The 207,683-nt window shown below is 41.3% G+C and overlaps 2 protein-coding genes and 1 long non-coding RNA gene across 4 annotated transcripts; 1 reads left to right on the forward strand and 2 right to left on the reverse strand.

Moving 5' to 3' along the window:
* Positions 1-50,990: 50,990 nt before the first annotated feature.
* Positions 50,991-76,201, reverse strand: TNFSF15 (TNF superfamily member 15). 2 transcript variants are annotated; one of them, XM_074362087.1, is made up of 5 exons: positions 72,676-76,201; positions 60,242-60,284; positions 59,235-59,282; positions 56,654-56,901; positions 50,991-51,477 (listed from the first exon to the last, which is right to left on the reverse strand). In XM_074362087.1, exons 1-5 carry the CDS (start codon positions 72,955-72,957, stop codon positions 51,424-51,426), a joined length of 675 nt encoding a protein of 224 aa, XP_074218188.1. In that variant the 5' UTR covers positions 72,958-76,201; the 3' UTR covers positions 50,991-51,423. The 2 variants fall into 2 exon arrangements, with proteins under 2 accessions (XP_074218188.1, XP_010955499.1); XM_010957197.3 differs by lacking the exon at positions 50,991-51,477 and having other exon boundaries at positions 51,644-56,901; positions 72,676-76,197.
* Positions 72,323-146,513, forward strand: LOC141577484 (uncharacterized). Its single transcript, XR_012506526.1, has 3 exons — positions 72,323-72,723; positions 121,783-121,899; positions 146,378-146,513. It is a non-coding gene; the product is annotated as an uncharacterized LOC141577484 (long non-coding RNA).
* Positions 142,872-170,983, reverse strand: TNFSF8 (TNF superfamily member 8). The gene is made up of 4 exons (XM_010957196.3): positions 170,289-170,983; positions 160,681-160,723; positions 148,311-148,382; positions 142,872-146,838 (listed from the first exon to the last, which is right to left on the reverse strand). The coding sequence occupies exons 1-4, from the start codon at positions 170,481-170,483 to the stop codon at positions 146,444-146,446; spliced, it is 705 nt and encodes a 234-aa protein (XP_010955498.1). The 5' UTR covers positions 170,484-170,983; the 3' UTR covers positions 142,872-146,443.
* Positions 170,984-207,683: the final 36,700 nt, after the last annotated feature.

The raw sequence follows: 207,683 nt of genomic DNA on the forward strand, positions 1-207,683 counted from the left end.
TGTGGGGAACCAGGGACTCTTGCACACCACTGGTGGGGCTGTAGACTGATGCAGTGATTTTGGAGAGCAATCGGGCAAAATTTAGTCAAGATAATGTGTCCATACCGACAGACTCAGGAGTCTCACTGATAAGGACCCCAGGTCCTCTATGCAGGTCAGTAAGGGAACACATTCAGATATGTTCATTACAGCATTGCTTTTGGTAGCAGGATGATTGGGAGGTCCTTAGGATACACCCCTGGGGGAAAAGAAAAGTAAAATATGGTGTAGGCATATGATAAAATACTATGCATCAGTCTGAATCCACAAACTGGACATACATACAGCAACGTGTATAGATTTTAAAAAATTGTAAGAATTAAATGAAATAAAGTAGAACCGTGTCTGGCACACAGCTTTGAATGATGTCTTTGCACGTGACATTTACATAAAATTAAAACACACGTGCACACAGATTTTACCAGTTCATGTACACCTGTGTTTTAAATCTATCTAAATTCATTCTAAGTTTTGCTCTGTTCAACTCAGTACTGTGATATTGTGTCCTAGGCACTATGCTTTTTATTACCCTCCTCCTCATGCCCTGGTAGGTAATCATTTTAAGGAGTTTGACATATATCACATGTGTCGGGGTAATAAAAAAGTAATTTAAAAAGACAGGAGAGAGTCTGCGTAGACTGCTATAATAAAGTTCCACAGAACAGACAGGGTGGATTAAACAACCAGATTTTATTTTCTTACAGCTCTGGAGCTGGAAGTCCAAGATCAAGGTGTTGGCAAGTTTATTTCTCCTGAGACCTGTCTCCTCGGCTTGCAGGCGGCTGCCTAGCACCGTGTCTTCACATGGCCTTTTCTTTGTGTCCATGTCTCTGCCTCTTCTTACAAGGACACCAGTCCTATTGGTTAGGGCCCCACTTTATGACCTCACTTAACATTAATTACCTTCTTACAGACCCTGTTTCCAAATACAGTGACATTGGAGGTTTGGGCTTCAACATCTGAATTTGGTGGGAGGGGTGGCACACAGTTCAGACTATAATGAGTCTATTGGTCTTCAAGGGGACTTGAGGAGGCCTCTGGGGTGCTCATTTACTGACCCGGGTGCTGATTATGCAGGTATGTTTAGTTGGTGAAAATTCATTGACTGGCACTTACGATTTCTATACTTTTGGATAGGTATGGTACTGTTCAAAAAAGGTTTTTTTTAGAAAAGGGTTGGATTTTAGCAACTGCTTTTATTACTTTTACTGATAGATTTAAATGGATTTTCTACTTTGACCTTTTACTGCAGTATTGTATTAGTCTGCTAGGGCTGCCATAACAAAATACCACAGATTGGCTGTCTTAAACAACAGAAATCTATTTTCGCACAATTCTGGAAGCCAGAAGTCCAAGATCAAGTTGTCTGTAGGGTTGGTTTCTTCTGAGGTCTCTCTTTTTGGCTTGTAGATGGCCATCTTCTCCTTATGTCTTCACAACCTCTTCCCTTTGTACCTGTGTCCAAGTTTCCTCTTCTTATAAAGACACCAGTCCTGTTGGGTTAGAGCCCACCCTAGTGACTCGTTTTAACTTAATTATCTCTTTAAAGGCACTATCTCTAAACATAGTCACACTCTGAGATACTGGGAGTCAGGACTAGAACATACAAATTACAGGGGGGCCCCGTTCAGTCCATAACAAGTATAGTGCATTAAGGGATTGTCTGATGGAATATCCTTGTAATACTTGAGTGTGAGGTATTTTGCACATTGCTGAATTCAAATTGACAACATTTTATATAAGATTTAAAAACTTGGAGAAAACTCACTCTGGAGTGAGATGTAATTGGGTAGGTGGGGGAAATGCACCCCCCTCCCTATTCTCTAAAAGCACAAAGCCTTCGGGAGGCAACTTCTTCCATTGCTGCTCCTTAGCTGGCTGCGATAGGCTCCCTTGATCTTCAGGGAGAGTCTCAAACCTCTGACCTTTGTATTACCTCCCATCCCTTCTATTTTGCCTTGAATGGGCGAGTTTGAAAAATACCCGATTCTTCTTTGAGCCCCGGGGGCATTCTCTCCTTGCATTGAAAGCCTGACAGTACCCTGGGGATCTTGGAGACTAGCATCCCCTCCTGCATTGTAGACACAGGGAAACAGACCAGACAGGGGAAGGGATCTGTCCAGTCCGTCGCTGGGGAGCAGAGGCAGGTCTGGGCGGGTGGCTCTTGCTTGCAGGTGGAGAATCTTGGCAGTGTATGTTCAAGGCCCAGTGTGACGCCAGGACTCCCCTGGCGGGGGTTCCATCTTCCCTGTTTTATATCCCCCCTGCTCTTTTCCTGTGGACCTTCCAGCTGTGTCCCCCAAATTCATATGTTGAAGCCCTGACCTCCAATGTGACTGTATTTGGAGACAGGGCCTTTAGGGAAGAAATTAAAGTTAAATGATGTCATAGGGCGGGGCTGTCATCCAGTAGGCTTAGTGCCCTTGTAAGAAGAGATACTGGAGAGCTAGTCCTCTTTAACCACCATGTGGGGACATAGCTGGAAGGTGGCTGTCTGCAAACCAGGAAGAGTCCTCAGCAGAACCCAACCATGCTGGCACCCTGATCTCAGACTTCCAGCGTCTAGAACCATGAGAAAATAAATTTCTGTTTTTTAAGCCACCCAGTCTATGGTTTTTTGTTAGGGCAGCCTGCGCGAAGACGCCTCCCATGCCTTCATGGGTCTGCCCTTCTGCTCATCTCTGACTGCTTCATCTGTCTAATCCTTTAGCTCCTCTTCTTCCTGAGATCCAAAATGTTGGCTTTTTCGGAGGTTTTGCCCTTTATTCCCTCCCCTCCCCTTCTTTTCCTCCTGTTCCCTTTCTTCTTCTTCTTCTTGCTTTTTTCTCTTCTATTCTCTGACTCTCTTATCTGCACTTCTAGCCTCTTTGTAGGTGACATCTCCATTCATTATTTCTCTCCTGACCCCTGCCTACCATCTCCTGCCACCTCCTGGACTTTTCTGCTTAGATCTCCTGCTGTCAGGGATTCGCATCCTCTTCTCTCTCACTGTCCAGAAAGTTCATGCCCCTTCCTGAGTTCCCTGTTAACATCCTTAGCACCACCCCCCAACCCCCAAGGGAATCTCACAGCCTTGGAATAAATTTCCAAGTCACCCTGGTCTTCCACTCCCTCTCTCTGGACCAGAGAAGAGTGGGTGTGGGTTGCAGCCTTAGAGAGTGTTTAGCAAACTCAGTTGAATAGTCAAAAAGTACAGCTCCTCTTGCCACAGAATTTGAATACCCGGCAGGAGTAGCCTCTGTGAGTCATGGAGGATGAAACCACACAGCCCCCACCTCTTATGTTTTTCTTGGAATCGGGTGTGTGGGTGTGAGCGCCCTCTCATGAAGACCTTTGAAGCTTTGCGTCCTGAAAGGGAGCTAACAGCTCACCTGTACAGAGCGCTCTGCAGGTGACAAAGCGCTGTCATGTACCTTGATTCATTACCCCCTTATGGCAACCTGTGAGGTTGAGATAGACATTCCCAGGCAAGAGCTGAAGAGACTGAGTGCCAGAGAGTGGCTTGCCCAAGGTCATCTCTGGTAGGTGGCCCAGCTGCCACTCAAAAGCCGGTCTTCCCACTCACAGATAGAGGAAAGAGCATGCACTGGGCACTTCTCGCTGTCAGGCCCTTGGCAGTTGTTACGTCCGTATGTGAGGGGAGTTAAGGCTCCCCTAAGTGGGATGATTTACTCATGGTCTCCACCTGTCATGAGGGTCTGAACCCACATGGCTCTGACTCCTAAGTCAGTGGAATTCCAAATTCAATGGATGTGCAAATCATTAGGTACATGGCCTCCCAAATCTTGTCTTCTCATTTCCCAATGGGCACTGATGGCTTGTCATCCTGTTGCAGGATGGAGAGAGTCATCATTTCCGTCATCACCTTCACCTTGGGTACCACTTACCGAGTGCTTCCTATCTGCTAGGCACTGCACTAGATGAATTATATAACTGATGCTCTGGGCTGAATTGTGCCCCCCCTGCAACCACCATTCATGTGTTGAAGTCCTAACTCCTAGTATCTCTGATTATGGCTGTATTTGAAGATAGGGTCTTTAAAGAGAGAATTAATTTAGAATGAGGTCATGAGCCCTAATTCAATATGACTGGTATCTTTTTAAGATGAGGACATTATGACATAGACACACACGGAAGGAAGACCGTGTGGAGACACAGGGAGAAGATGACCACGTGCAATCCAAGGAGAGAGGCCTTAGAAGAAACCAACCTACCAGAACTTGACCTTGGACTTGTGGCCTCCGGAACCATAAGGAAATACATCTCTCTGGTTTAAGCCACTCAGCTGGGGGTACTTTGTTATGGCAGACCTAGCAAACTTAGTAAGTTCTCACAGGCATTACGGGAAAAGCGGAGCCTGGAGAAGGCAGGCGTGAGATGGGAAAGGGTCTCATGAGGTTGCCTGCAGGACTGACAACCAGATTGGTGCCCACAAAGTGGCAGTTATCCTCCATAGTGGGGCCGGTGGTCCTCAGCTCTGTGAGTTTGGGCACCCGAGTCAGCGCACTGAGAATGAAAGCCACTCAGCTGTCCTTGACTGGCTCAGCCTCTGTACCAGGCACATACTCGGTGCTGCACACACACCATCTTGCTTCCTCCCCAAGACAGCCCGTGGGGTGAGCATGGGATCTCTTCACTTCACAAATGGGGACGTGGAGGCTCATGAAGAAGGTTCCCTGACTTGCCCAGGAGAACACAGCTCATAGGGACCAGAGGTAGAATGTGCACCTAGTTTTGCCCAGTTCCAGAACTCAGAGTGACAGCAACTGACTCAGAAAGAATGGTGGATATACATACACCTGATGCCCAGAAGTCCATCCCAATGAGAATGCACCCCCACGTGGTCTGGACTGCTCTGGCTGCCTGGAGGGGCATTCTGGTCACCGTAGCCATGCTAGTCAGGGTTGCTTGGTAATGCCGGAGTTGGAGCAAGGAGAGGGAGAAAGCATGCCTGTGTTTCTCATTTTCTTGAGCCAGTTAGGCATGGTGGCTCAGAGAGCACACCCCCGGGATCCAGCCTGTATAGATTCAAGTCTCATCTCCATCACTCACCGGTGGGGTGACCTAGAATGACTTGTGTAACTTCTTGATGCCTCGGTCTCCTCCAGGAAGCACAGACGGTTGTGCTCACGGAGTCCCCTCCTGGGGCTTTGGGGAGGATCAGTGGTTCCATGTGTCTGAAGTTTCCACAGGCTCCCGTTCCCGGCAGGGTGAGAAGGGGGCTCACATCCATTGAGAGGCCCCCTGTGCCAGACACCTTCTGTGTGGGCTTGATGGCTCTGCCAACATGCCCCTCTTGTCCTTCCCTTCTGTGGACACCATACCTGACCGATCCTGGTTTGTTTACCATCTTGCGCTAAACAGAACCCAATCCACTGACTGCAGATCATCCTCCCTGGGGTTCTGGAAACCAGGCTCTTTATGCACACATTCTCCTCATCCACACAGACGCCTCATCTCCTCCTTTGTGAGTGGATTTTGGTAACTTGAATATTCTATCCCTTTCTCTTGCTTCTAGGTGTTTGTACGTGCATTTCCCTTCACTTGGAAACTTCTCTCGCCTCTTTGACCAACTCATACTCATCCTCTGGATGTCAGCTTAAATACCACCTCCACTGAGAAGCCCACCCTGATTTCATCGTGGTTTCTGGGCTCCCACGGATCCTACTGTAGAAATGACTGCAGCATTGCAATTGCTCCTTTCCTATAGTGGTCTCTCCTTGTGCCCCCCAACCCCACCCCATTGTACTGTGAGTTCACTGAGAGCAGGAGTGGGCCCTCTTGTTCACTGTTGCATCCACCATTAGTGTCTGACACACAGTATGTACTTCACACATTTTTATCGACTGACTAAACTTCAAGGTGATGTTATATGTGAGGACAAAGTGATAAAAGTAACACTGCTGGCCCCGGTTATCCCTCCTCCATTTTGCAAGGAGCACCCTTGGTTGACATTGCTCCTTGGAGTGTGGAGAGGACAAGGAGGAAGGCGGAATGCCCCAGGGCCAGGCTGCTTTGTTGAGGGGCCAGAGGAGAGAAACTGTGACTCTCAAGTTCTGGGATTTGAGCAGAGTGAGAATGAGTGGGAAGGAGGGCAGAAATCTGAGCAAGTTCACAAAGGCGAGAACTCTGTGGGAGGGAGAAACAGCAGAGGAGTTTAAGGAATGTGTGTGTGAGAGAGGAGCCATCTCTCCTCAGTGTCCTTAAAGGGCCTTCATGAAGTGTGTTCCCTAGACCAGGACCAGCAGCCCTGTCACCCAGGAATTGTCAGAAATGCAGATTCTCTGGCTCCGCCCTGGACCTATTAAATCAGAAACCCTGTGGGTGGACCCAGCAATCTGCGCTTTAACAAGCCCTCCAGGGGATTCTGACTCACGTTAAAGTTTGGGAACCAGCTGCAGTAAGACTGTCCGTATCTTTTTGTTGCCCTGCGGAGCTGCTCTCGTGCTTCATCTTGGGGAGAGCCCCCCGGGAAGAGGGGCCAAGTGCTGGTCCCACAGACTTGCAAGCTCTTGGTGTGCATTTGCTTTCCTCTAACCCTGAGGTCCTGCCAACAGCCTCTGCTTGACTGAGAAACTGAGGTGCAGAGAGGTAAGGAGCTTGCTCAAGAGACATCCCGGGACTGAACATGTCAGGCTTCGGGATTGGGATCTGATTTCTATCATCACTTTGTGCTTTTCTAAAGCACTTTGTCACTCTGGGTCCAGATTTTTTTGTCTGTAAAGTGGGAACATGGGTGTCTTCAGCCAGCAGTGGGGTAACGAGTGTGGAAGGAAAGTGTGAAGAGCCTCACATGGAAGACGCTGTAACAGTAGACATGCACGGACCTGTTGCTTACAAGGGACGTGGCTTCACTAAGATGACACTGCTAGTAATTTAGGAATTGCTGACTCCAAGAGGCACTGTTCAAGACTGCGAGAGAGAGAGACAGAGAGAGAGAGAGAGAGAGAGAGAGAGAGAGAGAGAGAATGCCACGTAGCCTTTTTGCTCATTAGTGCATTTCGAGGAAGCCTTTGTCCGTGTCTAATTTCTGTACATTTACTCGGGACTGGAGTGAAAGTCAGCAGTCCGTGTCCTGGATGATGTTGCTGCAGACCTATGGTTCAGAAACTTGGCTGCCCATTAGAACCCCTGGGCAATTTTAAAAAATATCAATGTTCCTGGGTACACCCATACCAACGACTTGAGAGTCTCTGTGGTTGGGGCCTGGGCTGCTGGTGAAGCCTCCTCAAGAAGTGACTTCCAATGGGTATGCTAAAGCATTAAACACAAAACTCAGAAAAGATGGTCACAAGGGAAGAGGGGAGGGGAGCTTCCATTTGTTGAGCGCCTATGATTCTATGATCACCTCTGCCTCTGACCTCGGCTGGGAAAGGCTCTTGGCTTTCACGGATCCGTGTGGTTAGACCAATAATACAATTTTGACCCGGATAACCCAGCATAATCTTCCCATGTCAAGATCCTTAACTTTAGCACATCTGCAAAGTCCCTTTGGCCACATAAGGTGACATACACAGGGTCTAGGGATTAAGGCAGAACATCTTTGAGGGGCCATTATTCTGCAGACCTCAGGTGCTAAGCACAGTAAGGGTTCAGTGAAGTTAGCTGTGTTAATCTCATTTAGTTCGAGCAATGACTTGGAGAGACAGGCAGTGTTATCTTGCCTCGTTTCTGTCACTTCCTTGCTGTGTGATCTTGGGGTGATTACTAAACATCTCTGAACCTCAGTCCCCTCCTCTGTATAATGGGGGATAATAGTACCTGTCTTATAGTGTTGTTGTAGTAGTTAGGTGAATTATTTCTAAGCAAAGTGCTTAGAACCTTGTCTGATACAGAGTAAGCCTCCAATAGGCATTACCTAAAATAATAACAACATTGTCATCTCCATCGTACGTGGCACAGAAAGCAGGCCATTCAGGGTTTCAGGGTCTGTTGCAGATGCAGTTTTGTGACCCCAAGCTCTGTGCTTTCTTCTGGAGAGGTGAAGGGTTCCATGTGGTTCTCTGGGGAAGAACAAAGGCCAAGCGAGGGTGAACTTTCCAAGAACCAGATTTCAACTCAATGACAGAACTTTCTATCAGGAGAAGTGTCTGGCAAAGGTGAGCCTTCTTCCCTGGGAGCCTCTCCCAGCACAGTTCCCTCCTCCAACTCTAGAGTCTGTGAGTCTGGCGGAGGAGCAGGGTTGGGGGCCCAGGAAGGGACAGAGAGGGTCTTCAGGAATGCATCTTGCCGAGTTCCAGACTGTCTCCTGCAGGAGCGGAGCTGAGGGAGTACGGGGCGCTCCCTGTGTAGTGGGTGGCGAGGTCGTCTGTTTCTCCTCTCTACTCTCATCCTCCCTCTCTCAGGAAACCATGGCCCCGTGGATGGGTTGCTGGCAGAGGCATGGAGCTCACCAACATTGAAGCAGAATCATAGAGGTGGCAGCCTCTGCTAGACCACCAGGTCTTCAACTTCCATTTTACAGATGAAGAAACTGAGGTCCAGAGAGGTGCTGGGATTTGCCTGAGGTCATAATGCAAGTGGGAAGAGAGCTGGGACTAGAACCTGGATTTCATGGCTCCCGGGAGCAGCTTCCCGATCCCCCTCCCTCCCTGTACAAGCATGTTGCCTGCGAGTCACTGTGCCAGACATTCCATCCCCAGCAAGGAAAAGACTCCCCTCCCTACTCTGCCTTCGTCCTGTTGGACTTCCTCTCCTGCAGTCCCTCCTGGATAGCCTCTTGTGTGTCACCCCAATGTGCTGAACTCTGTCAGCCTCCAAACCTTTGTCCCTGCTGTTCCCTCTGCCTGGAGCCCTTTCTCCCTGCTCTGTGCATGGCTGGCTCCCTTTACATCTTGGCTCCCAGGGAAGCCATTTCCAGCCCCTTGCTGCACCCATGCTGGCTCCCTCGTCTTTCTTTTGTGGCCTCATTTTGTTTCCTTATTCCCACATCACGATCTGCTTGCACTGATCTTCTTGCTCATTGTCCTGCCCCTCTAGGTGCTAAGCCCCCCAAGGGTAGGGCCTCTGTCATTGCTTCCACCAGTGTCTGCATGGACCCTGAGCTCAAAATACATCCAGTAACCAACGAATGAAAAAGTCAGCCTTCCAATGGGCAAAAAAGTTATTAACAAGTCACCCATCAAATGAGAAAAGCATTATGCATTGTGGTCACTGCAAGGAGGTCACACAATGTGGGAGCCTGCCTGACCTCTGCCGAGTCCCCAGTGAGGCACTCATGACTCTGCAGGGTAGTAACAGGGGGTCCTCTAAGAAGCGTCTCTGATCCCCAGACCAAAGCAGGCCTCCCTGTCCTGCGGCCTGATAGCTTCCTGAACACTTTCTCTGCGTCACTTACTGCAATGATATGCACTTGTGCAGTTAGCTCGATTTTTATTGTGATAAAACACACATCGTATAAAATTGACCATTAGTGACATTTAGTACTTTCACAATATTGCTCAACCATCACCACTGTCTGGTTCCAAAGATTTTCATCATCTCAAAAGGAGACTCCACACACTTGAAGCAGTCACTCCCCATTCTCCCCACCCTCAGCCCCTGGCAACCACTAATCTGTTTTCTATATCCACGGATTTACCTATTCTGGATATTTAATTATCCATGGAATGAAATTAGTGTTAAAATTCTTTTCCTATGTGGTAACCTCTGCCAGGGTAGGAGTTGTGTCTGTCTGTCTGGCTTACCTTCACCAGGCCTCTGGCACAGACAGACAGCTGTGGTGTGACAAGAGAATGTTTTCTCTATCGTAGTCCATGAGCTCATGGAGGCAGGCTCTGTGTCTCGTAGGACCAGAGGCTTGAGAGTGCTTGGGTTCAGTTCCTCTAGCTGCCTCTACTAGATTAAGTGTTACCCAAAGTCAGTTACATAATACCTTGAAGCATTAATTTCCTCATCAATAAAATGGGGATAATGGCACCGCGTGCCTCCTTTGGTTACATGAGGACTCATGACATGCTGCCTGCATGAATGTGCCTGGCTCAGGGCAGATTCTCATGAACATTTGCCATTATTACCGTTTTCCCTGTGTTTTTCAATCCCAGGCTCTGGGCTGGGTAATGGGCAGGATCCAAACTCTATAAATGCATTTCAGTTGGAATGATGCCTAAAAGGGTTTCAAAATTAGGTGGGTGGGCCTTCAGATAAAAATTGCAGAGATTTCAGTTGGGATGACAATAAAGAAGAGACCCTTTGCACCAACTTTTGCTAAGTTATTCTGCGATGATGAACAGCACCAACATCTCAGAGGTTTGCAAGAATAAAAGCTTTGTTCACTTCGTAGGTCTTTGTGGGCAAGTTGCTTTCTTCTTTTGGGGTCCAGGCTGTGCAAGCAGCCCTCATCTGGGACATGCTGTTCCTGTGGCAGAGGGAAGAGGCAGGGGATGGCTCTCAAAGCTCCTGCTCCTGTGTCACATCATTACCACTCACATCCTGAGGCCATACCAGTCACACAGCCAAGCCTGATGTCTGGGTGGGGAAGAGGCAGGGACTGTACCACCTGCTCCAGGGATGCCACAGAGCATTGAGTGGGATGGGTAACCCTCTTCCAGAAAGGGCAGCCAATAACTGGGAATTATAATACACTGACCACCCTCTGGCCTGAGAGCTTTAGTTATTCAGGGGACATGGTCTGATGCATCCCTTGCTCACTCTGATTCTCCACTCACAGTAGCATAACCCTAGATCTGGGGCGGGGGGGACGTCAATAAGAATAGGCACAGTGAGTGGTCCGTGAGTCTTTTGCTCCGCAGATTCGGCCCAAAGACTGAAACCTTTGAAACTTCCTTCATGGCAGTGCTATTAATGGTAGCAGAACACTGGGACCAGCCTAAATATCCAGCAAGAGGGGAATGGCAAAAGCATGGTGGTTTGTTCATGCAATGGCATCTACACCACCGTTAAAATAAATGAACCACAGCTAAATATTACATCGGAAGACTCTCCAAAACATAACCATGGGTGAAAAAGACAGACATAGGATGAGACCAATATGAAATGCGCAGAATTTTGGAAACAATTAGGCAGTTCCTCAAAATGTTACATATCTAGTTACCATCTGACCCAGCAATTCCATTCCTAGGTATCTGCCCAAGAGAACTGAAAACAGTTGTTCACACAAAAAGTTGCATATGAATATTCATAGCAGCATTATTCATAATAGCCAAAAAGTAGAAGCCAGCTAAATGCCCATCAGTAGATGAATGGATGACCAAAGTGGTACATCCACAAAATGGAATATTATTTGGCCATGAAAAGAATGAAGTAAAGTACTGATACATGGAACAACATGGAAGACATCATGCTAAGTGGGAGAAGTCAGACTCAAAGTAGCATATATTGTTTGATTCCATTTATAGGAAATGTCCAGAGTAGGCCAATCTGTAGAGATATAAACAAGGTTAGTGGTTGCTAGGAGCTTCAGAGAGAAGGGAATGATCACTTAAAGGGCACAGGATTCCTTCCAGGGTAATGAAAGTGTTCTGGAATTGGAGAGTGGTGATGATTGCATAACATTGTAAGTGTGCTAAATGACACTGAGTTTTATACTTTAAAATGATTAATACGGTAACCTGTATTATGAGTGCTGTATCACCATAAGAATAAAATATACATAACAGCATATGTGTAGTGTGAATAAAAAACATGGAACTGCATGAAACTGTATATACCAATATCAGGATGCTGGATATCTTGGGGAAGCAGGAAGAGGGGTGGAAGGCAAGGAGTTTCAACTGAATCTGTAACATTTTGTTGCCTTAAAATGCCTTGAAATCTATATGGCATAATGTCAAACTTTATTAAATCTGGGTTAGTGTGTGAGTATTTATTGCATGGTTCTCTGCACTTTTCTGAATGTTTGGAATATATCATAATCAAAAGAGAACTTGCCCAGTAGCTTCGAGAACTATTTCTGGGTGGCTGTAAGTGTGAGCATGTCTTCTACCTCACTGCACTCTGAGAGCAGGTGACTCAGGGAACAGGGAACATTAGATTTCATTGTATTTTTGCCTGGCTGCATCCCATTATTTTAGATTCTATTGAAATTAATGGTGCAGGGACTTTATTTTTTTTCCATCTAGGCCTGGAACTTTGACTCTGATCAATGAATCCCATCTTCTGGAGGCAGAGTGATGGGCGGGGGAGGTTTTCATCTCAGATAATTGCTTTTTTCCCCTTTGTTTGCTAGAAGACACAGTTTTCCTTTCAGGCCCAAGCCATTCAAAGATAAGGCAGTAAACTTGTTTTCTCAGTTTGCGATTTTTCAAATGAGTTATTTCATCATTATTATAAGCAATTCTCCAATCTATGGAACCTCTCAGAGATGATGAAGTGGGAGAGGGAAGAAGCTTGGGTGCTAATTATAGATGTTACCGATTGCGTCGCTGAACAGACAAATTCAGAGGGTATCTTTGGGGACACGGCAGGCGATGGTTGGGGGTTGTTTTTCCGCAGAAAGATTTAATACCTCTCTGGGTCCCGTTCGTTTTCTCTGTAAAGTAAAGTGATCGTCCTTGTTATTTCAGAAGCAGTTATGCAATAAAGTTAACTGCAATTTAGGCAAAGTTTAGCTAAACTCAGATATCCAGCACAAAGCATAATGTCATTGGGGTTGCTGTTGTTCAGACCTTTCCTGAAGGTCCCATCAAGGTCATGTTGTCCAACAAAGTTACTGTACAGTTGAGGAAACTGAGACCCAGTTTGGCAACAAGTCTTGCCCAAGATCCCAAAGTCTGTTTTTCTATCTGAAGGTCAAATTTCTATTTTGAGGTTTATGCACAAATCTACCTCACTTGCCAATCTTGACCTCGAATATCTATTTTGTATTTCTAAAAATTAAACTTTTCCTTCCAAGGACATAGATTCCTTACTAAAAGGATTTTTATTTTTTGATGGGATGATTGTGCTGTGAAAAGAACTCTGTATATTGGAGTCAGAAAACCTGGTTGAGATCCTGTGTGATTTTGGCCCAGTCATCTCTCTTGTATGAATGTCAGTTTCTACTCCTACAATTTGGGCCAAAGATCCCCAAATCCAAGGGTGGTTGTGACATGGCTGATGTTCCCTGTACTTAAGAAACTTGAAATCAAAGAAAAGGACCCACCTGGGAGGAACTGGGCATCAGTGTAAGTTAAGATGGCAACACAGAGTCAGTCTTCACATCCTGGCACATCACCTGTGAAAGCTGGTTCTCTGAGACACTGTGTGCTAAGCACTGCACTCATCACGGTTTGTGGACTTCCGTATTTAATCCTCATACAACTCTTTAATGTAGATGCCGTCATTATCCCTTCTACTGATGGAAAACTAAGGCACAGATAGGGTAAGCAGCTTGCTAAAGATCACACAGCTTCTGAAGAAGAGCGAAAATTCGCCCCTGGGCCCACTGGCTCCAGGGCTCCTGTGTGTAACCATAGGGCTGTTGCTCCTCTCTGCTTCTACGTCCAAGGAGGCGTTTGCAGATCAGTTAGATGTCTTCAGCAGATGAGTCCCAGCACCTTTTTGTCTCAATCCTGGGAATCTTTGGAGCATCTTCATGGATTATCAAGGAACACTGGGGACAGATGCAGCAGAAAGTGGTACCCAGATGGTGTCAGCCAAGCCCCAAAGTTCCCATCTATGACAGGGATAACCTTGTTGCTCAATTTCTGGCTATCAGGCTGATTTCTAACAAAGGAGCTTGTGCTGTTACCGTACCATTTTATGGAATGCAGCTTGGAATATATTTTGAAATCAGGAAGTGTGATGCCTTCAGCTTTGTTCTTCTTTCTCAAGATTGCCTTGGCTATTCAGTCTTTTTTTTGGTCACATATGAATTTTAGAATTGCTTTGTTTCTATTTCTGTATAAAAATGTCATTGGGGTTTTGGTGGGGATAGTATTGAATTTATAGACTGTTTTGGATAGAGTGGACAGTTTATGTCTGACAAGGGGTTAATATCCAGACTATATAAGGAGCTCCTATGACTCAATAGCAAAAAACAAAAAACAAAAAAAATCCCAGAAATACACACAATTTAAAAATGGACAAAGGACTTGAATAGATATTTCTCCAAAGACATACAAATGACATACGTGTATACGAAAATGTGCTCAACTTCACTAGCCACTAAGGAAATGCAAATCAATACCACAGTGAGATACCACCTCACACCTTAGGATGGCTCCTATCGAAAACACAAAGGATAAGTGTTGGTGAGAATGAGGAAAGTTAGAACTCCGTACACTGTTGATGGGAATGTAAACTGGTACAACCATTACGGGAAACAGTACAGAAGTTCCTCAAAAAATTAAAATTGAACTATCATATGATCTACCAACCCCACTTCTGGGTACACGTCCAAAGGAATTGAAATCAGGATCTCAAAGAGACATCTGCACTCTCATGCTCATTGCATTATTCACAATGACCAAGAAATGGAAACAACTTAAATGTTCATCGACAAACTGATGGATAAAAAATTTGATATATACATACAGTGGAATATAATTCAACCTGAAAAAAGAAAGAAATTCTGCCATATGTGTTAACATGGATGGAGGACTATGTGCTAAGTGAAATAAGCCAGTCATAGAAGGACATGTACTGTATGATTCCACTTAAATGAGGTATCTAAATAGTCAAACTCATTGAAGTAGAGAGTAGAAGGGTGGTTGCCAGGGGCCTGGGGAAAGGAATAAATGAGGTGTTCAATGGGTATCTAGTTCAGTTATGCAAGATGAATAAATGTTAGAGGTCTGCTGTCCAGCGCTGTACCCACAGTTAACAATACTATATTGTACACCTAAAATTTTGTTAAGAGGGAAAGTCTCATGCAAAGTGTTCTTACTGCAATAAGGAAAATAAGAGAGCTTGTGGAATTTCACTTTCTCAAGATAAGGAGAGGCTGCAGAGAAACACATGGGAGACCATGTATTTTGGAAGGATGTTTGCAAAACTGACTCAGGATAGATGCTCTTGGTTTTTTTACTAAATTCCATTGTGACTGGTGTCTTTGTAAGAGGAGATTAGGACACAGACACACATGGAGGAAGACTATGTTAAAGACGTGGTGAAGACAGTTAACTAACTACAAGCCAAGGAGAGAGGCCTTCTGAAGAAACGATTCTGCCAACACGTTCATTCTGGACTTCTAGCTTCCAGAACTGTGAGAAAATAAATTTATGTGGTTTAAGCCACCAGTCTGTGATACTTCTCTAGTACTTTATTCATTTATTAATGGCTGCTTAGGCAAACTAATTCAGTGACTTTTCTTTGACCTGCTTATAGCAGAGGAGAGGACATTGGACTCTTTAGGAACTCCATACATTTTTTTTTCTACCCAGTCTTGGCCTATGGAAAAATACTCGTCTTTGACAACCCTGGCATGGTTAACTCAAATACGCCTTCCGAGTGATGATAACGTCATCCCTCGTATCCAGGGCTATTACTGTCTCCACCCGCTGTCACCTGACCTTTGAAGAATGGATACAGAATCGCCTCTGTGGATTGCTTTCTTCCTGTCATTAAGTTTACTGCCTTCTCTGAGGTCCTTCGTGGACATCTTTTTTAATAAGTAACTGAATTGTACAATCTACTCACAGAATAGACGTAAGAAAAAAAAATTCCTAAGACATTAACAGTGCCCAATCAGGAGCAAGGAAGTCAGATTTCTAGTCCAACATTGAATAGTGTAGGGTTTAAAAGTGTTATTATGTAATAGTATTATATATAGTATTTTATATAGGCGTGTGTGTATCTATAAGTCTAGACATACATATAATAAATTATGAGAAACCTATTTAAATGGTTGAACCTACCACCCAGCAGGGAACTTTTCCAAAACTACTGAATTGATCCATGTGTTGCTTCCTAATCCTATTTCTCCTCCCCTCTCTGCAGTAATCACTATTATGAAATTTAAAAAATAATTTCTTTTTTTTTTTAAAATATGGCTTCACTTCTTCTCTCTGTATCCCTAAACATCATCTAATTTAGGGTTGCTTGACTTTGAATTTTTTAAAAGTGGTATCCTGCTTATCTGCAGTGTTCCATGAGTTAGTTCTTTTCATTCAATGTTATGCTTTGAGGAATTCATCCATGTTGCTTATAGCTATAATTTTATTTTTTCTGTTATATAGTATTTTATCATATAAATACTCCATACATTTATTCATTCTTTGCTGGTAGACATTTGAATTCTTTACAGGTTTCTGTTACAAACAATGTTGTTTTGAACATTTTTGTGCATGTCTCATTGTATATTGCAAGAATTTCTCTCAGGTATGTACATATGATGCTTTTACAACTAAAAAAATTCAAAGAATGTGCAAAAATGTAAAGTACTCTTGAAAATAATTCAACTCTATTTGATTAAAATTAAACAAATGGATTTTTTTGTTTGTTTGAAACAATCCAGATATCTTATCTATGGAACCCCAGGCTTAGGACATTCAGAGGGCTGATATTGTATTGTATTAGTAGCATTTCTTATAATTATCTCATTTCCCTAAATAAAGGTAGTTCAGAATATTTAACTCAATAGCTTACGTCACTGATGTATTTGAGGTTCTCTAATCTTCCTTTTATTTTTATCTCTATATCCTGGTTCCCTGTATGGATGGTATCATGAGGACATATCATATGTAATGAGGATTTATTGCCTCTATGTATGGAGGAAACTGAGACTCAGCAAAATTAAGCAGTTTGCTTAAAATCACACAACTGGGAATCAGTCTAAAACCCGTGCACATCTCACTACATGAATCTGTGGGTCACAGGTGTGTGTCCCCTCCTCTGATGTCCACCATCACCTCTTGCTGCTGGGGTTGGCATAGAAGGAAAATAAGTCTCTGCATTTGGCAGGCTGATTGTCTACTAATTGCTACCATGTCTTGTATGCCTACTGTGGGCCCACCAGGTACTGCTAGGTACTCGTAGATGGGTTCAAACTAATCCTCATAACAACAGTATAATGTTGATATTACTATCCTCATTTTCCAAGATGAGGAGAATGAGGCCCAGGGCAAATACAGTAGTCTCCCCTTTATCCATGGTTTCACTTTTGACAGTTTCAGTTACCCATGATCAACCATGGTCCAAAAATGTTAAATGGAAAATTCCAGAAGTAAATAATTCATAAGTTTTAAACTACACGTGCCTCTGAACAGTGTGATAAAAACTTGAGCTGTCCGCCTGAAACTGGGAGGTGAATCCGCCCAGGAGGTGAATCATCCCTTTGTCCAGCTGTGTCCCACCCACTAGTCACTTAGTAGCCCTCTTAGTTATCAGATCAGTTGTCACGGTATCACATTGCTTGTGCTCAAGTAACCCTATTTTATTTAATAATGGCCCCAAAGTGCATGAGTAGTGATGTTAGCAGTTAGGATATAAGGATATACCAAAGAGAAACCATTCTTCCTGTATGTGAAAAGGTGAAAGTTCTCAACTTAATAAGGAAAGATAAAAAATTGTATAAAGAGGTTGCTAAGATCTATGAGAAGAAAGAATCTTCTGTCCGTGAAATTGTGAAGAAGGAAAAATAAATTTGTGCTGAATTTGCTGTTGCACCTAAAATTGCAAAAGTGACGACCACAGTGCATGATAAATGCTTAATTAGTATGGAAGAGGCTTTAAATTTGTGGATGGAAGACATGAACAGAAAATAGGGTTTGCTACTACTATCTGCTGTTTCAGGCATCCACTGGGGGGTCTTGGAACGTATCAGCTGCAGATAAGGGGGGACTACTGTAAATATCCAAGGACAAGCAGGTAGCAAAGATGTCAGAATTGGGTCTCAAAATCCAGGTCTGTCTTACTCCAAAGCCTTTACTCTTTCTAAACATATATTGCCTTCAGAGGGAGGAAACACCAAATGCGCTCCCAATGTGTTGTTACTTCCTGTCTGATTCTGATTATGTGCGTGCACCTGTGTTGTTAGAAGGAAGCAGAATGAAGACAAAATTGCTTAGAATGAGCATGATAATTCAATTTAGACGTGCCTCTGTGAGGACACTGGGCTCAAACCCAAACAGAACCTTTTGTGATTTTGACTTTCAGTCCTGGATTGATGTCCCACTCCCTACAGGGAGTTAGCTGAAGGATGGTAAGGAAGTTGGTCTGCATTTGCACTGATAATCTTCAGAGTGGGTTTGGATTCAACAGTATGGACTCTGATGCGGGGTGGATTTGGCTTCAAATTCTGACTCTTTCCCTTATGAACTGTTGGATCTTGGGTGAGCTACGTAATATCTGTGAGCTTCTGTTTTTCCATCTGTAAAATGGGGATAATTAATAGTGCCTTCTTTATCGAGTTCTGGTGGGGGTTGGGTTACTCCCTGCAAACCTCTTAGAATAGTGTTACTGTAAACACTCAATACCAGATATTGTTATTGCTGAGTAATGATAATAAAGAAATAGAGGATTGAATCAGGCTAAGCTTCAGGGTCCTGTCAAGAAATGGTAGGAATACCCGGGTTATTCCATTGTGGGTGATTAAAATTCTGCACATTTGTGATATTTGTGGTCTGGGAAGAAGTTCACTAGATCCTCTTAGTAACCCTGCAAGGCCAGCAGAACCTGCTAGATGGCCCCCAGCTCCCCATGAAAAAACTGGGGCGGGAGGTAACTCACCCAGGGTCCCACCTATCCTTTCTGGGGGCAGAACTCAGGTGGTTATTTGAGCCCTACCGGGGGTGACGTCTTCCCTGTGGCCTGTGCAGGTTCCAAAGGGATATAGAGGCTGAAAAAAAAAAACTTCTAAGAACTGCCTTAAATGGGACATTTCTTTGTTGCAAAGACCCAATGCCACCCACTTCTTTTAGCATTTATTACGATGGCTAATTGGGCACCATTAGGATGTGGGGTCTTATAGAAGTCAGGCTCAGATTGGCAGTTGTGTTGATGTAAAGGTGATTTGCTTTCAATTCCTCTGGACTGTTCTGTCTTCATAGACAACCACCTGTGGGAGAGATTGGTGTCTGGAAAAAAGGGTTTCTCTAGTTCATGGAAAAATCAGACATTCTGTTGTTCTTTTCTCTTAGAATTATCCAGTCATGCTTGAGACTGTTTTCTTACTAAGTTTCTAAGAAGTTGCCTTCGGTATAGCTTGGTTTGTTTGTACTGAAATCAAAACATCAACGTGGTAGGTTTTAAAAAGAAATAGAAAAAAATTTCACTATGTAACTGGGTGGGGAAATTACCCAATCTTGGGCAGAGTTCAGCTAAGCGTTATTTGATGGCAGCATGGCTGAGCTGTGCCTAGGGTTCAGAACATGTGGACACTAGGCATGGAGGGTTTCTGTATTTCATGTCAGAAAGAAGGACCTCTGCTCTGGTTGGGCATTAGGGACTGGGGTCTGGCCCTGGCTGTGACATTTTTTCTTGGTATGACCTCAGGCAAGTCCCTTTTCCTCTTGGACTTTTTATCATTGTCCCACCTTTAAATGAGGATATTCGACTAAATGTTCTAAAAGATCCCTTTCACTTCTGGAATTTTAGGATTCTGTTAATGTAGCGTTGCAGCCCATTTGAAAATCATATCCTTTCCATTTAAATCCACCAGAGGGAGATGTGACCCACGTTTTGGCCCTGCCCCTGGTGTGAGAGTCCTGATCACTGTGCCAAGTGCCCTGGAAGAGGAAAGGCGTGACCCAGTCCTTGCCTTTCATGGGAGGCAGATGGAAAAAGGCACTATTTAAGTTGGGTCTGCAGTTGACCAGGGGTCTTCAGATCTATTGTCCTTTTGATCTCATATCAGTTCCCTGGGCCAGAGGCTACCTTCCCATTTCGCAGGCCTGGGAACCAAGGCTCAAGGTATTCAAAGGACCCACCTTGGGCTATGTGGGTTTCCAGTGGTGGACTCAGGACCTTATCTCCTCATCCCCACTCATTCCTCTGGCCATTTTCCACCTGGCTTCGACAGGCTGCCTCTGTTTCTAAGGGGCTTCTGTTGAGCTAAGAAGACAATTTATATACAAGTTGATTAGGGCATAATTTGAATCTGTATCTGATTGAGTCCAGAGTAGGAGCTGAGCTGCTTGGGTGAACTAAAATTTTTTCCCAGTAAAGCTTTTCTTTTGGGATTTAGACTACATGATCTGTAAAATGTGGTGGCCAACAGGGACTAAAATGGTCCAGGTTCTAAGTTGCAGGCAGCAGAATCCACTCTGGCTCATTTAAGTGGCAAAGGAATTTTTGAAAGGGTTTTTAGGAAAGTCTCAGACTCTCCAGAAGGGCTGGAGAATGAGAATCTGAAATCTGTGTAGCCATCAATCTCACTGTGGGGGCTTTTCTGGGAAAAAACCACTGCCACAGCTACATGGCACTTGGGATATTTGGGACTGGTACCACTATCAGAACTGCCATTGATTGAACCCCTTCCATGTTCTCAGGTAAGGGCATAAACCTTATCTCAGATGATCCTGCAGGACCAGTATCCTTATCCCTCATTGACTGATACTTGATCAGTTAAACCCATGCCTCTCTGACTTCAAAGTCTGGGTTCCAACAGAACAAGAGGATACTGACATCAGACTGGAGCTGGGATCTGAGGGTCCTCGGGCTCACAGAACAATTTCAGGAGAGGAGGGACTTTTCTGGTGTTTCTTTACTGCCTTTGTAACACTTTTGTCTTCTAGTAACGTGGAAGGGAAGGAACTTAAGAGCATGTTAAATTCTTGTTTTCCATTTATTTTATCCTCTTGTGCCTCTGGTCCCTCTGACAAATAGCAATAGCCCTGAAGGAAGGGAGTACTTCCCAGCTGACATTTTATGGGCATTACTTGGATCTGACTCTCTTCAAATAAAAAGTTGTTGGACTTGGAAAAGAGCGTGACAAAGACTCACCCAATCCTGTTAGTTTAACTGGGGAACTGAGGCCCAGAGCAGGAAATGACCTGCTCAAAGTCACATAGTAAGATTGTGGCTTTCACACATCCAGCAGCTATTTAATGAGTGCCTACTATGTGTCAGGCGCTGAACACAGTATTAAACAGACAGCTTTCCTGTTGCCATGGAGCTTTATGTAAACAGATACCCCAGAGGTAGTAGTCTTGCCTCTGGTTCTCTAACCTTAACTAAATCTGGAGCAAAAATACCTTTAGCTCTCTTTCTTAATTTTTAAAAATAATAATTTAAAAAGAATCCCATTAGGAAATGCCACGGGAGAAAAGTTTAACTTTATTAGTTAACAAAAGCTGCAAATAAGCATTCTTTGTCCCTTCTATCAGATTGCAGTTTTTAAGAAAAAAAGACTACCCAATGATGGTGAAGGTATGTGAAATTCTTGTCGTCTCATATACTATTGATATGAGTGTAAAATTAACCTTTGTGAAGAAAAAAAGTTGCAGTATGTATCAAAACATTCTTGACCCTGAATTTACTTTTTAGACTATCTCCTAGAAAAACAGCTATGCATGTATCTAAAGGTACATCTTATAAGGAGCACAGTGTGGTTTATAATAAATAGTAAAGTCTGAAAAAACCCTAAATGTTCAGTAATTGATTGATCATATGAAGTATGCTATAGCCACTCTACCCTCAGAATTATATTTGTCCTTGTATAACAGAAAACTCCAAATAATGGTGACTTGGACACATGTGAATGCATTTTTCTCTCCTAAAAGAAACCTGAAAGTAGGGAGTTTAGGGTTGGTAGGGAGTCATCTGGAACCCAGGTTCCTTCTGTCCTTCAGTATTGCTGTTCTTAGTGCATGGTCAAAAGTGGCTGCTGGAGCTCCAGCCATTGTGTTCACACCTCATATGGAAGGGAGGAAAGGCAAAAGTGAGCATGTCATTAGCTAGCACTTGGTCATTTGGCTAATATAGCTGCAAAGAGACTTGGAAGGGTGAGTTTTCAGCTGAGCACATTGCCAGCAGTTCTGGTATCAGGAATTAAAAGGAAGAAAGAAAGAATGTAAATTGGGTAAGCCCTAAGGTCTTCAAACATTTTTGCTCACATATCCCTTAAAAGAATTTTGAAAAATTATAAACCACCTTGTACATTTTTAGATTATACATTTAGATAAACAAAGAATGTTTATTTGTACATTTTGTTAACTGATAAAAGTTAAGCCTTTTCCCTATGGCATTTCCTAATGGCATTCTTTTTTAATTATTATTTTTAAAAATTAAGAGAAAGAGTTAAAAGTATTTTTGCTTCAGATTAAGTTAAGATTGGAGAACTGAAGGCAAATTTTTAGATTAAAATTTTTTTATCATAGATGTATATGGATGTGAAGGATAAAATTTACAACCTATTGTAAATATTGATATTAAAAAAAAACCCTCTTGTATCATCTTTGAAGATACCTCCAATGGAACATAAATATCTTTGTGATATTATAGCCACCATCCTCCATCTGAAAAATGAAGAAATAAGCTGTTTAGCTGGAAGTTTTCTATCATTCCTTTTTCCTTAGTTTCCTTTACAGATTTTTTTCTAATATGTATTTTTCTGCTTGAACATTTTTATTGATCACTTTATCATACCTCTCAGTCATAACAATATATAAAGTAATGGAGAATTTAATTTTAATTTTATGTGGCTATAAGACTCTAAAGTATTAAAATTTTTCTTTGAATTATTATTACAATTATTAATACTATATGATTTATTTAAATAGTATAACCATAGCAGACATTCTGGCAAATATGAAACAAAAATCTATCTCTTAATGAGGGAGATGGGGCTTTTAAAAAACTAATTTATGTATCTCTGTGTGATTGTTAGTTACAGAAAGTATAGGCATAACCACTAATTATATTTCTATTTCATCTTCATAAATTCTAGCATTGAAAAACCTTGTTCCATAAATAAATAAATGGAAATGAAAGGAGTTATTTTAGAGCAATGTCACCCAATTCTCTAACTCTTGAGTTGCATGTCAAAAATCACTCAGTGGTCTACCATCAGATGTTTTTTTTGATCATCTGTCAGCTGACAACTTACTCCTTCAATTTTGTTGAAAACAAAAATTGGAGACCACCTGACTTGCGAAGGGATTTGTTATTCAATTATTAGCTTCATTGATTATCTTCAACATTGACACCAACATTTTGAATGTTGAATTTGTTCCTTTTGACAACGTATATCATCATCGCCATCACCACCACCATCATCATCATCATCATCATATTCAGGATGGATGAAGAGTGTGTCTTTCTATTGTACAGAGGGGAAAAAGCAACTTTGAAAGGGAAAGTGGGAACCCAAAAGATGAACCTAAAGCCTTACCTTGACCAAAGATATATTCTCCGGCAAGTAGTTTTAGGAAAGTATCCAAATGGGCAAAGATCATCTACTCATTGATTTCCTTGAGACGATTCCTGCCCAGGTACCACGGTGAGGAAACTAGCAGTTTTTGCCTTATCTATACCAGATTGTACGTATTGTACATTGTACTATGTATAATGCATCGTATTCCAGCAGGTGCCGTGCTATGGAAAGACAAGTTACAAGACATATTGTTAATTTAGAAAATGGCTACAAATCAATATAAGCAGTATGAGCCTGTTTTCATTATGTATGTGTCTGGAAGATTCTCTAAGTGAAGGAATTAGATGCAATTTAAATTTTTCCTGTAATTCAAATGTCTTAGGCTTCAAAAACATCTTTTCTTCCCTCCCTCTCTCCCTCCCTCCTTTCCTTGCTCCCTTTCTTCCTTCCTTCTTGGTTTACATACTGTAATTTTAAATTATTTTTATATGTTTTAAATTTATTTATATATATTTAATATATATTTAAATTCAGATTTTAAGTGTACCATTCAAGCAATTTTGATGAATACAGGTCAAGATGCCAAACATTTCCATCAACACAGAAAATTTCCTCATGTCTCTTCCTAGTCAATTCTTGCCTTATTGGTAATCCCCAAATAACCACTGATTTCACATCTATTGCTGTAGGTTATTTTTGCCTATTCTAGAATGCCCTGTAAATGGAATCATACAGTATGTACTTTTTTGTGTGTTTGGCTTCTTTCCTCAGTACAATATCCTTAAGATAAAACTGTGTTGTAACATGCATTACTAATCTGTTCCTTTTAATTGTTGAATAGTATTCCATTGCATGAATATACCACTGTTTATTTCTCCTCCTGTTTATAGACATAAATTCAATTAAAAAATGAAGTATTTGTTTTAGAGTAGTTTAAGATTTACAGAAAAGTTGCAAGGATTGTACAGTTTCCCTGATTGTTAATATCTTAACTTTAGTATGGTACATTTGTTAAAACTAATGAAGCTATATTGAAATATTAAGTAAAATCTATAATGTATTTAAATTCCTCAGTTTTCCTCTAAGGTCTTTTTGTTGTTGTTATTCAAAGACCCATTCAGGGTACCACATTACATTCTGTGGTTTTGGTTTTTTTGTTTTTGGTTCTTTCTGTTTTTGTTTTGTTTTTTAAGGCTCCTCTGGGCTGTGACAGTTTCTCAGACTTTCCTTGGTTTTGATGATCTGGTTAGTTTTGAGGTCAGGTATTTTATAGATTGTCCTTCCACTGGGGTTGGTCTGATGTTTTCTTATAATTAGGCTGAAGTTACAGGTTTTGGGAGGAAGACTACAGAGCTGAAGTGCTCTTCTCATTATATCACGTCAGTGTAACTTACCGCTGATGATGTTAAACTTGATCACTTGGTTGAGATAATGCTTGTCAGATTTCTCTCTTATACTCTTATAAAGTTAACCATTCCCCCCACCGCACCCTGCTCTTGGAAGGAAGTCACTTTGCTTAGCCCACACTCAAAAGTTATGGAGCTATGCTCCGCTTCCTTAAGGGCAAAATATCTACATAAATTACTTGGGATTTCTTGTCCTGGGAGATTTGTCTGTCCTCCTGCATTTGTTTACTTACTCACTCATTTATTTACATCAGTATGGACTCATAAATATTAGTTTATACTTTGGGGTGAATCCAGTACTACCTTAATCGATTTCGTTGCTCAAATTGTTCCTACTTTTTTTGCCAGCTCCTATGTCTCCTGGGCATGTCTCCATTCTTTTGTTTCTTGACCACTTTCAAGCTTTCTGACAAGACGGTCCAGGCTCATCCTCTCTATCTTCTACCATTGGAGAATCAACCATCTCTTCAAGGAGTCCTGTTTTTCAAAAAAATTTATTAATTTTTATTTATTTTATTTTTAAAATTGGATAATGTTGTTACATACCTATCTGGGTGCTGGGTCATGATTCTTTTTTATACATAACTTTGTGACTCACAGCTCAGCTCTGAGAGGCTATTCTTGATCACCCAATTTAAGATAGCACCCCATCCCCAACCAATTGCTCTCTATGACATAATCTTTAAAATATTTTTATAGGACTTATCATGACTTAATATACTTAGTATCACGCTTGTGTGTGCACTTGAAACCAAGCTATACATTGTGTTCTGCAACTTGCTTCCCCCAATTCTACAATATATTGTAGATATCTTTTCAGATCAATATATATGATTCTATCTTATTTAGAAAAAATAACTATTTGGTATCCTTTTTTATTCTGTCTCTCTGCACACACATGCAGTAATTTTTACAATGATGAAACAAAAGAGAATTTCAAATTTTCTGCTATTACAAATGTTGCTAGAAAGGATGTGTATGTACACCTTTGTGAATTCTTGAGTGTTTAACAGCAGTTAATATTTTTAAAAAGAATTTAATAAAGGCTTTTGTGTGTTTTAAATCAAATTTGATCTCAAGCAAATTTATAAGACAAATGTTACGATCATTCTCGCCTTATAGATGAGAAAGGCTAATGTAGGCCAGACTGCTTGTTCAATATGACACACTTGATGGGTGGCAGAGTCTGGATCTGAGTTTCAGATATGCCTGACTCCAGAACCAAAGGCTTAAATATGATGCAATTCTTATATAAAAAATTCCCAGTATATAACCAAACTACCTTTCCAGAAGCTCTAGCCAGTCTTTTCAGTCTATAATTCTGCTCCATATCTAGCAGAAATAAGAATTCCTGCATTTGGATACCAACTACTATATATAAACTAGATAAACAGCAAGTCCTACTGTATAGCACAGGGAAGTGTATTCAATACCTTGTAAGCACCTATAATGAAAAAGAATATGAAAAGGAATATATATATGTGTGTGTATATATATATTTATATATATATATATAAAACCGAATCACTATGTTGTATATCAGAAATTTACACAACATTGTAAACCAACTATACTTCAATTAAAAAAAAGAAAAAAAAAAGAATTCCTGCTTTTGCTAAGACTTAGATGGTTAATCCTCTAATAACAATGTTTCCCAAAGGGACATATATTCTTTACTCTGATATCCAGGACTGTTCTGTTATATAATGGCCATATTAGCTTATCAAGTACTTCCGATCTTTGCTTTCTGGGTATATGGTAGAACTGTACTTCCTCCAACTTTGAGTTCAAATGTGATAATATTACTTTCTTTGATTAAAAAAATATGACCAAAAGCGATACGTATGTCAAACTCCTGGGTATCCACTGGACATGTAACACAACTTTGGTTGTGTTAAGCCATTGAAATCTGGATTCTGTTTGTAACCTAACTTACCCTGATGGTTACAGCTCAGTATACATTTTCAGTTTTCCCTCCTGTGATTTTTCAGCATGGGACCTTTACTCCATTCATATTCCTTAAACATACTTTATATCCTCCTTTCTCAGACTCTTTTCATGGCTACCCTTTTTCTTTTTAAATCTTCCTTATTTGCTACAGCCATAATGAAGTTATACCTCCTCCAGGAAACCTCTCCAGACCATCTAAACCCATAGGCAAAATGTGTAGTACAGTGGCTTTGGTAAACCTAAATTTAAGGTAAACCTGAGTCTGAATCTGTTCTCAGCCATGAACCAGTTGGTTGACTTTGTGCAGGTAATTTGATGTCTTTGAAGTCTGTTGTGTTCATCGATAAGTGTTAGCGTCAGTGATGGATAAACCCCTAAACTTTGGTAGCTTATCACAACAGAATCTTATTTCTCACTCACTTGAAGTCCAATGAGGGGGCCACTCGACTCCCTGCAGTGATTCCAGGAATCAGACCAGAAGAGTCTCTGTCATTTCAACATGTGACTTCCAGGATTTTTCTGAGTGTGACATCGAGAAGAAGGAAAATGAAGGACCACAGGTGTTTTTATGAGTTTCTCAGTATTGGTCAGGACTCACACCCATGGCTGTACCTTCAAGAGAGTTTGGGAAATGCAGTCTATGTGTATGAACAAGAGGAAGAGAAATGAGTTTCTTCAGGTTTTGCCAGTCTTTGCTACGTTGAGTTGCATCTCCCACTCTATGAAAAATATCGAAAATATTTTCTATTTCATGGCTTGTTGTAAGGATTGAATGAGATGCCATATGGAAAGCAGTAATATAGTATCTGGCACATAGCAGGTGCTCAAAAATGTTGGTTTCCCCATCTTTCGAATTTATGACTTTAATTTGTGTCCTATACATAAAACAGCCCTGGCTGATAATGAGTCATCTTCACCCTTGAGCTTTCCATTGGACCAGGCATGATGAGTAGGATATGGTATGCGTTTGATACAAATCTGTTGATTGATTGTTTGCATTTCCTGAGAGGGAGAGAAGGTTGAGGACCGCACTCTCCAAAAGTCCAGAGGTTGCAGATGTCAGATAGCATGGGTTGAATTAAGCCCACTTCCAAGCGCAGAGAAGTGGTTTAATGATTGTGGTGGCATGTTGCTTCCTTTTGGTGCGATTGCTTGAAGAAGCGAGGTGGGTGGGTGTTGCTGTGATGCCAAGACCACAGTGGCCAAGGAACCATGGGTGTGTGAGGTGAGACTAGGGAGTAGGTGGGGACAATTCTCCCACAAGAGGAAATGCTACCTCTTGCCTGATGTTACCTCCCTATGTACAAGGACCATTTTAACCGTGGGTGAAGGTCTGGCAAATTGTGTGGTGGAGATAAAGAAAGTCCAGGCCCCACCCCTGTCTCGTGGGGAAATTTGAGATGGACAGAAATGACTATGGGTGATCTCTTTTGGATTTTCTTCTTTTGTTCCCCTAAACAGGAAGTGTGAGCTTCCAGGGTGAGGTTAACAATGATCAGCCCCAAGTTGTTCTTGGGAATGTGGCCTGTTGGGGCTCCCTTGTTCCCAGGGGCCCCTGCAGTCCAGAGGAGGTCTGTCCCAGCTCCGCTTGTTCCTGAAATTACGACATTTTGCCTCACAGACTGTTAGTGTCTCCATTCATGAGATGAGAAGAGCGTTATCTTACAGGATTGTTGTGAGTGATATATAAATAATGTACAATATTAAATACACCACATTCCTATTCCCTGAGCCAAACCTGTTTTACCCCTGGGTTCATCTGGCTCTGAGGGTAGCACTACTATGCATCAGTTGCTCCAGCCAGAACCCGGGTGTCATACTTGCACTTTCTTCTCCTTCAGCCACTACGTTCTATCAACTGTCAAGCGCTGCTGACTATGCCTTCTTCATATCTGTGGTCTTCATTCATCTCTCCATCTCTCTGACAATACTTTAATTTAGTCCAGGTCACTAGCCTCCCAATAGATCTTCCTGATTCCGGTCTTGCTCCTGGCCAATTCTTTCTTCTGCATGCAGCCAGAATAATCTTTCCAAACTGGAAATCATATCAAGTTCTTCCCCTGTTTCAAGCCCATTTATGGCTCCTCAGGACATTCTAGAGAAAGTCCACAATCACTGACATGGCCTTCAGTGCATCTCACTCCTGGCTCCATCTACCTCTTCAGTTTCATCTTTCTCCCCTTCTCACCTCAATCTCCCCCTCTCCCCACCCAGTACTTTTCTCTCAGTCCGATGAAATCCCTTTCAGTTTCCCGAACACACCACTGCCTTGTGCCTCCAAGCCTTTGGCTGGGCTCTCTCCTCTACTTTAAACTCTCTTTGCCAGACTAACTCTTATTCAGCCTGGGAGGACTAGCTCAGTGGTCCCTTCTGCTGGGAAACTTGCCTGTGATGCTCCCTTCACTCTTTCCTTTCCTGCAGTCATCTGGTTCCTTGTTGTCTCCCACACTAGGGCATAAGCTCTTTGAGGTCATGGCCAGCTGGATATCTAAGGCACAAAAGGTCTTTAACTGATAATTGTTAGATTGAATTGAAGTGAATATAACAACATATAGTCTCTTTTCTGAAAGAGTCCTCCATCAAGACAAGGGCAACAATCACTGGTGTTAACGACCATACGCTAATACTACGCGAGATACTTGTTTTTCTTTTCTGAGTGAAACAGATTGGTCTGAAACAGAACATTTTCTTATCACGGGAGGTTACCAGGTAACATTAGGTTTGTAGTAGAGATAGCACCCTGTTGAGTTATTAGATTCCTCCAAATCTCATTTAAAGAAGGTCTAGTTTCTGGGGAAGGACTTCCTGTGTGCCTCCAGGTGCCAGAGCAGAGCAAGTTTCATGGCTGATATCAGTGAGAAGTGAAGGAATGGGGCATAAGAATCAGGGGAGGTATTGGCAGGGGAATAGTGATTTCATATACTCTTGGCTCTTCTTCCTCTTCCCCTGTCCATGGGGGGCCATTTGACTTGTCCCTCTCCTTCCTAAAACACCGGGAAAGCCCAACACCTGTTCCCTCACCCTCCTCACAAAGTTGGGAGGGCTGACTATTTCACTTGTGAAATCTTCTAAACATCTGACCTGTAGAGAATGTAAGGCTGATGGTGTTGGTTGTGGAGAAGGGGGTACTTGAGAGCTGGTGGATCTGAGAGAGGAAGTATGGGTGAGCTGTGTTCCCACTGAAATGATGGGAGATTTTCCCTTGAGTGGAATGAATCCCATGAAGGTACCTGGGACTTATACCTTCTTGCTGATTCCTCTAAGTGGATCACTGATGGGGGAAGAGGCCTCTGCAGTCAGGGGTTGTAGATTGGATTATCCAGGGATGGGAAGGTTGAAAGGAGAGGAAGATGTCAAGCCTCAGCTGGAACTCCCAGCCAGCAGACTGGGTAGAGGGCAGCCTGCAGAGAGCCCTCCAAATAACCACAAAGTTCCCCTATAAAAGAACCTGTGTTTGAACACTGGCCCCCTAGAGAGAAACAGCTGGTGCTACCAGAAGCAGACTGAGAAGCAGGGACTCACCTTCACCTCTGAAGATCCCTGTGGGTTTACTCACAAAAGGGAACAGGAGTTATGAGCAATGAAGAAGAGGACAGCCACTCCACCGCACCCCTCCACCAATAGTTGGGCGAGAACAAACATCAGCTTCTTTCTCCCTCCTTCCCACCCCAACAACAGAGGAAGAAAGGCAGGGAGGAAGGAAGATCAGAGCATGCACCATACCCGACTCATTCTGCCCCCAGCTACTGTAACCACAAACACAATCTGGGCTGGGGCACAAGGGAAGAGAACTTTTATGAGATAGGTTAAAAAATAGACGGACCAATCTATAAAAATAGAAACTAGCCTGCTCTTAATATTTAAGGCAACTGAGAAGTAGTAGAACTGGACTGAACCATATTTAAAGAAGCTTATTATCAAGCAGGAAGGGAAAGTGGACAGAGTATCAAAATACTAAGAATTTGAAAAATAAAATCTTTCACAGTGTTTGAACCAACAAATTGAGAGTCTCTTAATCCTCCCAACAGCCCTGCAGAATAGTTATTATCTTCATTTCCAGAGGAAGAAATTGAAAGTCATTTAAGTGACTTCATCCAGGTAAAAGGTGAATAATCATAATATAGTGTGATAGCAACATAGACTTGAGAACACCATTTTCCATTGGGGTGTTTGTTTTTCTTTTTGATTTGTAGAATAATTTAAATACTGGCTTTATTAGTAAGTTTCATATTTTGGGGTTGATTTTTTTAAAAATCCCACTTTTTGATGTATAGAAATTTAAAATATTCATCTAGTCAAAATGTCTTTTAATTTACGGCTTCTATTATAGTTCTTGGGAAGGTGTCCACCTTCACATGCAGGACTATTTTATCCCTGTTCTCTTCTAGTATATTTGCTGTTTTATATTTTATCCCTACCTGATTTCGTATTTGTTAGTTTTGGTAGGTTTGTAAACTTGGAAGTTAAACTTAGCAGAATTACTAGTAGGGTCATAATGAAAGCCTTGCTTTTTTTCCTTTTTTTTTCTTTTTTCTTTCTTTTCTTTTTTTTTAAGCCAAGTTTGTGAACTTGAGTGCATATAATTTTGATTTTTTTGTGCTTTCTCTCTCCCCTTTCTTACTTCAAATTCTCTTCTCAACTTACTTCCATCAGGCTATGGTCCTGTGAAAGATTAAAGATGGCCACAAATTCTCTGCTTACCTCCTATTAAAAGGTGAAGTCTATTTCCCGTCCCCTTGATTCTGGGTTTAATTTAGAATTTAGAAGCTCAGTGTAGAAGCAGTGCTTCATGACTTCTGAAGCTAGCCGATCAGAATCCCTGCAGCTTCTGCCTGGGTGGGTCTTGGACTGTCCCTCTTGAGGACACCAGGGCAGGAAGCATATTGGAAGAAGGGAATCTCCCAGAAGCACTGTCTTGCCTAACACCATCCGTGACTCTCATAACTCTTGCAACAACTCAGGAGGGCCACATTCAGCTCTACCTGCCACTTCCATCTTATCCACCATTGCTGCTTTATGTCACTCTCTCTCCCCACTAAACTCATCTTCTTTCCTAAATATCCATTTCTTCTCCCTGTTATTGTATTTCCCCATTGCTCCCACAACCGAAATGCCTGTTCTTTTGTCTCAACATACCTGCAGTATCCACCTTCAGCCCCACCTCAACAGATTGACACACCTTTATTGAGCTCTTACCAGGTCAGGCCTGTTTAGTCATTGATGTCAGACAGTCCTCACAGTGGCAGGCACCACACCTTACGTGCATTTGACAGATGGCCCTGAACTTGGTCTCCAGACAGGTAAAGAGAGTCAAGGGAAGCGACCCTGGGGAGGGGAGGCTCTTGGAGTTTCTGCCACATCACTTCATCAGAGCAGCTCTGCTTTATCTGTTTTTGTATGGTGGAATCCTACCCTAACCTGGGTGAGGCTTTAAAGTCAACCTGTGAAAACCCTTTCAGAAGGCACGGCTCTGGAGAGTGACTCTCATTATACCCTACACAGACCAGCTTCATTTCTAGTGGGGCTGCTCTCCCTTTAGTTGAGCAACCTTGTCCTCCGCTTAACTGGGTATGTTCTACGGACACTGTATATCTATACCTTTAAGTGATGGAGGCACCTTCAGCTCACACTCTTAAAAGAAGCATGTGCTGATACACACCCCCCACCCCCCCACCCCACCCAGGGGTCTGGCAGCATCACACCTGCTCACCTGATGGAAAGACCAGCAGAGTCCCATATGATCATACTTGCTGATTTTGGGTTCACAGGTGGTAAACATGGTAGCTTGGGATCTTGCCCACTGACTGCCTTGTTTTCAAAGCATATTAACATTTCATTTAAATATAGGGCTCTGCTATTAACGTGTTGAAACCACAGCTCTACACATTGTTTTCTGAACTTCTGGAAATTGCTGAATTTGCATTATGCAGTATGCGTATGTAAATATGTCTTGGAGAGGATCTGAGGCCCACAGTGTAATTATTGCTATCAAGTTCTAGGATCAGGGAGTTCATCACCTTGCACTATAAATACAATCATGACAAATGTGGGTACGTAGGATTAAATCAAGCTGTTTTGGCTGTTGAGGAGCTTTTTCCTTTTTATTCTAACTTCTCAGAATGTAAGGCTATTAAATCAGCACGGTCAAAAGAAAAAAGGTTATCAGTTGAATAAATTGAAAGCAGCTTCCCTAAGCATTGTGTGAACTGAGTATTTAGGGTTTCCAATCCCTTGTTAAAATACCCCAGTGAATTTCAGGAGGGAAATTTTCCTGAAATTTACAACATATCAACAGAAAGGACCTATGGGCTTGACTATGCATTTCAGGAGGCTGATGCATTCAGTTCATTCATTCACCCAATATTTGTTGAGTGTTTCCCTGTGCCAGGCAGTGTTCTATATGAATTGGGCTATAACCATTAACAACATAGGCAGGGCCTCAGCTCTAAAGGCACTTACATTCTAGTGGGAGTGGAGAGAGACGGACAGTAAAAACAAACATGAATTTGGATAGTGGTACATACTATGGAGGAGCAACAGAGAGGGTGGTGAGAGCTCAGGCTTGCTAGGATTGGGGAAGGCCTCTCCAAGAAGGTGACATTTGAGCTGGACTAACTGAGGGGATGGATTGAGCCACAAAAAATTCTGGGAAGAGCATGACAAGCAGGACAGCCAGTACAAAGTCCCTGGGAATCCCTGGAGGACAGCAATTGGAATACTGGTTAAAGGCGGGTGGGATCCCCTTATGCAGGGCCTGGTAGACCAGTCAGCAAACCCCCACAGTGGCTATTTGATTTTAATTGCGATGCGAAGCCACTGGAAGATTTTAAGCAAGAGAATGGGATGATTTATTTTTTTACTTGCTGTGTCAATTTATTTCCCTGCAGAAGGATTAGATCAGAGATTCTGAATCACATCACATACAAGGATTTAAAGTACTACTTATCGAGGCCCAATCTCAGGGATTCTGATTTATCAGACTTTTGAAAATTGGAATGTTAAGCCCTTCCTGGTGTTTCTACTGCGTAGCCTCTCCATATGATCGCCTTTTGCTGAAAGTGTTTAAAAGTAGGGAAATTAAGATCATACATTATTAATGATATATTTTCCTGCTTGGACAGAAATGAAGCTTACAATTGAATACATGCAACAGAATGGTTAAATTCAGAAATGATGTCAGAAACTTAAAACCACCACCATTCTTTTGTTGAACACCTACTGTATCTCACATACTGGGCGAGTGCTTTGTGCACCTTATCACATTTATACTGTGTAAGAAGCATGTGAGGGAGCAGATAAAGTCCCAGGTCCTATGGCCAGAAAGTGTTTGGCTGAGCCTCCAGGTGAGAAGAGAATTGTTGCAGAAGTAGGCCATCAGACAGGACTGGATGGTTCCTTGCTCTCGTACACAGAGGGACCCATCATTTTCCCATTAGACACAATGTCAAAATATAAAGCAAGTCAATGGGAGGTGTCTGTGCTGAGGCAGTGGCAGGGCATCCCACATCCAGTAAGTGCAGTGTCCTCTTTTGCTCCACAGAGGCCAAGAAAGTGCTCTGGGGCCACTCAGGGGCCCATGGAACTCAGTTTGAGAACCAGTGTGTAGTCTAAGTCTTTAATTGTGCAGAAAGGAGGCTAAGACTTAGGCAGGGGAATGGGACTTGCCGAGGTTCGAATAGTGAATTCATGACCCAGAGAAAACTGGAACCTGGATTTTTTATTCCTATAGACCAGGACTTTTTGTGATGCTCTTCACTTCCTGGCAGTGCTATTCACTTCATTCATCCATCTACTCATTTATTAAATGCATTTTAGGCCCTAGGCATCAAAAAGAGATTTGATTACTTAAGATTTAACCCAAAGGGATGTCTTCAGACAATGCCACTTAGTATCTCTGGCTCTTGAGGCTTGAGATCTTGTTTTTCAGTCCAAACACTTCAGAACAAAATTTGCCAGTAAGTGTCCTTGCACCATTAGCTCTGCATTTCCTGTAAACCTCTGTGAATAACAAGATGCACACTCCATCAACGTGCAGTACTTTCCTGCTGTGTGATAGACACCGAGATATAGAAATGAAGCAAGCCAAGCACGTGCCCTCACAGAGCCCACAGTCCAGGGAGAGAGGCCAGTGCAGATGACACAGCAGAGTGGGCAAGTGCTACAGGTGAGCGAAGCCCTGCCAGGAAGCATAGAGGGAGGAGCTAACCCAACTGGCACATGTTGGGTCGGAGAAGACTTTCTGGAAGACGGGACATTTCGAGTCTCAAACAAAGAGTAGGACTGAGTCAGAGAAGATTTCGAGAGGGGAGAGTGCTGAAGATGGGAAAAGGCTTTCCATACCTTGGGAACATTCCATGCAAAAGCACCAAGTTGATCAAGGAGCTTTTGAGGAGCTTTAAGTAGCTCGGAGTGGCCGGATGATCTGGGCACAGAGTACAAAGGGCATTTTGGGAAGAAACACTGTGTACTTCATTCTAACTCTTAGTTCTGTTCTGTCAGAACTGATATGACTGAGGACAGTGATCCGTAGATCCAGCTTTCCAATTAGTTTTACTCCTCCACTTGATTGGCAACCCCCAATGGCATCCTTTGAAACCCCAAAGCAAAGCCAAAAGCAACAAGACTAATCAGGTGGGGATTTTCTGCTCCCTCTCCAAACGTAGAGGACGGTGAGGTCACTGGTGTGTGGAACTGGTTCCCTGTGAGGAAGAGCAAGAGGATCCTCAGTCTCCATGTGTGTCTGTGTGTGTGCATATACACGGGTGTAAATGTGTGTGAGAATATGTGTGTATGTGTGTGTGTGAGCATGGAGGACTGAATGTGTGTGTGTGTGTGTGTGTGTGTGTGTGTGTGTGTGTTGTCTGTCTGCAGTTGGAATGGGACTGGAGGAGGGCTGGGAGCCAACACAGTGGAACAATAAAATATACCTTTTCTGAGGTCTCACTTGGTTACAGAAGCTAAGGGGTTAATACTGATTTCACAAAACAGTAGCTTTGTCTGGAGAAGCACCTGGCCATTTATCTCATTCTCTCCAGGATTCTTGTTTCAGTCTTGTAAGAACATTTAAATCAGTTTGCTTTGATGGTCTTGGGTCTGCGTGGCAGACAACACAAGATAAAAATGTGCTCACGTTACCAGGAAAGAAAAAGAAACATGCAGGCTTGCTCACACTAGTTGACTCAAGCCATTTATGAGCCGATATCCCCCTAGAGAATTTTGGCTTTCCTTCTTGAATATTTTGCACAAATGGGAAAAGGGCATGATAATGTTAGATATTGTTCAGCCCAAGGAAATATATACTTCTGAGTTAAAGATAATTGTAGTAGACAGTGGTCACGGAGAACCTAAAAGGATGCTAAGCAGTTTATCCATGGGGACTCATTTAATGCTCACAACAATCTAATGAGGGGTCATAATTACCTTCGTCCTCATCTTGCTAAATGCAGCTGAGGCTCTGAGCCACTGCACATGGTCATGCAGCTCTTGGAACTTCGAGCCCCTAAGTCGCTTGCCTGCACTTACTCAGCAGGTAAGGAGTAGAGTGGAGAGCAGGACCCTAGTGGGTTGACTCCAGACCTTCTACTTCTAACTACGGTGAACATGACCAACCAGGGTTGATTCCTTGTTGAACTTTTTGTAAGATTTACAATCGCAATGGGGCTTCATTGGGAAAGATGCTCACTTCTCTGCTTTTTAATGGACTAGAATGGAAACTTTTCTTTACAGAAGAACTCTCAAGGACTTGCATTTTCTAGACTTTGGTTTTGAAGTGGGCTGTGAAATCAAGCACTTAGAATGGTTCTGAAATTCAGCTGCTGCTGTGTTCGTGGACTGGTTGGAGCCCATTAAAACATTAAAAGCAGACAGAGCAATGTGCAAAATCAGAGCTAAGTAATTCAAGTGGACTATGAGACAGTTTGCAAAGAGAGAGCGATGGGAGAGGAGGTACTGGTATGCTTGGGCTAGATCACACAGGACCATGCCTTGGAGGAGATGGAACTTATCATGAGGGCAATGGAGAGTGACACTGGAATATTTCTATTTCAGACCAGTTACTATTTGCAGTTTGGGGGACTCACTTGAGAGGTCAGACTATAGACTGGGAATCTGGTTAGGAGGCTGTTGCGGTGGTAGAGCCTTAACTGCTATGGAGAAATGAGGCCGCAGTTGAAACATGTGGAACAGAGAAATGACAAGGAAGGATTCCACTTGTGTCCTGAAGAAATTTGCAGACAAGAGTGTGAAGCTCTTTTGGACAATGTCAAGGTCTTTGTTTTTTTTTTTTTTTTAAGTCGAAGTGTAATTCACCTACAGTGAAATGCACAGATCTTAAATGTGCAGTTTCATGAGTTTTGATAAATACATACAGCTATGTTACCCACATCCTTATCAAGATATAGAACATTTTACCATTCCAGAAAGTTCCCAAATAGCCCTTCTCAGTCAGTCCATGGCTCTCCCCTGCCCAGAGGAAACCATTGTTCTGACTGTATCACTGTAGATTAGTTTGGCCTATTTTACAATCTCATATAAATGGAATCAAACCGTATGTACTCTCTTGTGTCTTGCTTTTTCACTCAACACAGTGTTTTGAGATTCATACATTTGGCTGCATGCTGACTAGTATCCTAGTATGTGAATATATTGCAGTTTATTTATCCATTCTCTTGCTGGGTTGTTTCCAGTTTTTGGCTATAATAAGTCTCCTCAATACATTCCTTTTGGGGACATATATTTTAATTGCTGTTGAAAAATACCCAGGAGTGAGTGGGTTATAGGTACGTATATAAGGTAACTGTATAAGGCACTGCAAACAGGTCTCCAATGTGATTGGATCATTTCCTGCTCTCTCCAGTGATATGTGAGGGTTATAATTGTTCCATATCTTGGACAAAACTTGGTAATGTCACTGTTTTTAATTTTAACCATTGTAGGGAGTATGCTGTGGTTTCTCATTGTGGTTTTATTTGTATTATCCTAATGACTAATAATATTAAGCTCTTTTTCACGTGATTGGCCACTCATATATCACCCTTGGTGACATATATGTTCAAATTTTAGACTATTTTCATATTGGTCTGTCTGATTTTTTTTATTGAATTGTAGGAGTTCTTTATATATTCTGAAATCCAACTTATTGTTTTCTCTTTATGATTAATGTTTCCTGTGTCCTATCTAAAAGATTTTGCCTGCCCCGAGGTTGAGAAGACATGTTAATTTACTTTCAGTTTTTATACTTAGGTCTGTGACTCATTTCAAATAATTTTTTGGTGCATCGTGTGAGTTATTATTTTTCATATCTGCATCTAGTTGTTCCTGCACTATTTGAAGAAATAACTTTCCTTTCCCCTCTGAATTACTTGGCCGTTTACAAAAAATAAATGGAAGATATAAATGTAGAATTTTTGAGCTCTATTCCACTGATCTATCTTTGTATCATTGTCTTGATTACCATAGCTTTATCATAAGTCTTGAAATCAGATAGGATAAATCCTCCAACTATTTTCTTTCACAGGATTGCATTGAATATTTTAAGTCTTTTGTAATTCCTTGTGCATCAGACTCAATCTATCAACTTTTATAAAAAAGCCTATGAGATTTTAATTTGGATTATACTGGATTTATCAATCAATTATAGAGAGAAACAACATCTTAACAATACTGAGTTTTATGATTCAAGGAGTGGTAAATTTCTCTACTTTTCAAGGTCCTCAAGTTTTCTAAACATTGTTTACCAGTTTTCAGTGTAGAGCAGAAGTGGGCCAGTTTTTTTTTTGTTTTTGGTAAAGGACCAGATACTAGATATTTTAGACTCTGTGGCCCAAAAGGCAAAATCAGATATTATTTTGGCTCTCCTATAACAAGGAAAAAACCCAAATTTCCACAGTTTTTTATTGACAAAATTATAAATATTGAGTGAATTTTTTTTTTTTTTTTTTTGGTAATACAGGCCTACTAATGAGAAGGATGGAATTCTTTTTTCAAGGGCTGTTTTGCCTCACTGAAGTTCAAAATTAGTATTCTTTATCATCAAATTCAGTTGCAAATGTTCATCTGTGAATGCTGATCTATAATGAGATTTTATGTATTTTATTCCTGAAAAACATTTTTATCACACAAGTGGTACTGGGAATACTGACACCAAACTGTGAGCAGATGACTAAGACTGAACATGTTCACCATTCACCACTTGGAAGGCATTTAAAAAATCTGTTAGATTCTTCTCTTGATATTTTCCTTTTAGCATGTCATTACAATGCAGATTAACCACTTTCAATTGGAATTGAGGAGAAATTGCCTCACCTGCCCAGTTCAATGGATTTTTAAAATGGACCTTTTATTTGTACTTGTACTGAGGTTTGAAAAACACTGCTGGAAATGTAATTTAAGCTAAAAAAATATGTATACCAGAAATTTGTGTGAGAATAGAAATTCTCTTCTTGTTTTAAGCTTTGACAGCTTGGGTTGTGTACCAAGCATCTTGACATTATTTGTAACTCAAATGATGTTGGTTGTAGTCAAATGACTGTCACAGTACATATTCCACAAATTCATGTTGTGTTGTCTTGTCATTTTAAGTTGAATTCATTAAGACACATGATTGAGTCTGCAGCCAAAGCTAATTTCTAGTCATTCAAATGTTGGATAATAGTAGTTTGGGAAAGTTTTTCTCATTCAGAAAAATTTCACTCTCATCCCTGAGCTTAAAAAAGTAACTGCAATAAATGTTTACCACTGCTAAGCCATCAAACTGCTATGTGGTAGGCAAGTCAAGATGTTCACTCATATTTTTGACAAAAATTTGTGGAACTGACATGGAATTTCTTTCACATGAGAGTGAATGAAGTTCAACATTCACACTAGTGGTTTAATAACACGTGAGAGATTTAATTATTTTCAGCGAAGTATCTACTGATGAATAACATAATGAATAAACCATTGGCCTCAAACACCTCACATTTTCACAAGCTTTGTAAATTTGTACAACTAAGAGTTTTTCTTCTCCACACACATTTTTTACCACCATCAGTTGTAACACATCTTAGCAGACCCCACTTCAGGTTGTACTGAACTAGTGTTTTCTCAACCTCTTTGAAAGTATTCTTACCTGTAGTTGTTCCACAAAGACTATTCATAGAGGCTGATTCTTCAGTCATTTCAAATTTGGCAGTGATTTTTTGAACAAACAATAATTGAGCAATGTTGGTAATGTGTCAACTCATCAATAGCCGAGGAAAAGAACTTAAACCATCTGCCTTGTTTTTTTTAATTGACTTTTGATGTTGCTCCCAATGTCTTCAACTATTTAAGCAACTCTTCTTGCCAAAAGGTTAATGGTCTCAAAAAAGTTCATTTCCTCTGGGCATGTTTCTTTAGCTGCTGCGAACATGGTTTAATTAACTCACCATTGGTGAATGATTTTCCTTGCTTGGCTAACAAATGAGCTGCTTGGAAACTTACTGTGATTGAGGCTTCATTTCCATTTCTTATTTTTGTGAAGAAATTGTGCTGTGAGGAGATTTGTTATTTTAAATTTTCTAATTTTTCTGACTGTTGCTGGCTCACAAATTTAGACACTGTGACAAATGCTTACTCTGATAATGTTGACATATATTGTATTCTTTTCACACAGTTATAGTGCCATTGCATAAGAAACACACTGTATTGCCATTTATTTGACCAAAAAAAAAAAAAAATCCACACTCCACTGTGCCTTAAAGCGAGACTTTCTTTTCAACATTACAGATTTGCATTGGTAATATTTTAAAAGTTGCATTATAGATATAAGCATGAGACTCAAAATGCTGTCAAGTTATAACTGTGTCACTGTAATTTGAGGTTTACCACCCATAAGTGAGAGGTGATGGGAGTGGCAGACATTGGTTCTGTTGGTCAACTTGGCCATTATTGTCCAGAAGCGCCACAGATGCTGCCTAAGCAAAGGAGCATCGCTGTTTTAGGCAGTGTTTTTATGGACACTGAAATTTGAATTTCATATAAGTTCCTGCATGTTATGAAATATTGTTCTTCTGTTGATTCATTTTCAACCAATGCAACATTAAAAAATCTAAAAGCCATTCTCTATCATGAGCTATACAAAAATCGATGGCAAGCTAGATTTGGCCTGCTTGTCATAGCTTTAAATAGCCAATTGTCTTTTAAAACATTAACAAATAAGGTAAAAGTTCTTTTATATTCCCTCTTACATTTGACTTTTCTGGTCTTTTCATTCCTTTGTGTAGATCTTTGTTTCCTGTGGTATCATTTCCCTCAAACCTGAAGAAATTCCTGTAACATTTCTTTCAGTGCAGATCTGCTACTGATAAATTCTGAGTTTTTGTATATTTTAAATGGTTTATTTTGCATTCATTATGCCCTTTTAAGTATCTTTATGTTCATAAAGACAAAAAACAAAGCAGTAACCAACTGATGACAATATTAATAACATTTTAAAGAAATTAGAAGCAATTTGTAGTTTTCTTATGTAATTATTTGTTTATAGTCTGTCTTGCCCTTCAGAATAGCCAATACTCTTAATTTCCCATTAGCATTCACACTGCTTATTAGATACAGTTCTAATTTCCCTTTTTTAGTTCCAACACGATGCTTGTACATTTGTTCATGTGATAATACACATCTCAAGCAGTATATAAATAGATGTATGTGAGTAGTATGTGTGTGCATATTTTGGTCCTCTATCCAAAAGTCTACAAGTGTCAAGAAAATATGCAGTTCTTATTTATTTATTTATTTATTTATTTATTTATTTATTTATTTATTTATTTATTTAATTGAAGTACAGTCAGTTACAATGTGTTGATCTCTGGTGTACAGCACAATATCCCAGTCATGCATATGCATGCATATATTCATTTACATATTTTTTTCCATTAGAGGTTATTACAAGATATTGAACATAGTTCCTTGTGCTATACAGAAGAAACTTTAAAAAAAAATCTATTTTTATATATAGTGGCTAACATTTGTAAATCTCAAACTCCCAAATTTATTCCTTCCCACCCCCTTTCCGTGGTAACCATAATATTGTTTACTAGGTCTGCAAGTCTGTTTCTGCTGTTTTGTAGATGAATTCATAGTGTCCTTTTTTTTTTTTTTAGATTCCACATATAAGTGATATCATGTGGTATTTTTCTTTCTCTTTCTGGCTTACTTCATTTAGAATGACATTCTCTAGGTCCATCCATGTTGCTGCAATTGTCATTGTTTTATTATTTTTTATGGCTGAGTAACATTCCACTGCGTAAATATACCACGACTTCTTTATCCAGTCACATGACAGTGGACATTTCGGTTGCTTCCATGTTTTGCCTATTGTATATTGTGCTGCTGTGAACATTGGGGTGCATTTATCTTTTCACATTGGAGTTCCCTCTGGATATATATCCAGAAGTGGTATTGCTGGATCATATGGTAAGTCTAGCTTTAATTTTTTTGAGGAATCTCCACACTGCATCTGGAGTTCTTCTCTTCCAGATCTCCTTCTGTGTTACCTTCTTAGTTGTCTCCATCTTTACCACGTCTTTGCTGAAGCTAAGGTTTGCTTTGATTCCAAAACATAATGTTCCTCTGCTCTCAATTTAATTCTTTTTTAAAATATCACCAAACTAGAGTTTTTCAGTTAGAAGAAAATTTGAATGCTAAGTTACCAAAATAAAATTCACATATGCTTAAAATTCAACATACAGGGAACTTCCCATTAAGGAGGAGAAAGTGCAGACATATTCTGACTTTAAACACTTTTTTTGGTGATGGAGTTTAAGCTGCAATATTGTTATATGTTTCATAGATTTAGTATATCTCAGGAATAGTATTAACATCCTTTGTAGAATGTTTATACTTTCATATTTCAACTTCAACTTAAAATTTTAAGTCTTACAGACTCACTATAATTAAAAACTATGAACTACTCAATGCAAATATTTAAAGATGTATAATATCTATTTTTTTTCCTTTTAGTAAGCTATTTTCCTGTTGAATATTCTTTTACTCGATATATTTTCACTACCTACCCACTATAATCAAGGCACTGTGCTAGGTGGTGGGATTCAACAGTGAAAAGGCAGATATTCTGCCTTACAAACACCTAAAAATAAACTATGCAAGATGCTATGAAGGAAACAAACAAGAGGGAGGGCTATGTGTAGACTGATTTGGGAAAGCTTCACTAGGGAGGTAATCAATGAATTGAATGACTTTGAATAACTACTGATACAAACATGGATGAAAGGGGTGGTTTCAACGGGCCATCTGGGACAACAGTAGATTCATTTCAGGTTGCCCATGGCAATCTGGGATCTAGTTTCCCTTTATTCAGCCTTAGAAGAGCTCCCGTAGGGGGCTGCTGAGCAGAAGGCATTGCAAATTGCTGCAGCTGAACTGCATTAACTGCTGGAATGCTAGTGCATTAGTCCCCTGAAAGAACTGCTGCTGGGACTTGTGGTTGAAAAGGCCTGTGGTAGCTCCTGAAGAGCCCAGTGGTACCTGAATACCAAGGTTGCCAACTGTAAAAAATCCAGGCCAACTTGTTCCAGGTATCCAGATTCCAAGTTTTAGGATTTAAAAATTCTTCAACTAGGGGCTTATTACCTGTAGAATTAAGAAAAGGCCCCAATCCATCTAGAGGATCAGTATGGGAGCCTAGATGCTCAACTACTTCAGTTGGTGAGCCTTGATGACTTCTAGGAGTACACTTAAAGTCTTTGCAGTCAACATCCATTCCACTTGATAAATTTTTAAAATTTATTTTAGAATCATAATCATCGTCTCCTTGTTTAAGATCTCTGTCTCCAACTCCATCACTCTTTTCATGGCTTCTGTTGCCCGTACATAGCATGTGTACCATCCAAATCATGTTTTTAAAAGATTCTCCACCACTATCCTATTACAATGTCAGCTTCTTGAGAGCAAAGACCGTGCTTATGTTGTTAATGGTTATAGTCTAATGCGTATAGAACACTGTCGAGGTAAGTGCTCAACAAATACTGAGTGAATGAATGAACTGAATGCATTGGGCTCCTAAAATGACATCAAGCCCATAGGTCCTTTCTGTTGATATGTTGTCAATCACAGGAAAATTCCCCTAGTGAAATTCTCTGGGTATTTTGAAAAGGGGATCCTAGTTACTCAGTTCATACAATGCTTTCTGATTACGGAGGCAGTATCACATTTACCGCATTGTTTTCGTGAAAACCCTGTCCAGATTTTCTCTGTACCATAAGCTCTAACATTGAAATGATGGGAAGTTTGCCATGCAGTCTTTCTTCATTCATTGTTCCCCAGCAAATGTACCTTTTTTGTCTCCTTTGTTCAGGTTCCCAAAGAAATTTTTCCATAGAAAATGTTTTCAAAAAATTTTGGTAGTCAAAAGCCATTTCTGGGTGAACAACTAGAAGAAATTGCCCTTCCAATGGTGAGTCAGTAAAGTCATCATCATCTTTCACATTCTCTGAGATTTTAATAGAAAGGCTTGAGAGTCATTATTCATTTTATACACAGACAACTGCAATTCTCTCCTGTCTCCCATGCTGCAATCTAACCTCTATTTTGGCTTCATTTTTGAAGGAGAGTTTAACTGAATACGAAATTAAGTGTTGATATATTTTTCCCCACATGAAGGAACATAAAGATACTATTCTGTTGTCTTGTTTCTGTTGAGAAATTAGATGTCATTCCTGTCACTATTTCCCTAAATGTAATGTGTATTTTTCTCTGACTGCTTTAAGATTTTTCTCTTCTCCATTTGTTTGAATATGATGAACCTTTGTTTGGTGTTCTTTCTTTTTTTAAAAATTAAATTTAAAAATTAAAAAATCTTTAAAAAAGCCACCTTTTGGTGGCTTTACATTTCTTGGGTCCATAGGTGGTTGTTTATCATCAAATTTGGAATGTTTTTGCTATTATTTCTTCATGTATATTTTCTGCTTCAATTTATTTTCTTCTTTCTTTCTGGGACTCTAGCTAAACATATATTTGGTTTTTACCTCAGGTAACTGGGGTTCTGTTAATATTTTCAGTATTTTTTTTCTCCTTATATCTTAATTTGGATGATTTCTATTGACCTGTCTTTGAGTTCACCAATAATTTTTTTTCTGCAATGTACATTAAGCTATTAAACCTAGCTAACAAATTTTAAAGTTTCTGATATAGTGCTTTTTAGTGGTAGAATTTTCTTTTGATTGTTTTTATAGTTTCCAGTTGTTTACTGAGAGTCCCTAGGTGTTCACTTGTTATGTCCATCTTTTCATTTAAAACCGTGACCATATTTATGATATCTATTTAAAAGTCTTTGTCCCCTAATTCCAACAGCTCTGCCATCTCTGGTTGTGTTTCAGTGATTTTTTTTTTCCTTCTTAGTTGTGTATCACATTTTTCCTGACTTTTCATGTGTAGTAATTTTTATTATATGTTGGATATTGTGGATGCTATGTTGTTGTTGATTTTTGTTGTCTTCCTTTGAAAAGAGTTGAGTTGTTTTTCTTTTTCCGGTAAGTCTTGATCCTATCAAGGTTTGTTCTAAGGGCTTGTTAGAACGAGACTGATGTTTACTAATATTTATCTTACTCCTAAATGTAGTCTTTCAACTGAATGCCTAGGCTTACAGTCATTTGTCCCTACTCTGGTCGGTCAGAATACTATTTTAGCCCAATAGTGTGTGACTTCTGTGATCTCATTCAGCTCTTAAGCTCCCTATAACTGTTTTCTGTCATGCTTATGCATTCTCACAATTTAATATTCAAACAAAGGGACGTGCATAAAGATTTCTGTAGCTTCTCTGCATACCATCCTTCTTTCCTGTATCCTTCCCCACAAATTCTATCTGCCTCAGCAGTCCCAAAACCTGTGATCTGTTTCTTCTACCTTGTAAGGCTGCTACTTTCTCTTTGGGCTCCAGTTTCCTGGATCACTGTTTGGAAATTGCACAGGCAGAAAACTGAGATGAATGTGTTACCCTTCTCTCAAGATTACAGCCCTGTGTTGTCTGTTGTCCAGAGCTCAAAAGCAGTTGCCTCATATGCTTTGACCCATTTTATGGCTGTTACAACAGAAATTTAAGTCCTTTAGTCATTAATGTGCATGGCCCAATGTCTTCTTCATCTTTGTTTTCTCAGAGCTTAGAGTAGTGCTTAGAACTAGGTAATGATGTTGGTGAAATGAGTTGACAATAATTTTGTTATGTGACCTGGCTAAGGGCGTGTTGTAGAGCAATACATGGATCCCATATCTCTTGGTCTTGGCTTTTCTATGCTGTACTGTAAAGGGCTTCATTTCCTTCTCTCTGTGGTTCTCAATTGAGGCCCAGAGTTCAACCAACATACCTTTGTGGAAAGAAAGCTTAAGTTCTCCACGAATGACTTTTTCTTCCCTCTTTTATGAAATTGACACCCACACTTATGATGAAACCACATTTAACCTTTCAGGGTTCACTTTGGGGGACTATGGGGGAAGCACAGGGAAATGTCCAGTGTTTTTCAGTACTCTCTTCTTAGCTTCCTTCTTCATTTAACAAAGCCATGGAACATTGCTTAAAGCATCTGTCTGATGCAATCAGGGGCTACTTTTCTGTCTTCCTGAATAATCCTAATGATTAGCCTGGTCCTTCTGGAGCAACTACTGATTAGCTTACACCCTTTCCAGTTGATGCTGAGCTAGTAATTTCTATTTAAGCCATTTCCTGGGGTGACTGCCAGGGAAGTTGGAGTAGAAGATTGCATCAGGTCAGAAATGTAAACCATGGAAGGAAGAAGGCCTCTGAAAACTGAGTTCTATTGCTTATGAAATGTGCAGCAATGGTCAATTTTCTTTAACTCTCTAAGCCTCAGTTTCTTCATGTGTAAAATGGAGATATTAATACCTGTCTTCTAGGTAAGGTTGAATGAGTTAACAAGGGGAAAGCACCTAGCGTCATGCCTGCCTGACTCAGGGGAGGTTCTCAATAATAGTAAATTTCTGTTCCCTCCCCTTCCCTCCCCTCTCCTCCACCCTCCCCTTTCCTTCCTTCTTTCCTCTTTCGAGCGCTTGGTGGAAGATGGTGGTGCCTCTGAATGCTAGTGCCTGTGGATATATGGACCAGGAGAATATCCCAGAGGACTCCAGGTGTTTTCACCAGGAGCTTCTTGGCCAAAAACATTTTTGCTGCATTTTGCTGCATAGCTAGCTGCTTGTAAGGCAATTTTGCTGTGAAAGATAAAATACCTGGTTGCCAGTTTGGTTTGATGATTTGGTTTCAAATGGTTAGAATGAACTAATGTTTCTCCCAGGTAGGGAAGTTATTGGTGGCATTATCAAGCTGACAGGGGGTGAGGATTTGCCCCAAGTTAGTTTCTTATTCTGAAACACACTTCATTGGAGGTGAAAGAGGCACAGAGTTGAACCCACCTTTTCCATAGAACGTCTATCAACGGACATGTGACAATATGCCAGGAACAAGTGGCAGCGAAGAGGTTTTCACAGTGCGATACAAAGCTCAGTTGCAAATATGCATCCTAGTATTTGGAAACCTCTCTTAATGAAGGAAGAAACTTTCAGCAAAAAAAGAAAAGTATGATGCTGAACAAGGAAACAAATCAACAAGTCGAAAAATGTATAATACTGTGAATGAAGACAGTGTGGAAGACAAGTGCCTGGGGACAATCCCCAAAATAAAATCAGTTCTTTGTGGAGTGTTGCCACAAATCTACACACATTGCCAGTGTATTCAAATATTTTGTATTCTACAATAAAGTCTTTAATTTTGTTATTCATTTTTCATGTTTCATCATGTCCCTCTTTTTTGTCGTTATTTTATATTTTATGGCAAAATTGCCTTACAACCAATGAGTTACTTGGCAAAGATGACTATGGCAATGATGCTTATTTGGTGAAAATACCAGACAGGGTGCCGGAGACATGAGAAGGTCCTAGTGCAGCGGGTCTTACGCCTCTGTTCCTGCTTGCATCGTATCCACAAGCACTTAGAGGGATTTAATTTTGCTGGGTAGACTCCCAGAGTAGGGCAGTTCTGACCCTTTTGCCCAGGGACTGCACCCTCTAGGGAGGGACTGTGGGGCTGGGAATGCTGTATTGAGGCTGACCAGACATGGCCCCCTTTATTCCTATGAAACCTTGGGTCTGATGGTTTCCTCTCTAGCCTCAGTTTATTTCTCTGTAAAATGGTTATTGTCATCCAGACCCTATTCTCCTCCCTATGGAACTCTTGGGAGAAGGAATGCATGTCAGTAATTTTTCTCATGATGTCAGATTGTGTTTCCTACTGTGAAGGCGATAACCAGAGAGAGTTCCCTAGCACAGGAAGCAAAGCCCAGTTGGATGTCATTCCTAAAAAATAGCAGAGAGTGCCAAGAAATGTTCTGGGTGCAGAAGAAATGTTTCCCATCCAAGAGCGTGGAGTGGAGTTCTAACGGTTGGTGGGGTGGTTGTTATCAGCCATGCCAGAAAAGTCCAAGGTGCAACTCACTTGCTTTTGGCTCAGGGACAGCTGGCAGCTGGCCAGTGCTCAGTCAACTTGTTCTTTGCCCCTGAAGGTCCTAGTAATTAGCAATGGGTGAGTCACACTTGCTATAAGTCAGTAATTGTGTTGTGAAGTCACTAGTCCAAATATTAACTATATCAAGAACACTGAATCATCTATGTGGGTCCCCCTTATTCTCTATTTTTGCACCCTGTTTGTTTCCTTTAGCTGGCTAATCAAAATGTGTTATATTTTTGATTCCTTTATTGTACCCTCCTCCCCCATTCACAATTTCTACTCAATAGCATTGGAATCTTGGTGAGCTCAGTTGCCATGTTGGCTTTGCTCACGCCCCCCAGTAGGAGCTGAACACATTGAGGGTGCTTTTTAAATATCAGTTGAGTGAATGAATAGCCAAATATCCAGTTCATCACTTACCCTACCCATTTCATTGTGATTTTATAATTGTCATGATTTGGTTTTGCTTCCTTAAATGTGGAAGCAAAGAAATACAGAGAACAGAATTTCCAACTCATTTTCTGATGAAGTGACAAGTGCCATCTATTGAGCCCGAAGCAGAGGCCATGCACCTTCATGGGCATTATCTTGTTTTGTCTTCACAAGGGCACCGTGAGGCACACACTGCCGTCATTCTTGTTTTGCTGATGAGGAAAGTCAGGCTCAGCTAGACTAACTCAGGACCTGTCTAAGGTCTCACAGCTGGAGCATGGTGGGGCTGAGAACGTAACAGATCTGTCCTGCTTTAGGGCCTTGCTCTTTGCTTCAAACGCCAGCGCTTCGAAAATTCTGGTTCTCGACGCTGGCTGCACATTGGAATTACCTGGGAGTTAAAAAAATTACGGTTGCCTGTCTTCTATTATTGGAGATTCTGCTTTAATTAGTCTGGGATACGGCCTGGTTTTTTTTTTTAAACTCTAACTATCCCCTACTCCTGCCAATGTATAGTCAAAATTGAGAACCATTGCTCTTGAAAAGCATGAGATAAATGTAGAGCCAGTCAGAACGCTTTGCTCAGGGGCAGCTCATTTTGGCTGTGTGGCTTTGAGAAAGTCACGGTGATTCTCTGAGCCTCAGATTCCTCATCTGCAAACTAGCCATAAAGATAATAGTACCTACTCTTCAGGATTCTGTGATGCTAAAAGAAAACTGTGTTTGCAACATGCTTAGCGGAGTGCTTGGCCCAGGGTAGGTACTAAGATCTTTTGGTGGCTGACAAAACAAAATGGAAAATCAAGACAAAGGCAAAATGGGCCTCCAGAGGTCACCCTAGATGGGTGGTGATATTGGTAAGGATCCTAGGGCCAGCGAAGAAAGAAATCAGGGATCCTGTGCTTGGGAGCTGGAGCTGGTGAGAGGTCTGAGTGTGGCCAGAGTTAGGGCATCCCAGCTGGGATACGGTTCGGCTAACAAGACAGTGGTGGTGCCAGTGTTCTTATTCTAGGTGCCAGGACAAGGGGGACGTGGCATTCAGGAAGGGACAATGTCCTTAGAGCCCTCCTCTGGTTCGAGTGGTTGTTCAATCAATGGTTATTGCATGGAATGGAAGATCTGGTCATCTTTGGAGGATTTGGAGATTCATTCCTGGGGATGCCAATCTCTGTGGAAGCAGATGTGTTTTACGGATCTGAGGCTTGGAACTCAGCCTCTGATTGAGGATTAAATGAGATGACGCAGGTGAAGTGCTCAGCACTCTAAGTGCCCAGTAAACGTCAGCGATTGTTATTTACTGCTGATGATAAACTTTGAGAGTTGGCTACCTTTATCCTGCCCAGGAGTTCGAATCTTGGCTTAGCTGAATAATTTTGGGTGAGTAAACTTAATCTTTTATGCTGCATTTCCCTCATCTGTAAAATGGGGTAGTAGTGCAATGTCATCACATTGGAAAATAAGACGCACTGTTTGAAGAGTTGAAATCAATGCCTGACACAAGGTAAGAACACAGGAAATGTCTGCTCTGAGCACTGGTGTTGAACTCCAACATCAGCCTGTGAGGGGCCATCCCTGGTTATGTGGAATGGTGAATGGGCTGCCAAGCCCAGGGGGACGTCAGAGGCATAGGGGGAGTGGAGGGGCATGAAGAGTGCTGTCAGGATGGAGCAGCATCCACTGACCCTAGAGTTTGCTTCTCAGTTCCAGCGATCTTTCCATTTCCTGCGCCGAAGGGGTGAAAACTCCCCATGTGTGAGGTGGAGAGCTTCGTAGCATAAGGTACACGGGGAATTCTGCTTTCTCTTGGAGAAACTCTCTTCTCCCCCTATGCACACTGGAAAAAGGGAAGCTCATTTGAAAGTCAAGCAATACAAGCATAAAATTATTAAGACTTGTATCTAAGCTTCAGATGGAAGGGGCTTTGGCTCATTTTATCTACCTCTACTCATGGTCCTCACAGGAGGACTTTGAGATTCATAGAAATGAAGTGGTTGGCCCAAGGCCTCAGAATTTGCCAGCTGGCAGACCTGAGCCTGGAACAAAGGTCTGTTGACTCTGATCCACTGTGTTTTCTACAATCCCACCCTGAAGCATTATCATCATCATCATCATCATCATTATTATTATCATTATTATTTTGTTGTGGATGTGTGGATGAGTGGAAGTGATGTTAACAGGGATGGTAGTCAAAATATCTAATACTTGGTTAGTTTTATCTCCTTGCTCTGAAGTTCCTAGGGATGAAGAGTCCTTTTGAGAATTGATTGAAAAAGTTGTGCTTGGTGAACTGGATTAGGTGAACAGTATTTTTCATCTGAAGAACTGGCATTATGATTTTTGTAGACATTTGGCTGTGAATAAATTCTGGGCAAATAATTTATTTTTCTCCAGAAGTATAAAGCATGTTTCATTTTTACCACTCCTGGGAGTGGGTACAGGCTAAATGTGAGGACTGTATTTCAGAAGGACATCACGACATGCTTAGGTTTCCCACTGGGAGGGAAAGTTTTGAGACTGAGGCTTTGGAGGAGAGCCTTATCTTCTTCTCTCTTAATCCATGACTCATTTTACTTACAACTCTTGGCTGAAAACAAATGAAACTTCAATGTGGCCATTTTTGACCCACAGAAATGGCAATTTATTGTGGTCCCACCCTAATACTGGCTGAGCATCAATGGTGACTCCAGCTACTGCTCTAGAAAGTGGAAAGAGATGGATGAGTTGAACCCTTTTGATTCTTGCCAGTTGCTGTTTTCATGAGAGGCAGCATGTGCAGTGTCCGAGAGACCTGGGTTCAAATCTGGTTCCATCGAGTACTAACATGGCTCTCTCTGGCCTTTCTTTCTCTTTCTTAGGGTTGTTTGGTGTGAGTTCAAGCCATTTAACCACAGAATCTCCAACTTCATAAAAGGAACTCAGTTGACTCCCTCCTTTTCTTCTTTTCCCTTGTGTGACCAGAGTGGCACAACCTGTGGGGTTGCACAGTCAACTTGTTATAAGATTTATTATAACCTGTGAAAATCAGTCACCATTTTGCATTCGAACACATGGAGAACTAGATGCATTTTAAAATCCCAAGAAGTTATCCTTAGACCTTAATCTAGAAAGAAAGATAAATTAACAAAAGAATTGATCTATTTATTAAAATTCTGTGGCTTTCAATGCCAGTTTATTAAGTTACATCTGTTAAATACATTAACACATACAACATTTCATTCACAGTGATTAGAATTCATACAGTAGTGCTGGAAGACAGGGGATGCATATCAGTTAAGTACATATCCAACAACATACAATATGCAGCTTATCTTGAGTTTGTGATGTTTTAACATAAAACATAAAATCAGTAAAAGCACATGGGGCTTATCACTAAAATCACATAAAAGCTTACATTTTTTTAATCTGTTCACCCCTGAAACAAAAGAGGGGAAAGTTACATATTTGAATGACTTTACAAATAAGTCATCTGATTAAGCTCAGCTACTTTATTTACTCAACGTTGTGTGTCTCCTTCCTCCTGAATGCATGTTACTTAAGAGTGGGACTTACATCATATTCTCTCTTGCCTTGGCTCTCCAGCACCAGGTAAGTGCAGTCCTATGACAGGTGCTCAAAAAATCACTGAGTCATGGATGAAATGGAAAGATTTCCAGGCTGGGTGTCAGGAGATGTGAATTCTTGTCTCACACAGCTACTAGCTGCTGTCTGGGATTGGGCCATTTATGTCAGCTTTCTGAGCCGGGGTTCCTTCATCCTTAAAATGATGTAACTTGGAATAGACAAGCTCTGTAGGCCCATCAGCTCTAGAATTCCATGACAATCCCCCTTGGTCAAGGTCTCAGAGTCACTTGTGTTGGACACTCTTAACAAGTGGAAAACAGCAGCCACTTCTAGGCTAGAAGCCCTGAACGCTTGATGAGGCCTACCAGGTTCTTAACGATCAAATAGATCACGTGGAAGTCAGTTAAAAAATGGCCACATAATCATTCAGTCTTTCCTCTTACATCAATCTAGGAACGGCTTCTACAAAAGCCTTGGGATTAGCCCTTTGTCTGACTGTCTCCAGGGCCTGAGAAATCACTATCTGGGGAGTTATATTTTTGGATAGAAAGTTCTTTGGGACATCGAGCCAGAAATGGTGACTCTGTAACCGCAACTCATTAGCCCTAGCTCTTTCTCTAGGGAGACATAGAAGAAATCTCCTCCCCCTTTCTATATCACCCTATAGATAGTTGACATTTCTCACGTCTTCCTCCCATTTTTCCTCTAGTTATTAAAATAAATGCTATTTGCTAAGAGCAGATGGTAACTGAGTGAGCCTAGGACTCTGATTCAGGAAGCTAGTGTCCTAGCTCTAGATCTGCCATTAACTCAATGTGTGGTCCTGAACAAGTAACTTCTGTCTGGGCTGGTATGGTACTTTTTTCTTAAAATAAGGTGATGGGAGGGATGAGGGAGTGGTGCAAATGAGTCACAGAGCTTGGGAAGTTGTAAATATGGTTCTCACAGTGGTGCAGGTCATATATGTGACTACTCTGACCCTCACTCTATCACTGTTGGAGCAAAAAGATTGAGGGGTTCACAGTCTACTGAATTCTTCCCAGGCCCAGTTGCCAATATGATGCAGTAGCTCTTAACATCCAGGATAGTGGTGCATCCTTTAAAAATTTTCTTCTACAAATGGTTGAACACTTCCAGGACTCTGGGCCTTAGGGGAGCAAGAAATCTTGAGGAAAGTGACTTTTCTATGTGTTTTGTTAGGTGCAGCCTATAAACAGATCTGTCCTGAAGATTTAATCCCCAGTGTCACAATCATGAAAACATGATTGGAAAAGGACTTGGGAAAACACCTTGCAAGAGAATTTTGGCAACAGGCGTGCCTTGTGAACAGTGAGCTAGTTGAACTTTTATAATCCAGAGGGTTGTTGACAAGCACAGAGGTGGAATTTCCTCTGGAGTGACGTGGCTTAGATTGAAATGGAGCCAAGGGCTCTGGCCTGCCTTGCTACTGAACTGAACTGGACACTTTTCAGGGTGTGAAAGTGTACCTTTTCACATCCTACTGTACCTTAGTCAAAAAAATTTAGGAATTTTGTTCTGCCAAATAGATCTAAACCATGCTAGGATCAAAATACTAGTGATTCCATGCATTTTGATCATGGTTCCTGTATTTGCTGAGAAATAGGCTTTTCAGAGCATCTGGGTTATCCATAAAGTTCTAATATTTTCAAGGGTGTTGATGGCCAAACTTGAGTCCAAGAGATAATAAGCCTTTCTCTATATGTGGCTTAAAAATGTATTCTACCATAGAAAACAGTATCTTTATTTTGTCCCTTTTTATTTATGGAGAACTGTCCTTGAGTAGCTACTTAAAAAAATCACTTAAACACAAGTCATTTTGTTAATGATCATCCTTCATCAGATAGCACCCATTTTCGTAATGAGAAAATACCCATGTGCCTAAAGTCAGCTAATTAATTAGCTAATACAACCAAAATAAATTAAAGAATCTGCAGATAATGGAGGTGCTTAAGCAGTTGGAATGAGCACGTCTGAGACTAAAATAATTGATCTTTGTGTTTCCAGGGTGAGTGGGTACTCAGTAAATGTTTGTGGAATTGATTTGAATTCAGCCTTTTCAGGGATATTGAACCAGTAAAATATTTTCCCCCTAAATTAGCATTGTAAGCATGCTCCTTCTTTCCTTCCAAATCTTTGAATGCACCCCATCTACTCCTTTTAAGGGATCATCACATGCTCTGAAAAAACATTCTCCCACCTCATTTTTACAACTACTGCACTAAACTTTGCCACGGAGATAGATAATGCCTAAGAAACAGAGGTTCTGACTTGGGTCCTACTAGGAATGTTTGGCAGGTCCTATCTGGGCAGTAAAAAGAATATTAGAGAGAGTTTAACACTTTCAGCAATGAAAACTTGAGTATAATATGTTCTTCAATAAACAAGCTTATAACAGGAGCAAAATAAATACGTGGCAGGGGTTTTTCCAAAGCCTCAAGTATTTTAGGATAGTAGGAAACCCCTGTTTCTTGGATAAACTTCCAAATCCACCAGATTCCCTATGGGACAGAGGAAAGGTTTGAAGCCCTTGGTAAAGGGTTCCTTTCCGTGGAAGGGAAGGTGAGCAGACCACTCCAGACTCCTCTGTACAAATCCTTTCCCATATCCCAGGTTGCCTGGGGCTCTTATGCATTTGCACAGAGAGTGTTTTATTTTCTTAAGAGGGTGTTGTCTCTAATCATGGAGCCAGATTGGCAACATTGATAAGACATTCCTGATTTACTAACAAATATTATTCTAAGAGATGGCTGGGGAAACATTCTCTTATCAAGCTGGTTTTGTACTTACTGAGAAACCTTTCCTTTCTCCTTTAAGCAAAGGGTAATTCCTCTGTCCAAGATGCCCTTTCCCAGAGGCCATCTGCTGCCCTCCCACCTTCTTTCAGGACTCATTCAGGCTTCACTTCCCTTGTGAAGACACTTCTGAACCAGGTGGAGGTGACCACACCCTTGTGTGTGCTCACGCTGAGCCCTGTGCCGACTGGTTTGAGAAGCTGAAGGCTTTAGGACCTTAACCTCCCAACTGAGAAATTAGAAATTAGTTTTTATTTAATTATAACTCAACAAACATTGATCAAGTGTTGCTACACCAATCACCATGTTCAGGAACCACAACATGCACCTTTCTGCCCCTGTAGTCTCCTGGCAACAAGAGTAAGAGCGATTTCATTGCCAAATTTGCCTTCAGACCCATCTGTGAAGTCTCTCATAATAGGGAGCATTTATAATAGCGGCCAAGGTGCTGGAAGTCACTCCCCATGTCACACCGACATGCTCTTAGACTTTACAGAAATGCTCGAAGTTAACATGTTCCATACCCATGGGAAACAAATTGATAGATTCCTGCTTTACAGACAAGTCAACAGAGGCTAAGAGAGCAGTAATGCCCCTCCCACCCTTGACATATTAGTGCAGGAAAATCATACAGATTAGAGGATGTGAACTCATTGAAGCGCAGGAGGGTTCTCAATGTCCAGCCTCATCTCAAGCAAAGATGCCTTGGCTGGGCCAATTAGCCAAATCCTTATTTAAATCTCTTTGAATATTTTAGAGAAAAATATCCATTTAGCAATCTGCATGTACTGTTTGATCAGAGTTATCGAGTGGTATTCATATAAATTTGGGTAGAGTGCAGAGTCTGTCTTGTTCTTCATCGTGTCTTCTGGGTTAAGGTAGCAGACATAAAAGGTTCTCAAGAACACCGTGCTGAGTTGATGCTAGTGTTGAATTTTTTATTTGCATGTGGAACTCATACCTGCTTGTTTTGATGCATGTGTACATAATAAAGAGAAAGGTAGTTCTTCTCACTTGACATAGATGGCGTGAAAACCAATTTCTTTTCTTGAGAATGTTCATAAGAAACATCAGCTCTCTTTTCATTTTTCTAGGCAATGCACTGAAATATGTGTTCGGGGAAACTGATGAAGGATTTCGCCTCTGAAGGATTTACAGTTTTCTAGGGCTTGGGATTTTGTTTAAGGGTCCTGAACTGAAGCAAATGCTTCATAATACAATTGTACAGTACCTGGGCCCTCTGGTGACAAACGCATACTAGGAAGGCATGGAAAGGTCCCAAGTGGATCATCCATTCATTTGGTGATCAGTGTTTTAATGTTTAGACACTCACCACTCTTTTAAGCAGCCATGATAATATGTCTGCCTTCTTCTGCCTTTTTTTCCAATTAGTATTCTCATCAGTAAGGCACATAAAGTGTGAACGTTGGGGCCCTAAATTTCATAGCTAATCCACTGTCTCTGTGGATGCTCCAAAAAACTTCCTGGTTATAATTACATCTGAATGAGGAAAATTAGGAACTAAGAGGCAGAGGACCTTCATACAATGACATCTGCCTTGCCCCTATAGCAAGAAAGCTCCAAAGAAGGTTTTATCTTCTTTTGTGTAATCCACCAAAGAGATGTCACTGACATTCACTGTCAGCTTGTCCCCTTCATGCAGGGAGAACATGGCCCCTAGATAGATGGGTTGGAACCAGTTGCTGCCTATTTCACACACTGACTTGGTCCCCATTAGGAGCTGGGTTGGCTCGGGGTAGCTGTCTGTTACCTTGGTGATGACCACGATGATGGAGTCTGGCTTGCTGAGTCGTCTCCGTTGACTGATTTCGCCACACTCGGATGTGGTCCCTCGGAATGTGATCTGAGAGTAAACAAAGTAGTCTCCTGACTCTGGGATCACCAGGAACTTGTTGGTATAGTTCATCCGGTTCTTGGTGAAGGCCAAGCCAAGTTCATGTTCCCAGTGCAGAGCTGGGAATTGATTTTTCAAGGGCTGTGTGGGAGTTTGTCTCACAACTGCAAAGACAAGAGGGAAGTTTCATTTGCTTGTGTCAGAACTTGTGGACTTTGCTAAAAAGAGTCTTACATCATTCTCAAAGAGTAAAATGCTTGGATAAAAACCAACAGCTAACAAGATCCTTGAGAAGGAATGAGTAGAGGATACGTGAGTGGACATACACATCTGTTCAGAGATAACATCTTAGGCAGGTGACTTGAAGAAAATCACTTTGCCTCTCTAAGCCTGAGTTTTCTTGTTTGACAAGTTTGAATTTTACCTAAGCCCTGTGATCCTGGAAAACAGTGAAGGTTAAACAAAACAAAACAAAACAAAACAAAACAAAACAAAAACCTCCTTACTCTTTTGTGTTTTGGAAAACAGCTTACTGCAAAGAACCACTCTTCCCTAAAGACTTAGATAAGATTTAGATAAGACTGGTGGGTGCCCCTACCTCCTTGTTTATTTGTGTCAAGACTAGACACTAGACCCTCTAAATTCCCATTCTTTTCTTCATAAATAATTAATTGAACTATCTTATCCCCACTGAGCCATTGAGCAAAATGCTTATTCACCAAACTTTGGTCAAGCTTCTCTCCTTCCTCCAGGCCTCTGAATTTTGGCTCATCCTCAACCTAACCCTCAACCCTGAGCCACCCTCCTGAAAATAGGCTGGCCTCAGGGTAAGACATTCTCTGATCCTATCATGCCAAACTTTTATCCCACTTCCCCACACCTGGTTCTTTTTAGCTTTGTATATGCCTGTCTGTAAAGGCAAGACTCTTTTAGTCTAACTCTTGAGACACTTGCAGACTTTATGGTCAGAAGTTCTCCCAATTGCAATAGTCCCTTCCTCCACTAACTCCTCATGTTGCCATAATCCTATTGTATAAAGCATTTCTTTACTAAATGAGAATGTGTTTTTTATTTGATGTATCTTTCCTTGAAAACAAACAAACAAACAAGAACAAGAGCAACAACAAAATGTGAAAGGACATAATAATACCTGTGGAAAGGCTTAAACGAGATGGTGTGTATTAGGAATAGCCTCTAAACTACGTTCACTTTTATTAGCCTTTTTATTTCAGAAATGCTTGCTGCAGAGAAAGGACATTTGGAGACAGAGTCAGATGTTCCCTGTCACTCCCCAATTCCACTCCATTTGGCTGTGGTTCAAAGCCACATGAAACACAGGCAGTAATTAATAAAAAAGGGCATCAAATATCTAGAACATTTTGCAAATGCTTCTCCCACATCAACAGGGCCAAAATATAATCCAAAATATAACTGACTTGTGGAGCGAAAGGGACCAGGGCTCTGGGCCATATAGGTCCATTTCCAATCCTGACTCTACAACATGTAGGTTCCTTCTCTCCGAGTCTCAATTTCCTGCCTGTGACCTGGAGATAAAGCTCCCTCATAGTCTTGTTCCGAAAATCAAATGAATGGAAGAGACATGGACATTTTTACCATGATGGCTGGATACAGTGTTACTCAACACATATTTATTTTCTTTCCCCAAATAAACTAACATCTTTCATATTGACAGACTGAAAAATAAGCCTGTTTCATCTTAGATATATTTAAATGTTCTTACGTTTGCATTATTTGTAAGTATATACTATATAGAACACATGAATGAATGCTCTTACAAGGTATGTCTAGTGTAGAGAAACAATTGATTCAAACCGTTGATTTCAAACAAGATAACCTGTGGGTTGCAAATTTTCTTACAGGTCAGAAGAATATGCTTGCTTTTTAACTCTCTAGTTTTTTCAGTAGGTTTTTAACACATATTTCTGCACTGTCTTGCTCTTTTCTCTGGAGTCTTAGAGGTATAGGCAGCTTCAGATGTGAGGTGCCAGGAATTTTGACACTAGACTTGGGAATCTGGCCAAATGGTGATATTAAGAGATTACTCTTAATCTCTTTACATCAATGCAAAATTTTTAGAAATATCTACCTGAATGTAAATGTCCAATAACTGCATCTTGAATAGGGCACAGATGGACTCAATAAATTGGCAACTTAGGGGAGTTTTCATCTTTGACTATGTTCAGAATTACGTGAATCTTCGAGTCTGAGAAAAGCCATTTCTGAATGACTGAGTGTGCTAATGAAAGGGAGAGAAACAGTAGAGAAAGGAAAAAAGCTAATAGAATCTGAAAGAAAAATGCCTAGGAGACATGGAACTTTGGACCCTTCAGTGGAGGAAGACATCTGAAAGCTCTTGACTGAGAGGAGGATGTTACCAAGAGATGTGGTTTCTAGTTTGAAGCTACAAGAATGAGTTCTGGCAAAAACTCAGGCCCATGGCCCATGGTCTCCTGGAAAACACATCAGGAAGAATTACCTGTCAGATGTGCCCTTGGCTTATCTCCACCAGCTCTAGGAGGTGCATCTGTAAGGAAAGGAGAAAATGCTTTGTATGAGTTAGAAGGTGACTGGAGTAAAGACAACATTTTGAGAGTTACACGGTGCCTGCAACTGGAGAGAAACATTCCTCTCCTCCAGCTTGTCCAGGTCCACTCTTTGCAGGTTCCCCACCCCACCCCCCACCCTGGGGCAGGGCAGCCTCAGGAGAAATAATCTTGAACACAAATGAATCTTTGGGCAGTTATCCAATCTGTCTGAGACTCTTTTCTTATCTCTAAGGTAGACACATCAAATCCTACCATGAACGATAAGTGCTCAGAATAATTCCTGGCATATGATCAGTGTTCAGCAAAGCTTGTCTTGCCTTTCCTTTGCTTCTGTTGCTTCTGTGGGAGCTAATTGGCCTTTTGCCTTCTTCACGGTTCCTTTAACCATATCCACCAAGCCATCTGGATGTCCTAACAGGGCAGTTCTTGAGTGGGAACTACTCTGTAGCTATATGACCTTGGCAAATCTCTTTCCCTCTCTGGGCCTCTGTTTCCCTACCAGTTCTCCAGAAGGCCTCCAAATTTCCTTTTGGTTCTTGGAGATGATTATATAGGACAAGTGTCTTCTAACTGCAGTGATAAAGTTGATGGTATTGATAATAGAAAGGAAACATCATAGCATACTTTTGACCTACTAGGTATTGTTCTAATACCTTTGTAGGAATTAACTTAATCCACACTAACCCTGGGAAGTAGGTACTATTATAGCCATTTTTATAGGTGAGTAAACTGAGAGAGAGAAAGATGAAATTATTTGTACAAAGGCTGTCAACTCCACAGGCCATGCACTTGGCCTTGGCAGCATTTTGCCTTCCTAGTGACTGGGGAGGTGCCTCACTTCTCTGGGTTTACACCACTCTGAACCTCTTATATACCAGAACAGTGAGAAATGTTCTTGTTCCTCATAAGAAAAGGCATAAAATATAAACACACTTACAGACTCGCTGATGTGAAGGTCCAACCTCCTGTCCTTTTGGAGTCTATTGGGAAGGAAAGATATGATTCAGATCATCTTGGTCCTTTTGACCCCACACCCACACTGCTGCCCATAATATAGGCATGATTAAGATGCTGCTACCCAGCCTGGGTGCTCAGAGATAAGGGAAATGGAATGAGAATATTTGGTTGGTGGGAATCTTTCACCCGAGCTCTCTCCTTTCCTCCTCCAGTACCTCCATGATCTTTCTCTATCTTATGCTCGTCTCTGAAGTGTGACTTCAAAGTTCTGTCCTTAGCGCTTTCTTCCCTATTCCATTCTAGGGCACGCCAACATCTTGTCATCGCTTCTATTATTTGAACAAATAATAACATTTGTTTTATTTTCTTTTCTTCACCACAATTTAAAAATTGGAGCTATTGTAAAAAATGATACAGAAAAAGAAATGATGACTACGTTATCTTTCTCATCAGCCTCCACAATTCTGCCTTGTTTCCATGCAATAGATGAAGACTTTTTCACCTGTGCAATTCTAGTTTGTGAGCCATTTCGGATGCCATGTGGGTTGTTAGAGTAGCTGCTTTGGGGGCAGACAGACCTGAACTTGAATCCTGATTTCACTATTAACAATATGATTTTCAGCAAGACAATTTCTCTCTGGGCTTTGGTGTCTTCATTTGTAAAATGAGAATAATAACATCCCTAGCCATAGATAACTCCCAGATTTGCATGGAACTCAGAAGCAAAACTTAACTCTTAGTTTAGGAATAAAATCACCATCTTGCATTTTTCCAGTGTTTCCCCAAAACCTTCTCTGATATGATTTTGGCTCAACCCAGAGTCTTCTGATTTGGTTATTGTATCTACATGGTCTCCACGAACAGTGACCCTCATGTCATCATGAACACTTGATCAGTTTTACATCTTAAAATTCGTGTGTGTGTGTGTGTGTGTGTGTACGTGTGAATGACTTGTGTGTCTGTGTGAGTATGAGAGAAGACAGTGTCACCGGTGGGAGAGAGTGTGAGTCACTGTGTTTTTGCATCTGTGTATCTGTGTCTGTTGTGTGGTGTTGTGTGCGTGGATTCTCTACACACGCATGTGTAGCTGTGTCATTGTTGAGTCTGGGTCTGTGAGCAGTGATAACAGAGATCTTGCTAGGGCAAAGACCACCAGGCTCTTTTTACTTCCAAGCCATGTTACCTAACCTCTACTGGAAGCCCTTTGAAGGCAGAGATCTTGTCTTTGAATGACTAACTGACTTTATTGTATCTCCAGCTCCCTTTTCTCCACTTCCTAATTCATTAATGGCACTGCTACTGCTTCTGCTCAGTTACCAAACCTGAAAGTTGTGTCTTTCTTCTTCCAAAAACCCAACCTGTCATTCCTACTTTGTAATTTTTCTCACACATGCCTCCACTCCAGGCCTTAGCACACTGCTCTTCTGAATTCTTCCAGTGGCCTCTTAACAGGTCTTCCTGCATCTGGTTTCTCCTATTCTTGAATCTGTCTCTTAGTCTGCCTTCAAAGGGCTTTTCCTAAAGCATCACTTTATTGAGACACAACTCTGTTCGTAAACCTTCAGTGGCTCCCCGTGGCCTTTAAGACACAGCCCCAAATACTTATCGTGGCAATTATCACCCCAGGCTTGTGACCCACTATTTGTTCCTCTCCAAGTTCTCTGTGTTCCAGCCATAAGAGGCAACCAGTGAATATTTCAGGGGAGCTGAAAAAGGCAGTAAGTGTTGCTACTGTTTATTGGATGAGTAGTGACACTGCTGTCCTAAGCCCGTCACATGCATTATCTCATTTAGCCTCACAGGGACTCCCCAAGTTTATATCCTCATGTTGAAAATGGGGCTTAGATACCTTAAGAAACTTGCCCAATGTCTTACACCTGTAAAGTAGAGGAGTAGGATTTTAACCCAGGCCAATTGACTCCAGAATACTAAGCCCTCAGCCTTAGCTCCTTCCACCTTCTGGGCAAGCTTCTCATCTGCTGAGGTCGATGGATACCTGCCAGCACACAGTTCCATGCACTGTGACAGTGGGGAAAACAGAGAGTCCAGAAAACAGGAACCTGGCCCAGAAGTGGGGGAATCAGGGAGAATTACCCCTGAACTGAGTCTTACAAGTTCCCACAAGTATTAGCCAGCTGATAAGAGATAATGACCATTCCAGACAAGGTCAAAAGCTTGTGCAAGAGTAAGGAGGCCCAACGGAGCATGGGAGCAGTTGGGAAACTGCAAGGATTTCTGCTGCCAAATGAGTACATTATAAACTTTTAGCATAGGCTCGTGAGTAAAATGGCTTTGAAAACCTAAACCCAATCAACCTGACTACTTGTCCAGCATCAGTAACTCTGATGGGTTTGGGAGGTGGGGAGGCGGCCTGGAAATGAGCTTATCCTGTGGCCTGTCTCCTTACTCACTGCTGACAGAGCTGATAAAGGACTTGGTCATTTGGCAAGGCACAGAACGGAAGGGGAGTTCCCAAGGAGAATGGGGAGAGCTTGGCTGCTGCTGCTTGTGTAGGAAATGATGCCTGCCACACTTGGCCATGTTCTACTTCATTTAGTACTCTGCTGAGAAATCTTCTTGACCATCCTGATTCTTTTTGTCTAAGCAGACACTCAGCTAAGAGATTGGAGCATTTCTTTTGGCTCCAAGTTCCATTGTCATTAGCAAGTATTTGGGATGTGAACACACTTCCCTTTGCTCTGCTGGATCTGTATAACTTGGGCACATACTTTATTTTCATATATGGATGGGCATGTACGGGCTTTAGTGGCCCAGAACATCACTAAATATCTGGAGGCTGTGATAGTGCCGGTTGGCAGGTTTGAAGAACACAACATTCCAAGAGTCCCCAAGAAGAACATCAGCTGGGACTCTCTTTCCAAGAACAACATCTAAAGACTTCCATTGCAGTTTCTCTTAGTAATGACTCTGTCTATCATGGGAGGAAGATTATTGTGACAGGAAGCAGGAATGAATGAAGAGGAGATTTGAGAGGATGAAATAGTGGGTTAATTGGGGAAAGTTTTATGCATGTGAGCTGGCTCGATGGCTGCTTATTAAATAATGTCAGGCCAATAATTGGCTTACTGTCTTCCAACCCTGACTCATCTCCATCACTTCTGGTCTTTCTGGGGCACCAAGGAGATAAAGGCTCCCAAGGAATGCTAGTCACTGCACTATTAGCTTCCAAGTCTTTATAGGCATGGCGTCCAAGAGTACTCCAGAGGAATGTGATTTATTCCCTTTTAAATGCCCGCTCAGTCCACTGTGGAACCGGGACCCAATTTTATTTCTCCTTCTGAGCATTTGTCACTTCCTCAAGTGTCATTATTTATTTGTGGGCTTATGCTTTTCTCTCTCTAGTAGAATTCAAGATGCATGCAAGCAAGAGCCTGGTCTGCCTGTCTTGCTCACCACTGCATTCCTAGTGTCTTGTACAGTGCCTGGCATGCCTGCTGGATTATCCAATCTGCAAAATATGCTGATCCTCAGGCATCAGAAAGGCAGGCAAAAGAGAGCAGAGGATGGAGTAAGACTCAAATTCACGGACCTTAGCCAGAGTTTTGCAATTCAAAAAATTGGGAAGGAGACCTTTTCATTGTAGAATACATGCAAAGTTTTGAGGTTTTGTTTAAATTTAAACCATTTAATTATGTAGAGGTGGGTGGCCATAATCTTTTAGTATTGGGGCCTCTCAAGGTTTTCATTGGGCTTTGCTTGGAGCATAGTCACGGCTCTAGAAATGTTTGTTGAAAGTTGTGAAAGTTGGCCAGGATTAGAGCCAGAAAAATTACCCTGGTACTTATTAGCCCAAGCAAAGTAAGCTGGTGCTTTTCACCCCTTAGTTCTTACAGGTCAGGGAATTTTCACTCTCATTTGATTTTCTTTCTTTTTTCCTTCTTGTTTTTTTTTTTTTTTTTTTTTTTGGTAGGAGGTGGGCATGTTGAATGGTAATCCCCAGCTCAAACTAACTGTGACCTATTACTATAGGCATCTGGGGAATACTCTAATATTTTGAACAGGGAAGAAGAAGGATGGAAGGGAGGAGGAGACGGCTGTCTAGTTGAGTACACACTGGTGCCAGGTCCTACTGCTGTCTGTGTGCGCTCCTTGCCTAATACTCCAGCCACTCTCAGAAGAGGCGATCACTTTTTATAGTTTTTGTATGCCAAAGGCAAAGAGCATATGGAAGGTCTGGGATCTGAACCTTTAGAGCAAGTACAGACTGGCACATATCAGGAGCCTCATAAACATTAGCTGAATACATAATGGATGAGCCTGAAGCGGTCTGGTCTTTGAGAGTCCCTTATTGGCATTTTCCCCAGAAAAATCCCTTGAGTGTATTTTAACTAATGACCCATTTAGCCTTTCTCCCATGTTCTGTGCTCACTCTCTAGTACATTTATAAACAGGAAGAGTTATCTATTTCTTGCCGTCATGAACGCTGCAATTGCAAAGGCATAAATGCTTTATGGCCCATAACATCCTCCCAGCGCTTCCAGGAGAAACACACAGACGTTTACCTCCTTGTCTTTTCCTCTGGCAGCTCCCTGTTTGTACTTGCACAAGGATAAGTCCAACCTGGAAGCTGTTTGATTTCAAAGCCATTTCACTTCACCCTCCTCCAAGGCGCACTGGACAGGGCTTTACATGCAGCACTCAGAGTGGTGCCAGGGGAAAGAATGTGGTGTTTGCAGCCTGGCAAATACGGAAATCCCAGCTCTATTATTTCCTAGCAGCCACCTAACCTCAGTAAGACTCAAGTTTCCTCATCTATAAAAACAAAAGATCATTCTTCCCTCCCAGGACTGTTGTGATAGCTAAGAAACACTGTATATAAAGTGGACATCCAATTCATTTTCCTTCCTTCTTTGGGCCCAGTCAGTCCTTGTGGTATGCGTTCTTGGTTCCCCTTGGTCTCACCACTCTCATGGTAAATGGAAGCCATCCTTGAGTTGTTTTTTTTTTTTTTTTTTTTACGACGAGCGACAAATTTGGATCCTTGCAGAGCTCTGAATGGCTTCCTCCTTATCCCAACAGGAGAGGCATCCTCATTCCATGGTTCGCTTCTAGACTCCTGCCCTTTCAGAGTGCAGAGGGGTTGAGAGAATGGGATATACCCCACCCATTTCAAACCCCAAGCTTTTTGTTCATGTCAGCTATCGAGCCTCACTAAGGACACCAGGCAGGGGGACGACCTCTGATAGCCATGGTGCTGCTGCAGCTGGGCTGCGTGCGGTCTGCTAGATGAGGGCCCTGGGCACTGTGTTTACTCTAGTGGGAGAATGAGTGGACCCTGGAATCACCAGCTAGGAGCAGCAGTGCAGGTGTGGGAGTCACACCCGCAGCTCGCTTGCCCTCCCTGCCTTTCATTTCTTCAGTGCACCTTCACCCGCTCTGATTTCTCTGCCCTTTCCCCCAAGCCTGACCTTAGAAGTGAGCTAGGCTTGTCCTCCAGGTGTGCCAGGACTTCCTGAGGTTACAGCAGAGGCAGCGCCAAGGAGTGTTTGGCGGTTTACAAAGCACTTTTATCTCAACTATTTGTTTCCTGTAGACAGCGCTGACGGGGGCTTATCATTACTGTCTTCATCCAACAGAGGGAACAGCTTGAGTGAAATAAAAGACTCGATGGCAAAGTGAGTAGAGAAATAATGTCTGTTGAGCATCTGCATTATGGGAATAGCTTTCTGGACATCTCCTTGCAGAATTCTCAGCACAGTGCTCTGAAGAAAGTATGTTAACCTCCCCACTTTATATACGGGGAGTATAAGGCTTAGGGAGGTCTGGTACGTTGTGCATCCTTCCATCCTTCTCTCTACCCAGCAAACACTTAGTGAGCACCTTCTGTGTGCCAGGGACAGCTAGATGTTCCCAGGGGAGGGAGGGAATTAGCATTCATGAGCACTAACTATGTGACAGGCATTTTCTAAGGTGTCATTGTTAAATCTTCCTGACCCCCAGGAAGTGAATAATTTACTGATTTTATACTCAGGCAGACTAGTATACTGGTTGGGAGAAACGGACATCGTAGGCTTGAATCCCAGTGTCACACTCTCACTGTGTGACTTTGGGTACAAGACTTTGCTTTTCTAAGCCTCAGATTCACCATCTCTAAAATGGAGATAAATAGTAGTACTTTCCTCATTGTGTGATTTCAAGGATTAACTGAGATGATTTTGATGTGTGTACGTCAGCAGTAAGTGTGTGTTGCACGTGTTACACGCCAGACCCCATGCCAAGAACTTTATAGGCATGAACTCATGTACTCTTCTCAGAACGCTCCATATGGCAAAGCTTAGAATGGAGTTTGGTATATGATAAATTGTTACAAGGTCACAATTGTGACATGGAGGAGCTATGGCTTTCCCTCCAGTCTGTGTACCTCTGAAGCCTGAGCTGGCATCACTATGGGGTCCTGCTGGTCTGAGTGGAGACTAGGGGGGGGTCTCAGGGACATGCATAGGGGGAAGGGGGTGCTGCAGGGAACAAGGGCCAGGAGCATTGCAGGGATTTTTCAGGAAGGGGTGGAAGTGAGATTGGAGGGGACTAAGGAGAATGTGGAAAGAGTGAGTGCAGATGATTCTAGAAGCAGGCCTGGAGGGAAGGACAGAGATGGGCAGTGGTGCTATCCTGGGAAGCAGTGGCATCCCTGACTATTCATCGCACAGTACTGAGTGCCCACTCTGCTCCGGGCTTGAGCTGAGCCAGTGTGGTGCGTTCTGTTATGCCTGGAGCACAGACTCTGTGCTGGAGCAGCGTCTGGGAGAGAGGAAGGCCTGGCTTCCGGATACCTGTGGGCCAGAGTGGAGCCTGTAGACCCATCCTGAAGGCAGTGGATGCCACGGAGGACCAAAAGAAGGCCAAGGCCAAGGCCAAGGCCAATTGCAGCTGGTAAAGGATGGGTTGGAGTGTGGGTTGCGGGTGCAAGACCAGGATGGAGGAGGAGGCTTGGAGATAGCTCACAAACGTCAGAGACTAAGAAAAACCCTCCAGTACCAGAACCTGCTCTCTGGACTGGTGATGTCAGATTCCAGGGCAGGTGCTGAAGTTGCCCTCTGTGATGTAATTTCCACGAGCAGGGAAGTTCCCAGGACAGAATTGCTACAATTGCTAATTCCCCGCCCTCTGCCACATGCTTTAAGGATTTTATTTCTAATTATCCCTATTTCATACACAAAGAAGCTGAGGTCCAGGAAGGTTAGTTAGGTAACATAGCTAAGAAGTGGCTAGGCCAGAATTCAAGCTGGGTTTGAACTTTTGACCCATGGTTTTTCCATGATTCAAATCTATCTGACATCATTCTCTAGGTGTCTAAAGACCTTAAAACATTTTACTGCCTCTATTTTGTTTTGTATAGGTCACATATACATTTTGTATAAAAGAATATAGGTTCAAAAATGTCTCCTCCTTTCCCTTGGCACCAGCCACCCAGCTCCCCAACCTGGATGCTAGCAGGGTTACCAGTCTCTTTGGTCCTCTTCCTGAGAGTCTGTGCATTTATAAACACATTCATACATGTGAACATGTGTTACTTTTTCAGAAAATGAAGTGTTCCACATTCTACATGCTGCCATGCACTTTGCTTTTTTCACTTCATGGTATATCTTCAAGAAATTCTCCATCCCTGTGTACAGAGATGCCTCAATTTTAAAAAGCAGTGGCAGCTGAAGTTTTCCATTGCATGCAAGGACCGTGATATACTTAATTGATGCCATATTTACAGACACTTCACCTAAAGACAGTTGACCCAACCGTCTCAACTCTAATTTTGATTTCTGCTGTGCAACTTACTGATAAATTTGTCACATGAGATCTTTCCTTACACAGTCCCTGAAGGAAGAATCCAGTTTAAAAAATATTTTTGTACTAGTCCTGGTAGCGGTTTTGGTTGCTGTTAATAAGAACCTGGAACACTACTTCACCAGTTCCATTGCCTTTCCAGTCTTTGGTCTAGGGACCCAGCAAGACTGGAGTTGGTCCCACTTTCTGGGAGAATGAGGGCAAGTAAGCATAGAAGTAGGATATCATTCTAGGTCTGCCCCGATATGCCCTGTGACCCTGAACTTTACCTTCCCTCCTCTGATCCTTGGTTTCCTCAACTGTAAAACGAGATTAGACAAGACCAAGGGTCAGCAAACTTTTCCTGTAAAGGGCCACATAGTAAATATTAACTTAGCAGGTTACATGGTGTCTGTTGCAAATACTTAGCTCTGCTGTTCAGTGTGAAAACCCGACAAGGCTGTGCATAAGTGAATGGGTGTGGCTAGATTCCAATAAAACTATTTACAAAACGGGCAGTGTATGAGATTTGGCCCTTGGGTCATAGCTGCTGAGTCGTGGGTTAAGGGCATTTCCGGCTCTTAATTTCTTTAAATATGTGAAGAGCTTTCCTACTTAGAGGAAGGAAAGGGAAAAACAGCCAACCAGCGCCCATGCTGCCTGGCACTTGCCAGTAGCTTTATGGAAGCTACTTGTAATCCTCACAGCACTACAGTCGGTGGCTTTAAGGGGATTACTCAGGGACCTTCTGTATGTTGTTCACTCCCTTCCTTTCAAGCTCCTTGGAGCCTCTTCTTCCCAAGCCTCAACTCCTGTGTTGGATTAGAAAAGGTTCTCAGGGATGCTGGCCTCCTGTGGTTGTTCTGAGAGTGGAATGAGAAAATCCCTTAGTGCAGTCCTAGCAGAGGGAACAGCGAAGTAAGGACTGGGAGCAGGAGAGCGCTGGAGCGCTGGGAGCTGAGGGAAGCAGGGAGCTGAGAGGCCAAAGGCTGGGGTGGGGTGGGGGTTGCGGAGGGGAAGGGGAGAGGAGGGGGAGGGCACAAAATGAAGCCACAGAGGCAGGGCCCTGATGCAATGCAGCGAAAGGTTTCCAAGAATCATTTTGGCTCCTGCGTGGAGAATCCAGTCCAGGCTTGTCTTTACAGAATTTCTTGTTTTACGGAATCCTCCCATTCCCTATCCTCCCCAACACATAAGGATGACCAATTCATCCATCCCTAAAAAGGGCAGATGGAAAGTGTGTTCCTTGATCAAAAGTTCGATTGTAGTGGGGGGGGGCAGGCAACGGGGAAGAGAAACCAGAGACATCTGGATTTGCCAACTCTGAGACTTAGCTCCATCCCCTCCCAGGCTGTGACCCTGCTCACTGGGGCAGGCGCTCTCTCTCCAAGTTCCTCATCTGCCAGAAGCCACTGCTCACCCTCTCACCGCATCTCTGGGTTGGCGTGACTACCCAGTGGGATCGTGTTTGTGAGAGCTCTCTACGAGGGAGAGATGGGAGCTAGTATCATGGCATTACTACTGTCAGTATCGTCCTCCGCTGCTGGGCCTGCTTTTCAGACCTGTGAATGTATTTAAAGGTCTGGGTGACCCTCTTATCTTAATTCTCCCCGTATTAGAAGTGAATTGCCTTGGGCCTGGGCCACTGTGAGAATGGAAAATTCTTTCCATAAACAATCTCAGATTCCGTGGATTTAACTGAAGTCTTCGGACAGAAGAAGAGGACAGTGGGGCTGGATTGGGGGTGGGAGGGAAGGTGATTTTTTGCCCCTAGGTGAGTCTGGGAAAGTCCACTCAGGTAGATCACAATGGAGCTTTGCATCTGCAGGGCTTCTGGAATGTTCCAGGCTTTGGGGGAGACAGCTTTGGGTTCGAGTTTTGGATTTAGGTCTTACCAACCGTGGGATCTAAATCATAACAACAAATGTAAATAAGAAATAAGAGGCTTAGTTCCTCTGTTGAAAATAAGGGAAGAGATTTCTTTCCCTTCCTTTTTCCTAGAGTGTTTAGGTTAGGAAACTTGTAAGTACTTTCACCTCACTTTGAAATGTACGTAACTCCTTCTGAAGATCAGATAGGTCTTTTCTTCCCCACCTGACATGAGAACTGGTTTGTCTGAAATGTGATCCTCAAGACAGATAATGCCCCCATCTCCCAGTTTCTGTGGGAAGGTAGGTGCCTAATTTAGGTGGGCACCTTGCTCTAAGTTGCAAAACTGCTTTCTATCATAAAGAAATGAGAAATTGATTTTTTCCTCTGTGAAAGCCAACAAAACTAACACAGATGGTCACATCAATTACAAGGTGAAGTTTGTATGAACTCCGTGAGACAAACGGTGTTGTCCAGTCCTCTTACCACAAATGTGTAGCTCCCCCACATCCCCGACATGTAAACTGCCCCTGTACATGCTTTATTAGTGCTGTCAGAGTACTGATACTAGTATCCTTTTTGGGTAGGGGTCAGGCTCAGGAAAATGAAGCCACATGCATATTTTCACATGGCCAGAGGTTACTGAGCTGGGGATCAAACTCAAGTGTCTCAGATGCCCTGGTTTTTCCTCCTTGAATCCCATCTTCTTCTGTCTCCTCTGAGCTGGTTATTCTCTGTGAGCCCCTCCAGATCCACTCTTCACCCTTTTTGACTTTGCCCTGTGCCCTGTGAGGCTGACCTCTGGACACACTTGCTCTCCATTTGCCTCTGGCCAATGCGATGAGAGGCTGGTTGCAGAGAGTGGTCAGAGTTTTCCCTCCCCACTTTCTGTTCCCTCCCTGCTGTTTTGGCAGATGGCCTTCCTCAACTCAGCGCTCAGCTCCTCCAGGTAGGCCCTCTGTTTGCCTCTTCAGGCCAAAGGGTGGTGGCCAGCTTCAAACCTTTGCTTGCCCCAGATGCTTCCAGCCCTGCAGTTCCCATTAATCTGTTTGTATGTTAGCAAGTCAACCTTTCTTTGAATCCCTTTTAAACTCTTTAAACATTCTTCTTTAAATTTCTGCTTTGAATGGGTCAGGTGTCTCTTTTCAGGACTCCCATTTCTGCATGTGCCCCAGCCTTACCCATGTTTTCCTCCTTCTTCTGATACACCAAGAAGTTACACAGCCTGGCCAAACCACAGCTCCAAAAGTCCCCACATGTCCACTCTCCAGGGAGACTGGTTTAACTACGACAGCCCCGCTTTAAAGCCTTTCATCTCTCAAGTGCTCACAGTAGGGCAAGCATGCATCTCCTTCCCTCATGGGGCTTCCTGTCCAGTGCTAGGTCATCCCTCAAACTCTCTTCCTGATTTGGTGAATCACTGACCCCCGCTGGGCTGTGGATTCCAGCTGCTGGGCTTGTAGATCAACACGACATGGGCAATCTCAGACACTGTTTTGGGTAAAAGGAGTTATCTCCCATCAGAACCTAGGAGAGCTCAGGTTACTGGAGCCACTTAATGCCTCATTCAAGAATAACCATCTCTTTCTGGCGAAAGAAGGCTGACTAGACACTGCAGTTTGACTTTGTAGGAGCCAGCCCCATGGTGGTCTAGGGGTCGCAGCCTAAAGCTCCTGCCCTCCCACTCTCCTCTAACATGAAGAGCATTTCTGGTTATCTGAGTATTTCTACATTTTCTGAATGATGGCATGTGGCCATGGATGCTGTTGTCTGAATGAATCTTGGTCTGTTTGCTGACGCTGGTGGTTGGTGAGAGTTACACATTAACCATGGCTTGCTTACGGTGTCTTTGCTTTGAGGTCAGCCAGCATTGCTTAGAAATTTTTCCAGCGAAACCAATTGAGAAGCCCGTTTTCTTCTCTGGAATTTAATACTTTGGACTGAAGTTAAATCAGTTATCATAGATTATGCAAGTGAGTTTTTTCAAAGGGTGTCACTTGAATGCGCATTTCTCAGGGTCTATAGTTTTTTAAGTTCCTAGTCTAGAATTATGTTTTCCCCCTGTTGCCCATAAGCACCTTCCCACCGTTGCGCTGTTGTCTTCCCTAGACCCTATATTCTTTTTTGACTAAGCCCCCAGCAAGACCAGAGAGATTGACAATCAGGTAGGAGGTTCTTTCTTGAGCTTGAAAAAAAATTTTCAGAACCCAAGAAAGGAGGTTGATTAAGTAAATTATAGCACATACATATACAGGAATATAATACAACCGTCTGTATCATCATGCTGCTGTGAATTTACTAACAATAAATAAAATCATAATATTGGACTAAAAATAATCCCATTTTATTGAAAATATGGAATTATATACCTCAAAATGTTAACAGTAGTCACCTCTATGCAGTTATGGGTAATAATAATTCTCTTCTTTTTGTTAATTGTGTTTTTTACCTTTTTTCAATGACCATGTGTTAATTTTGTAATCAAAGAGTTCTCTTTTTAAAGAAAAGGGATGCTCCCAGATTATCAGAACACTATGATTATAATTATCTAAAATATGTGGCTTGAGCTTGTTCCCATATAAACATAAAAAGGCACAATTCATCCCCTGGAAATATTGAGAATAAAAACCAAATCGGACCTCTCCACCCCTCACATTCTACACTTCCTTTGCAGATGAATCAAGGTGCACCGTCCAAAGCTGTAATAGCAGCCAGGTGGCTGCAGAGTTCTGCTGATCTCCCAGGTCACTGCGGAGTCTTGCTTACCTGGAACACACAAGCCTCTCCTTGGGCCCGGAGCTGGCCAACGAGCAGGTAGGTGGTGAGTCCTGCCAGGATGGGGAGTGATACCAGGCAGCAGGTGAGAGCCCAGCGTGCACTGCTGCTCCTGGATGCTGACCCAGCTCTGGCCTTGGGCCTGCAGCCGCTGTCCTCAGGCAGCATTTCCACGCTGGCTGATTCCCCAAAGCCCAGCCCCAGATCCTCTGCCATGCTCCTGCTGGTCCTGGAGTTGCCTGTGACTCCTCCTGGCCAGAGAGACCCCCCCATTAAATAGAAGCCCAGCTCTCACAGTGGGTGAATTAATCACTGCCTGCTCCTCCCCATCTCCCCTTTTCACAGCATGCTGTTCCCCGCCCTACTAGGGAATGCACCGCCTACAACAGAAACCAAGTTTGGTTTAAGGGGGGGAAAAAAAAAGAGAAGAAGAAGAAGAAGAAGAAAGCTTTCCCAAGCATATTTATATACAGTGTGCTCATGTGCTCTTTCCTTCGTTTACAGAAGGAAGTTAGGAAAGTCCCTGGAGGAGGAGAAAAAGAATTCATCAAGTTAGTGGGTGGGGCAAATGGAAATATACCTGCTCCCAGCACTGGAGGCCTGCCAGCTGTGCCAGTCTGGGGACTGTGCTTCCTCTGGAAGTGAAAGTGAGGATGGAGAGGCGTGTGGTGTGGTTTGCAGACTGGGAGGTGGCAATCATGTTTGCATCACCACTTTGCAAAGTGTGCCGTGCCCTCTGTCTTTTTGAATCTCCTAGGAGCTCATTCCTATTGCATAGATGAGAATACTGATGTTCTGGAAGGTGAAGACACTTGCCCTAGGTCAGCCAGGGATTAAGATGGAGGAGCTAGAAAGAAGATCTAGTTCTTTTAAATCATGGTTTGGGGTTCTTGTCTCTACCACTACGTTGCCTGTGAAAGGAAAGTGTATTTCTAGCCTGTGTTGACCAACTATCTGTGAAGGAAAGACATTGACTTCTACTCTCTGATGAGTCCAAAGCTGACTGAGCCCAAGCTGGGTGTGCACGGCAGCCACAACATGTAATAAAGGCTAACAGTGATTAAACGCTGCTTTGTGCCAGTCACTCTTCTGAGTGAGTTAAATGTATCTATGAAATTATTCCATCCTGAGATAACCTTTTGATGTAGTAATGTTGTTATTCCCACTTGACAGATGAGGAAATTGAAGCATAGAGAGTGTGCAGTAAAGCCAGGGTTGGGACTGGGGCACGCTGGTTCCAGAGGCTCCTAACTATTACGCTGCACTGCATGTGATGCTGTACAGTGCACGTACACAGACACCCACACCCACTGCAGATCATCCCTTCCAGTTAGGGGTTGGGGCGGCTTCCTGGAGAAAAAGGTGGTGTTGGAACTAGGCTGTGAAGCTTAGGGAGGTTGATATTGGAGAAGAGTAGAGGACCCTGCAAAAAGATGGACTGCAGAAAGAGGAAAGCTTAAGGATGTCCTGTGGCATGTGGTGGAAACTACTCTGACTAGTGTCTCCATTCAGTTGCTACTTCTGCTTATATCCCAGCCTAAACACTTCAGACTACTTGGAAAAGCCTTTCATGACTTGGTCCCTGGCCACTATCAACCCTCCTCAAGTGTCCAGGTCTTCTCACACCACTTTCCCAAGCTGCAGCTCCCCCAAATGCACGTATGGACTAGTGGCATTGTTGTCCATGCTGTTCCCCCCACTGGTCCTTTCCTTTCATATCACCAAGCTCCCCGATTTCTAACTTCATGTAGATATCTTTTTGCATCTCCCTGCCTCCAGGATTAGGGGTGAGATGCTCATCTATGTTCTGATAGCCTCCCCTTCTTTCCCTTTCATTGAATACTTCATACTATGATGTGACTGACTATTTTTTCCCATCACTCTCATTCAGATCTAAGAGGGCAGGTACTAGGTCATATCTCTTCCCTGTGGCTGTAGCTCCTAACATAGTAACTGTCATGTAATAGACTCTTAACCAACACCTACTGAAATAAGCATCTAACATATTTTGAAAGAATCCAAGCAAAGGATGATTTTTTATGTTCCTGGGTTACCCATTCTTGGTTTAACAAATCTAATAAGAAACTTTCCCTTAAGACTAACCTAAAACTTTGCTGTTGTAAGTTTTAAGCACATAATCATACTTAATATCAAATTATCTTAAAGAGATTTACAAATGTTTTCTTACCCTTGTATTTCTTATTTAGAAAATTAGTGTGCTTGATCAAATCAGTGTCTTAAAAGTAGTAAATGTAGGGGTTGGGAAGGTATAGCTCAGTGGCAGAGTGTGTGCTTAGCATGCACGAGGGCCTGGGTTCAAGCCCCAGTACCTTCTCTAAAAATCAATCAATCAATCAAACTACCCTCTTCTTTCTCCAAAAAAAAAAAAAAAAAAAAACTCTAAAAAAAAAAAGGAGTAAATGTATAGTTTCAAATGAAGAGGTACGAATTATCATCTACAATATAAGAAGGCTTCAAAAGATGGTGATTACTAAAAACACCAGACTGGGGATTGGAGACCTGGGTTTTAGTGCCTCTGTTGTGTGACCTTGAGGACTCTAGCAGACTCTCCTCATTCTAACTTACCTGGCTATCTGCAAAACATAGTAACTAAGCTTGTTATACTGCTGTTTAAAGTATGGGTCAGTGGATTCTGAATTTGTGCCTGGGGAATGTCCTATGGGAAGAGGATTAGAGTTTTTGGGCACAGACCTATAGACATCTATTTGAGATAACTATAGATGTAGATTTACATATAGTTGTAAGAAAAAAATACAGAGAGATTCTACATGCCTCTTACTCAGATTTCCCCCAAGGCAACATCTTGCGTCAGTATGTCATACCACGACCAGGAAATTGACACTGACATTGATATTCAGATCCTACCAGCTTTATATGCACTTATTTGTGTATATGTATTTAGTTCTGTGATATTTCTCACATGAGTACATTCATGTGACCATCGTTACAGTCAAGATGCAGAAAAGCTCCATCACAGAGATCCCTCATGCTACATTTCATAGTCACAGCTGCCAGCCTTCCTGTCCTCCTCCCTTCACCTCTGGCAAACACTAATCTGCTTTCCAGCTCAGTAATTATGTTATTTGATAAATGTTATCTAAATGAATCATGCATCCTGTATATTTTTGCAGTTGGCTTTTTTTTTTCTACTTAGCATCATTTCCTTGAGGTCCATCCAAATTATTGCATCATTAATACTTCATTTCTTTTAATTGCTGTATGGCATTCCATGATATGAATCGACCACAGTTTATTTAACCCACTACCCATTGATAGCCATTTGGGTTATTTCCAGTTTAGAGTTACTGTGAATAAAGCTGCTATGGATACTGGTGTACAGGTTTTTGTGTGAACAGGTTTTCATTTCTTTGGTGTAAATGCCCAAGAGTGAAATTGCTAGGTCATATAGTTGGCATATGTTCAGTTTATAGGTATCTGCCGGCTGCTTTCCAGAGTGGTTTTCTCATTTTACTTCCCTCCAGCTGTATGTGAAAGATCCAACAGTCTCTCTGCATCCTCTCTCTAGAATATGGTGTTATTCCTATTTTTTATTGTAGCCATTTTGTTAAGTATGTAATGGTATCTCATTGTGGTTTTAATTTACATTTCCCTAATGGCTAATGATGTTGAACATCTTTTCATGCACTTATTTGTCATCTGGATAACCTCTCTGGAGATTCAGACATTTTGGTTGCTACAAGGTACTCCTTCCTTCCTTTTTGATTCTCAGTGGATCTAAGGCAGAAGAGTCTAAATAGCTTACAGACAAATGACGAGTTGTTGCACATGGGTACTTACTACTGGGTGCAAGATATTGTTCTAGGTGGTAGGATAAAGCAGTGAAGAGAACAGACAAAAACCCCTGCTTTTATTAAGTTTATATTCTAGTGGGGGGAGATGGCCAGAAGACAAAATAAATAATTTAAATTTATAGTATGGTTGATGGCCTTGGTGCTTTAGGGAAAAATTAAAAACAGAAAGAGCTAGCTTATTTTAGTTGCAATTCAAAATAGGGTGGTCAGGAAAGGCAACTTTTCCTGAGAGTAGATATTTGAATGAAGACCTAGTGTGAGGGGAAGCCTGTGGGTGTCTGGTAGACTGCTCCTGACCTTGAAGCAGGTGTGTTCAAAGAGCATCAGGGTGCCCAGGATGGCTGGAGTGGTGGTGAGGAGAACAGAGGCTATGAGGCCAGAGCAGTGTCAGAGGAGGCTGAGCGCACAGGGCATCTAAGGTGGGACTTGGGCAAGACTTGGCTTCTCCTTCAGTGAGGTGGAGACTCTTTGGAATATGTAGGGCAGAAGGTTGGCTAGTTCTGATTTCACTTCAAAAGGAACATCCTGGCTGCTATGCTGAAGGGAGAAGGGTGGAATCAGGGAGACAAGTTTGGAAACTGCTGCAGTAACCAAGGTGAGGCATGATGGTGGATTGGGTAGGGTGGTGGCAGGGAGGGTCACAAGCAATGGCAGATTCTGGGTATATTTTGAGATAGAATAGACATACTTTCTTATCGAGCCAGATGTGGGGTGAGAGAGAAAGAGAAAAGTCTGGGTCTAAGTTCTTAATTGGAGCATCAGAAGGATGGAGATGCCCTTAAAGGAGACAAGAAAGACTGTGGGAGGAAGCTTGAGATCTTGGATCAAGACATGCACCATTTAAGGTGATTTTAGACACCAAGTGGAGATAGCATAAAGAGGAGGCAGTCAGATGACAAGTCTGGGGTCCTGGGGAGAGGCCTGGATGGAGATACTAATTTGAGAGTCATTCTTGGTGCAGCACTTATGACATAGTTAGTGCCCCAGAGTGGAGGCTCCTCTTTTGATTACAGGTCCTCAAGTCCTTGATGCAAAGTCCTTGGGACCAGGTGTTAGAAAAGCATTACATTGAACTCTATGAAATTGCCAGTATCTGACCATTCTTGATGTACAATAATTTTATATGGTTCATCCTAGTAATACATTCCACATGCCTTACATTATGTAACACTCTCAGTGGGGTCTAGGACAGCGCTCTGTAATCAAACACAGAAATATTTCTGTAAGTGTACTCACACTAAGTAGGAATCATCTACACACCAATACACACACACTCGCCCTTTCCAGTCAGCTTCTGCTGCCAAAATACATCATATGAATCTCACATTTGCTCCTCACATTTTTAGAGCTTTTTCTCACATTTTTGGACTTTGGATTGTGGGCCTGTATTATGATCATTGCTGTTGTGACTGTCATTTTACTATTCTTTGTGGCATCCAGACAGTTGAATGAGTGGATGGTCCTGAAAGGCATATTCCAGCTCAATGTTAAGCCCATGACAGTGCTATTCATTGGTAAATCATGCAGCTTCCAAAGGTGGGAGCTCTGTCCCATGAGTAAATACAAGACCTGAATAACCAGTTATTGGGGGATATTTTAGGAGAGAGTCAATGATAAGAGAGATGATTGGAGTTGATGTCTTTTACGGCTGTTGATCTCACTGAGACAGGATGACTCTAAATCATTTCTACTCTGCAGGCCTCATTCTCTGCGTCTGTAAAATGGGGACAAGGAACTGAACTTTGTGATTTCTGAGGGTGCTTTTGGCCTTAATGTTTTCAGGGTCTCTCTGCTTCTCTGTGTCTTCTCTTTGCCCACTGGTTGTCCCCTCCCCTCCATCTCTACATCCTTGTTTGCTGAGTAACTCTTTTCCCACACTGTATCATGGCAATTTCTCCATGATATGCAGCCAGAGATTAGCATGGGCAGCTGGGATGGGGAGGCAGAGGTTTTCCTGTTGATTCCCAAATTGGGAAAAACAGTCATTTGCAGCAATTACTTCTTGACGTCTAAGTGTGTTTTGGCTTGTGCAACAGCCACAGGCTTCCTGGGAGATTGCTAATCCAGGGCACAGCTCCTCTTTCCTGGAATGGTGTTGATAGTTGCAGGGCCTCCCTTTTCCAGTTCTCTTGAGAAATGAGTTATATGATGAAACAGTTTTTCTTTCTTAAAAAAATTTATTTATTTTTATTTAAGTATAGTTGACGTGCAATATTATATTTTGCAGGTGTACAATATAGTGATTCACAATTTTTAAAGGTTATACTCCATTTATAGTCATTACAAAATATTTGTTTTATTCCCTGTGCTGTACAATATATTCTTGTAGCTCATTTTACACATAGTAGTTTATACCTCTTAATACATCATTCCTAAATTGCCCCCTTTCCCCTTTCCTCTCCTCACTGGTAACCACTAGTTTGTTCTCTATATTTGTGAGTCTGTTTCTTTTTTTTTATATTTAATTGTTTGTTGTATTTTTTAGATTCCACATATAAGTGAGCTCATACAGTATTTGTCTTTCTCTGCCTGACTTATTTCATTTAGCGTTAATACTCTCCAAGTCCATCCATGTTGTTACAGATGGCAAAATTTCATTCTTTTTAATGGTTGAGTAGTATTCCTTCCTTCTTTCCTTTCTTCCTTCCTTTCTTTCTTTCTTTTTTTTTTTTTTAACATTTTTTATTGATTTATAATCATTTTACAATGTTGTGTCAAATTCCAGTGTTCAGCACAATTTTTCAGTCATTCATGGACATACACACACTCATTGTCACATTTTTTTCTCTGTGAGTTATCATAACATTTTGTGTATATTTCCCTGTGCTATACAGTGTAATCTTGTTTATCTATTCTACAATTTTGAAATCCCAGTCTATCCCTTTCCACCCTCCACCCCCCTGGTAACCACAAGTCTGTATTCTCTGTCTGTGAGTCTATTTCTGTCCTGTATTTATGCTTTGTTTTTGTTTGTTTGTTTGTTTGTTTTTGTTTTTGTTTTTTAGATTCCACTTATGAGCGATCTCATATGGTATTTTTCTTTCTCTTCCTGGCTTACTTCACTTAGAATGACATTCTCCAGGAGCATCCATGTTGCTGTAAATGGCATTATGTTGTCGGTTTTTATGGCTGAGTAGTATTCCATTGTATAAATATACCACTTCTTCTTTATCCAGTCACCTGTTGATGGACATTTAGGCTGTTTCCATGTTTTGGCTATTGTAAATAGGGCTGCTGTGAACATTGGGGTGCAGGTGTCATCCTGAAGTAGATTTCCTTCTGGATACAAGCCCAGGAGTGGGATTCCTGGGTCATATGGTAAGTCTATTCCTAGTCTTTTGAGGAATCTCCACACTGTTTTCCATAGTGGCTGCACCAAACTGCATTCCTACCAGCAGTGCAGGAGGGTTCTCCTTTCTCCACAGCCTCTCCAGCATTTGTCATTTGTGAATTTTTGAATGATGGACATTCTGACTGGTGTGAGGTGATATTCATCATAGTTTTGATTTGCATTTCTCTGATAATTAGTGATACTGAGCATTTTTTCATGTGCCTGTTGATCATTTGTATTTTTTCCTTGGACAATTGCTTGTTTAGGTCTTCTGCCCATTTTTGGATTGGGTCATTTGTTTTTTTCTTATTAAGTCATATGAGCTGCTTATATATTCTGGAGATCAAGCCTTTGTTGGTTTCATTGTTTGCAAAAATCTTCTCCCATTCCATAGGCTGTCGTTTTGTTTTACTTACGGTTTCCTTTGCTGTTCAGAAGCTTGTAAGTTTAATTGGGTCCCATTTGTTTATTCTTGCTTTTATTTCTATTGCTTGGGTGGACTGCCCTAGGAGAAGATTTTTGAGATGTATGTGAGATAATGTTTTGCCTATATTTTCTTCTAGGGGGTTTATTGTGTCTTGTCTTATGTTTAAGTCTTTGATTCATTTTGAGTTGTTTTTTGTGTATGGTGTAAGGCAGTGTTCTAGCGTCACTGCTTTACATGCTGCTGTCCAGTTTTCCCAACACCATTTGCTGAAGAGACTGTCTTTATTCCACTGTATATTCTTGCCTCCATTGTCGAAGATTAGTTGACCAAAAGTTTGTGGGTTCATTTCTGGGCTCTCTATTCTGTTCCATTGGTCCATATGACTGTTTTTGTATCAATACCATGCTGTCTTGATGGCTGTAGCTCTGTAGTATTGTCTGAAGTCTGGGAGAGTTACTCCTCCAGCCTCTTTCTTTTTCTTCAGTAATGCTTTGGCAATTCTAGGTCTTTTGTGGTTCCATATAAATTTTATTATGATTTATTCTACTTCTGTGAAATATGTCCTGGGTAATTTGATAGGGATTGCATTAAATCTGTAGATTGCCTTGGGCAGTGTGACCATTTTAACAATATGGATTCTTCCAATCAAGGAGCATGGGATGTCTTTCCATTTTTTTAAGTCTTCAAAAGCTTCCCACTAAAATCTGGGACAAGACAAGGTTGCCCATTATCACCACTCCTATTCAACATAGTCTTGGAAGTCCTAGCAACAACAATCAGGCAAGAGAGAAATAAAAGGGATCCAAACTGGAAAAGAAGAGGTAAAAGTGTCACTATATGCTGATGACATGATACTATATATAGAAAACCCTAAAAGGTCCACACAAAAACTACTAGAACTAATTGAAGAATTCAGCAAGGTAGCAGGTTACAAGATTAATATTCAAAAATCATTTGCATTTCTTTACACTAACGATGAATCAACAAAAAAAGAAAGTAAAGAAACAATCCCCTTTAAAATAGCACCCAAAGTAATAAAATAACTAGGAATAAATCTAACCAAGGAGGTGAAAGACTTATACACAGAAAACTATAAACCATTGATGAAGGAAATCATTGTGGTTTTGATTTGCATTTCCCTGATGATTATCTATGCTGAGCATCTTTTCATGTGCCTCTTGGGCATCTGCATGTCCTCTTTGGAGAAATGTTTATTCAGATCTTCCGCCCATTTTTCAATTGGGTTCTTTGTTTTTTTGATGTTGAATTGTATGAGCTGTTTATATATTTTGGATATTAACCCCTTATTGGTTATATCATATGCAAGTGTTTTCTCCCACTCAGTAGGTTGTCTTTTAGTTTTGTCCATGGTTTTTTTTTTGCTGTGCAAAAGCTTTTAGGTTTTATTAGGTCTCATTTGTTTTTTTTTTATTTTATTTCCGCTTTTATTTCCTTTACTTAGGAGACAGATCTAAAAAATATTGCTACAATTTATGTAAAAGAGGTGTTCTGCTTATGTTTTCCTCTAAGAATTTAATGGTTTCTCGTTACACAGCCTAACATTTAGATGTTTTTGCCCTTTAGATTTATCAAAATTCTGAAGCAGTTTAGAGTCCAAGAGAAAGTCTCGTACATGTTCAACAGGAGGTATATACAGGACCTTTGTCATAGCAGTCATCATGGTAGCAAAAAGGTGGAAGCACACCAGATCCTATCACCAGGAAAGGTGGTGAGAAAAGCATGGTAAAACCACCCAGTGGGGCATTGTACAGTCATCCAAGTGAAACAACAACACACCATGCCTTGATACGGATGAATCTTAGCAAAATGATAGAAAGTGAAAAAGTAAATTCCCAAAGGTTGTATACAGCAAGGTTATATAAAATGAAAAATAATGCATGTGCGTGTGCACACACACAGACACAAATACATACAGATACAACTAATTATAAAGGAGAGTAAAGCAATGATGAACACTGGACTCAGGATGATGGATACCCTGAGCTGGAGCAGTTAATGGGTGGCTGCAAGAGGTTTCATATAGTGTCATATGATATCCCTCAAGGTTCTGGTGGATTTTCATTTTACTTTTACATCATGGGTTAATTGGTATTTACATGTTATAGCTAACTAATTGACTGACTAAATAAAATGCAGTCCAAGCATAGACCATGATGACAGTGTGACATGATCCAGGGATTATGATGATTCCAATTTTGTCTTTCTGCAGTCCACTGTTTGGTGGGGTCCAGGAAAACTCAGAGAGGAGGGAGCGGTTTGGTCTGGCCTTTGGAGTGGCTTTCAAGGAGGGAGATGGAGGGGGGAGAATGGTGAGGGGTGGTGGTAATGGTAGGGTGGGGATATACAAAGTAAATAACAACCAGAACTGCATGCCTGCTGACCCATCAGTGTAGCCTCTGGTAGTAAATAGTATTGCTGTCCAGGTGTCTACCAAGTGTAGATCATCCAGGAAGACAAGGAGGGGCTTGAGGTTCGGGTGGTGAAGAGGTAGAACAAGAATAAATGTTTCAGCATCACCATCTTTATTCCAGCTCGCATCAGGACACTTCTATACATCATCTTCCTTGATTCTCACACAACCTGGGCAGGTAGGCACTATGACTCCAATTTTTAAGAGTAGGAAAAAGACTATGGAGGGATGATGCAACTTGCTCAGAATTACCCAAAAAAGAGAGTAGAGCTGGAGCTGAAGTTGAGCCAGATGCCCAAATTCCTAGCCTGTGCTCTATGCCCTCTACCATCCTGTCAGGCTGACAAGTGTAGAGGGTGTGGCCAGTGGAGGTCAGGGTGAGAGCCAAGGCATAAAGTGGGAGCCTTTAGACATATGTGAGGACTGTGTGGTGGAGGAGCAGGAATGAGGCTGCAGAAGAGCGCTGGGCAGCTCCTTAGGCTGGGTGGGTGTCCGTGGCCAGGGACATTCTATTTAGAGTCTGTAAACCTCCACCCTTCCTCCCCAAGAAAGTCCACAGTGGCCACACCCTTGTCATGGGCTTTCTGGGGAATGTTTCTGGAACTGGACAGAGCTCAGGCAGGGAAGGAGGGCAAGGCACTGCCCTGGAACCAGGGCCAGAGATGACTTTGGAGTTTAGAAGGGAGAGGTTGAGCACAAGGTTTTGGCCTTTGGGGCTGGAGATGAGTAATGTCTGGTTAGGGGAGGAGCTACACTTTAGGAATGAAAAGGAAGTGATTACAAAAAGAATCAGAAACAGAAGATGTGGCTGAACAAGTAAATGGTTTTAGTCCCAGTTCTGGTGAGAGAGAAGTGCAAGGACTGGTTTCATGGGATTCATCAAACACATCTGAGTGGTATATTGATGGAGGCAATGTATGTAGGGGGAGAGATAGAGCGAAGTCTGGGAGAGAGGAGAAAAAGATGTACAGAAACAGAGAGACTGAGGTGGAGGCAGAAATACACAAAGGTAAAACAAAAACACAAAGACACATAGACACAGAGATAACCTGGAGATCCAGATGCACACAGAAACCAGAGCAGTGAGAGAGAGAATCAGAAAGGCAGAGCAATAGGAACAGAGACAAGAGAGAAAGGGGTACAATGACACAAACACCTAATGGATAGCTGTTTAATGGAGAAAAAAATGTATGAACTTCCTGAGAAGGACTATATCTGGCCTTTTGGGCCTCCCTGGGAGGATGGGTTCTTTGGCTTAGCTGAAGTGTTGGACAGCCCTAAATCTGTTCTTTCCTCACTGACAGGTGGAAATTCCGGGGTTAAAAGCCACCTACAATACAGACTTTCCCTGTAATCACAGCATCTCAGCCCCAGAAAAGGCTTTAGTGGCATCTCCCATTCTCCCATCTCAAACCTCTGCTTACACCCCTGTGGTGAACTCCGAAGACCAATCACTTAGTACTAATTCTCAGAACATTCTTCCCAGGTTGGGAGCATCACATCAACAAATCTGGTGCTGTTTTTCCACTTGGCTTTTCAGGTTGTTGATGACAATGACTCTGGTCCCATATAGTCTCTTTTCCCCAGGACCATCATCTGTAGTTCCGTTGCTGGTGTTATCAGTCAGACAGGCTAAGTTATGCTGTAGTAACAAACAATCCCAATATCTCAGGGGCTCTCGGGAACAAAGGTTTCTTTCTTGTATTAAACAATATTCTGTTAAAGAAAAATTATCCATGATGCTTGTTACAAAATGGTAAGATAGACTTTATTTGAGAAGGGGTATTGTGATGAGTGTGGAGACCACCACAATAGGGCCTTGCAGAGATTGGACTCAGCTCCAAATACAGCATGCGCAAGTGGAAATTCATAGCTAAGGAGAAGGATTGGGGATCAGTGGATGGAAAATCGCTAAGAGGAAATACCCAGAGTAAGGGGGATTCCAGCTAACAGGATCTAACAGGATTCTTACTGAAGGTGGTCCAGGGTGATCATACGTCACCTGGCGGGTGCTGGAGGATGAAAACCTGATCAAATATAGAGAGTGATCAGATACGGAGGATGGAGGATCCTGGCTCAACTGATTTGCAAGTGTTCTTGCTAAAACTGGCTAATGCAAAGATGAACAAACACTGACACTCAAAAGTATGAGTCTGCTTGAGAAGAGAGTTCAGAATAGAGTTGGCCAAGGAGAGAATCTCTGTCACCTGCTCACACTGTTTATGTTCACTGTGGGCCAGAACAACTGCTCCAACTCATATTCAATCCAGGAGCCAGGCGGATCAAGTGGGCTCTATCTAAAGGAGGGTGGGGTCATCCTCCAAGGAAGCAGCGCTGGGCGGGGAGAACCAAAAGAACATGCGCTTTGTGGTCTACGCCGTGACGCAGCACGCGGACGCCGTCCAGACCGTCTCCGCCGGTCCCCACACCCTGCGCTGCCACTCTCCGCGCGTTGACCGCCAGCCGGGGGTGTGGTGGAGCCCATCTACCTCGTGGAGACCCGCTGCCCGCAAGTGCTTGGTGGCATCTAGCGGGTCCTGAACAGGAAGGGGCCACATCCCAGGGGACTCCCAGGTGGCCCTTTGGCTTCGCCACTGACTGAGGGCCCCCACCGGCGGCCAGGCCTTCCCCCGTTGCCTCTCTGACCACTGGCCCGCCCTGCCCGCAGACCCCTCTGGACTGAGGAGGGTAGGCCGCCTCCCGCAGCCCCGCCGTCTGGGCCGGACTCGAAGCAGCGCCGCGTCCGCCCGCACCAGCCCTCACCTTCTCCTCACGACACCTCGCCAGACTGTCCAGACTCGCGGGTGCTCTTTCCAGGTATGTTTCCGGGATTTCAGAGGCAACAGAAATGCCCTCGCAGCAGGTACTTACTTGACCCATGGAGGTGGAGGAAGGGATGGGACATCCAATCCTTTTTGTGTTTCATTCTTGCAGAGGGAAACTCAAATCTCCGCCATACCTCTCCCCCACCCCAATTAAAAAAATGCATTAAGGGTTTAAAACAACACCATACAACACAAAAATAAAACCGGTTGTATTGGTTGAAGAAAAAGAGAACATGAGGCTCCCTACCCTGGTCCTCAAAGCTTCTACCGGAAATGACGCAGATCACCTTCCACCGCGCTGCATCAGCCAGAGCCTTCTGTCAGTGCAGCGGGGAGGAAAATTCTGCACTCAGGAAGGGGCAGCGAATATTTGTGAACAGGAATGCCGTTTACCACAGTCGCTTCTCCCACAGTACAGTTTAAAGCTCTCCAAGCTAGTCCCTTGTTTAGGGTGCTCCCGAGTTTATTAATGTTCCTCTTGATATTTGGGAGCCAGTATTGGACAAGGGTCCAGTATTGCAGGGAGGTGATGCCCCTAGGGCACTAGGTGATCTTACCCATGAGTGGTCTTCTTTCATCTTACAGTTACACCATATAGAATATGTGTCCCCCAAGTTTACCGTGACAGGAGAGAGAGAGGAAGAACACCTTTTTTTTTTTTAGCCATTAAAAGAAAAAAAGTATAGTCAGTTTACAATGTTTTGTCAATTTCTGGTGTACAGCATAATGTTTCAGCCATACATATACATTTTCATTTTCATATTCTTTTTCATTATAGGTTACTACAAGATACTGACCATAGTTCCCTGTGCTATAGAGTATAAAATTGTTGTTTATCTATTTTATATGTAGTAGTTAATAGCTGCAAATTTCGAATTCCCAATTTCTCCCTTCCCAACTGCTTTCCCCCTGGTAGCCATGAGTTTGTTTTCTATGTCTGTGAGTCTGTTTCCATTTTGTAATAAGTTCATTTGTGTCTTTTTTTTTTTTTTTTAAGATTACATGTATAAGTGATATCATCTGGTATTTTTCTTTCTCCTCCTGGCTTACTTCACTTAGAATGCCAATCTCCAGGTCCATCTATGTTGCTGTAAATGGCATTATTTTATTCTTTTTTATGGATGAGTAGTATTTCATTGTGTGTGTGTGTGTGTGGGGGTCTTCTCTGTTCATCTGTCAGTGTACAATTAGGTTGCTTCCATGTCTTGGCTGTTGTAAATACTGCTGCTGTGAACATTGGGGTGCATGTATCTTTTCAAATTAGAGTTTCCTCCAGATATATGCTCAGCAGTGGGATTGCTGATCCATATGGTAAGTCTATTTTTAGTTTTTTAAGGAACCTCCATACTGTTTTCCATAATGGCTGCACCAAACTACATTCCCACCAACAGCGTAGGAGGGTTCCCTTTTCTCCACACCCTCTCCAGCATTTATCATTTGTGGACTTTTTAATGATGGCCATTTCTGACTGGTGTGAAGTGATATCTCATTGTAGTTTTGATTTGCATTTCTCTGATAATTAGTGATATTGAGCATTTTTTCATATGCCTATTGCCCATTTGTATGTCTTCATTGGAGAATTGATTGTTTGGGTCTTCTGCCTATTTTTGGATTCGGTTGTTTGTTTGTTTGTTTGTTATTAAGTTGTATGAGCTATTTGTATATTCTGGAGATTAAGCCCTTGTCAGTCGCATTGTTTGCAAATGTTTTCTCCCAGTTCACAGGTTGTCTTTTTGTTTTGTTTATAGTTTCCCTTGCTGTGCAAAAGCTTATATGTTTAATTAGGTCCCATTTGTTTATTTTTGCTTTTGTTTCTATTACCTGGGTAGACTGCCCTAGAAGAGCATTGCTAAGATTTATGTCAGAGAATGTTTTGCCTATGGTTTCTTTTAGGAAGTTTATAGTGTCTTGTGTTATGTTTAAGTCTTTAAGCCATTTTGAGTTTATTTTTGTGTACGGTGTGAGAGAGTGTTCTAAATTCACTGATTTACATGGGGCTGTCTAGCTTTCCCAACACCACTTGCTGAAAAGACTGTCTTTTCTTCATTGTATATTCTCGTCTTCTTTGTCGAAGACTAATTGACCGTAAGTGTGTAGGTTTATTTCTGGGCTCTTTGTTCTGTTCTATTGATCCTTATGTCTGTTTTTGTGCTGATACCATGCTGTTTTGATTACTGTAGCTCTGTAGTGTTGTCTAAAGTCTGGTAGGTTTATCCTTCCCACTTTATTCTTTTTCTTCAGTATTGCTTTGGCAAGTCTGGGTTTTTTGTGATTCTATATAAATTTTAGGATTGTTTATTTTTGTTCTGTGAAAAATGTCCTGGGTAATTTAATGGGATCACATTAAATCTGTAGATTGCTTTGGTTAGTATGGTCACTTTAACAATATTAATTCTTTCAATCCAAGAGCATGGAATATCTTTCCATTTCTTTAAATCACCTTTAATTTCCTTAATCAATGTTTTATAATTCTCTTTGTATAAGTCTCTCACCTTCTTGGCCAGGTTTATTCCTAAATATTTTATTTTTTTGGATGTGATTTTAAAAGGGGTTGTTTCTTTACTTTCCTTTTCTGATATTTCATTATTAGTGTAAAGAAATGCAACTGATTTCTGTATATTAATCTTGTATCCTGCTACCTTCCTGAATTAGTTTATCAGATCTAGTAGTTTTTGTGTGGCACCTTTGGGATTTTCTATATATAGTATCATGTCATTCACATATAGTGATAGTTTTACCTCTTCTCTTTCAATTTGGATCCCTTTTATTTCTTTTTATTGTCCAATTTCTATGGCTAGGATTTCCAATACTATGTTGAATAGAGGTGGTGAGAGTGGGCATCTTTGTCTTGTTCCATATTTTAGTGGGAAGGCTTTAAACTTTTCACCATTGAGTTTTATGTTGGCTGTGGTTTGTCATAAATAGCTTTTATTATGTTGAGATATGTTCCCTCCATACCCACTTTGGTAAGAGTTTTTATCATAAATGGATGTTGAATTTTATCAAATGCTTTTTCTGCATCTATTGAGATGATCATGTGATTTTTGTCCTTTTTTTGTTGTTTTTGATGTGGTGTATCCCATTTATTTGCATACGTTGAACCACCCTTGTGTCCCTGGGATGAATCCAACTTGATTGTAGTGTACAATCTTTTTTATGTATTGTTGAATTCTGTTTGCTAATATTTTGTTGATAATTTTTGCATCTATATTCATTAGTGAAATTGGCCTGTAATTTTGGAAGCACAGCTTTAATTTGATCTCTCTACCTAGGTTTTACTAGGCTTTATTATTCAATGCTTTTAAAAAATCTCATCTGTTATTGCTTGGGGTCTAGAAGCAATTGACTCTTCTGTAGCTCCAAGATGGAAAAGGGCATCCTATCTTCATTGGACTTTGAATGAATGAAAAATAAACCTTTATTGTTTTAATCCACTGAAATTTTAGTTTTTACCTGTTTTGACAGCTACTGTTAATTATTTTAATGCACAAATTGATGTAAGAAGTGGAGTGCTGCATTACAAAAACATAAAAGATATGATGTTATCTTAGTGATTGGGGACAGGTAATGGGAAACTGAACTGGGGACTGGAAATACGGAGGTAAGAGCATTTAGTGGCAAGGTGTTTGTAAATTGTTGCCAGTGATGACTTGAAAATGCAGATCCTGTGCTTACTGAACTTGTCGTTCTAGGGAAGAGGGAGAAAAATAGAATGATGGTAGCTTGGCTGCGTTTGGCAAGGTATTACAAGCATGAGATGAGCCCAGGAAATTATTAGGTTTATTGCAAACAGAAATTAAGAAGAATAGAGAGTCCAGAAATTTGAGGCCTTGAAGTTGGAATAGTATACTGCTTTAGAAACCACACAATAAAGAGATGAGGTTCAGTAAGAATTTAAGTGGCAAAGGCCCAGCAAAACCTCTCAGTTGGAAAAATGACTCAGGGCATAGATCAAATACAAAGGGCAGACTTCCCATTGATTTTTCCATATAGTCTTAAGGTAGCTGCCATTAATTTAAGAAAGAGAGAAGCAAGGGAATAAGAAAGCAAGGAAAAGGACAGATTTGAGAACTGTATCTTAAAAGGAACTTTGGCTGTGGTCAGTGGAAATAGGTCAGAAATCTATTGTATTACTGAGTGAAATGCAATGCCAAAGAAACCATGATTCTGGTCTAGAAAATCTTTGAAGCTTGAAACAACCCTTGGGATGCCAACCTTCCATGAACAGCAAGTAGACTAAGAAAAATACACAGCATCCAAGGAGGGCATAATCCCTAATACTCACTTCCTAAGTGTCCAAGGAAGGTCATGGATCCCCAAAAGTGGACCCTGGTGTCTTGGGAATGATGGACATGCATTTGCTGCTCTGTGAGGACACTTATTACTCCTCACCCAGAGCAGGATCCTTCTTGAAGTCAGCCCAGCAGGGTGGTAGAACTGCTCCAGATCTATGACTCTTGTATGTTTCCCATTCTTCCCAAGCAGGCCTGTTGATTGTGGTTATCCTGCTCCTCTTCCTTCATTTTATTTTGGATGTGTGGTATGTGTGTTGGGGGATAGGGATAGCTGGAATAGAGGGATATATAATTTGTCTTTTTATCATATGTGTAGTTATGTAAGGTAGTGTTTCTCAACTGGGCAACATTTGGCAATACCTGGAGGCAGTTTTGATTGTCTCAGCTGGGGGAAGGGAGCTATTGACATTTAGTGAATGGAGGCCAGGGATGCTGCTAAACATCCTACAGTGCACAGGACAGCCCCCTCCCCCAACAAGGAATTGTCCAGTCTAAATGTTAGTATTAGGTCTAGGGAATAAACCCTGGTCTAGGGAATAAAAGTTGTAGAATTCTGACCTAATAGCAAGATTGTGGGACATCACCTGCAAATCAGAAAGCCTGAAGTGGAGTTGGTGCTCATTCTTTCATTCAACACTTAACTGAGTGCCTGCAGAGTGGAGGGGTTGGAGGGGGTGGTTGAGGGGTGGGTTGGTTGTCAGGCATTAATGCTAGTTGCCGAAATAGACAACCTCCCAAAATCTCAATATCTTAAACAATAAAAGTTTTTTTTTTTTACTTCATGTTAAGGAAAATCTGTTTTCCTCCTGAATAACTTTATGGGCATTGTGAGCCTGGTAATGGATTGATTTTCCTCATTGGCTTAGCTACTAAGAAGCTCATTATAACAACTGTTCCTTGCTGTTTACTGATGTTTCCTGGCTTATCTTCCTATTTGACTCTTATTTCCCCATGACTTTGATTTTTTTCTACCTTACCTACCCCTACCCCCAATATTGCATGTATTTTTGTTTGTTGTCTCAGAGTACCAAAATACCCTTGAGATTGAAGTGAGCTATAGAGTAAATGAATGAATCAAAAACATTCTTGCTGGAAGATGGCTGCTATTAAAGGGAAATTGGGGAAATAGTAAGTATCCCTTTCCTTCTTTAAAAAAGAAAGTAGAGCTTTGAGTCCTGGCTTGAAAATTTACAGAATTGAAACTGTTGCTTAGGCTTGGGATCTGCAAATAGTTTTTCTTTTTCATTCTGCAGTTTTACGTACCCCTTTTAAGTTGCTATTTTAACAATCCAGAGTCTCATTTGCTTTAGCTGGCAGAGGAAGGAGATAAGAAAACCTTTTCTCCAAGGTCTTTTGGGGAATCACTTCATGCAAATATCTTTGTCTCAGAAGGAAACTGTCCCGAGGTTAAGTCTCTGCCCACTCCTGAGAAAGCAGCATTCAGAGTTGGTGTTTTTCCTTTTGCTTTTCTGTTTCCAAATATGAAAAAGTCAGGGAGTCAGGAGACCAGTCACAACCTTGCTGTTTCTGATCTCGGGAAAAACGAGTGGGCTGAGAACCCACCCACATCCATGGGTCTCGTCTGTGTACCAAAAGAGTGGGGCAACCCAGTGAAATGTGCTTTCTGATAATTTTGGTTGAGTGGAATTTTTGTGACACCCAAACCATGTATTCAAAAGAAGCTAGCTCTGCTCTTATAAACATAAGAAATGTTGGGTTTGGAGGCTCAGGGAGGGATATCTCACTGATGACGGTTTTGAGAGGGTCAGTGTGAACCTGGGAGCCCCACTGCCTGGCTTCCAGTCCCTGCTGCATCCCTAACTTGGGCAAATTGTGTTGCCTTCTTAGGCTTCAGTGTTTTCATCAGCCACAATAGGATGACAGCAACAGAACCACGTGTAATGAAGCGTACATGCCATATTGCTCATAAAATGCTGGGCGCATTATGCAACCCACATTCCTGATTGCATCACTTAATTGGACAGGGCACTGCTGGATTGGGGTGTGAACACCAGAAGGACTCACTGAGCTAGGATGCCCTTATCCAGGGCCCCCTGGACTATCCTTTCTCCTCTTCAAAGACGTCAGAAAAGAATTGCTCCAGCCGCTCTCCCCAAATGAGGTGAGAAGAAAGGTATAGAAACGTCATCATGCAAAGCTTCCAGATGTCCAGCTCTTAAAATCTGTAGTGTCCTGTTCCTCTTTATCCAATCCTTCCTTGGGACATGAGTCCCTTTCCCTTTCTGATTTCCATTTTCTCTTCCGTGAAATGAATGGATTAGGTTAGATCATCTCTAACCTAATGTACTTCATCTCACCCCAGTTTAGATATTTTGTGTTAAATTAAAGCAGGATTTCCCAACCTTGGGATCATTGACATCATAGGGCAGATAGTTCTTTGTTGTTCTGTGTATTTTAGGATGTTTAGCAGCAGCCCTGGTCTCCACCCACAAGTGCCAGTAGCACCTCTCTCCCAAGTTGTGACAACCCAAAGTGCTACCAGACATTGTAAAATGTCATGGGGTTGGGGGAACAAAATTGCCCTGGTTTTGAACCATTGACTTAAGAGTACTTAAACGTAATAATGCTTATCACCTCTATTGAGTACTTCTTTATGCCAACCACAATGCTGAGATTTCCATGCCGGAATCTTACTTAGTCCTCACAATACCCTTGTGAAGTAGGTATTAATAGCTTCTGCTTTGCAAATGAGGGTGTTGAGCTAATAAATGATGAAGCTGGGATTTGAACCCACGTTTTCCCAACATCAGAGCCAGTAATGCTTGTCCACTTTAAAAGTTTAGAAATAGAAGTGTAGTCTTTTGAAAAGTAAGGCAATACGGTTTATGTAGTAAGAACACGGAATTTGGAAACAGACAGACCTTATTTAGAATATTAATTCCAAGCTCATGAGCTGATAACCATTTCCTCACTGAGCTGCTTTTCTTCCATTGTTAAATTAAGAGTAATATCAGCCTTGTAGTTTGTTGAAGGATAAAATATGGCAGAGACATCTGGCATGCCAGGCCCTTCTCCAGCTAAATGATATACTCACCAACAATGAGCAGTTGCTTTCATTCCTTCCCCGCAGCCCTGGTGTGGTGTCAGAGGTGGATGAAAACCTCATGCCGTGGTGTATCACCTCATTCCTGGTCCCACCCTCTCTTGCGTGTCTAGACTTTTCTTCTGAGCTCCAAACCAGCATAGACAGTGATCTTCATATTCAGTACAACCAGAACTGAAATAGTCATGCTACCCCTAATTTACTTCTCCATGTGTCCCATTTCTCAGTGACCCTAGTCACCTAAGCCAGGACTCTGGGAGCTGTTCTTGACCTTTCCCAACTCCTTACTCCCCATAGCCAAGCAGTAAGTGGGCACTGTTCACTGTCCTTGCTGAGACCTGCCTGCATTTATCTGCATCTCGTCCTCTCTGCCTTTCTCCCAGCCAGGTCACCGCACCTCACACCTGGGTGCTGAAAGTGCCTTCAAGGCAGTCTCACTCCCTCTACACTTGCCCTCACAATCCACCCCGAAAGTGCCGCTGGATTAATCTTTCTCTGCTGTGCGTCTGACCAAGTGACCAGCCTCCTTATTCTCAGGATAAAGCCCAGTTCCTTATCTGGCACTGGAGCTCATCTCATTCCGCCTCCATCTTCTCTTCATCTTCATCTCTGGCCTCTCTCCCTTTCTTTTTCTGTTTCAGCCTTACGGAAGCACTCACAATTTATTGAAGGTGCCATGCCCTCCCTTCTCTTCAGCCATCCGAGTATGTTCATGTCTAGAAGAGAACACTTCTCTGCTACCTCTGCTCTGGCCTGGACAACTCCATCCAGCCTCAGCTTAGAGCTCATGTTCCCTTGGGAGCCTTCTCTAATCCTGAACTCTGCTCAAGCATCTCCTTGGGCTTCCCCACTAAGGCAGCAACTATGCTGTGCTGTCGCCCTCTGTAGACAGGTTTGTCTCCCCTACTAGACTGTGATTTTTCTGGGTGGCCAGTGTGCCTTTTTCAGTAATCCCCAGTGTCCAGCTCAGGCTTTGTTATAGTAAGTGTTTGTAGCATAAATGAATGATAACTCAGTGTTGCAAAAGTTAAAGAGTGTCTGTCAGAAGGAGGGAGGAAACTGAGGTAGTGAGTTAATTGAAACTGGAAAATAGAAACTGGTCCTGAAACTAGCTCAGAGACCCCTCTTTTCATCTTGATGTCTCCGGGAATTCAACAGGAAGATTATCCTATTCCAGAAAAATGTGACTCAAGGTTAACTGTATCTTTGACATTAAGATAGATAAGAAACCATCTGCATACCTGACAAGGAGCTTATTTTCTTTTTTGTGGAATAAATGTCAGATGGAGAGGAACAAAGAACCAGGAGCTGTATGACCAAGGATTCACCTTTAGCTTAGCTGTTGGGGAATTTATGAATGAGTCTTTCTGATGATGTAACTTGAAAAACTAGGTGAGTTTTGGTATGCTTTAGGGCAGGATTTCTCAATATTATTGTCATTTTGTGCCAGATAATTCTTTGTTGTGGGGGCTACCCTGTGCATTGTAGGATATTTTGCAGCATCCCTGGCTTCTACTCACTAGAAGGCAGTAGTCCTTTGTGGCATTGTAACAACCAAAAATGTCTCCAGACATTGCCAGATGTCCCTTGTGGAGACAAAATTGGCCCTGGTTGAGAACCCCAGCCCCAGAGGAATTAGAATTGGAATCCATCTGATGGAGCCAAGGGAGCAGTGGATGAGAGATGGGTTTAAAGTTCATGCCAACTTTGCCATTTATAGAAGTTGTTTTTTGTAAGTTCCATATGAATTCAGGATTAGGATGTTTGACTTGGGGAATCAGCTTCACTTCTGTGGATTACAGCCTCCTCGTCTGAAGTAATAGAATAATGCAAGTCCAGAATGTTTTGGATCCTTCCAAGTTCAGTTTTGGTCTTAGGAGTGATTAGGGAGATGGAGTGAGCTCAGAACTGGGGACAAGGATCAGTGGCCTGGCAGCTACAGTCAGCCGATGAGGTTCAGGTCTCTGCTTGCTTAGGATGGCCTGTCTCCACAGGCCAACTCAGCTCTCTCCCGGGAGCTTCCCCAGATGCCACAGGAAGGACTGTCTCATTCAGTCACTTCCTGCCTCAGTCACTTCCTGCCTGTGCTCCCTCTCCAGCAGCTAAGACTGTCAGAGCTGGAAAGTGCTTAGAAACATGTGGTCTGAGCCCTTTATTAGAGAGAGGGAAACAGACTCAGAAGAGGGAAGAGACTTAGCTGAGGTCACACAGTGGGTTAGAGTAAGACCTCTTATTGATCAAGTTTGTTTGTTTGTTTGTTTGTTTGTTTGTTTCTTTCTTTCTTTCTTAAACTACTTTGTTGAGTTATGATTGACATGTAAAAAGGTGTACATATTTAATGTATATAGCTCAGTGGGTTTGGGGATAAAGTATACACCTGTGAAACCATCACCACCATCAAGGCTGTAGGCACATCTATCACCTCCCAAGGTTTCCTCCTGCCCCTTTTCTTTTTATTATTAATGTTTTTTTTTTTGTGGTGGAAGTCTTTATTTCATTGAAACGTACATGCCTTTGGTTTCACACTTCCTATATCCTGATTTCTGCTTGGTGATAGCCGTCTAATGTAAACATAGGTCCATAACACTTCAGCAAGAAATAATGTATTTTCTTTACCTCCAAGAGAAACATTTGGCTTTTAATTGAGCTTTAGCCCAATGAAATGAAACTAATAGTAGGAGTTTGAGGCACTGGGCTGGATTTAGAAAGACTTTTGGAACAGTTAGAGCCTTTTGGGAAATTCCCCTTCTTTGGAGGTCATTCTAGTCTACTGTTGTATATAGAGTTGCACACTGGGGTTGTTTCCCATCATGTGATTTAGAGGAAAGAACCTGGGCTTTGGACATAGGTGCAAATTCCAGCTCCACCTCTTCATAGCTGTGTGAATTTACCATGAGGATAACACCATTTTTGAATGGTACATGTGGGCTGCTTATGTTACGTATATTATCTTATTAATTCTTACGACAGCTGTGAGAAGAATGTTTCACAGTTTGTGGGTGACAGAACTGAGTCTTGGAGATTTTAAGATACAAAGTTACATTGACTAACAAAGTTAGAAGTCGTGGAGTGAGGAATTTAACCTAAGGCAATCAGGTTCCAGATTATAAATGACCAAACAGATTAAAAAAAATGATTAGCAATAACCACTTCCTGGAACTTCAGTTTCTTAATATGCTAAATTGGGATGATAATACCTCCTCAGAAGTATTGCTGGGAGGATTGAATGAAATAATGCCTTGGTAGCGCCTGATGCCCATGAATGTTTGACAGATGAGTAGTCTTCTCTTTAGCTCATGTCACTTTTTTTTTTAAAATAGACTTTATTCTTTTAGAGCAGTTTCAGGTTCACAACAGAACTGAGTAGAAAACACAGAGTTCACACATAGCCCTCCCTACCCGCACGTATATACTCCCCTACCCTCAACATCCCTCATCAGTGTGGCATATTTGGTACAATCGATGAACCAACATGGGCACATTATTATCAACCAAAGTCCATAGTTTACATTAGGGTTCACTCTAGATGTTGTACATTCTGTGAGTTTTGACAAATGCATAATGACATGTAGCCCCCACTATAGTATCATACAGAATAATTTCATTGCCCTAAAAATCCCTTGTGCTCCATCTATTCATTCCTCCCTCCCTCTCCCCAAACCCCTGGAAACCATGATCTTTTTATTGTTTTTGTAGCTGTGCCTTTTCCAGAATGTCATTTGGTTGGAATCATACAGTTTGTAGCCTTTTCAGATTGGTTTCTTTCATTTACTAATATGTCCTTTAAGTTTCTTCCATGTCTTTCATGGCTTAATAGATCTTTTTTTTTTTTACTGCACATACATTTTTTAATTTACATATGTGTACTGTTCATTGTTTCTAAGAATTTTTAGAGCTTTAGCTTTTTAAACTTACATAGTTATCAAAGGAATAAAGCCAACCACAAAATAAGAATTAATTCAAAAAGATACATACGCCTTGCTATTAACAGCAACATTATAATTGCCAAGATACAGAAGCATCCTAAGTGCATATCAATAGTTGAATAGATAATGAGGATGCAGCATATATGTGTGTGTGTGTGTGTGTGTGTGTGTATAATGGTATATATATATATAAAATGGAATACAACTCACCCATAAAAAAGGAGGATATTTTGCTATTTGCGGCCCTTTGTTCACTTTTTTTTTTACTTCAAAACCCAGAATTTTATAACTGGCAGAGACATTTCCATTACATCAAAAACAACAAAATACCTAGAAATAAACTTAACTAAGGAGGTTACCTATACTCCAAAAACTGAAATGACACAAAGAAATGGAAAAATTTCTTGTGCTCTTGGATTGGAATAATCAAGACTATCAAAATGGCCACACTACCCAAAGCAATCCACAGATCCAATGCAACCCCCATCAAAATACTCAAGACATTTCTCACAGAACTAGAACAAACAATTCTAAAATTTATAAGGAACAACGAAAGACCCCAAACAGCCAAAGCAATCTTTTGTAGGTGTCTCTTTTTTTTTCTCTTTCTTCTTTTTGTTCTTTTTTCTTATGATTTGATGACTAGAAAGGTTCCTTTAACATTTGTTGTAAAGCTGGTTTGGTGGTGCTGAAATCTTTTAGCTTTTGTTTATCTATGAAGCTTTTGATTTTTCCATCAAGTCTGAAGGAGAGCCTTGCCTTGCTAGATATTCTTGGTTGTAAGTTTTCCCCTTTCTTCACTTTAAATATATCATGCCACTCCCTTCTGGCCTGTAGACTTTCTGCTGAAAAATCAGCTGATAACCTTTTGGGAGTTCCCTTGTATGTTATTTGTTGCTTTTCTCTTGCTAATTTTAATGTTTTCTCCCTATCCTTAATTGTTGTCAATTTGATGACTGTGTGCCTTAGTGTGTTCCTATTTGGTACTCTCTGCACTTCCTGGATTTGGTTGACTGTTTCCTTTCCCAAGTTGGGGAAGTTTTCAGTGATTATCTCCCCCCAGATTTTCTCAGGTCCTTTCTCTCTCTCTTCTCTTTCTGGGACCCCTATAATGTGAATATTAGTACGCGTCATATAGTCTCAGAATTCTCTTAAACTATCCTCATTTCTTTTCATTCTTTTTTCTGTTCTGAAGTAGTGATTCCCACTCATCTGTCTTCAGGTTTACTGATCCATTCTTCTGCCTCATTTAATCTGTTCTTGGTTCCTTCTAGTGTATTGTTCATTTCAGTGATTTTATTCTTCAACTCTGGGTGTTCTTTATATTTTCCAACTCTTTGCTAAAAACTTTGCTCTGTGCATCTATACTCCTCTTGAGATCTCTGAATATCTTGGCCATCATTACTTTAAACTCTTTCTCAGAAAAATTGCCTATTTCCTCATCTCTTATTTCTTCTGGGATTTTATCTTGTGCCTTGGCCTGGGAGATATTCCTTTGCTGCCTCATATCATCTATCTTTTTGTGTTTGTGGATTCCTTCCACAGGCTTTGGGATTATTGTTTTCTTATTTCTAGTATCTGCCCCTGGTGGATGAGGCTGGATTAGAGGCTTATGCAGGTTTCCTGGCAGGAGGAGCCCGTGCCTGCCCACTGCTGGGTGAAGCGTGGTCCTGAACCTCTTGTGGGTAGGGCTGTGTCTAGAGACTTTGTGGCTTAGGAAGTCTGATTGATGGGTGTGGCTGTGTTCCCACCCTGTATGTTGTTTGCCCTGAGGCTTCCCTACAGGCTGTTGGATGGGGCTAGGTCTTGGTTCTAATGATCCAGTCAAGATTTCAGCCTCCAGGAAAGCTCATATAGATTAACACTCCCCGGAATGTCTGCCACTAGCTTTTATGTCCCCTGGGTGAGCTGCAGCCATTCCCCAGGTCCCCAGGAGACCCTCCAAGTCCAGCAGGCAGGTCTGGCCCAGGGTCCTATGAAGTCACTGCCTCTGTCCTTGGACCTGCTGCATGTGAGTTTCTATGTACGCTTCCCAAATGAATGGAGTCTCCGTTTCCCCTAGTCCCTTGAGGCTTCCAGAGCCAAGCCCCCCTGGCCTTCAAAACCAAATGTCCTGGGGTCTCCTTCTCTTCCCAGTGCTAAGACCCGAGCTGGGGAGCCTGATGTGGGGCTTAGAACTCTGACTCCAGTGAAAGGGCCTCTGGGACTTAACAAATCTTCAGCTTGTGGGTCACCCACGTGAGGGGTATGGGGCCCAATTATATCGCGAGCATGCCCGTCCTGCCATCCTGCTGTGGTTCCCTCTTTATGTTTCCAGTTGCAAAAGATATTTTTTGCTAGATTCCAGTGTTTTTTTGATGGATGTTTAGCATTGAGTTGTGACTTCATTGTAGTTGTGAGGAGAGGCAAGCTCGTGATCCTACCACTCTGCCATTTTGACCCTCAGTCCCTTGAGAATGGAAAAGAACCTTAAAAACTGGTGCTGAGAGACCCTAAAGGCATCTGTACTTTTTTTTATAACCAACTGTGCAACCTGGGGCAAGTGCCCTACCCTCTCTGGATTGTTGATTGGTCTGTAAAATGAAGTGGATGAAATGAGTGGATGTGAAGAGGATTAATTCAATAATGGATATGAAAGTATTTGGGGAAAGGTACTTTACTTTCATCATTTTCCTTTCTTTAAAATCTCTCTATGATAAAATCTCCAGATACGTTTGTTTTTGGACTGCAGTAGACAATCAACTTTACACCAGGATGGATTGTGAAGACATTGCCAGATGGTTTATTATGGTGGGTTATAACGAGATCAAATATGTGTAAGTGGCAAAGACTGAGGTGTCTTTTAGTGGTTTGTGCTGGGGGTAGTATTGTGTGCCTCCCCGATGGATTATGCTCTGAGTAGCATCCAGGAACCACTGAGGTAGGTGAAGAGGCAGAGAGAGCAGCACCGATGCTTGGCGCACTGCTTGGGAAGAGCACATCAGTAAAACTTAAGTTGGAAACTTAGTGTTGTTCACATCAGATTCATGTCCACAAATAGTGGAAAGAAAAATGAGGAAAGGTGAAAAATACTAAGGCTGAGAGATTGAGAGAAACAAGTGAAGAAATTAGTTTATCAAGAGCTGATTCACCATTGACCTCTTCTAGTTGTGTGACCTTGGACAAGCCATTTCTAGAAGAACAAAGCGTTGTTTCAGGCCCTCTGGGAGATGGAGATGAGTATAGCTCAGTCTTATCCCTCAAAGCTCTGGGAGATGCAGACAGCTAAGACAAAGATGCCGTTGAGAGGGATGATTGCTGAGCAGGAGGATGTACAAGATTCTGTGGGAATGCAAAAGGGAGAGGGGATTGAACTGCCTGAGTGGTTCTGGGAAGATACTAGACAGGAAGTGTTTTTTGAAATAGGCATTAAGGGAAGAAGCTACTTTTACCAAGTGGAGTAGGAGTGATGGTGGGCCAGGTGGCCCTATTCTCACAGGAGAGAATAACTTGCATGAAAGATGAAGGCAAGAGGTGGCATGGTGTCTTTGGGCAATCAGTTAAGATTGGGCACGGCTCCAGCATAGGCCACATGGGAGAAGAAAGCAGGGAAGAAGGGAGGGCACAGATCAAAAAAATCCAGTAAACCAGGCTCATTGGGACTTTTGTTCCTGTGGACAGTGATAAGCTATGGAAAAATTGTAGGCAGAGGAGGAATGTGGTCACATTTGCACTTCAAAACAGTCATTCCAGTACTGGGCAGAGGATGAGTTGGAGTGAGAGAGGCTGGCAGGGGGGCCACCAGTAGAAGCCTGAGGCACTTGTCCAGGTGAGAGATAATTAAGGCAGGGGCCAGGAAGATGGGACAGGGGCCTCAGATTCCCCATCTACAAAGTGAAATAAAATTAAATATTTCTGAACCCAAGTTTCAATGATGGCCTCAAAGACTAAAAGTGTAACCATGGCTGGGATTGGAGATACCTTCGGAAATGAATGTCCTCTGGAGGAATGCCATTTTGTAGACTCCCTATAATTCTCTTGGCTGGGTGTATTTGAGGGAGGGAGTGTTCCAGTTTTCATAACAGCCCTGCTAAAGGGTGAAGAAACTATGCTGAGAAACTTGAAGGATGGGATCTGAGGCTGGGTATATTTAAATGATTATAAGAGAGTCTAAGGTTTGGGAGAACCTTGAGAAGCCAACCTGTTGGATGCTCTCAGCACCTCTTGAGCATACTCACTGAAGACATTGCCCAGTCTCTTCTTGGTCCTTCCTGTAATAAGAAGGCATTCACCTCCTGAATTGCCTGTTCCATCGCTGAAAAGTCTTAGCACTGAACATCAACCCATCTGTCCCATTTTTACCTCACCTTGGCCAGAGAATGGAGTGTTTTTGAAAGAGACTGTCTTAAGAATCCTTGCACAAAAATGCCTGATTAATGAAGGCATTACAAAAGCAAGCCATTGCCTTGATTGAAATTAATTTTCATTTTTTCTCATTTGAGGCCCTGCAGTATTTCAAGCTTTATGTCAGACAGAGACAGAAACATCATTGAACTCAAGAAGGATTTTGTCAAAATAGAACTCTGGGTATCAGATTTTAATGCCAACTGTAGTTAAGATGGTTCTGTCCATGCTGACAAGTACTTGTGGGGCAGGAAGGCCATATGGTACAGGCTAAGAAAGCCAGAATCCCTTCTTGGTGTTAGGGATCGCCTAGTCCTAGGATGAACATGGGAACTGTTAAGAAATAAGGAAGAAGCTGCTGCAGTGAGTGTGAATAGAGGGTTGGAGAAACATTGAGGCAGTGACTCCAAATGCAGTGGGCTGCTCTCTGCCCTCTCTCACCCCTGCTTCCCTTATCTGCCTCCTACTCCAAACCTCTTCTTCCTGGTTTCTTCTACTGTCCTCTTTCTAAATTGGCTACCTTCTTCCTCCTTCCTTTCCCACCCAGCTCTTTCTCACTCCAGGTTTCTGTCTCATTCCCCACATAGAAGCAATGAGTTACATTTTTATGATGCTTTGCAGTTCAGAGTTAGTTGGAATACATCATCGCATCAACCTCACAACCACACTTACAGGTAGGTGCTGTCCCCATTCTGCAGATGATGAAAATGAGGCTAAGAGAGATGAAGTCACTTGCCTAAAGACACATAGCCACATGGCAGCAGAGGCAGGTGATGACTCATGCTCTTTTTTCTGAACATCACTCCATCACTCCAACTATGCAGATTAAGTTTCTGGTATTCCAGTGTGCTGACTTATGCTGGATTTTCCCTGAACATAGGGAACCGAATAATCGCCTTGTGTAAGGACCCCAAAAGATGACCACTTTCTTCTGGAGGGATTTTTAGAGGAGGTCAAAGGAGAATTTGTCTCCCTAAAAGTTGTCTTGAATTCTGGGAAAGTCTTGTTGGTCATTGGAATCTTTTAATGCCCATGCCCACTTCATTTGCCCAAATTCCATTCTGCTGATACTGACACTGTTAGCAGAAGTAGGCTAGAATCAGCTTTGTGCTGGAACCAATTCATACTGGCCTGTTTGTTATATTTTGGGGAATTTTGCAAGCTGGTTGTGAAACACAGCCATTATTGAAAATTTATAATATAAAGTTTTAATCAAATCAATTATAATGAAAATGAGGGTAAGGAATATTCAAGACATCGCTTCTTAGTTATTTCACTGTATTTTGCTATTATTATAATTATTCTTGAGGTTACTTACATCTGTTGTATCTGAATGATGAAAATATGATACAACATTAAGTATTACTCATCTCTTACCAACCCTATGTTCCATGACATCACATTGGCATCTTGAAATTGGCTGTAGGGGAATATTTACACTATGGAAACTGGCAAAAGCTACATATCAAGGCCCTTTTTCTTCCTTAGAAAACCAGTTATTAAACATTTATCAGCCCAGCACCGGCTAAGATAGGTAAAGGTTTGTAGTGATTGGGCCTGTAGAATCCTGATTGCCCACCTTGGTCTTCCTCTCTGCCAGCAGAGACCTAGGCAGAAGGGATAATGGTGTCTAGAGAGGAATGGAGATAATAGACATTGGGAGGTTACTCACTGTTTGCCCTCCCTTCCTCCCCCTTGGCGGTGATAACACCAGCAGTGGTATATGACAGCTAATGCTTGCTATGGGACAGGTACTGTGTTAGCCTCATGACATGCCCTTTTCTGTTTAATTCCCATGAAGGTCATATGAGGTAAATATTACTGTTCCATTTTACAGATGGAAACCTGAAAGCTCAGGGAGGTGGAATGACTTGCCCAAATTTACCTAGAGAAGTGGTAGATCCAGGCTTTGAGGCCAGTTCTTTCTGATCCCAAATTAGTGGTTGTTCTGAAAGGCTGATGGGGAGGAGAAGTCATTGAAATTCTATGGTCCACCCTGTACTTCTGTTCTCACCTTGAGAAGCTCTTTGGTTGCTCTGGATCAATGACATGTCAGGTGTCTTCAATTAAAATTAATCACAAATTTCAAATAGAAGTCAAATTTGAGGCATCTCTTCATTTATCCAAACAATTTTTGAGTGCATGTTGTGTGCCAGGCACTATCTTAGGCTCTTGGGATCCAGCAGTGCACAAGACAGACAAGATCCCTGCTTTTGAGGAGCTTATGGATGAGCAAGGAATTGACTTTAGGCCTGGTGACACACAGATTTGGCACCTTCCCAGGATATCCCCAGAGCTTACTCTGAGGTTATGTTCAGAAAACTGGGTGACAATCATGTGCTCTCTGGCAGTCACCAGCCTTGCCCTGGTCTGGCAATATCCGCCTTTGAGGTTAGCAAAACTCCCTTTCTCTCCCCTCTTTCAAAACAAGCTTGGTCTCCAATTGTCAAATTCACTACTGCTGCAGAGAAGGAAAAGTGGCCCTGGATACTGTCCACAGATTCTTTCCCCTTCCGGGGTGAGGGGACTGAAGAGAGGTGTGTACATGGTTTCCTCAAATTGTGGTTTCCTGTTTGGGTTTGTGGTTTTAATCCCTATTTTTGGCAGTCACTTCAACTATAGGCCAGCCAATCATGTGAGTTCCTTACCCTCATGGGATAGATTCTGATGTTAGAGGGGAGGTGTCTGATTTATCATTATTTCATCCTTCTTTTGGGAGAGTGGAGGCAAAGCTAGTTGTTGGGAGGCTTGCTTGCTTGCTTGCTTGCTTGCTTTCTGTCTTTCTTTCTTTTCTTTTCTTTCCTTCTTTAAGGGCAAGGTCAAGCCATTCTAGAATGCTTGACTGCAGCCACATTCAGGTTGCTAATAGGGATATTTCCTGGAGCCTATATTTTGGCTGAGAAATAAACAGTAGAACTCTTTTGGCAACTCTTGATCTATGTGATGTTGATTTCCTTAGGCTAGCTGGAGTTATTTTCCCTGTCGTAATGGTGGTAGAAACATCTTGAAAAGCCTAGAAACCTGCGGAGGAAAGTCCCTCAGGAAGCTCGATTGTCGAACGTGTCAGACCACAGCCTCATTCAGCTGTAATTGGTTTCTCAGTTATTAGAAGATTCGGGTTTTCCATGGCTGCCTTCTCTTCCCCTCTTGGCATTTGTAGAGAGAGGTGAATATTGATTCTTCTTGAAAAGTGTACCCAGAAGATGGCATTCATCCCAGTGGAATGATGAGAGTGGCACGCTGGCACTAGGAAATGTCAGTCTGGAGTCTAAAAATGAAAGAGAGGAAAGCACCCTGCAGAGTTGGTGAGGTGTGAGCCTGGGGAGTCCCGACCTAGCAGGGAGGGGCTGTAGAAGCAGGTGTGGTCTGAGCCAAACTGGTCTTCCTCCTCAGGCTACCTTCCTCTCCCTTCCATCTAGGACACAGCTGAATTCTTTTTGATAGACACCCCCACCCCCACCCCAACAGGGTGTCCTGTATTTGTAATCCAGGCATTGGGGTTGTTCCCCAAGCTGGAATCTCACCACACGGAGAGGGGCAGTGTTTCAGTCCTCCAAAGTTCTTCATCATTTCATTGCTTTTGACTGTATCCACCCCTTCTCCTTTGAAATCCCTGCCCATACAGCTTCCAACTCTTCCCCATCAGGGACCGTTTTATTATTCTACAACTCTGCTGTACAAAAAAACTTTATGTTTTAAAAGATGTTTTCTACTAGTAATTTATTTCCCTAGTTGGTGTGAATCAAAGACCTAAGAAGGGATGATTAGGGCTTCCGAACTGCTTGAGATAATCAAATCACAGTAAGTTCATTTGCTTAATAACTGCAAGACCTTGGATATCTCATTTTGCATAAGCTGCTCTTGTTTAGGCGGATATAGTGAAAACATAATGATATATACCTCAGAGAGTTAAGTTGTTGAGTTAAAAGACAGTGGATATAAAATGCTCAGCATTGAACCTGAACTTGCTGTGGTCTCTCTGATTTTCTTATGCGTGATGGATCAGAAGAGCAGTATTCAAGAAAAACCTACTCTGTGCCCAACCCTGAGCTTGGCTTTGGAGATGCAATGATAAGCGTCCTGTTCACAGTCTCTCTGTTCTCTTGAAGCTTTGAGTTGAGCAGGAAAGAAAATCAAACCAGAACAAAGCGAGTGGGTAGGAGAGCCTGCCTCATTGACTTCACGGGTTCAGGTGTCCCACCTTGAACAGAGAATTCTGTTTCTATCATCTTAACTCTTGCTTCAGTGGAAGCCTTTCCAAAGTCTCTTTTTCTTTCTTTTTTTTTTTAACTTTTTTTTTTATTGAGTTATAGTCATTTTACAATGTTGTGTCAAATTCCAGTGTAGAGCACAATTTTTCAGTTATACATGAACATATGTACATTCATTGTCACATGTTTTTTTTCACTGTGAGCTACCACAGGATCTAGTATATATTTCCCTGTGCTATACAGTATAATCTTGTTTATCTATTCTGCATATGCCTGTCACTATTTACAAATTTTGAAATCCCAGTCTGTCCCTTCCCACCCCCTGCCCCCTTGGCAACCACAAGTTTGTATTCTATGTCTGTGAGTCTGTTTCTGTTTTGTATTTATGTTCATTTTTTTTTTTTTTTTTAGATTCCACATAAGAGCGATCTCATATGGTATTTTTCTTTCTCTTCCTGGCTTACTTCACTTAGAATGACATTCTCCAGGGACATCCATGTTGCTGCAAATGGTGTTATGTTGTCATTGTTTATGGCTGAATAGTATTCGGTTGTATAAATATACCACATCTTCTTTATCCAGTCATCTATTGATGGACATTTAGGCTGTTTCCATGTCTTGGCTATTGTCAATAGGGCTGCTATGAACATTGGGGTGCAGGTGTCTTTTTGAAGTAGGGTTCCTTCTGGATATATGCCAGGGGCACGATTACTGGGTCATGTGGTAAGTCTATCCCTAGTCTTTTGAGGAATCTCCATACTGTTTTCCACAGTGGCTGCACCAAACTGCATTCCCACCAACCATGTAGGAGGGTTCCCTTTTCTCCACAGCCTCTCTAGCATTTGTTATTCATGGACTTTTGAATGATGGCCATTCTGACTGGTGTGAGGTGATACTCATTGTAGTTTTGATTTGCATTTCTCTGATAATTAGTGATACTGAGCATTTTTTTTTTTACGTGCCTATTGATCATTTGTATTTCTTTCTTGGAGAATTGCTTGTTTAGGTCTTCTGCCCATTTTTGGATTGGGTCGTTTGTTTTTTTCTTACTAAGTCGTATGAGCTGCTTATATATTCTGGAGATCAAGCCTTTGTTGGTTTCATCATTTGCAAAAATTTTCTCCCATCCGTAGGCTGTCGTTTTGTTTTACTTATGGTTTCCTTTGCTGTTCAGAAGCTTGTAAGTTCATTAGGTCCCATTTGTTTATTCTTGCTTTTATTTCTATTGCTTGGATAGACTGCCCTAGGAGAACATTTTTGAGATGTATGTCAGATGTTTTGCCTATATTTTCTTCTAGGAGATTTATTGTATCTTGTCTCTTTTTCTCACTGTGAGTTACCTCCTGAGAGTTTCATGTTTTCAAAACTTTCTAGTGAACACTTCCTTGGTTATACCACCATAATTTTAAACTCACTGTGTCTAGAAGCAGTCCTTTTCTTCTCTCTGTGCTAACATTCCTTCTGAATAGCTCTGAAGTTTCCTTGATCAGCTAGGCCACCTGGGTCATCTTAATGCTTTTATCCTTTTTTTCCCTCTGTCCTGACATTCCTGCTGATTAGCTGGGCTGAGTATCTAAGTCATCCTTAGTCTTGCCCCTGCCTTGTCTCATCTGTCCTTTTTATCCCCAAATCTTGCAGGATTCAAAGCCATTATCCCAACATCCGTGTATATTACAATTATCTCTCTGCCTCTAATCCTTCATGCATACTCACCTCTAATAGATTAATTTTCCCCAAACATAGCTTCATAATTTGACATGACAGCCACCATTTATTGAGCACCTATTTTATGCCAGGTTCCATTCTAAGTATTTTATATTCATTGTGTTTTAAAATCTACTCAGCAACTCTTTGAGGTATATATTGTTGTATTCACCTACTTAACAGAAGCTTATGGGAAGTGAGGTGTCCAAGATCTTACAGTTATTGAGTGACTAGATTTGAATGTAGTGTTTTCTCTGATTCCAAAAGCCATGCTATGTTAAATAACCTGTGAATTTAAAACGAAACTGTCTGTTGTCAGCTAAAAAATATTCAGTGGCTCCCCATTGCCTAAAAAGTAATGTCCAAATACTTGGTCAAGTTCTCTTGTTGCACATTCTCTTTCACCATTTTCCTGGTGTAAACTTGCTGCTTGGGCCAGTCCAGGATCCTGAAATCCCCTTCAGTACTTGGTTCATTCCAGCCTTTCCATTTTTGGTCATGCTGATAGCTATCTGAAAAGTCAAGAGACTAATAAAGGAACCTGATTTAAGCACTTTTTAGAGAGCAAGAGAAATTACTCAACTCTACTTGAATTAGAACAAGAAAAAACTAAATTTAGTGAAAATGACAAATGTTATGAAATTAATTTGCGTCCCATGCCACTGACTTGTGGCAACATGAGATCAGTCTTACTTTTGATGTTCATAAGCTAGTAAGACACTTGATGAGTTCTGTGAATGAGTGAGTGAATGAATTTCAGAGTGGTGAATGAGAAAGCAAAAGGGCAAGAAAAGAAAGATGGAGATCTTTGTATTTGGGGAGAGGGAATCATGTAGGTGGGTTTTATTTACAACGGTGAGGGCTTTACAGTTTAAGCAAAAATACAGAATTCATATGTTATATTCATTGTAAAAGTTTACGTTAGAACTTGTGATACCAAAAATACATTGAAATACATTTGTGCATAGGATGAAACAGACTTTATAAAAAGTATTACTCTGTATGCCCAAATATAAGGCAAGGTCTTTACCTACCCCATTTCCTGATCACCCCTGAGAAAAGGGAGTTTCATCATATTCCAGACTTGTGGATTGTCTCAGCTTATGGGATGCTTTCACAGTGTATTTTTTTTCCCATCATCAGTATAATGGAAGGAGACAATTAGCCTGAAGTGATCTCAAACAATGTAAGTTTTAGGTGTTTACACAATATGACCTAATGTAGTCATTTAGAATGATAGGCAAAGGAGTCTAACCCAGACTCAATAATTTTTCTTATGGCTCTACCTTCCCAAATGTAAGTGGCGGGTGAAGGTAAATAGATGGCTTCATAAAACAATGAATTAAAGTAGTTATGCTTTGAATAGCAAAAATATACACCAGAAGACAGATAAAAACAAAATCTTCCAGTGTTCTGAAAGTGGGTACTTGCTGCTTGGGATTACATTTGATGTGTTAATATGATTGTGGATAGTCCTGAAGCAGAAGTATAACTGATATACTCTGAAAAACTGAGTTAAATGACTGAAAAAGTGGCTTCAGTGATGACAAAGACAATGATATTGAAGATACATAAAGACTTTGCATCAAGTTATTGCAACATACATGAGAGTAGGAGAAAGCAGTGTATTTCCACATTAATATAATTTTATATACTAGGTTATCTTAGTTGTGTTTGTATAACAATATTAAATATTATAAGTAGAAATAAGACTATTTCTTGTGTATCCCTAAAAGCTTATATATTTGGGTTGGTCAAAAGTCTTTTTTTATTGATACTTTGTCAGTGAAAGTGAGGCCCCTTCCTAAATATGGGGTTGCTTTATATTTTGGCATATATGACACTCATGGAGCTCCCCAGGAAGCATGGTTTTTGGTTATTGGCACAAGTTAAATGTGGTATAATCAGCGCCTTCTTAAATCTTGACTGCACTCATCTGTGATGTATAACTATAGTTGGAATTAAGGCCAAAAATTCTGCATGAATCTGAGGCCTTCCATGAATCTCAGGTCCTTCATGTTGGGACCTTTGATGTGATATTCTGAGAGAAAAGAAACCATAGGAGAGGCTTAAGTGAGGCGATCACAGTTGGTCTTCAACTATTTAAAGTTCTGGATCATTCATTTCCTCCCAGGCTTCAAATATCCAAGAAACCCTCCTTCTCATACCATGTATCTAGGAATCCAGCTTCTTAGTCCTGCCTCCCTCTGTCCCAGCCTTTCTCAGCCAGGAGCGTCATCTGTGCCATGAACACAGAAACTATTTGAGCAATAATTTTCCCATTTCTTTCAAAGGTGGTTCATAATTAGTACCATTCTGGGTGCATAGAAGAGAAGTTAATCGATTATGTATAACGGATACCTTAGCGCCGCTATTCTATCTCTCAGGGTTTCTTTCTTTCCCAAGATTTCTATGTATGAAGACCCATCTCCTCAGTAGATGAGAGAAACTATTGATGCAGCACTTACTATGGGCTAGGATCGTGTGAGACATTTTGCATACATCTCATTTACTCTTTCCAACAAGGCTATGACCTGGGTACCGTTGTTTACATTTTGTGGCTAAGGAGACTGGAGCTCAGAGAAGTGAATTGCTTGGTGATGGTGACAGTTAGAGAGCCAGAATTTGATCCCAGGTCATCTGGACTCCAAAGACCTTGTTTTTAACTATTGCCCTTGCCTATAGCCCAGTATGAATTAGATTTCTTCCCTTTAGATGATGAAAAATTTAGTAAGGCTAAGGTGTATATAAATCATAAGCAAACTCGCAGTCTATTGCGTGCCTTTCTCATATCTCTTACCTGAGTTCATTCTTACCTGAGTCTGTCTAGATGTCTCCTGAAAATTTGACTTAAATTGATACTTATGGGTACCTACCATAAGCAGGGTGCTGTGCTGGGTAATAGTGTAAAAGGAGAATTAGAAATTAGCCCCAGAATTCCTCCTAGGGAAAGTACTTTATTTAATAAGTATCACCTGGGGTTGTGAGTGAGCTTTCCCCAAGCAGCCTGGTTAGAAATAGGGAAAAAGAAGGGGCCAAAGGAGTTAGTGCAAGAAATCAGCAGAAATTTGGGCATGGGGGGTGAGGAGAGAAGAGAGGCTGATGCTGACAGAGAAGCAGCTGAGGAAGTTTCTGAAGACTGGGATTGTCTACCATAGAATTTTAACATGCTTGGGCTGTTGTAATGTAACACCATCTTCACTCCTGTGATCTCTGTAAACCTCTTATAGGGTCTTCCTGTACGTATCAAGGTCCTGTGAGTTCATGGACTGCAAATAAGGAAATGAATCAAACTCAGGTCTGCATCAACCTTTCAGGAAGAGAGTGCATATTAGCAAGCAGGACAAGGTACAAATGAACTGGTTCAGTTGGTAGAATCTGGAACTCAGAGGGTTCACGAAAATGTCAGTTCCCTAGGAATTGTCAGAAAACTTGAGGAGGTCCCTGAGCTTTCCTCAAGATGAGTGGCAGGGATTCAATACAATCTCATCTAGATCTTAAGAGGCCTAGCACCTGTAGCTCTGAGTCTGATATATGAATTACTCAGAGAACAACAAGGTACAGACCCTGTCCTCAGGGAACTTACAGTCTAGAGGGAAAGGCAGTTACGTACAGGTCCTTTGAAAATCCTGTCCCAAGCTCTAGAGGAAGAGAACAGTACTGAGTCTGTGAGTTCAGAGGGTGCAAGGATGGGCTGTGCTAGGGCCAGCAAGGTTTCTTAGAGGAGATGGCAGAGCCCTAAAGGAGCATTAGAAATCATCTAGGTGAGGAAGAGTGGAAAGAGCCTTCTGGATAGACAGACAAGTGTGAGAATACGACCACTGCTGCTCCTCCCACAGCTGCTACCTGACCCTTACTGAGTATACACTGTAGATACCAGATGCTGTTCTTTGCAGTTTAGACCTACAAACTTATTTGAACCACACAACCTTACGAGATACATACTATATTGTCACTGCTTTGCACATGAAAGAGCTGATCAGGTGACTTTCCCAGGGTCACACAGCCAAGCAAGTAGTGGTGAATTGCACCGAGTCTGACACCAGAGCCTGATAAGCTTAATTACTATTTAAGAGTGGCTCCTCATACTGTAGGGAAATTTAGGGAGCTTAGTATTACTGAGTATAAGGATAAATGCTAGAAGTGGTCAGAGATGAAGCTAGAGTTGGTAATCAAAGGCTTGGTCATGGGGTCCTTTTGTTCTTTTCTTCCAGGGGAAGGGGTTCCTGGAATTTTCTCTCATCTCTCTTTTCTACCAAGAAATCTCTTTCCAGTTGAGATGGACCAACTTGGTGTTACATCAGTTGTGTATTGTCTCAAAAATGCTATGTAACAGTACAGACAGAATATTTAGTTCAGGAGTCAGTTGGGTTCAGATGCTCTGGATAAGACTTGATCTTGGCTGGGTTTGCTCATGCATTTGTGGACAGCTATGAGTCAGTTAGGTAGCTCTGCTGATCTTGGATGAGCTTGCTCATAGGTCTAGGAGTAGGCTCACTATTGGCTGATCTAGGCTGGAGTGCCTCTGCTCAGCTCCACATGACTTTCATCCTCTAGCAGTCCAGCTCAGGCCAGGTCACATGGCAGTGGCAGAAGTGAATGAAGCAAGCTGAAATGCTCAAGCCCCTTTTCAAGTCTTTGATTACATCCTATTAGTCAAAGCATGTCACTAGGCCAGCCAAGACCTGAGGAGTGGAGAAATAAACTGAGATGCACATGACAAAGGGCATGATATATGAACACGAGAAGAATTGGATCATTAATCCAGTCAGTCTACCATATACACTCACCTGTTTTGAGCCTATTGCTACAAGCCACTTACATGATCACTTGGAGGAGCTGTTTGGCTGCTGTGCTTATTAAAGCAAGGAAAGGAAAAGAATAGTGGAGAGAAGAAAAACAGGACAGTGTTCGTTTTGGAGTGGGGAGAAAGAAAGACCTATTATTAAAAAAGTTACGATTCTGCATTGAGTTCTTTTTAAAAAAACTTTTATTTTAGAAATTTTAGAATGGTTTTAGATTTGCAGAAAAATTACAAAGATGGTACAGAAGGTGCCCAGATAACCTGTGATCAATTCCTCCCTATTCTTAACATCTTATATTAGTATGGTACACTTGCCATAATTAATGAACCCATATTGGTGCGGTATGATTAACTAAAGTTCGTATTTTATACGGATTTCCTCAGTTGTTACCTAATATTCTTTTTCTGTTTCTGGATCCTATCCAGGGTGTCACATTATATTTAGTCATCATGTCTCCTTGGGCTCCTCTAGGCTGTGACAGTTTTTCAGACTTTTCTTGTTTTTAATGACCTTGGCAATTTTGAGGTGAATTGGTCAGGTGTTTTGTAGAATACCCCTTATTCAGAGTTTGATGTTTTTCTCATGATTAGTCTAGAGTTATGGGTTTTGGGGAGGAATACCACAGAAGGAAAGTGTTATTTTCACCCATCATATCAAGGGTCCATGCTATCAACATGACTTACTACTGTTGATATTAATCTGCATTTAATTTTAAAAATGAATGTTATATATAACAATTTATTTTTAATCACATAAACTATATGAAGAACAAACTTAAAATTTTTTAATTCCAAGAGAATTTATGCCATTTTAACTAACATTTGGATTAAGTATGACAAGATGAGTGAGATCTTAACTCAATGGTTTAACTATTACAAGTGTGATAAATAAGTTTAATTTCTCATAACAAACATAAGGTGAGTAAATAGAATTTCCCAAAGCAAATGAAGGAAGCATTTTAATGTCAGAGTAAAGAGTATATCACTATGAACCACTGCAGTTCAAGGAGTATCTCATATGAGAGTTTCCTGGAAATAAACAACTCCTTTCCATTCATAACTGGATATAGGATCAGAGCTTTAATTTTCAGAAAGATCTTTCTTTCTTTTCCTTGATGAATACTTTTTGCCTCCACCCACTCAGATTTCTTCTAGTCTTCGGAAAGATGATGTTGTCTACCCTAGAGGGTTTTATTCTCAAAAAAACTCCTAGCAAAAATTTATTTTTATTCCTTTAGGATTCTTCATTTACTGCCATAAAGGCATGAGACCTTTGGTTTCAATAACAATATCAACCAAAGTGGAAACAAGCTATTGGAACACATAATTCTCTATTTCCAAAGTCTAGGGGGCACAAACAGGAAGAAATTAGGCAGAGTGAGCATTCACTGATTCAGCTAGTATTTATTGACACCCGTATGGGCCTGGCTCTCACCCAGAGGGCAATGAGACAGTCACTGCCCTGAAGGAGTTCAGCTGTGATGTGGAAACAATGACAAACCAGTGTGAAAAGTGTGATATGAAAGGAGTTCCATGTGTGGGGCTTCAAAGCAGAGGTACTGCCTTCTGGGAAGCGGGGCTGAGGGCACAGTTCAGGGAGGGTTTCTCGGAGTCCTTGACTTCCAGAATACCTGAAGGAGAAGTAGGATTAGGGGAAAGAGGCATTTATGTGCGTGCATGTGAGCGTGTATGTATGTATATTTGTGTATGTGTGTGTCTGCACTCGTGTGTGTATGTGAATAAAGACTTTTTACGTGGAGGGAAAATCATGTCTATAAAATCTAGAGATAAGCATGGTTATGGCATGATCAGAGAAGGGCAGGAATACCTCTATGTTTAATCTGAAGAGTTTGATTTAGGAGGGTTCCTTGAATGTCTTAAATGAAGGATGGGAGGCAGCAAGCCAAAGCAGGGGGTGGGAGGGCAGGACTCTGAGTTGGGACCATGGCCTCAACAAAGTGACAAAATGCCTGGTACCCTCAGGAAACTACAGAGAGCTCAGCCAGACCAGACCAAGATTGCAGGGAGGAGGGCACAGAGACAGGGGAGGTGGGGAGGTGATGAGAATCTCAGGTCTGCCACTCAGTAGCCTTGAGAGCTTGAATGAGTCAGTTGACATCTCTAGCCTCAGTTTTTTCATCTTAAGGTGGGGTTAACGACAAAAACAACTACAACCACCACCGCCACCACAACAGACCCTGCTCTATAGCATTGTTGTGATGATTAAATGAGATAAGCCTGCAGACATGTAGCACAGTGCTTGGCATGTAGCAAGAGCCCAGAAAGGGGCCGATTTGATTATCATGCACTGACTTTGAATTGTCAATGCACTGATTAGTAACCACTGTTTGCAGCTGGAGGTTTCTGAAGTTCTTCAACTTTCGCCAGAGTGCTCGTTGGAGAAAGCCTTGGCTGGGCAGAGGGCCTGGCACATTACTGGCAGTCAGAGGCGAGGCATAGAGGTGAAGGGAGATTATTCTTCGGGTTTCAACCACAAGGATGGACCCCAGCCCTGCCCAGGCTCAAGTGAAATAGAGTGGAAGGCTACACAGGAGTCTGACTCCCACTGGGAGGTGTTCCTCACACTGGACTGAAAGATTTCAGACAGACATGTGTCCTTGAAGGCTACTCTCGGTTTTTGTTCCAATTTTAATCCCCTCTCCTCCATTTTTTCCCCTGAAATAAAAGTGGGCATGTTGAGGGTGAGGGTGGTAGGAAGGAGTATCATGCAGTATTTTTTCGTTGAGTGAAGTACTGTTCTGCCAAAAATTCTACTGTGATTTTCATCTTTCCAGTTGACTGGCAGACTCTGGGTGTGTAGAATATTTAACAAGATGGAAATCTTTATGCCTTAAATCTTTACAAGAGAGAAGGAAACTGGAGAGGGAACCTGCCTGTAATGGACTGAATGTTTGTTTGTGTCCCTCCAAAATTCATGTGCTGAATCCTAACCCCAGAGGTGGTAGTATTAGGAGGTGAGGCATTTGGGAGGTGATTAGGTCATGAGGGTAGAGGAACCCTTATAAAACGGACCCTAGAGAGCTCGTGCCCTCTTTCTGCTGTGGGAGGATACAGTAATTCTACAACCCAAAAGATGATTCTCACCAGAAGCTGGCACCCTGATCTTGGATGTCCAGTGGCTGCAGGTGTGTGAAATAGGTGGCTGCTGCTTATAAGCCACCCAGGCTGCGGTCCTTTGTTACAGCAGCCCAGGCCGCCTTGCGCATAGCCAGTACCTGCTTAGCTTCAGACCACCGAGGCCCTCTTCTCTGAAGGTGTTTGGGGCCATTGGCTCAGGGCATTAGGGTTAGACCACTAGGTCCAGAGCTGATAATACCATCCTGTTCACAAACATGAACAGAAAAGCAGGGACTCTGTAAAGCTTCATTACTTCTAATTATAAATTAGGAAAAATGCCAAACCAGCTCTTGATCAAACCAGCTTTTCTAGCTGTTCCTCTACAGCCATCTTGCTTCTGGATATTTATCGAAAAAAATGAAAACACTAGTCTGAAAAGATCTATGTGCCCTCCTTGCTCATTGTGGCATTATTTATAATAGTCAAGATATGGAAACAGTGGATGACTGGATAAAGAAAACGTGATATATATATCCCATTCACAATGCGGTGTTATTCAGCCATACAAAAGAATGAAATCTTGCCATTTATGACATGAGTAGACCTCAAGGACATTGTACCAAATGAAGTAAGTCAGACAGAAAGACAAATACTGTATGATCTCTTATATGTATATATAAAACCAGTCTTATAAATATGGAGAACAGGTAGGTGGTTGTCAGAAGTAGAGGGGGTTGGAGGGTGAGAGAAATGGGTAAATTGTCTTTATTTAAATAAATTAAATAACAAATAAAAATAAAGGGAAAAAGAAAAAAAGAAAAATGCGAAGTCAGCTCCTGACCAGCTTTCTCTAGCTTTTCCTTTATAGCCGTCCCTCTCTCTGGCCATGTCAGTTTACATGTGCCTGCATTTTCATGCTTCGTTGTTTTTGCCCGAGCTGTGCCCTCCATCTGCACTGCCCTTTGCCACGTGCTCTTCTCTGTCAGGTTAGCTCCTACGCTGATTGTATGTCATAATTAAGCTCAGGCAAGGCTCTTCTCTGCAAAAGTCTTCCAGTGTGTTCACCTTCCCCCGCCTGGTGGATGACTTTCTCTGACTCAGCCTCCCTCTATTGTCTTGAGTTCCCAAATTAGCATTAAATTGGAAGCTCAATGAGGACAGAGATCTTATTGGACTGATGTCTGTAATTCAAATCATTACCATGAGAGTATAAAGTTTGAAAGAAAAAAAATAAATGAATTAGTAAAAAAGAAAATAAGTAGGCTGAGAAGACCCACCAGAATAATTTTTTCTTAGTTTTTAAGATTACTTTAAAGACAGTGTTTCTGATAGATTTTCATTCTTTATAATAGCTTAGTAAAAGTTGCATTAAAAAGTTTACTGTCTAAAAAATGATTTCAAAAGTAATTTTTATTGTAAATAAAGTACATCCTCCTATAATTTTGCCACTTAGAATATTTTGATACATACCTTTACATTTGATCAAACAAGTGTGTATATAATTTTAAATACTACATAAACCTCCCTTTAATCACTTTCTATATCATGAAAATCTTTCTTGCTGTTCAATATTTTGTTGTAATAGCTGCATGATATTCTACTAAGGATGAATCAAATTTTATTTAGTGATTTACCTGGAAGTAGGCGTTTTAGATGGTTTCTTTTTCTTTGTTTGCTACCATGACTACTGCCATATGAACATTTTTGCAACTAAGTATCTGTGCATATTTATGTTTTTCTTTCCTGCTTTAGAATACATTCTCAGGAATATAAAATAATGGAGTCAAAAAGTATGAGTATAATTTTTAAGACTTTTGACACATATTGTCTTTTTGCAGTTGAGGAAGTTAATACCATTTATACTACCATTGAAGCGACCCCTTGCCAGCACTGGGCACTGCCATTACTTTTAATATTTGGCGATTACATGAGTAGAAAATGGTATCTTACTTGAAGATGCATTTCTTTGATGATTGATGAGGTTCAGCATCTTATTTGTTGATTGATCATTTGTTTTTCTTCTTTCCTGAATTACCTCTTAATGATCTTCATCCATTTTCCAACTACTGGATTCATCTTCTTTTGTTTCTTCTAGTACCAGTGATAATACTGGTATTAAATTGAGGCCCACCATTTGATAAATGTCTTGCATTAACTATCTCATTTAATTCTCACAGTAATTCTGTGAGGAGGTAAGAGATTTTTTTTTCCCGTGACGCCAAATGTGTGATTTTTTTCCAGTACTACTTTTCTAACTCTGACACCAACTGTATGTCAATTATGATACTAACTACCCAGAGTTAGCATCAGACTCATAGGTTTAAGGGCTCCGTCCCACAAGACTGCCTTTAGTTCAGACACTAGCTACAAGTATCAGGTCAGTGATAGACTTGGCTATAAATTGAGGGTTCCCACAACCCTCTTCTCAGGTTTGATGGTTTACTAGAATGGCTCACAGAACTCAGGAGAGCACTTTACTAATTGTTACTAGCTTGTTATAAAGGATATAAGTGAACAGCCAGATGAAAAGGTGCATAGAGTGAGGTCCAGAGTGCAGGAGCACTCCTGTGGAGTTGGGATGTTTACCATCCCAACACTTTGATGTGTTTATCAACTGAGAATCTCTGTTGTTTAGGACTTTTCATTGGCTTGATTGATTAAATCATTGGCCACTGATGATTAGCTCAATCTCCATTCCCTCTCCTCTTTGAATATTGGGGGATGGGGCTGAAAGTTCCTAACTCTAATCAAGTGTTGATCTTTCTAATGACCATCTTCCATCCTGAAACATCTAGGAGCCCAGCAAGAGTCATCTCATTAGGACAAAAGATGCTTCTGTTACCCTTATCACTCAGGAAATTCTAAGGTTGTTAGAAGCTCTATACCAGGAATTGGGGACAAAGATCAAATGTTTTATTTATTATAGTACAAGAGGGTATTATCCTCATTTTGCAGAGAAGGAAACTGAGGCAAAGAGAGACCATGGCCCAAGTCATACATTTGGCAACAGGGAGCCCTGGAGTTGACTCTGTCTCCAAAGCCCATTTCTGAACAAAAGGCTATGTGGCATTATTAATACTTATTAGTTCATTTATTAAGTATAGCAGTCTATGTCTGTGGTAGTTGTTGAAAATACATTTTCTCTTTTTAGTATATTATTTGTCTTTAATTTTTTGACTATGGAAATTTAATTTTTTTCATTATTATTTTATTTTTTGAAAAACTAATCTACAGACATAAAAGCAGCACAATGACAAGTTAGTCACTTCCCCACTCTTGGCCCCCAGCCTTCAGTTTTCTACTCCAGAATTAAAAAAAGGAATTTACAGCTGAATCTGTTCATTTTTACTTTAGTGGCTTGTACCTTGAGTACTGCATTTAAAAAGCAGATCACTACTACAAGATGTTATGAGTATTCATTTATATTTTTCTTACAGCTTTTATAGTTTTTTAAGATCTAATTTTTAAACCCCATGGACTTTATTTTGACTTAAGGCATAAAATAAAGTTCTATCTTTTTTTCTCTGTTGTTAACTTACATTTGAATTTTAAAGTTGGAGGGAAGACAGTATATTTCATGTCTAACTGCAGACTCCAAGGGAATTAATTATGCAATAATAAAAAGAAAAGATGCCTCATCTGGAGGGAATGCTGAAGATGTCATAAGAAAGGGCTGCTTCTGTGAGAGAAAGTGAATGCACTCATGATCTCACCAGTGGAATCCACAACTTTTAACAGAACTGGTTTAAATGAACTTATGTGATAAAAGAGGAACCCACAGGACCACTCCCAGAAAACTCTCCCGTTTGGATTTCTGCCACCGTGTTCTGCTGCAAACCCCCAGGGAAGAATGAAGGCAGGCTTCTGTGCATCTCAAGTTTGGGGACTTTCTCAGTTTTCCTGGGTGGAGATCTATCCCCTCTCAGGGTTATTGTAATTGAGGCCTTTGGCAGATAACCAATCCTGGGACCCATGATGGAGATCTTCACTCTGTAATCTTATCTGACTCAGCCAATGCCAAATTGAGCTAGGACCTTGGGAGCAGTGATTGGGGGAAAATTGGTAAATTAGAGAGTGGCTGGTCTGGGGAGGTCACAAAACCTGTTCTAGTTCCATTTTCTTACTGAATCTGAACATGCTCAAATTCTACAGAATCTCTAAGATCCTTTCCAACTTGAGGTTTATGATCTTTCTGGGCACTTCCCATTGCCATCCCTGTAGGCCTCAGGCATTCATTCATTCATTCATTCATGCAGTGAGTGTTTATCAAGTACCTGCTGTAGAGATAGAAGTTCTCACAGCTAGCTCAGATGGAAGCTCTTAAAGAAAATAAAAGTGGCTTAAATAGTAAGACAAAAAGAGCTTACATAACGCAATGTTCTAAGCTAGGAAGACTTCAACATAGGCTAATTCAGCTACTGAATGACATCAAATACTAGGTTCTTCTGCCTTTTGTAAAATAGGAAGGGGTGAGGCTTGAAGCCCCTTCAGGACCTCTGAGGATTTCAGGGCTGTTTGCCACAGGCCACTGTCGCATCAGATGAAGGCTAATGAATCCCCTCATTTTCCCAGTATAGCTGCAGCAGCTCATTGTATCCTCGTGCATTTGGGGCAAACAGAGTGGGTACTGAAACGTGAGCTTTCTAAGAACTAAGAAACTTTTCCTAAAGTCTTTCTCATCTTTCTCGTTGTATTCCTGTCAAATATAATTAGCTGGAATTGGAACATATGTCCCTTCCCAAGCGAATCACTAATAAAGAGAGTGGAACGACCAGTTTTGGTTTCTACTAATTAAAGTTCTTTCCTACTGGGATGGGGCTGGGCTGGGACCTAGAAAAATAAAGCCAGCTGGTAGAGCCTAGAAACCTGAACAAACCCAGAGCTCTGCTGACAAGGAAGGGTGCTGCTGGTTAGGCAACCGACATGTCCGCCTCACCAATTTTTATATTTTTTGCCAATCTTAGAGGCAAAAAGTACTGTTGCATACTTTTATTTGTTTCAGTTAGACGTTTTGTCCCTAGTTTTTGGCCATTTTTATCTGTTGTTTTATAATTTGCCTGTTCATATCCATGGCCTGTTTTCCCATTGGTACATTCATTTTCCTTATTGATTTGTAAGAGTTCTTTGCTTAACATTTTTCTAGTGGAATTATTATTTTCTTCCCTATTCCTTTACTCTGAATCAGATAATCCTAAATTCTTTCTTTTCCTCGGTCCCATATACTTCCAGATTTACCGTCTTAGGGTTGTTTCAAAAATTCTTTCTTTTATAACACACACAACCCTGGCCTAGCATGGAATAGTTTCCCGCCAACATCAAGTTAGTCTGCAGTCTTCTGTATTCTTGTTTTAGAATAAATGTCACATCCTTTTTTCCTCTTCTCATTACAAATGCCCCACACACTTCTTCCTTTGGACTGTTGCCCTGGCCTCATAATTGTTTATCTCTCCACTAGTGCCTTCCTTTTTATTCATCCTGCAGTGTATCAGTGAGAAAACACCAGGGTGTGGATGACACAGCTTTACAGCCATTGTTGCTAAGGCTGACCTTTTGCTTGTTCAATCAAGTCTAGATTTCTTAGCCTAGCATGTAAGAACTGCTCCATTCAATTCCAAAGAACCTTTTTCACTGTTGCCTTATGCTCTTATTATATCAGTCTACCATGACTAATTCTGTTTTCTACCAGAGCCATTTCCCTTCGTCACGTCCTTCTGGTGAAATCTCACCCATTTTCAACACCCATTTCAAGAGCAACCACCTTGTCAAAGTCTTCCCAGATTCTTCAAGTCAGAATGACCTTCTCTTTCCTCTTTCATAAGCATTTTTCCTGTTTGTGTTTGAGTATTTAGGACATTTTGCCTGTATCACTGTCCCATATTTGTGGAGCTCTCCATAGTCTAAAACTCTGATCTAAGCTCGAGTCCTGGAGTTTATGTGTAGTGACGTTCAATGTGGGCTTGCTGAATCTGTTAGTGCTCAGTGAATGCTTGACATTAACAATTCCTCTGGATGTGCAATTAACTCAGGAGTCAACTTAAATTTAGTGGCCATTTAGTACTTGCTGGAGCAAGGCTGATTACCACTACATGCACCAACACTTTTGGAGAGGAGGTATTTTCCACAGTCTGTTTGTAGTATGGATTTTCAAGCCTCATTTTTGATTTGTTAGCAGATGACTCCATAGTGGTCCCTCAGTCAATGGATCCTTTTAGTGTGAGGATATTTTAAGTGAGTTCAGCCTTAAAATTCCTACTCCAAACAAATCTTCATAAGTCATGCTCATTTGTGGGGAATGGGGTCAATTGTAGAAATTTACTTTTCTAGTTCTTTTTAAGAAACTTTAAAAGATATATAATAGCCAGTAGTTATTGACAGTTTGATGCATGTCATGCACTATTTTAAGTACATATGTAAGTTAATTTAATTCTCATAACACTTCTAAGAGATAGGTACAATGATCATTTTCATCATAGATATGGGAAACTAAAGCAAGCCACACACAGTGAATAAGTGAAGGAACCAGGATTTAAATTGAGACAGTTGGATTTCTGAACTTACACCCTGAAGTGAACTCTGAGCTATATTTTTACTACCACCAAGGAGATAAGTCAGTTCCAAGCCATTCAATCAATATAAATTACGTTTTCAGCAACCTTAAGTTTTAAGGGACAGAAGGACAAAAAGGAGAAGAGTTAGATGGTAGAAATTTTTGGCTAAATCTACAGTTATGAGAATTAAAAACTGTATTCACTTACCGTCTTACACGACTCTTGATTTTCTTGCTAGAACACCTGATGCTCTGGAAGGCACAAAGATGCAGAAAGATGATAAGATATAACTTAGAAGGAACATTACAGAATTTACAGTTTCGTGCTGCTATGCTGAGCATTCTGTGTCACGAAGGTAAGCTTTTTTTGGTGGATTTTAACATCTATGATAATCATTTAATGAGAATGGGCATTCGGATTTTTCTGCTATTGACATTATGATGTCATATTCTAGTAGGGTAAGACCTTATGTCTATTTTAAAGCAGAAAAATAAATCCTTTGATTAGTTTTCCCTACTGTGTGTAGAACTTGCATTATGAAATGTGTGGCATAATGGTTCTCAGAGTGTGGTCTGGGAACCCCTAGGGGGTCCTTAAGACCCCTTCAGGAAGTCCATAAGGCAAAGGCTATTTTAATAGAGGTACTAGGATGCTATTGGGCTTCTTCACTTGCATTCTCTCAGGAGCACACAGTGGAGTTTTCCAGAGGCAGTAAGTTGAATGCAGATGCAGACCTGAGAATCAGTTGACTTTTATTAAGCCAAACTTTAAAGAGATTTGCAAAATGTAAAACATTGCCACTTTTCTCATTAAATTATTTTTGTTTTGGAAAAATACTTATTTTTCATAAAAATATGTTGTTCGTGTTAACCCATTAATATGTAATGGGTTTATTACTATCATTTAAAAATAAATACTCTCAAATAATCAGTTTTAACTTGTAATCCATTCCATATTGATAGGTATAACTCATGTAAACAAAAGCTCTTTAAGATCTTCTCTGAATTTAAAAGTGTAGAGGACCAAAAAGTGTGAGAACAGCTGATACAGAGAGACTGGAACATATCCAAGTCCTAGCGTCTAAGATCATGATTTCAACTCTGTGTATGTGCTGAAATATTTATAGCTTGGAATATATTCACTTAATTATTCACGTATTCAGTGGATATTTATTGAACACTTGCTGTGTGCCAGGTTCTGGGTGAAGCATTGGGGGTACAAAGGGAGCAAAACAGCCAGCTTTCATTCATTCATGCAGCTTTCCCTTTATCAGCTATACCCAGGGTCTACTCTAGTCTTAGTAGAGGTTCCAAAGGGTTTATAATCTAGAGAGGCAAGACACCTGTGTGGAATCTTTTAAGCAAATCAGTTGCAATGTCATCATTAGCAGTTCTCATGATGTTAGAAGCTCAGAAAAAGGAGAAATAAGCATGGGCTGGTATGATAAGGGATTCTGGAACTGGTCTTAAACCCAGAAGGACAGGCAGGCTTAAGAGAGGCTCAATTGAGAGGAAGGGGCCAGGCTGGCTGGTGGGTGAGATGAGCAGGCTTGTGAAGGTGAGATCATTGCTCACTGTTGGGATGTAGGGAAGGGAAGGGGCCTGCCTAATGGAAGAGTCTTATGGAGGGGAACTCCTGGTCCAAGACTGGGTTTTTTTTTATGTAGTTGATGGAAACCTCCTATGTCTTCTAAGCTGCTGATCATCATTTTTTCTCTCTTGAGAATCATTACAAGTCTATGCCATCATTCAGTATTTCCCAGACTTGCCAGATGCTGAAGTTTCCCACATAACACGAATTATCTGGAAGTACTTGTTAAAGACACAAGTTCCAGGGCTCCATCCAAGATGTACTGATCTGGGGAGGGGCCTAGGGTTCTGCATCTTTATTAGGCATACTAGGGGATTTTCTTTTTAATAATTATATGCAAGTTTGAGAAATATAACTCAACCCATTACCAATGGTTCCATCTCTGATGAAGCACACTGATGAGAAACTTAAAAAAATAAAAAAAACCACTGTGACCTAATTAATAATAACAGCAAAATGATAAAAACAAAGATAAACTAACAATAATTAGAATTAAATTAGGAGAGTTTTTGGTCCATACTTACTACTTCAGTTGCACCATTTTTTCCATAGCCCAAGAATCAGCTAGGAAAATAACATCTGGCTCCATTAACAGTGTTTTGCTAGTTTCAAGATGCCAAGAACACAACATTGCAAACTTAGGGGTGTGTTTATTGGTGGAGTGGAGGTGGAAGAGTGACATGGCTTGCTTTGGAGAAAAAGGTAACATTTGTGATTGCTTTGGGCTGTCACTGTTTGCTCAGATCACAGCCAAAGTTGAGGGCATCCCATTGAGGCTACATGGGAAATAATTCTCTTATCTCTGCTTAACTGGAAACTTTGGGAGGAAGCAGAGAAACAAAATCACACGAGGGCTCTCATTATTCCTGAGAACTTCCTAAGTAAATGCGAAGTATGTGATGTTTGATTCCACAGGAAAATCAATTTCGTTTTACTGAGAAGGTGTTGGTGTTTTTCCACTTGTGAAACCATGGACTCCACGTCTTGGAGGCTCACAGGGCCAGAAAATCTGTGAGAGGCATTTGGCTTTACTGCTTACTCTCTCTGCTCTTCCTCACACAACCACTCCCAGAGGGAACTTGGAGCTGCCTCTGGCACTGGCTTGCTGTGTGACCTTGGGCAAGCCCCTTGCGCTTTTTGGGCCTCAGCTTCCCTATTTGTTTGAAAAAAGGCGTGCTTTTAATTTGTTGTATTGAACTACTTGCTAATAATCTAATACCTCAATTCGGTTTCTCCTGAGAGCAAAGCCTAAGGCAAGGATTTCGGTGAGAAGTTTATTTGGGAGGTGACCCCAGGAAGTAGAAAGGAAGGAAGGGAGAAAAACCAGTAAAGACTATGTCAGTGAACTGGTCACTGTTGTGGGCAGCTGGAGCTCAGTCCCTAAGGGACCCTCTTTCAATCCACGTAGTTCAGTGGTTCTTAACTGAGTGATTTTTCTCTCTCAGTGGCGTTTTGCAGTGTTTAGAGATGGTTACGGTTGTCACAACTGGGAAGTGCTACTGGCATCCAGGATGCTGCTAAACATCCTGCAACACACAGGACAGCCCCTCACAACAAATCATTTTTCAACCCAAAATATCAGTGGTGCTAATGTTGAGAAACCTGCCTCAGAATTGTCCCTTCTATGGATGATAAGCCTAGAGCATCTATCCATCAACTCTCACCCTCTCTGGGTAAGCATTGCCTCTGGGAGTGTGAATGGATTCAGACCAGCAGGCTGCGCTTGAATTAGGGCTGAGCAGCCTTCAGTGGGTTTGGGAAAAACCCTGAAGCGAAAAAGCAGAGAGACACACATAGGTGGGGCACAGGCCATGTGCAAGAAATAGCCTGATGTGTGCGGAAGTCAGGCCAAGGTCGAGGGGTTGTGGCTAAGTGTAATTTTCCTAGCTGAGCAATGATTCTGGGCTGTGAAGAGTATGGTACAATTGAAAATAAAATTATAAACCCCAAACTTCCGTAAATTAATTTGACTGTGAAAATGGTTAAAGGCTGCAAATCCAGTATAGTACAAAGCTGCTATGTGGTGAAATGGTTAAAAACATGGTATCTGGGCCAAGACTAGCTGCCTTAAAATTCTGCTTCCAACACTTTTTAGCATTGTGACCTTTGGTAAATTAATTAATTTCTCTGGTTCTCAGCTTTCTCACCTAGAAAATAGAGTTAATAATGGTTGCCACCTCATAAAGTTGCTCTGAGGGTTAAATTTTATTTGTATATGTATGTGTATGTATATATATCTATATATTAATGTAACATATATATTTAATGCAAGATACATAAACTACTTAATGTAACATATTAACAGTACTTGGCATTTGGTGAGCTGACTGACTGGTTGACTGTTATCATCATCCCGGGGCTTGGGTTCTGGGCTTGGGAAAATGCAGCATTAATCTAGTTTGGCATAATTGTACCCATTTTGCAGATGATTAAACAGATTCAGCAAGGTTAAGTGACTTTTTCAAGAACTTATAACAAAATAGCAGATGTATGATTGGAATTGTGGCTCTAGTGCCCACACTGTCTCCAGTTCATCACAGTGGTTTCATAAAATATTCAGTTGCATCGTTTAGAGCCAGCGGCTTATTGGATAGGAATCGGAGGTGAGAAAATTGAAAAGTCCAAACCATTGATTCACTTTGAATTGATTGGCATCCTTTAGTTTACTTTTAGGAACTTCTTTTTTAAAACAAGGAAACAAAAATAGGTCATTGTTTAAGGCCCCTTTTGGAAGGTAACAGTGAAAGGTGCTTTGGGCAGATCAGTTTTCATGGTGTGTGATGGATATTACTGGTGCTTGCCAGAAAAGACCTCCCATCATAGTACAGCATGCAGTCCCATATATGGGGTACTCCTGACATGTGTCCCATTTAGAATTCCCTGGAGTTTGGGTTGTCTGTCCAAATACTGCTTTAATACTGACTTCACATTTGGACACTTTGTAGCTAAAATTTCATTAACTGAAAAGTAGACTTCCCCAGAATTTATTCCCTATTTTATTTTAAGAGAAAGGGAGAACTCATTTTTTTAAAAAAATCTAGAATTAATCAGTTTCTTGGAGCAGTCTGGTCAGTTGAATTCATCTCAATATGTACGTTTCAGGCTCCCGCTATGTGCCAGAACCTGGGACAGAGTTGTACACAAGACAGAACACTAACCCTAGAAGAAGCCACATAGACTCTGTTAGTGTGTTATTTTTCCAGTTGTAAGGACTCTTTTTTTTTTTTTTTCCAGTTGTAAGAGCTATTTTTCCAGTTGTAAGGGTCTCTACCCTCCCAGCTCAACTCAGGAAATACTCAATGTTAGGAAACTACTTGAATAGACAACCCCAATTTCAGGGAACTCAGGAGCTCCCTCAGCCTGCTGTAAGGATACATGTAGAAAAAAAGGAAGACTAGAATCCCGGTCACACAGATAGATCCCTAAAAGACTGGCTCATCATGGGAGCACTGGAAGGCTCACGGCACTCCCGGAGCACTGCCTGACTACTGCTACTGTCTCAGCTACCACTAACACGTTTCTCTTTAATGACAGTCATGCCTGTTAAGGGTCAGGCACTGTGCCACTCTCCAGTTCTGATCATTTGTCCCTTTTTCATATTGTCTTCTACTTCTTGGCTATTACTCTGCCTTCCTTTACATGTGTGCTTTGGCTTCTGGCTCTTTAATAATTTCTCAGCTTGCTGTGCCTGGATTACAAATGTTACAGAATATCCGATTGGCCCACTTCGTTGACTCATTTAACCAGTATTTATGGTCCTCCTGTTATATGCCAATGTTGAACTAGGTTCTGGGGATTTCAAATTTAATGAGAGTGGTGAGTCCTAAAGTGTGTGTGAGTGTGTTAGAAAGAGAGAGAGAGGATGTGTGAGTGAGCTAGACCAGTACACTAACATGATCCAGTTTTCACTTTAAGAAGATCATTTTTCATGAATGGAGAATGCATGAGGGATGCGGAGGAGGGAGCAAGAAAGTGATGAGAGCAGGAGGAGCCTATTCTGGTAATCCAGGTGAGGATGATAGTTTGGATCACAGTGCTGATAGTAGAAATGAAGAAAAGAGGAAAAATATGAGAGTTTATTATTGGTTGCTTGGATTTTGGATATTAGTGAAAGGGTGATTTCTGGTTTGAGCAGTCGAGTTGATGGGGTGACAATTTTTGAGGGGGTTAGAGAATGGGAGGCAGGGAGGGGAACAGAAGATGTTAAAATTAAAAGTTTGGGACAGTTTTTTTTCTTTTTCATCTTTTTTAAATTAAGGTATAGTTGATTTACAATGTTGTGTTAGTTTCAGGTGTACAGCAAAGTGATTCAGTTATACATACACATATATATAAAGTTTTGGATATTTTAAACTTGAAATAACAGGGGAAATTAATTTGAGTTTGGAAGAGTGGATCTCAGAGGAGCTGTCTAGAGTGGAGATAAAATTTGGTAGTTCTAGCATATAGATGGCACTTACAGCCATGGTTATGAAAGAGATAATGGAAGGAAAGACCATAGAGGGAGACCAGAAAGATCCTCCAAAGAACCCTAAGTTTGGAGGTGAGGAGGAGCCATCTAGGTGATGGACTGAGACTGAGGAGGATGTCCCAGTGCAGTGAGAGAAAAAAACCAGGTGATTGTGATGTTATGGAAGCTGAGAGAGAAGCATGTGTCAGGGAAGAAGTATTCAACTGTGACAAATACTGAGAGATTGAGAAAGATGAGGACAAAATGAGTCCATTGGATTTAGAAACATGGAGGTTATTGATTGATTATCTCAACAAGAGCAGTTTCTGTTGAGTGGTGGGGGTTGGAAGGCAGAGTAGAGAATATTGAGAATAAAAGTTTGAAGCAAAATTTCCCATTTGTCCCACACTTAGTCTTATCCTGCTGTCCCTACCATAGTAGCAAGCAGTGTCATGAATTTTGTGTGTATCCTTTTGATTCATTTGAAATACACATATAGAGATAAATATCCAGTACTTTCTCTGCATTTAAAAAATTTCTAGAAAAATACAGTAAGTTGAAAAGCAGTTAAGAGGAAGCAAGAATTTGGAAGTATTGTGTGTCCATAACTCTAGGCAAGTTTGGCTACGAGTGGGGGATAGAGGATGGTGCGGAGGGGTCAAGACTTGCCTTTTTAATAAGAGCGGATACTTGAGCATGTTTGCCAGTTGGTAGAGAGGGAGACCAACGATATTCCAGAAGGGGCATAACTGGCGAGTGAAGTCTTTCAGAAGGCAAGGATGGATCCATGGGATGGAATTCAAAGCCCAAGAGGAGGGTTGGCCTTTGTTAGGCCCAAGGACACTTCCTCTATCATGGTAGGTTAAAACAAGGAGAACATGAGTACAAATACCCAAGGCTTGAGCATGGGTGGTGAGAAGCTGAAGGAGTAGTTTGCTTCTGGTGACTTGTGTTTTTCTCAACTTAGTATGAGGCAGGGTCATCAGCTGACACTGTGGGTGGGAGATGTGGGAGGCATAAGGAGAGAGGTTATTCACCTCTACAAGTGAGGAGGTGAGCCTGGGAGAGAAAGATGTTTAGTTCCCTAGGGAGATGTGAGAACCCATTGGTACTTGGGACTGTTACATTCACGTGACCTCATCAGCTCAGTTGTGTGTACATGTGATTGTTTTTTCCAGCAACATACAGCTGCTTGCAGCCAGCCTCAGATGGAGGGGGCTGTGTGTGAGGAAGATGAGGCTATTTCCTAGGAAGTAATTAAAATGAAGCTCATGAAATCATGGATGGGCAGGAAGGAAGTCAAAGGAGATTAAGGGATGATGAAAAAATGGTAGAGATGGAAGCATAAGGTCAAAGAATTGTGGTAGTAGGGTTGGTTAGAGCTGTTCTGGAACATGTGATTTGGAGTGATGGGAGGTGGTGGTCAGAATAGGGGTGTTTAAGTTGATATTTCACAAATAATATATTGTTTTGTTGGAGGAGAGATCCAGGATGTAACCGTGAGAGTGGGTAGCTAATAGAATGGAGGACAAGGTGAAGGACCTGAGAGACCAGGGCACTGGATGTTTCATTGTGTGGATGTTGAGCCCAGTGAGAATGATACAGAAGTTGGGGTGAAGAGGAAAACTGAGCCAGGAGCTCAGGTCTTTAAGGATTAATGGAGTGGTCAGGAGATTAGTACATACAGCAACAAGGGGGAGGTGTGAGTTCATAAGAGCCTGAGTGTTTTATTCTTACATGAGGAAGGGTGTGGGAGAAGAAATGGGGAACAAGGAGGACACCTACCCCATTTCAAGACTGCTGGTGTGGGCTGTGGGAGAACGAAGCGCCTCCACGTGGGAGGCCACAGGAGGAATTGTGTCTCAGAACAGCCAGATTACAACTAAAGCAAAAAGGTTAAAAGGCTATTCGCCAAGAAAAGTTGATAATTTATTGAAGTTTGCTGACCCCAGAGTAGGATTTTCAGAGGGTTACAGTGGAAGGGTTTGTTAAGGAGGGACTGAGTTAGATTAGGAGGTGTGCAAAGCAGCATGGAGGTCTGCGCCCACTTGCTCCCTGTCGTCCCTGCAGAGCCAAGTTTGTACTCCAGACTAATTCATAAGTAACTGACCATTCTGTAGGCTTGACCAGGGGCAACCTATCCCTGGTCAAATCCCCTAAAGTCAGATGGTTGTCACTTGGGTACAGAATGTGGCTTCCTATGCTTAAGCTACCTAGAACTGTTTCCCTCAGCAAAGGCTGGTAGGATAGGTTAGGTACTCTTGAGGCAGTAAATTCCTGTACAAAACCTTAAATAATCCCAGCCTCTTTTCAGAACAGCTGTCATCTTGATAGCATGGTCAATAGCTGATGTTTAAACCTGCTTAGTTAATATGACAATATTTCTAAAGTCTAGCTCATATTAGTGTTGGCAGTTTCCAGCATAGATACGTGATTAAGTTATTTTTAAATGCCAAATAAAGTGTCAATGAGATGTCATCTAATCCCCCTTAGATTAGCAAAAATAATAAAAATCGGTAGTACTCATAGCTGGTGAAAGCATGGAAGGAAGGTGGGCACTACTATACACTATTGGGTGGATAGCGAACTGGTTCAGAATTTATGGGTGTACTTTATGATATCTGTTAAAATCTTAAGTATTCATATCCACTGACATTAAATTTACTTCCAGGAGTCTAACCTATAAAAATTTCCCACTGTATCTTAGTCACATAAAGATGTATTTTTCAGGAATGTTGATTGTAGTACTGTTGAAATAACAAAAAACTTAAATGTTTGTTCATCCATGGAGAGGAAAATGGTTTGAAAATTAACTCTTTACAAAGAAGTATTAGACAGTAATTTAAAAGAATGAAGAACAACAACCAAGAGATCTGTCAGCATTGACATAAGAGGATGTTTTTGCTGTATTATTAAGGAAAAATAAATTGCAGATACATATGTATCATTATTGCACTTTTTGTAGAAGAAAGTGTATATGTATTGTATGTGTTTCACCAATTTTAAGGCTTAACATTTTTTATATTTTCATGTCTCTGAAATCAAGATGTGCCTTACAGTGTGTGGTGTGTTACAGTAGAATTCACAGTAGTATTTTTTTCTCTCTTTCTTGGCACAGAAATTAGTGGTGCATTTTACAATTGACAGAGACCTAAGCATGATGAAATATGGTAAATAAATAGACAAGTAGAGAGTAGGAAAGAAAGATAAAAAGGTATGAGCATAGGAAAAAAGATACCCATCAAATAGTTATTTGAAGTTAACCTTTAGGGGGATTTAAATGACAGTGTGTGGGTGTTTTCCTTCTTCTTTCAAATATTTCTAAATTTATTTAAAATTTTCAAATGAGATAAAAATGTCCAAATCTTAAGTAAACAGTTTGATGAGTTTTCATGCATGTATATAACCTGTATAATCATCACTCAGAACAGCTTTAGAATATTTCCATCACTCCAGAAGTTTCCTTCATATCCAGTCACCCACTAACGTAAACCCTGTTTTGACTTCTATGAACAGATTAGTTTGCCCATTCTGAACATTATATAAATACAACGATATATGAATGTATCCATTCATCAAATGCAATGAAATGGAATGTACTCTTTTGTAAATCTGTCTTCTTTTGCTTAATAAACTGTGTTTGAGATTCATTCATATTATTGTATGTGGCAGTAGCTTTTTTAATCCCCCATTTTTGCTGCCTAAGTACTCTGTATGAATATACCACTATTTATCCATTTTTCTGTTGAGTGACATTTGAATTCTTTTAATTTGGGACTATTGTGAATAAAGGTACTACATTCTTCTACCTGTCATTTTGTGGACATACGACCTCAGTTCCCTTAAGTTTATGCCTAGGAGTAGAATGGTTGAGTTACATACAGGGCAAACACATGCTTAGCTTCAGTAGGTATTACCAGTTTTCTAAAGTCTACCATTTTCACTTCTCTCAGCAATTTATGAGATTTCTAGTTGCTTCAAATTCTCACTCATATTTGATATTGTCAGTCATCCTAATGTTAGCAATTCTGATGCATGTAATATCTCATTGTGGCTTTAATTTCCATATCCCTGACTACTAATGATACCAAACGCCTTTTCATATCCTTATTGGCCATTTGGATATTCTTTTTTGAAGTCCTGTTCAATTCTTTTGCCCACTTAAAAATTAGATTGGTTTGTCTTTTCAATTTATGGGAGTTTCTGTACATTGTAGATGTGAATTCTTTGTCATATATATATGTAGCAAACATCTTCCCAAATATCTCTGGCATTTCTATTCACTTTCATAATGGTGTCTTTTGATGAACAGAAGTTCATAGTTTAAATGAATACCAATACCACAGCTTTTATGGTTGTGTCTTTCATATCGTATGGAAGCCATTTTTGCCTACCTCAAGATCGTGAAGGTATTCTTCTGTATTTTATTCCAGAAGTTTAATGCTTTATTATTTACATGTAGGTCCATGGTCCATCTCAAATAGATTTTTATGTATGGTGCAAGATAGGGGGTAAAAATTCATTTTTAATACTATTGTTTCAGCATCATTTATTAAAAAGAACCATTGTTTCTCCACTGAGCCTTTTGTCACAATTCAAATGATCGTGTGTGTGGCTGTACGGTTAGACCCTACTGCTTTGATTATCTTAACTTTATAGTGAATTGAAATCTGATATTGTTAAGTCTTGCAGTGTGTTCATTTTCTTTAAGGCTGTCTTATTTATTCTAGGTTTTTTGCATTTCCAAATAGATTTCACAGTCAGTTTGCCAATTTTGCCATATAAAATATCTACAGGGATTTTAATGAGGATAAAATTTATTCTTATAGGTCAATTTTGGGGAAAAATTACATCATAATATATTGAGTCTTCCAATTCAGATACCTGAAATATCTCTCCATTTAACTCTTTGATTTCTCTTAGCAATGTTTTATAATTTTCAGTGCAGAGGTCTTGTACATCTTTCATTAGATTTAGTCCTAGATATTTGATATTTTGGGTTACTACTTATTGTACATAGTATATTTTTCTGAATTTTGTTTTCTAATTGTTAATAGTATGTAGAAATATAATTGATTTTTATATGTCGACTTTGTATCCAGAAACCTTGCTAAGTTTGTAGACTGTTTACAGTCTTATAATTAAAATATTTGTATCATCTATTAATAAAGACAGTTTCACTTCTTTTCTGAGCTTTGCACAATTTACTTCTTTTGCTTCCCTTATTGCTTTGGCTTGGACTGCCAGTACAGTGTTGCATGAAAGTACCAGTAATGGACATACTTGTCTTGTTCCCTACCAGTGGGCAAATGTAAATGTTCAGTGCTTCACCACTGAGCATGATTTTAATTGTAGGCTTTTATAAATATAATTCTTTTGTTTCTTAGTGTGAAATATTCAAAATAATGATGAGTGTTAGTGAGGAATACTTCTCTTTTCCAGATGTTTCTTTCACATGCAGGAAGTTCAGTTTGGATAGCATCATGTCTCTTTTTGCTCTTCGGTTCATTCTGCCATGGGGTAGTGGCATGGGCTTATCTGCTTGGTAAATCTGAGATGAATACAGTGGGACTGTTTCTCTCAACTGCTCCTTTATTTTCCTCTTGGTGGACCCATGTTCTTGTCCAGGATTCAGGAATGCTACAACAGTCAGTTCCCTCTAGATGAGGGATTTAGCTGGAAGGGCTGGTGTATTTGGCTTTCAAGTCAAGACACATCATCCAACTTAGCCTTTTACAATCACAGAGTTGAAACTTTTATTTCCCATCTATCTTAATTTTTGTTTTAATTTTCAGTCTGTTTCAGAGCCTGAGTGCAGAAAGGAGGGGCTTACTATTTGTTGTCCCCTCCTAACCCTGAAACTTTAACAGTGGTATCAAGGAATACATACACTTTTTTGTTGCATTATTTTTAGATAAAACAAGTTTGTCACAAATATATTTTTTTAATATATAAATCCTTAAGAAATTTTTTTAAAGATCTTATTTATTAATTTTTTTGTTGTGGGGGAGGTAGTTTATTTTTCTAATGGAGGTACCCAGGACCTCATGCATACTGGCATACACTCTACCACTAAGCTATACCCTCCCCCCAACAAAGAATTTTAAAGATATATGAAGCTAAGATATCTTCAAGGTATGATTTTCATGAACCACTTGAGCACCGTTCTTTATTCTGCTTATCCTGGCCCTTTTGCCATTCCCCTTTCCTTCTCTCCACTGTCCTGTTGCACCCTAGCCAGGTTTCATCCCCTTCCCTCCTTGAAGGCTCTGCTGGCCTCTCTCTCAGCACCACCACATCTGCTCAGCTGATTTGTCCTATGGATCTCCTACTTCCCTAATGGGTCAAGACTGAGAGGCCCTGCCAAGTCAAATTCCTTATCACAGAAGCTCCACCCCTTCGTTAGACCTTCCTACAATAGGCTCTGAAGTCAATTAACCTCTCAGGGCCTCATTTCCATAACTTTTAAGTTGGAGATAGTAAATAGGACCAACCTCATAGGATACCTGTGAAGATTAAAGAGTTATTTGGATGTAAAAGCACTTAGATTAATGTCTGGCTCAGTGTGCTCTCATTTACATGTTAGCTACTATTGTTAGCTGATACGATCACATTTGTTGGGCTTTTTAATGTATCATATTAAATATCATATATTTTCTACTTTTATCAAGATATTTTGGGTATGTATAACTTATTTTCCAAATTAGTTTTTAAGCTGTATAAAAGCACATCTGAGTCTTGTACTTGCATTTCTTTTGTGCTAGTTAAATTTACTGTCTGTAATAGAACAGCAAAATGATAATATTGGAATATCCGTATTTTTTTTCCACCTGTATTTCTCAAATACCATTAGCCTGATCCTTTTTGAAGTGGTGATATTTTGGGGATAATGGATAACTCTATTATGTGGAGATTTTACTTCTTTAAATATTCAAAGAAAGAGATGAAGAAAGCTTCTGTCAAGAAATAGAATAAAAACTAATTTGGTTCCTGAAAATCTGGGTTAGAGTCCTGGTTTTTTCATTTAGTATTTATTAGCTAGGTGATTTTCATCTTTGATTCTCAGTAAAATAGGGACAGTAAGGCCTCTTTTTTAATGCAGCCTTTAGCTTTCTTCTGTATTTTTAATATTCAGATTAAAAATAGCAAGAAATCTTATTTACTGAAAAAAAGTACTACTTAAAAATAGCTAGACTACCAGAATACTGTAAATCTGTACCACGACCACTAGTACGCATGCGTGTGTTACGTATGACATGTTGAGTTAACAATTCCAGAAAAGATTATAGACCAATGTTTACCAAAGAAGATTCCCTGGAGGTGCTAATAGATGCTCCTGGGTTGGGGAGAGGGTTAGAATAAATGAAAAACTTGCAGAACTTCAACATCCACAAAATGATAATCAGTTGCTTTGCATGAGGCATAGTTTGCACTTTTATGGACAAGAACTATTTGCATTACTGTCACATTTTTACAACTTTCAGGGTTGTAAAAAATATCAGAGACCACAAAAGCTTGAAATAATTTGAATTTATGAGCTAGTCAGTAATTTCACTAAATTGTAGTCTTTCACAATCTTTCACTGTTTTCTCAAATAGAATGCTATTCTTGCTAATCTTGTATTTAAAAGGAGCGTTGAATTAAGTATTTTAAAAATATGTGAATATAGAGTTCATTGACTGAGTATTTGGATAGAATATTTTCAGTTTAAAAGAGATTTGAACTAAAAAGAAAAAAATTCAATGTAGGAAGTTTTTTTTTAAAAGGTGATTTCATATTCTATTCAAGTTAATAAATATTTCATGAGTAACTACCATGTGATTCAAAGAGGAATAATAATGATATCTTGTCTTTATTGGGTGCCAATAATCTGCTACTCACAGTGTTGGGTTTGGCCCCATGTTTGAATAGGACCTCATGTCTGATAGTATATTTCTGGAAGTCTGGATAATTCAGTCCAGAAAATAGCCATAAAAGGGTTTTCATAATTCACATAAAATTCACTTAAAGTCCCCTTTACTGGTATAATTGGAAGATATGTTTTCGTGCCCCTTCAGTCACCATCTAGTCTCTGTATCCAGACTCCCCTGGGTAGCTGATTGAAGAAAAATATACAAATCTAAGAACAAATCATAATTTTCTTGGAGCAGTGCATTCTGAATTCCCATTTTAGAAAGAGATATTCATTAAAAACCTTTTAATTATTGTAAAGAAGTTCAAATCCTCACATCTCAAACCTCTTTTATTTAAAACAAGATCTTTGCTGTGTTTTTACATAACTAAAAATCCATTAATGTGTTTTTCCCAAAACAAAAAACTCTGTCCTCAAAGGTTAATTCAGGCTTCTCACTTAGAACGCTCCTGGCAGCCTTCTATCTAACTCAAGTCATCAAGATTTAATCATAATAAAAAATAAATACAATACAAGAGATGTGTTTGAGTGTGAGGCACTGTATTGCCACTGGATTGAGTTGGGCCAATTATAAGGGTGTGTAGGGCTTTCACAGAACCCCAAGCTAAGGGGTCCAAGTTGTGATTTTAAAATTATTCTGTTTTATTCATGGTTCTGTCTCTTCTTACTAGAAGCTATTCCTTCTCATTGTTTTTGGTGGATTTGCCTCTGAAGTCTTCTTCTTTGAGTTTGTTACTTGTATTGTTAGAATAGATGCTGCCGTGGTCAAAGCCCATGCCCTGGCCCATAGTACCTGTCACTCAGGATTCACAGACGTATTTTATATGCGATTCCAACATAATGGATACTTTCTTCTCACAGTTAACAATATTGAGAAGTTCAGATAGAGCCAGTGGCCTGATGGTTCTCTTTGTGGGTGAATTTAGGATATATATATGTGGTATGTAAATATGTACATCTGAACATGTATGAAGTCACCAGTACTATATAGCAGATTCGGCAAGTATTTTCTATAAAGGCCCAAACAGTAACTGTTTCAGGCTTAGCAGGCCATAGGGTCTCTCTTGCTTCCTGTTGTGACTACACAAAACAGCCATAGACTGTGTGTAAAAGAAAGGACACACAGTAAAAAAAAAAGAAAGTTTTACTGTGTTCCAGTAAAACTTCACTTACAAAACATGTATATACCGTACATATGTATAGCTCAGGGAACTAAATTCAATACCTTGTAATAGCCTATAATGAAAAAGAACATGAAAAGGAATATATATATATACAAAACTGAATCACTATACTGTAAACCAGAAATTAACACAACACTGTAAACCGACTATACTTCAGTTTAAAAAAGCAATTACCCCAAGGCTGTCATTTGCTGACCCCAGAATACAGTCTAGTTTAGAGAAGTAATCAGAATCCTGGGGGCTCCCAGGTCTGCATGAGTGCACAGTTTAGTTCCCTGAAAGAGTGGTTTTATAAACTCTAAAATATTATGCAGCCATCTAAGGTGGTTTTCACCACCTTTCATTTATTCAACAAGAATCTATCAAATGCCCATCGAGAACTATCCTAGAACAAGATGGTAGTGGATAAGGATGAATCACACGGACTTTGGGGGGAGTACCAATATCAGACTGTTATGTGATTGTCAGGTTGGGGTCATAGGGTAAGATGACAGCCTGGTAGGTGGGGGTGGGGTTTTCCCCTGAAGGGAATGGATGTTCACATAGTTACTTATTTTGGGACGTGGTTAATTCTGGGCAGGAAATGAGTTGGCACTTTGGCTTGGGATGGTCACACTTCTTTCTCTCTGGGGCCAGGGAGAGTTGGGTCAGGATTCTCAGTCATGAAAGGGCCTGGGTAATTCTGGTAGTGGAGAGTAAGGTATTGCCTGTCTTTTTGGATTTAGGCCTAGAGTGATTGGTATCTTCAGGTTCATAATTTTCCACTTAGCAATGACAGTGACCAAGAGGAGAAGCAGCCAGCATTTCTGGAGCAGCCAGAATGAAGCATGAAGGCTCAGGGATGTAGAATCACTGGTCTCAAGGTAGCAGTGTCCCTTCCAGAGTCCACAATAGGGTATGAGTGGTGGGGAATCATACCAAAATAATTTGGAAGCAAGAACCACTTTGACACTGGCAGGAAAAGTATACTCTGTTTAAGCAGTGTTCTTATTAAGAAGTCTAGCAAGGGAAGCAAACACGTAATCATACAGTTATGGTACAGGGAGATAAGACTTTTGATGGAGGTGAGAATATCAAGGCCCAGGTTGGAATGCCTGACTTAGCCTGGGAATGGTTCTTGAGAAATAATGTTTGAGTTGAGATTTTATGAATGAGGTCAGCTAACCTAGCTGAGAAGGGAGGGCAAGAACCTTGTAGACAAAGGAGTCACAAATACAGAGCAGTGTAGTGTTTTTAGGGATGCGGCTCCGGAGTCAGACTTTGAGCATTGACATCCTGGCTCCTGGCCTGCTTAAACTTGGACTTGCTGATGCATTTCTTCGAGCCTCAGTTTTCTCATCTGTAACATGGGAATGGCAATCTCTCTTTCATAAGGTGTTGTGAGAATGCAATAGACTACAGTACTTGAAGGCTTCAATATGATGCCTGGAACCTGGTGAGTAAGCTCTCAGTAAGTGTTACCAATAACATCTATTCATATAATATAAAACTGTGTAAATAAACACAGTTATTGAAGGAGAAGCATGGAGAGATCGGCTCAACTGAGGCTGTGTATTCGAGTGTAAGAGTGTAACTTTGGCAGTGGGAATTAAGCCTCCTTAAGCATTTTCTTGCTTTTTCCTCATCGTAATGTGGCAATCCCATGATGGGTTGTGGCCTTTCTTACCTTGACTACTTCTGTGCCTGCGTGCATCAGGCCAGCCAATAAAATGAAACTAGTAGTGAGAGTGGAAGGTGAAGTCAGAAAGTCATGACAGTTATGCCATCTGTGCCCCCAGCAAAGGGAATGAAATGATGAAACACTTCAGCTGGTTTTCCCTTGGCACCTTCCAGTGGTGAAGGGGGATCAGACTTCAACGCAGCATGTTCCTAGCTAGCTGCACTGATATCCTCACCCATTAATTCCCTGTCCTGCTGCAAGTGAAATCTCCATTTTCTGTGTGCTGACTTTGTGCCAGACACTGATCTAGGTGCTGGGGTCAAGAGGAGAGTTCTTGCCTTCTGAATGTACCGCTCTAAGTGGGAAAAAGACACGCAGATACCGACACCTGCCATGAGGGAGACACAGGGGTGGGGCCTCCGTGCTCCACCTCCACATTTTCAATTGGCTGATCTAGGCCAGTTTTCTCTAAAGTATAAAGCATCCCCTGAGTGTTTGTATCACGGATGCCTTTATTGGTCCAGGGGTTAGTTTTCCTGGACACAGATAGGAGTGGCTTTCGTGAATTTGGGGAACCTTCATTCCTCTCAAACATGCCATTGTCTTTTTCCCCTGCTCCTCCCAGAACAGTCAAACTCCTTTGTGGATACGGAATATAATAAAGTTACCTCACATTTGTGTACTTTTCAAGCTGACTGTATGTTTGTTCTCCCACAGCTTTGAGAAGGATTATGCTTCTCATTTTACAGCTGAGGAAATTTAAGTTTACAGAGTGTTTGTGACTCATCAAGATGCTAATATTACTAACTACCTGAGCTAGGATTCAAACTCAGGTTTCCAAACTGTCCTTTCCCATCTGCAGCCCTCAGACTTGTTTTCTGTCTTCCTTGGCCACAGGGAAAGTACATAACCCTCTCTGTACTGTATCCAGAAGTTTCAGCATATTGGCCAGAACTTTGTCCCGGGTCCTGCCTAAGATTCCCAAGGGAGAGAGCTGAACTAGAAACAAATTTTAAAAACTCAGTGATGATAATTACAAATGAATGCCATCATGGTGACTTAATGATGCTTTTGGCATATCCAGACCCCACATATTTGCATAAGCAGCAGAAGGGAAGAGAGACTCCATTTCCCAAAGTCAGCCTAGGGGGAACAGGGAGGCATAATGGATTCAGAGTAATCTTCTCCACTTACCAGGGAAAGTCATGGAAACCAGTGTTTCTCAAACTGTTAGGTGCCTGTGAATCTCTCTTGGATCTTATTAAAATGCAGGTTCTGTTTTAGTAGGTCTGGGTGGGTGTGAAATTCTGCATTTTTAACAAGCTATCTGATGATACCAGGGATGCTGGTCCAGGGCACAATATGGATAGTGAGGATTTAAACCACTGACTTTTAAACTTGGCTTTAAGTTCAGGATCGCAGTCCTAATGCCTGGGTCCTAACCCCAGAGGTCCTAATTTAATTGGTCTGGGATGTGGTCTAGGCATGAAGATTTTAAAAAGTCTTTCAGTTGTTTCTAAAGTACATTAAATTTTGATTTAAACTCTCTAGGGTGACTATCTCCACCTACAAATGATCCTAATAGCACATAGCTATCTTAAAGGGGCAGAAAGAAATGGGTTATATAGTGAGTATTATACCTAGATTATATAAAATATTCAGTAAAGTGAGGGTTTGCCTTTTTCCCTTCTAAATTCTCTAATGGCACAGGTGGATCTGTTTTCTGAAAATTTCACCTTTGTTTAATCAATGTTCTTACTCTCCTGAGTGCTGAAAAATATTTCTAAGAAAAATAAGTGCCTTTCAATTTACATTTCCATATTTGGTAAAGAGTTTTTATTTCTTTTTTTAGATAGCTTATTTGATACCTTTTCCCTAGACAGGGCCTGTTTTAGAGAGCTTTTCTTTAATTATTTATTTAGGAAATACAGCTATTAAGCTGTCTGTTTTGTCCCAGTAACTGTGTTGAGTTGTAAGGATCCAGTGCTGAATAAGATTAATAGGGTTCAAGGAGTTTGGATGTTAGAAAGGAGCTATAGAAGAATCAGAGGTGGACAGTAAAGTATAGAAGAACCAGGGGTGGCACTTAAGGATGAAGCAAATGTGGGAAAAGACAGCAGGGAGTTAGGTGTGGCCAGAAGTGACAGAAAGACTTTGTTGAGGAGATCAGAACAATGATGGGAGTTAACCAGGCAAAAGAGAGCGAAATGGGTATTTCATGCAGAAAGAAGAACAAGTGCAAACACCTGCTGGCAAAGCTGAGCACAGAAGATTTGAGGAATTGGGTGAAGTTCAATGTCATTTAAGCATAGAGCATGGGAGGTGAGAGATGGGTATGAAGGCATGAAGCTGAAGAGAAAGGCAGGATCTAGAGGGAGAGACCTTGGTTTGGAGACCTTGGATTTTAGGAAGGCTGGATTTGGAGTGATTGGAGCATAAAAGGTGGATGTTCATGAACCAGGGCTTGAATCCCAGCTCTCCCATGTGCTGGCTGTGTGATATTGGCCACACCACTCAATGTCTCAGAGTCTCAGTGTCCTTGTTGCCTGCAACCTGCCTGCCTCATCGGGCTGACTGAGGATTAAATGAGCGAGTACTTGACAAGTGCATGTTTGGTAACTGATCATTATTACTTTCAATTTCAAGAACAATGAAAAGTTGTTATTCTGTCTGGAGATGTGATTTGTAAGGAGTAAGACAGGAGACAAGGATGTGAGTTAGGAAGTAATGGGAATGGTGCACATGAAATGATGGTGGCTGGGACTAGAGAACTGGATAAATTGGACAAATGTGGATTGGATGGGAAGTAGGCAAGAAGGGGCATGAAAGTCTCAGATAGCCCCTGAGATTTAGAACATGGGAGTAGTGACAAGTTTGGGGTGCATGTCATGAGGTCAGTTTTGTACATGTTGAGATTGTATCCATCAGGGATCAGTTAGAGGGAGCAGACTTCACTCCAGCTTGCTCAGCAGGAAGGCATTTATTCCCAGGGTATTAAATGGCTTATAAGATGTCAAGAGGGCTGAGGAAACAATCCAGGTTGAACTCTCAGGAGCAACGTCTTACGCCACTCCTAGGAACTGATCCGCTATGGTAGCTGCTGTCTCTTCAACAGTCTTGCAATCAGGAAGCTACCTCCTCTACAGCTACAACACCACTGTTTTGAACAGGAAACTGCCCCAATCAGGAAGCCGCTACTGCCCAGTTCTAGAACCAGCGTGAATCTGCAACAGACCACGTCAGCAGAACGATGCTGCTCTCCCTACACTCAGGCTTGCCACACCTACTAAGCTGGTGTCTGAGCACTGGAACCTCTGCAAATGCAGCTCCAGGAAAACCACGTGCCTCCACAGCTGTGCTTGCAGGGTGACTGGACTAACATTCCAGAATCTTGTCCATCTCAGACCAAGGTATTCTAAAGCCCAAGCTGCGAGGGAATAAGGAAAGTATATTTTTAGCTTTCCCACTTCCAGAGCAGGGAAAAGCACGCTAGAACAGTATTTTGCAAACTGTAGGTTGTGACTCACGAGAGCATCGTAAAATCACAAGTTTTTTTGCTCAGTCACAAGTAATAGGGGTAAGTATTACTTAATGAAATGTTTGTCTTAGGTGTGTGTGTTTGTGTGTATGCAACCTTGTTTGCAAAGTAAAGCATTTCTTCCTCTGGGTAATGGTGAAACAAAACAAAACAAAACAGAACAAAAACCCCCAAAACTTGGAAGCCACTACACTAGACATTGAGTCTGTCCAGTCTTCCACTCTAATGGGTAGAGTGCAATAGCTATTGAATATATGGGGTTGGATTTTATGAGAAGAATCAAACTGAGGATAGAGATTATGCAGTCATTGGCAAGAAGATGAAGGCAACGGGGTTGATTAAGTCACCCAGAGAGACAACATGGAGTGCAAAGAGAAAAGGGAACACACCTCAAGGAACACAGACATTTGGTCTTGGGGGAGAAGAAGTCATCTCCTGCGGGTGTGCTTGTCCTTCTTGCACACGGGGATTTTTCGTTTTCTCTCCAAGAAGAGAACTGGATCCAGGGAAGCCCTGGGTGCTTTGGAAAGGTGTATTTCAAACACAGGCCAACTAGAGCTGATTTTGCAACAGCCACGCACACACTGTGCTGGGTCATAGGCCGGCACCTGGCCTGGGCAGGAAGAACTCTCTAGATTCCAAGGCTGCAGCTTATGAGGAGAAGTCTGAACCTTCACTGGTCAAGGCTGACTCAGTAGCTTTAGGGTACTATTTCTAATTTTCAAAGAGAACTTTTGCTGTATTGAAAAATGGCAACAAGTGGTGGGAACTGTTACAGGAAGATGTCCTTATTGCAACAAAATTGGGAGGCAAACTACATGTTCATCCATAGGAGAATGAGAAAAATGTGGTGTATTCAAACAATGAAATAGTATATAGCAGTTAAATGAATGAGCTATATTGTCGTGTGTCAACCTGGATAAATCTCAAAAACTTAACATTATGTGAAAAATTTCAAGCCACAAAATGTTATTTAAAATATGATATCATTTATTGAAAAATTTAAAACTGCACAAAATTGTACCATATATTCTTATGGGTAAACAAATATAAAAATTATGTAAGTGAAGGAGACATGCAAACTTCCAGGCAGTAGTTACCTCTGGGGAAGGCATAGGGAAATGGATGGAGGGGTGAGACTTTATCTGTATTGTTACATTTTTTTAAAAGAAGCAGAAGCAAATATAGCAAAACAGTAATAGTTATTAAATACACTGGTAAGGCGTGGGAAAAATATTACTTTCTGTTCTTTTTAAAATTAAAAATAAATACAAGCATACATAAGTTTTACAATATCCAAAGCAAGAACAGACTTCCTTCTTTGACCCTAGGTTAAATATATGATCTGTAAAACAATTATTAGGGAAAAGCATATACACACACTCATACATATATGTGTATGTATATAATATACACATGTGTACACTCTTATATACACATACTTATATACACATACCTACTTATACACACATATACATACACACATATATGCATAGCCTCAAATTAAAACATGCTTTTAATTTTTTTATTGTAAAATATCATCCTTATATTTCTTCAGTTTCTGAGAGAGAGAACTTTTACATCATGGGATACTTTTACTACCTTTTTCTGTGATTTGAGCATGTACAGAATTTATAGACACATTAAAATGATCCTGGATTGATTTGAGAGGGGCTAGGAGAAACAGAGGAATCCCTGAATGCTGGGAACTGCTCCAGGGCAGGGCAGGAAAGATGTGACCTGAGGAGTTATACAAAGGCTGTTGGCGGAGACCAGTAGGACCTAGTGGGAGATAACGGAGTCAGGAGGCTGGGCTCAAATCCCAGCTCAGCTACCAACCACATATGGGACTCTGCCCCAAACTGGGCTTCCGTTCAAACGCTAGCTTAGCTGATCTCTCAGGATCTTTCCACAGATGACACTGACTGACTTCTGTTAACTTACAGGCTTTGTCTCCCAGTGCCAGAATAATCAGTGGAATTCCAGGGATTCTGAAAGCCTCCCTTGTGTGGTAAATTCTGCCCAGTTTCCCTCAGTACTTCCTCCCTTTGGTGCCCATTCATATCAGCCCTGCTAGGGGTGCTGGGTCCTTCTCTGAGCCAACCTTTTTGTGACAGGGAGCGATTCTGAGAAGTTGGATAAGGGAGTTACAGGAGACATCAGTGTGTGATGGAGAAACTGGGTGAAGGAAAAGTTGTCAAATGTGGATGAAGAAAGTCCTGTGAATTTTCACAAAGGCAGGAGTACATTTACACTGACTTGTTAGATTTTTTATTTTAATTTTTATTTATTTTTTGGAGGGTATGGGCAATTAGGTTTATTTATTTATTTTTAGAGGAGGTAGTGAGGATTGAACCCAGGACCTCATGCATACTAAGCATGTGCTCTATCACTTGAGCTATACCTTCCTTCCTGACTTGTTATTTTTCATCAACTCATTCATCACCTTCCTCTACAAATTCTACCAGTGTACTGTGTGTGTGTGTATTTTGGGGGTGGAAGTTTGTGAACTCCAGGTGAGTTTTTACCGAAGAGGCATGTTTTCAGTAGTCTGGGTCCCCAGTTAGCAAAATGATTTGTTTTACTTGCATAGATGGTATCATTTGCACACAACATTCCCAAGAGGTAGGTGACCCTCAGAGAGTGACAGAATTTCATCTCAAACTTTCTAGGATGTCCACTCCTATGTATTATAAGTTGAGTTATTGATTATTGTCTTGTACTTTTTTTGTTTTGCTACTGGATTCCTTTACATTATGTGCTTCCTGTGTATTCAGATGTTGGCTTTCAAAGCATTGCTTGACAGATGCTAAGATTAAGAACTCTTTGTGATGTAAAAATAAGGTACCTACCTCAGCTCGGAGAAGGGTTGGTGATAAATGAAAATGAAAACTTTCTCAAGTTAGAGTATGAGATGGTAGAAAATTTGCTTAGTTTACACATGTTTAGGTTGCAGATACCTTTTCAAGAGTGCATTAGTTGGTTTAAGCAAGATTTCATTTATCCTACAGAGTTAGGGTATAAATACCAGAAACTCTCTTGTAGCTTTGGGTTCTCAAAACCTCTCTATTTTTACCACCTATCACTTGGCTTGCTGAATTCAACACCTTTCCCAATGCTTACTCTTCCCAAAGAATCTACTCACAGAAACATGTTAAAGAGAAATGTAGACTTCACTGAATATTTCATAGTGGAGACCTAGGAGGGGTCAACATAGCACCCTGCTCAGTAAATGCCTTAAATCTCTCCCTTAGCCACTTTTGTTCTCCAAAGCCCCTCTCATCCATACCAGCACTGCTGGGTTTTTTCCCCCTTCTTTTAAATATTTTCTAGTCTTTCTCTGACAAACTTTCCTGAATTCTTAACTCCTTTCTTTTCTATCCTTCAATTTGAGAAAAATGCAAAATTTTGCTCCATTCTTTTGCATAACAGGTGAGGGTCCCTGTACTTCTGATGCATAACCTCAGGGGTTTATACTTCAAGTCAGTGGTCCTTCTCTCAAACAAACAAGGTGCTCCTTCGAAGCCGACAATGGACAAATGTAAACGTTGATTGAAATGTCATGGCCTCCTAAATCAGAAGGGGACGTGGCCTCAGAAGTCCTTTTCACCATTTTCAGAGTCATCGTTGTCTATCAACAATGTTGTGGGGCCTTAGAAATCCTCCTCAGAAATAGGTTCCTGAGAGATGGTTGAAGCAGAGAACAGAAAGCGATCACGTGGGGGATGGCAGCGGCTGTCCTCTGACTCGATGACTGGTCACCTTGACCCCTGCATGCTGACTGAGTGCCTGCTGAACTCACGGCGCTTTCCTGACAGGAAACAAAAGCTGTCTGTGGTTGACTTACTGTCAGTCTTAACTGAGGTGGAGTCATGCCTAGTCGATGGTTTTCCAAATACCCAGAAGGTATCAGATGTTCAGTTTTACACATTTGAGATCCTACAGTTCGTACTATTTGGCAAGGTGCCCTGAATCTTGTCCCCAAATCCTGATTGTGTCAAGGTGACGTGCAGCCAGAACTACAAGTACTGTCAGTTTTATGCCAGTGTGCAGGGCCTTTGGCTGGGGGCTTTGAGAACACTGCCTGGAATCTTAGTTCACAAGTCTGTGATGAGAGAACCTGGTCTCTACAGACGGAAGAGATTTTGGAGATATTCAAACCTAGCCCCTTGATTTTTCAGACATGGATCCTGAGTTCCAGGGAGGGGAAGGACTAGCTCTAGGTCATACAGTGAGCTAATGGTTGGGCTAGGGCCTAAATCCATCCCTTTTGATTCCTGTGTGGGTCTCTGTCCACCACACCACACTGCTTCCCTGCCTTCTTTCTGCAAGATACTTCACTCAAAACCCCCTTTTCTTTTCTTTTCTTTCCTTTTTTTTTTTTTTTTTTTTTTTTAACCCTGGAGCTGTATCTTCCCAAGAGACAGAAAGAGAAGTGTGCTATTTAATTCCCTTCGTGGTTTTAGTCTTGGTTAAAGTTTTCTTTTTTTCCCCCCAAGTGCCTGGATGGATGAAGTGCTGTATGACAGAGAGTTCCTTTCTTCTTAAAAGCCAGAAGAAACAGTTCAGTCTGAACTACTGTATAGGAAGATGGAAAACACATTCTCAAGAGGAAAGGTATTTGTATCCACATACTGAAATTTATCCACCTTGACCGATATGGTGGTGTTGACCTGGAGGTGCTCCAGCAAGAACTGAGAGAGATTCTGGTATATGTTTTTAGTTTGCGCTCCAGACTCACACACTGTCACCAGTGTCTGCTTTTTGACATCTTTGTTGATGAGAAGCTCCAACTTCAGGTCGACAGAATGTTCTGGGCATTTCACAAGAAACTGCAGTTGGCAAATGATGAAGTACCAACCTGGGAACTGGACCACTAGATTCCCATCCTGATACCGGACTCCATGGATAATGCCATCTTTGTTCCAAGACAACTTGGTTTTGTTTATATGCTTTGACACTGGAAAGAGAAGGACAAAAGAACCCCAGAATTATTAGGCAAATTTCAGATGCAGATTGGAAAGTTTGAAGTCTTTATTTAAGGTTCCCTATTCAAGACCAGTGTTTTCTGTATATTGCCTGCTGTTTCAGCCATCTGGAATATCTTCCGCGTTACTCCTAGGTGCTGCTTAATGAGTCAAGGCACAGGTGCAAAACCACCCCTCTTCCTCTTCTGTAATGCATAAAGCTGGAGGGTCAGAACACACGTGGCATTAGACCTCTGCCTCCTACACAATTGTTTTCCACTTAACTATTACATTATTCTGTTATTGTTCTAATTATTATTTTTCACTTTTTAGACTATAAGGTCCTAGACTGTATTCTCCATAAATTCGGACTGTCAGGCTCATTTATTCAGTCAATCAATGAATGTTTGGTCAATGGGAGACCACTATTTGGTAGGCATTGCACAGAGTATCAGAGATAAAGCATTCAATTTTGTTCAATTAGTAACCAGTTTAGGCATCAAGAGGTCCAGGAGAATCTGTTTTTAACTGTCACACAAACATGTGTCCTTTAATTGTTCATCGTCTGAATGTTTAAATGTCTTCCTCTCTTAAAAAGGATGGCCAAATATAGTTGTGTAGACCCTTCAAGTGCACATTAAAGGACTCTTCCTAGCTGAGATACATAGAAAAATAGAGAATTAGCAGACTCTCTAAGCTGACATGTTGGTGTCTGAAGCCAAATCTCTGAGTCTTAACAAGTGAAAATCAGCACTGATTGGTAAGGGTGCCTTCAGGACTGGGAAGCTGTCATGTTCATTTTAATTGCTTCCCTTTAAACCTCATTGTGATTCAGTTGAAGAATAAGAACTCATCTAACTGCAAAACTGAAGTTTTAGAATGAGCAGAGTGGCTATTTCAGAGGATGTTGGCCATCTCCTCTGCACCTCATCTTCCCCAGTGTAAATGCCTCCTATTATTTCATTTATAAGAGGCCTCTTCCCTGAGGCATGCTGCAATATGCAAATAGGCCCATGCCAACATGCTCATTAAGCTGTCAATCTGGGCACAAGGCAATTTTGTGGTTCCCTTGTGAATAACTTGATAGAGGCAGAGATTAAGAGCCTGCTTCCCTTGCATGAGGAAGAGTACTGTATACTTGGCCCGCAACCTGAAGACAGGTGAGTGAAGAGGGACGGTGGGGTGGGACACAGATGCCTTCAGAGGCCAAGGAGGCAAACGTAAAGGAGGGAATGAGGCTGAAGGAGCAGGAGCTTTGAGCTTTAGAGAGTACTGTTCTCCCCGCCCCCCTGCCCCCAAGGCATTTATATCCAAATTGTAAAAAAATACCATGCAGGCTAAACAGAAGACATCTGCAGGTCACATCTTGCCATGGGCTTCTACTTGTGAACTCTGGCTTAGACATTTCAGAAAGGCCACAGGAAGTGGTCTCATCTGGTTGGGATTCCTGCATTTGGTTACTGACCTTGGAGGTAGGCCCATGACTTCTTGAATGGACCCCTTTCCAGGATACATAAGATGTCCTCTGAGCAGTTCCCTAAAAATAAGGAGATTATACATTAACTATCTTTCTCTACTCTGGAAACTGGAGACACCAGATCTTTTTCCATGATCCTTTGATGAGACAATGACTATTCTGTTTCCATTTTGAGGGCAAAAGGAAAACCTGTTTATTTCTCATTTTGCAATAGAGTACCTTAGGATTTAAAAAAAAAAAACTTGATTGCTTCCACTTGGGCTTTTACAAAAGACTGGAAGTTGGGGGAAGGAAACAAACATGGCCTGAGTTCCTATAGGTACCAGGTGCCATTCTTGTCACCGTATGTATCTCACTTCACTTGATCTTTGCAACAACTCCATGAGAGAGGTATAACTAATTTGCTTTGAGAGATGGAAAAAGGCCTGGGGACCAGACAGATGAAGTACATTGTCCTCTGTCACTCAGCCAGGCAGTGGTAGTAAGAACACTAACACTGGTAGTAATGATTGCCATCCTTCCTTTAAGGGTGCACCAAATCCTGGTCTGTGTACCTTTACATATTTCAGCTGATGTAATTCTCAGAATAACTCTGCAAGGCTAATCTTATGCCTAGACATGGTCAGTGATGCAGAGTCATGCAAGTTGATGGAAACCCTGAGATTCACCCCCATGTCTATCTGATTCCAGAGACCATGTTTCCTTCTCAAGGCTGCTTTTCTAGACAGAGGATATAAACACATCCTAGTGCTCAATTTGAAGAGGATATAGGATTAAAGAGATCTAAGCAGGGAGCCTGATATCTAAAGCTTCCTTGGCAGGGGAAAAGGACAATGTTTATGTCATCATGGTATTTAAGAAATAAAAATATTTGTAATATATTCACTGATGATGGCAGCTTAGCTTCTTATTATAGTAACTATTTTGTATGCAGAGAACAAAGTTATAAATTTCCTGCAGTGACTCATGAGTTCAACTACTAGGCAATTTTTTTTTTCCTCTTTGGGCCTTGGTTTCTCTATCTGTACAACTGACATTCACATCTTTTTGGTGGTGTCACCAGAGATGACCATTCATGCCACCCATCAGAGGATAGGCAGCCATAGGCCCATTCAGAGAAAGCAGCCACATCCTAGTGTGGTTGCTCACTGGATCTTCGAGTAGCATCTGCTGAGTTCACAATCTTCTTCGTTGCCCTCTCTGTCCAAGCCTGAGAAAATATCCCTCCTGGCCTTCCTTACAGTGGGACGTGGCCTAGGAGTGGTTGAAAGTTAAGTGAAGAGTTCCCTCTGCTGTCTGAACAAGCTCACTGCTACTGGTACCCCCAGCAGAAGCAGGGGGCAGTTTTTATCCTTATCTGCCCTCCAGGCATAAAGAGGTTCTGGTCCAGATGTCTCTTGAGTGAGGAGGGCTGGTAGGCCAGCTTCCATTCTTCTCATCCCATCTCTCACTTACCCTCTAACTAGTGTTCTTGTCCTGCCTGTTTCAGCCTGCAGCCCACACTCTTGGGTGTGTTTAGTCACAACAGTGAGGGCTGCTCATTCTTGAATGCGCTGTGACTACTGGTAGAGGGTCCCCGGCCCTGCTTCCTCTTTGGGGATGTGGAACTTCAAGTCGGAAGAAATCGCAGAGAGGCATGTCTGGCTGCATCTCTCTGCATCTCTTCTCTGCTTGGAACCCCTTTCTGACACTGCTGTCCCTGCAGGATTAGAACAAGCTCCACCACGTGGCATTCATGTTCCCTTGTGTTCTCATCCCTACTGAACGCTGCGGTTTCATCTGTCACCTCCCCTATTTCCCCTGCACTCTCTGTACCAATAGTGATAGTAGTAGTAGTAGTGATAGAAATAATAAGAACAACAACAACAACAATAATAATAATACCTAATACGTATTGACTCATGGCTGTTTTCTAGGTATTCTGCTAAGCATGTTACATGCATTATTTTACTTAATTCTCACTAATCACTCCATGAGAAACGTACTATAAGGACATCTCTCTTGTACATAGGAAACCGAGGCTTTAAAAAGTTAAATGTTTTGTTCCCATTGGCACAGCTAGTCATTGGTGGAGTAGAGGTTCAAACCCAGGCTATCTGATTCTAACGCCCAAGTGGAATTTGGATCACTTAACTGGAGCTTGGAGGCATGGAGTGCCTGCAAACACACCATATTGGTTTTCCCATTCCACCTGGAATCCTCCCCTTCACTGGGAAGTGATTCCTTGCTTTAAACGTAGCCTGGCAGTCATCTCCTCCATGAAACTTTCTTTGACCCTTCCCTCTGTTTGCCTGTTTGCCTCTTCCTTTAGACCATGAACCCTCAGGGCAGAGACTACTGTTTACGTATTTCCATTGCTAACCCAGAAAATGCTCTGTAAACGTTTGTTGAATTGAATCATCTAGTCTATCTCTTACTTCCCTCTGTGGGTGTCAAGTAAGTTCTTATGGCTTGAGTAGGGTGAATGCAGGTGCTTGGCTTGCCTTTCCCTTCTGGGCTGGAATAACACCTGGCCTTATTCTCCCATTGGTTCTACAGGTTAGGTTAGATTACTCAGGAAGTAAGACTCGTGCCCTGGGCTGAGGCCAGCATGTCACAGCAAGAACAAGCTCTGCTCCTTGGCTGGAGACCCCCTCACACCGTGCCACTTGTGATGGCATCTGTCAGGTGAGCATCTGTAAACAGGTGGCTGTAGAAGTACAAGCCTGGGCTTGCCTCTCACACATGCAGGTTTTTTTTCTTTCCTCTTTGGTCTTTGCATGTTTGCTGGGTTGACCTCAGTTGTAATTCTGAGAAACCCAAGGATGGAAAAAAACAACAACTTATTTTGAAGCATTTGCATTTCCTGAAGTCAAATGCCATGGCGTATCGGCGTATCTTATTTTTTCTTAAAGAGTCTTTCAGATGGTTTCAAGAGAAAGGAAAAACACAGGCCACTCTCTTGAAGAATGACATTACTAGAGCTGGCTAAGGGAAGTGCTGGCTAAGGGAAGGGGGCTGGGAACCAGGACACTGGAGGAGCTCTTGGGGGAACCAGGCTGCTGAATTTGGAGGGAATCCTAGGAGAAGGCGCACCACTGGCCTTTAGCATCTGACAAGGCTGTCAGCAGGAAGACAGGGAGCCTGCTCTGTGGGGCCCGAACACTAAGGCTCCATGGAAATTTAAGGAGGTGATGCACTCAGCTAACAGTTAGCATTATTCTTGTCCCCATTTCTCAGATAAGTCAATGGGAATGCTTTCACTAAGGACACACAAATCACACTCCAAGTCACAGTGCTGGCAGCTCAAATATTTGACCAGTTAGTGTTGGTCAAAGATGCATTGGGGTGTTTTGAGGGTCATGAGGCCCTTGTCAAGACCTAGATAAATATTTCTTGGGTCATCAGCCATGTGACTTGAGTCTCCTCATCACCCGGTGAATCCATGAGATGAGTTTCTTTTTTGATTATGTGACAGGAATAAGTAATTTATAAATAGGTGGTGCTACATGCAACTGGAATCCTGTAGTATCCCTAGAATTTTGAATGTTTGGAGCATAAGGAGCAAAATGCACTCCTGTTTCATTCATTTCCCAGCTGAATGTGATGTTTAGAGGGGTTTTGTTTGGAGAGCTAAACACTGGGGTGGAGAGGTGAGAACAATCTGTAAGTCATGGCAGATTAGATGACCTGAGATTTGGAATCTAGGAATTTCCCTGCTCTGGGCTCTCATGTCCCTAGTAGATGAAGAGCAGTGTGGATTTGATGATCTAGAAGGGCCCTTTTAGCTGATTCCAGCTGGCTGTCTAGACTCAGCTGCACACTGCCAGGCCTGCTGCAGGGGCAGAAATTCAGTCCCAGCTCCAACTGTCTTTGTGGGTGTTTTGCTTTACCCCAGCTAAGAGTCTGTCTTCACACATTAAGATTTCCAGATACCTGCAGTAGTAGAACAGAGCATTTTAGGTCTGGGGACAATCTAAGTTATGAACAGCCTGGTTCTGTAAGGATTTTCATGGTTTCTAGAAATGGAAGTTCCCTGAGAAGTCATCTGGCCAGGCTTAGTAACTACATAACACATGTGCTCCCCATTGTTACCCCCATGACAGTCTTGTCCTATGAGTTAGTGACAAAGGCAGGGCCAGATCCCAGGAGTCCTTGCTCCTTTGGGACATTCCGTCTTTTAGACAACTCAAGTCCTTGTGAATTCTTCTGAGGACCAAAGCCTTCAGATGGATGAGATATGTTAGCTGTTTTCCCAAGCTTTGGTCTCCTCTAGAGGGATCATGGAACTTCCTTGGGCTTTATTTGGAAGCCTGGAGAGAAATATGTGCCAGTGAAACCCTCTTGGCCAGATGCACAGAAGACAGAGATAGTGAGAGAGAGAGATGTTGCTTAAGGTGGTTTAAATGGTCATGATCTAGAGGTCAGTATAATGGTAACCTGAAGACTGGAACCCATCTTGAGATCTCAATAGTAGTCCTGAAATGGCCATTAGATGCCAAGTTAATCAAGACCCTAGATTTATGAGCAGGAGACTGAACCCAAAGGGACTGAGGCTCTGGTTCAAGGCCCACAGTAGATTAGTAGTAGAGCTGGGTTCAGAGCACGGGTTTCCTGACTCCTAGTCCAGGGCTCTGTCCCATGATTTTTAGTCTTCCTATGGAGCAGGGAAGGTTAAATGTAGAAAGAAGTAGGTTTGCAGCCACCATACATGCTGGACTGAAAACTGAAGAGACAGCTGAAGGTGCTGGGAAAATAAGCACTGATGAGCCTTCTGGGCTCCCTCTTCCTGGAAGAATGCTAGCAGGTGACTTCAGGCCCATGAGCTGAACCCTGACAAGTCATAATTCAGGGACAGTCACGCATTCATTAAGATGCAGCAGTGCCCAAGGTGGCAAAACAAACCACCCTACCATTCTGGCCAGAAGGTATGTGGTCTGAGTGCCAGGCACCTTCCCGCTTGGTATGAGTACCAGACAGACACAGTGCACCTCAAAGAGAGCACCTGGGTTCTGGTCAAGACTTTTAGCTTCAGACCTGTCACTTCCCCTTACTGACCTTCAGTTACTGCATCTGTAAAGTAGGGTTGGTAACAGTCAACCCAAATGTATGGATGTTGTGAAGATGCAATGAGATTATGGATGTCAACTGGCCAGAACAGCAAGTGGCTTAGAGGAGACACTCAGAAAATGGTAGCTCCTTCCTCCTCTATTCCTCTTTTCCTAGTTTTTACAGTGGCACAGCTTAGCAGTGCTGCTTAGCAGAGTGATTTGGCTGGTGAAATGCTCATTAAACCAAAGCTCGTGGCATTATCTGATGGATTGGGGTTTCTCAATTATGTACAGAAGTGTTTGAGGCCATCTGATGCTCCCAGAAAGTGTGCAGAATCCTCCTTCCATCTGTTGAAAGTATGTTAATCCTTCCAAGAAGGCGAGGAATTATCCTAATGACTGCATTTACTGCGTCCAGGCTTCTTAGTTCCATCCCTCTGGTGGAATATCTAGGAGAGTCTCGACAGTGACATCTAGGGGAGAGTCTCTCCGTTATCTGTAGAATTTGGAATCAAAATGAGTCCTTAACCTATGGATCATTTCAGCTGGCTTCAGTCTGACGTTTCCTTAATGCCACCAGGCCAACTAGTGATGGAGAAACTCCAGGATGGGCTAATTGTTAAACAAAGGACAACTAGGTGACCCTAGATTTATAAACAGCATATGGGGACTACCCATCCTGGCATGCTCTGTGTTAAGCACATAGAAAGTCATCAGTAAATACAAATTGAGATCAAGTTGAAATTCATTTGAGTCACTTGAAGGTTACTTAGGATTTTGTGGTCTTTTCAATCCTGACCTGCTGTAGTATATGAGATAAAACCTTTTGACTCTATGGGTATTTCCTCAGAATTCACTTATACTAAATGCAGATTGAATTGGTATTACTGGAAGTATTTAAGAAGCATCTTCTAAAGTCTTTCATTTAAAAGGCAAGGAGGGTCTGGAGTCATATGGTGATATCTGCTCACATTTTAAACAACTTTTAAGAAACAGCTTCTAGCTATTCTAGGTGCAGAATTATGCCAGCACACTTAGACAGGTAGGCTTGGGATCCAACAGGCTTGGGTTCAGATTCTTCCTCTGCTACTGACTACATCATGTGGCTTTACACAAATTACTCGGCCTCTTTGAGTTCTCCCCAAAGTGAAGATAATTATACCCTCCTTTGAAGAGTTGGGAGGATTAAATGAGATAATGCATAACAATGAGCCTGGTGTCTACCACCCAGCGTATGCTCAGTAATGATTGGCTCCCATTCCCTGGCCCAGGGCTTGCACTGCTGGGCTTGTGGAAATTTAAGCCAACACATGTGGTACCCAGAGAGCTTGGATGAAATATATAGTGAAGCCAGTTTGAGGAATAGACTTTCTTTCCCTCCCTTTCTCGTCCTCTCTCTGTCCTTCCCTCCCTACCCCACCTCTGTTTCTTTTTTTTTTTTTCTCCCTTCCTCAATGTATTTGAAAGATGGGCATTTTTTTTTCTGAATTTAGAGACTTGTGATTTGTATGTGCTAAATTCAAGTACAGATTTTAATGTTTCTCACTGATCTGAATATTGTTTTCCTTTTCCTCTCCTTTCATCTCCTCCTGTCTCCCCTCCCCTCCCATCGTCTTCTCCCTCTCCTCTCCTCTCCTCTCCTCTCCTCTCCTCTCCTCTCCTCTCCTCTCCTCTCCTCTCCTCTCCTCTCCTCTCCTGCATCTCCGCTCTCCTCCTGGTGAGAGGGGTGGGGATTAGGCATAGATGGCTTTAGCACTCTGGACGGCCTCTCCACGACCCTCTTCCACCTTATTCCGAGTGGCCTATTTTCTAGTTTATTTCTTGTAGGGAGATTCCTGATTATTGTTAGCTCTGCTTTAAGAAAAACACAATATAAGGATGAGTTTTGAGTGAGTGGGTTTAAAGTAAATGGAGAAGCAAATAATCTCTTTGAGGCCTGTGACTATCTGAAAAGCAATTACCCGCGAACAGGAGTACCCCTACTTGCTGTGGGAAGAAAAAGGCTACAATAACTGGTGGACTGGGCAATCCAGACCCAGCTCAGTTCATCTGATAGAAGTGGGTCTCTGTTTGCTATTTTCAGTCTTTCCAGGGGAGGAGGCTGTTGCTTCTTTACCAGCCTCTTCTGCTGCCAGTGTGGCGTCCTGGTGGGGCTGCAACTATCTGGGTCACAGCTGTGTGATACCAGGGATAGTGAGGGGTTGGTGAGTAGCCAGATCCTTGGTTTAGTCTCATTGCTTTCAGTGGGCAGCTTTTATTGTTTCTTTGGGGGTGGGTTTGCTAGTTACAGTAAGAGAGCCAACCGTACTTGATCTCTTTGAATGCCCACGTTTTCTTTTTAGCAGGAGGAGTGGGAAGGAGAGTAGCTTGCCAAGCCGTGCAAAAATCGTGAGTTGTTAGAATGGTAAAATGGTCAAAGAATCCCAAGATGTTTCTTTGATTCTTAGAAAGTTATCCTTAGAGCAAAATCCGTGCCAGATCAGGTCAGTGGTCTTGCCCCCCTCATTCCTGTTATTTTTAAAAACAGGAAACTCCAGTCCCTGCGAGTTCAAGCCCCAGGACTGGAATGTAGGTATTCCAAAGTTCAACCCAGGTCTCTGCCTTTTGTACCTCGCCTGCACCTGGAGACTGAATTCAGGTGAGGATGGGAAATGCGCAGAAGGGGTTCAGGACCCCTTCACGTAGTCCATCCACTGTTTCCCCTTCCTCAGGGCTTCCAGGAAACTGTAGATATTAGGGGCCACGTGACAGTCACAGGAAAAACAAACTCTGATAACTGGGTAGCTTTGGGGAGGAAGGAATCACCCAGGTCCCGTAACTCCCCAGCTGCAAGGCTGATGCTTGAATTTGGCCTGTAGATCCCCTGCTGTGGGCTGTTGATGCTCTGCATCACTCCACCTTTCATGCAAACCCACGTGTGTGGTTGCCCTAGTGGCCCTCTCTGTCCCCAAGCTCAACAACAGAGTGCATACTTCAGTGACAACAGCTGCAGGAGCGGGTGTTGAGGAAGCGATAAAAAGCCTTGGAAGGATTCGTAACCCTGGGGAACTGGTAGTTGCACTGGAACGAAGCACAGCCATGTTTTCCTCAGCACCTGACTATGTACAAGCCTGGTTAAGCAGAAGGGCTCCAAGGCAGGCCAGCCTGGGCTTTGAGGTCTTGCCCCACTCCTTGCTAGCTGTGCAATCTTAAGCAAGTTGGTAAACCTCTCTGTGCTCCTGTTTCCCTACTTACAAAATAGGGCTAATGACTATCTTCGGGGCTTGTTATGAGATCTTACAAGTGAATCATGAAGCACTCAGCCCAGTGCTTAGCACAGAGTAAATGCCCCCTTCAATGGTCGTTACTTTCACTCCACCAGATCCTCACATATATGTAGTAAAGGAATGAAATAAAAACTGATTCAAAAGTTGTGTACAGAATTCCTCTAGTGCAGGTGAGAACTGACATTTGGTTGTTGGGATTTTGGGAAGGCCTGGGGCTGAGGCCAAGGTGACCAAAATTGTTCTGCAATAAAGTCAGTAGAATTTTCTGCATAGTTTGTGAGGGGAAGTGATGGGGGGGGGTGAAAACGGGGAGAAGAAGGACAGGAAAACAGGTCAGAGGGAGAGTGAATCCATATGCATGGTGAAGGGCTGAACCCCAGGGAGGAGTGTGGGCCCTCGAGAAGTCCGCAGGGAGTGGAGTGTAGAGGCCGCACAAGCACAGAGGGGTCTGAGACTCAATTCTGCATCATCCTCTGTGATGGAAGGCATCGCCCTACCAGCTTCTCCACTTACCCTAAATCCTGCTCTCAGCCTTGCTGTATGCAAATGCCAGGTGCTTCTGGAGCTCTGGGGAAATCGGGTAAAGGGGCCTGTATTCTGGGGTTTGGGCAAATAAGCCACATACACAAGCACACATGAGATTCAAAATGTGGCTGAGGCAGAAAGTCAGAACAAGGAGCGGTGGGAAGCAGCACAAGCTTTCCTCTCCCCACAGCCCTTCCTGAGTCCAGGAAACAGGCTCTGCCAGGTAGCAGACGGGGTCATGTTGGTTGTCTGTTTCACCCTCTTAGTGGCTCTGGGAGTCCTCAGTGAGTCTGTTAAAGCAGAGGAGAAGGGTGTGGGAAAAGGTTCTCCTCCCAGTGTCCTTTCTGGCCCGCAGTCCCAGCTGAGCCCCTGGATGGGCCGCTGAGTCCTAAGCACAGTGGAGTGGGTGTGAGGTGACAGTCTGCTGGTGACAAGTCTTCTGGCCAGGAATGAGAACCCTGTGTTGGACTCGGATATCATTTCACTACAAAAAAGGCTTGATTGTCTGTGGTTTCCCTGCAGCTAAGTGTCATCCTGTGTTACGTTACTTTAGCGTGTGTTTACGCAGCCCGGCTTCCGAGGCTCTGGGTTGCTACCAGCTTCCTGCTGATAGTGGACAATTTCCATCAGCTGGCAGAGGGCTCCCTGGGAAGTGTCTGGCTTCTGCCTGTGTCCATCCCAGTGACAAACCACATGCTGCCCCCTGGAGCTTCTTCCATGGAGTTTCTGGAAATGATTTCCCCTCTGCCTGTGAAGTCTTGCAACGGCTTTTCAAAAGGGCAGGTTGCTACTTGTGCCTGTTTTAAGAGGGGTTTGTTACGGGAGGAGGCTGTGGCTGCAGACTTCCTCAGGATTATTAAGAATCATGTTTTAGACTTTTTTCTTCTATATTTACATATTGAATGAGAGGTTAGAGTATCATAAAAGCATCAAAGCTGGAAAGACCTTTAGTTCATTTAGTACATTGCTGTTATGTTACAGATGGGGCGCAGAGTGGAGGGAAGACTTGCCCAGAGAAGCACAGCCTGCTGGTGTGAAGGTCAGTTCTGGAGCCCGGGTCTTGCTCCAAGGCACTACTCTTTCCACCTCACCCCACTACTGTGCCTGCAGTTTGCCAAGATAAGAGAAGCAGAGACTTGCATTAAAAGCAGGAGAGAGCCAGGGAACACATACGGCAGGTCGCTGACATTTCATGGCTGAAGCATATTATGTAGGGGCTAGAGAGGAGCCCTGGATTCTGATCCCTGCTCTGCCATCAACTCCCTAGGTGACCTTAGGCAAGTCACCTTGATTCCTTGGGCCTCAGCTCGTCATCTGCAAAATGGCAGTATTAATCCCCATGTTGCCCTCTTACAGGATGGAGGCTAAGATCAACCCAAGGGAGGTGTGGGAAGGTCTTTAACAAAAGTTTCATTGCTCTTGTGAGAATTATTAGCACTTTTTAATCTGATTGCAAAAACACTAAATTGTGAACTGAGGTTGGTTTTAGATTCATTTGTGTCCTGAGATCCACAGTGATTGCCATATAAGAAGTGATCTGATAAGTTATCTAGTCCATGACTTCCAAAATTTTGGATTTTACGGACCAAAATGATCTATTCCAAGATGTAAACTCAGTGATCTTATAGAATGGGCAGCTTATTATTTTGCCTATTGTGACCATTAAAACAATAAAAAATAACTGATAAGAAGCAAACCAACTTAATTCCCATTTATATCAGCTTCATGTTGTAAAAGGAAGGACATTTTAATACCAAAAAATACCCGTTTAGGAAAGGACACACTCTGAGAGGGAAGTCTCGTTGGCTACAGGCAAAGGGGGTTACTAGTTAGAGCCCCTGTGGTTGGCAGCCTGCAGATGGAAGTGCCGAAACTGAGACCCAGAATGGCTGAGGCTGTGTCGCCTAATCAAAATTCCCCTTGTCACTGAGATCATGTTCTTCTTAAAGATCACCTCCCCCTCTTGAGAAATGAAGTTCTGGTCCAAACTTGGACAGTCTGGATGGATGTTGAGTGGTGGGAGTGGGGAAGGGAAAATGACATTCCCTCACTGTATTTGGCTTTTTGCAAGGCTCTGTGTTCTGATTCCAAAGCCTGTACTGTTTCCATGATAGGGGTCAGCAAGCCCTGGTGAGATCCAAGCTACCACCTCCTTCTGTGAGTGAGGTTTCACAGGCCTGCAGTCATGCCTGCTGATTTGCATGGAGTCTATGGCTGCTTCTGCACTACAGCAGCAGAGTGGACTTGTTGCAGCGGGGACCTCGTGGCCTGCAAAGCCTAAAATGTTTACTACCTGGCCCTTTACAGAAAAATCTTGCTTACCTTTGCATTATGCCATGCTCTTTTTTACCTTAATGAGGCATTATGGGAATCAAGGTCACGTGCTGAGTAATTGCAGCCGAAGTTAAGCTATTGTTGACAAAGCTGTAATTATTAGTCTGCCTTGAAAGATAAAGAATGCTGCTCTGTTTGGGGGATTTCCCCCTTACATTCTAAGTCTCTGGGTGACAGAGAGCAGAAGCATGGCTAAGGGTATCCTAAAGGAAACTCCAGGTGTGATTGCTGGATTGGTGTGAGGAGCTGTGTCCGGATACTTGTGTCCTTCCTCTGGTCCCAAGGATGCCCTGATGTCTCTTCCTAGGTGGCTATAATGATGTGCCCTTTCTCTTTTACTTTTTTTTTTTTCTGTCTGAGCTGTCTGGTACCCAGCTGTACTTGCTGTCTAGATTCTAAATGTTATAGGACAGAGATGGGGTTAATGTTTTGGGGTTGAAAGAACACCGGATTAGAGATGAGGACATCTGGTTTCTGACTGAGGACATCTGGGTTCCAAATTTGACTCCATATGACCCTGAACAAGACATTTCACTTGGTCTTACTTTTCCTCTTCTGTGCAATAAAATCATTCATCAGAGAATCTCAAAGTTCTTCATTTTCCGTGTTCACCTAACTGCATATCACCGCTCTGGGGCTAGTAGAGACAATGCATTAATTAGTGACTTCAGTGATAGGAAATATGAGGAGTGAGGAGGACTGTTTCACAAGCTCTCGACTTCATTGTGCATTTTGGCTGTTATCAGTTATTTAATGATTACTATGTGCTGGTCACCATGCCAAACAATTTACAGAAGAGATCTGATAGACTTCTCCAGTACCTTCATGAGGTGGGTGTTACTAGTCCCATTTCACAGATGAGGAACTGAGTTTCTCAAATGGGGTGTAGAGCAAAGATTCATACCCACATTTGCCTGACTCCAGATTTTAAGCTCTTAACACAATGCTGCTTTGTGTTTCTGTCTGTGTCCGCATGACAGCCTATGCCAGAGGTAGGGTTTTCATTAGTGGGAGAGTTGAGGGTCGGTGGGAGAACTTGTGGGGACAAGAGTGCAGCTCAGAGACTGCTCAGGTGAATGGAGACGCATCAGCTTCCACCCACTCTTCTGTTGGACACTCAAGATGTTTCTGGTTGTAAATCAGCTATAATGTGATATGTATGGATAATTCCCTGCACAGTTACTTCTGATTTCGAGGACTTACCTCCTTTAAGGTGGAATTTGCCCGGTGGGTTGGGAATGGAGTCCTGAAAGAGAAGAAATAGAAAAACAAAAACAAAAACAAAAACCAATGTGAGGATGTCATCAGATTGGAACAGCTAGTCTTCCCACTCCACCACCCCCATTTTGGTCGGCATCAAAGTATTGTACAATTTAGAATTTGTGTTACACCTGACTCTTAGATTTAAAAAAAATTTATTCACTGTCTTAGTTTACAGTAGGCTTTCTCATCCATTTGCTTTACAACCTGCTTATCAGGAACACAATTGGAGGATTACTGTCCACATTTCACAGGTGAGGAGCCAGGGCTAAGAGAGGTAATAAAGAGTTTATAGTAGCTCAAGGACCAGAATCTGCAACTCTTAACTTTCAGTCCAGTGCTTTTCTTTTCACCTCCATGTGTTATTTTTCCCCTGCCTTGGTCAACATAAGAGCAATCAAATATAGTGTATAAATATATGTGGTTTTTTTTTTCTATATTTGATTCATCAGACAGTGAAAGCATGTTGTAAGCATACCTGGGAAGGTACATTTCTGTCTCTCTTGTGGTTGGAAATTCTGAATTAATAGAATAATTACATACCAAGCATTGTGAAGACACCATAAATAATTAAATTGGGTCCCTGCCCTCATGATTTATTACAAGTTTATATTTGACTGTAATACCTAAATATGTATAATATATAATATAAATAAGCATAAATGTATATTATTTACTTCTATAGTCACATTATCTTTTATGTTATTTATTCTGTAATAAGCATAAATAGATACTTAAATATTTACACCGATAATAATAAGTTCTTCAGAGACTAACTTCCCCACCCCTAGTCTCACTCTCCCTTCTCCCCACCTCAGCCATGGAGACATCCCTCAGGTGTCCTGCCAATAAGGAATGAGTATCTTATTCATCTTTTGACCTGTCTAGGTTGAAGTGTCTTGTAGTGCATTAATAAAGACCTAGAGAGATGTGAGTGTTTCCATGGATGAAAGCAACTTCCCAGCCTCTACCGGAGCATGCAGTTAGCAGCTGCCCACATCGTATTCTCTTAGTGTTCTGTATGAACACCTAGGACCACCTGGAGTTCCCTTTTAGTCTCTCGTTGCTCTGAGTGCTTTGTCCTTTGCCTCCCGCTGCTGATCAATGGCTGTTTTCTTCAGCCCAAGTGAGTGGTAGTGGTTGGGGGTCTCCCGAGACAGAGCACTGATCTGGAGATGGTGGAAGTCAGTATAAATTTGGGGGCTTATGCTTATCAAGGGAAAGGAAGTGAACTTCGCTTGGAAAGTCCTTCCCTCTTTGCTCTAGTGTTCTATGATTTTGCTTTAGTTGAAAGCTCTTAACCTAATTAACTATGCTGAATATTTGTGGTCTCTCAGCTTACGCATGCAGTTTAAAGGAAAACCTGACGTCACAAAATTCCCCTCCAGGTTGCCTCTGTGAGACAACAAACAGCATTTCACGATTTAATAAACACCTAGTTTACTGCCAAGCAGGTCCATGGGTTAGTGTGATGTGTAAATGCATGAAGAAAAACATCGATGTTTAAACGTGGCACTGAGACTGTTGAATCTGTCAGATCCCCAGGAACATACCCAGGACAGTGAGAGAATGCTAGAACAGCAAAACCGATGGGTCGTCCCAGTAGCCACTGGCAGCTGGGAACTGCCAGAGAGTCATACATTTCAGCACATGTTAAACAAGCACCTGGTGTGTGCCAGGCATTATGTTAGTCATATGTGTGGATTTTATGGCTCAATCATTAAAGCATAGATTTAAAATACACAGATACATATAGAATTGCAAGTTATGGCAAGAGCTATGAGGGAAAAGAGGCAGAGTGTTTAGAGATATTACTTCTTGAACTTTAACATGTGTACCAATCACTTAGGGAGCTTGTTAAATTGCAAAGTCTGACTTAGCAGGTGTGGGTGGAGCCTGGGAGTCTGTTTCTGACAAGCTCCTAGGTGATGCTAGTGCTCCTGGCTCACAGAACACACTTTGAGTTGTGAGGTTTTAAGACATAGTATCTGGGAGGAGGATCTAATTTACATGGGGGTTGGAGTTGGGAGTGTCTGTCATTTGAGGACTTTCTGGTTTCCTAGCTTCAGACAGGAAGAAGTTAAAAACAAAGCATCTTGGTACAGGAAAGAATTCTGTTGCTTAACCCTTCACTCAAGGCCCATGGCATCCAAGTGTGATTATCCCTATCATGAAGAGCTCTTAGGACAAGGTCTCCATAGCTTCCCTTGGCTACACATGGTAGACAGAATCAAAGATTCAGGGCCAGACAGGAACCTAGACATCAACAACTTTAGTCCATCAAGCTAATTTTACAGACGGGGAGATTGAGACAAGCTCATGAGTCAGTGGCAGATCCTGGACTGAAATTCTCTAGTGCTCTTTCTACTGCGAAGGAGAAATGCTGTCTTCAGAAGCCAAGGATAGAAAAGCTCATTCTTCCCTATCTCTTCTCCCATTTAGCAGTCCTTGCATTTGGAGGTGGAGGAGTATAAAGAGATGATAACTTAAAATTTGCTGAGGACTGTTTATGCCCTAGGCACTATACTAAATGCTATCCATCATCTCCTCCTTGGCAAGGTACCTCTCAGTCCTAGAATTCTCTCCCAAATCTTGCCTGGGGATTTGGGTCCTGGCTGGGGTAATGTGAACCACCTTGCTTAGCAACTTGGCTTTGAGGTAAATAGCACATAGACTAGACACAGACACAAGCAAACGGACCCTCCCAGGTTGTCACTCTCAGCTTCTTTGAGTAGTTCAGGAAACTCCATCTCCATGATTAGCAACCAGCTACATTTCCTTAAGTGTATTTCTGTCTTTTTTTTTTTTTTTCAGACTCTGGGTGTCTGATGGGGATCCCCAACAATGTTTCTGTGTATTGGGAGAGGAATTGTCACGTTTAACCTGCTTATCCCCGGGTAAGATGACATGATCCCAATCATATTCTCTGCCTAGGACTCTGTTTTCCCACTTCCTTTAATCACTGTGATTATTGAGTTAATAATCCTTTCCTCCACTGGGTTGCTGTGGATATGGACATCATAATTGTATACATAAAGTGTTAGCAAGTACTTGAAAACATTGGCTATTTTGGTTACCCACTTGATCCTAATGAGGAGCTTAATTTGCCTCAATACCTTGAAAGGCTTACTTGTTTTCACAGAGCAATGCTGTACAGAGGAATCAGCTCCCAAATTTGCTTTGACAAAAAATGCCCTGTTTGATTGAAAATGGCCAAAAGGCAACTAACGTTTGGAATATGCCAGGCAGATTCTATATCTCCTTCCTTGCTGGCCTCACAGTTGGCCTTGTAAGGCGGGCCATGAGATCTTTGCCAGGAATCCCTCTCTTACTGTCAAGCTAACAGGATTAAGCACTTAATGAGGGTGCTTAATCCTCTGGGGCTAAATCTTATACTTTATATGCATTATCTTACTTCATCTTTACCTTAAGAGTTAATGATTGACTAATACTTAGAGAAGTGACTTAATGATTATAGAAGGTCCCACAGATGGTGAATAGCAGGGAAAGGATTCAAACTCCGATATGTTGACTTGGAAGGCAGTGCCCTTCAATGTCAAGCCATGTAGAGCAGGATGAACCCAGGGCAGAAAATTCTCCTGAAACTCCATGTGGAAGTGGATGGAGGTCATAGAAAATCTCCAGGAGGAAGACTATTTTCATTGGCAGCCTTCCTTTCAGTAGAGTTAGTGAAAGTGGTAATTAGAATAGGGTGGCTTAAAGCAGTGCTTCTCCCATAGGGAATCTTGCTAAAATGCCAAGTCTGATTCAGCAGGTCTGGGATGGGGTCTTAGGTTTTGCATTTCTAATGAGCCTCCAGATTACACCAGTGCTGATGGGCCAGGGACTACACTTTGAATAACAAGGGCTTAAAGACTACTCAACTGGCAATCAGAGTACTTGAGGTCTTCCTTCCCCAAGGAATGGAAACAGCTACTGGAGGCTGAGTATGGAGCTGGCCTCATGTATGAATTTAGGAAATCTTCCTAGTCTATTGTTAGGGGTGGCAGCCTATCCTCTCTTCCTCTGTCAGTGCTTCTTGCCACCTAGTCCTAAGTCCTGCTGCTCCTCTGTGCAGTCTGGACTGACCTCTGTTCTGTCCCTGCCATGCCTCTCCTCTCACCTGGGGTTGTCTTCTTCTGGGCTATACCTCTCCTCACTCTTTTGCCTCACCTGGAATGAATGCCGGCACCATCTCCACCTGTGCCACCATCTTTCCAATGAAGAGCTCTTCTCCATTAAAGAATAAATGCTGCAGCTGCAGCTAATAAATGCAGCTAATAAATGTAGAAGGAATGATAGAATTAAGCAATGATTCTTCAACCCTCTGTGTATTAGCTGATTCAGACGAGGGTCATCAAAGAATGCCAAAGCCGCTCAGTGAAGGATATTCGTATGTCTTCAAAGTATCACCCCATAGATTAAATTTTAATAAGAAAGAAAAAAAGTGTTTTACCGAAGAGATAGTGGTCACCAACTTAATCAAGTGACCAAACATCATAGCCAGTAATGGGACAACCTGACATACTTCTAGAATGCTCCAATAAGAAGTATTTACCACTGTCTCTGTACTTTTCTTGCCAAAAGTGCTTCATCTGAATATATAATCATGAGTGAACACTAAGACAAATCCAAAAATGTGAACTATTCTACACCAGAACTGGCCTGGACCTTTAGAAAAAAGTCAATGAAAAGCAAACAACAAAGAGCAGAGGAGATTGTTAGATCATTGCTTCTCAGACTTTCATGTGCTTATAGATCACCTGGAGACCTTTTTGAAAATACTGATTTTGATTCAGTAGGTTTAGAGTGGGGCCTGAGATTCTGCATTTCTAACAAGCTTCTAGGACCACCTTTTATTTAGTAACATTCTAGGTTAAAACTGAAAAAAACCAAATGTGATATGTGACCTGAGAGTAGATTCTGGGTCTACAAACAAAACAAGGCACAACAGCTATGGAAGATGTTTTTGAACAAGTGGGGGAAATTAAAATATAGGCTGTATATATTGCTGCATTAACATGAACACTCTTGGTGATGAGAATGGCCCTGCAGTAAGTAGGAGATGGATGCTAGAATACATGCAAGCCAATGGTCACGCTGTGTGCAACTCTCATGTGTACAGAAAGAACACAAATATGGCAAAATATTAATGCTTAATGAGTTTAGGTGAATTAAGTGAATGAGTGTTTACCATTCTATTTTTTTTTAGGTTTGAAAATTTTCAAAATAAAACTTTGAGTATAAGACATGATTCTTCTGATTCTTGAAGGAGGCTCAGCTTACCTTCTTGCTCTTCTGCAAACCCCTCCCTCATCCCAAGCAGAAATTGTCTTCCTCTCCTCTGGTCTATGGCATTCTGTGCTATTCTACCTTGAACTCAAGTTCTTGAGTGTTTGGGCCTCATCTCTTCAATTTAGAGATGCTCAGAAAACAGAGGTCCTGCCTTATCCACATGGATCCTTCTGTCACAGTCCAGTTTAAGGTGTGCCCCTGAGAAGATTTTGAGTGGACTTTTTTGAATTGATAATTTTGAATATATTGGAGAGAGTAACTTGGGTAGAGGGGAAGTATCACAGGGCATTTCGATTCACTCCTGTACTTTATCTGGGTTGAAAGCAAACCACAAAACCATACCACTCCTATCACCAATCACTACCCCTAAACTCCACTCTTAATGGGGAGGTAGAGTGGTATTGTCCAGATAAATTTTTTGAAAAAAGGAATTTTCTTTGCTTATAAAGGGAAGGAAGGCAGCTACTTTCTCTTCTTTCTAGAAAGGGTCTCCTTGAAAATCTAATGAGCCCTTGTTCTAACCTTTTGGAATGTAAATGGATCTCTTCAGGGACTGGATAAGTCCAGTCACCTGGTTCTTTGTTATGTCTCTAGATTGAAGCTCTAAAGACCCTTGAACTGTAAACACTTCTGGTGTCAACCTTACAGCCTATCTCTTTATATAACCCTTTTCTCTGGAGGAGATATGAGAAATTTTATTGTTTTTCTTTTTGCTTAGCTGTAAATTGCATGAAATTTCATCCTGACATATATGCATGCTCTCTGTTGTGCTTACTCAGAAATCAATTTTCTTTCTTTCCATATTAAAGTGAAGACCTGTTGTTGGTAGGACTTTTACTTCCTCAAGAATAGTGTTTTGGTGCAGTCTCTTTGGAAGCTGATTGACATTATTTACTGAAGTGAAAAATATACATTCTATTCCCACCACTAGGACTTTATCCCACAGATATACTTGCATACCTGCACAACGGGCAAAACTTCTTGAGAGAAATATGTGTTCTTCACTAGGCACAAATGAAATATGAAGTACAATAAAATACTATGTGACTCTTCAAAAGAATGGGATGGACTTCCATGTATTGGCATGGAAGGATCCTCAAGATAAACTGTCAAGTCAATAAAGCAAGATGCAAATTTGTGAGTTTACTATAACGACGTGTGTACTGTATATTTGTAGATGCATCGATTTTTTCTTTAAAAGACATTTTTTTAAAGGACATCTGTTAATGGTCATCATCTCAGGGAAGAGGGATTAGTAGGTGGTGAGTATGAGAGATTTCTACTTTTTCTTTTCCCTTGTTTACTGTTTGCTTTTCTTAAACCATGTAAATATAAAATTTTAAATAAATATTATATTATAAATAAATATAATCTAAATAAAATACAGACATCATAGATACTTAAGACATCAGTAGGCAATAAGTTCCCATGAGAGTGGGGATTTTGTTGGCTTTGATCAAGGCTCTATACCCACTGTTTAGAACAATGTCCTGCACACAATAGATCCTCAAAAATTATTTGTAATTGAAATGTAAGTTCCTTCTTTGTCTCTCCCAAGGAATTTGAGTTTGGGGTTATTTGGTCTTCAGGCCAAATCTCAAGGCAAACTTTGTTGATTTTCCTACAGATCCTACACTTCTCTTTTCCATCACTTTGCTCACACCATGCCATTGGCCAGGAATGCTTTCTCCTCTGATTTCCCTTCACCTGTTTGAAATTGTACACATTTCTCAAGCCAAACTGAAATTACAATCTCCAGTGAAGTTTTTCTTAGTTTTTCTTAGCCCTGTGTGCCTACCTTCTATCACTTGTTATATGTTATTACTTAATCTTGTTTTTAAATTTTGTCTGTACATGTGCCTTTTTATTTAGAACTGAGACTTCTTAGGCCAACAGAACCCTTCTCATGGTTCTCACCCCTGCCCCCATCCACCCTCACAAATAGAGTGCAATGTGGCCATCACTGTATTCCATTTTTAATTATTAGGATGTGAATTTAAGTTCCTTGGGGATCTCACATTGATTTCTTTACCAGAAGTCCTATTAGAGTTTCTTCATTTCTCCAAATTTTACCTGTCCCAAAGCCAGCCTGCAGTCCCTCTTCCTACAGGAAGCCTTTCCTGATAACTCAAGTTCAAAGGGATAACTCTTTTTAGCTCTTAAAACAGTTAATAGCCGAACAAATGATTGGAAATAATATGTGTAAAATGCTTAAATTTTAATGTCGCAATGCCTTTAAGCAAGTAACTGATATTTCACAGTACACCCAACACTACAATCAGGTTGTGAAGTGAATCTTTTCATATCCCACCATGAGGCTAACTCTAGGAAATGGATGCCAAGAAGATAAAGCTCCCAAGAGAAGAGCAGGAAAAAAGTTTCTTAGGGCTTTTGTGGCTGTCTGTATTGTCAAAGGGAACAGTGTCCTCATTTAAGAGTCAGGCAGTCTTGATTCTACCACTTTCTCTGTACAATTTAGGTCAAGCATTGTCCCCTTTCTGTTCCTCATTTTCCACATTTACAAAAATGAGGCAGAAAGATCCACTCCAGTTTCTTCATGGAAAGAATCAATTTAACCAAAAGTGGGATTTGAGTAAGGTCCATTCTGGAGCTCTCTAGCTTTGTATATCACTGCCACACCCTATACCATCATCCATCTCTCTCCACTTTTCATCCTCCTTTCTTCCCTCTCTCCCTCTCTCCCTCTCTCCCTCTCTCCCTCTCTCCCTCTCTCCCTCTCCCTCTCTCTCTCTCTCTCTTTCTTTTCTTTCTTTCTTTCCTTCTTTCTTTCTTTCTTTCTTTCTTTCTTTCTTTCTTTCTTTCTTTCTTTCTTTCTTTCTTTCTTTCTTTCTTTCTTTCTTTCTTTTCTCTCATAGCAGTTCTAGCTGCAACCTTTAACAAAAGAACTTTTCAAAGGTCACTTTAATTTCTTTGCTGTTGCTATAAAATGATACACCTCTGGTTTACTTCAGATTAGAATTACGCAAATTATAGAACCTCTACAAAAAAAAAAAAAGGGGGCCCTCAAGAGTATTATTTGAAGTAAACATAGATGAACTCATTAAATGATGAGTTTCATAAATTCTCCAATCTAAATTAAATGCTGGCAATTCTGTTTTCTTTCAGCTTTATGGAGCTACGAGCCTGAAAGTTTCATTTAAATTTCAGAGCTTGATGACACCTGAGAAACAGATACCAAAACCCTTTAAAGCCTGGTTCTTTTCATTAATCAGTGAATTCAGGAGTATTCAACCTAAGACAACTGAAAGAAACCAGAACAAGTTCTGCAGGATTGTAATACCAAGAAAAATGGGATCTTTGAAGGAATAAACAGAAATGTACTTACTTTCGCAGGTAGGGGGTAAAGTTCTTAAACTATAAAAATTACTTCATTAAAAAAATTCATGAGCAATATATATTTTCAGTACAGTATTTTCTATAAAATATATATTGGTGGATTCTCTGTAAACACCAATTTCCTAAAATATGAGGAAGCTCCCTCCTTCATGTCTTCTGTTTTCACAACAAATCTTACCATTTACTTCAAAAAAACATAAATTTCCTAAGACAGTTTGACTCTACAGTATGTACCCATAATTGCTTGTAGTTTTAGAATTCTTAGCAGACTCAGAGAGAACAGGTGTGAAAAACATTTCTATGTTCTGCTTCTGTGCTCTATGTTTTTGTGACACCCTAAGCTCTTCAAAGCAGGGGCTTGGGAGGAAGCTTTCAGTTTGTCTTGTGAGCTTTAACACTGAAATGCCCAAGCTCTAAGGAGCCTGGTCTTCTTCCCTTACAGAGTTTGGCTTCTGAACCTTAACTCCTGGTTAAAAAAGCTCTTAGCATTGGATGAGGCCTCCAAAATCTCAGAAGCATTTGGGCTGAAAATATAGACCCCGGGAATCTGGTCTGAAGGCATTGAAGACATGATACCAACTTAGGCAAGTGTGTCATCAAGTTTCCTTATTGCTTTCCTCCTTGATACAGGTCTCTGGCTCAGCAACATTTAAATCTTAATTTCTCAACGTTAATAGCTCCTTTCCCTTCTTTTGGCCCATATGAGTCTGGAAAGTTTGGAGATGATGGCTCAACAAATTTTTCTTTCAAAAAGCCGAATTATTTGCGAGGGTTAATTCCCATTTCTTTGCTCCCTTTCTCTACCTGGTATATGTCCATTTTTAGCGTATTCCCAAGTCTCTCTCGAGAAAGCGGAACATAAATCAGAAAGGAAAGGTGAGGAAGAGAAGTCCACTTACCGTCTTCTGAACTACCAGCACCATAATGGTTGCCACAGCGAAGACGAGACACAGAGCCAGCAAGGCTGTGGTGAAATAGAAATAACCACGGCCAGTGCTTCCCAAGTGGTTGGTGACCGAGCCGGCCGGCACGTGCATGGCTGCGCCTTGAGAAGGGGCCAGCGGGTTGAGTGCTTGCTGTAGCCCTGGGTCCATTTATATAGTCTTCCTCGCATCACACCTTATCTCTCTTCATCTGATTCGGTTCTGGGCCCATCTCTGTTCCAAGAAGGATTCTCCCCTGAATCCTGGATCATGTGACTTGGAAAAAAACCTTCACCGGCTGCCTCACGAAGAAACTCTTCTCTGGGGGCGTGAGGCGAAAGGCGGCAGCAAGGGTGGGGGAGAGGCTCATTTTTCATCGCCAGGGATTAATTTGAGTGAAGAGAAACTGTAGCTACAGAGAAGGTGGCTGATGTCAGAGGGCGAGTAGGAAAATGACGGTTTCCCTACTCTGGTGTGTGTGTGTGTCTGTGTGTGTGTGTGTGTGCGCGCACACAAAGTGACTTCTCTTTCAGTCAGACTTAGCCACAAAACGCCTTCCTGCTTGAGAAGCTGAACATTCTCTTAAGTGAGGCCTGTGGCTTAGAAATCCTGACCTGAAAATATCTCTTTGCTGGGCCTTGGGGGGACTGGATTCCTTGAACTATGTTAGAATCACTCGAAAGGGTTGATAATATTGGCTCCTGCTGAGAACTGGAAATGCTACCAGGTATCTGGGAAGGAAGGACCCACAAATGTGGAGTTTTATCCAGAGGGGGACAAGCTCATGGCAGTATGAAATTTGGGGACAGGTTCAAAGATACTGTGTGAAAGCAGGAATCTGGAAACACTGATATTTTGAACAAAAATTCCTGCAGAATATATTGGGACCTGTTAAATTTGCAGATAAACTTGTGTCTGCCATAAAACTCAGAAAAAGGGGAAGGAATTGGCAGTGAGGGTGGGGGTAGGGAAGTAGTATGGTACAGAATGTGTGGGGGGTGTTCTGTGTGGTGTGTGCGTGTGCTGCCTGTGGGTGGTGGGTGTGTGGTATGCCTTCACCACGCGTGGTGCATGTTGTGTGTGTGTGTGTGCACGCGACTACTACAGTTGAACCTCTCCTATCTCAGGCATAGTGCTAGGACATGTATACAATGCCTCACTTCACCCTCACCTTTGCCCTCTGAGGCAGGTAATATTTATTTTTTTTAGATAGGAAAATTGAGGATCAGAGAAGATGAAAACTGTCTCAATCAAAGTCACACATTTGATCAATGAGATAACTTGGGTGCTTAGCTGTACCTGGCTGGACCCCAAGCCCACGCTAACTCATTCAACTGTCATTGCACTTGATGGCTGAAAACCTGAGTTCCTGTCTCAGCCCTACTCCTAGTGGTCTTGTGCTCTAGTATAAATCCTTATGCTGCCCCTCTCTTAGGTCCTTGTACAAATCCTTGTGCTCCTCTCTTTTCCCCATTGGCATTGACAGCCACTGTGAAGATCAAATGAGACAGTGATGTGAGAGAACTTCATGAATGGGAATAGACTTGGCAGGTGGTGTTGGACCATTCTAGTCAAACATTCCAAATAGTCTGGAATTTAGGTAGAATAGATGGATTCTCTATGGGGCAGAGCTGGTCACATCTATGGTTGTTAATGATATTCACTTCAAAATACCATTTAAAAATTGTGTCACTACATAACCAGTGCCTCCAGATGTAGCTCTTTGAAAACTTTACTTGGTAGTACCCAATTCTTTGTAGCACCCCTCCCCTTTCTGCTCACTTTTTGGCTGCCATATATCTCTGAGAGCCAGCAGAAATCCCAGATCCTCCCAGGGAAGTGTCCTGTGTCCAAAACCAAGCTTGGATAATTACCACTACCACCCTTGCAGAGCTCCCAAGCTGCTGAGCATCACCTGAGTTGGGTCATTCTAGGAATTGGTCTGGATATTCCTTTCCAGTGAATCTGTAAAATCATAGATTTCTGGAGATCAAAGAGCCATCAAAAGGTAAGTTGTTTTCTTGGGCTAAATAGAGTGGTATGAAGTGTACCCATTTTATAGTCAAGGAAGCTGAAGCCCCCTTGATCCCAAGTTGGGCTTAGTTGTAGAAGAAGTGGGGGCACACATTTATTTGATCTGTTACTGAGGTGGGAATTAAGCAAGCCAGCATTTTGGGGGGTATGCACTTGGCTGATCTGGGAAGAAGACTGTGTCCTGTGATGGGCATGGGCAGTGAGTGGGTAGCAGGGGGCTCTATAATCTGCCCAGAGCTGCTGAGAACAAGCTGTTTCCTCGGCCTCTCTCTGTAGTCTCTTTGATGAAAGTGGAAAACTTCTGATTGTTGAATGGAAGCTGTGGGTGTTGAAAAATAAAAAGGCTTTGCTTGAAGTGCAAGTCTTCCTGAAGGCCCATGGGGCTCAGAAGGGCAGTGGAAAAAAATGTTTGTCTTACAGTTACACGTTTTGCATAAAGTACAGTGTCCTAGGAGGGAAGGCTGACAAGGGGGAAAATCACCCTTTGTTTTTGCTCAGAACCTTCTGAGCAGTTGAGACTTTCAGATCAGTTTGCTTCCCTGGCTACTTGTGGGCCCAGTGTCACTCCTCTCCCTGTGGTACCCCTCCACTCATGAGCCATCAGTGTTCCCTAATTCTCACCCTCACTGATCTAAACTCCTCTGCTGTCAGCTGTGTCAGAAGCCAGCCCGGCCCACCTCGTGGTCCCATCCTTTGTGCTAACTGGCTTCTTTCTCCTCTCTATTCAGCTTTTACAGAGTTTCTTGTTGAGTGATTTTCAAATCCTTTCTGGAAGCAAAACTGTACGGTGAGTGTAAATGTGCAAGAAAGTGGAGCTCTTGGGCGGAAGCAGAGGCAGGATGAGTAGAAGGGCTGAGCCCAGATTGCTCATTTACCATTTAGTGCCCTGGGGTCTCTCCATGATGCAACAGAATTTGTGACGTAGCTCAAAACCCTCAATCCTCAAATTAGGAAACTGAGGCAAAGAAATGGAAATGACTTGAGGGAGTTTTTAGGGGGGAGGATAGAGACATGCTTTGAAGTCCCTGCGCATTCTCATCCCCTCTCTGCCAATATTCAAGGCACACTCAGGCTTCTTGCCATGTTCTCCTCACTCTTCCACTGCGTCAGGTCCTTTCTGTCCCTCAGGGCCCCTGCCAGCCTAGCTCAGTCCCCTAGGAAAGCCTGCCCAGACCTCTCAAGTCCACCAATATCCTCACTTCAGAGCCCTCTGTCTTCATGCCACCTAAGACTGCATCTCATTATCTACTTGTCTTGACATCTGTCAAGTGTGTGAACACATGTGAATTTTGCCTTTCCCTTAAGACTTCCCTGAGGGCAGTCTGCACTTTTCCAGCCTTCTTCTGATTCCTTGCACCTCACCCTGCATTACTTGGCTCTAGGCGTATGTATGTTCAAACTGTAGTCAATGATCGTGTTGATTTTATGTTTATGGAAAGAGAAAGTTTTAGAAGTTTGGCTCATACAAAGGAATTGTGTGATAGCATATTTATCTCTCACTTCTCAGTGGTCCTCCCTTTCCCTGTCCTCCAGATGGCTCATCCATTGGCTTTTCTGTTCCAGCATGGCTCCTTGAGAGTCACCACCAGCCTCCTTTCAGCCTGTAATTAGTTGCTGAAGTGTGGCTGCAGCACCTGAGATTCAGTGGGCAAACAGAACCAATCTCTCATCCCTTTAAGAAGGAACCCCATTTTGAAAAAATGGAAAGGAACCAGCTGTAGGACACCGGTCCCCTGCCATTGCTTCCCCATGTGTGGGACTATCATGTAGGCCCACTAATGGTTCCCAAAGTGTGGTCCTTGGACCAGCAGTAGCAGAACTTGTTGGCACTGCAAATTCTCCACCCAAGACCTACTGAATCAGAAACTCATCCTGAGGTCTAGTAATCTGTGTTTTAACAAGCACCCTGGGGAATTCTGATTCCTGAAACCATTTGGAAATATTGATTTAGGGAAATAACCTGTCAGTATTCCAGAAAGAACCTATGAGGGATCATCTGGTCCAGACTCTGGCCTTTGGGCAGGTGAAATCCTACCCCCATCGTGCAGATGAGAAAACTGAGGCTCATAAAGAGGGGAATGTTGGCATGAAGACTCCTTTTTCCTATCCCTTGATTGAGCCCTCTTTCTAACCTCAAATATGGGTATATAACCTCAAATATAGGCTGCAAAAATACTATTGCTTGTGCAGATGGAGATATAATTGTTACATTTACCCAAAGTTCTTTTGTGATCAGTGTATGTGGTAGAAATAAATATTTAAAAACTATTGGTCTGTGTGAGAGGACCTACTCCCCAGGGTATTTTCAAGCAATAAAACATGCAATGAAACTGCCTGCTGAGGGAGGAGGGTCCTGTCCTGTTAACTGTAGAGGCCTCTGTTTTATTAAGGCAGACTAATGGGGATAAATTGGAGTTGGCCAGAGTGACACTTCCTTGAGAGGATCCAGTGATAACAGATATAGTGGGGGAAGATTTAGGGCCGGGTCAGCAAACTGTGGTCACCAGCCAAATCCAACCCACCACCTGTTTTTATAAATACGGATTTATTGAAACATTCGTTTATGCACTGTCTGTGGCTGTGCTTGCATTGCAGTGGCAGAGTTAAGTAGTTTCAACAGAGACTTGGCCCATAAAGTCTAAAATATTACTATCTAGTCCTTTACTGGAAAAATTTGTTGATCCCTAGTTTAGTGTATTTAAATAAACTCAAGGCAGAATAACCAAAGACTGGATCTGGAGAAAAGAACAGAAATGTGTTTCCTAAGACTCCTCTATAAAAATCTTCACTGTGTTTACATTACTAAGTCATGCTTTCATGGGAACTGAGAGCGAGGTGTGACAGAAGACACCTGGGAAATAAATAGATAGATATACCTTCAGTATTGGATATGTGTGTGTTTATAAATAATATGCAATATACATATATGTATATACATGATTACACACACATACTATTCCTGCCTACTTTAAAAAGGTTTTGAGTATGAAGATTCTTCAAAAAACTAAAAATAGACTTACCATATGATCCAGCAATCCCACTTCTGGGTATATATCTGGAAGGAAGTTTAATGCGAAAGGATACGTGCACCGCAATGTTCATAGCAGCACTATATACAATAGGCAAGACATGGAAGTAACCTAAATGTCCATCGATAGATGACTGGCTAAAGAAGTTGTGGTATATTTATACAGTGGAATACTACTCTGCCATAAAAAGAATAAAATTATGCCATTTGCAGCAACATGGATGGACCTAGAGATCGTCATTCTAAGTGAAGTAAGCCAGAAAGAGAAAGAAAAATACCATATGATATCACTCATCTGTAGAATCTGAAAAAAAAAGGACACTGTGAAGTCATCTACAAAACAGAAACACACTTTCAGACTTAGTAAACAATCTTATGGTTACTGGGGAAAGGGGGTGGGAGGGGATAAATTTGGGAGTTTGGTATTTACAAATGTTAGCCACTATATATAAAAATAGATTTAAAAAAGTTTCTTTGTATAGCATAGGGAACTATGCTCAATATCTTGTAATAACCTTTAATGGAAAAAATACGAGAACTAATATATGTGTGTATATGCAAGAGTGGGACATTGTGCTTTCCACCAGAAATTGAAACGTTGTAATTGACTGTACTTCAATAAAAAATGTTTTGAGGCAACTTAGAATAAATGCACAGATATTTAAGAACTGAAGCCATTAAAACAAGGCAAGAAGTGGGAGTCAAGGTATCAAGGTAGAGTGTAAAGTGAATGGATTAAGGAACCCTGCCTGATGCCAGCTTCAGCCACTGAGCACAACATATATAATCCTGAGCTTCCTGGTAACCAGGGCAAAGAAGAAAACACATTGGGTTGGATAACTGATCGTAAAAAGCAGCTGAGTTCAAAAGGAGAAACGGACCCTTTGTTGCTTATACAGGTGCTTTGAAATATAGACAGTCTCTGACTAAACAATAGTTTGACTTAAAATTTTCGAACCTGACGATGATGCAGAGGAGTTAAAATTCAGTAGAACTTCGAGTTTTGAATTTTGATCTTTTCCCTAGCGAGTGACATGTGGTATGATGCTCCTTCCTGATGCTGGACAGCGGCAGCGAGCCGCAGCTCCCAGGGAGGCACAAGATCACAAGGGGGAAATAGCCATTCTGTACCCATACAGCCATTCTGTTTTTCATTTTCGGTATAGTTTTCAATAAATTACACAAGATGTTCAGCATTTATTATAAAATAGACTTTGTGTTAGATGATTTTACCCAACTGTAGGCTAATGTAAGTGTTTTGAGCATGTTAAAGGTAGGCTAGGCTAACCTATGCTGTTCGATAGGTTAATTGTATTAAATATATTTTTGTCTTTCAAACTTTCAATTTACAATGGGTTTATCAGGACAGAATTCCACCCTACATTGAGGAAAATCTGTATAACATATTCTGAAAGGGCAAATGATTGTAATCTATAAATTTAAAGTATGACATTGCAATGAAAAAGGATAAGAGCCATTTTAACAAGTGAAAATACTGTATTATTTGAAAAAAAAGTATTGTTTTATGATTTTTCAGTGAAGCAGAACTAATTATAAGTAAATACTCGTAAAGTGAGAGGTTCCAGAAAAAAAGAACATCGCTTTCCCAGCTTCTAGGGTCTTCCAGGAGAAGTGAAGGACTAGAAAACCCTGTAGGGCTTCCCATAGCATACTTCTACCTCCAATCAATAATGATGATAGTAATAATAATTATTTTATGATTACAACCACCACCTACATTTAATGAGCTCATGTTGTGTGCCATGCATATTATGTTGATAATCTCACCAATTTTGACAGTTATCCCGTGAGTACTGTTATTCCCATTTGGCTAAGATAAGGAAACTTAAGCTTGGAGCTGCCAAATGGCTTTTCCGAGATTTTACTGGCAGTCAGTGATGGAGCTTGCATTCCAACACAAGTCTGTATGCTGGCAGAGCAAGTTGCTGTAACCACTATGCGATTGTATTACCTGTACTCTAGTTGCCTAGGGCTCTTTCCCCCCAGTATACTGTAGTCACCTTGAGAACATAGCATGTCCCAGGAGGAAATTACTTCCACGTGTCCACACCGAGCAGGCTCCCAATAATTGTTTAAACTACACGTCTACCTAACAAATCCATTTCATTTTTAATTTTTATTTATTTTTATCTTTTTTTTTATTGTGGTTGATTTACAATGTTGTGTTAGTATCTGGTATATAGCATATTGATTCAGCTATATATATATATATATATATATATATATATATATATATATATATATATACATACACACACACACACATATACATACATATATATACATTCATTTTCATATTCTTTTTCATTATAAGTTATTACAAGCTACTGAATATAGTTCCCTGTGCTATACAGTAGGACCTTGTTGTTTATCTATTTTATGTATAGTAGTTTGTATCTGCTGATTCCAAACTCCTAATTTATACCTCCCCTCTTTCCCTTTGGTAACCATAAGTCTGTTTGCTATGTCTGTGAGTTTCTGTTTTGTACATAAGTTCATTTGTATCATTTTTTAGATTCCACATATAAGTGATATCATATGATACTTGTCTTTTGCTGTCTGACTTACTGCACTTAGTATGATAATCTCTGTCCATCCGTGTTGCTGCAAATGGCATTATTTCATTCTTTTTCATGGCTGAGTTATACTTCATCATATATATATGTGTGTGTGTGTATATATATATATACACCACATTGTCTTTGTCCAGTCATCTGTTGATGGACATTTAAGTTGCTTCCATGTCTTGGCTATTGTAAATGTGCTGCTATGAACATTGGGGTGCAGGTGTCTTTTTGAATTGGAGTTTTCTTGGGATATATGCCCAGGAGTGAGATTGCTGGATCAAATGGTAGGCCTATTTTTAGCTTTTGAAGGAATCTCCATACTGTTTTCCATAGTGGCTACACCAATTACATTCCCACCAGCAGTGTAGGAGGTTCCCTTTTCTCCATACCCTTGCAAGCATCTGTTGTCTGTGGACTTTTTAATGATGGCCATTCTGACCATTGTGAAGTGATACCTCATTGTAGTACAAATCCACTTAAAATGTATAATATTGATACGTAATATTGAGGAAAACACCACTTAAAATTTTTTATAAATGAAGTCTAAACATGAGCCTGTGCTGGAACAGAGATTCCAGGCTTGGTCCCTGACCCCTTCCCTCTTGCTGCCTTCCATCGTCCAGATTCCTGTCTTTCTCCCTACCCAAGTCCTTGCCTCTAAGTGTGTGCGTTACACACGTCTAGAAATAGAAGCAGAGAGAAACTCTGACATATAGATGTCTAAGGACATTGGAACATACTTGGTGAATGAAGAATTAGATGAACAACTGTTACTTGGAGAAAAGGAGAAAGAAAGTGTGGAGAGGGAGAAACAAAAATTTCAAAACTTTTCAGAAATTCAGGATCTGTTCTGTTTTAAAGAGAAGAGTGGCTCATTTCTGAGTTATTCGAACTTTTTTTCATGTAAAGTCTAACCTCTATTCTGATTGTGCTGCATTTATGGACTTCACTGAGGGTGGAGGTTGACACTGAATGATGTCCTTAAGTGTTGTTTCCTGATGTGAGTGAAATCAGGAAGTGAACTTTTCTCTTTAAAGTGGGCTAACTTTTTTTTTTTTTTTCAATTTCTACGAAATCTGAAGCTCAGTGGGTCTTGGTTTTGAAGTAAAAATCGATTTATCCCTGGAGTAAACTATTCAAAGTGAACATTTGAATTTGAATGCTTTAGCTATACAATACTGCATATTTTCAGTTGTGAAGGGCCAAGCAAAGGAGAAAACATGTGAACCACAACAGAATGCACCAATTCATTTTTCATGGCTGTTATTTTTACTGAGAAAGAGAACAAAGAAGTCTCAACCTAACCTTGCCTTTTTTTTTTTTTTGAAGTATAGTTGACTTATAATGTTTTGTTAGTTTCTGGTGTGCATCATGGTGATTCAGTCATACATATATATATACTAATAATCTTTTTATCATAGGTTATTACAAGATATTGAATATAGTTCCCTGTGCTATACAGTAGGACCTTGTTGTTTATCTATTCTGTATACAGTAGTGTGTATCTGCTAATCCCAAACTCCTAGTTTATCCTTCCCCTACCTTTCCCCTTTGGTAGCCATAGTTTGTTTTCTATGTCTGTGAGTCTTTTTCTGTTTTGTAAGTAAGTTCATTTGTGTCACGTTTTAGATTCCGCATATAAGTGATATCGTATGATAATTGTCTTTCACTGTCTGACTTACTGCACTTAGTACGATAATCTCTATGTCCATCCATGTTGCTGCAAATGGCATTATTTCATTCTGTTTTTATGGCTGAATAACATTCCTTTGTATATATGTACACTGTGTCTTCTTTATCCAGTCATCTGTTGGTGGACATTTTAAGTTGCTTCTGTGTGTTGGCTATTGTAAATAGTGTCGCCATGAACATTGGGGTGCATGTATCTTTTTGAATTGGAGTTTTCTCTGGATATATGCCCAGGAGTGGGATTGCTGGATCATAAATTGTAACTCTATTCTTAGTTTTAGTTTTTTAAGGAATCTCCATACTTTTCCATAGTGGTGGCACCAAATTAACCTAGTCTTCTTAACATTAGACTTTCAGCTGTGCAAAGAAAGGGATTACTGACAGACTGAAGATGCTGAAATTTGAGCATCTGCAGAGGGGCTAATCAAGGAAGGGGAACACAATAGGCACGAAAAAATGGGTAGTGGGGCACCTCTCTGGGAAATGCATCCGCAGTGAAGCTACGAGGGAGTGTGGGTGTTTAGAGAAGAGTTCAGAGAAGTGTGCTGGAAACACAGACTTGACTTCAAATCCCCCCCCCTTTGTTTCTCCTCAGAACAAACATTTGTTGAGCATTCACAGTAAGATGCTTGTAACCTTTGAAAGGGAGTCTGCTTAGTCACCCCAAGTCTCGGTTGTTTTCATTAGTAATACGACAACAACCATTTTCACTATAGGGTGGTTAAAAGATTGATATTGTGTTTAAAACACCTTAGAACACCTCCTGATACACAGTGGGCACTTTGTTTACATTTGTTAAAAAGATATGAACCTTTCTTCTGTTGACTTGACGTGTTAGACACTAATCTAGCTAAATAAACCACTGGATATCCAGGCAACAAAACTTTTCCTCCATCATCTCCAGGCAAATCCCCAAAGACGTTTATTCTCCCTTTCTTTTCTCCCTCTTTCTCTCCTCCCAAGTTCTTTCCCTCTTTCTTGCCTCATTTGACCTTATGCACTCCTTTGTTTTAACTTCCGAACTGCAATTTTACTAAGTATATTTATTTATTTATTTTTTATGTTACGTATTCTTTGTCCCAAATTGTATATAATGAATATGTATTTCTTTTTTGTACAGAAGATACTGGAAACAACCCATAATCCATATCCATAGAGGAGACCACACATAATACTTGGGATCATACCAATGTATGTTATACTGTTGTTTTCTTTTTAAATCTATAGGTCATAGAATATCTATTATTTTGTTTTCTGAATACCATGTACTATTTTTCATTACATCTTTCAAGGGAATATGGAATATATAAGAAATAAAATTAAATTCCTGCCTCTGAAACCAGCCCACAGAGTGGTTGACATACACTTTGTGCCCTTTTCTTCTTGATATGTGAAGTTGCTTTCTGACAAATAACTGGGCCAACTGAAAATCTTCTGTGGGAACTGAGAATAAATAAGGTATCAGTACCAGGGCCTCATCTGCCAGTTTGGCAAAACCTTGGAAGATGATTCCCTCACACTTAGAGGACTAGAACCCAGATGTGGCTTGGCAAGGTGCTCTCTGCAGTGAGCTCCTCCCATGAGGTCCTGTGAATGCCCCTGGGAGTATCCAGGCTGATCAAAACTGGCCCAGTTCTCCCAGACTTCATGGGACCATTGGAAATCTCACCCCAGAGGCCACACGGCTTTGCCTTTCTTTCCTCTTTTTCTTGCTTTGATGTGACAGAGCTTGATAATAAGCATTTTGGGGGAGAGGAAATAAAGCCTAAAAGTTAATACATTTTTTAACATTTTTTTATTGAGTTATAGTCAATTTACAATGTTGTGTCAGTTTCCAGTGTAGAGCACAATTTTTCAGTTATGCATGAATATACATACATTCATTGTCAAATTCTTTTTCGCTGTGAGTTACCACAAGATCTTGTATGTTTCCCTGTGCTACACAGTATAATCTTATCTATCTATTCTACATATGCCTGTCAGCATCTACAAATTTTGAACTCCCAGTCTGTCCCTTCCCACCCTCTTCTCCCCAGCAACCACAAGTTTGTACCCTATGTCTATGGGTCTGCTTCTGTTTCTGTTTTGTATTTATGTTCTTTTTTTTTTTTAGATTCCACATATGAGCAATCTCATATGGTATTTTTCTTTCTCTTTCTGGCTTACTTCACTTAGAATGACATTCTCCAGGAGCATCCATGTTGCTGCAAATGGCGTTATGTTGTCATTTTTTTATGGCTGAATAGTATTCCATTGTATAAAAGTTAATACATTTTAAAACATTGTGGAAGTTGTAGCCCCTGCTGCATTGGGATTGAATGCTAACTGATTAATTGTAGGTGAAAATAAAAGAACCTCATCTCTCTTACAGAGTCCTCTGGAGAACATCATAATGTTGTGATTAAAGAATTACAAATAAAAAGTGGAAACAACAAGGGGAAAATATGCACGGATATTGATCTGATCCGGGAATGACTAAGAGCTTCTTAAGAGTGGCAGAAATTGGCCAGTGTCCACAGTTATGCCCATTCTGTGTAACCACGGGTTCTGGTCTGGGGTTCATCATCTATACCACTGCCTTTCAAACTTTAATTAAGCATAGGAGTTGCCTGGGGATCTATAAAATTGTCGATTCTAATTCAGTAGGTCTGAGGTGGGGCTAACTGTATTTCTAACAAGTCCTGGGTAATGCTGATGCTATCTCTCCAAGGGCCATACTCTGAATAGCGAGGATAGATAACCAAACCTACACAACCACAGAGATCTCCTTCACCTCGAACACAACAGAAGAAACACCGCATATCAAGAGGCAGCATTAAGTGTACCTCTTCACTGGGAATCTTCATGACAGTTTAAGAGCTGTTTTCCCCCTTCCCTCAACAACACAGGTGCTGTCCTTGTAATGAGACTACAGAGTTGGGTATAGGGGCCATTCTGGTTTAAAAGCCTCAGGTTCCATTGGAACCAATATCTGTTCTCACAGCTTCCAGGTCCCACACTGTGAGAAGCTCAAATCTATGGCTTTCCGCTGGGTATTCATAGTTCTTTCACAGTTGCCCAGTTTATCGATCAGCAGTTGTTTTTCCCATTTGCAGTGCCTTTCCACCTTTGTCAGGAGGCAGTGCTTTGAGATTAACAAATAGTCGCATTCCCATGGAAGAAGGGAATGCATTTTTTAAAACCTTTACTCATATTCCTAATTTGCTTTTGTATCTGAGAACACAAGATCACCATGAATTCTATAACAATCTAGTCCCCTTGCAGGGAGGGTAGAGCTCTGCGGCTAGTTTGAAACACTGAAATATGATGAGAAGGTACGAGCTGACGTATTTCTCTTGAGTTCCTTCTTAGCTACTGAGCTGGATGTGGAGAATCTGATAAAGGACTGTAGGGAAGATGTGTGGGGGATGGTGGAGTCTCAAGGGGAAAGGAGAATAATAGTGTGAACAGAGGGATGTCTGGAAAGAGTTGCTATATGTTGTGTGAGATATAACTAGTTTTCCCTGTAATTTATTATTTAAACCATGATGCCTAAGAGGCAAAGGTGACTCTTGTATTAGTAATTACACTAGGACAATAAATCTAAATGTACACTGTCCTAGCCATATGGTCACTCTTTCGATATAATCCATTTTGTTATCACCCAACAAATTCTTCAGTAAAACAATGTGATTTACCACTGCTTTTAGAGCTGTGTGTATGTGTGGGAGAGAGGGCTATAGTGAAGTACTGAGTGAAGTTTCCAGGTCATATGCAAAATCAAGGATCATCACCATAGTGATCTATTCATGTCTGAGTAACATGGATGAGAAAATTCAGAGCTAGACAGGTGAATTTCCAATGTTACCTCATAAGCTGATGATAGAATCAGGCCTCGAACTCTAGGTTTCTTCATTTCTTTTTCTAGTGTTCTACTCTGCCTCTTTGTACGAGTCAGGATACTACTAGGATATGCAGCAGTAACAAGTTAGCCCTGAGCTATCAGACACTTAATAAAATTCAAATTTATTTCTCACTTCTGTGAAGTCTAGTGGGCGACAGCTAACCCTTGTGGCCTCCCAGGTGACCATGGAGAGAAAAGACACAGTATTAGACGATGGCACATGGACTATTTATGGGTCAGGCCTAGAAGTGGCTTAGGTCATTACTTCCTGCAAATCTCTTGGCCAGAATTCAGTCATAGGACCCCAATCTAAGTACAGAAGAGGCTGAGAAATGCAGTCTTTCTGAATATACAGGAAGAAAAGTGTGATGAACATAAAGCGTTTTCTTGCACACACTCTCAGAACTGTGCTTTAACAGTTTGTTTTAACAATTGTATAGGAAACTGTATGAATAGGACCAAGGGCTTCATGAATACAGCAGAGAATCCGCCACCTCCACTCCTGCCCTCCAGAGGAGAACATATTAGTCTGCTCTGGCTGCTGTAACAAAACACCGTAGGCTAGGTGGCTTAAACAATTATTTCTTACAACTCTTGGGAAGTCAAAGATCAGGATGCCACCAAGGCTGGGCTCTGATGAGAGCACCTTCCCTGTATTGCAGATGACTGCCTTCTTGCTGTGCCTCACGTGATAGGGAGAAAGAGAACGAGCTCTCTGCTTCTTATAAGAGCACTAATCCCATCATGAGTACCTACCACCATCTAAATCTAAATACCTCCAGAGGCCCCATCTCCAAATATCATCACATTGAGGGTTAGGACTTCAACATATGAATTTTGGGAGGACACACACATTCTGTCCATAATGGAGACCTTCTGACATTCTCTGCCAAGACCCAGGACATGAAGGGCAAGACTACATGTTGTCCTCGGATTTTCAAGGGTTGATGCCCTAACCCCCTCATTGTTCAAGGATCAACCTTTCTTGAATCATAACTAATTAGTATAATTAGTGCTATGAAGGAAAGATCCCCAGTCATGTGAATGGACATCACTGGGGCATTCAGTCTCCTTTGGGGGGACATAAAATCTTCCTGGGGCAAGTAATATTTGACTAGAGATTAGAAGGGTAATTTGGAAATAACGATGATGATAACACTTACTGAGATCTTACTATTTGCCAAGCGCTGTTTTACATGCTTTACATGTATGATCTCAGTTATCTTATTATCTCAATTACTCCTCACAACTACTTTGTGACCTAGGTATTAATATTAGCCCATTTTTATAGAACCAGTTGGAGAAAAGAGGGGTGCATCTTCCAGGAAAAGGGAGCCTCAAATACAAGAGTCCTGTGGTTGGAAGGAACAAGGCACATGACTCATTTGAGGAACTGAAAGAAAGATGAAGTGTTTGGAATCATGTTGTCCAGAATGTTACAGGGAAAAAGGCTTCCCTCCTTCTCATCAAAGCATGAATGTGTTGAGAGACAGAGGGGAGAAGCAAAGAAGCAAACATGGACATTTGTATTTGGGTATGAGATTCAGCTGTCAGTGAAATACACTTACCAGGTTGTAGGTAGAACCAGACTTTTGTCTGTTTCTTCATAATGTGACCAGAAAAGCCCAGAGAAATCTAGACTTTTGGAAGATGAAGAAAACCCCAAGACCAGAAGGAGGAAATTTGGGGTTTACTAGCACTTTCTTTCTTCTGGAGCTATCAAGTTGGGTATGGGAGGTACTGAGATTTTACTGAGGAGAAAGAGTTCAAGGAGGAGTACTTCCACTTGTCCTTATTTCAGCCTGCAGTGTGAATTGGGGATGGTAACAATTTTGTATAATACAGTGATAGCTTATCTAGTCCGGCTCAGACTGTTTTCACAGCAAGTTAATAGGAAGGACATTTTTTTTCTTTTCTTCTTAGAAAATGCTCAGCTCTTTTTGAAGTTAGAGTGATTTTCTATGCTAGGCAGCATTTTGTTTTCATTGAATTGACTTTGATGTGAAATTTCCTGGCATTTCTTAATTCTGTAGAGGAGGTGTCTGCCTTTGAAACTGAGATGTGTACGTGCATAATTATATGTGCTGCTGTGTCTCTGACTGATGCATGTGTTCACACATCAACTAGAAAGTGTTTATTCAGCACCTCCTATACTTGGGAATGCTGCAATAAGCACGTGGAATTTACATGGCCATGAAATTTACCATCTGAAAGTGCGTATAGACATTCAGCAAAAAGATACAAAAGTGAAAATTTTGTTGAATGCTAGGAAGAAAAAGAAACAGATTGCTATCAGGCAGAATAACTGGAAGGTCTGCGTGAGAATGGTTGGTATGCTGGATAGCTTGTTAACCCTGTCATCCTTCTTCCCACCCTTTTCCTTTCTTCCTGGGAGGCTGGCCTGCATGGACTGCCCTAAAGGGCTCCTCTGCTTCCGTTTGGGGATTGGCCTTCGGGATGTTGGGAGAAGAATGAGGCTGGGGTTTTACTTCCCTAGTTCATTCTTTACCACATCTCCCTGCTTAGTTGTGACCCTCTAGTGATGGCCACCAATACTTTGAGGTCGGCTTCTTCTTACACCTGTTCTCTGCAGGTTCTGGTACATGTTCCCACTGCCCCTTCCTGCTTCAGGTCTGGATGAGGTAATGGATCCCTGCTGTTGCTGGCCATGGGGTGCTGTGTTATCTCCTGTTGGTGTCCTGAAACCGTGCTCATACCTTTGTATATAGCCCCTTTATTATCATTTGACCCTACTTGGTATGTGACACCTGTTTCCTGCCAGGGCCCTGACTGATAGATATCTAAGAGGGTCTTTTTGAGGATGTGGGTTTTAAGTTGAAACCTGAAATGTCAGAAATTGACCAGGAAATTAATGGGAGGAAGTGGGTTTTAGGCAGAGGGAAGAGCATGTATGAAGTCTCTCAAGGCCAGAAAGAATTTTATGTGTTTAAGGGACATATAGGGGAGAGACGTATCTGTAAATATAAAGGACAGGTAGTGCCAGATGAGGCTGCAGAAGTGAACAGGGACAGCCACCCTTGGCTTTACAGCTGCTGTTAGAGAGTTTGGATTTCATCTGAGTGCAGTGGAAGCCATCAAAGGAGTTTAGGCAGGAGGGTGTCATGATCAGATTTGATCTATTTATCTATTTGTTTGCTTAAGGCCATAAGCTGACACTTGTTATATGCCAGGACCTGTACAGAGTATGGGGAAGAGGGGCGCGGATATAGAGGCATACAAGGCATAGCCCTTCCATCAAGTAGCCTACTGGAAGAGTTAGGATGTTGGGAACATAGAATGCTAATATAAGATGTGATTTAAGTAGTGTAAGAGGGAGCACCAATGAGATCGCTTTCAGTGGAGATGAATAGGGAAGACTTCCTAGAGATGGAGCATTTGAGTGGGGCTTTAAAGGATAGATAGATCTTAGATATTGATGATGGAGAGGCATTCCAGGGAAAGAGAACTATATTAGGCAGCATTATTCAAAGTAGCTGGTCTGTGTACCAAGGACATAAGAAACTTGTGTCTGAATATAAATCAATACATTGCTTTGTTCATCAAGAGAGTTTTGCAGTGGGCCATCTGGCATTTATAGGTAGAGATGGAGGAGTAGAGAGAGAAAGAAGTTTGGTAAAGTGGAATGCAGCCAGATCACAGAAGGATGCAGGGTGAGGAGCTGGGGTTTTAGGCTATGGGCAGTGAAGTTGTGGGACACGACATTTTTGAGAAAAATGTCAAATTTGGAGCTGTGTTTAGAAACATAACCTAGCAGGACAAGGCTGATAGCTCCAAGGGGGAAAGTGTGAGGCAGTGATCAGAAAATCACTGTGGAAGGCACTGTGGAGATTCAGTTCTCTCTCTTGTGGTTTTATTAATTTAACAGGAATTATTTATCTTTGAAATGATGGCTGTGGTCTAAAATGTGCTGTTACTTGCTCCCTTTCCAGACTAATTTTTGATATGTTGGAATAAAGCCAAGAGCCTTCAGTGAAATAAACCAGAGTCTTGAGAGCAAAGTGAATTGCAGTCTGCTCATTTCTAGCTTGTGGATTTGGTGGGGAGGAGGAAGGCATAGCTATCAGTTCTGTAACCTGTGTGAACTTGGGCTCATTACAGAATTTTAGTAGGCCCATCACTTTCTGAGCAACGTCAAAGAATTGTGCAGAGAAACTTCGTGAATTATCAGCACACTGTTTGTTTGTAGATAAAAGAGAGAAATCATTTTAATTAACAAAGTTCCCAAATAGGATTTATAGAAGAGAAATAAGAGAGGGAGAGGAAAACAAAAACAGAAAAACGACAGGCAGTCTAGGAAAAGTGAATCTCAGGTGCACATTTCCTGGGTAAACTGCTTAGTTGGCACCAAGCACATATCCTTGAGGAGCCTGGCCTGGGGTGTTAAAACCATTCCAGTTGTTTATGGCTTGTCTGGAAAACCTGGAGAGTTTAGCTGTGGAACATACATGACAGACTGGGTGACTATAACTTTGGAGTGCCTTGGAGTGCTTCTGGGCAGAGGGAATAGCATTTAGGAAAGCCCTGAAGCTGGGAGGAGTCTGGCATCATTGAGGATCTGGAAGATGGCTCTTGTGGCTGGAGAAAGTGAGGAGAAGGGAAGCTGTAGCTTCTACATAGAAGCTTCTCTGTGAGTCTTGGAATCAACTGGCTGTGCCAACATCAGGGTTTTGCTGCATCCTCATTACTGTGGTCCACATCATCACAGCTGCCATTTTTGGAGTTCTCACTATGTTTCAGGATCGATGATTGGTACTTTACATGCTTTATCCTATAGGAACTTCCCCCAAACCCTGGGACACTGGCATTCTCATCCCCATTTTACCAATGAAGATACTGAGGTTAACAGAATCCTGTGACTTGCCTGGGTCATACAGTTAGTAAGTGGCAGAAAGGAGTTGGAAGCCAGTTCATCTTGATGCACAACCTCAGTCCTTACACCAAACATGTTGTTTCTTGCTGTGATTCCTCTTCTTCCTCCTCAACTCCAGCACTCAGCAAAGTGCAAATCCATTATTTGCTCAGCTGATTATTACTATGATTGTTGTTTTGCTCAGCCGATGCCAGGTTTAGGGCATTGCTTTCCCCCCAAAATTGTCACTAAAATAAGATACCCTGCTTCCTTAAACAGCAATCCATACTCTATAGACAGATGAAATAAAACTGAGATAAGCTATTGAATGAATGATGGATCCAAATAAATTGCCCACAAATGACTATTTAAGAACAGGTTGAACAACTTATTAAGGTAAGTAGGCACTTCGAGTGACATCACTTTGGCCATTTGTTGTCTACCAACAGTCCTGTAGACCCTGAGTCATGGCTGAATCACCTGACTGTTTAAAAAACAAATTCACCTATGTCCTTACTAACAGACACTTTCCTATATGTAATAGGATGTAAACATATCTTTTCCTTGCTTGGTTGGGAAGATTAAGTGAAACCTCTCATGTGAAAACACGAATGTTTAAATAAATAAATATATTTTGCTTTTTTAATTTTAATTAAGCTAGCGATTCTCAAAATGTGGTCCAGGGAGTACTTAGGATCTCTGGAACCCTTTTACGGTGCCCGTGAGGTCAAAGCTATTTTCACAATACCAAGACGTTTTGGCCTTTTCCTAGCTCATTCTCTTATCAGTGTTAAGTGGAGTTTTCCAGAGGCTGCATGATGTGTTTTATCTACAGATAACCTGGATTAAGAAACAGATGTGAGAATCCAGCCGTCTTATGTTGATTCAGATAGGAAAGAGATTTCCAAAAATGCAAAACCAATGCCACTCTTCTTAGTACTTTTAAAAAATGTGTAGTTTAAAAAAAATTAAAATGCCATTTATATTAACATGCAATGAGTTTATTATTGGTATTTTAAAATAAATTAATAAGTAAAGATTCTTAAAGTTTATCAGTTTTTATTTCTTGGAATGTTTATAGATAAACCCATACAAACGCAAGCCTTGGAGTCTGATTTTTAGAAGGCTAAGAAGTTCTGAGACCAAACAATTGAGAACCATTGACTAAATTAATGTTTAGCACACATTATCAGTTAAGTGCTGCCTTATCTCAGTACAATAAAGATAATTTGTAATTAATCTTTAGTAAGACCTATAAGAAAATGCCTGCAGCAGTAATGTAGAGGCTTCCTGATTCTTCTAAAGGAAGCAAGAGTTAATATGCAGAGAATAAGTGCTGTTTCACAAAAATAATTAAATCTGGGTACATGGTAACCCAAGGGCGTGAATTGTAAAATGTAATTAGAACAAGTTTTCCCAAATATTAATCACAAGTCCTTTTTTTTTTAAAACATTTTTTATTGAGTTATCGTCATTTCACAGTGTTGTGTCAATTTCCAGTCACAAGCCCTTTAATAGAGGGAAAATCTTCTATTAATGGGGGGGGGGGAAGGAAATTCACTTCTTGAAATTTCATAATCTCAGGCTCCTGCCCACAGATGTGTAGTAATTTTGTTTTGTTTTGTTTTTCCTGGAGAGTTTTCAAGGGAGGACCTCACAAATAAAAAGTGGTATAATCTGCATTATGACCCTGGTTCTTCCATCAGCTTGTTTCCTGATGTTGGGGAAAATAGTTTCTTTTCCTGGAGTCCATTTTCTTCATAAAAGTCAGGAGAAAGCTTCTATTGGGTCCTTCCTTGGAAGATCCAAATTTGTTTTGAGACATTTGGGGAAGAATTATGAGAGGGTAAAGAATAGGGCACTTAGGAAGTCAGTCAAGTGATGGCAAAGACCAGGACTTTGGATTTGCTTAAAGAGAGGGAAGTGGGAGCCTGAGAAGAGATTGGAGGGAATCCTGCATGCAGAATTCCAGGAGGGACTAAGAGGATGGAGTAGGCAGGTGTGGGAGCAAGAGTTTACTTGAGAAAGGCCACTTGCAAAGCCAGCAGGGACATTGGGAAGTCCCCTCACTTTATGGATGAGTCTGACACATCATCTTGAAGGAAACAGATAAAATCTGGCTCAACTCTCTGACTGCACTGTAACTTCTTCTATTAGGTTGTGGATTTGAGTCTGTTTTTTATGCAAAAATCATGAAAAGAAGAAATGTGCCCCAAACGTTGGTCTCAGTTTTGCAACATGTTCTTATGACTCCATTGATGTTGTCATCAGCCAGTGATTCAGCAGTCCCTTTGGGATGCTTCATGGTGGCATCATGTTTTTTTTCTTGCTATCTTTGCTAGTGTGTTTCTGAACACTTCTATATCCACATCTTACCCTCAGCCAGTCCTATCCACTTCAGGTTCATTAAATCATCATGCTTGATATCACCCCTGGGTCTTTGCACATGCTACTCCTTTGTCTGGGAATCCCCTTCCCCTAAACTGGTTGGCTAGATAACTTACGAGTTCTCTATTTAAATGTCATCTCCTTAGAACCAACTTTTCTGAAGACTAACGTAAATATATAGTTTATCCATTTCCATTTTTCTTTACCATGGCATCTTGTTTTGTGGCTTCTTAATGCCTACTATCTTGTGTAATTTTTGAGATTGTGTGTTTTTGAAAATTAATTGCCACTTTATCAAATAACATGTATATACAGTTTTAAAAAACAGTGTTGAGAGGTTTATAATGAAAATAGCAATGCCCTTTTACTAATCCCTACCTCATTTGGTCCTGCTTACCGGACAAATCACTTTTTAACTCTTGTACCTATTTCTTATGGCATGTGTGTCTGTATTTCTAGCAAAAACACTTATATTGTTATCTATTGATTCAGTGTCCAACTCCTGTTGACTTCCTGCTATAGTAGATGAAAATTTAGACCTTTTATACATTTCTTCATTTCTTCCCTCCTCTTCCCTTGATATTTGTATCATAATTTTTTGATAACTGAGAATTAGTGTATATGTTTTTATGATCATGCAAATATTGTTCACTGCAGAGTTCAAGTAGTTTCCTATGATCATTTATTTTCTTGTACAACTTTGTATTTCCTGAGTTAACAGTTGCCTCTTTACCCCCATTTGGTGTGACTTTTTTCCCTTACATTTGTTCTTTTTCACCCAGTCCATCAAATCGGTAGGTTTTTTTTCCCTTTTAAATCAAGGATTGACAAAACTCTTTGTGTAAAGGATCCTATAGTAAAAATTTTACACTTTTCAGTCTAGATGGTCTCTGTCGCAATTGCTCAACTCAGCTGTTACAGAGGAAACAGTCATGGGCAATAAGTAGTCAAGCTGCGGGCAGTATGTAAGTGAATGAGCATGGCTGTGTGCCCGTAAAGCTTTATTTACAAAAGTAAGCAGCAGGGAGAATTTGGTCCATGAGCTGGAGTTTGCAAACCCCTGTTCTAATTGGTAAACTATATCAGATATTAATGTGTGTCATTTTTTGTTTTCTAGCAGCCCTTGTCCTGGAGCCCTCCACCCTGTGCTGACTGGACAGCTTGTTCTCTTTGTGCCCTGCCCTACTGGCATCCTGGAAATTCCCTTCATTGCTTTCCTGTTTTGGACCCCTTATTTCCTGGGTGTCTGCATCTTCCTCTTTCTTATTTTATTCCTTTGCTTAGCTGGAGGGTGTTCTGAAGTAACTTCCTAAAAAAGAGGGTGTGCATGGGAGGTGACTTTTCTGAGCCTTCGTATGTCTGAAAAAGTCTATATCTTTCCCCTATGTTTGTTGATACTATAAGCAAAGAAATGGATTCTAGATTATTTCCTCAGAACTTGGAAGGTTTTCTCCATTTCTTTTCCCACTTCTAGCATGTCTGGTAGAACCCTGACTTCTCTTCTGATTCCTGTTTGTTTGTATGCAATCCTCTTCTCTCTCCCTACCCCTCACCTGGAGCTTTTAGGATAATCTTTTTATCCATGGAGTTCTGGAATGTCACAGTGGTGTGCCCTGTCATGATCATCTTCAGCCTCATGCCTCATCTCTGTTCTGCTCTGTGCCTTATGTACATGAGTCTGGAGCTTCTTTAAACAACTTCTCCAGACACTAGCTCTCCTGTCTTCTGCCTGTAGGGTGGCTGTCAGGCTCTGAGGGGCCAAGAGGGAACCTAAGAGCTTAGTCCTCTCTGTGTCCAGATGAGCAGCCTCGTGCTTCTGCAGAATAGCAGGTCTCTTGAGAGCCTTGCCTTGCAGGTGGTCTCGTAGGGTGTGTGGCTGATCTTGTTCAGTATATGCCTCTCCACATCCTTAAGGTTGAAATTTTCTCCACTCTGCTTCATTGATCATTGCTCATCTATTTATATCCTGTCTTCCAAAGTTTCATTATAATTTGTTGTTCACTTATACTGTAAACAGTTTATTGTTGTTGTTGCTGTTCATCTCATTGGAGGAAGGAAACAACATAAATGCTGTGGTCAGTCGTCGTGTTTAACCAGGAGTTCAGGTTGTCATGATACATGTGTTTACATGTCTAAAGTCTGTCTGTTGTACTATGGAGAGGCTGAGTCTGTTTATTCACCTCCTGTTTCTCTAATACTTGGCTCAACATGGGTATTCCCCCGGTATTTGTTGAATGGGATGAATGCATGTTGAATGAAATGGTTTGATGGGAGCAGAGGCCTTAGGTGAGGAGCCCTGGGAGATGAAGCTGGGAGAAGCTGAGCCCATATGTGAAGAACCTTGAGCTCCAGGACAAGGAGTGTATGTACCCTTCTCCCAGTTGGAAGGCTGTTGATGGTTTTTCAGTGATGGTGGAGATGGTGGTGGAAGGGTATTTTGTTCAAGGTGATTACAAAAAGAATTTTTCTAGCTTTGGAATAGAGGCTAGTTTTCAAAGAATACATATGTAAGGGAATAAAATGTCATGAACTGACCAGAACCTATGAGGAAGGAAGAATTGGCCTGTAGAGAGCTATGGAAGAAGAATCAATAGGGTTTGTGTCCTAATTCAATATAGGAAGTTAAACATGGATCTCAGTGACTGGTGGTTCCATTATCAGAGAGAAAGAACAGTACAGAGGATATGGGGAATGTCATTTTTGAGGCGGGGAAGGAACTTCCAAGTGAAAATGTTTAGCAGGCAGTTGGCTATGTTAGAAGTAGGGACTAGAAGCATAGATGAGGGAGTTAGTCTCACAGAGAAGTCAAAGAAGAGAATGACACAAAGAAAGATTGTTACTTGCTGAAAGGCTCATAGATGGCAGGATAGACCCAGAATTTGAATTCAGATCTGTCTAAATCGATAGCCCATGTTCAACCACAATAGTGTATTAACTCTAAAACTTTGTCAAGACGTAGCCCAGAGAAGTAGAGGCTTAGGATTGGCCTTGGGAAAGAGTCACGTTTAATGGGACATGTGACTTCTTAAGAATGGAGGTGTAAAATGCAATAGAAAGCTAATTAGGTGTGTGAGAAGAATGCTGATGCTACAAGATTCCCCAGAGTCTGGACGGAGGGCAGGCCCGGCAGCCTCCCTCAACAGGCCAACTTGCCCTTTACCAGAGCTGAGGTCTCCCACAGACCCCACCAGGTTTCACTCTGATGACTTCCTCGGGAACATCAATTGCACTTTCTTTTCTTACACTTTCCACCTTGCCTGCTGCTATGGTTCAAGCCAGAGAAAACTATAGCCAAGTAGCAATTCTCAGAACCCAAGCGGGGCTAACATCCTGCCTGGTTTCCTCCTCTCTCTTGCTCAGCCCAGAGCAGCTTGAGAGGATCACAAGGAGGTGGTATTTAGAGATTTTCAGAAGCGCCACATGCGGGGAAGGACTCTTGGGCTCCTCTCTGCTGGCCCCCTCCCTGTAGCGTGGCTTTGGGTTCATGGCATGGACTGAGGGAGGAAGAGGAAGCCGACTCATGAGAGTGGGGGCGTGGGGAGTGTAGGTTGTGAAACAATATGAGAAACCTCCAGAGCCAGCAAAGAAAGTTTTGTTTCTGGAATTTCGAGTTCAGACTTTTTTCACAGTCAACATTTCTGTGACTAGAAGGGGAGATAAAAATCTATGTCATTCCATCGGTTTTCACCTTTGTTTTAAATGATCAGATTTTAAACAGAAATTATTATCAGTCTGGTATTGTTTCCTTTTCTAAAATGTGGTTTAATTTTGTAAAGAGCCGAGTAAGACGGCAGAGCTGAATCATAGGAAGCGTCAGCATGCAGTCTCTACACCCGCGATTACAAAATCATGGCCAAGTAACCTTGGTGTTCTCCTTGAAAAAGTGTTCCTTAATCCTTTTCGTTTTTAGCTAGGGGAATTTCCTCTTCCTTTCTCCTACCAACATGGCCTCTTTGGTTTCATGTGAGAAAATGTTTAATCAGCTGAAAAAGTGTGGGTCTTGAATTTGAATCTTATCTCCTCCTCTTCCTTACTGGGTAGTATTGGGACAGTCACTTAAACTTTCTGAGCCTCAGTTGTCTCCCTATAAATGTAAATAAGCAGATGGAAGATATATGATTGTTAATATATATTTATATTATGTGATTAATTATTATATATTTATGATTAATGCATTGCTGGATACTTAGTAGGTGCTAAAATTGTGTTAATTGCTACCATTGAACAAAGTTGGGTAATCTTTTCCTTATTGATAATCACTGACTCACCAAAAAAAAAAAAAAAAAAAGAAAAAATCAATTTACTTTATGCTGTTAATTCAAGGGAGAGAATTGTGGGTATTTTTGTTTTGGATCTTATTTTTAGACATTACAAAAATGTTCCATCTACTGTATTTTGAAATTAAGAATGGGGAACATTATTTATATCTGAATCATATATTACAACAAATGAAAATATTACATGTATGATTTTAGGTCTATATTATAAGCATTTAAAAGAAGGAGAGGGAGGGAGGGGAGAGAGAGAGAGAGAAAGAGGAGAAGAGGATGAAAGAAAGGGGGAAAGAGCGGAGATGGGACACATGCAAAATTGGCAGAGTTGTAGAAGAAATAGCAAGGGACTGGACTTAAGCACCAGTGTTTTTAGATGATTAGCTTTGGGTTTTCCCTAATTAATACTTGTCCTAATCCATACTAAAGTCATTGCTGCTGTCACTTCCCTTTGAAACTCATTCATCCATCTATCCATCCATCCATCTGTCCATCCATCCATCTATCCATTCATTCTTTATTTTTTGAATCAACAGCTATGAAATACTATGTGTTTAGCCCTGCCCTAGGTCCTCATGATGCAAGAGATCAAGCCAACCTTGTTTTCTAAGAGCTCACAGTTTTGTGGGAGAGAGAGACAGGTAAACAAACAGCAGCAGAATAAAATAAGTGACTGACTCAGATGTGGCATAGTGGGAAAGGCTTCTTAGATGAGCTAATCCTATAGGCTCTAGAAGAGAATGCAGTAATTTGTTAAGCAGATAAGATTTTTTGGTGGTGGGGGAGATCAGGAATGTGTTCTGGGCAAAGTAAAACTCTGAATAGCTTTTGGAGTGACCTAATTCTGTCTGAACTGGGAACTTATTTATTTAAAACATAGCTCTGTTTGGTCATGGAACCAGTGTGGCAGATGGTTAAGATCATGGATGCTGCAGGCAGATAGATATGGGTTTAATCCTGATTTACTAGCTTTGTGGTCAAGATGTTCATCCTTTCTGAGCCCTAGCTTCTTGGTATTTAAAAGGAGGGTAAAACTCAAGAATGTTTTAAACTTTAAGTGAATTGACATAATATATCCAAAAGCTTTGTACATTGTTGGGCACATAGTAGATCCTCAAACTGAAACCATTATTTTCATTTCAATGTATTGGATCTTTGGTATATTAGAATCTTAGTGGCATTCTGAGCAAGTTGAGTCAGGGACGAGAAGCTGTGCCCCTATGACAGAAAATAGATTATCTCCTCTTGAAACTTCTCAGAAACTTTTCTGAATCATAATAACTCAGTTATCAATGTCAATTTTTTTTCTCTGAGGTGCATCTCCTTCTGTATTTTCTAAGGCTGAAATGAAACCAAACCAAGGGTAAGAGATTCACTATCTTGGTTGTAGATTACCTTGGTGGAAAGTCTTAAACCATTAGCTTCTGAGAGCTGAGCTCTTCAGGAGGCTATCAGCCACACCTTTAGCACAAAACTCTTTTCCAGCCTGTAATTATGAGTAGCACCAAGGGCACCAGATGGAGAGGATGCTGTCAGCTCTCTTAGGATGGACACTCATGTATAGGATATAGAGAGAGCAAGTAAAACCACAAGACTAAAGCATGAATGGAGGGGAATCATTTTCAACAGCAACCCACTGAAATTTAGCTGTCTCTTCCATAGGAGTACTGTTAATTACTGGAGGGTTGGAGTGTATTTGATGTCAACCGAGTGACTCTCCAGTTTCTAACAGCTCTTCCCCAGGTAACACAATAGACTGCAGCACAGTGGTCACGTTTATTCTCGATCTCCCTGTGCCCTTGGCCATCGCTGATCCTGGAGCAGTGGTTCTTAAGTGTGAGTCTGCATCAGAATCTCCTTATTAAACACACGGATTGCTGGGGCCCAGCCCCAGAGTTTCTGGTCCAGGAGGTGTAGGGTGGGCTTGAGAATTTGCCTTTCAGAAAGTTCCCAGGCATGCTGATGCTGCTGGTCTGGGAGCACACGTTGAAAACTGCTGATCTATGGAGTAGCTAGTTCTCTTCTTTCCAGTGCACCCGTCTCCCCTCAGCCTTCTTTGTGTGTTTGCTGGGCATAGTTTCTTTTACTCACAAATAAAACAAGTTTAATGAATACTGGAGGAGGGATTATCTTTATCCTGGAGAAGAGAGGAGTCAAAGTGTAAGGGGGAAATCAAGGTGTTCTCTAATATCTGAAGATCTGTTGTGTCAAAACAAGAATAAAAGGTGAATCTTACCATGCTGTCCATTTTGCCTTAAACTAAGTAAGACATTTTAAACCATTTAAATTGTTTGAAAATGGGTAGCTTTTAGTTAAAGAAGATAAATTGAACAGCCTCTTTTATCCCTGTTCTCTCCTGAAACATCAGAAAATGATAATGCCTAAACTTTCAGCATAAATCCAATGACAAAAAGAAGGGAAGAAGGGAAGATAAGGATACTGAAAGCTGGGAAGCAGATGGACAACTGGTTCAATTGGCATTAGCAGACCTGAGAGGTCTGATTTGTAAGCTGGCAAAAGCAGAAGAGCAAAGAGATTTATACCCTAGAGCCCCAGGAAGGTTCTGGATTTTGGAACTTCTAAACAGGGTGAAGTTGGGCCTTACAAGAGGAGGACTGGTTGAAAATCTAATGCAAAGGAACCTACAGGTTGTCCCAGCCAACCACATCAGATGATGTCTTCCCCTATGCTTTGGTATATGGCTGGGGGTTTACTCTTGAAGAGAAACAATCAGAAGGGCTCTGGACTAGTGGATACCAGGTACAGATGGAAGAAGGATTACCTTACAGAAAATGAGTGGAGGGGGGATTAAGTGAAAGTCAGCATCTGGAACCTTTATACTCCAGTCTTCTTCCCATACTGAGCTCCCAGAGTCTTGACCTTCATGTGTGTGCCTTCCACATAGTAGTACTGAGATTTTAAAGGTACGCAGTAACTGGGAGCTGTTATATAAAAAGATTGGGAAAGGAAGGAGGGAGTTTGTGGTGCAGGGGAGTCCTGCTGAGGGTGTCCAAACTGAGTGTAAGTCAACAATATTTACTAAGCAGCTACTTTGCACAAGATAGTAAGCTGTAAGCTCAGATGATTCAATACTGAGTAAGATTCAGTGTGCCCATCCCTCAGTGAACCAGACAGGACAGTTGGGGGAAGAAACAGCATGTATAAAAGCAGACAATAGTGAAACAGCATGCTGAGCTTGCGGAACTACAAACAATTCAGTGTTGTTGGCATGGAAATTGTAGACACACTGGGAATGTGGGAGGCAGAGAGGCCAAAATGATGCTGTTGTGAGTATGTCCCTCTCTTTGCACTATTTCTTTCAAAATGCATGTAATTTTACATGCTTGTATTTTGAATCTACGTAAGTATATCCATTCTGTTTTTCCCTTTATTTCCATCAAGAGCAATGTTATTAAGCTCCACCTGTGTTGCTGCGATAATAATTTAAGCCATTCCTCTGAACTCCTGTCCAGTATTTCATGGTATTTTATGGTGTGTATCTACCTATTTGTATCTACTTATTCTCCCACGAGTGGACATCGAAATTATTTTCCATCTCCTCCTCCCACTTGCTCCAAAGAAGAGATACAGCAACAGGCATCCCCAGGCATGTCCTCTGATTAACCTGTTTGAGAATTTCTTGTGTTTTGTACCCTGGAGGGAGATTGCTGGGTATGTGTGTGTGTAATGGGAGTAAGTATGGATAGTTTGCCCTCCAGGATGTCCCACCACTGGGACGTGTTGACCATTACATTCCCACATCCTTGCTAATCCAGTTTTGTGGGGCTTTTTGTTTATCTTTTCACCTACAAAAGTTTTCTTGTGCCTCTTTGGGTTATTATTATCATTATTATTATTTTTGTAAGAACACTTAACGTGGGATTTACCCTCCTCACACATTTTTAATTATTCAATACTGTATTGTTAACTATAGACATTATGTTGTATAGCAGATGTCTAGAATTTATCTTGCACAACTGAAGCTTCATCCTCATTGGACAGCTCCCCATTTTTCCCTCCCCCTAACCCGTGGCAACTATCATTCTATTCTCTGCTTCTATGAGTTTGACTATTTTAGATACCTCATGTTAGTAGAATCAGACAGTATTTCTCCTTCTGTGACTGGTTTATTTCCCCTAGCAGAATGTCCTCTAGGTTCATCCATGGTGTCATATATAGTAGGATTTCCTTCCTTCTAAGGCTGAATAATGTTCCATAGTGTGTATACTGGCATATCTATCTATTCATGTGTCAGTGGACATTTAGGATGTTTCTGTATCTTAGTTATTGTGGATAATGTTGCATTGAACTTGGGAGTGCAGATATTTCTTTGAGATCCTGACTTCAGTTCTTTTGAATATACACCCAGAAGTGGGATTCCTGGATCATATGGTAGTTCTATTTTTAATTTTTTGAGGAAACTCCATCTTGTTTTCCATAGCGGCTGCACCATTTTGCATTCTCACCAACAATGTACAGGTTTCCAATTTCTCCACACCATCACCAACAAAGTTTTTTTAAACACAGGTTTATAGTTTTTGCTAGTGCAAAATGTTTATAATTTTTCCTAGGTCCAAAATGTCACTTGCATTTTTCTAATTGCTGATAATTTTGACTATCTCTTTATAAGTTTGTTAGCTTTCAAGGGTTCCTCTGCTGTAAATGTATTGTTTGTATCCTGTCACCATATTTCTGCTGGGGCGGCTGTCTGTTTCTTGTTGATCTGCATGATTTTCTAATGTATTCTAGATCTGAATCTCTTGGTGGCTGCTTATTTGAGAGCTGAGGAAGGTCCTTCAATGGCAAGTCCTGTCTCAAGATGTGGCCATAAAGTCTCAGAAAACAGAAAAATGACTTTGAGATAGAATAAACTGGCAGTGACCTTCTGTGTGACATATACTTGCTTATGACCCCAAGGATCACTGGAGTTATTTAGTCATTAAATCTGTCATATCTGACTTCATTCACAAACTTCCCCCTTCATTGCTTCCTTTACCAGCTTAATCTTCAGTTATAGGCACAACATATTACTGTCATTACCCTATTACTTTTATTATAGAGATAAAAAATGTTTTGCTGCTGAAAAATTATGAAGTACTCAAACTGATAACAAAATTATTGAAAAACACCCACAACTCTGCCACCTAGAAATGACTACAGTTAATCTTTTAGGATGTGTTCCAATCTCTGGAAGGGGACGATTGAGAAGATGGAAGCATCATTTTGACAAATGGGCCTCCCCTTCCACTGCAGGGCCCTACATTCATCTCTCCTGTAGACCTTTCTACATTTTACTGTAGTTATTTGTTCAGGGATTATTAGAACAGGAGTCAGCTGACTGACGTTTTAGTTCCATCTTGGATTTGCCAAAGCTTCCCTTTTTAAGGAGACCTTGAAAACCACGTGAGGGGGTTTAGACTTTCTTCTGTAAGTAACTGGGAACCATTGAAGGGTTTGAAGTGGTGAATCATCCAAAATGGTTTTGATAGAAGATGTTCTTCCTGGAAGCAAGGGTACATGAATGTAAATGAATTGAAATTACACTTATCCAAGTACCAGGTATTGTGCTAAAGGTACTCCTTTTAGTCCTATATAGTGTAGAGATGATTACCCCTAAGTTACAGGTAAGAAATCTGAAATTCAGTGGAGTTAAGCTGTGTGCTCAAGGACACACAGCTAGTGTTGGAGTAGGGTGTTAAATCAGGCACATTCAACTAAGTGGTTTCTTTCCAGGCACAGACTGGTTTGAAAGATATTTCAGCAGTCTGGGTGGGATCAATTCCCATTTAACAGTGGTAAGTTCAAGTGCCTTGCAAGCTGCAGTCTTATAGCAGCAGCTTTGTTAGTTGCTGGCTGTCCCCAGGGGTTTTTCTCTGTGACTCATACAGCAGGGGAATCCTGAGGAAAGCTCAACTTTTACTTCTTGAATTTCAGAGTCCTGACAAACTCTGTAGTGATTGCAGATAGAGATCTGAGTCCTGGCCAACAAAAAGATTGAAGGAGGGATCTTGGGTAAGTCCCTTCTCTCTGGACCTCAGTTTCTTAACCACAAAGGATTAAATGATCTTGAAGTTTGTTTGTTTGTTTTTTTTTTTTTTTTCATTCTAACACTCAAGGATCTCTTGTGGTGCATAATGTGGTGCTGAGTTCTCAGTGGAGCTTTACTGGTGATTCATAGGAATTAAACCAGCAAAATATAATTACACACAAAACTGGTTGAAAATAGGCTGTAGGCAGGCTATAAAAGATACATGTTCTTAGTTACTCAGCTTTTATTTATATTCGCTGGACTGTGAGACTCACATGGGAGGGACTGTGTGTCTTCATTCTACAGCTTAAAGTCTGTCACTAGTGCCTTACATATAGGTGGCCAGGCAGTTTTGCTGCAGGAAAGAATGAGCAATGCAGATAAGGCTCCTTGTCCTCTAATATCTGCCTTGTTCCCTTCCTGAATAATGCAGTACCTGAAAGTTACCTGGAAATAGCCCAGGTACAAAACCTCACTTCCCAGATTTCCTTGTAGTTAGACATGACCGTGTTATTAAATTCTGACCAATGGGATGTAAATGGAACTAGTGTTGACATTTTTTCAGGAAATATTCTTAGAGGGAAGGGCATGATTTTTCTACTTCCTGTTTCTCCTTCTGGCTGGCCAAGATAAAATAGATAAATAGGTAAGATATTTGGAGCTTGGATCACAAACTGGAAGCCACATGTTGAGAATAGCAAAGCAATAAGAAGGATGGTGTCTGGGTATCTAATGATACTCAAGCCTTTAGATAAACCTTGAATTGTCTTTGTTAACATGAGAGAGAAATAGATTTCTAATTTGCTTAAAATATTACTGTTACTGATTTACTATATGTTGCCGTGGAACCAAATACAAGGGAACATTTTCCCCCAAAAAAGCACATGATCTTCATAATTTTTCTTTTAAAGAATAGCTGATAAAAATATTTTGAGTTTGGTTGCCATAAACTTCACAATCACATCTGGCAGATCTGATTTGGAGGATGGCCACAGGGTGCCTACTCAGTTGGCCAATAGTTTAGTTTTATCAGGGCCAGTAATTTCTGTATAAATACATACAAGTTTTGCCAGGGCGATAACATGAATATTAACACTAAGTTCTTAAACTAATCCTTTTATTTTCACCAAAAATGTTCATTTCTGTTCTTTACATGAGATCGTTACTATAAAACCAATCTACTTCTGCAAAGGAAGTAGAGAAAAAAAAAAAAAAAACGGCTAGACAGTTGTTCCAAACTACTTATTTTATAGGATATATTTTTTGCCACTGACACATTTGTCATATATTAAATTTGTATACACACATAAACAAATAACAAGAAGGTAAATTTACCCAATTATATTATTAATTATATTGAACAGAAATGGTAAACATTCCCATTAAAAGGCAGAAGTTAAACAGCCTGGTTAAAAATGCAAGACCAACTATGTGCTGTCTATAAGGAAATCATTTTAAACACAGATAGGTTAGAATTCAAAATATTGAAAAAAGATATAATATGCACATATAATCATAAAAAAGAAGAACTGGCTATATTAGTAACCCACAAAGAAGAATTCAAAATAAAGAATATTATCAGGACTAAAGAGGGCTGTTTTATAGGGATATGAGGGTAATTCATAGAGAAGACATAATCCTAAACTGTACCCAATTAACAGAGCTTTAAAATATATAACTCAAAAATGGGCACAATTGAAAGACAAATTAGACAAATTCACAATTATGTTTGGAGACTTCAACATTGCTCTTCTTATAACTGATGGAAAATCAGACAGAAAATCACTAAAGATATAGAAGAATTGAAAAACATCAACCAAATTGACCTAAATGACATTTATAGAACACTCTACCCAAACAGCAGAATTTAAGAGCTCATGGAACATTCACCAAGACAGACTTGACTGTATGCTGAACCATGAAACAACTCTCAATAAATGTAAAGGGACTGAAAGCATGCAGAGTACGTTATTCGACAAAAGCAGAACTGAGAAATCAGTAACAAAATGGTAATTCCTGAATATTCAGAAATTAAACAACACACTTCTAAATGATCCATGAGTCCAAAAAGATAATACTAAGTAAACTAGAAAACATTTGAACTGGAACGGAGGGGCAAGTTTTACTTTTAAATACTTAACATTAGAAAATCAAGAGGATTAAAAATGAATGATCTAATCTTTTACCTGTAAGTATTGTGTTGGCTGCTTCTCACAAATTTTTATAAGTTGTGTTCATTGTCATTCTATTCAAAATGTTTTCTAGTTTCCTTCGTATTGTCAAAACAGTATTGTATGCTGTGGGGAATGCCAGAGATCAGTGCCACCTTTAAGACTTAACGGACATAAGGTTGGTGGTCCTCATCATATCTCTGTTAATTCATCAGTGTGGCCCCTGCAAAAGTCAGATGGTTCATGGAGGATGATAGAGTCTACTGCAGACTCAACTTAGATGGAACCCTAATTGCAGCTGTTAGGCAAGACATGGTATCTTTAGTAGGGTAATTAACAGCATCTCAGATACATGGCATGTGGCCAGCTTGTGTGACAAATGTGTTCTTTCCATCCCTATCAGAAAAGAGAGTGAGAAAGTTTGTATTCACTTAGAACATACAACAGTATACATTAGTCATGCCCCAGGGCTGTGTTAACTCTCTTTCTCTCCGTAATAGTGTATTCTGGAGAAACCTGAACTGTCTGAACATCAGGAAGAATGCCACACTTAGAGTCCTGATGTCATGATAATTGGACCATATAAACAAGAACTGTCAGGTACATTAGAGGCATTGAAGAGACTCTTACACTCTTACCAGGGGTAGGAGATAAACCCTGTGAAGTTTCACTTTGACAGGTGATTCATTTTGACAGGCCAAGGCACGTAAGCCGGGTGTGGCTTTGCCTTTCTTGCCTGCTGGACCTCACCTGGTATCACTGTCTGGGAGCTTAAACACTGTACCGTTCACTGCCACAGGATCCCACATAACACTGTGTCAGGCAAGGGGACCCCTTATATAGTTACGAGGCATTGGAAACTCACTTACTATACCATGTTCTACCCCATCCAGAAACGGCCAGCCTAATAGAGTGATGGAATGGCTTGTTGAAGACAAGCTGAGGCACCAGTGTGAGAAAGATGTGTTACCTTCCAGGACGCAGTGTATACTCTTAAGTCAATGATCTTCATATGTCACTGTGTCCTCAAAAGGTACAATTTGTGAACTGGTAATCAAGGGGGTAGCAGTAGGAGTATCTTCATTAGGAGAATTTATCGTATCCCTGAATTCTGAGTGTTTGTGGGTCTGTTTCCGAAAGGGATTACTTTCAAGGGAACACAGAGAGAGACCCATTGAAATACAGGTTATAACTGTTTCCAGGACACTTTGGGTTCTTTGTCCCAAGGGACCATCATGCAAGAAGAGGAGTCACCATCCTGATCAGGGTAATTATTTCTGAGGAGAAGTTGTTTGATAATGGGAAGAAGAAATGTTGAGTCTCCCAGTGATCCACTCTGATACTCTCTTGGTGTTCTTCTGCTCCATCCTGATAGTAAGTGGACAGATACAGCAGTCACAGTTTAAGAAGGGCAGGTGACTGTGGCCTCAGACCCTTCCAAGATGAATGGGTCAGGCCATCAGGTAAACCTAGACCAGCAGAGGTTCTAGCTGACAGTGAGGGGAAATCTCAGATGCGTGGTAGAGCAGGGAATGATGAGTATGACTTAAACGCAAAGACAGATTGCAGTGTGGTAGGGGCGGTAGTTTCCCTGTAAACCTTTCAGAATCCTGAAGGAATGTTTCCAGAACTTACATAAACAAGTGGATCTAGGCAGCACAGGCAGTAGACTCTAGAGGATGCTGTGGTACGCTGCCCTGGTGATTGTGGAGGCACCATCATAACCCTGGAAAGAGAAATGACACATAACATTGTTTGTACCATTGCTGATTTGGATCTGTGTTACATTAGCCAAGCCCAGTCCATCTAGTGCAGTCATAAAGCAGGGCATACCATTGCCATCTTGGAACACTAGGACTGTGTGGGGGTTCAGGCTGTGAGGGTATAGCTTCACCACTATTAGTGAAGCTCTGTCCAGAAGAGCCATAATTTCTCCTCTATCTCCCCAGTGACATGTCTCAGCAGATGCATTCCTGTGGTGCAGGGCTCACCCCATAATTTTTGCGTAGTGCTTTGGCAGATAAAACTCATTGTGGAGAAGATGGAAAAGAGCTCACAAAGATTTTTTCTTGAAGGTTTCAGATTTCAGTTTGAAAATGATTAGTCTCTCTCTCTCTCTTTTTTTTTTTTTTTTTTTTTTGCTTTTTGAGAAAGTTTAAAATAACATCTCAGTCAATAAATCCAGAATTCAATTGCTTTGTTGCTTTGTGAGTATGTGACTCACTGAAATAATTTCATATCATGAAATACCTCTTTGGAAATTTACAGCTTTTTATTATCCCTCTGGTGAAAAGGAGGGAAATGGGTAAGATAGTTCATAAAGAAATTCCAGGGAATGCCTCTAAGTCCTCACCAGTCCTTCTGGGGCCCTGGGTGCAAGGAAAATCATTATTTGATTAAGTCATGTCAAGTCAGAGTCAAATTGTTTACTTATAAAATGGGACACATATACTTACTCAGGGCAAAAATTATCTTCTCCAGTCATGCAGAGGAGTTGAGTGAATTGACAAAGATTACACAGGTAGTATGTGACATAAATGCACCTTGAACAGAAGTCCCTTAAGACAAAGTCTGGTGCTCTGTCTCATATCCATTCAAGGAGGCTGCCTACAGCTGAGAGAAGCCAGAGTAGCTTGCTGTGAAGTCGTTTGAACAGAGTGAAGGGTGGTTGAATGAATCACTGTGCTGTACACCAGAAACTAACACAACATTGTAAATCATCTAAACTTCACTTAAAAAAAAAAAAGGCAGACTTGAGATGATGCTGGGCTTAGGAAGAGCTTCAGAGCAGAGCTTGAGATGGTCCAGGGTTTGACTTTGAAAATCAAGGGCTGTAACCTTTGAGTATGAACCAAATAAGAACTGGAGAAGTGCTTGAAAAGGGTTCATGTCCTTCAGGCAAGCAATTCCCTTCTTGGGATTCATCTGAAGGAGAGTTTAATGGATATGAACACATGTATCCACAAGAATAGCCGTAGCAGAATTGCTTGGCAGAATAGCGATGTAGTAGAAATGGCCTAAATGTCCAAACATAGGGAAACTTAAAAATAAAGCATGGCACAGTCATATAATGGAATATTGTGTTTCCAATAAAAATGATGATGGGATGGTCTTAATATTTGGCTCATGGACCCTTTTGAGTCTCCAAGAACCATAGAGCTTCTCCCCAGAAGAAGCCATATATGAACATACCAATTAATTTCAACTCGCAATTTTAGAAATCTTCTCAATTTTCCTAAAGTCAGTCCATGGGGCACTATGTTAAGAATCCCTATGTTAAATTGTGCTCTACACTGGAATTTGACACAACATTGTATAATGACTATAACTCAATTAAAAAATGTTAAAAAAAAAAAAAAGAATCCCTATGTTAGATGTGTTTTTAATGACCTGGAAAGGTGTTTGTTTATGCACAGCATAATTATTGTATAAAGCAGTTTGCAAAATGGCGTATGTGAATTTTAAAAGAAAAATGTAAATATCCTAAGTATGCAGAAAAAATCTGAAAGTTTACAGTTGTGCAAGTAGAGTGCACAGGACAGAGCTCAGAACTGTGAGGACTCTGGAGGAGGCCAGGTATGTAGCAAGTGTGCCCAAGGGCCCCATCTTCTGTTGAGGTAGGCCTCGGGGCCTGACCCTGCCTGATCTGAGGGGACCTGCCCCTACTCTTATAGGAGAGCAACAGTTCTGAGTATTTGCATGAGAACTGTCACTTCTTCCATGTGCCAGTTCTTGAGAACCTACAGGGTTCTCCTGGAAGTATGACACTGAGTCCCAGTTATCAGAGTGACCTTGGGAAATGGGAGAGTATGCAAGGGAGGGGACAAGGATGGAGAGGGAGCCAGGGTCTATGCAAAGGAAGGATTAGTGAAAGATCCTAGGAGTCTCATCAGGAGAAGAGATGATTAAGGATGAGCAAAGTCATTGTCTTCACTCATTTGAAGGCTGTCATGGAGAAGAAGGCACAGTTTTTGTGCAGTAGTTCAAACCAATGTATATTATGCACATGGCCTTAGCCTTATGCCAAGAGCTGGAGAAACAGATGATTAAGTTCCTCCTACGTGGTAGGGGAAGGGAGAGAGTTTAACAAAACATTCCAGTATGGTCTGCAATGTGCTGTATAATAAAGGTATGTAGGGGAGCGCCTGGAACACAAAGGAGCAACTGAACTACTCTACCTGGGGAAGTTGCAGTGGATTTTAAGGATTGACAGAACTTTTCCAGGCTTAGAAACCTGACAGAGAATTCCAGGCAGAAAAAAATAAAATATACAAAGGCCAAAGGCCCACAAAATAGACTGTATAGAGGAGAGAGGAAGGAGGGAAGGAGGGAAGAAGGAGTAAAGAATCTCAAATTTTCCACTAAAACATATGAACCTATACTATGAGAGCCACAGAAAGTATCACCCGGCCCTCATCCTG

Source organism: Camelus bactrianus, chromosome 4 (genome assembly GCF_048773025.1).
Source record: "Camelus bactrianus isolate YW-2024 breed Bactrian camel chromosome 4, ASM4877302v1, whole genome shotgun sequence".
Lineage (NCBI taxonomy): Eukaryota > Metazoa > Chordata > Mammalia > Artiodactyla > Camelidae > Camelus > Camelus bactrianus.

Bases quoted from the DNA above. Each gene is read 5' to 3' on its own strand.
- TNFSF15 (XM_010957197.3), bottom strand. From the start codon at position 72,957: ATGGGGGGGTCTCTCTGGCCAGGAGGAGTCACAGGCAACTCCAGGACC. The intron at 60,285-72,675 runs GTAAGCAAGACT...CCTTCCCAATAG, and splicing joins GAGAGGCTTGTGTGTTCCAG to ACTCCAAAAGGACAGGAGGT. The intron at 59,283-60,241 runs GTAAGTGTGTTT...CTTTCCTTACAG, and splicing joins ACCTTCACATCAGCGAGTCT to ATGCACCTCCTAGAGCTGGT.
- TNFSF8 (XM_010957196.3), bottom strand. From the start codon at position 170,483: ATGGACCCAGGGCTACAGCAAGCACTCAACCCGCTGGCCCCTTCTCAA. The intron at 160,724-170,288 runs GTAAGTGGACTT...CTTCTCTTTCAG, and splicing joins TGCTGGTAGTTCAGAAGACG to GACTCCATTCCCAACCCACC. The intron at 148,383-160,680 runs GTAAGTCCTCGA...CCTTATTTTTAG, and splicing joins CAAATTCCACCTTAAAGGAG to GGAACTGCTCAGAGGACATC.